General features: G+C 39.7%; 16 protein-coding genes across 29 annotated transcripts in view; 7 read left to right on the forward strand and 9 right to left on the reverse strand.

Annotated features, from left to right (window-relative positions):
- Nucleotides 1-649: 649 nt before the first annotated feature.
- Nucleotides 650-30,576, reverse strand: akt3b (v-akt murine thymoma viral oncogene homolog 3b). Its single transcript, XM_031741322.2, has 14 exons — nucleotides 30,208-30,576; nucleotides 18,879-19,345; nucleotides 13,205-13,330; nucleotides 13,012-13,123; nucleotides 10,654-10,798; nucleotides 9,852-9,983; nucleotides 9,512-9,577; nucleotides 9,192-9,260; nucleotides 8,480-8,602; nucleotides 8,230-8,358; nucleotides 7,447-7,661; nucleotides 6,264-6,351; nucleotides 5,281-5,383; nucleotides 650-5,051 (listed from the first exon to the last, which is right to left on the reverse strand). Exons 2-14 carry the CDS (start codon nucleotides 18,922-18,924, stop codon nucleotides 4,966-4,968), a joined length of 1,440 nt encoding a protein of 479 aa, XP_031597182.1. The 5' UTR covers nucleotides 18,925-19,345; nucleotides 30,208-30,576; the 3' UTR covers nucleotides 650-4,965.
- A 7,615-nt stretch (nucleotides 30,577-38,191) lies between these two features.
- LOC120440501 lies at nucleotides 38,192-58,283 on the forward strand. The gene is made up of 7 exons (XM_039613149.1): nucleotides 38,192-38,279; nucleotides 51,729-51,911; nucleotides 54,738-54,872; nucleotides 55,638-55,838; nucleotides 56,030-56,093; nucleotides 56,305-56,349; nucleotides 56,522-58,283. Exons 1-7 carry the CDS (start codon nucleotides 38,192-38,194, stop codon nucleotides 56,589-56,591), a joined length of 786 nt encoding a protein of 261 aa, XP_039469083.1. The 3' UTR covers nucleotides 56,592-58,283.
- Nucleotides 58,284-70,057: 11,774 nt separating this feature from the next.
- ifngr1 (interferon gamma receptor 1) lies at nucleotides 70,058-80,163 on the forward strand. 2 transcript variants are annotated; one of them, XM_031741341.2, is made up of 7 exons: nucleotides 70,058-70,354; nucleotides 75,153-75,261; nucleotides 75,489-75,673; nucleotides 75,762-75,907; nucleotides 76,233-76,425; nucleotides 77,444-77,577; nucleotides 77,692-80,163. In XM_031741341.2, the coding sequence occupies exons 1-7, from the start codon at nucleotides 70,291-70,293 to the stop codon at nucleotides 78,058-78,060; spliced, it is 1,200 nt and encodes a 399-aa protein (XP_031597201.1). In that variant the 5' UTR covers nucleotides 70,058-70,290; the 3' UTR covers nucleotides 78,061-80,163. The 2 variants fall into 2 exon arrangements, with proteins under 2 accessions (XP_031597201.1, XP_039469334.1); XM_039613400.1 differs by having other exon boundaries at nucleotides 77,447-77,577.
- A 1,234-nt stretch (nucleotides 80,164-81,397) lies between these two features.
- On the reverse strand, nucleotides 81,398-90,460 carry ltv1 (LTV1 ribosome biogenesis factor). Its single transcript, XM_031741339.2, has 11 exons — nucleotides 90,282-90,460; nucleotides 88,913-89,044; nucleotides 88,385-88,576; nucleotides 88,201-88,288; nucleotides 87,088-87,220; nucleotides 86,389-86,620; nucleotides 85,910-86,037; nucleotides 85,677-85,816; nucleotides 84,184-84,236; nucleotides 83,520-83,720; nucleotides 81,398-82,798 (listed from the first exon to the last, which is right to left on the reverse strand). The coding sequence occupies exons 1-11, from the start codon at nucleotides 90,282-90,284 to the stop codon at nucleotides 82,688-82,690; spliced, it is 1,413 nt and encodes a 470-aa protein (XP_031597199.1). The 5' UTR covers nucleotides 90,285-90,460; the 3' UTR covers nucleotides 81,398-82,687.
- Nucleotides 90,461-92,270: 1,810 nt separating this feature from the next.
- On the reverse strand, nucleotides 92,271-104,264 carry capn9 (calpain 9). The gene is made up of 20 exons (XM_031741337.2): nucleotides 104,003-104,264; nucleotides 103,056-103,125; nucleotides 102,847-102,965; nucleotides 101,829-101,962; nucleotides 101,483-101,651; nucleotides 101,294-101,377; nucleotides 100,868-100,953; nucleotides 100,222-100,299; nucleotides 99,510-99,670; nucleotides 99,159-99,313; nucleotides 98,335-98,543; nucleotides 98,062-98,098; nucleotides 97,896-97,976; nucleotides 97,242-97,299; nucleotides 95,670-95,734; nucleotides 95,349-95,417; nucleotides 95,161-95,239; nucleotides 94,201-94,317; nucleotides 94,027-94,085; nucleotides 92,271-93,784 (listed from the first exon to the last, which is right to left on the reverse strand). Exons 1-20 carry the CDS (start codon nucleotides 104,174-104,176, stop codon nucleotides 93,758-93,760), a joined length of 2,031 nt encoding a protein of 676 aa, XP_031597197.1. The 5' UTR covers nucleotides 104,177-104,264; the 3' UTR covers nucleotides 92,271-93,757.
- A 4,522-nt stretch (nucleotides 104,265-108,786) lies between these two features.
- taf5l (TAF5-like RNA polymerase II, p300/CBP-associated factor (PCAF)-associated factor) lies at nucleotides 108,787-115,055 on the reverse strand. 2 transcript variants are annotated; one of them, XM_039613453.1, is made up of 5 exons: nucleotides 114,990-115,055; nucleotides 113,663-113,804; nucleotides 112,355-112,459; nucleotides 111,021-111,781; nucleotides 108,787-109,772 (listed from the first exon to the last, which is right to left on the reverse strand). In XM_039613453.1, exons 2-5 carry the CDS (start codon nucleotides 113,799-113,801, stop codon nucleotides 108,975-108,977), a joined length of 1,803 nt encoding a protein of 600 aa, XP_039469387.1. In that variant the 5' UTR covers nucleotides 113,802-113,804; nucleotides 114,990-115,055; the 3' UTR covers nucleotides 108,787-108,974. The 2 variants fall into 2 exon arrangements, with proteins under 2 accessions (XP_039469387.1, XP_031597180.1); XM_031741320.2 differs by lacking the exon at nucleotides 114,990-115,055 and adding an exon at nucleotides 114,282-114,885.
- A 31-nt stretch (nucleotides 115,056-115,086) lies between these two features.
- Nucleotides 115,087-134,706, forward strand: nup133 (nucleoporin 133). The gene is made up of 25 exons (XM_031741336.2): nucleotides 115,087-115,344; nucleotides 115,542-115,657; nucleotides 115,847-115,950; nucleotides 116,368-116,601; nucleotides 116,939-117,109; nucleotides 117,575-117,730; nucleotides 117,852-117,922; nucleotides 119,521-119,668; nucleotides 119,996-120,146; nucleotides 120,769-120,923; nucleotides 121,135-121,226; nucleotides 122,879-123,042; nucleotides 123,276-123,370; nucleotides 123,604-123,828; nucleotides 123,915-124,037; nucleotides 124,188-124,287; nucleotides 125,223-125,477; nucleotides 125,980-126,113; nucleotides 130,286-130,444; nucleotides 131,880-132,015; nucleotides 132,380-132,498; nucleotides 132,844-132,924; nucleotides 133,028-133,092; nucleotides 133,838-133,926; nucleotides 134,445-134,706. The coding sequence occupies exons 1-25, from the start codon at nucleotides 115,217-115,219 to the stop codon at nucleotides 134,579-134,581; spliced, it is 3,408 nt and encodes a 1,135-aa protein (XP_031597196.1). The 5' UTR covers nucleotides 115,087-115,216; the 3' UTR covers nucleotides 134,582-134,706.
- Nucleotides 134,707-138,701: 3,995 nt separating this feature from the next.
- Nucleotides 138,702-143,556, forward strand: acta1a (actin alpha 1, skeletal muscle a). Its single transcript, XM_031741352.2, has 7 exons — nucleotides 138,702-138,937; nucleotides 140,082-140,221; nucleotides 140,433-140,757; nucleotides 142,154-142,315; nucleotides 142,466-142,657; nucleotides 142,770-142,951; nucleotides 143,076-143,556. The coding sequence occupies exons 2-7, from the start codon at nucleotides 140,093-140,095 to the stop codon at nucleotides 143,217-143,219; spliced, it is 1,134 nt and encodes a 377-aa protein (XP_031597212.1). The 5' UTR covers nucleotides 138,702-138,937; nucleotides 140,082-140,092; the 3' UTR covers nucleotides 143,220-143,556.
- Nucleotides 143,557-144,553: 997 nt separating this feature from the next.
- On the forward strand, nucleotides 144,554-155,892 carry ccsapa (centriole, cilia and spindle-associated protein a). 4 transcript variants are annotated; one of them, XM_039613112.1, is made up of 5 exons: nucleotides 144,554-144,637; nucleotides 147,553-147,644; nucleotides 149,091-149,485; nucleotides 151,033-151,385; nucleotides 151,782-155,892. In XM_039613112.1, the coding sequence occupies exons 3-5, from the start codon at nucleotides 149,119-149,121 to the stop codon at nucleotides 151,959-151,961; spliced, it is 900 nt and encodes a 299-aa protein (XP_039469046.1). In that variant the 5' UTR covers nucleotides 144,554-144,637; nucleotides 147,553-147,644; nucleotides 149,091-149,118; the 3' UTR covers nucleotides 151,962-155,892. The 4 variants fall into 4 exon arrangements, with proteins under 4 accessions (XP_039469046.1, XP_039469047.1, XP_031597214.2 ...); XM_039613113.1 differs by lacking the exon at nucleotides 147,553-147,644 and having other exon boundaries at nucleotides 144,566-144,637; XM_031741354.2 differs by lacking the exons at nucleotides 144,554-144,637; nucleotides 147,553-147,644 and having other exon boundaries at nucleotides 148,921-149,485.
- An 826-nt stretch (nucleotides 155,893-156,718) lies between these two features.
- On the reverse strand, nucleotides 156,719-161,837 carry cdc6 (cell division cycle 6 homolog (S. cerevisiae)). Its single transcript, XM_031741326.2, has 12 exons — nucleotides 161,658-161,837; nucleotides 160,297-160,680; nucleotides 159,816-160,079; nucleotides 159,529-159,728; nucleotides 159,137-159,285; nucleotides 158,802-158,908; nucleotides 158,533-158,672; nucleotides 158,345-158,445; nucleotides 158,100-158,167; nucleotides 157,816-157,994; nucleotides 157,481-157,621; nucleotides 156,719-157,068 (listed from the first exon to the last, which is right to left on the reverse strand). The coding sequence occupies exons 2-12, from the start codon at nucleotides 160,667-160,669 to the stop codon at nucleotides 156,976-156,978; spliced, it is 1,815 nt and encodes a 604-aa protein (XP_031597186.1). The 5' UTR covers nucleotides 160,670-160,680; nucleotides 161,658-161,837; the 3' UTR covers nucleotides 156,719-156,975.
- Nucleotides 161,838-180,525: 18,688 nt separating this feature from the next.
- On the reverse strand, nucleotides 180,526-185,198 carry LOC120440778 (CD276 antigen homolog). Of its 2 annotated transcripts, XM_039614000.1 has the most exons (5): nucleotides 184,756-185,198; nucleotides 183,745-184,080; nucleotides 182,827-182,913; nucleotides 181,567-181,653; nucleotides 180,526-181,211 (listed from the first exon to the last, which is right to left on the reverse strand). In XM_039614000.1, the coding sequence occupies exons 1-5, from the start codon at nucleotides 184,922-184,924 to the stop codon at nucleotides 181,096-181,098; spliced, it is 795 nt and encodes a 264-aa protein (XP_039469934.1). In that variant the 5' UTR covers nucleotides 184,925-185,198; the 3' UTR covers nucleotides 180,526-181,095. The 2 variants fall into 2 exon arrangements, with proteins under 2 accessions (XP_039469934.1, XP_039469935.1); XM_039614001.1 differs by lacking the exon at nucleotides 183,745-184,080.
- A 13,871-nt stretch (nucleotides 185,199-199,069) lies between these two features.
- wipf2a (WAS/WASL interacting protein family, member 2a) lies at nucleotides 199,070-219,924 on the reverse strand. 2 transcript variants are annotated; one of them, XM_031741332.2, is made up of 9 exons: nucleotides 219,828-219,918; nucleotides 219,421-219,739; nucleotides 213,214-213,347; nucleotides 212,739-212,871; nucleotides 211,877-211,996; nucleotides 209,613-210,278; nucleotides 207,802-208,029; nucleotides 202,701-202,802; nucleotides 199,070-201,113 (listed from the first exon to the last, which is right to left on the reverse strand). In XM_031741332.2, the coding sequence occupies exons 3-9, from the start codon at nucleotides 213,271-213,273 to the stop codon at nucleotides 201,073-201,075; spliced, it is 1,350 nt and encodes a 449-aa protein (XP_031597192.1). In that variant the 5' UTR covers nucleotides 213,274-213,347; nucleotides 219,421-219,739; nucleotides 219,828-219,918; the 3' UTR covers nucleotides 199,070-201,072. The 2 variants fall into 2 exon arrangements, with proteins under 2 accessions (XP_031597192.1, XP_039469637.1); XM_039613703.1 differs by having other exon boundaries at nucleotides 213,214-213,330; nucleotides 219,421-219,924.
- Nucleotides 219,925-220,639: 715 nt separating this feature from the next.
- mrpl21 (mitochondrial ribosomal protein L21) lies at nucleotides 220,640-221,524 on the forward strand. Its single transcript, XM_031741340.2, has one exon. It carries the CDS (start codon nucleotides 220,696-220,698, stop codon nucleotides 221,281-221,283), a length of 588 nt encoding a protein of 195 aa, XP_031597200.1. The 5' UTR covers nucleotides 220,640-220,695; the 3' UTR covers nucleotides 221,284-221,524.
- Nucleotides 221,525-221,994: 470 nt separating this feature from the next.
- On the reverse strand, nucleotides 221,995-228,005 carry c6h6orf120 (chromosome 6 C6orf120 homolog). Of its 5 annotated transcripts, none has more exons than XM_031741344.2 (2): nucleotides 227,886-228,005; nucleotides 221,995-224,571 (listed from the first exon to the last, which is right to left on the reverse strand). In XM_031741344.2, exon 2 carries the CDS (start codon nucleotides 224,535-224,537, stop codon nucleotides 223,980-223,982), a length of 558 nt encoding a protein of 185 aa, XP_031597204.1. In that variant the 5' UTR covers nucleotides 224,538-224,571; nucleotides 227,886-228,005; the 3' UTR covers nucleotides 221,995-223,979. The 5 variants fall into 5 exon arrangements, with proteins under 5 accessions (XP_031597204.1, XP_039469655.1, XP_039469656.1 ...); XM_039613721.1 differs by lacking the exon at nucleotides 227,886-228,005 and adding an exon at nucleotides 227,685-227,791; XM_039613722.1 differs by lacking the exon at nucleotides 227,886-228,005 and adding an exon at nucleotides 227,631-227,649.
- A 179-nt stretch (nucleotides 228,006-228,184) lies between these two features.
- On the reverse strand, nucleotides 228,185-252,757 carry npepps (aminopeptidase puromycin sensitive). 2 transcript variants are annotated; one of them, XM_031741328.2, is made up of 23 exons: nucleotides 252,602-252,757; nucleotides 250,806-250,890; nucleotides 250,541-250,618; nucleotides 250,255-250,376; nucleotides 248,672-248,779; nucleotides 247,418-247,618; nucleotides 247,076-247,172; nucleotides 246,959-246,992; nucleotides 246,214-246,328; nucleotides 244,681-244,845; nucleotides 244,298-244,402; nucleotides 244,151-244,211; nucleotides 243,956-244,065; nucleotides 243,658-243,721; nucleotides 242,830-242,966; nucleotides 241,387-241,521; nucleotides 238,926-239,145; nucleotides 238,336-238,478; nucleotides 233,361-233,417; nucleotides 233,102-233,209; nucleotides 232,452-232,607; nucleotides 232,123-232,170; nucleotides 228,185-231,257 (listed from the first exon to the last, which is right to left on the reverse strand). In XM_031741328.2, the coding sequence occupies exons 1-23, from the start codon at nucleotides 252,722-252,724 to the stop codon at nucleotides 231,111-231,113; spliced, it is 2,619 nt and encodes an 872-aa protein (XP_031597188.1). In that variant the 5' UTR covers nucleotides 252,725-252,757; the 3' UTR covers nucleotides 228,185-231,110. The 2 variants fall into 2 exon arrangements, with proteins under 2 accessions (XP_031597188.1, XP_031597187.1); XM_031741327.2 differs by having other exon boundaries at nucleotides 242,830-242,969.
- Nucleotides 252,073-253,746, forward strand: part of mrpl45 (mitochondrial ribosomal protein L45) — a 15,822-nt gene continuing 14,148 nt past the window's right edge. The window contains exon 1 of one of the 2 annotated variants that reach the window (XM_031741338.2): nucleotides 252,073-252,088. Coding sequence is in view for 1 of the 2 variants with exons in the window: in XM_039613718.1 (XP_039469652.1) it covers nucleotides 252,994-253,016 (23 nt within the window). In the remaining variant the exon portion in view is untranslated. Of the gene's footprint in view, nucleotides 252,089-252,948; nucleotides 253,017-253,746 lie in introns of those variants that run through there. The other variant, XM_039613718.1, reaches the window with a different exon arrangement.

The raw sequence follows: 253,746 nt of genomic DNA on the forward strand, positions 1-253,746 counted from the left end.
AAAACCTTTATTATTAACTCTGCCAGGGAGGTTAGGGCACAGATGAAAAACTTTGATTTTGATTTTAAAGAGTTGATGATTTTGGTTTCCACTGATTGTTAAGTAGATTTGTTCTTGGCAAATTACCCAGTATGTGTCAGTCGAGATTTTCAGCTAGAATATTCCACTCATCAAGAGTCCTTAGTTCATTTTAGTGAGCCCATCATTTCTGGGGCAGCATATTTTAGCTCTTGTAAGTAATTCACAGACAAAAAACCTGAAGCCACAGATTATCTACAAATCTTTACTGCATTTCATAAGTGATGTTTTTGCAAAATTTTTTTATTTTGTTTTACATCAAGAAACTCCTGAGCATTTTCCATTTACGAGAATATTTTATTTATTTTTATTATTACGTTTTTCTACAGCAGATAGTTTGATATTAGAAATGTAATATTTGGCTTTTTTAAAAACTATTTTGTCTTCCATGTTAAAGACAAAAATATTTTTTTGTTATATTAATCCAATCCAAGTGTATCTGTAAAAAAAAAGTTGAACTTTACTTAGTTTTCTCAGATCTCTTTCTTCATAAAAGGCAGGATCTCATCTAAACAATAAAGAAAATAAATAAGGTCTGAAATCACCTGAAATAATGAGTCACAACAGCAGAAACCCTGAAATGTATTTCTTTTAATTTAATTCAAAATAAATACTACCACGGCAATGCAAGTCCACTACTGGGTTCTTGCCCTAATGTTTTGGTAAGAAAACAAACAAGCAAATGATCGAAAAAACAACCAACCAAACAAACAAAATCAGTTATGCATCCATCATTCTTCAGCGACTTTCAAGAGGTGCCTTTTTAACAACATACAAGGTAACACTGTCTAGAAAGACAAACATTAATAAAACAAACACTATGGTATAAAAAGGAGGGAAGGAGAATGAATTGGGACTGAAGAAACCTGATGAAACCAGCACCGCACACACGCGCACACACACAGGAAAAACAAACAAAAAAAATGACAGTCCTCCAAGGTTCCTCTTATAGTTTTTTAAGAAGGTGAAGGGAACAGAATTACAGTGCAGACTCCATGTTACAGATGTCCTCACATTTCTGGAGTCGATCGTTTTCAGGGACCATGGTGACATAAGAAAGGCGGGTTGGGGATCGTCTCCATGGAAACATCCTCATGAATCACAAAAAAACAAACAAAAGCAAAACTGAAAAAAAAAAAAAGACAAAAAAAAAAAAAACCCAAAACAAAAAACAGTGGAAGGGTCCATTCATTGACACGTGTTTATTTTTTTTCCTTTTAAATGTTCTTTTTCTTCAAAGCAGTTTTTGAATCGTTTGCGGGTGGTTTGAATTTTTCGGTCACTATTCTCATCAGCAAGCTTAACATACAGTCACACAGAAAACAAATGTTTATGCCTCATAAGTGAAGACAAAAAAACAAAAAAGGCATTGCATATTTACATCAAGAAGTTTGGGGCCACTTTTTTCTCGCAGTCCTCACAGTCTTCATACACGAGTGTCTCACGGCTCAGTTTTCTTGTGATCTGACATGATCAGTAAATTATTGATACTCTTACTTCAATTTAAATATTTGTCTGTGTGTAAATACATTTCTCTCATAATACTGACAAGATTAATTGGGTCAGGACCCCTGCGTCTGGAGCTGAAAGCCTCATTTCTGTTTAGCATCTGTGTGATAAATTACATTTTCTTCACTAAGATTTGTCATGTAAAAACAGTCTTTGTATCTGTGTTTGCGAGTCAATATTTCTCCTCTTAAACTGAAAACAATGTTTCTCTTTTTTTTTCTCAAATCTTTACAGCAATCTTCTTTTTAGGTTCCTGCACAGCTGCAAAACCCTTTCCCTTCACTTTTTACTCACTACTCGATATGTCTCGGTCGTACTTCTCTATCTGCGTCGTTACTTTAACACACAAAGACGTACCAATCCTCAGTTCTTCTTCTTAATCTTTCCAAACATCTGTAAATGTACAAAATACTTTCAAGTCGGCAGTATTCTCCAGCAAATCAGATCTGATGTGTGCTCACAGGTGAAAAGGCTGCTTCACATGGACAGTTTAGCTGACAGTATTTGGGATGTTTGGATCTCTTTCCCCAATTCCCCACAGTCAGTTCCACTTCTCGTAGGAAGTGTGATGCATCAGTCAGGCCACTTGTGGGCAGAACTCACTAAACATATGCTAATACTGCCAGTGTGGGAGCCAAGCCTGCGAACTAGTCCAGATGAGCAAACTCCAGCTGTAGTGTCAGTAACACCTACATGCCCCCTCACTTTCACTACACTCCAAACACACACTCACAGTCTGCTGGTGGGTTTAAGCTGCAAAAGTCTCCACACTGACTCTGACAAGTCAGTACTGCTGCTACTCGTAACCATCACAACATCCACTTGTAGGGTACCAGGCTATGCTTAGAAGCCCATACTTGGACTATGCAATGCTGTAATAAATTCATCACTTTAAGCTGTAGTTGCCCAACTACTGCCTTTAGTTGTAGCTGCACAGTACATCAGAGAAGGATGCACTACTATCTTCTTATCCATATAATTTTTTGTCGAATTTACTGTCTGAATGAGTTTGGCAGCTTTCTGATCACTTTCAACAGCAGCTGAGCTAAGAAACTATAAAATATCCACACATCTTACTGTTTTCAATGAACAAAACACTTTTTCAGCTACATGTCAGAACACACATTGGAACAGGCGATACCAGAAGATTGTCAATTTTGGTTTCTGGATATAACAGCTAGGTTGCTTGTGTTAAGGACTCACTATTTGGAGGCTATTGGAGAGGCCTCCACAAAGGCAGAGGCTAGCAGGAATCAGTTCAGTGACCAAAACAACTAACACATGATGGGGATGGAACTACATGAAACTCAGTCTGAACAGTCAACAACTTTCTTGTGACTCAAAAAGGAAAATAACAAAAAATAAAAAGTGGTTGCCCAGTGTATACTTTTGTATTTGGTAACTAACTGCAAGTAACTGCAGTGACCTCTTTAGATCGCAAGGCAGTTCCAAAGGTTGCCTGGTGGGAGGCAATCTGTCAGACAACTGTGGTCTGACTCAAAGTGACTGAAATCACTCAGATTTCAAAGGCTTGCACATAACTGCTGGATAATTAGAAATAGACTGACAACATGTTGCTTTCTGAGTCAGTCTGTGCCAAAGAGAGCCACTCTTCACTGTCTCTGTGCAACAAGACACTTGTCTCAGCTGGTTGGCAACTGGTTGTGTTCTTGTACAAGCGTAAAGTTGCTGATGTCATTTTTAAAGTAAAATTGCCATCCCAAGGCAACTGAATTTCTTATTCAAATCTATTTCTTTAACACAGTTAATTTTTACAAAAACATTGCATCAAGTACAAATCTGACCCCATTCAAGTGCAAACTGAGCGGATACAGCAGCCTGACTGCTTGACTCCAATCTTATTGTCAAAGTCTCGATGCACCAAAAGTGCTTTGAAGATGGCAGGTGACACATTTGCAGTGATTCTGTTCATGGTTTGGACTTAAACCACTGTTTTCACTAGTGTGACTGTAGCAATAGAGGGTTAAATAAGCAACCAGAAGCAGGAACACCTGTTTTGGAACTAACTAAAAGCAACACGCAACAAGCAAATTGCTTGGCATGTAGACGTGACCTGAGGCTTTGGGCTTCTGCAAGTTGCAGAGCATTCTCGTGTCCCCATGTTTTGCAAAAACAGAAGAAAAGACCATCAAATCTCAGTTTGGAGTAAACTGCCGACTTCACTATCATTATAGATAACACTGCGGTTTCCTACATCTGAGAGTAAGTGTGTGTGTGTGTGTGTGTGTTTCTGTGTGCTATGACAGCATATTCTTGACCCCCATTCAAATCGCAAACTGTACATACATACATGAAGCCATGTTTCCCTGTGTAAACATCCATTCCATTCTAGTCCTACAGATACAATGAAGAAGAAAAAAAAGAAAGAAAAAAAAAAAGAGGAGAGGTGGATGATGAGGAGGAGAAGAAGCGGTGATGCTGCAGAGAAAGGCCTCGTTCCCCTGCCGGCTGTGGAAAGCTGGAGCGGTTAAGCTGAGTTTGAATGCGGTTGTGCTCTGTGGCGCCTGAGTGAAGTGTGCAGTTTCTGGCAGTTTAGTGTTTCTTGTTTCAAAGTAACTTCAAAAAAGCGCAAAAATAAAATAAAATAAGAGGGAAGTTACTGCGACAAATGAAAGGAATGATATAGATTCACCCATTCTCATCTTCCAACTTTTCTTTTTTGTTTGTTTTTTGTAATCTGTAGGCTCACTGTGATTTTCATCACCATGGATTTGGGAAATGTGTGCTGCCATGGCAAATGTACGAGTAAGATATTTTTTTTTTTTTTTTTTTTTTTTTTTTTAAAAATGAGTGAACCATGAGCCATGCACTTCTTCTCAACTATTTGTGACCTTTCACATCCCAGAACCCGCCCAGCCTCTCCTCTGACGAAAAATCCCAATCCCCCCAAAAAACAAAAACACCACCCTGTAGGTATGATGCAAAACATCTGCACACATAAGGCAACATTTTTGGTTTTTTGTTCCCTAAAACGGCTCTTCCAAACCAAGTGCAAAAAAGTTAAAAGAAGAACAAAAAATGGGCAGAAACAACAAACAAACAAAAATATTAACGCAACCTGGGTCGACAACTTAATACTGACAGAAAGAAAAAAAATAAATAACAAAAACATTGCCTTCTGCAGTAAATAGCGCTGAAAATGTAGGAGACTTATTTTTTAGTGTGGGGAGACCGGCTGGAGTCTATCCCACTGTGCAAAAACCTCTTTTAAAGTCCCTAAAAAGACTTCTCCCCCTCTGCAAAGAGGCAGAGAAGAAGAAAAAGAGGGGAGACTGGTGTTTTTTTTTCCTAAAATGGCTACGCGTTTTCCTCAAAATGGCCACAAATGGGGACGATACTGCCTGGCTGGGCTGGAGCTCACTCTCGACCGCTGGCCGAGTAGGAGAACTGTGGGAAATGAGGCCTTCGCTCGTTGTCGGCTGCATCCATCCCGTCCTCATCGTCTGTAAAAACACAAACAGGAAAACATAAGAATGTTGTCCTTACAAACTTTAACGGCAGTTATCCTGACTCTCCTCAAATATTCAGTGTGTCCAATACTAATACTGTTTTCATTTGCAGTTTGTGTTTAGAGCCAGTGCCATGCAAACATGCTAAACTCTCAATACCTGCTGGCAGTGTCATCTCAGTCAGTTCATACAATGCAATAAATTGCAGTAAATGTGCACTTACATTTTTCAGGTGGAGTGATGGTGATGGTCTGTGCTGTGAACTCTTCATCGAAGTAGCGCGTGTCTGTCTCAGAGGTGACCTGAGGCTGGAAGGGTGGTACCAACTGGGACGGACAGAAAGCAGAGAGAGTGGCGGCGTTGTATCGCTGAGGTATTCAGTCTTTAAACAGCTTCACATATGCTGTTGTCTTCAACTGAAGGAACACTTTTTTTGTCACATTACTTTTTCTTTTATCAGTCGTGCTAATATAATACAGATTTTGATAGAGCATTTTACCCTTAGACTACAGACACCCTCTGTACTTTTAACATTAGGCTTAAAATTCGCCTTTACTAATCAGGTTGTGCATTTTTTACAGTTAGGGTTACATATTTGTGTTCACCTTAAACAGAACTCAAATCAAACATTTAGAGTCTTTTTTTCTTTTTACTTTAATAAAATTATTTTGGTGAGTTCTAAACTTTTAGATAGTCTAACATACACTCTGTGCCATCTTAACTGGTCTCAACAATAATACAAAGAAATTATCACCAGACTACATAGTGTGTTATGTTTCTTCATTAGACATACAAAAAAGGCAAATTTCAGGGGAATACAGTTTCCTGGTCCAAATGTGAACACAGAAGAACTGGGGAAAAAAAATCAGCTTAAAACTTCAAACCATATTGTTGTCTGTGTCTCCAATACACACATGGAAGGCCTGGGTGGACATGTTATTATGAAAGCTCAAGTTGAGAAAAAAACCCCCATAAATATATATGTTAAAACGACCTGGTGCTACTTGTCTGACTGTGTTATAGTTTTCAAATGAAATAAAGATGAGGTAATGTTTTGTCCTTTTCATTCCATTTTGGATTTTACATCTCAGCCAGACTTCTTTTGAAAAATACGGTAACCCTGATACCAGAATACCTCAGAAACACTGTTTGAATCGATTTCGATTGAAGTGACGATGACGTCTAGCAGCTAAATCCTGCTCTCACCTTCTTGTCATAGACGTCCTGCCAGTCGATTGTGCCAAAGAAACTGTGCCGCATGATCTCCTTAGCGTCATCCGGTCCACCGCCCAACCTGTCAACCAACACACAGAATAAGAAGGAGATGGCGTCAAAGTCATACATCAAATAGCGCTCTTACAAAGTCTCCATCAATGGAACCAGAATATCCACCTGCTACTGATCCCAAAATAACTTGATGGGGTGAACAAGTTCGCTCATTGAAGCGGCAGTAGCCTCTTTTCACTGGCGTCTTCGTTAGACACAGAAAATGCCTCAGGGATGATAAGACTGGAAACATGAACGCAGCCACCAGCCGGTTTTGCCTAAGAACATTTTAGCTGGGCACCCATTAACATAAAGAGAGTTTGTGCTCTCGTCAAGGTTGTGCAAGATTATTAATTTAAGCAATTGTATGTAAGAACATGTTATCTGGATATGTCACCACTTTGCCAAAGTCTGGCAGGAGACCCAAATTTCACCTCAAGATGAAATTACTTAAAATTAGGATGTTGAGGAAGCACAGAGGCTCAAGCCTGCCATTAACTGGAAACTGCAGGAACACAAAATAATAAGTTTTACATTGCCAAGGACAGAGAAGGTACTGACCAACAAAGAAGCACCTGCTCCAAAATCGACAGCTTCAAGCAAAATTATAATTTGCTGATTTTCACCTGTACAAGCCAAATGCCTTCTGGGGAAAGGTTTTATGGTCAGAGAAGACAAAGATTAATTTATCTAGCCACAGTGACATGTCTAGAAAAGTAAAGCTGAGGCTTTGAAATGCTGCTAGCAGCAAAATGCACCTGGTTGAAGTGCAAGTTGCATTTGCCTGCCTGCCACATTAAGTGCATCTCTCATACAGTTTAAAAAAAAATTGTTGGTTAAAATTTTGTTTTCTTAGTTTTATTATCCAGTTGAAAAGACCTGACAGAAAGGCCTGTTGCACCTGTACATTTTAAGTGCGCTATCAGTGACAGAAAACCACTGAGTGAACCTCAGGCTATCAGCAGGTTTTCCATTCGTAGCTAAGTAAAGTCAGTAGTGAAGTCAGGACTTGTGGAGAGTCTTTGTGTCAATGAGGGGACTGTCTAAGCAGGACAGGGCAGTTAGCAATAAAAAGAACTTCACTGCACAGGTAAGCTGATCAAAATTAAATTTGCATGCATACCGTTTGTTGGGGTCCTTAATGAGCAGCCCTGACAGGAGTGACTTGGCATCAGCTGACAGGGTTCGTGGGAATTTTATCTCTTCCATGAGGATGAGCTCAAACAGCTTCTCGTGGTCCTGGTTGTAGAAGGGCAAGCGTCCGCACATCATCTCATATGTCACCACGCCCAAACCCCACCAGTCCACTGCACGTCCATAATCATTGTCCTCTAGCACCTGAGGATTTACACAAAAACCCTTTTACTGTATTGTTCCCACAAGCCCCATTTGTATTTCATTCAGAAGAAGCCCTACATAAAAGGTTCTCCTCTAGTGACTGTTTATATTAAAAGCCAAGAGGCCACTATCATTATGATTAGCTCAACTGAGAACTTCAAAAATTCTTTTTTTCAACCTTTAACTATGTGATAACCTCTTTCATATCCTCTTTATGAAGCAAACAACTTTCTAGTTCTCCACTGAGAACCACATTAAAAGAAGGGAGATCAGTTACTGACATTCTGCTCCACTGGAAAGAAAACACTTCAGCAGAGGAACTGCCTCCTAGGGCACTTCCACATTGGACCTGGTAGTTGCTGGGTGGTGACACACAGACAAACAGAGGATCCGAAAAACAGTTTCCTTCCTGAATTTGTTACAGAGGACAAACCGGATAAATTTGGTTTTGTTTTTTTAATCTTATGCTCTCTTTCTCTTTTTTTTTATAGCCATAGGAAGTTTTGTCAACATCTGAAACCCAAAATTCAGATAATAGTCTTTATGTGCATCTGGTGTGACCCCTGACCTCAGGAGCCAAGTACTCCGGTGTTCCACAGAAGGTTTTCATAGTGGCAGTGTCAGTGATGCCTTCTTTGCAGAGACCAAAGTCAGTGATCTTGATGTGGCCATCTTTGTCCAACATGAGGTTCTCCAGCTGATGAGTAGTTGAGGAGAAGAATAAAACCCATTAACCTTTACTGTATCCTTTTATAAGCAGTAAATTCAGAATAATAACGGACACTTCTTAGCTCTCACACAGAGCAGGTGTACTTTACCTTCAGATCACGGTACACGATCTTGGCAGAATGCAAATAATCTAAAGCAGACACGATCTCAGCGCCATAGAAACGGGTGCGGTCCTCTGAAAAAACTCTCTCTCTTGACAAGTGGAAAAATAGCTGAGGACAGGGAGACAATATGAATTCATGCAGTTTAGATATGTTTCTCTTATCAAGTGAATTCACTTGGTGAAATCATGACTCAATAGTTTCAGCAAGCAAACAAAACAACTTTGAATTACACACCGTTTTACTCCAAGCAAAAGCAGAATCATTGTTCAGTTTAAAGCAAATCTATAAAGGAGACCAAGTCTCCATGTCACTCACACAGACATTTAATAGATTCAATATAGATAGAATGAAAAAAAATCTATGAACATTTAAAGTTGCTTAAAATCATTTCATTTAATAACTGTCACTTTATGGTCATAAAATAAACTAAATACAGTAAACCCAGAACTGATTCGTGCTTTAAAATCATGAAATTGTTACCACAATGGAACCACAAAAGTTCAGACTTCCCAGTCCAATATGTTTCCCAGTGAAATGTAACACTATCTAGTGAGAGACTGCTTGCTCTAAAAGCACTTTGAATCTCATACCGTCATGTTAATCAACATTATTCAATAATTTTTAAAAATCTTTGTATGTTAAACGAAAACATCTCTCATCAAAGTGCTATTTAAAAAGTCTCTGAGTGACATCTTACCTCTCCTCCATTGACATACTCCATTACAAAGCACAGCCGATCCTTTGTCTGGAATGAATACTTCAGAGACTGTGAACAATATTAAAATATATTTTAAACCCAGACGCGCCATTTGTTTCAAACGCAACACAAAAGCTCTTTGAATCGAGTGCATCTTTCCAGCTGTTATTCTTCACAACACTTCTTAAGAGTCTCTGCACAGATGCTAGTAGTCATAGCTTGTTTGGACAAAATGCAAATTACAACTTGGTTCACACAACTCCTAGCAGGACAAGTGCCTCTATGTGGTGCAATGATACATGCAATCTAACCATACTTACAGTTAGGAATGGATGCCGAGTATTTTTTAAAACCCTACTTTCTGTGAGAGTGTGAGCAACTTCATCCTGTTCAAAAAGATTAAAGAGCAATGATTAGTGAGGAGTAAAAAGGAGCTCGTCTCTAAAAAGACCAAGCCAAAACCAAGCTGAAATCTAAAATCTGAGAGAATGTTTGATATGAATGTCCTTCATCTAACAAATGCAAAACACCAAATACTAGAAGGCTGACACACTGTAATTAGATTCAGATTAGATTAGTCAAATATGTAACAGTAGATTAAAAAAAATACACCTCGTTACTGAATTATTCAACAATAAGGCTGATCATTTAAAAGAGGACCTTGGCAATGATGACTTCTTTTTTGAGGATTTTCATGGCGTAGTAGGTGCCGCTCGCCTTCTCCCTCACCAGAATGACTTTACCAAAAGTGCCTTTGCCCAGAAGCTTCAAATAGTCAAAGTCATTCATTGTCTGTGGAAAGAAATATCAGGAAAAAGTTGTCATAAGCATTTCTCCAGTCTTCAGTACACTTCATCTTCAAAGCAATATGCTTCAAGTAAACCAGTCAGTTCACAAACTGGGACATACAAGAATGGTCAGATCAACAATACTGATTTTTACTGTATATACCACAAGCACTTTGTATTGTAAGTCCTTGATACTGCAAGTCAAAAAGAGTGTTTTAACCTCAACTGCTTTATTATAGTTGGACTTTTATGCTTCTTCTCATTTTCTGTCATATTTGTACCGGTACGATAGTGGATGTTCAGGTTTCCGGAAATTAGGTCAGTGTGTGTAGCAGTAATCCAGATGAACCAAAAGCTCAGGTTTCACACTGCTTTAAACACTCGGTTTCACACAGTTTTTCTAGTTAAAGAAACGAGAGCAGACACAGATATCTTGCTGTTCAGATTTTACGTTATTTAGAGGCACTCAACCAGCAGGGACGCTGGCCTAAAGAGATTAAGAAGCAAGCTAAAACAGCTTGTTTCAGGTGAAATTGGGTGTGCTTCAAGGCCCAGCATTTGATAAACAAGGATTATTTTGAACTGTAACTCATGAAAAACTACTCTAGGAGAGTTCCAGCAATAAAAGTATGGAGCTGGAAATGAGAATTAAACCAGTCTCTGTTAGTCTCTACCTTTCGTTTGTAGTGGCTAATGGAGGTGTCCATCTCCTCCTCGTTGACGTTTTCAATCTGGGAGGTGGGGCTGCACAAGATGCCCTCCTCCTCCTGCTTGGCTAGTGACTCTGCTACCATCTGGATGGCCTCAGCCCACTCATCCCTGTAGGAGATACGTGGAAACAACATCATAGATTAAACGCCAAAAGTCTATTTTCTAAATTTCTTAAAAAGATGGTTAAATTAAACTATTTGCCTTCCATATAGGAATATAGCTTAAACTTTTCATAACGTCATACTGTACAAAGTATTCCTCTTTAGTTCGACAGCTTCTGGCTGCACAAGTTCTTAAGATTTATTAGGACATGTTAACTCTCCCCATCTGACAACAAGTCAGCTTTCAAAATTACTTAAAGTGATTTTAATAATAATACTTAAAGTATTATTATTATTACTATTGTTATTACTATTATTATTACCATTATTATTATTACCATTATTATTATTATTATTAGTAGTAGTAGTAGTAGTAGTAGTAGTAGTAGTAGTAGTAGTAGTAGTAGTATAAATTCTTAATTCAAACAGGTTTTCTCTTGGAGATTGACACCTCTTTTTCAAAAAAAAAATCTGTCTACAGAAAAAAAAGACTGAGAAACAACTACATAATAATACTGTGATTAAATTCAATCACGCATCAAAGGTAAGCATGCAATCTTTACAGCAGTCTTGTAAATAAACATTTGCCGGGGGCCTAAATATGAGATACAGAGAAAAGAATCACTGGTGATAAACTGTGAATTCTATCTTGATCTGTATGTTAATAATCCAAGTGGCACTCTGTCAGTCTTTAAAAATGTGGGCAATTGTTTTAAAATTTTAAAATGCAATATGAAAAAAGATTTACGAAACTCCGACTTCTTTTTCTTGCATTGTTTAGAGTCCTCAGTGTTCAGTTTAAGACATTTTCTTAAGATGTTCGTTACATTTTTTTCTTGCCTTTTAAAACTTTTTAAGGAACCTTGTGGATATACTTGGTCAAAACAAACTGTTCTTCAGGGTCTCTCACAGGCGATCCACCATCCTCAAAACCAACCAAATCTGTGACAAAACCACCCCCGCTCATGTGTGGTGTTTAATGTTGTTAGTAACAAATCATTTCACATCAGGTATCAGGTCTTCGTGCGTACATTTTTTAGAGTTTACTTGCAAAACTTGACATTCCATCTCAGTCCCACTCACTTCCTGACTGCCTTCTCATTGTGTTGATTGAATCCTGCTGTGTAAAGTAATTAGAATTTAATTCAACCATTTCCATAATCTGAGCCACTCCTTTCATATTAGGTAATGACTCTCATATCTTTTTATTAAATATTATTTATTTTTTCTTCATAATAAATACACACAGTCAATGGAAGCCTACAATGAGTGTAAAATGTGTTTCACCGTTGAGTGTCTAATAAATTATTTACATTAAAAGAAACCTGCAATGCATTTCCGTTTTCTCTGTCATACATGCACACTGTTCTAAACACTGCATTTTTTTTCTACTACTCTTGGGATTTTATGTCAGTGAGATATTGCTAATATGATTACTTCATCCCAAGACCTACTTCTGTGAACACAGAAGCTTTACCGATCTGCCTTCGTAGATCTGCGTTTGATATCAAAGCCAATCAGAAGAAAGTTGACTTAAAGAGAGAGATACTTGTTTCAGAAAGGGGGGTGGTGGGGGGTGGTTTGAACAGTGGTATGGTGCCTCATAGTAAGAAGGTTCTGGATTCAAGCCTCTCAGGTTTACATTGATTTGTGATTGATCGCAACTCTCGAGCCACGATCGCCACGAAGAGTTGCGAGTTCGCCTTGTAATCGGAAGGTTGCCGGTTCGAGCCCCGGCTTGGACAGTCTCGGTCGTTGTGTCCTTGGGCAAGATACTTCACCCGTTGCCTGTTGCGTGGTGGTCAGAGGGCCCGGTGGCACCAGTAAAGCGCTTTGGGGTCCTTAGGGACTAAGTAAAGCGCTATACAAATACAGGCCATTTACCATTTGTGATTCTAAATTTCCCTGCGAAGAATACAGACAGGGCTGCGCACTACATTTTTCCTTTGGTCAGCTAAACTTCAGCTCCGGCCCCACTGGAGGCTTAAGAAGTTAAAAATATGAATGAATGGAATTGAGGGGGCTATAGCAAGTATCAAAAGGACATTATTTTTAACTATAAATCAGGCAAAGTTATTTAAACAGAATCTACGTAACTTCTGTAATATTTTTTCTCCTTTTCCTTAAGATGTATACCTTTTTTTTTTTTAGAAGGATCTTCTTCATCATCCAAGGCTGCTGTAATAGTGAAATATAAGAATTAGTAAGATGACAGCTCACCTCTCATCAGGAGTGTCAACATGAAAAGTTCTTTCGATGACTGTCGTCCACTGCAGACAGCGGATGATAAAGGTGTTTGGCTTTGGCCGCTCCGTCTTCATCAGCTGGCATTCTGACAGTCACACAGACAGATGTGTTGAGTCGTACAAAGTTAGTGATGTTTGAAACGTGCGATGATCCACTCATGGCTTACTTGCTACAGAGAAGTTGTTGAGTGGGTAGGCCAGGTCAGAGTCTTGTGGTTTGTCCTTGTAGCCGATGAAAGAGCCGTCTGTCTTCAGCAGAAAGTAGCGTGGTCGCCAATTCTTGATGTACTCTCCTGCAGGTAGGGAATACAACAGCTCATACCCTGGTACTATCACGTCTTTTTAAACGTTTCATAAGTCTGTTCTATAAAATAGAATTAAGTACCAGTGCCAGCTCCTAATCCACACATTACCACTAAGACCACTTTACACCAAACTAATGCTTGCTGGGGAATGCTGTTCAAGTTCAGAAAGATCCAGAGATTACTCTTTCAACTAGGATTAAAAACGTCTGCCAAGTCACAAACGAGTCATCACTTTAAGCTTGTCATTGTTATTCTGTGTAATTTTTTGTTTTACTCTCATTTTAGCTTCACCCCCAAACTCCATATAACAATTTATGTGTTGCTTCCCTGCTATTCCGAGTCATCAATTTGTGACATAATTATATCCATGTTTCTTGGGTACATGGATACATCCTGGGGATATCTTGATAAATTAGAGAGTCATACTAGCACCAGAGTTAACAAAGAACAGTGATATCAATGATTAACATCTGAACCGCTTTACGGTCTATCAAACAAATCAAACCCCGAAGAAACTATGACATGTGATGACTCACAAGGCTTGAGAAAAAAAACAGTCTTATGAGAAGGATAAAGGCTTTGGCATGAGACAGACACCAAATACCTCTGTCAGTAACACAACTGCTGCTGACAGCAGCTCTACTTTAAGGGAAAAGTAAGCAATTTTAGTGGGGGTCATTTATTAGAAAAAAAACTCGACACTGTCGCAATTACTTATTGTCAGCAGACTAAACAGGGAACCGTCCTGGCTCTAGGCAGCTGACAGTTAGCTTGCTAAACAATAACAGCTAGTTATTATACAGATTAGGCTTAAAACTTTCCTTTTTGCTAAAGCATATAGTTAGGGCTGGACCAGGTGACCCTGAATCCTCCCTTAGTTATGCTGCAATAGTCGTAGGCTGCCGGGGATTCCCATGATGCATTGAGTTTTTCCTTTCCAGTCACCTTTCTCACTCACTATGTGTTAATAGACCTCTCTGCATCGAATCATATCTGTTATTAATCTCTGTCTCTCTTCCACAGCATGTCTTTATCCTGTTTTCTTTCTCTCACCCCAACCGGTCGCAGCAGATGGCCCCGCCCCTCCCTGAGCCTGGTTCTGCTGGAGGTTTCTTCCTGTTAAAAGGGAGTTTTTCCTTCCCACTGTTGCCAAAGTGCTTGCTCATAGGGGGTCATATGATTGTTGGGTTTTTCTCTGTATGTATTATTGTGCGATCTCCTGTACAATATAAAGCGCTTGAGGCGACTTCTGTTGTGATTTGGCGCTATATAAATAAAATTGAATTCAATTGAGTTATAGGCTAACATTATGCCAGCTAATGTTAACACGCAAGCTTCAGTGAATCATGAATTGATATCTGAAAGTTTTACAGCCTCATTCAGAGCAAACAAACATGGTCATGCAGCATATTGTCAGCTGAGGTAAACAATAGACTGACAGCCTACACTCATTACAGATGAATGGTGGCAAGAACAGCTATTTGTCCTAGAGTGGCATAGCTAGGATTGTGCACTTGAACTGGGAGGGAAAACAGATTGTTGTCATCAATCTACTGACATCCAGTGGTGAGATTTTACATACTGCACCTTTAAAGCTGGAGAAAGTTTTTTGAATGTATTTTTTGTCTCAACAGTCCACATCTCTGCTTAACAGAAACATGCTGTATGTCCAGATATTTGTACAGTGGAACAGTACAACTACATTTTTTTATATCAGTTGAGCCATTACTCATATAAATCTCTTCAAAATGTGTACTATGTCTGGTCCTGCCCTACTTGACCTTTCAATCTGAATGATTTCCCATTAAGTTACAGTTTAAATCTATACCTGATCACATTAAACAAGTTGCAGCTTCAGGTGGTCTTGCTTGGCCTCCCTGTTCCTTCCTCCCAGGAGAGGGAACTTCCAACTCATTTCCAACTTCTTTAGTCCATCCTCTTTAAGCAAGCTATTTAAGGTTCTCTTGTTTTAAGGTCACCCTATCTGTAATCCCCCCTCCTTTTGATTAACAAAAAGGTTTAAAGGTTTAAACAACAGGTTGGTGGGACCCTCTGTGCCAACACCCAGAGCTGTGTGACATCACTGAATCCAAAAGTAGAACCCCCCCCCCCCAAAAAAACCAAACAGACAAGCAAAAAACATAAAAACACACGCACACAGCTTGAAGCCCAAGTCTTTGGCTCACAGGGATACAATGTAGAGACACTAAAGTCTTTTTTTAATCTTCAGCAATGTTTATTATAAACTTCTACCTTTATAACAGCAGATATGACAAAATGAAGGAGAGGATAACAGATACCCTTTAACATCTGTCAAATTAGATTAGAAAATGTAACTGATATGTGAAACATTTTACTTGCATTCTGTGAAAACTAGCTATAGTGCAAAACTGTACTTCCTCTGCTTTGTTTCAAACCAGCTATATGTAAAAATGTGTGTTCCCCACGCCCATTAATATATAGTGTGAAAACTGTGTACAAACTTTCCTGAACTTAATGTGAACTCTTGAGTTTTGATGTTGAAACAGCACAGAGAGCTTGTGAGGACAGTGTCCCTGAGGCGGACATTAAGGCTGAATTATAAGAACGCACAGAGGCGCAATAAACAATTCAGGGACTTGTGGGGGCCAGATAGGAAGGAACCAGAGTGTTAGGTCATCCTCTGTATGCTCATAGTGCCACTGAGAAACTTCCCCCTGCCTGCCTGCCAGCCAAAAGCCTTGAGCTCATACCAGACAAACACACCTTCAGCAAACACAAACACACACACACTTACACAAACACAAAAACCAGTGTGGGAAATAAAACACACCAGCAAAGTGCAGTTCAGACTGGGCTGCAGCCCTGTAAAGCTTGCCTTCACTGCTAAATGTCTGGCAGGTAAACAACCATTGTTTGGAGGTTCTGTGCTTCAAACTGGCATGGTGGCTTAGGCCATGTCCACACATAGCTGGATAAAAACAAATCTATTATGACTGAAGCCGGTGTGTTGAAAAGCACAAGCGGTGTCTTTTTAAGCCCTCTTTGCAGTGAACTGATCTTAAAAATAAATTAATAAATAATAATAATCATTGGTTTATACATTTACTAAGTAAAACAGCCAGAAGCAAAGTGAGCAACTAGTCAACGAGACAATTAGGACTTTTTTCAAGTGCAACAACAGTTTCTGTTGGTTCTAAGATCTTACTCTACCTCTACCTTACGCTACCCACCACAGACAGCAGCACCCTCCATTCTCCTCTCTCTTGTGTGAAAGAAAGTTCTTAACAAATAATGTGAAAAGTAAGACGGATGAGAGCCCCATGAACCAGTGCAGCTCTAAAGCACTCTACAACAGTCAGTTCACTGTGCTAGTCATAGGTAGGCTGAGTGAGATTAAAATGGCATAAAGCCACATTCTGCACAGACAACATGAACCTTATCTTGCAACAAGGCTGCAGATCCAAACGCCACTACAAGTTAGCTACACTCAACTAATCTAATAATTTATGAATGCAGAGTATACCATTTGAGTGGAGTAATTCAAATAAGCAGGTTAGGAAATTAATAATATTTCTTATAGACATCCTAGTCCTTTTCACTACAGGTGTGATATGTGCGATATGAAGGTATATATCGGACGACAAAATGAAAACATCTATAGTTTCAAATTATACGCTATTGTTTATTTCATGGTGTCGCAAAATACATAGTTTACGGCGATATTTTTTCATCAGGGCACAGAGAATACCACCGTGGCCAGTGAAGACGAGACAGAACCAGGTAGCTCCAAACAGAAAGACCAGTCAAAACAAATTGAGGACCTTATTCCTAAACAAGGGGCTACCTCTGTAGCATGGACACGGTTTGGTTATGAAACGTCCGACAGGGACCAGAAAACTGTACTATGCAAATTATGCCTCAAACCGGTACGCACCACGGACTCAAACACGACAAACCTCTTCTACCACCTACACAAGAATCATGTGAATGGAGAGATGAGAAGCAAAAAAGAGCCGTCAGGCGCTCAAAATAAACCTTAGACTCAAACGTTAGAACAGGCTTTTCCCCACAGCACACCATGTAATAAATACTCAAAGTTTCATGCATCGGTCAAAACACTCGACTCCAGGTACACGACGCCCAGCTGGAAACAAGTCGAACTGCCTGAGATTCACAGAATTTAAAGAAAAAGCGCTATTTTGTGATATATATTGTTATCGTGATGAGAAACGTCTTATACCAGGATATGAGATTTTGGTCATACCCCACAGCCCTAACTACCGTACAGGTACAAGAAAAATAATCTCATGATCTATTTCTATGATGACATAAATGATTGCATTTTCCCAGTTTTGCAGAATTGCTCAAAGACTGCACTTTGTTGAAGTGAAATACAGTTAATTATAACAGAACAATATAATAATATATAACAAAAGCACGAATAAACAGGCATTTAATTACATTTAGTAGTGAAATGTATGTTCTTTGAAACTGACAGTTTTTTCAGTATCACTTCAAAAGTATATTGGTCATAACAGAATAACAACTAACTTTAAAAAAAACAAACAGGTGGTCTCTAATCAAATTAGCAATGCATCCACCATGATTTTGATTTTTTTGTTTTAAGATAAACTTCAAACATTACTTTTTCCGATGTATATTAGACTGCTGTTTCCCTTAACTGTATGAGCAAGCATGAACAAACCATTAAAAAGCTAGAAAAGAGATTACTGAACCAAATGTTAAGAAACTAATTAAGTTAATAGTATTTCACTTGTACAACTCATGTCAATCCACCTATGTTAACAAATCAGGGTAGACTAAACTATTGATCACTGTATATAAACAGTGATCAATATGTATATAAACAGTGATCAATATGATTTTCTGCTCTTCTGTTAGAATTTAAGAGCATACCAACTGCTTTGACTTCAAAACAATCCCACGTGTCTCTCCATCTCCTTCATCTTTCCTCCTCGCACACATGCATTAACAGTACAGCAGTGAATAGCATTATATTAATTGTGTTTAACTCCTGTGCAGGTGGGTTTCTAACAACTTTTTTGCTGAAAACTCAAACACATTCAAACCATGACTTTGTCTGCAAAAAATTAATAAACCTTGCAGTTCTATTTTTAAGATTAATCCACATTTGGTGCTCTAACAGGTATTTGGGACAACAGTTTAGTGTATATGGGAATGACAACTTTGGACAGCAGTGTAACTCTGTGGGACACAACAGAGGAATAACACATCAGGCTCTGGTTACACTGCAGGTCTAATTCTTCACTAGGTCTACAATTTAGCATTGATTAACCTGCCAATTTTTTCTTCAATTTACTGCAATGTAGGACAAGCATAACAAATAAATACTACATTTTTGCTTGAAAATCGAATCCATTATCAAAGAACACTGAAATTCATTCAGTGAACAGATTGACTGACCATTCAGTTCATTGCAGCTCTATTTGGAATGCTCAAAACTACAAGGTTACCAGATGTGTTTTTAAAGACCAGAGTTTAGAATTCCTAATAGAAAAAGAAAAAAACTTGCCTCTTTTCTGGACCCAGCCTTCCTTGACAACGTTCTGGTCGCTCATGGTGGCTTCTCCTCGTGACCAGTTCTCCCAGCTCTCCCAGTATGGTGACCGTGAAGGGACAGTTGTTGGAGGGTTAGCAGGACAGTGGGTTTGTCTGAAGCTCAGTCAGCTGTCCGTCTGACCCCTTGACTTATTCTCATCAGACTTTAAATTCTTCCACTCACTGCCTAATAGATTAATATTTATACTTCTCTTGTCCACTATCACTTACTCTTTCCTCCTCTTGCCCTTCTGACCCAACCTGACTTTCTCCTGCTGCCTCTCTTCCCGTCTAGTGTTCCTCACCGTCTTTACTTTTTTTGCTCCCTCTTTCCCTCCCTCCTTCCTTCCTTTCTTCTCACTCCCTCTTTTACAGTGTTCCCTTCACTCTCTTGTTCTCTCAGAGTTCTTCAGTTTTCAGGCGGTCCAGTAGTGAGTCAGCCTGGAAGGAAACAACGACAGAGAAAGGAGAAAAGGGAGAGAAAAAAACAAAACCAAAAAAAAAAGAAACCAAAAAAAAAAACAAAACAAAAAAAACCCCCACAGCAGGTCAGTGGATAGTTTCCTTCTCACAGCAAACACAGCAGGCAACCACTCATTGTTCAGGACCTCAGCACGCTTCCTGCCTCCTTAACTCCTTCCAACCTTTTCCTTGTTTCCTTTGTTACATCCCTTGCCAGACAATTTGGTATTTCTTTCATGTCTCTGATTCCCAGCTCTGTAATTTTTTCATCTTCTCTTTCCTTTGTCTCTCTTCACTCACCTTTAAGTGAAGGAAATTCACGTATCTCATTCTCTCCTCTCCCATTTTATATGCCAACTATCATTTACCCCAAAAGGTTGATTCTGTTCATCTGGGCGTAACGTTTTCAGTGGGAAAAATGCTACATCCAGATAAGCAGAATCAACCTTTCAGGATTTGCTTGCCTGGATGATTTGAGCGTGCATCAAGACACCTATCATTTACCTGCTATCAACTTCCTGATGATTCTCATTTTCTTTTACTTCCATTTGTCCTTTCTTGTCATGTTCCTTCTCTTTCTCATAAACTCATTTTCTTCCTCTCTTGTCCCCTCCCCATTCTGTCCCTCTCTTCATCATTTCTTGACTAGTTATACTAGTTTTTTCTCTTTCTCCTGTCCTTCCTTCAGCTTCCCCATCTATCTCTCCCTTGGCTGACTTTTCCTCCTTCCACACAGAATTCCAGGACCTCCCAGTCTCACCCTTTTCCTTCCTTCCCTCCCTCCCCAGTTCTTACTCCTGCTTTCCTCCAACATTCATTCCCTCATTCATTTTAATTCTTTTCCCTCACGTTTTCAACTCCTGTCCCACCCTTCTTCTTCACCAGCCCCTACTTTGATTCTTTTTCCTATTTCTATTTCTCTTCTCTCACCTTTTTCATCCATCCTCACATTTTTCCATCCTACCCCTCATAACCTTCTCTGACTATACCTACAGGCTTCTCTATTCTTAGGTAGGACTTCACAGTTGTGAGAATGTTGCTTGTTTATGTAAATAAGACTTACAGTAAATATGACAAACTAATTGAGAACAATGGGGCATATGTTTCTGTTTCTAGAACAAACTTATGCCAAGTTAAAAACAACAAAAAGGCAGCGGCTACTATTTACTTTAATTCATGGGTGGCTGTAGCTCAGGAGGTAGAGCAGGTCACCTACTGATCGGAAGGTTGGTGGTTCGATCCTTGGCTCCTCCAGTGTGCATGTCAAGTATCCTTGGGCAAGATACTAACCCCAAGTTGCTCTCCGATGCATCCATCGGAGTATGAATGTGTGTGAATGTAGTTAGATTGCACTAGATAAAGTGCTTGTGAGAATGGGTGTGATTGGGTGAATGTGGCATGTTGTATAGAGCGCTTTGAGTACTCAGAGAGAGTAGAAAAGCGCTATATAAGAATCAGTCCATTTACCATTGATTTCCCAAAATAAATTGTTAGTCTTGAGTGTGAAAATGTACAATACCACAACAGCTGTCTCAGTTACATTATTTCATACAACAGCTAAACAATTGGATAAAATTGTTTCTATATACAATTTAAATACAGTGAAATAGTTTTTCCAGTTTAACTAGAAAAGGAGTTTGGAGTTTGCATATCATGTCAAAATAAATCAGATCCAGTTAGCTGCGACTAAAGAGACTATTTCTCTCTGGGAATTAAATATCCATCTATCCACTGCAATTCGTCTGCAGCTGGGTTGCAGGGGCACCAGTCCAAGCAGAGACACCCAGACCTGCCTTACCCCAGCCGCCTACTCCAGTTCTTCCGGGGGCTTCCAAATCACCCAGGGCGTCTTCTGGTGGGACATGTCTGGAATACATTACCTAGGAGGCACCCTAGTCAGATGACTGGTTCCTTTCGATGTGGAGGAGTAGCATCTCTATTCTGAGACCTCAATTAACTGAATTCCTCACCCCATCTCTAATATCACTTTTCCATTAGTACCTACTCGGGTCAGCTCGACACGGTTTTTAGGGTTTTCCATCAGATGACAGAACCTGGTACCTGGCAACAAGGGACATGCCCACACAGAAACAACACCGTGGTGCTGAGTCAACAAAAAGCCACAGACCGAGCAGCAGGTATAACATCGCCTTGACATCCACCTTTGTTCATGTCACATACAAATGATGACACGGGATGTTCAGCCATGTTGCTATAACAACCCCATGCACATTAAGTGGTACTCGATTGTAATGGAAAACAAGTTGTGCCGCCTCGAGTTGCTTTGAGCCAATTCGAGTAGGTGCTAATGATAAGGGCTTAAGGAAGAGCCCAGCCACGCTTTGGAGGAAACTTTCAGTTGTCTATACCAGGGGTCCCCAATCCCAGTCCACGAGGGCCGGTGTCCCTGCAGGTTTTAGATGTGTCCTTGAGCCATCACAGCTGATTTAAATGGATAAATTACCTTCTCAACATGTCTTGAAGTTCTCCAGAGGCCTGGTAATGAACTAATCATGTGATTCAGGTGTGTTGACCCAGGGTGATATCTAAAACCTGCAGGGACACCGGCCCTCGTGGACTGGGATTGGGGACCCCTGGTCTATATCCTCAATCTCATTCTTTTGGTCACTACCCAAAGCTTGCAACCACAGCTGAGGATGGGGATGCAGACCAACTGGTAAATTGACAGCTTTGCTTTAATGCTCAGCTCTCAGTTTTCCACAATGAGTGTCTCCATTACTGCAGAAGCAGTACCAATCCATTGATCAATCTCCCACTTCCCTCACCTATGAACAAGATACCAAGTTACTTAAACTACTCCAAAAAGCAGCGATAAGATTCTGAGGCCACCAAAGTGAAGACCTTCTGCCACTTGGCTCCACCAAATTATTCTGTTCATAAAAAATTATGCACAGTGACAAAGAGCAGGTCCAGTGCTATGCAAGTCAGGGTGCAGTTATAGGTGGAGGCCCTAACAGTCTGATTTCTGCCTGTTGAAACTAGATGTTGAGACATGGAACATCAGCTTTCAGCTGGGGAAGAACCATGAGCAAGTTTGGTTGAGAGATACAGACTAGATATATTTGGGCTCACCTCAACATAAAGCATGAGTTTTGGAAGCAGTCTTCCTTAGAGGGGCTGAACTCTGTTTAAATCTGGAGTTGCTCACAGTGACAGGTAGAGCTGGGGTGGGTATACTGATACCTCCCTGGATCGCTACCACCCTTTGACTTTTTCCTGGTGGATGAAAGGGTTCTTTCTCCTTGCATTCAGGTCAGGGAGTGGGCTCTGACAGCCATTTGTGCATATGTAGCTAATGACTATTCAGTGTACCAAGCCTTTTTGTAGTCCACGGGAGGGGTGCTAGAGAGTGAGCCTCCTACTGGAGGACTTCAATACTATAGGTAATAATGGTCAAACCTGGAGGTGTGTGAATGGGAGGAACAGGCTGCCTAATCAAGCTCATGAGGTGTTCTGTTTTTAGACTTCTGTGCTAACCAGAATTCATAACAAACACCATGTTTGAGCATAAGGGTATTCATAAGTGCATGTGGCACCAGGATACACTAAGTCATAGGTCAGTGGTCAATTTTATAATTGTATCAACAGATCTTCAGACATATGTTCATGACACTCGGGTGAAGAAAGGAGCAGAGCTGTTAACTGATCACCACCTGATGGTGGGTTGAGTACAGAGGGATGATTTTGGGCTCAAAGGTCTGTGAGATATTCGCCCTGCCTCCAGGAGAACATCAAGAGCTTCCCTAAGGAGGTTAGGGACATTGACTCTTAATGGACTACATTCCACACCTCCATTGTTGAGGTGTCTGTACAGAGCTGTGGCTGCAAGGTAGCTGATGCCTGTCATCATGGCAACCCCCTAAGTAGATAGCAGACACCAAATGTGAAAGGAACTGTTGAATTAAAGAAGAAGTCCCATAGGACTTTGTTAGATCGTATGTTTCCTGAGATACCTGGCAAGTACCAAAAGGCAAAGTGGACTGAAACTCTGGCAGTGACAAAAGCAAAAACTCAGCTGTGGGAAAAGTTTGGCGAGGCCATGGAGCAAAACATTTGGCCTCCAAACAATTCTGTTGAACCATTATACAACTTAGGAGGGGAAAGCCATGCTCTCATGGTACTTTATACAGTGAGGAAATGGTCCTGCTGGCTTCAACTGAGAATTTAGTTGGGCAATTGAAGGAATAGTTTGAGGATCTCCTCAATCCTACTGACACAGCTTCCATAAAGGAAGCAGAGCTTGAGGATGATGAGGACAACTTACACATCTTCCCTAAAAATGTTACATGCAGGCCGCCATCTAAATATGATTTTAGACAGTAGTTCTGGTAGATTTTCTGAGACTTTTAGAAATAACACTAAGCAGCAACAGATCCATGGATGACTGAACTGTCAGTTCTTTTTGTTACAATATATAGTGAGACAACTGACATTTTAGTTGAATATCTCTATTGGCAAATATTGGCTCCGTTGATTGATGTTTATATATCTAAATGCACAACAGTATTTTCCAAAGTTATCTTTTTCCCCCCCAATTCTAAATTTAAACATATTTTTTAAAAAAAGAGAGGTTAAAACAAGTTGTCCTTTTCCCATGGATCAGAAAGAGAACTGGGAAATCCTTAACAGCTTCAGCTATTTGGACTTTTTTTCTGCATGCTTGTGAATTTTTGAACAGTTTGTGCAGCCCTACTAAAAACACAATGAAAAAAACAAACCCACCAGCATCAGCTCCTTGACTCACATTCAGAAGCAACATAGGATCTGAGATAACATGTATGGGATAAATATTTGACATTTAATAGTATAACTTTATTGTGCAAAAGTTTGGGCATTTAAAGTGTTTAGATTCTTCTCCATCATGTAAAGATATCAAGAAGGCATGATCATCTCAAATTCATGCTGCAGCGAGCCCAAACATCCAGCCAGAGGCATCAAGTAAAAAGAACAAGAAGTCCTGCAACTGATGGCCCCTACAGAGCCCCAATCTCTACATCACTGATACTTAGACTACATTTACAGAACCAACACTATCAAGTGAAATAATGGATGTATGCATGTTAAAATGTTGAACACATGTGTATAGTTTAACACTGCTTCATTACAATAAGAAACGATGTGGGCTTCATAGATAATTGGCAAACCTTCTGGAGGAAACCTGGTCTTGTTAGGAGAGACGGCATCCATCCCACTTTGGATGGAGCAGCTCTCATTTCTAGAAATATGGACAAATTTATTAACCCCCCCAAAATATGACTATCCAGAGTTGGGACCAGGAAGCAGAGTTGCAGTCTTACACGCCTCTCTGCAGCTTCTCTCCTCCTGCTACCCCCCCAAAAACCCATCTCCATTGAGACTGTGTCAGCTCCCAAACAGACAAAAAACAAACTAAAAACCAGCAATAAACAACTTAAACATAAAAAAATCACAAAGAAAGAACAATACAGTATCCACATCTGAACCAAAGAGTAAAACAGTGAAATGTGGATTATTAAATATTAGGTCTCTCTCCTCCAAGTCTCTGTTAGTACATGACTTAATAATTGATCAACAAATCGATTTACTCTGCCTTACAGAAACCTGGTTGCAGCCGGATGATTATGTTAGTTTAAATGAATCAACACCCCCGAGTCATTCTAACTACCAGAAACCTCGAAGCACAGGCCGAGGGGGCGGTGTGGCAGCAATTTTTCACACCAGCCTATTAATTAACAAAAGACCAAGACAGACTTTTAACTCATTTGAAAGCCTGATGCTCAGCCTTGTCCACCCAGAAACCAGTCTTACTTGTTATCATATATCGTCCACCTGGGCCTTACACAGAGTTTCTCTCTGATTTCTCAGACTTTTATCTGATTTAGTGCTCAGCTCAGATAAAATAATTATTGTGGGGATTTTAACATCCATGTAGATGCTAAAAATGACAGCCTCAACATCGCATTTAATCTGTTATTAGACTCAATTGGCTTCTCTCAAAATGTAAAAGAACCCACCCACCACTTTAATCACACTCTAGATCTTGTTTTAACATATGGCATAGAAACTGAACATTTAACAGTGTTTCCTGAAAACCCTCTGCTGTCTGATCATTTCCTGATAACATTTACATTTACAATAATTGATTACACAGCAGTGGAGAGTAGACTTTATCACAGTAGATGTCTTTCTGAAAGTGCTGTAACTAAGTTTAAGAATATAATCCACCCACTGTTATCATCTTCAATGCCCTGTACCAACATAGAGCAGAGCAGCTATCTGAACGCTACCCCAACAGAGGTCGATTATCTTGTTAATGATTTTACCTCCTCACTACGTACGACTCTGGATACTGTAGCTCCTGTGAAAACTAAGGTCTCAATTCAGAAGTACCTGACTCCGTGGTATAATTCTCAAACACGTAGCCTAAAGCAGATGACTCGTAAGCTGGAGAGGAAATGGCGTGTCACAAATTTAGAGGATCATCATTTAGCCTGGAGAAATAGTTTGCTGCTTTATAAGAAAGCCCTCCGCAAAGCCAGAACATCTTACTATTCATCACTGATTGAAGAAAATAAGAACAACCCCAGGTTTCTCTTCAGCACTGTAGCCAGGCTGACAAACAGTTAGAGCTCTACTGAGCCAACAATCCCTTTAACGTTAACTAGTAATGACTTCATGAACTTCTTCACAAATAAAATTCTTATCATTAGAGAAAAAATTACCAATAATCATCCCACAGATGTAATATCGTCTACAGCTACCTTTAGTACCATTGATGTTAAGTTAGACTCTTTTTCTCCAATTGATCTTTCTGAGTTAACTTCAATAATTACTTCCTCCAAACCATCAACGTGTCTTTTAGACCCCATTCCTACAAAACTGCTCAAAGAAGTCCTGCTATTAATTAATGCTTCAATCTTAAATATGATCAACCTATCTCTAATAATCAGCTATTTACCACAGGCCTTCAAGCTGGCTGTAGTTAAACCTTTACTCAAAAAGCCATCTCTAGACCCAGCTGTCTTAGCTAATTATAGGCCAATCTCTAACCTTCCTTTCATATCAAAAATCCTTGAAAGAGTAGTTGTCAAACAGCCAACAGATCATCTGCAGAGGAATGGCTTATTTGAAGAGTTTCAGTCAGGTTTCAGAGCTCATCACAGCACAGAAACAGCTTTAGTGAAGGTTACAAATGGTCGTCTTATGGCCTCTGACAGTGGACTCATCTCTGTGCTTGTCCTGCTAGACCTCAGTGCAGCGTTCGATACTGTTGACCATAATATCCTATTAGAGCGATTAGAACATGCTGTAGGTATTACAGGTACTGCGCTGCAGTGGTTTGTATCATATCTATCTAATAGACTCCAGTTTGTCCATGTAAATGGAGAGTCCTCTTCACACACTAAGGTCAATTATGGTGTTCCACAGCGTTCAGTGCTAGGACCAATTCTGTTTACATTATACATGCTTCCCTTAGGCAGCATCATTAGAAGACATAGCATAAATTTTCACTGCTATGCAGATGACACGCAGCTCTATCTATCCATGAAGCCAGGTAACACACACCAATTAGTTAAACTGCAGGAATGTCTTAAAGACATAAAGACCTGGATGGGCGCTAACTTTCTGCTTCTTAATTCAGATAAAACTGAGGTTATTGTACTCGGCCCTGAAAATCTTAGAAATATGGTATCTAAGCAGATTCTTACTCTGGATGGCATTACCTTGGCCTCCAGTAATGCTGTGAGGAACCTTGAGTCATTTTTGACCAGGACATGTCCTTCAATGCACATATATTAAACAAATATGTAAGACTGCTTTCTTCCATTTGCGCAACATCTCTAAAGTTAGAAATATCCTGTCTCAGAGTGACGCTGAAAAACTAGTTCATGCATTTATTACTTCCAGGCTGGACTACTGTAATTCTTTATTATCAGGATGTCCTAAAAACTCGCTGAAAAGCCTTCAGCTGATCCAAAATGCTGCAGCAAGAGTCCTGACAGGGACTAGAAAGAGAGAGCAGATTTCTCCTGTTTTGGCTTCCCTTCATTGGCTTCCTGTTAAATCCAGAATTGAATTCAAAATCCTGCTCCTCACATACAAGGTCTTAAATAATCAGGCCCCATCTTATCTTAATGACCTTGTAGTACCATATCACCCTATTAGAGCACTTCACTCTCGCACTGCAGGCCTACTTGTTGTTCCTAGAGTATTTAAAAGTAGAATGGGAGGGAGAGCCTTCAGTTTTCAGGCCCCTCTTCTGTGGAACCAGCTTCCAGTTTGGATTCAGGAGACAGACACTATCTCTACCTTCAAGATTAGGCTTAAAACTTTCCTTTTTGCTAAAGCATATAGTTAGGGCTGGACCAGGTGACCCTGAATCCTCCCTTAGTTATGCTGCAATAGACGTAGGCTGCCGGGGATTCCCATGATGCATTGAGTTTTTCAGGGCGCACTGTGGAACACTTTATTATATGTTATGTGTAGGTCCTGTCTTGTTATATCCTGTATGTACCTAAATGTTGTGCATCTGCACTTTACTGTTGTCTATGTCTACGCATGGGACAGTGTGAAACGTAATTTCAATTCCTTTGTATGGCAAGTACATCTGAAGAAATTGACAAATAAAACTGACTTTGACTTTGAGTTTTTCCTTTCCAGTCACCTTTCTCACTCACTATGTGTTAATAGACCTCTCTGCATTGAATCATATCTGTTATTAATCTCTGTCTCTCTTCCACAGCATGTCTTTATCCTGTCTTCCTTCTCTCACCCCAACCGGTCGCAGCAGATGGCCCCGCCCCTCCCTGAGCCTGGTTCTGCCGGAGGTTTCTTCCTGTTAAAAGGGAGTTTTTCCTTCCCACTGTCGCCAAAGTGCTTGCTCATAGGGGTCATATGATTGTTGGGTTTTTCTCTGTACCTATGAAGCGCCTTGAGGCGACTTTTGTTGTGATTTGGCGCTATATAAATAAAATTGAATTGAAAATTGAATTATCTCAGCATATTACCTGAAATTACTTTCATAGGTGCATATAAAGACATTTTCCATGATGATATTTTGTAAATGAATGGAAAAATCATACAGTTAAAAATTAAACTCATGTTTAGAGCAGCTAACTGTGTGCAACTGTAATATAACTCCTTGGAGCCAAAACTTGTCCCTCAACTTAAGCCTTAATAAGACCCAGCCATTGCTCTTAACAACTTATCCAATTCAGGTTAGCAGAACATAAGAACTTATTATATCAATTTATTTGTCAAATTATCCACGTTAAACACAGAAAGATAATAATATCTATATGCTAAATTATATCACCCCAGTGACTATAAACAGAGGGACTACAATTAGCTTTAAATGGTTCTGTAATGCAATTCTGTTCCTTATGAAGATCACACTGAACTGCCTCTGAACAGAGCTATCTGAATGCTCTGACAAATGACCTTAGAGGTAATTGTTTTACTGATCAGTTTTACAGATGCAGTGATGATGATGATTCATAAAGGATTGTCACTGTAATGTCTCACAAGTAACTGAATTTCCTATATGCCAGTACCCAACATGAGACTAGTAGATCCATCTCTGCTATCATTTTACAAGTAATTTAACAATAACACCTGATTCCCACATCAGTGGCTTCTCTTTCATATGAAAAAGCGAACACATTGTGGGTAATAATCACATGCCTTATACTGACAATAATCATTCACATTTCAGCATCCAAAGAACATACGGTACTGGTTGTGTTCTGATGAACCGACTGGTCATGTTGCTTCAATGCATGGCTCACACAAGCACCATTGGGAAGATCCAGCGCTGGAAAACAAATGCTGAGATCTCCAATGACAACAAAAACAATGGCTGACAGGAGCAGGGGTTGTATATTTCAGAAGCCGGCTCAGAGCTGCGGCCCTCGGTGCGACAAACACTCCCTCCTCCCCCCGTCCCTCCTCTGTCTGTGATTTATTGTTCATGATTGTGCCCTGCATCACACACACAAACAAACAAATACGGAAACAACAGCTTTTGTTTCAAGGGCGTGTGGTGTCATTATCTGTTACATAACAACATCCGCTTGGCGTGCTCCATTATATTTTAATGGGCGAGCCGTGAATAAATGTCTGGCAACGGCTCTTATGCCGATTACTAACTGTTAGTGGCGATGAAATAGCTGGTGTGAGACGGCAGGATGGGAAGGTGGTTGTGTATGCCCGGCTGGCCTGTGATGGCTCGGCTGGAGGATGCAGGTTAGCCAGGGATGCTAGCTGGGGAGGGTGAGGGGGGTGATGCTACTGCTAATGTTAGCCGGTCAGCCAGTTCAATGCCTGGCTAGCATAGCTGGCTAATTGACAGTCCGGAAGTCGAGCTGTTGGAAGTGATGTTATTTCTCTGGTGAAACCACTCCGGTATCTATCATCTGCGATTTTTGTTTGTTCATCCTGGACTGAAATGAGAGTCTATGGTTTATGAAGGCGGGGGGGGGCAACGAAGAGAGGTGGGAGGGGGAAAACGGGAGGTTGGGGGTGGTAGTTCATAAGGACGATGGGCCGAAGCCAGACGGCCGGTACAGTTACCATTACTGGCCCTCCCCTCCCTGCTGCTGCAGCAGCGGCAGCATCCCAGCGCCGCATCCTTCCCAGCCTGGCGAATGACGAAGCAGCAGCAGTCCGCTAACTGCAGCTAGCTAGCATGCTAACCTCCGCTCCCACCCGCTCCAGGCTCGAGACAAACCCGCTGCCCGTGCCCCCCAAACAACGACCCCCACTCCCCCTCCTTATCACCCTTTTCACACAAACAATTCAAGGGTCCACACCCCACACATTATATCATATAATTATTTCACCTGGCAGTCGAAAAATTATAGGGATACCCCCTCCTCCTCCTCTAGGCACTGGAGCATCCGACGGAGTAACGTCGCTCAGTGTGGATAACAGGAGGACATCGATGGGTCCATAGCCGTGGATGCCGTCTCCAGACCGTTGAAGACGTAAAGATGAGTTTTGGGGGGGTATATTGTTTTGGTTTTATATCCCAGGCAGACAGCGACTGCGGCGGCAGATAGACACACGAACAGACAGACAGACAAACCCGCTCAACTCCTGCTCCCTCCACAGCTCCGCCAGGAAACCTCGCTCGGCTCCGAGTTGGCTCGTCACGTTCAGCCAGATCTGACTGGGAGGACTCCTGCTGGCTTCAAGGGCTGTCGGAATTGTGGTCTTTCTAAAAAAGAAAAACCGGTGACAAAAAAGTCGCAGGCAATCAAATGATTTGGGGTACTTTATCCTTGTCATTTAGTCACAGTCACATTACTTAACTTGAATCAGACAATACTGCTTATGACATGTTGTTTAAGCGGGGGACCAAAACGCTATTTAAAATATAGATTATATTTCAGGAGTTTGGCTTATTTACTTAATTCAAATAGCTGCAGAAAAATTACATGTGAGGTTCAAAGGTAATTATTTATTTGGCATTAAATAATTTCTTCCTGTACTTTATATGTATATTTGTTCAGATTCATTTAAAAGCTCAAAATGCTGCTTTTATTCAATATTTTTCCACATTCCACCTGCCTTCTCTAGTTTATATATATTAAAATGCAGGTAGAAACAAGCTTTTACTCAAGTCCTAAACTTACATTTTAAAGTATTTATCAACAAATGGAGTCTCACTATCCATTTAGTAACCAATTATAGAATTAAACTCATAAGAAAACGGAAAATGAAACGTTCTCTTAAAGTTGTAAGTGGCATCTATTGGCTAAAAAGGGGCCATTCTTGGTTTAATTGAATCTCTTTGCTGGACTCACCTTTGTCATGAAACCATGGATAAACTGTAAAGGCGCTAAAATGATTTGAATCCTATTCGAATGATGGAGATTACGTTGTGGTTAACATACAAAAACGTTTGTGGACTTCCACTGAGCTATTTCTCGCGCTTTCAAAATGAAAAAAGATTACTTGTAGTGTATTCTTCTCAGTACTCTAACTTTTTCTGCTTTATCTCATCTTTACTCTTTATTTTTATCTTGTGAAAACCCAGGTGTTTCAATTTTTGTTTTTGCACTTTAAAGAGACACCCGTGTCTCCTAGCGAGTTTCCGCGTTTGTTTGTTGGCTACATGTGTATGTGGTAAACGAGACTTTACGAAGAACACGTGAATGCAGCATCTGTCTCCTCATGGCATGCGAGGCTTTTGTTGATCCCTGGCTTTTGTTCTCTCTCCCCCTCTCTCTCTCTTCCTCTCTCTCTCGCTGTGTGTGTGTGTGTGTGTGTGTGTGTGTGTGTGTGTGTGTGTGTGTGTGTGTGTGTGTGTGTGTGTGTGTGTGTTTGAAGGGTTTGTATGTTTTCAGATTCTATTCAGTTATAATTCATTTCCCTGTGATTCACAGCAGATATAAGTGTCTTCTTTGTGTGTATATTTAAGTGTATGTTTTGCCCAACACAAAATATGTATTTTCGGTAATGTTTTGTTGTTTCTTTGTTTGTTTTGTTGTGTTGTGTTTTAAGAAAATGTATAGCAACCCCCCCCCCCTCTTTTCCTCCCCAGCCTTCCACTCAATGGCTGCTTTGTTTAAGGATCCGGTCCCAGTCTGGCTGTGGGAGTGATGCTGCTGTTGCTGTTGCTGGTGCTTTGCATTAATCAATTGGTGTCTGAAAGAACAATTCAGTCTCAGTCTCTGGTCTACAACGTCCATGAGGTAGTTTAAGGATATTGTTCAAAAATGAGATTTATTAATAAATGTAAATTCATTGTACATGTTGATTTTTTTTTAGTATTTTATTGTTAGATCTCACCACTTGATGCAGTTATTATGATTGTGATTATGATGATGATTGATATTGTTATTGTATTAGCATATTTGTGAGCATATTTTAAATATTTTTGAAACCTGCTACAGAGCAGGTTAAGATCCAGATTAGAGATCAGCAGGTATGAAATTATCACCTACTGACCAAATAAATCTTCAGAAAATAGCATCAACATTCCTGGAAAGACCTCCAAACACAGAATACATAGCAAGGATACCTGTTTGACCAATAAAAATGATTTACTTTTGATCTGTGACAAGTTGAAGCATCTCCTTTATTAGGCTGTGTGATAGTAAGCTTTAATGTTTAAATGGATTCAGTCTGAACTGCAGCCATCACCTTACAAATAATAATCAGCAGTGAGAACGCACTTGGTGATAAAACTATTAATTGGAATTCAAATATTTATTGTGTGCACTAAATAGCTAGAATAACTAAAACATTTTCTGCAACATTTATCAGCATCCTTTTAACAACAATATTGTATTTTACTGGTACATTTTTGTGATCTGTAGAGATTTATATCTCCATTTGATAATATTTCTGCAGCAGGCGCCACTCATTGGGATAATTTTTTGTGTGAAACACGGCTCTGTGACTGGTTAGATGATGTCAACCAATTACTTGGGTAAGTTAGAGTAAGTGAAACCAGGTAACACAAAGATACCCTAGGTATGTTGAACTCTCTTCATCTGAACAAGTGTCAACTTCTGTGTTTGTACGCTCCAGGTATTATTCCTGTTTTGGAGATGTTAATAATAATCAACTAGAGTAGAAGTGCTTAGTGGACTGTGGGAGGTCCCAGCCTGTGTCTATAGCAGCATCTGATATTGGGGACACCTTCTTTATGATAACCAACCCAGTCCCCATAATGTAAAAAAAAATAAATTTGAACCTCTGAACTGAAGATAGAAACATTGTTTTACAGGAATTTGAAGTTCTGGATGAATGAATGTGTGTATGCAAGATAAGACTTCCCACATATTTCTCCGTGGAAATTACTAGCTGGTCAAATTTGAACTACAGGTGTATGCATGTTTGTGTGTGTGTGTGTGTGTGTGTGTGTGTGTGTGTGTGTGTGTGTGTGTGTGTGTGTGTGTGTGTGTGTGTGTGTGTGTGTGTGTGTGTGTGTGTGTGTGTGTGTGTGTGAGAGCAAGTGAGGGAGTGAGAGTGAGAGAGGCAGAGAGAGAGAGATTAAAGTTGCTAGCATCAGTTTTCTTTGTTGCCAGAGCACTCAGTGTTGGGCTTCTCTGTCAGAGAAGAAAAACATAGGATAGGAAATAGTGTGCAGAATCGAGTACATATAAGTATCTGGTCTTGGGTTAATAGGACGAATAGATGTGATGACTCTCTCATGTTAAGGTAAGGCTGCACGTCCTCCCCTGCTTTTTCAATTAACAAGGCTTTTCTTATGTAGGAAACATATTTCACAGCCGAAAGTATTAAATAAATGAATTCATTATATCATTCCTATTCTGTGCTTAAACTCACTAATGTGATTGTTTTTCATATGCAGGCTTTGACTGCATTTCTTTTGCCTGCAACTATACTTGGATTAAATATGCTGTACAAAATATAGTTATAGATAGTAAAATACTATATTTATATATACTACAAATACGACACTATGAACATAACTAAAACAGTAACTTCTCACTAGCAACCTCAAGTGGTCAAAATAATCATTACCCATCCATCCATCCATCCATCCATTCGCTTCCGCTTATCCTTTTCAGGGTCGCGGGGGGCGCTGGAGCCTATCCCAGCTGTCATAGGGCGAGAGGCGGGGTACACCCTGGACAGGTCGCCAGTCTGTCGCAGGGCCAACACACAGGGACAGACAACCATTCACACTCACATTCACACCTAGTGACAATTTGGATTATCCAATTAACCTATCCCCAATCATTACCCATCAAAATATATTAGCACATGACACCAGAATACTGCACATATATATTACTTTAGAGGCTTAAAGATGACTGTATTTCTTAGGCTTGTCATTAGGAATGTTCACAGATTTAAAGGGTTGACTGATGCTATAGAAATGCATTATTCAGCAGAGACAATTGTGTCTCCTGTGTTGTCTTCAGGAAACTCTCAAACTTGAACTGCGATATTATTGTGGACTCATTGTTGACCTTCGCTGGGATCTGTTGCAGACATTAACTTGGACAGTGATGGCAGGATCTGGTGTCGCTGTGAGACTGCATGAGTTCAGACAGTCTCACAACTCCAAAGAGCTTGTCTCACCAGCTATGTTAAAACCAAAGTGAGTGGTCACTCTATCAAACTAAATCTGGATAAAGTTTTCAAAAAACACTCTGATCTTTTGCTTAGTAAAAGTATTAATGCCATAATGTATAAATACTTTGTTACAAATAGCCCTCAAATTTACTTGTGGTATAAGTAATAATTGTAAATTATACTGCTACAAAATAAAAGAAATAAATAAAAAAAACTTGTTAAAAAAGTCATGCTGAACTGCGTACTGTGTTAGGAACGACAGGATGGCATCGTTTGATGGAAATTAAAATTATCAGCCTACAGAGGGCTGAATTCATACACAACCCCTTAATTCAAAATGAAATTCTGATGTGGCAGGCTGGATCATTTTGCAGAAATTTCATTGCAACAACATTAATAATACTCAGTAGTTTGTCTGACCCTGACATGCTTGTATGACAAGCTAATAAGATGGCAGATGGTGTCCTGGCGATTTCTTCCCAGATCTGAATCAGGGCGTCTCTGAACTACTCGACAGTCTGAGCTACAAACTTGTGGTGTTGGATGAAATAAAACATGATGTTCTAGAGGTGCATCTAGAACATCTTGAATTTTAGTCATTTTAGTCAACGGTATCAACAGGGTGCCATTGCCTAGTCTCTAGAAGTATTTGCTCCATGGATGTGGCTCCCAAGTCTATCACTGACCCGCCACCAAACCGGTCATGCTGAACCATTTCACAGGGAGCGCAACGTTTTCTACAGTTTCTCCAGACCCTGTTACATCTGTCAGGTGCGTAGGGTGAGCCTGCGCTTATTTGTGAAAAGCACAGGATGCCAGTGGTGGATCTGCCAATTTTGTATTCATTGTCAAATGCCAATTGGTCTCCACACTGCCGTGGATTGAGCACAAGGCCCCCGAAAGAATGTCAGGCAATTTTTTTTTTGAACAGTGTAAAAGTGTATATATGTAAGTTTCAATATTAAAAAGTAGAAAGACTTCAAAAAACCTCTCACATCTATTCTGCTGCAGTAGTGCAGTAACTATATATTTGGCTAACATCAGATCATTCTTGCCATAAAAGTATTACATTTACAGTAAATCCCAAATATATGTAGAAATCCAAGTAGAAACAAATGCAGTCACTGTACTCGGCTTGGATTTGATTTCTCTATGTTGCTGGAGCTAAACTCTACTAGCCCACTGGAGATAGAAATAACAACTGGCCGTAAGATAGGCTAGTTAGCTTTCAAAAATGTATTAGAAAGGTCTGAAACTTTATTGAATTTCATGAACTTTTATGTGATCAAATGTCATTTTATCATTTTATATTTTTGGACATCTGAGTCATGATTAATGAAGTGTAGCAATGTCAGGAGTAAGAGCAAAAAATCTTTCACGCAGAATTTTGTTTCTTTTTCTCTACAGAAGATCACGTTTGGGGAGGAATGTGCATGGATTATATCCAGGACAGCCGGGCAGAGTACATACTATCCACTCCAAGGCCTGTGGGTAAGAAACAGCTGGTTTTATGTGAATCTTTGCTGTGGCGATTACAAGGGATTTTTCCTGTATTTCATCAGTGATTTACCTTGTTACAGCTAAAAGATGAAAAAGAAGGCATAAAAGCTTAAAATGTAAAAACAGATGAAAGACCATTTCTGTGATTTTTTTTTCCTGTTGTCATTATTTGCAAAATATTTATACTTACATTATTTCTCATTCTTTTTCATACAGCACTTGTATATAAAACATACATGTTCTCAGTTTCAACAAAAATAGGAAAAATGTCAAGTGCATAAGCAAACATTAGATCCCAATGGTAGGTTCTAGTTGACAAACAGATGGGAAAAACATTTTCAGTGATTCAGCACAAATATCAGAAGATCAACTATTCTTCTTTTAAAAATCAGTTACACTGTTGGCCTCAGAAGGTGGGAAAAGGAAAAACAAAACAAAACAAAAACATTTGAGGTATTTTGAAGATGCTCATTTGTTTCTGACAATAGCTTATTAAAGTGATAGTATTTTACTCTTGTTTGATAAAAGTATTTCCTGAATTAGCAGACTATTTCAAATCCCCACATTTTAAAGTTCAAAGCTGTGTGTATTTCTATAGAATTAGTCCTTGATGGAACCCTGAAATCTTTTTGAGCCATTATATGGTCAATTTTCTTGCATTATGAGCCCTTATTTTTCAGCATTCATACATTTACATTCCCTTCAGACAGCTTTTTATACAGAAACGTTAGGTTTAGTTATCTAGCTGGCCATTGTCTTTATTCAGCTTCAGTCTGTTGTCTTTTTATATTCTTTTTAGAAAGCATCTTTTTTTCTGGCATGCCTCCCATGAAGGGTCCTGAAATCTTTAGATTCTTAGAGACATCTTTTTCCATCAAACAGTCTGCTCTTGAGTTCAATGTGTCTGACATAAACCACTTGTAGATGATCTTGCTTAGAGTGGAATAAATATAGCTGCCTTTTTGAACATAGCATTTTTGTTAATACTGTTTAAAAGTGTTTATGTATCCAAATATGTTTTTAAAAGGCCAACATTTTACATGGGATATACTTACTTTTGCAGATGATTTATTTCATTAATGCAAAAGAAACATGTTCAGTTTTCACTGTTACTGATTAAACTACTTCAGAAATATATACATTTTATACTGAAAAATAAGTATTTTCTGCTACATGTATTTTTTTAATGCTTCCATGCATGTAGTCTTAGTCAGGTAACTGTTGTGGTAGTTCTCTGTATAATGCAACTTCTCAAGTAACCCCTGCATCTTGAAAATGGACTCCAATTCCACGCTCTTGGACAGCATCAGGTGACAATAGTCGCTCTTTTGCTTTCCGTGAGACTGGAGCTAATGTGTCACTCCAACCAGGACCAAACATGGTGGAGAAAGGGGCCATTACCTCCAGGTACACACTCCACATGTAGGGTGCAAAGAATTGAAAGGACACACTAAAATCTGCTCAAAATGAGACAACCGTCTCATCTGGCCAGCTGTAGTCCAAGACCGTGGAGTCTGGACATTTCCACCAGAGCGGTCAGCCTTTGAGACAAGCAAAGCTATTAGCAGTGACTTTAAGATATTTATGCTTGTGTTTATGCTATTTTTCACCATGTAACAGCTATGAACACCACAGTGAACAGTCTCAGCACCTCCGTGCGTCTCCAAACCATCAACAGGAAAGCTACCAGCCGAGCTTTGATATTTGCACTCTGAGAGCTTTGAGTGTCCTTCGCCACAATGCTGAAGTCTGGAAGCAGCACCTTCCTTGTTCAGCCTACCAGAATCATTTTCAGCTGTAGTGTGCCACTTTTAAATGACATCAAGGGATATCTAACTGTATTTTCTGCTCATTCATACTGTAAATGTGATATTCATGAATATGCATTCTTAACTTTACATGTTTGACTTTGTTTTAATCCTTTTCTCTTGTGGATTACAGTATATTACCATGTTTAACATTAAAAAAAGAAAAAACCTCAAATCATTCCAATAGACTTATTGCTTTTACTGCATTTTTGTAATTGGTGGTAATTGAAGAAGGGCACAGGTTTTGTTTTTCATGAAAGAATAGCTTGCACAGAGAGGATCACAGCACGGAGTATTTCAAGAGCCAAAGCAGGTAACTGGACAGCATTTCACTGTGTGAGCGGAGAGGTAGATTAGTCCAGGTAAGTCTGTCAGAAATTCTGTTAATGTTACTCCGTGATACTGGGTTGGGAAGTGAGTGGAACAGTTTCACTTACATTGCAGAAGAAGAATCTAGGCGATGAAGCAGATGACCAAAGAGCGGGAGACCACGCCTCCATCCAGAAGCAGAACCATGCATGCCCAACCCAAGCCAGACCACGGAGAGAGTGAAACCACAAAACACAAGGGCAAACCAGAGCCCTATTCCAGAAAGCAGGTTTAGCTAACAGCTTTGAATTTGTCAACCTAACCCTGAGATAAGGGAAAATCCAGGCTTTCTGTTCATGAAAGACAATTAACTTCAACTGGAGTTACCGGGATAACCGATTCATCTTCACATGCCAGTTGTCTGCTGACTTTCCCTCTAACTTAAAATCTAATTAAAAATGGTTAAAAACTGGGGAACATTCAAGCAGATTTTTTTGTCAAAATCACATGACACATTTTTATCCAGTAATAGCAGAAACACTTTGTATTTGTTCAACTAAAGTACATTTTTATTTCCAATACTAAACCAACGTAGTGCAGCAAGTCCTTCTCTCCAGCTGCCTCCCTCTTCCCACTCCACCACAATCACCCACACATGCAGGGCCTTGGGGTAAAGGTGTGTCACCAGGGTGCAGGGGAGGCATCCCCCCCCTCTGTCCCCTTCTGGCTGCCTGTGCCTCAATTTTATCCCACAACTTAGACATTCACATTACTCACACTCTCATTACACATACATATAGGATCTTGGGGGTGGGCACGCTACACAGAATCCAAAAGACCATCAGGGTGTACAACCTCACCCGTGGCGTTGTTGCCCACCTCTCAATTTTAAATACATGTAGACATTGAGGGCTATCAGGAGGGGCTATGCGCTTACCTGCTGCTTTCTGGCAGGTAGCTCCATGCCCTCCTGGGTTTTAAATGCACCTTAGAACACACATGCATCAACACTACATATGAGCGGGCGGAGGGAGGTTTGGAGTCTTCACACACCCCCATTCTCTGCGGCCTGTTGGAGCGGGGGGGCTGGGAGGAGGAGTTGGCCGTCCGATTGGGGTCTGGACTGTGGGGCCTCCCTGCTGCTGCCGAGTTGGGGCAGTCTGCTTCTCTCCACCCCAGGGAAAAGGGTAACACCACCTGTCTATTTATGTCTGTCTCTGTTACAGTGAATTGTTAAATGTTGTCATTTTTATGCTTACCATCTCTACATTGTTTTAACTCTGTGATGAAAGGAATTCCTTCTGTCCCCCTCCCCAGCCTCTCGAGGTTCTGGGGGGGCTGTAGTGTTTTATTGCAGATACATCCTATCTGGAAGATCTGTTTCTTGTGATGTTGCTTCCTGCTTTTATGACCCTTTTGGTCAGCAGCAGGTCACACACACACACATTTTCACATAACACACACACACATACTCACATGCATACAGATGTTCACACATATACATACAATGCCTTGTCTTAGAACCATGTGGGCGTTGCTTTGCTGTGATGTGTATTGTGTGAACTGTTTTCCCAATAAAAGGCAGCGAGAGGAGGCCGTCATTGGGGTCATTTTGTGGTAGACACCAACGAGGCCTCCCTTGCAAGTAAATTGATCGATCGCTGTTGCCTTGTTTTTCTTTCACGGGAATAAGTCCTGGATACAGCGGGGTCTGAGTTTAGACCCAACAGTCTCCACGCTGGGTGAGTGTTGAGTAATTGCATATGAGAGCATGAGGGTGGGAATGGATGTTTGTATCTGTGTGTGCCTGTTTGTTTGTGTCTATATGTCAGGTTGGGTATCAGACGTCACCTCTCTAAGGACATCTCAGGCCCTCCAAGGTATGGAGGTCTATCTCTCCCCACCACTTCCCCTGCCAGTGGCAGACGCCCTCAGACATCGGTGTGTTGGTAGTTCTTTGTGTCCGGGGATGGACGTCCAGGTACATACCGGCTCACTCCTTGGTGGCTGCTTGTCGGGGCCTGGAGCCTGGGGCTCGCTCGGGCCACTTCGGGGGTGGGGTGCCCTTGGCCTCTCGGCCTGGGGCTCGGTCGCTCTGGCACAGCTGGCTGCCGGCGGAGCTCACGGGCACGTCACTGCAACCTCCCCTGGCTTCTGCTCCACGGCTGCTGACTGGCTGCTGAGCTGGGACTCTCCTCAGCTCTTTCTGGGATGGTGGCGCGGCTGCCCCTCTGTTGGTCTTCCTTGGTCTCTTGTGTTCTGAGGGCCTCTGGATGTCTGGAGTCTTGATCTCCTCCATACCTGCTTCATGCCCTGGAGGACGGGGCTGTGGCTCCCCACACCCTCTAGCAGATCATTACATGAAGGAACCTTTTAAAAACAAGTGCGTCCATGCTCACAGGTGTACACACGGGTGCTCACACACACAAACTACACCCTTTTTGGCTCCTACCTCAAAGCACACTGTGCGCTGTCGATCTTACATGCTGCACAATAATGTTTAATATTTAGTATTTACTGTTATATTCCCATATATCATCGTGATGTTGTTTATTATGTTGCTCTTTTTTTCTTCTTCTGCTTGTTTTCTCTTTTTTCTTTCTCAACAGGTGATCCAGGTGATCGATACATGTATTTTTTGTCTGCTTATTTTGTTGGTTTTTGTTTTTTGCCCTTTATCCCCGTCCCTCTTCTCAGCTGTTTTCTTTCCCTCTTTCTTTCTCCCCTTTCTTTTCCCCAGTCAAGTCTGTCCCATATTTAGCAAGTGAAAATAAAATAAAATAAACAATAAAAGGTGAATCAAATAGACCATTACGGCAAGGCTGGGATGGTCCATTTGGTAAAGTAAATCCATTGGGCATCTTTCTTCACCTTTAGACAATAATTCTGATGGCAAAAGAGCCAAAAAAACAAAAACCCCCCCCCCCCAAAAAACCAAAGTTAAAATCAAATTAAAAATGGTTAAAAACTGGGGAACATTCAAGCAGATTTTTTTGTCAAAATCACATGACACATTTTTATCCAGTAATAGCAGAAACACTTTGTATTTGTTCAACTAAAGTACATTTTTATTTCCAATACTAAACCAACGTAGTGCAGCAAGTCCTTCTCTGAGCTATGCATTCTTTCTGATGTGAATCCAAAACGGAAGTACTATGATAACATGTCTGTATTCCCGTCAGGTCATTGGCTCAAAAACCTGTTTTATTTTTAGCAATCCAGGTATGTGATATGTTCATACATGTACTGTCTGGCATGATCCTTATCATTTCTGGCATTAACTACTTACATAAGCACAATATTTTTTTTAGTACAACAAAAGCCCTGTAGGAGCCATTTTGGGTTAATACCTTATGTGGCCGCTAGAGGTCACCTTTTTCTCTTTTGTTCATGTAAAGGTATTTAAGGTAGACGCACATAATCAGCGTCAGGTGTGTCGTTAATTGTACGAAGGCAAACAGTTTGTGACCGCTGCGCTGTTATGTCAAGATGGTATTGGAATAAAGAACAAAAAGGACAAGATAAGTACAGCTGGATTTCTTGGACTGTTTACTTAATTCATACATACCAGTGACATCGCGTCACCCCCCGTTAACGACAACCTCAGTGGCTTCAAGCGTAGGCTTAGCCTCTACAAGCCCCATATGATCCGTCCATGAGAGAAATATGTGGACTTCTGCCCATTCATGCTTTAGAAATGGTTTCTATCATAAGAAAACACTGCAGGAAGTTACGTGAATCACTTGTAAAAAGGCAATACAAATACATAACGTATTATATGTTTTACCTCTCAATATGTTGCAACTGAAAATACATTTATTTAGGAACTTTTGAGGCTGTTTGTTGACGGTTTAACGATTTGGTAACATTTTCATTTATCTTCCGTCACTCAGTTACATTTAGCAAGAGCAGCCAGATGCCTACCTCCATGTGAAAGACAAGACAGCTTATTGTGTCTTCTAGTGATCACATGCGTGATTTGGAAGAAATGGCAAAACTGACTAAATTTTCACTGATCTTTGTCCTAACTGTTCACATCAATCAAGCTGTAGCTTCACCTTAATTGATGTGAACAGTTGATTGATCTAATCTAATCTACCAGGATGTTAAAGGAGGGAAGTAAAATATTCTTTATGCAAAACATGAGTCAAGTGTTAACTACTGGGGTTAAAAAATAAAAGTAAAGACTAAAGTCCCTCTACAGCTACCTTCTGAAGCATTTTAATGTAATTATCTTACAAATAACATGGTTTGCAGTGAGGAACAACCAAGTAGTCTATGCTTCAATTTTTACTTGTGTAATTGGCTCCACAAGCACTGACAGCAGCCTATTCTTTCATTTTCATTACTTACACTAAATCAACTCTTTTAATGCAACCGGGCCCTCTCCTACCTTCTCTGTCATGCACATTGTTGAACAGTTGAGTTTAATGTGGAAGACGTGGCTGATGATGATGGACAAATAAAAGTGAAAAGGTGGCACTGAAAAATTAAGACAGAAAAATAAAAAACAATCTATAAACAGTTGCAGCAAAATGTGTCAAAGTAAACGACGTTAGCCGCTGTACCAGCAACTGCTAGTAGTGAGCCTTCACAGTCATACGGTAGTACCAGCTGTGGAGAAGTGCAGGATGAGGGACAGCAGTCCCAACATAGAGAGTGAGGAAAAGATGGAGAAAGATAATTAACATAGTAAGAAAATAGATGGAGAGACATTCAAGTAAAATTAATTGCTATTTTGACCATGAGCCACTACTAACAGCTAAATTGAAACATGCTGCACGGAAGTGCAACTAAGATGTCCCTAGCCAACAACAACTGTACCAACCTGATTAAAAAGGAAACAGTTTGTGTAAAAATGATTAAACAAATCTAAATATATGCATAACATGTGTATGCATATAATATTCTATATATAAAATTCAATCTGTTTAGGTGTCCAGGGTTTAGGTGTGATTTTTGGTCCCAGTCCAACAACACATCATATGCAGAAGTATTAGAAACTTTCCCATGTTGTCATAACACTCGCTGCACACTCCACCAGAGAATGTTACTCGAGCAGTGTGCAAACACGCCTTACTACAGTCTCAGAGTCTCATCAAACTCAGGCGAGATAAGTGAAAACCTCTGCATGGATTATTTCTTTAACATTTTGTGTACAGAATAAGATGTTGTACTGTTTGAGCCTGCTAATTTCTTTTCGAGTGTGCTGTGTTACATCCTGGAATCGTGCCATCATTGTTAGAGTGTGTGTTTAGTCCAACATACTTTCAATCATTCACAATATGAGTTTGGAGAATGAGAGATAACCAGTCTGACAGGCTGGCAGTTTGGGAGGCGAGGAGATGGGAATTTAGTAAAGGGAAGGGAAAAAGCTAGTGACAATTTCCCTGATTCACTGCAAGCAAATTAAAAAAAGAAAAAGAAATCGCTTTAGCACTATAATTACAAGGTGTGTCATAAAAGTCACATAAAAGATAAACATTAAAAAACTGGGGAAAAAAATTGAAAAACAAAACAAATAAGACCCGGCCATTTGAAAGTTAGGGGGACTTTTCTGTGTTATTGAAGCTAAAAAACAAATGAATGCCCCTTCAGTGAACTTGCAAGAGTTGATTTTCTGATCGTGACCATGTACAGACCATGCAGTTATTTAATAAAATCTCAACGTCGTTGCACGGCAAAGACTGCAGTAAACTGTTTGTGAGTAGTCTTGCTTCTGTTTGCACCAGCTTCAGAAAAACATGCTGAATTGTTTCATCAGGAAATAATAATGTGCAGTAGTCTAAAGAAAAAAATATGCTGTGTATAAGCTGTTTTACTATGTTCTCCTGAGCAATCATTAGACATGGTTTTGGTGTTGATTTTAAGACTGCCAAGAGTAACAGCGTGCTTGCCACTTCTTCATGTTAGAAAGGCAGAAATGCAAAGAATGCAGACTTTCAAGATTTTCAGAAATAATCATACAGGTGTACTGTAAGCCTGGTCAAATGACTTCATGAAATAAAGACTTGTTTAGATTTGTTTTTGCGCCTTCAAACCACTTGGGATTTTCTCTCAAAAATTACAGTTATGAAATACCAGGATGAAAAGCTACTGAGCTAAACTTCAAAATCCCAACTGATAGGCTATGTTATTTGGTCAGATGTCATATTGGAATGATCAGTAGAAATACAAAACAACTAAATAATGGGCCCAGAGGCTCATTGCTTCATGATATATACTTCGTTTCCCATTCATGTTTAACAGAACACCCACATGTACAAAACCACTGAACTGCCAATCATTTATTTCTGTGTTGTTCATGCAGTCTGTTTGTATTCTGATTAAGTAACTTCAGGTGACACAATTAATACATAATTAAAGAATAAAGAAATGTTTCAGGTGATACATATTGTTTAACAAAGGCAACAAAAATAATAATAATAAAAAGTTTAGCATTCTTTTCCTCTCTGTTAATCTTGTCATAATTTTGCAGCACTGTCTTGCTTTTCCACCCTGCCTGTGGCCACACCACATAAGAAGAAAATGCTATGCGAATTCAGATCTAACTGCAGTTAGGGGTCTGCTAAAGCATGCTACCTTACCAGAGAATGTCTTTTTATGCAGTTATTCAAGACAAAATTGTTCAGTTAGGAAAATCTGATTAGTGCAGTCCAAATCGTGTGCATACGTATGTCACGGTCCATTTTGTGTTTCTCTATGAGTTACCTTTTTTTTGAGGATCTCTTGTGTCCTAGTTTAGTTTTTTTTGTAAATTAGCATGGTTGATGGCTTTCTTTGCATTTATTATATCCTCTGTTTGTAGTTTCTGTTTATACTAAAGTTCATCTTCTTGGTTCTGTATTTTTAATTATATCCTTTTTTTAATTCCATTCTGTTCTTTCTATCTTGTCTTGCCTGTTTCTCTTCTGTCTCTCAGGTTCTCGGGTTCGCATGTCTTAGTCTGGTTCTCAGTGTGTGTGTTAGTTTGTTTTATTTAGATAATCTTGTGTGCTTCATATTGAGTTTTATGTCTCCAGTAACGTTATTCCTGATTTTTTACAGCTGATTTTCCCGGTGTTTCACGTTACCTGGTGTGTATCTATTAGCTCGCTCTTCTCTCATCCATCTGTTTAGTGTCCATGTTCATATCTATGCCTCTTGTGATTCCTAGTTTTGATTATTTAGCGCCAGCTCATCTGACGTCCTTGTTTTGTGTTTGCTTTGAGAGTTTCTTAATAAATCTACCCATTGATTTTACATTCCGTCTCCTGAATCCCACATGGGGGTCCTTTTCCTGTTTTCCACGCTTCTGAAACAAACCAACATATGTATATAGAGTACATATTATATAAATGATCAAAATGTCCCTGTAGGAGGAAGTTGAGAGCAAGAAATCCTCCACGGTCCAGAAATGTGTGCGGAACCAACTGCACAGGTAAGTCCTTGCACCAGAAGCAAACAGAAAAAGCAGGAATCATTGTCACTTATGCACGTTTTTTCTTTTACTTTGCATATTAAAAACAGTTTCTTTTTTCCTTAAGCTTTTACTGATGACGACATAGCTGATGACATCGATTGTTTTCTCTAGACTCGTTACTTTTGGTAAGTTTTGATTCAACAAAATACTCACAAGTCAAATAAAATACTATAAATGTCACATGATGTGTGATATATTAATTGATTGGTTTATTCACAGTACATATGTTATACAGCAGTTGGTAATATAAAGTGTTTAAGTTAAGGTGTTGGGCCACCATCGTGTGTCACCAGTGTAGTTTCATTGTTCTGTGGCATTCAGTGTTCAATTCTTTCCTTTAATTTGCCACACAGTAGATACCTTGGTATAAGATGAGAGAACAACAGTCACCTATTGTGTGTTTTGTTGTTGGTTTTAGGCTTACCATTACCAGCAGCCTTAGCTATTCTTCTTGAAGTTCTCTGATCATACATACACATACAATCAATTTCATCAAAGCTGTAAATCTGGGAAGCTTGTAAAGGCCCACATTATGTTAATGAAGTGTTAACTATCACTTATATTATTTATAGCATAGTCATAGTGACAGGTTTATCAAGTGAGTGCAATCATACAGCTACACGTCTGTCTAGTATTTTCCTTTAAATTCATATAAGTATGATGTAAAATCCCACTGACTGCTGACTGGAATACAATATAACACAAACAAGTCCGTCTAAAGAAAGATGAATGAAATAAATACAACAAGAACAAAAAAGGCAATAACTGTTGTCTGTTTTTTCAAACAGGTTTGTCTTTAGGGACGTCTCACATTCATGTCGTCACCAAAAGAATTACTTCCAAGAATGTAACTAAGTTGCTACCACAGGATCATTTGCTTTCACCTCCAGCGAGCTTGAATCTTGTATCTGCACGGTCTCTTGTCAACTCAAAATTATGAAGAACTGTTTTCTTTTTCATTTAAATGATATTATTTTAGTTGTTTTATTTCAGTTCATTTGGAGCTGTATTTTCAGACAGAATCGCTAGACCCTGAGGGTAGCCTGGGTAGGTCTCTCTTGATTTAAACAGTTTGATGATAATATATACGTCTTAATTAGTGATGATATACTAAGCAATCTGCTTTCCTATGATTCCTTTTATTTTATTATATCAAATAAGATGAGCAGCAATAAAGGAAACAAAACCCATTCAGTGCATAGGACACGGAAACAAGATCACTGGATTCGTCTCTTCTCTGTTTGAGCAACAGTGAACTAGTGGCAAGTCTGACATCTGCAGTCCAGAGGAGGTCGCTCTTTCTGTCTTAGTCAGGACAGGCCAGTCTGCTTTTACATCAAACTACAATGGAAAAAACCCCCAAACAATAAACACTATATACAGCATATAAGGCAAAACTGGGGCTTGTACAATTCCAACCAACTTGAAAGTCAATATTTGGTATGGCTGCTTTTATTCAACACATCCTGAATTCTCTTAGGTAAGCTTTGTTGTAAATTTTAATTTCTCGTTTTCACACCTGTGGGTTAGCCATCTCACAATAGAAATGGGTGCTTCAGAGAGCTGTGGCGCTTACCTAATCCAGTTTAATACATTTCTGTTTATTGAGTCTTTCATTTATTAATTTGTGAGTTTGCTTACAGTTTGCCTGTATTTTTTCGTTTGTTTTTCCACTTTCTGGAATAATAGTGAGTATTTAAACATGCTCCAAGCTTCAGGAATCAATGAAATCTACTGAGTGTAAAATTCAGTCACAGCAACCCAGTTTACATGAGCTACACATACCCTCATTACACTGAATCCCATCTCACCTTCCTCATTAAATGTTCGTTCCCTCTTCTGTCCTATATGTTTGGTAGTGAAAGGGTTTGCAGGGCTGCTCAGAGGCTGGAGCAGACAAACAGTGACTCAGCTAAAAGGGCTGCCTACAGCCATTGTTGACTACAGAGGGGTACACCAGGGAACTGGTCCTGCCTCAAGAGGTTTGCTGCACATGTGCAATGCAGGACCGCAAGAGTCTCCCCATCACAGACGGCTACTAGAAGTCCTGACTCATGCAGCCAAATTGCTGTCTCTTCAGAGACATGTTGCCCTGGTACCTAACGGTCACCAGGTACCACTGTTTACTTAGTGGATGCACAGGGCTGTTGGGAGCTGATGGAGGTCTTCTTCCTGTGTGTGTGTGTGTGTGTGTGTGTGTGTGTGTGTGTGTGTGTGTGTGTGTGTGTGTGTGTGTGTGTGTGTGTGTGTGTGTGTGTGTGTGTGTGTTAGACTCCAGTGTTGTTCCACGGCTCTCTTATTTTACACATTGAGATGTGTAATGTGCACAAAACTGTCTGACTTCACACAAATGAAATGAGTGCTGCTCTGTAGTTGTTCCCTTGCTCTCAGCTCCAGTTAAGAGCATCTGTATGATCCAAGAGACATACCTGCATGTTTCTTCCAACCTCTGTGTGTTTGTACCTGTAGATTAGCTCAGTGGGTGGGCAGCATGAGACAGTTTTACACTGACACTTACTTTGCTTAACTTTTAAATTGCTGGGACAGACACCTGTTTGGGTACGTCACACCCACCTTTGCCCATAGCTTGAAACTTAGCCAACAACTATTAAGTTTTGCCATCTTCAGGGTAAATTGGAATTCATTAAATATAATCTGATTTTGTTCTAATAAAAACAGCAGAAAAATGTAATTAATTCTCAGCTCATCCTCGTCCTTATTTTTTCATTATTTCATTATTTCTGCTGGATCATTTTTGTATCTTCCAAAGCAGAATAAAGAGAATTAGCAATTGTTCCACAACTGTGCTGAAGCGCATTTCTTTATAAATATCTCACATTATTCAAATTTTTATTTCATGTAAACAAGTAAATATGTAAAATACATCTTGCTAGTATAAATGAGTGAACTGAAGTAGCAAGTAGTGTAGTGTATTTTTCACCTTCAGACAGTTTCTGTTGAAGTCTCTCTCTCTCTCTCTCTCGCTCTCTCTCTCTCTCTCTCTCTCTCTCTCCCCCTCTGTGTTGATATGAGTCAGTGGAGCTCACCCTTTATGGCAGTAATCTTTCGAGTAAGATGATATTTGATTACACTTTGGATCTTTGTGTTTCAGTAAATGGAAGGCCTATACTGGCTCACAATTGACAGCAAAAAAATGTAATGATAGATCAGGTATGGTTTTCTTCTCTTCACTTGTTTGTGCCTGATTATGATAAACAGAAACAGTTGGATTAAAATCTTTAACTCAGTAATTACAAGGCCCAGACCAAATGACTGCAGCTGGTCAAAATGGTAACCCTGGTACTTCGCCTGCCTAGGTAAGCCACCTGTACAAGCACCATGATCATGTGACGGGGGTGTTTTGAACCACACTTTAGAGCAGTGTTCCCAAACATCTGCCATTCAGAAGTTCGACACAGGGTCAAAACGTCATAATTGAGGGTGTCATCCCTAACACATATAAATTACACACACACATTATGAATGCGTGTTGGGTCTTCCCTGTTTAACTTTTTAGATTTATTGCCCAATGTCAACTAAATAAGGTTTGAATGTGCACGCACCTGTTAAAATGAGGTTTTTCTAAAGAGGACACAGGCCTTTAAAACAGATTATCAGGAATCAGTCACAGTTTTCTGTTAAATAATTTCTCCCAAGTCATTTTGTCTAAGCATATAATGAAGTCACTGGTTAAAACACAATAGTGAAAGAACAAAGAAGGAGTGAGGGACCAAAGGACAAGCCTGTTTCACTGTTGTCTCTGTTGTCTGTATGTTTCCCTTGAAAAAGAAAACAATAAATACAGGAGGCTGTGTGTTAACACAGACTATGGATTACATTCTATTACTAAGCTCACATGACATTAAATACTCATCACCCAATACCCGAACAAGACATTCACACCTTTCCTTGACTTGAATATAAAATAATAGCACCCAGAAGGATTATTGGGGCACACCAGGGACGAGACTTTTCAAATGTGTAATTTGATGTGACATATTTAAGATACTTAAGCATGACAGTGTATTTGGGAGTTCTCCTTGAAATACTCACAAAAGACAAAGCTCTGAAGTCACAATGACACTGATCACTGGAAACCAAAATCAAATCACTTAATCCAGGAGTCCAAATGAAATTTCCATCTATGCAGATGAATAAATGTTTCCCTGTTTGGCTTTGCCCATGTTTGTCCAGAAGCCTGTACTATGAATTGGGACTTTGGCTTATCCGGGTAACTTCAGGATTAACCAGAGGTGGCAAAAGTACAGATATTCTATACTTAAGTAGGAGTAAAGACACAGTGTTAAAAAAGACTGCAGTAAAAGTTGAAGTACTGATTTAACTCAAGTAAAAGTAAAAAAGCACCAGCTCTGAAATGTATGTATGGGAATACCAACAAGTTTTTTATTCGAATAAATATTCTCAGCTTGAATCAGATAAGTAGAACACAAGCATAGAAAAAGGAGTTTTCTGTTGCCTACATTGGTTAAAGTGGGATTCAGCACATAGAGGATGCTAAAAAAACAGTTGAAATAGGCTCAGCATGGAATAAAGAATCATAACGCACAATACCAAAAACCTGATTCTGTTCATCTGGACGTAACGTTTTCAGAGGGAGAATCAGTGCCATTGATCAATGGCCATGAGTACCATTCACAGAGAGTTGGTGAACAGTTGCAATCACAGCATTGTAAGATGGTGAAAGATGCACATTTGGGCCCCCTCTGCGTTTCAGAGATGGTCTTTCCCTTTTCACATAAATGGCCGTCTTGACTCCGCGCTCAAACCAGCGTTCCTCCCTGTCCAGGATGTGTACATCCTCATCACTGAAAGAGTGTCCACTGGCCTGTAGGTGTGAATAGACTGCAGAGTCCTGGCCTGACGAGGTAGCTCTTCTGTGTTGTGCCATCTGATTAGCCAGAGGTTGTTTGGTTTTCCCGATGTATAAATCCTGGCAATCCTCCTGACACATCACAGCGTACACTACATTACTCTGTTTGTGTTGGGGGACCCGATCCTCGAATACCTTAAATCCGTATGCACAGGTTTATGGTACACATCAACTTTTACATTTTCCCCATTACTGATGGAAAGCTCACAGTCTAAGAAGGCTAACCTGCCATTTTTCATATCCTCCCTGGTGAACTTGATGTGTTGGTACACTGAGTTAATGTGATCAGTGAATTGTTGTACGTCCTGAGATTTGATTTTCATCCAGGTGTCATCCACATACCTGAACCACAATGGGAGAAACTGGGGAACCCATGGCATAGCCATGTTTCTGCTTGCAGTACTGACACTTTTATGTCAAATAGGTGCAATGAAGTCATAATTCCAAGAGCAAACACACTTGGTCGGTGCTGAGAGTGGTCCTGTTGCTAAGGTTAGGGTCATCCTTTATTCTCTTATGAACTACCTCTTCTGCTTCAGTGATTGGAACACAACTGAAGAGAGATGTAACATTGTACGAGACCATTGTTTTATCTGCCTCCATAATGACATCTCTCACCTTCTGTCACAGTTCTGGGTCATTTTGACCCAGCTGGTTCTGTTTCTTATATTTTGGTGTTTTTTCTAGATTATGATCTATGTTCTGATTCTTGAGTTGTGCTGGTTTGATTTTGTATTACGGGTTATATTTTCTGTCAAGTCTGTCTATGTCTGTCAAGTCCGCATCTTTGTAAATTGTTTCTTGTTTCCTGTTTTAATCCGCTGTCTCGTTAGCCTAATTTCTCCCAGCTGTGTCTCCCTCCTGTTTCCCATTCCCTGATTACTCCCTGTGTATATAAGCCCTGTGTTTTCCTTTGCTCTCTGTTGCGCCTCACTTTCTACATGGTGTGTGTTTATGTTCTAGTGGTCCGGTGTCTCTGTTTGGAGTTGAGTTTTGTTTTTGTGAGTTTATTTATGAGAAGAGTTTTTTTCCAACAATAAAGCTGCGCTTTGAGTTTAACCTCCCTGTTTGAGTCCTGCTCTGGGGTCCACCTTGCCTGCCTGCCACACAGCCCATCATGACAGAACGACGCGACCACTACATGGACCCCGCAGCACTCACTCTGATGAGCTTCGGGAGGACATAATTGATTCAGTAAATAAGTTATGTGACCTGTGGCTGGATCATCCAGAGTTTCAGCGGGTAATAGTCAACCGGCTACAGTGACTGGTTTCCGGTCTTCCCTGGCTTCCTGACTCTCTTCACCCGCTCATACAGGATTTCTTTCTAAATGAGCTTCATCTTCACTCCCCAGCAGCTACCACTTACCTACCCAGCTCGGCAAAGGACGTGCTGCCCGGCCCGCCGGACTTGGAGCTGCCCAGCCCATTGGTGCCATCACCGAGGAGGAAGCGACGGCCGCGCCACCGGCGCGTCACCCCACAGCCGGACTTCAAGATGTCAAAGCAGCTGGTTGTGGTGAGTGAGAAGGACACTTTTTCTGTTTCTTCAGACTCTATGACTGTTTATTCCAGGGCTATTTTTTGTACAGCCCGTGAGGACAGCAGTGTCTTTCCTGCCTCACCTACAACAACTATCATTAAGACTGCTTTTGCTCAGTCAGCTGCCCAGGCAGAAGCTCAGTCAATAACTCCTCCACCAGCTCCATTTTCAACACAACCACCCCTCCAGCTGCCCCCAGTTCAGTCAGCAGCCCAGCTGCCCCAATGGGGTGGTAGAGCAGGTCAGCTGCTAACCATAAGGTTGGTGGTTCGATCCCAGGCTCCTCATGTTTTGAGTGTGAATGTGTATGAATGTTAGTAAGCACTTAACAACTTAAACAAACATGCTTGTGTGAAGCACAGCTAAAATTCTACTTAAGCACAGTAACAAAGTATTTGCTCTTCATTACTTTTATTTAGTATTTGTACTTTGTTACTTCCCACCTCTGGGATTAACCCTGGGGTTTCTGTGCTCGAAGGTAGTTCATTTCTTACCAGAGCAAGTCGCCATGGTAACTTGTGCTGCAATCCTCACCTGCTCAGGAGCAGTTTCATGTTAGAGATGAACAGGTATGAAATCACCGCCTCCTGACCAATCAGTTCTCCAGGAAAGTGTCACCACTGCTGGAAGATGCCTCTGACCTCTGTGGACTGACAGTGTCTAATGTTTTTGTTTCCCTAATGAGCATCAGTAATACATATTAACACATATCAACAGAGTGAGGAAGAGAGAGAGGAAAGTGTAATTAATGGGGGAAAATAGAGGGACATAATTATTAAGGGACACATTCTAGTCAAATGAATGGCTACCCATGAATCAAAAATGCATAAAGTCATATAATAGTATCATATGACAAGGAACTTGTTTATATAAAAACAAACCCATTGATTTTCCCTCTTAAATGAGAACATGAAATGCATAATCAGCTGGAGCATGTTGAGAAGTTTAGATGTTGTCATTGCCAGAAGAGGAAACAAAGATGTGCAGACTGACAGAACATTATTTATGTACGTCTTCTGTGGCACAGTAATTTGAGACTGTCTTTCTGTCTTTGTCTGTTTTTGTGCTTATGGCCTACACCCAGAAGTTCCTTTTCCTTTTTTGTTTTATTTTTGTAGAAAAAATCTCTTTGCTTTGTAATGAGATTCAAACAGTTTTTACTTTTAAATATATTCTAAAAAGCTGAATTCACAACTAGCCAGGCAAGCAAAGACTATAATGTTCGCTCCAGATTTTTGACTTTTGTTTTCTGCTGTAATCGTCGGTCTCTGTCTCACCCAAGCTGCCCAGTCGGAATCTTTTACCAAGCAGTAAACAGACTCTCAGGTGGTAATTTAAGTAGTTTTTATATTTCATGCACGTATGATTGTAGAATAAGCCACTGTCAACCTATATAAACAATAAATTAACTTCACTTTGTGTGCAGAGTAAAAGTGAGAAAACTTTCAAAGACATTTAAGCCCTTTATAACATCGTACATTCACTAGGCTATTTTTTAGGTTGAGTTTGTGTAGTTTAAATTTATCTGTCAGATCATTGTTGCTGTTTCTTGTGTTTTGTGGAAACATAACCGTGACAAAGGATCTAGCCCTAACCTATTTGCAGTCGGAGTCAGTGCTGCAGAAATACAAGGAGTATCAAAAACAATCATCCCACTTTAAAAGGCTATATTTTGTAAAGGAATTGAAATAGATGCTTGCAGTAAATTTTACAGTTTTCACAGTTGACAGTTTTTTTTTTTTTTTTTTTCCCCCTCACTTGTTTTCTCACTATTTTTAACCAATGACTTCCTTGTAGGCTTACAATGATGCCCAGGAAGAAATTATTGAACAGCAAACTGTGTTCATGACAATCTGCTTTAAGGTTTCTTGACAAATATTTCAAATAAGCTTATTTTGTTTATCATCATAATCATCATCATCAAGCATTAAAATGTACTGAAGTTAAAGTTGGGAAAACCTGGCAAGCTTTTGTAAATTAGATTTTGGATGTTGATACATAAAGTACATTTATTTTTGTTTCCTTTAAAGTTTCACTGACTTTAAAACAACTGATATTGTTCGTGTTATTTGGTCTGTTTACTGGAGGTAAGTTCTGCACAGCAAAATACACACAGGTCAGGTACCTGAATAAATATGCAATCTATGTCACGGTCCTGAGACTTTGACCCAGCATTTTGACTTTTGGACTGTGGAATATGAGGTAATGTTACAGGTCAAATTAAGTTGAGCACTGCTTGTATAATGTATTGTACTTTTGGTTTCTTCTTTTCAGTCTCCTTCCTGAGCGAAGATGATTTGCTCTTCTTATATTGCTGTTTTGCTGGACTTGTTATTGTTCTTTTTGTTGGATATAAAATGACAGCTGCACTCAGGAATCAGATGGCCTTATATTTGATACATTCTGTAGTTACTTTAGTAACACTGTGCTCAAACACCTGATCTTCTGAAATTATGAATCCTGATGATGTGATAATTCAGCTTCACCTCGTCTGTCTTTTACACTCTCAGCCAGGTCTTTTCAGCTACATGACAGCATGCCCTATAAACAAGAAAAGAGGGTTTCAGGTAGACAGATCATTTTCTTCCCGCACCCTCTTTTGAGCTCAGAAGCCATGTGATATTGGCTCCTGATGGGGATAACTATTGTGCACAATTCAGGGAATGGCATTTATCTAAAGTGAACAAGAGATGGCCTATCGCCAGGGGCTCTGCAGATGATATATTCTAAGTCACGTATGCTCTGAGTCAGAGACGATAGATGAACTCAAGATGAGGGTACACAGAATATTTCTCCTGGTAGTGCTGGGCTGCGGCTGGGCCGGTGGACGAATTGTGCCGAAATGTGAACTGAGGGACCAACTGATCTGGGCAACCAGCAACCTTCCACAGAAAGCAAAAGATTCAGGACTGGACAGTGAGAAGTTTGTGACCAAGAGTAAGTGGCAACAATGCACTGAAGTCTGTTTTGAAATGAAATAGATTTAATTTAATGGATTTATTGAAACCAAGGATTGTGACGTATTGTATTTTAGGAATTAGATTTTATATTGATACCTGATATTCGTTTTAGGTCTCAGTCTTTGAAAGCTGATGAAATCAAAACATTAGAAATGTAAACAAATTGGGAGTATGACAAGAGTCATGCCTGACATCTTTTTTTCTTGTATATCTTTAATATAAACAGCAATTTGGCGTTCACTTTAAATGGCAAGCTAGCCCAACTCACTCTTCTATCTTGCTCTTATGCTTTAGTTTAATTATTAAGGTACTTTAACTGTGGGCTCGACTCTGTTTCCACTCTGAAATCCCATTTTAATGTGAACAACTAAGATCTGACGATTCATGTGAAATGACAAAGCAAACTCTCAGCAATTTATTAAGCACAACTGTGATAGCAAAGAAACATGCCAGCTGCTTTGTCGTCTTTGAGAAGGATTCATATTGCAACAGGATAATGATCCCAAACAGATAAATATTCTTCCTCCAGATCAACCAGATTAATGGTAAAAATATTAGGTAAAACTGGTTCGGGTTTGTTTAAGATACGTTAAAAGACATGTTTTGAAATGTTGGTGGTGCTAGGAAAAACTAAGAAGAAATATTAGCAACTTCTAGGAGCCATAAATATCCAGAGGAAATTAAATAGATATATGCCCAGTCGTTTGAAAAATATTTGTCAGTTTGCTTCTGTCTTCTCCAGTCGTCTGTTTTGTGGAAAACGTATCAGAATTTAACACCAGTTTGGTCAGTAATGGGCTGAGAGACGATGGCATTTGGCAGAAGAACGATTCTTCTGGGGACTCAGACGACACACTCTATGGCATTTTCCAGCTCTGGGATCAGCTGGTCTGTGGTAACGGCACAAATCCATCACCAAATATTTGTGCGATAAACTGCATGGGTGAGTTTCATTCATTACATGCAAATAAGTACATTTGTAGATTTTTAATATCTTTCACTTGTTATTTTCTTGAAATTTGATGGATAGAATATCAGATGTAATTGTAGCGTCAAGCCTAGACAATATAAATTTGTCTTAAACTGAGAATCTACATCTGAACTAGAAAAATATTTTTCTTTTTCTCCTTCTAGACTTGATTGATGATGACATACAAGACGATGTCCGCTGTCTGATGAAGCTCTTCGTCGATCTGGTGTAGGTCTTTCTGTCTTTTCTATATAATTTGTCAGTATGATGTCACAGGATGCAATGAACCAGCAAAGATCCATGATGACAACTGAGAGATTTTGTTGTGATCAGATTAGATACTTGAATGTTTTGTTTGCAACTACACCAATTATTAACACAAGAAACCGTGAGTACTCAGTGAAATTCACTTCAGTGCCTATTTTCACGATTTCAACAGTGAAAATGGTTTTGGGGCAGCCCATTGGAAGGAGCTAAAGAAAGAGTGAGTTATGTCTATCTGTTTTGAAAACATGACCTTTAAGATGAACTCCTTGCTTTTACTAATGTTCAATATTTAAATATTGAATATATACTTGTGAGATCAGTACATATGCTATTCCTAATAAATTGCAATATTTGAATACATAAACTAATGCAAATCTGTTCTCTTGCAGGATTAAGCTCATCTTGCAGGATAAGTGCAAAGATAAGCAAGCAGCTGAGTACTTTGCTGAATGCCCTTAGTGATGAATCCTATGTCAACAGGAGTAAAGTGATTTGTGAAAATAAAATAAAACTAAAGCATGTAAAGTAAAGATATAGAGTTGTCTGGAAGAACTGAATTGAATCTGAGATGTGGATTAAGATGAGCAGTGTGAAGAGAATACAGAAATGCTAACCAGTGACTTAGATAAGTAGAGATATTAATGACCTATGGCACTGGTACTGCCACGGAGCAGCTCAAAGCACAAACAGTGAGACCACACAGATAATTAAGTTTTGAATAGCAACAACAACAAAACAATCAAATTCAATTACCATCAAAATATATGTGAGTTCATGAATGTAGTGAAGGTCTTAAAAGGAAGAAAGATGCTGTTAGCATCAAGCAATTTTTTTTTTATTTTTTTTTTTAAACAGTCAGCCAGTAGGTGTACTTCCTTTAGGAACTGCCTCTCACACCCTGCCTGTCTCCTACACAAAACCAGAAAGAGGACAGAGCAGGCAGAGTGGGAGCGCTCCTCACCAGTGTGAGGTTGATTACTAAACTTTGGCATAAGGAGACACAATATAATGTAGGATGTACTCTTTACTTTATTGGGAGTGTTCAACAGTGGTGGGTCAATTCCACCTTACTGTACACATAAGGAGAACTTTATTTAAAGTCATAAATATCAGAGATTGAACACTATCTCCGTGGGAAGTGGACCTAAATTTTCAAAAACAAAATGTAAAGCTGTTTATTCAGTTTTATGGTACTGTGTATGTAGTGTATATGATGCCAATCGACAAGTAAAATTCCCTTTCAGTTTTGTCAAGAATCCCAACAGTTCTAGCAGGATGGTGGAGAGCTATCCAACTTGTTCTTACTCCAAGGTGTCAAATGCTGTCAGAGGCTGTTGGCCTCACAGAGACGAACAAGGTGTCCTTTAGTGTCACTGCCCTGACAGCAGCAAACCAATAACCACTCAAGATGGTTATTGGTTTGCTAGTTTTAGGCAACAAAGATTGTGGTTTGAGTAAAAATTGACCCATCAAAACACTAACTCTGCATACTGAAAAGAATGACACTAAGAGCGCTAAACATGCTGGAATCAGAGCTGGGATTAATCATGCATATGTGACCAGCACTGGGGGACGATTTGGACAATTTTATTTTTAAACCCATGACTAAAAACTAAAAAGGCATTTGTTGCTACCCTGAAAAGGAGACAAAGATTGTCCTGTCATTTCACAAAAATGTGTGGTTATATGATTCTACCTTTTATTTACAAGAACAAAATCCAGAACCATTTCATGTTTTTATTCACCCCAGTTGCTTTAAAAGCACCAGTTAACTTAACTCTATGCATGTCTTTGGACTGTGTTAGGAAGCTGAAGTACTGGGATAATATGCAAACTCAACACAGAAAGGTTGATCCCACCTTGATTCAAATGCAGGACCTTTTTGTTGGCAGGTGATAGCCCTTCAAGGGCTGTAGTTTAATTATTTTTGATCCTCAATAATGAAGACATCTTTTTGTTCAAACATAATATGTGACACAATAACAAATGCTAAAAATAATTCTGTGCTTCTTTCAGCCTGGCATATTTACAAATAATACAGCTATCATGGTTTAATGTGTAGTGTTGGGAACATAAATCAGATTTCTACTGAAGATTATGACCATAACATGTGATTGTGTACATCATACAGTGTATTAAAACCATATTAGAGTAAGCAAATTTGTTGTTGTCATTCTGGCTTGTTGCCACTAGAGGTCAGTCTTTGTTGAGTTCCTTTAGATACTTCATGCTGCACTTCTACATTTCTTTCCCTGTTCCACTCTGTCCTTGGGGACAAGTCACACACATGTCACAGTGACCCCAACCGCTACCATTGAGGAAGGTTTCCTCACAGAGGGGAAAGGAAATCCAAAACAAGTTGAGAACACAAACAAGTGTATTCACACATCCAGTAAATGTCTTGATGCATGCTCAATCATGCAGGTAAGGAAATCCCAGAAAGTTGATTCTGTTCATCTGGAAGTAACGTTTCGGTGGGGGAAACATTTCGTCACTCATTCAAGTGACTTCTTCAGTCTCCAGGTTTCCCCAATGTTATAAACACCACATCCAGAAAACCTCGGATTTTGTTGGGAAGGTGAGAGATGTCATTATAGAGGCAGATGAAGCAATGGTCTGGTATGATGTTACATCGCTCTTCACTTGTGTTCCAATTACTGAAGTAGTGGAGGCAGTTTGTAAGAGATTACAGGGTGACCCCAACCTCAGCAACAGGACCACTCTCTGCACTGACCATTTTCTTTGCTCTTGGAACGGTCTTCATTACACCTATTTTACAAATAAGGGTCAGTACTCAAGCAGAAACATGGCTGTGCCATGGGTTCCCCAGTTTCATCGATTTTGGCCAACCTGCAAATGGTAGAAGTGGAAAAGGGGGCTTTGTTATCCTACCATGGAACACCAACAAGCTTTGGTTCAGGTATGTGGATGACACCTGGAGAAAATCAAATCTCAGGACGTACCACAATTCACTGATCACATTAACACGGTGGGCCAACACATCAAGTTCACCAGGGAGGACATGAAAAATGGCAGGTTAGCCTTCTTAGACTGTGAGATTTCCATCAGTAATGGTGGACATTTAAAAGTTGATGTGTACCTTAAACCTAAGGACACGGATCAGTATTTAATGTCTGACTCTCATCATCCACTGGAGCACAAACTGGGTGTCATCAGGATGCTACAACACAAACCCTTAGTGATCCCTAATGTTTCAGGAGAATCACACAATCACAATTGAGACGTGTTTTCTCTAAACACTGCACCTCTGTGGCTTTTAACTGTTTCGTCCTGACCCCCAAAACAGTTAGAAATCCAAAAGTTTCAGGTTTTCTAACTGTTAAACTGGGGCTAAACTGACCTCCTAGCCCATTGTTCATTCAGTGGTGCTAGTTTTAGTCATTGTGTACTGTTCATAAGGTTGTGTAAACCTGTAGTCAGCTGAGACTGAAGAAGCCTGGATGAGTAATGAAACATTTCTCCCACTGAAAATGCTATGTCCACATGAACAGAATCAACTTTTTGGAAAACCGTAAATAAAGACCAGCATGCGATTTATATCATTTGTTCCCTTTAAGTCCAGTTTGGCTCTTGAACAGCTAGATGGTCCTTTTCAGCATCTGTTTACACTGGCATGTGGTGTGTTTGCTTTATCAGAGCTTGCTACTGCCCTCTGCTGCTAGAAAAGATATTCCATGTAGTGTTGAGAAAAAAAAAAGACACGAGACTTGATGTGTACTAAGATCAAAACAGGAGCTAAGAGAAGCTAAAATTTTCTATTGAGCTGCAGAGTTGGATGATAGTTAAATAGGCTGGGTCTGATTTAGGACAATTAGCACCCAGTGGATTTGAGCTCTGGACACAGTTTTGCTTCTATACTTTCTGTTTTTATGGACTCTACATCTTTGGAACTGGATAGGCTGGCAGCTCTGGTGATCTTGGTGAGCGTTTCCTCGTACGGTGGAGGCAGGTAGACCATAACAAAGACTCCATCGGATCCATCAGAGCTGGTGCTGGCGTGGCACTCGGCGTTCTTGGTCAGAGAGGACAGAAACTCAACGCTGCTCTCTGCGTCCTCAAGGTCAAGAGTGATGTTAGCCAAGCTTAGTTTACTGTGTGAACAGCAGCGGTATATCAGACCAACCAGGACAGCCAGCAGGAGGACGGAGACAATTGGAAGGATAATGTAAACCACCAGCTCCAAACTTTCTGGAAATCGTAATTCCAGTCCATAAAAACTGTTGTCCTAGAGATCAGCAAAGAAGAATTCATGATATATTTTTCAGCACTTTCAGAACTTCCATATTCATCTATAAGCTCTAACATTCATGTAAGAGATGTGCAAATTAATGCAGATTGCTAATGATGTACAGGTAAGGCTTGTACCTTAGATTCCCCCCCCCCAAAAAAAACCCATTTTATTCACAATAAAACATTAAAAACAAATCAAATGTTTAAACTGAAAAAATGTACCATTTAAACAAAAAACGGCCCTCATTCACTAACAGCGCATGAATTGTGTGTCAGAATGTTTCATTTACAAATTGTTGAATTATTACGGTTTGTATTTTATGAACAAATTTGTACAAACAAAAGAAACCTGGCTGTCTCGTAGTAGAATACTACACTACTACTACTGCTATAATAATCCAGCCATCCAGCCATTCTCTTCCACTTATCCTTTTCAGGGTCACGGGGGGCTGGAGCTTTTCCAGGGCAAGAGGCGGGATACACCCTGGACAGTTAGCCAGTCTGTCACAGGGCTAACACATAGAGACAGACAGCCTTTCACACTAAGATTCACACCTATGGGCAATTTATAATAACCAGCAGCTGTTTCTGCAGTGAGATAACATTCATTTCATTTTACATCAAGCTGTCCCACCTGCAAATCTGCAGTGCTCAACACTCATAACCCTGAGACGATTTGATCCAGAAACAAAGGATGATTCTACAGCCCTCCAGCTTTGAGAGAACAACGTGTGAAGAAACATGTGCTTCTTACGTCCACTCATAGTGTCCCTAATTCCTGTTCTCTCACTTTTTCTAGCAATTAGTTAATGCTGCCTGGATGACCCATAACCCTGCATTTCACAGAGTTACATGTTACATATAACTGGTGAAAATTAAATCAGATTAACTGAAAAAAATGAGCTGACTTAAATAAAAAACTTTAATTTAACTGTAGCATAAAAGTATTTATTAAACATAACAGCTGCAACTTTGAGCTTAATGTAAAAATCTGTTTCCTTAACAACCAACATCTGCTATCATCAAAGCAGCAGAGGAGACAGTAATTCATCTTATTCCAACAGATGTTGGCTCTGCAGCATCAGTGCTGGAATAACTCATATCTTAAAATTATAACATTTAATTTAAAAACAAGGATAAACAAAAATAAGCTAGGTGAGGAATATTTCTTTCTTTCATTATTATTATTATTATTAGTAGTAGTAGTAGTAGTTGTTATCTGGGGGAACTTTAATATAAAGGGTTACATTTGTCAAATTTACACAGCTGAACTTGAACTCTACACACCTGCTGCTCTGATGTTGAAGGAGATCCTGTCACCCAGTCATATGACTCTCTGCCTGCTGGTCCAAACCTTATCCAGCTGCTATCCAGTAGCCCCCGCATGATGCTGAGGTGTGTGTGATTGATGTTGGATGGTGAAATATATGTTTACAGAGTAAAGACTGGCTCGAGCTGTTGGTCCGGATGTTTCGGGAGTAAACAAAGCTGAGAGCAGGGCGGAGATGGGTGCTGATTTGGGGGGGGGGGGTAAAACTGGGGTCAAACGGTTGGTGGGAGGGGCCACATGCTAAGCAGCTGCTCACATGCTCGCACATGCAGGCTTTATACTCCAGCCGGCCTGGAGTATTAAGTATAAGAATATTAAGTATACATCAGCGTGTGTGTGAAAAGCTTGGTTACATAAAAAGGCAGGGCTTCACCTTACATCAAACCTCAGATACATGGACATAATCGAGAAATAAATCAATCGGAGAGTGAAGTTATGCACCTGTTACAAACTATTTGTGTATTACTATTTATTGTTACAAAATTATAAAACATTCATGCATTTATCCATTTTCTTAATCATTTGTCTGAACCAAGGGGTGTTTTTAGAAATATTTGCTAATTTAGTAAAAGTGTAAAATAGAATTCCCTTATTTCCAAAAGTTTTGTCAGGCTTAATTCGGGCCATTTTTACAGCAGTTACAGCTTTAAGTCTTCTTTGACAAGCTTTGGACACCTTCATGTGGGCAGCATCGACACCAGCATCACATGTGAAAATCCTCTCAGAATCTGTTTCAGACTTCACAGATGATAAGAAGTCTTGTGTCCCCTGGAGATGAAGCCTGACTTTCAACCCAGGTTTACAAATCCGCAGACTTGTTGCTCAGTCTGGTTTAAATCTTCAACAGGCCTTTGGTCAGGGGATTTAAAGCAGCCATCAAGCTCTGACTGATGATGGTGCTTATACAGATGAGCATGAGAGTGATCACTTTGAATTTAATACACCTGAGCAACTCTTTGTTCTAGAATGTCGTGCCTATGTGCTTATATGCAACTTTTTTGGAGCAAAGTATCATTAAATATTCTGTTTCATTTTCAAAGAGACTTTCCTAGTCCGTCAATTCAGTTGAATTCAATTTTATTTATATAGCACTAAATCACAGTCATTCACAGTTGCCTCAAGGCAGTTTATACCGTAGATCCTAGCATGATGGATGCTACAGAGTTTAATGAATAAAAACTTAGTGACAGTCTGTGGGTCTCTTCAGTATTATTAAGTAGTGAAAGTTATGAATTTCAAAAGTAGCCCATTACATTGTTACATTGTGACATTACATTATTATGCCTTTATGTTGTCTCATATGCTATATGAGTACTATAGCATAGGTATAGAAGTACCACCTATGTGATACATATATTAATAGATTTTATGTTAATAGATTAAATATCCTAATACTTAAGTAAAGCACCTCAAGTACATAACTAGGAGACTTCAACCTTAAAAACTCCCCTGTGTCAGGGCTTCATTCACAGAACTGGTGAACTCTGAAGTAGGAACTGACTTGGATTGGCAGGTTAATATTAACATTCAAAGTGTGTAACAAGGTCATCAAGAGGCAAGAGTAGGAAATGGAGTCAAAGTTGTTCACACCTTCACTGATGTGATGAAGCTTATGTGTGGATAAACAACCGTCTTAAGGGACAACCCCCATTAGGGTTAGAATACCTGGGACTCACCGCCATTTGGTTCTTAGAAGTGAAGAAGCTTCTTGGATGAGAGATGAAACATCTTCAAGAAGTCCAGACGCTTTCTTTCCAATCTCCTTTGACCACCTTGAACTGGATGACTAACAGACTTCACAGAGTCAAAGTAAGGAGTGGTGGACCGTCAGGAAAGCAGAACTGCGATTCAAAGATACACATTTAGAACACCAAGCACTCAGGAGCCTAAACAATACTATCAACATGACTGGCCGATTGATCTGAGGAGCAGATGAGTTGAAGAGGGGGTGTTTAAATACAGTGTGTATCAGATGAGTTAAATAAAAGTCAGTTCAACAAAAGAAATGAGAAAGATGGAACTGAAGGGTAGAGAAAAACAGTTCACAACACCCAAAGAGGTATCTTTTCATTCTGTTTCGTGTTATTTTTCTATGTAATCCATCAAGGTTAATCTGAGCTGTCCTGCTTTTTCAATTCAGTTCATTTTTATTTATATAGCATCAAATCACAGCAATGTGTCATGGTGGCCATGATGCTACATTAAAAGATTAACAGAATTACGAAAGGTGCAGAACATTATAAAGATATGAATACATAAATGAATTCATGTCTGCACTTTTCTTGCAAAGTGCAAGTACTTAGGGAAGTGTATTTGTGTATGTTTCCAGTTGGGTCCTTGAGTATTAATCTTTCTGTTGGCTTACGGGAAGAAAGTGTTGCACGGTCTGACACTGGGGACCGAAATACTTTAGTCCCTCATGGCAGGAGGGTGAAGAGTTGGTATGAGGCATGTGTGGGGTTGTCCTCAGTGCTAGTGGCTTTTCAGATACAGTGTGTGTGGAAAAAGTCTGCGATGGAGGGGAAAGTGACTGCATAATGAAAGAATGAAATAAAGATACAACAAAGGAGGCACAGAACTTAGCAACTAAAATATCAAATGAGTGTGAAAATATTCACCTAACATACGGGTGTCTCATTTTTAGTAAACTCATTTTGTAACAGCAACATCAACTGTCCCGCTGTACAATTTAAGATGTTTCACACAAAAAAATGCAGCTCACAGTGTTGATCAGTGATTTATTTACACATCTGCAAAACAGCTGTAACATCTGTGTAGAGGGAACCCAATGGGATGCTCAATGGCTTTGCTGTCAAAGGGTTTGGGGAGTTGAGGGTGGGGAGATTTAGCAGCGAGCAGGATTTGTCACAGCTGGATTAGTGATATGGGTGTGCAGAAGGCAGCTGTAATACAGGCTCACATGGAGTGCCGAGTGGTCAGAAATCCAGGAGGCTGGGTTTAAGCCTATAGAGGTGGAGCGAACAGTCATGGAAAGAGTAAGACCTGTCGTGAGTGACACCACAAATTTTTATTCTTTTTGCCAACTAAATGTTATAAATCTTATTCTTTTTAATACAAAAAGTACAAATCCAATATTTTACAGTTTTTTTCTCAACTTCTTTAGCACAATTCTCACTGCAGTAATGTCACTCTCATTAATCTTAGTGAAGCTCTTAGACCAGTTAAGGCAGTCTTCATTTATTAGGTATGTCTGTTCAACTGCTTGTTAAGACAAATATCCAATCAGCCAATCAAGAAGGAAATCAAGAAATGGCCAAGAACACCTGCTACGTTCAAACAGAGCATCAGGAAGAAAGGTGAGATGTCAGATGTTTTGTGCTTTCAGTACGTAGTTTGTTTGTAATGAGTAGTTATTTGAATTAGTGTTGCCTTCCTATCAGTTCAAAGTAGTCTGGCTAAGACCACTTGAAAATTGGCAAAAAATCATATTTTGCATGGTTGGATCTTAACAAGGTTCCAAATAGAGCTTCAACGTGCAACAAGAAGAAATGGGGGTGAGACAAAAAAATTTTGAGCATGCAATTTATTTTTTTTAAAAACAACAACAACAACAATTAAACTGAAACGGGCTGGTTTTTTTTACAGCTGATCAAAAGTTTAGGACCACACCTCCAAAAAACCTGTTAAACCCAACAGAAATCAAAGTTTCAAACATGAACTCAGTAATGAGTAGCTCCACTGCTATTATTGATCACTTCAATAATTCCTTGTGGTATGCTTGATGCAAGCATTTCCAAGTGGTGAAGACGGTCGCACAAAGGGCATCTACTGTCTGGAACTGTTGTCCATTTTTGTAAACTTCCCTTGCCATCCATCCCCAAAGGTTCTCAATTGGATTTAGATCAGGGGAACATGCAGGATGGTCCAGAAGAGTGATGTTATTCTCCTGGAAGAGGTCCCTTATCCTGCGGGGATTGTGTACTGCTGGGTTGTCTTGTTGAAAAACCCAGTGGTTACCACACAGACGAGGGCTCTCAGTCATCATCATCATCATCACCTTTATTTATAAAGCACTTTAAAACAACCACAGCTGACACATAGTGCTGTACATTGGAACTGTAAAATAAAATTACATGAGATATAAATAAAAACCAAATAAAAGAAGAGTGAAATCATTAATTAAATAACTACTTCAATTAAAAGAGAAACTAAGTCTCACTGAGGTTAAAAGCCAGGGAATAAAAGTGGGTTTTAAGACGTGATTTAAAAGTGGACAGTGAAGGGGCCTCTCTAACGTGCAAGGGCAAATTATTCCATAATTTAGGAGCCACAATAGAGAAGGCCCTGTCCCCTCTGAGCTTCCTCCTGGATCTCAGTACCTCCAGGAGCAGCTGGTCAGCTGACCTGAGAGACCGACATGTGGGGATGAAGAAGCTGAGAGAGGTAAGGCGGGGCAAGACTGTGAAGGCATTTAAAAACAAACATGAGAATTTTAAAATGAACTCTAAAAGACACAGACAGCCAGTGCAGAGAGGCTAGCACGGGGGTTATATGCTCTCTTTTTCGAGTTCCTGTTAGGAGTCGTGCAGCCGCATTTTGAACCAGCTGCAGATGTGAGAGCAATGACTGCCTGACCTCCGCATAAAGTGAGTTACAGTAGTCCAGGCGGGAAGAAATAAAAGCATGGATCACTGTTTCAAGGTGCTGCCTCGAAAGAAAATATTTTACTCTTGCCAGTCGCCTTAAATGATAAAAACTGGACTTCACCACTGCTTTGATTTAGTTGTCTAATTTAAAATCACTGTCCAAATTAAAACCAAGGTCAGTAACAACAGGTTTAAAATAGACTTCCAGGGATCCTAAATCAACAGAGGAGGACTCACAGGGACCACTAGGTCCAAACACCAACACTTCTGTTTTCTTTTCGTTAAAATTTAAAAAGTTTAGAGCCAACCAAACTTTAATGTCATCTAGACCTGTCAAGAGAGGTTTTATGGAGACGCCATCCTTCTGCTTTAGTGGTAAATAAAATTGGCAGTCATCAGCATAACAATGAAATGAGATCCCATGCCTTCTAAGGATGGAACCCAGAGGCAATAGATACAGTAAAAAGAGCAGTGGCCCCAAAATTGAGCCCTGCGGGACGTCGCATGACAGAGGAGCAGAAGATGACTCGGAACCGAGAAAGCTGACAGAGAAAGTTCTATCTGACAAATAAGACCTAAACCAATAAAGTGCAGTGCCACCAATACCTGCTACATCATTTAATCGAGAAATTAGAGTATTGTGGTCTACTGTGTCAAAGGCAGCGGTTAGGTCAAGCAAGGCAAGAACAACATGGTTACCAGAATCACATGCCAGAAGGATGTCATTAAAAACCCTCAGGGATGCTCTCTGCAACATCTGGACATAGCCAGGGGCTGTTTGACGCCCCTGCACCAGTCTTCAGTCTCAGATGCCATCTGATGGTTATGGGGCTGCAGTCGGCACCAGTAATGGCCTCAATTTGGAACGAGAATTGTCCAGTGTCTTGACGGACAGCCAATTGGATACTCCGGCTCAGTGCTGGTGAATTTTTTTTTGGTTCTTCCACTTGACTTTTTTGTTCCATAACCCTCAGGATCATTTAAGAAAATCCTAATGACTGTCTTACTAGGTCCCACCTCAGCAGCAATGGTGTGCTCCGAGAGACCCTGCTTATGCAGTTCAGCAAACCAGACCATGTTCAAAAAGGAGAAGGCTTTTTGACTTTGCCATCAGAACATCATGACAGTGTGACTACCTTACAGAAAATGGCAATAAATCCACATTTTTGCACAGATTTGGCCTTTTAAAGGCATGTGGTCCTAAACTTTTGATCAGCTGTAAAACAGCCTGTTTCAGTTTAAGCGTTTTTGTTTTTTTTTTCAATAAATTGCATGCTCATAAAAAAATGTGTTGTCTCACTCCTATTTCTTCTTGTTGCATGTTGAAGCTATACTTCAAACCCTGCTAAGACTCAACCATGCAAAATAAGATTTTTTTTTGCCATTTTTCAAGTGCTCTTAAGCTTTTGATCAGGACTGTACATTTACCGAGAGAACTGCTGGGTAAAGATATCTTGGAACTGGATAACTGGATTTTTCTCATTTCGGACCATTCCATGTAAATGGCTGTGCAGGAAAATCAGGCTGTGTGAGATTAATGATACCACATTCAATCCTCTTTCTTCCTTATTCTGATGCTCAGTATGAAATGCAGCAGGCTGTCTTGACCATGTCTACATGCCTAAAAGGCTTTGAGTTGCTGCTGATGTGAAAGGCTGATTAGACATTTGGATTATTGGGATGAGCAGTGGCACAGGCGTACCTAATAAAGTGGTTGCAGAAGGTGTGTAGCATGGCTTTATTTGTCTATACAGTAATTGGTGCTATGTTCTCAGATTTTATATATTTTCTTTTTTGTTTTCTGATGCATACAGTTTCACGAGTATCATTTTGATTTTCTCCATTTTATCAGTTTTGTAAAGCTGCAAAAAATCCTTCAGATTTAATTTTCGTGTCTGAACAATTTGTACTCTGTATTAGGCCTCCATTTTTGTCAGTAAGGTTATGAGAGAAAAAAACATTTTAAGGACTCATTTTAAAAAAGGGCAGTGAAAGGTTTTTCTTCATTCATCACAGAGTTCAAGTTATTGACTGACTATTCATGTTCTGACAAATGTTAAAAAGGTTTGAAGGAGCTGGGCTACAGCAGCAGAAGACACTGGGGGCGTGCCTGTCAGCTAAGAACAGGAAATTTAGGCTACATTACAAACCGACTCACCAAATTGGCCAACAGAAGATTGGAGAACGCTGTGCTTTAATTCCTCAACAGTCCCCAGACCTCAGTCTGTAGTAGAGCACCTCTGGCATGTGGTGAAAGAAGAAATGTGGATGAGCAGCTGACAAATCTGCAGCAACTGTGTGACGCAATCCTGTCAATATGGAGCAAAATCTCTGAGAAATGCTCCCCACACCTACCTGAATTTGTACCACAGAGAATTAAGGCACTTTTTAAAAATCAGTTTCACTGTTACCACTGACAGTTATTTGTTGTATTTGCTCTTTCAAAAAGTTTGAAGTACTGTGATTGAACACACAAATGCAATGCTGCACAATACTCAAGAAGGTGAACGATCTAGAGTTGTGACTGAGAAACGTTTCAATGAGTTGTCAGATTCAAGTGAAAAGTGCATCGATGCAGTAATAAATCTCTTTAATAAATATCTTTCATAGTGAAGCGTACAGAGAACAAACAAAAGTGTATACAAAAACAATGAGAAAGGCTAATGTGGGTGAAAAAATGTGTAACTGATTTGAAGGACTACGATTAAGAGTAGTCAGAAGAATTTTTCTGCTGTGAGCATTGCACCAAAGCGTTTAAGACAAACTGGGAGCAGCTCTGAGGGCAAAAAGGGATTTAATTTACCTACTAAAGTGGTCGATGAGTGCATGTCAAGTCAAGTCAAGTCAAGTCAAGTTGCTTTTATTGTCATTTCAACCATGTACAGTGGTACAGTACAGAGTCAACATTCCTCCGAGACCCTGGTGCTACATGTGACATATAACAGAGAAACACAGGACTACGTACAGTAATGTCCAAATATTGCTAAAAAAAACATAAAAACAAGACAAGGCAGTGCAACACTAGACAGAAGAGGAGTGTGTGTGTGTGTGTGTGTGTGTGTGTGTGTGTGTGTGTGTGTGTGTGTGTGTGTGTGTGTGTGTGTGTGTGTGTGTGCGCGCGCTTGTGCATGTGTGTGTGAGAGAGAGAGATGCTTGGTAGTGACATGTATGAAGGTCTGATTTTGATTTCAGGAATTCTCCAAAGTTTCAAATAAATCCATTACATTTCACTTCTATGTCTGAACTTTTTTCTGAACTTTTTTTTCTCCAAAACAGGCAGACATTCTATTTTTGAAAAAAAAAAAAAAATGGTGTCCAAGTCTTAAAAAGTTGTTGGTGTTAAAATGTCTTGATGCATTCTCAATCATCCAGGAAAGTAAATCTCCAAAAGTTGAATCTGTTCATCTGGACGTAGCGTTTTGTGGGAGAAACGTTTCGTCACTCATCCAAGTGACTTCTTCAGTCTCTGGTGTTAAAATGTTTTCATTCATTGATCGGAGAGCTAATGTGAAAAGGGTGAGTCTATGTTGTGAAAAATACCTGTGTTATGAAAACTATTTTGAGAAAAGCGCGTCACGAGTAGCGAGCAATGACGTTCCAGATGTGAGAATTGCACCAAAGTGATCGCGAAAATGTGCGCGCTGTCTAAAGCTTTTGTTTTGAAAATACAAGTGCGTCTTCCGTTGACGTCGCCTAGGTGTTTTCCAGGTAAATTTGGTCGGTTGTATGCGCTTAGACACATGCCGGAAAAGGAGTTGTTGATGATGTGAGTCCGTTGATATCGGCAGATTTGTGGTGAAATATAAAATAGTTTTTATAAACTCGCAGATGAGAAATTACACGTGTTGTTGTGACAAGTCTGCTTTCTCGATGAGAGCAAGTTGACGTTTTATTCGTTTTATTTGCCTCCTGGGCTCTGAAGAGGAAGTTTAATTTAAATAGTCCCTATCACAGCCTCGAGGTTGGAACAATGTCTCTGAGCGATGAGTTGACTGTTCTGCTCCTTCTGATCAGCGGGGTTTCTGCTGTGAGTGGTATGTAGACCCTTTTAAGTACTTATCTTAGAATCACTGTTTTTTCAAACCTTGGGTTCATTAAAATTGTACATACAAAGTTGATCTGTTTTGCGCTGTTTTAAGGGAAATCATTAATCATACGTTCACTTAATAAAGTTTTATTTATGTCACCATGTAATTTAAAGTTCCTGGCATGTGTCTAACGAGCTGAGCACAAAAGGAGAAAAAAACAGGAAAAAAGTGGACATTGTTGCACGTGACAAAAATATGGTGATAAAAGTAACAATCAAACTGCTACAAATATGTAAAGACTATGACTTAAAAGTTATTACAACACCCAAAAGACATGTGTTAAGGTTAATGAAATTGGCATGCTAAAAGCATAGGTAAAATGTGTTTATGCAGTGTGCTGTCACTTTTCTAATACATTTGGATAATCAAACACTTTATCCTCTTTGAACCTCTTTGAGGTGAGACATTTGACCAAAAAAGGAAAATCTTTTATTAAATTAATTCAATTTAATTGAACAAAATGTTACACTGGTCTTTAATGTCACCCGTTGAACCTCTCCTCCTTGATTTCTAAGATGTTTGAGGGTTTTCTTACGTGTGTTGTCCTTTCCAAATTTCCCCAAAAGTGGGACTTGTGTTGACCAGGCCATTCCATAACCCTGAATGTATTTTTTTGTTGTTGTTGGGAAATTAAAATGGGAATTTTGTGCTGTTCTTGAGAGCACCTCATCTGGTTAAACTTCATCTATTTGACAGGTGATCTCTCATTATCCTCAAACACTTTCTGACATGATGTATTCATGGTTAAGGGAATGACTGCAAGCTGTCCTGTTCCTAAAACAGAACATTTACAGCCCTACCTTTGACTCGTCTGTCCATAGTACATTCTGTCAATACACCTGGTCTTTTCCTGTATGGTTGCTGGAAAGCTGTAGTTTTCCTTAGAGTTCTTTTTGAATAGCAAATTTTTCTAGTGAAGGTTGGATTCAGCGTGTACTATTACTCTAACAGTTACAGAGCTACCTGTAGATGTCTTGCTGACATTTTAAGTTCTTAAAGATTTCCATTTCCTTCAAGCATCTGCTGTTAGGATGAGTTTGCTTGAGCAAGCAATGCTGTTCAAACTGGAGGTCTTTTTTTGTTGTTGTTGTTGCCTCACACCCTCTCTCTGGAAGACTGCTCCAGCCATTATCTATAGGCAGTACAGTGTTCGTGAGATGTCGTTATTATTATTTCAAATCACTGTTTCTGGGAACTCCTCTCCAGACCTGTTAATTTTGATAGCAGAAGCTAAGTTGATAGCGATTTGTTAATGATTTAAGGAAAAGATGGGTGTGGGTGTGGGTGTGTGTAGGAATGTTATATGTTTTTAGACTTTGTGATGCTACGAAAATATAAAAGTTATAAATGTGATCAAGGTCCAGGCTGCTGCTGAGGGCTGTGTCTGAGGTGATGTTCATATAATTGTGGCCATTTTCCAATCAGTTTAATTAGTAATCAGGTAGCTCTGTCCCTGCTAGCTTAAAATCTTTTCACAGAAACTTTGAGGAACAGTTTCATTTAGTGGAAAACCTTTTGCTTAAGTTCTCATTTCCCTCTTAGATGCTTTGTCGTTCTATTTATAGGAACACAGCTAACCGGTCCTGCTGTGGCGCACTGACATTCTTCACTGCTGAACCACATATCAGCTAGTTTTCCAGATCATTTCGTGCTGTGGAGTAATAGACTTCATGTGAACAACTGCAACACTAAACTTCCCTTATAAAACAAAGGTCAACTACGGGCACTGTGAGTGTTTGCAAACTGTACTGTGAAAGAGGGTGAGGTCTTGATAAACCTGCTCTGTCTTAACTGATAAAGGACGGTACCAGCTACAGTGCGTATTCCACAGAACTGAACAAATCAGTCGATGGCACTGCGTTGATGTCCTTGGCCTCAAACTTTAATTCATCAAATCAAATACATGTATTTTATAATATGGTTGGTTTGGTGGCGTTGATTGGAATTTCAAACATTATAATTATTATATGACCAACCCAGGTCCATAAAGAAAAATGTTTTCTCTGAAAGTTGACAGGCCTACACAAACAATCTGACCTCCACCACATCCTACACATTTGAGATGAGATTGTTTGGCCGTGAACTGCAGTCATTAACTTTCAGTGTGTTTACATCAACATTACTTTATTGTTTTTCTCTTTCAAAGAGGTCTCAAATATCACCTGAACTGACAAACAGTAATGTGGGAAATTCTTTGATTTAACCTTGTGTTGGGCCAAGTCATCATTAAAGATGACCGCAAAAAATACCCCGTAACCCTTTGACTCTATGGTATCAGTATATATGTTTGTTTGTGTTGTTTTTTTGGCTTTTAAAAGGTTTAGATGTAAGGTTTACAGCTACACTTTAGGGCAGTAGTATGAATCAAGCATTAGACAGCAGACAAAATCTTTAAAACTCATATGATCATTTCTATAGTTGTTCAACTTTCTTAAACACGGGACCGTTTCATGTTTCCAATATCCGTCATACACATGAACTCTGTGCAGGATTATGAAATAACATCTAATGGGATCGGAAGTGGCAGGTTAATTCTTGCCCTTTTGGAATGATTCATTCATTTAACTTTGGCTGTAACAACTCATATTCCTAGACGTACAGTAATTTCCCATAATAGCATGACAGGGTTTTACTACTTTTAATAGGAAATAAGACAACCCCCAACAAGAACATAAAAACTGGTGTACAAGAAAGAAAAATGGAAACCCTGTTGCTCTTCAGTGAGTAGAAGAGTAACTCTGTGACTATGTAACTATGATCTAACTAGCAGTTCGATCCTTGGAGAGAAATAGTTAGAAAGTCAAGAATCCAGGCCTTAGATTGTTATTCGAAATGTTTAAATGTTCTGAGAGACTTCTGAGGTGAAACTGTGTAGAAGGCTAAAGAACAATCCAAAAGTAATAGAGCTTTACTAACAGGAATCAGAGTCCAGATTAATAGAATTCGTTTCAATCAAGTTTACTCTTAAACTGGTTCCCCACAGGGATGTGTGCTATTGCTATTATTTATCCTGTACATAGCTATGTGTCACAGCAGGTATGGCAACAGGATCATGTAAAAAGTATGCAGATGACTCTGTTGTTAGCTGACTCTAGGACAAAGAGATCAGCTGCAGCACAGTCCGTGATGACTTTGTGAATGGTGTGATGAGTTGTATGTTCAGGTAAACATATTCAAGACAAAAGATGCCGTTAAATTTAGAAAATATACACAACAGGTCAAGTTAACTGAAGGTCAACTGCACACTTAACTTTGAAGCAAACTCTGCAGCCGTGTGTGTATTTATTCTTTTTTTAAGGCACCTGACACCTTTGATTGTTGTCTGTGGCTGTTTTTGAAAATGAGCATTTGAAGATGGATGACTCATCTACTGCAGATGAAATCTACCTTTGGGTAAAGGAACTTGAACCTGGGCTGTTGTCCTGTGAAGCACACACTCGTGATATTTTTCAACAATAATTATATGATTTCGCAAAATGTTCAAAGACTGATAAGTTGTTAATGCCAGCAGTAAACACAATAAGCTGGTCTTCTAAAGATTTAGCAGTTTATACATTTTGGTTGGAACCTGATGTGGAAATGTTTGATACTTGATGTAGTTCTCCAGTCGCTGAACACTTTCTGCAGTGTATATTTTCCCTTGGACTGTAGTGCTGTTTATCTATCTAAATTACTGTTGTGTGAAATTTGTAAAAAACACATAGAGATGATCTTTTCTTGAATATAATTAGAAAGCCCACAAAAAAATAAATGTGAAAATTTCTGTAGCGCCTACTTTCTGTGGTCCACACAATGTCATTGTTTTGGTCGGTGGTTATGGACAGCATCATGTTCCTGGTGTAATTAACTTTCACTATTTCTGCTTTAAAGTTATCTTTTCTTTCCGAGTTTGGTTTTCATTTTGCATGGATCAGTAAAGGCTGTAAATGTACCTTTTCCACCCACACTACCAGACCAAACGTTTTTGACGATTACCTTTGGATCCTTGTTTTGCTTAAATGTTGATGTTCACACCCTTTAAGATTCAAAACAGGTGAGACAGATACTGAGTAACAACGTGAAATGCTGGAGAGAAACCAGAAAAACAACAGCTATATCTGCCATTGTACGTTTACCTTGCTATTTGAGAGAAAGTATGTGTTAACACTCCCTCTCTTGTGAAATCCGACACAGGAACAGCGGCACGGTAACTGCATAGACTGTTCGTGTCTGTACAGATCTGATTGGCTCCAATGATAAATGTGTTTATCCAGCTCTGACAGCATGTATGAAAGTTGAAATTTTAACAAATGTTTTCTTTGGTATAAAACTAACAAAAGAAACCCAACTACATCCACCCCACTAACAACACGCAGCAAACAGAGGTGTGGATATGATGAAACTTCAGTTCCTGTGCGCAAATTTCCCAGAAGAATTTCCCAAACAAAACAAAAAAACATTCTAGGTGGCAGGTTGGGTTTTTATGTCCCCTCAGCTCTGAGGCTGTAACCAAGCAACCCTACAATAAGTCTTGATTACATGATTCAACCATGTAATCAGTGTGAGGGCCACTGATGCAGTCAGGTGTTTCTATTATTGTGTCCACCCCATTTATAGTAATGATGATAAGCTGAATATTTCTCTCCTTCATTTCTTCCCATTTCTGAAAAGTTCCAAAAGAAAATTAAAATCAAATTTCTTGTGGGAAATGCTCTGAACGGGATATATGAAATAAATGTCTCTTTCCTCTTGTTCTTATTTGCAGTTTCACCTCCAACAAATGTAAGAGTGAGCTGCCAAAATGTAAAGGTCTCTGTCCGCTGGGATTACGGAACCAAAGAGCCACAAACGATCTTTAGAGGAAAGCTCCATCCGTAAGAAAAGAGCTTTTATAATATATTATGTTCAAACTTATTTGGATTTTATTTTGTGTGATAAAGGTGCCTAAATGCACTGTTGTGCATGTTCTATTGCTTTGTGCGCTCCCGTTTGTCAGCATTAGACTCTGGAAAGACTTTATAAATTCACTATACACTTTCTCCACTATATTTACAGTATTATTCATAGGATTAATCTGTCTTTCTCTTTATTTTTTATTTAGGAATTGTACATTTGAAACCACAGATCACGAGTATGACCTGAGCAACTGTATCTGGAAATCTGGGGAACAGCGATATCTCAGCTTCATGTATGTCAGTATAGCAGCTGTACAGGGAAGCAACCAGTCTGTAGCTGTGGCCTCAAACACTTTCTCCTTTAGCAATTTAAGGACAGTCGACACAAAATGTAAGCAATGCAGCTAGTAGACATTTGTGGAGCATGATTTAAGTGAGAGATGGAGATTAAATTTAAATATCTCTTCTCTTCTTCTAAGGTTCTTTAGAGTTCCCTCCTGTAGAAATAAAGGCGAAGGAGCAGATGGCCACAGTAAGTTTTCAGAATCCCCTCAAGTTCTACAAAGAAATAGCACAGAAGGACATGCATGGATACGAAATCAACTTTACAGTTGAAGATGAAAAGGTAAGGGGTGGCGGGACACAAAATATATTTTCATGTCTTCATTTGCAAACAAACGTTTGCTGGTTATAAACTACATCTGAAAAATTGATAAGTGACAATATTAACTGCCTCTTGGAAGAAAATCAAGAATAAATATGTTCTATATTATATAGTATTTATTTAATACCTGGAGCCAGACATGATTTTCGTAAACACTTGTGGGAACAGTCCATTTGTTGGTAATAACACACCAATGCGCTACGTGTCACAACCACCATAATCTGCATTATTTCTGGTAATTAACTTAAATAATCAAGACATTAATAAATTCCTCTGTGACTTTCAGGGAGCCTTTAAATCATCATGCACAACTGAAGAAATCTGCCAATGTAATGTGTCATGCAAAAAGGGTGTGAAGAAGTGCGTCAATGTGAGTGGAATCTTGTTTGTCAGGTGGCCCGGCTCTCTGCAGGTGAAGTTCAAAGAGACAGAGGCAGAGACATGCACGTTCTGTGCCTCTGAAACACCTCCCCCACACAGTAAGTGTTTTTATTTATTTATTTTTATTTTGGGGGGGAGGTGTGGGACAGAGACTAGTGGTTTTAGGATCAACAAAGTTGAGAAACTAAAGGCACAGACACATCTGTCAACAGGAAGTAGTTCAGTATTTGCACAGGCCTCATGCAAAATCTGGGTGGGAACTCATTCATTCTATTATTGCAATGTGACTAAAGGTCCAGCTATTCATGAATTATTTTTGTACCCTTAATGATTTGCATCTCATACATATCCAGATTGTTGGGATACAAACACTGAAACACTGACATATGTAAACTATATTATTATGGTGACGCCTAACAGTGTTTACTGCAAATGAATTTCACTGTTTACCAAAGTTTTCATGAAGCAGACCTAGAAAGAATACTTCTAAATGTTGGGGAATATTATACTATATTATATATTTAAGGGCATCAAACACAGACTTGCATAAAGAGAACAGGTTGGCTGGTTGGGTCACGTTTTAACTGGTCAAACTTTAATGTAACATTGCATGCTAAACAGATTTCCAAATGAAGTTGTAAATGAAACATTCTTTTAAGTAGTGTCTGAGATATTTGAATGCTCTGCGTTCAGTCATCATAAGGCCATGTTTTCTACATGGTTAACTTGATGGGAGGGCATTCAGAAGAAACTCTTTTTTTTTATGTAAACACCACAAAAATCAACATAGAAGCTTGAAAATAAATATCCGCTGAGTACTAGAGTTAGGGGTGCAGAATGTCCTGGCAGAACACGTCTCTAACTTGTGAGCACATGTCCTGAGCATCTGTTGCATGTGATTGCACAGCAAGCATCTCACTAGGGGTGGTAGATCTATAGTAACTGCAGGCTGAAGATGTTTAAAAAATGCAGCCCTGTATGAGTTTATGGGTTGGATTTGTAAATCAGAACCAACTGATGTTGTTTTTGTTTAGTTTGGTTCAGCTGATCTGCTGACATTGAGGCCGAGCTTTACTTTGTGCCTGAATTAACCTTTTGTATGTTTTGTTTTTTTAGCAGGTTTCAATGAGGTGATAGTCGCAGCTGTGCTGTCATCCTTGCTTTTATTTGTTCTCATTGTGGTAACAGCTTGCATCTGTAAGCTAAAGGCGTGGACATTTAACCCCTCAGATACTCTACCTTCATCTCTGGTAAGGTGTCAAATAAAAAACTAAAATAAAATAAGCAGGACATGGGTAATGATGTTGCTTTAACTGGTTTTTTAACCTTGTGCCAAATGCTTTTTCTGTTCCTGTACCTTGCAGAAGGACAGTGCAGGGAATCAGAATAAGCATCCACCCAACCCAACCAGACCACACATTAGTCGAATCTCTGTCGAAAGCTTAGACAGCTGTCAGAACGACCCTGAGGAAACTGTTCTTCTCAAGGACACCGGTCAGTCCGCAGACAACAGCAGTGCTGGCTCTGACTACAACCCTGGCAACTCCTGCTACGCAGAGAGACCGCATTTGGACAGCAGCGATTCTGACAGAAGTGGGACGGATGATGACTCTGGAGATGACTCGGTAAAGACGGAGTGTGTTTCAATTGAAGAAAGGTCTGCTTATGACTGCCCACATGTGATGATGGACATGGGTGGTGGAGACATGGTCACAGGTTACACTGGGAATTAAGTCATGACTCGGAGGACTGAAGTTGTTTTTTTGTTTAAACTCAGGTCATCAAAGGTTAACAATCTAAGCCCACCTTTGGAGTGTGAGTTTACAACAATATGAAATCTTCACTATATTTTTGCCTTTTGAACATATTTGGCCAGCGGTTAACACTGCACTGACAGACTTGGTTGTCTCAGGGAAGCAAGCTGGACATCTTTGTCTTCCAGCTGTTTTCTGTCTGGTTACAGAGGCAGCTAGCTGGATCTCTGCTGGTTTCTGCCCCTGCATCAGATGCAGTAGTGCACACCTGTATTGAAGAAGGGCATCTCAAAGCACAGAGACAATCGCAGTTAGATTTTAAGCTCAAGGAAATCAAGCTCAAAGAGAAGATTGCTTTAGGAGGGATTGTTTCCCCAAATCACACACGCACAAATGGTTTTCTTAATTGCATCAGATACAAGGATAATAGAAAACGTTTATATACCATCTTTTAATCTCTGCTTAAGATATATGTCTATATATAAACTGATCCAGCACAATATTAAAATCACTTGCCTATTATTGTTTCAGGCTCAGCAGTGCTATGTGACAGTGTTTCCTTTCACTGTGGAGTGGCGCTTCTCTGCATTGTGCTTTTTTCGCTACATGCTGCAGAGAAGTGATCAGTTTGGACTTTTTTCAGTGTAGTGTGGTGACTGACTGATGTAGATTAATCCAAAGGAGGTTGTTGGAATATTAACTACTACTTTGATCTATAGAAAGCAGTTGCAGTGAAAGGTGCAAATATCTACTGATTATCAGGGGCAACCATATTATCTAATCTAAACAAATATAATGTATTTGCATCTTTTTGTATTGTGCTTTACAACAATTGCTTCCATTCATTTTCTAAATTTGTGTTGGGGCTTATCAAAGCAGTGTCATAGTGTGGCTGGAGCCTATACCAGCCGACAGTGTGTGTAAAACATTTGGGACAGGAGTGTCCGTCCATCTGTTCTCTTAACTTTATATCTAAGACAATGGAGCCTGTCTGAGACTCGCCCTGGGGGAGAGTCTATCACGAGGCCAAATGGCTCAAATAAAACCCAACTATCTATAACAGGGTAAATAAACATGATTGTTTTTCTGTCTTTTTGTTGTATTGACCCTTAAACACTCTTAAAAATGCCTTAGAGCCATTGTAAGGGTTTTGCATGAATGGTCAGAGATAAACCCGGGATTGTCCACTCCTGACAGCAGAACTGCAGGTGTGACAACTACCTTTCAATGCTGCTGACGGTGCCACACCTATGCAGCCTGTTGTTTGGAAAAACTGCAGCCGGCAAAACCTGCTCTGTAGGCCATGGGTTAGTGCCTTTCTTCTGCTTGCCTCATAAGCACGCAGGTTTGTTGTTTACTTCAGGGTTGATGTTTTGTTTTTTTTCTATGATGTGGGAAGTGTAAAACATTGTTGTATTAAAGGTATTTTTGTACAGCTTATATGGTCACATTCTCTTTAAAGGTTGGACACGGGAATGATTTTTAAAAAATTTTTATGTGCATTGACCAGCATCACTAATAACATGAAAACGTATCAAACATGAGTTTTTCCTCTGACTGAAACATTTAGGACTGCTCTCTCCTCAGCACGCGGTTCTTTATTGCATAACAAGAAGGAATGTAAACACATTTTATCCTGTGGGGATAAGACGGCACGCTAAAATCGGCAGGAACCCGGAAAATTGCTTCTGTCTTGTTTTGATCATTTATTCAGAACTTTTATGATTTTATCACTAGCAGTGACGACTGTTTATGGCTGGGTGTGACTTGAAGTGTTCCAATACAAATCAAATGTAAGGGGACGCATTACAGGTGAAAAGAAGGAAAGAATTTTCTAATATAACTATTAATCTTCCATTGTGGATTACTTAAAGTAAGAATATGTGTAATATCTATTTTCTGAATTGTAATGATTTTGCATTATCATACATATTTCTTCCACGACACTATCCTGACCAAACACAGTGCTTTTTTCATTTTGCTCATATTTTAGTGTAAACGCTATCGTCAACAGTTGCCATGCTTTTTATTAATAAATTGAGTGAATTGCTGTTGAAGTGGACATTTGAAATGGCCAGTAAATGTGTTTTTGTATTTTTTAGTTTTTGTGAAGCATTATTTTTATTTTTATTTTTTAAGTTTATATAATATCACATTGAAACTTGCCCAGATAACTACTTCGACTATGATCCAACCCACAAAAGTAAGAAATACTGGTGTTAAAGGTAACATGTATAGATACATCAGTATTAGGCTTTTGGTTGCTGTCATGTTTTATTTTACCTCAAGTCATATATTTGGATAAAAAGAACAAGGTTCTTACTTGCTCACTAACTTGCTAAGATTAAATGACTAAGTTACATACATAAATTGTAGGGTACAATCAAATACTGTAGAAAACACATAATCCTGCTAATTAATAGACTAATAAAAAAATAGAACTACTAATCCAAACTGAAGCAAAAATGTCTTGAACAGCAAGCAATCATTTCTTTATATGTTCAAAATTCTTCAGACTCATTTATTTTGGATCATGGTTCATTAAAGCCTTAAAAAAGGCAACACTAAGCAAACAACTTGGCAAAGAAACCATTTAAAACTTTGTCTAGGCACTAGTAAAACACTTTTTTTGCACCACTAAGGTGATTTCCTAAGAGCAATTAGCCAATAACTTGCCATATTTCAGCATGATGTGTTCTTGGAAGAAAAAAAAAAGAAATACCTGCTCCTTTTGAGAAAACTGAACAAGTGACTAAAAACAATGTGACAGTGGGAGGCCTAAAAAGCTTATCTGCAGATCAGCAGATGAACCCATGTAAAAGTAATGAGGTAGTTCAGAGCAGGTTAAACTGGTTTGCAGTTCAGTGGTGATGTTTACAGTAACGTACTATGTTGAAGTGCTGCCGTGGTGTTCACTATCAGTGTAACAGGGAACATGTAAATTTTAACTGATTATTCAGTCGCCTTTATGTATAAAGACAGCATGATACATGATCTGCTCTAATCCTGTTGAAGTCAATTAAATCTGGATGTCAGAGCAGTGCAGCTCAGCTGATCACAGCCTGCATATATAAGAAATCCACTGGCCCTATAGAAATAGAATCAATAGAAATTACTGCAACTTAAATCTAAGTGATTTTTTTCCAGTCCAACTTTAACTCCTGACTTTAGGCATTTTTCTGTGTAAATATGAAGACAGAGACACCCATCTACAAAGAGCCTTTTTTAATTTCCTGTTTTTCTCTGTTTGTGTTTCACAAAACTTTACTTCAGACTGAATCACACATTCCACCAGTAAAGATGTGAAATCAATGTAGCGTGGAGAGAAGTGCGTTTCCTTTATTGTTGCAGGTTAGGCGTTTAAAGTGACATAAAAATAAAACTCTCAAAACCCTCTAAATTATTCTTGTTTATACTCCACCTCCAGTTATCCTTACATGTTGCTCACAGCTCAGTTTAGACATGTGGCTAGCAAACAAGTTGCCATAGCAATGTTAGTAAAATTTGTGCTGGAAGCTGATCCGTGTTTTGCTTGATGAGCAGGCCGCCTCCAGCCTGCCTGCGTCAGAGCTCATCTCTGTTTGAAGAGGAGGACGCACTTTCTCCTGTTTCAACTACAGAGCTATGCAGTGAAAAGTGAACAGTCTTCTGGACGCTTCATCAGCTCCTGCTGGTCATTAGTTGGATCTACAACAGCACAGAAGGACTTAGTCTTGTGTAGCAATCAAACAGTTTAATTCAATTGAATTAATGTTGTTGTTTTTTTTTCTTTTAATTATGCTAAATGTGTTGATATCTCAGCCCTTCAGTGAAAACCTATGAATTAGTACAAAATTTAAAGTTTATGAAATGCACAAAAGATAAACATATTGTATTTACAGCAATAGTTTAGAGAAGTATTAAATGTGTATCTTAAGTTCGATAAAGCTTATGTGCCTGTGCACAATGTAAGCTTATTTCATAACATCATATAGTGACCAAATTACAATTATAATCATTATAAAAATGCTCAGAAAGTACTCGTACAAACTTGTCTCACACTTAAATCTCGGCTCTTCAGACCGGACGCATCTCATTCACTATGAGACAAACAGGCCCATAAGAAAGTAACTGTACAACTAAAATGCAGACCTGTTAAACATTATATACAGTGAGTTTTTTTAAATTGATGATAATAATAATCATATCTAAGCAGCAATATTAATTTTATTATGGTTAACACACAATCAGCACTGAGTCATCCACCTTATCATCTGTGGTAAAAGTACAGAATGACAAGATTTAAAGAAAGAATATCAGAAACCTGGATTTAAGTATTTTTAATAAAGGCGCAAAATTCATATTTGACAGGCATGACTGAAGCGTGACAGCCTGTCCTTCAGTATTCCTTCAACAGCACGACATCCTGAGCCGGATTACTGGAGATGAAATTCAATTTTTGCTCTTTCCTGAATGAATTGGATGATTTGGGGAAACCAAAACTTCCCAACATCCCCCTCAGCCCTCTCATTTGCCATCATTTCCTGTCCTGTCAGCTCCACTGAGGTGAAGAGCAACATGTGACCAGTTGAAAAGTCAGTGTAGGCACAGGCCTGGCAGGCAGCTGCTAAAGCTTCAGGCCTTGAACATTTGTCCTCAGGTTCAACATTTGCTTCTCCTGCCGGGCTTTTTCCTCCTTGAATGCCATTTTATTGGCTTTCTTTTCAGCTCTTCTTTCCTAAAAAAAAAAAAAAAAAAAAAAAAAAAATACAATAAAATAAAAAATATCAGGAATCAAAATGTAAAACTGATATTCTATAAATCTCTTCATGGCATAATCATTTGTTCACAGCTTCCTTTCTGCGGGAAGGCTTTGTAACATCACATATTTCATCATTAAAAAAAAATAAAAAAATAAATAACTGAGCCTAGTCAGCACAGGATACCAAAGTATTTACCCAGTTTGCACTTGGATTAGACTCATTTCAATGACTTCCTCAGCTCATTAATCTTTGGCTGGGTTAAAGAATTAGACCTTTGTCAACAAATTCCAAGAAAAGAACAAAACCAACATTGACTTAGTCCTCAATAATCTGTCTATCCCCAAACAGGCTCCTCGCTCTCAATTTTTATAAATACTTCATAAACACGTGGTCTAAAAAAAAACAGCTGGTCAGTGTAGTTTTATTTTGTTAAAAGGAGAATATTTTCAGCAGTGTATTAATCCACATTTGGGGCTCAGCAGTACAGAAAGACTAGGTCAAAATTAACTCATGCTGATGATGGAGACAGACATTAGCTGATTTTAGATGGTGCTGAGAGGAGTCGTCTCTGATCCACTGGCGGGATGCAGCAGTGACTTCAGATACAGCTCGCTGACCTGCTCGTGTCAGCTCACAGGTGGTGTGATTTCATCAATTTGTTCTAAACTGTTCAGAGGCAGGGACAGACTTCCTCACCTTACGTTCTTCCTTGATAGCCTGTTTCCTGGCCTTCCTCTCTTCTTTGCTCTCCTCTTTGCTTCGAGGCTGAGCGGAGACACGAGGCAGGTCTGTGTCGTTAATTCTCGTCATGCGCTCTGCCTGCTTGGCTGTGAGACCTCTGGCTGGGAGCACATCTAGAGGGATGCCCGTCTTACTGGAAACACGGATCGGCTTTGGCTAAAGACAGAGAGAATTCAATTCAGACCACATGTGAATAAACATAAATAATAAACCTTAAAAAAAAAAAAAATGACTCAAACACATTTTCTAAGCGTTTTATAAGAGCCTATCCCAGCTGTCTCGCCCCAAGACAGCTGGGATAGGCTCCAGCACCCCCGACGACCCTGAAAAGGATAAGCAGAAGCAAATGGATGGATGGATTCATAAGTCACATTACTGACAACAACAACAGCATTAAAATGAAATAGATTCAAGAGTTTTTCAGAATTTTGAAGGTCTCACTCTGATTCTGTTCATCTGGACGAAGCGTTTTCAGTGGCGAGACCACTAAACGTTTCTCACTACATCCAGATGAACCGAATCCACTTAATAATCGGGATGATCGAGCATGCATGGCTATATTCCTTAACATTTGTAAAAAAAAAAAAAAAAAAAAAAAATTCCAGTCTTTGTTTTTTACCTTTTGAGGTTCTTCAATGACTTTGGGTCTGTTATATATATTGGAGTATGTACCTGGAGAAGAAAAAAAAAATGGATAAAAAGATCATCTGTAGAATACAGATCTATTACACGAGTGTCTCACTTGTGCACTTCCCACCACTACTGAACAATAAATTAAACCAACACCAAAAAATAATTGTTTTATACTATTTTGCACAAGTCTGTAGATACTCACTGTTGTACCATCTCAGACATCCTACCAATGACCTGAGCCAAAGGTCTCATATTTGAGTTCATCACTCCATAAGACCTTCCACTGATTTTCAGTCTAGTTCTTGTGTACTTTGGCTTTTCTTCACATTTTCCTTCTTTAAGAATCATTTTTTGACAGCCATCCTTCCACTGAATCCAGTTCTAATGAGGCTACAAACTAGATGGTTCAACATAGGAGCCAGATGCATAATTCAGGCCTTTGTTGTGCTGTTGTTTCCTTTGTTGTCTGTCCACATGTCCATTTCCCTTAAGATATTAAAGGCACTGCTCACTACACTATGTCATACCAAGTTTTGGCTGATAATGCTTTGAAAATCACACTGCTGGTACAATAAATATTATGTTATGCCTGTCAAACTGTATTATTTAAGGCATTTTTGTAAATGCAACTAAAGAAATGGGAAGTTGTTTCTTTGAAAAGGCTTGTAGTGATTATATCTTTTGGCATGAGGCAACATGCCTAAAGATATCATTTGAAGCAGTTTTGTGATTTCATTCCTTCAGTTAGGGAAATTTTATAGTCTTCAATGCTTCACAGGTGAGTGTTAAATTTTATTTATTTTTTTTAAACCACCGGCAGGTCAGCAGGGCCATTTCACAACTCCATTTAAATGACTGTAACTCTGTTACAGTTTGTGCAACAGGCAAAATTGAAATGTGTCAGTAAGAACAGAAGGCGAGCTTTACAGGGATATTTGGTCTGTCATGGTAGCACAAAGCATTCACAAGGTAGTGCTGTCTGAAGACAGGAAAATCAGCTCTGCCTAGATTTCACCATGTGCGCTTCACATTACTAATTTAAATGGTCCCTGAACAAATAATTTTGTCATTTTACAGCGAAACTTCCAGGTGGATTGCATCACTTGGGTGATAAAGGGTTCAGTGGCTAAACACAAAAAACACATTGCTATGAAAATGCTCATGTACAATCACGGAAAATGAGTGAAAAACTAAAGAAAAACTTTGAAAAACCATCAGAAAATCAGGAGAACTTGAAAAATTACATTAAAAAAGTGGATGCAAAATACAAAGAAATGAGGGCTCAAGACTTTTATGCAATAATATTCTGCATTTAAATATCTCTGGAAAGATAAATGTGTTTGTTTGTTCTCCCGAACGATGTCACAGATCAAGAAATCTGTTTAAAATGCTAAAAACTTGGATGAATAAAAGAGCTCAGAATAAAACTCAGTGATGAGATAAAAATAGGACTTTACATAACATGACATAAAAACTCACTGATGATTGTTTCACAGTCCCACTTCTCTTCTGGAGCTTCAACAACAACGGTTTCCATCTCTTCTTCTTCATCCTCATCTTCCTCCTCCTCCCTCACAACAGGAAGCTCTTTGGGACCTAAATCTTCTGGCCTCAGAGACCTGATCCACAAAACAGAGGGGGAAAAACCCCACACACATTAATCAAATAGATCATTTAAAGCCACACCACTAAAAGAATGACATATCACTCACTCCTTCTCTTTCTGTTTGAAGTAGTCTTTGAGGACTTCATCCAGACGAACACTGTCTGGTTCAATGAACCCTTCCAGCTCAGCGTTGTCCAGAGGACCGATCTCATCATCATCAAACTGTTCATAAAACTGAAACGGCACCATACAGGAAGTGTGAGCTTTCATGTAGTGTGAAAAGACAAAGAACTGAAATAACAACAGAAAGGAGGCCAAGCACATTTACTTCTTTTGTGTTCTGTGAAGCACATCAGTACCCAGCAGTCACTCGTTACACACCAAATGCTCTGAGGATGTACCAACAAGTGATCAAGGCCACCGGGTTTTCTCTCTTCAACTACTGAATATTTGAAATCAGTACTTAACTTTCTGTAGTTGCACTCTGTTTTATCTAAGGTGCTTCATTTGTCACTGTACTTTTACATGAAGATGGTGAGAGTTCCTGACAGAGAAAAGACTCCATACGAATGCAAAAATGTTCACCTTTTCAAAGCGGTCGTCCAGCAGGGTGAGCTGCTCGTTCCTCCTCATCACAGACGAAGTCAGCGAGTACTCAGTGAAGCGACTCTTCGTCTCTTCGTCCATGAACAGAAACTCTCGACCTCGGCCGTCCCCTTGCGCGTCCTCGTTGCTGGAAAAACTGCCGTCAGAGTCAAAGTCGCCTTCCTCATCTGTGTCTTCCCACTCGTCATCATCATCATCATGACTGTCTCCTCTATCACAGATTACACAAATACAAACAATTACAACAGGATATGACAGAATTTTTGCACTGTAGTAAATATATTCATTAGGTTATATATATTAAATACTGGCTGTGCCAGCTAACATCTACATGCACTCTGAACCAAATGCATTTTAGCAGTAAGAAACAGTGAGTCTCTGTCTTCCTGTTTCATTCAAAATGGATTGAGATACAGCTCAAGTTTTAGATTGGGGTGTTTTGATGATGAGAAAATACTTTTTTGATTGTGTTATAAAAGTTAAGGCACCAAAACAATGTTGCTGTAGCGAAAATGAATTTTTAGGCATAGAAATCAGCCTCGCAGTTACAGTTTCATTCGGGCTTTACAAAAGTCTCTAAATGTCTAGAATCACAAATCTGGAATAATCTCATTTTTAAAAAATACATAAATAATATTTGAGGAATAAAAAGAAAATTTTGACTATTGAAATTCTTACTCCGTGTCCACAGCTCCAGTCCCACTGTTTGCTCTGATGATGAAATCATCATCCAGGATGTTGTTGGGGTTCTCAAAATCAAAGTCATCGTCGAGCGCAGCTACAATGTCCGGATCCATGTCGAGCCGGGGTCCTGGAGGAAAACGTATAAGACAGTTTTTCACTGTGACGTCAGGAGCTGAAGGTTGGCTTTAGGTTGCATCACATGTTAGAATTAACACATTATCTTTAATATGAAACAAAGTATATTTATGTAAATGTCTATATTATTATAGTGAAATAAAGTTTTACACAAAATATCGATGTATTGAGCTCTATGCTGTGCTCACTTTACTGCAGAAGCAGAAACGGGTCACGGAGAGGGGTTTGTGTTGGTGTGTGGGAACTGTAGCCTGTAGGTTTCTACTGTTAACTGAAATTATGAGACAGTGTGTTTCAGATCAGTTTACAGAGTGAAATAAAAGTAAAGTAACGAGTAGTATAACGACCGTGTTTCTCCAGGGAGTAATTAAGTAACAAACTGCATTACCTTAAAGTATTCCGTGTATCATGTGTTATAACTTTATTTTACCTTACTTTATTTTTATCAATGACCAGAACAAAGAGGGGAAATAGCAGACAATATGTAATTAATTTGCATGAATGTAATGTCTTTCATATGTTGCTTAGAGATGGTGGTGACTCTCAAAGTGGAGCCAATGAGAATCGATAAGTGATATCAATAATGGAATCGGAATCGCTAAATTCTTATCAATTCCCATCTCTAGATATGACACCACAAACTGACTCCCAACACATGACTCTGCAAATAATTTTTGCATATTGTGTTGTAATTTGCATGTTTGACAAGCACGGATCTAAAACCAATGTAAGGAAGTGTTGTTCTGCTGCAGTACCCAAATCTGCTGATGAGATGCAAAATTTCAGTTTTGTTTGGTTTTAGAAAAATCTTCTAAATCGGGTCACACAGTAATTAGTGTGGCAAATCTTGAGTGACAACATTCAGACAGTATTTAATGATGATTTATATCCAAGTTATTAAGATAACTATTATCTTAGAAGCTTGATAAAGGTCCTAAAACACTTTTCCATTTTAAGTGATGGGCTGTTTACCTGAAATGGGAGCAGCTTTGTTCAAAAGTCCCACCTTCTCTTCAAACTCTGAGGCGAACACTGAAGAAGGCAGGTTGATGGAGGAAGCCTGCTCATTGAACAACACAGGGATCATTTTAGATCAATTGCTCAGAGTAACTAGATGACGCACAAGTCTGTTAAAAAATGTTTCACAGCAACTCACAGGATTGTCCTTGTGCACAATTTTCCCCCCCTCATTCTCCTCCTCTTCATCTTGGAGGGAAAAAGGCTGTCTGTCAGAGTACACGAGCTCAGATGGGCCCGACGCCTCCTTCAGGTGCTGAAGGTAGTCATAATCATCATCAAAGAATACGCCAAATTTCCGTTGCTCCTCACGCCTCTTCTCCGTTTCCACCTAAGCAACAACAAACACATGATCACAGCATCACATTAACGCGGCATTTCTGAAATGAAGTGAAATATTAGCCACTGGGTTATAGCCCCTTTAGTTTGACAAAAGTAAATCAGAGCAGAAGAACGTGATTAAACAAATACAAAAGAAGAAAACAACTCTAATTATGACAAATGACTTTGCTGATTCGTTTTTTATTGTGAAGTCCTGAACAGTTTAACCCTCTTTAGGGTTCTTAAAAACCAATAAAAGCTAAAAATCAGCTATAAAATCAGACATTAAACACACATCCTGTGAACATGAGTAAAAAGACTTATGATCAGAACAGCAAGGTTGTACCTTTGTGGCAGGCAAGAGGACATGCTGTGGCGCTTTCTCATCTGCAGCCAGAGGGTCCTTTTGACTCCTGTGGACGAGGTGAAAGGTCACAGCCTTCTTCTTGTCAATAAATGCCTTCTTCTTTCGATGGGGCTGAAAGAAAAAGAAAACAATGTAATTCTTCTTTTAAAACTAGACTTATGCCAAGCAAGACACAAGCATGTTCAAATCCATCTGATTTAGGATGATCATGAAAGTAACAATATGCTGAAAAGGCCTTGAGTCACTCTTCCTTCTTTAAATTTTGCTAATAAAATTGGAAATAGGTTTCTATTTCCAGGTTTTTATTGAAACAAGTGCAAACACACTCGGAAACACACCAAGAAGGTACACACAGGCTTTTCTCCCTGCTTCCCTTCTTTTAGAGTGGCTTCTTACATCCACCGTTATTACACTGAAAACAGTAAGTAGACCACCTGAAAAGTTAGATGCATCTTTTGTTTCAGGCATTTATTAGATTTTCACCATTTTTTTAAGGACACGACTTTCAGAAACTGTTGATCTGATGTAGTGTCTAAAGATACAATTTAAAATTGGTTCTTTCTGCCAAGATGCCAGTTTTGTGTAGTCAAAAATGTGTTTCATCCTTTGAGTGAAAAAGCAGCTGGAGAGAAACTTTGAAAGACTTCTGAAAGCCTAAATGCCCATTACTCAAGACCACTTTCAACAATACAACAAAGTCTGGCTGATTCGAAACAAAATATAAATAAACTACAGCTGATTCAATGCTCAGTACTGTATTACAATACAAATACAACACCGTGGGGATCGTCACGCAATAGTGTTCTCAATAAGCAAACGTAACACGGATTCCTTATGGCTGATGCCATGACAAACTTGGTTAAATTGTCAAATATTAAAACTTAAGCCATTTCCTTTGTTTGTTTGTTTTAAAGACTAGTTTTGACTACTTCAGTCAACTAATATGTTTTCCCCTCACCTACCTACCCTACCTACTTTAAGTTTTTAATCCTGCTGTAGTTAACACCTATAACAACTTCGTTTTGTAATGTAGTTGCTAATGCTGTGTGAGATGCCACTTTATTACTTACGTCCAACTGTTTGAGCAGGGTACAACAAACCGCTGACAATGTTTTCAGAGACTCTTTTAGATCATTTGAGTTCATGTGTAAACTCTCTAGCTCACATGAATAGGATAAACAAGTCACTTTTCATTTAACTAACTTTTAAGTTTTCAATGTATACTTCTAATTATAAAGCTATCACAACCTCTAGCTAACCAATTTTTTTTTTACCAGTTTCTTGGGGAATTGGCACGTTAGCCACTGTTAGCTAACAACATTAGCTGCCTTAGCCTGCAATATCTTACCATTTTGTTATAGAGTCTCTCCTGTTTTCCGACGGGTCAAGCTAAAAGGTCTTCAAATCTCGATTCACGGGTAGCTGTTACAACATGTAACCGTTTAAATGGTCACTCTTTCCTCGTTGTTTATACACGCTGCCTTCACCTTCACCACGCTGGTGCTACCATTACTGGAAAGAACCATTAGCAAGACTAAGGGGGTTATAGGCATTGATATGAAAGCATTGATATGCTGCGACAAGGTTTTCTTTCCCACAAAAAATAAATAATGTTGTAAAATATTTAAAACTATGTTTATATGTATAATATTATTTGTGATACCTGCGTGTCATGTATGTGTAATTTAATTCCACGACATTATGGAGTTAGTATATTCCAAGAATTTTTTTCCCCACGCAACTTTATTTATATATTGCCGAGAAACAAAAGTATTTTTCGGTCCTTTAGGGGTCGCCACAACGTATTATATATGTTAGTGATGGGCAAAGGAAGGTTTTATGAAACACTGAAACGTTCGAAGCATTTGTGCCTGAATTGTATCAAGGTTTCAAAACAGTTTTACATGTCTCCACAGTGACATCTGCTGGACACAATGTGCAGACAGGCGTTCTAAATAAGTGCACTTACTATATCAACAATTATGTTTATCACTTGTTCTGGAGAAACCACCGTACAAGCAAAAGAAAGAAAGAAAGAAAGAAAGAAAGAAAGAAAGAAAAATGCTGTTATCGTTGAACAATTCGTTTCAGCAAATACTATTAAATTCTCATGTTAAAATACACAAGGCTTTTTCGTGTACTAAATAATTCAGTGCAACGCACGACAAACCAATTTATAAAGAACTTAAAAAAAGAAAGATGGCTATATCTATGGATGAACAGGTTTTCAGCTGTTTTGAGGCTGAGCTGGCTTCATTTCTAGCAATTTCCTTGAACAAGAAATATTAATCTTCTACTCTACTCTGTGCTCCATCCTTTGTTCAGTATTTGAATAATCTCCACCTTGCCTCTGCTCCAAACCACACATTAGGTTTCACTACCGTTAAGTAAACCTGCTTTTTCACTCTTGCTGCTGTCCTTCTGTAACCAGTCAGCCTTGGCATTATTTTCTACCTGTACTCTCTTCTTCAGTGTGTGTTGCTTTGGGTGGTTGGGACTGTCTCGCGCTCAATTACACACATAATCTGTCTTGCTTCTACAAACATCCATTCCTCTTTTCTCCAGGGCATACCTTCACATACGCAGGTATGCTTCCATCTTTTCCACTACAGATCACAAAGCTGTCAAACATGGTTGTCAAGCTGCCTGACTTCATCTGTCAGCCTGTTCATCACCACTGCAAACAAGAAGTAGCTCACAGCTGATCCCCTCACCAACCTAGCGGTCACTTCTACTGTCTCACTGTCATCATACATGTCTTGCACCATCCTCACATACTTCCATACATCCTCATGCCACTGCTGACTTCCTAAAGCAGCTAATTTTCAAATGAAGGCACAGATATGCCCTCAGTATGTCTTTAAATTTCTTTATTTCTTTCTTGTGTATAAAATTATTGAGGAAACATGAATGAGACACACTGTATGCATTCTCCACAGCTCCATCAACACACACTGTAGTTAATACTATAAAGTAATTTTTTTTTTTGTGTGTGTGTGTGTGTGTGTGTGTGTGTGTGTGTGTGTGTGTGACCACACCTTCATTCAGTTCTACACGTACACCTTGAGTCGTTGCGAAAGAATCCAAACAACACAAGAACTGAAAGCTGTCACTCCACTGTCACAATATCTCACACAAAAGAAGTAATGTCTACTTTTTAGAAGAAAAAAAAGAAAATGTCTCATTTAAGCACTTAACATCACAGAGCACGGAGTGTTTTGGAGTTTTCTTTTTGTATGGTGTCTTTAAGAAAAGACAGAGAAACCTTGGCTAGATCCAGTCACTGTGCACTAGGAGGTGACATTCCACTTTCCCAGAAATTGTTTTGATACAAGAATAGCAGTGCAAAGAATTTTATTTTAGATCACTCTGATATTTTTCCATGTCTTATTTTAAACATTACTGGTTGTCAATTAATGGATCCTGGTTTTCCAGTTCAATCAGCATTTTTTGTCTTTCAAAACTTATCTCTACCCAATTTACACTCCAGGTATTTTTACAGTGATTTTCTTGTATTAAGGTTTGTCTTTATTATATTGATCAATTTGGGGGGTCTCTCTTTAGTGTTAAAGTAAAAAACACAAGCACATTTTGTGTCCTGAATAAAATGTTGGAATGTTTTAATTTGAAAACTAAATGATCAGTGTGTCTGTTTAATTGTAGTTTTCCATGTGATGTCATAGAACAAGCTTGTCACGTAATCCTGTACTAAATATCAACAGCTATTTGTATAAATCTATTTTATCAAACGACTAATGCAACAATGCTAAAGTCCACAAAAACAAGTAGGCCCAAAATCTGGCTTGAGTAGTCCTCCAAAAAAATTCATGTAAGAAAAAAGACAAAAACCAAGTTTTATTTTAAAATGATTCCCACTCAAGCAGGGAGCAATAAACCAACAGAAAATAAACCAATACTTTGTCCAAAAGCTCAAGTCAATAAAATTTAGTTCAAGCACTATGACAAAGCATGCTGCAAATGAGAGTTTCTGTTTTTGCTATCCTTGAAGTCATTCATGTGCAAATTACATTCTGCTGATGTGAACCGATCCAATTCATTACATTTTTTCAGGGGTGGAACCCAGTGAGAAGATGGCCTTCCTGTAACAGCTAATTTCCAAGTTTAGGCACAGACAGGTTCATTCATTCATTAATAGCTGCAGTTAGCCTTTTTCAGTTTTTATCATAATTAAGATAAGATGCAATCAGCTAACAGAAAAAGGGCCTTAAAAAAATCCTCAAAATTTTAAGATTTATTCGGTGTCATAGCAAAAGGGAACTGACAGTTAATTTGAGTTTTTTATGTAAACAAAAACAGTACGCATGTATAAAGGCACTCATGTTGCTGCCACAGTGAAGTGAAGTTGTTAGTCAAGGCAGTCTGTTGCATGTGATTGCCTTGAAAGTGAGTGTAAGAGGGTCAGTTGCTCCTTTAGTTTTTTAGTTTTCTCAAAACTACTAAAAGTCAGACTGATTTGCACAAGCAGAATTCGACTAGACGAGTGTGAGATTGATGCAAACTTGCCAGGCAAACACTCTCATGCACTTGGCTGCTTTACAGACCCAGCTGTTAAAGTCCTACATTTGAGCTCACAGACTTGTACCATGTCAGAGGCAGTGAATACCTGCAGATGGACCCACGACCAAAATTATAAACCACTCCCATTCAAAAACAATTTAGCTCAGACAGTGTTTTCACATTACATTTCAAATAATAATAATAGCACAGAATCTGAAGCATGGCGAAGTTTAATATTCACAACATTGCTCTTAAAGATGATCTGCTGTGTTTTGTTCCTCCGCTGGTATCCGTTTCAGTTCCTCCTCATACGTTCATCGACAACATCAGGAACTGTGAAGCAAAGAGGAAAAAAGTGCAGTCAATTTAACACGACTGGCAAAAGCATGAAGGCTGTGAACGCTACATCCTAAATCTGGTTAGTTATTGGGAGATAAAGGAAGCATAAAATGTCTGACAGCCTGACTGTCACGGGACCTGGATAAACAGATCCATCAGGTATATGAGGTACAGTACAGTAGAAGATACAGTAGAAAAAAACTCAGGACTCATGTGTGGCGTGTTTGTGGTTTTACCTGCATGATGTTCATTTGCACTCGTCCCCTGTTGAATTTGTCCATAGCCTGGAAAACTCCTGGATAAAAAAACACAGCAAGTCTTCTCTCTGATCTTTATGTATTTTTGTACTTATTGTGATCCATGTTTCCCAAAATGTAAACCAATCTTTTAACATAGTCTTTTGTACATACTGAACATGTTCTCCAGACGGACAATGCAGGTGAGGTAGTCATCAAAGTCAATTTCGTAGTTCTCGTCAGCAAACCTCAGCCCCACCAGCTGCAGGAGCTGGTTGTTCAGTTGCATGCCTGCATTGGGGGGAAAACAGCAGTTATCTTTGAAACTTTGATGTTCAGATAAAAAGATTTAGATTCAACTTACCGAAGACTCAGGACAGGTTTTCTTATTCTTATTATAATCTTATCTGATTATTACTGTTAATATTCATTAAAATCATTATTGTAATGTTTGCAGTGTCATAATTACTGCTTTGATTAAGAACAAACTAAAAATATACTGCTATACTATATCTACTAACATTTTTAATAATATTATTATAAATAATAGTTACAGGGAATGTAGCTGGTGATATTACATGTACATCTTATGAAACAACTTTATTTGAAACAAGTGCAAATTCAATGTGTCTTGAATGTATTAATGTGTCTTGAAAAGTGCACATCGGTAGCTGAACACAATATTTAATTGGCAATTGGCACTTCACTAATCCCCCTCAGAGATATTTACACCGGCAGACTTCAGCAGAAAGCCAGTATCATCAATAAGGACCACTCACACCCTCGACACTCATTCCCCCCCCCCCCCCTTTGACCTGATGGACCTGTAGCGTTTACCAGATGGGGGGGCATCTGGTAAACGCTACAGGTCCATCAGGTCAAAGACTAACAGACTCAATAGAAGCTTCTACCCACAGGCTGTCAAACATGCCCCACCTCCACCCTGATTGGAAGATAGATAGATAGATAGATAGATAGATAGATAGATAGATAGATAGATAGATAGATAGATAGATAGATAGATAGATAGATAGATAGATAGATAGATAGATAGATAGATAGATAGATAGATAGATAGATAGATAGATAGATAGATAGATAGATAGATAGATAGAGGGGCTTGGGAACTCTCACCTGCGGCTTTGAGAGCACCACGAAGCTCATAAGATGACATCTTTCCTGACCGGTCCGTGTCAAAAGATAGAAAGAGCATCTGTAACAATAAACGTTTGTGGTTAATAGTCTGAGCAACAAAGAAAAGTGCTCCCCCAACTTTCATCACAGAGTTCATTTACAGTTTTTCAATATAAATCAACACATACAATCCACTTCTTCATCTTTTCCCAGAAGACCTTAAACTCTTGGAACTCTATCTTTCCCGTATTGTCCACCTGGTTTACTGTGTCAAGAAAAAAACCTAAGAAGCATTGTGGAAAATAGCTTACCCCCAAAACCATTCTTTCTGTCACACATAAACAAACACACACAAAATATCAAAAAAATAAATAAATTCGATAACGTTGTATTGTGGTGCAATATGGACATGTTGGCATAAGTATCACTATTTTAGTGAAGCATCCATTTAGGGCAAACAAAGTAACACGATGGCAAGCATAGAATGAGTCAGTCACTTGAAAGGATACATCCATAAGATTGATGATACTGTGACAGGTGCTGAGACTCAGGCCATCAAATTTGATCTCTTTTCCTGAAGATAAAGGGTTAAAGTGGTAGTGATACAAAAAGCATAGCTGTATGCAATAATGCAACACAAAATCCGAAGTTTATGAATCATCTCTGACCATTAATATAAGGCATCAAGATGTGAAGAGAAAATGTATACACTGTACACAAAAGATAACAAAAAGTATTTTGCTATGTGATACTGACCTCACAGGTGTTTTAAATGTATTTAGTTCAATCTTCAAATGATGTTTAACATACTTACAACATATGGTTCATTGAGTGTGGCTTGTTATTGTATTGTTTTTGAAAGTTTTTTAGTTGCTATTAAGCCACTAAAACTTAACAACAACATAAAAGTTATTTATTTTTGCCACAGTCTGTTATCTTACTTGTGACACTTTGATTCTTATGTTGGCAAAATCCAATGTAGGCTGACCAACCTCTCCTTTAGATATCACCCTAAAACAATCTGTAGGAAGGAAATGTGCTTTTTCTGCTTGCTTTTCTTAAATAAATATAAAAAAACCTCTTAGTATTAGCTTCACATTGTCATGGTTCTGGGTCATTTGACACAACCTTTTGAGTTTATGGTGTTTTGTGATTTCTTTGTATTATAATGCTTTAGTATTCTATTTAGTATTGAATAAGTCCTGGGTCTGTTCTGTTTAATATTTATGTAATATTTCTCTTTTCCCGTCAATGTCTCATACCTGTGTCTCCTGTCAGAGTCTGTCATGTTCTCTACATGTTTCCTTGGTTATGTCTTTGTCTCCCCTTCCTGTTTACATGTTTCCCTCCTTGTGTTTCGTTACATGTCTCCCTGTCTGCCAGGTGCGTTCATGTGTGTTGTCCCTAGCTGTCTTATGCTCTGGATTTGCTCCTCACTTATGTCTGTGTCTCGCCTCCTGTTTCTACTTCTCTGCCCCCACGTCAAGTCCACGTGTCTCAGTCTCTATGTTTCCTGTTTTATTTTGATAGTCTCATGTTCCATGTTCAGTGTGTTTAGTTTTGCTTCCCCTGTGGCATCATGTTCATTTGTATCAGCTGTGTTCCCCACGTGTTTCCACTTCCCTCGTCACCCTCGTGTGTATTTAATGTGTAAGCCGCCATTCAGTCTTTGCTGAGGGGTTTGTTTTTTATGTCTTGTGTTCCAGGAATCCATGCATCTCAAGTCTAGGTTTCAAGTTCAGTGTGTTTCCATGTTTAATGTTAATTTTCTTTGCCTTGGTTGTCTTTGCCCTTTGTTTTGTATTTTTCTACTGGCGCTATTAACTGACTATCTGTTTAAAATGAAGTTCTGTCTGCTTTTGGGTCCACACCTCATCTCCACACAGTCTGGATCCGCGTACTGTGACACACATTCTAGGAGAAATTACCTGTACATCTGACTTTTAACAAATATCAGGCGAACAAGTTAAGCTTCAAACATCACAAATGTAGAACTTAATTGCAGGAGATATGATGACTGCATGAAAATGCAGAAAATGGTCTGAAAAGTGAACAAAAACCAGAAACTTTCATTCACTTACTTCTGCTGAGAACACCATTTAGCATTTCCTGAAGCTCTCTGACAGAAATAGCCTGATCCTGTAAAAATTATAAAGTGGAAGAGATCAGTGAATTCTGACTAAAGAAAATTGCAAAAATAATACCAAAATAAATAAATACCATGATGGATGCAGAAACAGAAATAATCATCATTTGCAGATCTGAGCTTTTTATCACAAGTATAACCAGCTCTTTTCCAGTGTGTTTATATTGTTATCTTAATATGTAATTTTCTCATTAAAAATAGATGTTGATAAATAAATCACGTAAAGCTCATAAAATTGTTATAATTTAGGTTTTTTTGTTGTATTTCTGCAACATTCATACTGCAGAAAAATTATCATTATTCTTCTTTCTTTTTAAGAAGCTAGCCTTTAATTGTGGTTTGGAGCTACGCATATTGTTTACTGTGGGTATTTTTTCACAACAGCTGTGCACTTAGTGTACTGTAAAACTAAAACAATGAAGGCTCAAAATTTCATTTCAAAATTCCAGAAATGGTAAAAAATATTTGTGGAATGTGATTTGAAAATGTACAAACTAGACAAACTTGCTCTTATAAAAACACTACTAATCTGTACAAATGAAGGATGCTGTAAACACTGTTACCCTAAAGCTGAAGATGCTTTTCTTACCGAGCCAGCCAGCTGTTCAAACAGCCTTCTGAGGCCTTTCTCCTCCTTTGTCTCCTCCTCTGGAGGGCTGGGCATGGGTGGCTGATGGAAACAACAGGATCAGTATAAACACATTCAGCTGCTTGATTGACTGAGCAGGTAATTGGGCTTCTGGTTATCTACTTACATCTGGCAGGTCGGCATCAACGTTGCTTCCCATCTCTCTGTGAAGAAAAGGCATAGCTTGTCAAGAAAGGTTTTATGACACTTAGCAGTTAGGGTAAGGGTTGAAATGAAATGAAACCCCCTCAAATTTTGTTTAATCAGGTTATTAAATAATTATTCCTTGATACCCAAAAGAGTCTGAAAGTTTTTCTTTCAGTTCTCTTTAGGTTTGATATTGCTTTAACTTTTTGTTTGCTCTTTTAGTTTCGTTCCAGAACTAGAGCTGCACACTCACAAAGCTTCAGCCTTTGTCTCAGAGAAGACACGAATAAGAAAGTCAGCCTCGTGGTGGGGCTGGAAAGTGGTGGGAACCAGCAGGTAGTGTCCAGGAGGCAGCGTGAAGCGTTCTGCGACCTCCCGCATGTTGATGTAGGTTCTGCTGCGTGCCTTGGATGCATTGTAACGGAAGAAGTCTTTCCCCACATGGTCCTCACCCTCTGGAGCCTGAACAAATCGGGAGAAAAGACATTAAACTAAATTTGTAAGTAAATTTGTAACAAAAGAAGAAAGTAAGTAAATACGAAGGAGCGAGACAGAAGTGCAAGGCTGACTTTTTAAAAATATAACATATGTTGAAATGCAAAGAAACTATATCACTAATAAAAAACATGTCCCAAAACTTTTTATCACTAATGAACTTCTTTAGCAGATGGTGTTCGTCCAGTGTGTTTGTGTCCAAATGGTCATTTCTGGTGCATTTTTAAGTCTGTGCATTCTCTTCATTCTCTCGTAACTCTATCTTCTTGTGAAGAGATATGAAATGCTTAAATACATTTATATTGGACAGAAGAAATACATTACTGTAATATTTCATGATTTCTATTGATATATTTAACATGTGCATAAAAAGTCTGAAGTTTTTGCTAATATTATTGCTCATCTGCAAATATCTGTTTCTTTGACTCAGTTTATGGCTACTTTAAACTAATGCCAAGACTAAGTCTTTCAGAAAGGGGCTAGTAAATGTGTTCTGCAAGGACCAGCACTACGCCCCATGCTATTTATGATAACATAATAAAAAAAATGGTTAAAGTGCACAGTCTACAGTGTTTTTCAGACCTCATACACAGCAAAGCCAATGGTCTCCAGGTCCAGGCCTTCTTTTCGCAGTTTTCGTCTGTTCTTTTGCATCAGCGCGATGACCACACTGCAAGTATTATCACCATCAGCATCGTTCAGCAAAAGCTTGAACTGAGGGTTGGTCCAAAATGTGTCTGCAGATTAGAAATGCAGAACTTTTTGAGAGAGCAGTTTGAGATAGAAATGCCAACTGAATTCTGCATTTAAACCAGTTCATGTCAAAATATAAATAGCAAAAAAGGAAAATCCAACGAAATCTCTAAGTATGCCTGATACTTTGCTGAATTTGTTTGTCTGAAAATGTTTGATTTGTAGATGTATTGATCTCACCAATGTAGTTCCTGCAGCCTCCAGCAGTGGAACCCCGAATCCAGTTCCCCTCAAACACATTGACTGCCCACTGATGTTTTGTGTCCTCAGTCAGCGAGTCAGGACTCATGTTGCAAATCTCCACTTTGTCATAGTTCCTCTTGAAGTCCTCAAATTCCATCCTGGAGTTGCAAACAGCAACAACATTGTCACTCCTAAACTAGCACAGCTGTACTGTGTGTGAATTTTGGAAAAATTCATCCATCTAATCATTAGCAAGGCTTAAAGTTAGGACCACGGACTCTTTAACTGGGCGACAACAAAGTCTGTAGCTGATAGCTGGAATTGGCAGAGATTAGCTGGCTCAGCCTAAGAACATGCAAACTTGATACAGCAAGGCGGCAACTGGGATTTGAGCCAAAAACATTCTTGCTGTGAAGTAATAGTGCTAACTATTGCACAAGAGTGTGAAATTTTATAGTTTTAAAAAAAAGCCTAGCTGAAGTTTGTCAACAATGCCTGAAACTCATTAACGTTAATTTACTATTTTGTCCAAGTGAGAGAAACATGAAAATCTATGGCAGTTCATTTTTGCCATTTTATTTCATTCCACTGCTACATTCATATACTACATATGCAAAAATATTATACGACAATGTGAAGAAAAATTTGGAGACTACTAAACATATTACACATCTTAATCTGTAGTTTGAAATTTATTATGTGGACTCACCAGAATTCACCATCATCTGCTGAATTCTGCAGTATGCGAGTTTTTTCTGCACTGTCGACATAATTCCACTCTCTGGAACTGAAAAAAAAAGAGCAGAGGATCTGTTACAACGTTAATCAGAGAAAAAGTACCCACTATCAAAATTAGAACTATTAAATTTTCTTTGGACAATTCTTTTTCCCTTAAATCTGTTGAAAATCAAACGTGGAGTTACTGAAATTGTCTAAATGTGAAATCTGGGAAAATTTCAGATATTTGAATAATATTATTCGATTGGCCCTTTGGCACCTGAGCGTCTCAGGGGTACCTGGGGTGTAATTACCGTTTTTTGTGGCCAAGTCAATGATGATTGCATAATAACTTGGAACACAGAATGACTGAATGCATATGAAAACAGAAACCAAACATGTAAAACATCTACATATAGACACAACTTTTTTTTACTGTTCAATAATAGGCTGCATCAGCCGGACTGTGAACCATATTCAAAGTAACAAATATATTGTGTGACTATAGACTAGAGATAAACTACGAGGAAGACTCTCACGCACAGACTCTTCAAGGAGACCTGCTTTTCATGTGGAAGGGTGAACTTTATACAATATGTGTAGTTTCAAGGTCAAAATAAAGTTTTCTTTATTCTTACTTATCACTCCAGGCACCGTTCCACTCAACCTGTCCCCAGGGGTTTCTAATCCGGACCAGCTTCACCTTCTGACCTCTGGCATTCACCTAAAAACCCAAAAACAATATTCTGTGACTACATTGTTTAAAAGTATATGTTCTACAGTTTTTAAGTCTGGCTTTTTATTTAAATGTGAACTGAAATGTAATTAATGTGTCTTTGTAGGATTTTAGGTGTTGTTTTTATTTTTTTAAAGCCATTGTGTTTAAGGTAAAGGCAATTTTTTAAAGATGGAAGTTTCATATTCACAGATGTACAGTTGCATCTGTGCATCTAGTATTACAATTACCCTGAGTCTGTAAACTTCTAATTACGATTATTCAGCAACAAGTGGCTTCCCCTCATTATTCTTACATCTGCTGCTGAGACTGTTACTGAGACTTTTACCTCTTCTACACCTGTGATGGAGTATGCATGTCCTTTCACCAGGCCTGTGGAAGTCTTGGCCTCTGACTCTGCAGAGCTACTGATCTGAAGAAAACCAAAGCATGCAGAGAGAGTTAAAACACAGTAACTGAGCTGATATGTTGAGTAAACCTCATGGGCAAAAATAAAAAATTAGATTGTTTGTTTTACATCAATAGAGCATCCCATCATTGAGCCTCGGTCCAGGGCTTTCTTCATGATATTGAACAGGTCCCCTGGAGCAGCCTTGGTCTCATACATTTCACCCACACCACCAGTGAAGTCCTCCATGGCCTCCATTGTGCTGCCACCCTTCAGGGCTTCATAGCTGCCGTTCAATCTAAAATAAACAGAAAGGGAAAAAACGTCCTAGTGTTTCAGTGCAATTTAATTTAATTATATTTATACAATGTTTATTTAAATAACCTCTTGTCACATGTTTAACATGCATGTGACAAGACGAATGGAAAGATAAAAGACAACCAAAATATTAAGATGTTATGTTAAGTTATGTTACTTGGCGTAGGCTTTCTCCAGCAGCGCACTCCAGAACTCATTGCTGGAGGCCGAGTGGAGCATGATGAGTCGATTTCTCACTGTTGGCAGTCTGTCGTCCACAACCACATCGAGCCATTTGTTGTGGTTCCAAAACTGAGGGACCATCAGAGAACAGAGAACATGTTACAAGACAGTGTAACTAACAGAGGAACCAGTGAGTTTACTGCCTACACCGACTTCACACAAAGTGAAGAAAATGTTTGATTACTTAAAATAATCTCACTTGTAAATCTGTTTGTTGGTTTCTGTTTGACTGAAATGTGTTTTTTGCTTGCAACACAGTGTAAAATGTAAAAAAGCACACACACACACACACACGCGAACACACACACACACACACACACACACACACACACACACACACACACACACACACACACACACACACAATGCAATGATTTACAAATGCCGTAAATCCGTATTTTATTCACAATAGGAAAGATATTAAATGTTTGACCTTAAGACATTTTACTGTTTCATGAATAATATGAGCTCATTTTGCATTTGACTGTAGCAACATGTCAAAAAAAGGTTGGGACTGAGGCAACAAAAGGCTTGAACAGTAACGGTACTGAAAAAAGACAGCTGGAGAAACATTGTGGAACCCATTCTTTTGAATGGGTTGGGCACTGCATCTTTTTTCCAATCCACCCGCCTGCTTAAAATGTACTGCAAATACACTACAGGCTGTGTTTTAACACATTATTAACTGAACATTTTGCCAAATGATCAATCAGTCAAAAAGTGTTTAACTTTATGTTTTCTGGCGTTCTTTTAATGTCATCAGTCTCTTTTGTTGCAAGTTCTGGAGTCGCTGAAGCACAACAATTTTTAAAAGAACATTCAAATGCATGACGCTTCTTTAAACGTGCTGTCCTCCTGGTTCTTTTTATCCCTTACGTGTTTGCTTATTCCAGGAAATACTGCAGTGTGTAAACATCTTTGTAGAGTCTGTTATTATGATCAGAGAATCCTACCTGGAAGTGAAAGATACCAGCATATCTCTGATCAAATTCCTGGTCAGGTGGGACAACTCGGGCCAGGGCTTCTTTTTTCATAGTCAATGAAGCAACGGCTGCCAGGAGCCAGCAGTCCCCTGTTGAAATAAACAAGTGCCACATTAATAAAACCGTGAAATATGTGAATATTCAAGATTTAACAGGAGTTAAGTAACTTGAATACCAACCGAGCTGTCCTTGGCAAATGTCTGTTCTGTCTGCGCCATCTAAGATGAACTTTGGGTTTTTGCATATCTCCTGTTGAAGGGTCACAAAACAGGAAAACAAACTGGTCGGTTTATTTTTTAAATGACAGGGGAGACCGGTGTGTTTGATAGGTGTGTTCACATTCCAGCCATATTAATCGGCTGGAATCCCAGTCAGTGCGCACAAAATACACAGCACACAAAGCACACACCCAGGACAGAAATGTGTAGTAATTGTAACGAGCATGAGTTGTGAGTTTGACAGTTTGCTTTAATCGGGTCAGCTCTGTAAGAGTGTTAACAGGTAAAGATATTGGAGCTGAAGTGTACGATAAGAAACAGTACCCAAAGAAATGAAGGAGAAGATGACATAGTTTGAAGGATTTCATGAGCCAAAAACTCATGAAATTGTACATAAATGTCTCAACATTAAGTTGATCAGCGAAAGCAAACCTCTCGCAGCTGCAAGAGGAGCAGCTGCAAACCAGCCCACTCCACTTTTACTTCAGAAAAGTTGGCTCAGAGTGGTACAAATTCCTGCTGCACTCAGCTATATTTACACAGTTCACCTGCAGAACTGGTTTTGCTGCCAAAACTACAAGTATTTCATTACTTGGTTAAGGTTCAGAGTAATAAAAACAGAGTTTTGATCAACTTTCATTTTTTGAATGGAATCATTTCAGTAATTTGTCGTCTAATGTTATCAGTGCTTTTGCAGTCACCTGACATGGACGGCTGAGGTCATGCAGTTCATGTAGTTAATGTAGATGTAAACATGCACGTTTTTAAGGGTATGAAAAAATCACCAGATAATCATTAGATAAAACATACTGAAGTCACTCAGTATTTTGAAATTCATGAACAGTACATGTGCATCTAACAGATTTCAAGAGCTCTTTTGAGTATAAGAATGCTCAGTGCATACATACCGTGGGCCTCTTCCATTCAATCTGGACAGGAACTTTCTCGCTGAAGAAGAGAGAGGAGTCCTTGGCAGGGAAATCTGGATCCTCAAACAGGACTCCCTTCATGAGACATTCATGTCTCAGCTGCTCAAAGGATTTCCCATCTGACTGTGTGTTCTCAGCCTGGCTTGTGGACATCTTCTCTTTTGGGAAGAATCTCGGCGAGTGAAGGAGAAGCAGGTGAGGTGACGCGTGATGGAGTGCTGCTGAGTGTTTGATGCAGAGACAAGTCTGACAGGTGGGTAGGGCTGGAAGGTCCACACCCTCCAGACAGAAACTGGTTTGTCCTCCTGCAGCAGTCAACCTCACCCCTCATGGCTTGCTCACACTGTGCCGTCTGTTCTCTTTATCTATTTCTCTTTTTTAAGAATTGGCCTGCCAAACACTGGGAGAAGTTATTCTTGATTATTTTGCATCGCTGGAACTGATAGCAATGATCTTTGCCTAGCATCTAACTGGGATCTGTTAGACTTGTAGAACCAAACAGAGGGTAACTGCTTATTTTGCCATTAAACTTTCACAGTGTTGAAAAATCAATCTACTTAAAGGATTCAAATTTGTGTCTGCTGGGACTTTTATAAGGAAATTACTTGGCCTGGATGTACTAGCGCAACATGGCTTTCACATGGAAACAGAGAGAGACAAATATTTTTTTAAGGGGGCAGGGCTGAGACCACAACTGATGCCTGTGGTGTTTTTTTTCTGTGACAAATCATTAAAGGACAAATGGTCACCCCTATCATTTATTAATGCTCGAATGTCATGTCGCAGATTCCAAGTAAAGCAAAAGAAATAATTAAATAATGCAGAGTGACTACTGAGTGATCGACACTGTCTGTATCAGCCTCAGCGTCTTTTCGTTTTGTGTCTCTGGCCACAGTAACAGGGTTACAGATCAAAGATCTATCTGTCCCTCCCTTTTTCTCTGAGCAGTGCAGACAGATTTAGGGTGTGCCAGCATAGTATCTGCACCACCCTGCCTATCTGACCCACAGCAGTGACACTTCACACTGTCAGGTATGACATCCACATTCCTGTCCCACAGTCACTGGATTCCTCTCATAGCTGAAGAAGAACTTGCACTGAGCTGTACTCTTTTGGGTTACTATTTAATTAATGTACTTGTGACCTTAATTACACAAATAAAAATATGGGTGATGTAGTTTTGCAGCATCCTCTACCTTCTCTTTGTCTAACTCCATCAACTGTACTTGGTTGTATTACTTCAAAAAAGTAGCAGTAAGAGGTACAGTTGCTATTTAGGCCAAGATTTACAAGTACAGAAGCATCAAACATATGTAGTAAACCTTAGTAACAAAAAGTAGAATATTGGTTATTGTTAATATTTTAGTAGGGTCTGACTTCTCTTCTCTGAATAATGTAAATTTAATGTCAGAATATTTCAGGATTTACTCTGCCCTCTACTGTCATTTAGTCTCCTTACATTCACCTGTAGCTCAGGCAGTAGAGCAGGTCAGCTGCTAATCAGAAGGTTGGCAGTTTGATCACTGGCTGCTCCAGTCTGCATGCCAAATATCCTTGGGCAAGATACTGACCCCAAGTTGCTCTCCAGTGTATTGGAGTGCGAATGTGTGTAAAGCAATGAAGCATAAAAAATTGTGGTTGTGTGAATGAGACACATTAGCATGCTTTGGCTGCTACTACCATGACCTCCCGTTTACCCAGTTTTGGTGCACAAGTTAATTCACCTTTTATCACAGTAGCTATGACAAATATAAGCGAGCCAGTGTAGGTTTCATGTGCATCTACACATACATATGTGTAGATCAGGGGTGGCCAACTCCAGGCCTCGAGGGCCGGTGTCCCTGCAGGTTTTAGATGTGTCCTTGATCTATCACAGCTGATTTAAATGGCTAAATTACCTCCTCAACATTTCTTGAAGTTCTCCAGAGGCCTGATAATGAACTAATCATTTGATTCAGGTGTGTTGAACCAGGGTGTTATTTAAAACCTGCAGGACACCGGCTCTTGAGGCCTGGAGTTGGCCACCCCTGGTGTAGATGCACGTTTGTATGTGCATCTGGATATGTGTGAGATATGTGCATTCACTTGTTTTTGTTATGTGGATTTCTCCTAAATGAAGCATGGTGCATTTTAAAATGTGCTATACAAATAAAATTAGCATTTCTATCATAGTGTGCAGCCTTCGCACCAATACAGAAACGTGAAATGTATAAATACAGCTATTAATGCAGCCAGTAAAATATAAAGGATCAGCACTTTATAAAATTCAGTTGTCAGGTAATCAAGGATAACTGAGATGACGCTAACTGAACTGGAATTCTGAGGTTTTTATAATAAAGTATAATATGTGCTTAAGTACTCAGAAAGCTAAGGATTATGGTTGGATTCTTATATGACGTATTACTTTTCAGTGTCCTTCATTGTTCATCAATATGATACAACAAAAAAGGAATAAAATCTGACATTGTTAAAAAGAAATTGTTATTTCTTGTTTTGGACTACAAAAGGAAACAGAAAGTTTGGTGACCACCAAAAGAAAAGTTACAGGCTGGATTTATGAATAAAACATCAAACCCTAACCAGACTTTATATGAAATAACCCAGGAATATCTGTATTACCAGGAAGGCTCCCTAAAGCTTACAAAAATAATGTCTATTTACAATTTTTATGAATTGCACAGTTAGATTTTTTTTTTCCAAAAATAAACAAACCAAAAAAACAGCCTTCAATGCTTAGAAATGAGAGTTTTTACACCCACAGCTACAGCAGGCACTCAGAAACGACCTGCTGCTGTGGAACAAGAAAAAAATCATGTTTTTCTGCTGTTAATTCACAATAACTTGCTTGTCCCTGAAGAACCTTTAAAACGTAACAATTTTTAAACTTGATAGGATTTATAAATGTGGTCTTGTCTACCAGCATTCCAAAAGCCAAACATGATATCAGTTCCATATCTCATTTCACAACTGAAAAGTGAAAACAAAAACAAATATAACAGTTATTCCATTAGCAATATAGCTACCAACCAGTGATGGACATGTGAACCAAACAGAACACTAAACAATGTGCAATGCTGGAGACGACCCTTAACAGTCCACAATCATTTCTTTAACATACTTTCGTGTGTTTTCAGTCCAGTCTCTGCTGCCAACAAGGAGCAATATTGGGCGATTATGTTGAGTGGTTTCAGGATGGTGACATCAAATCTCTTTAACCTAATACATCTTAGAAGCAATAGTTACTCTCAGTGTAGATAGACCTAGATTAGTTAGGAAAGTTATTTATTAGCAGGAGGCCTGATAGTTATTTACTGGAAGCATCTACCTACATGTTAAAACACACCGAGCAACATTATCTTTGTAACGTTCATTTTGTCAATATTGAGCACATCAACACAAATAAATCAGCAGACTTCTCATCTTCCTAAATCAGGTAATGAGACAGTTGTGAGAGGACATGAACACAGGTTAGTTTCCTTTAAAAAAAAAACCACAATTACTGTGGACATTAAACTTTCTGAATTAAGACAAAAATTCAGAACAAAACTACCATTACCAGCCTTCAGTGTCAATCTGCCAGTAAGAGCGGCCGTGTCAACTTATTTCCTGCTCTGCCACAATGCAAACATCGAGTTGGTTCAGAAGTGGGTGTGGCTGAAAACAACTACACTCTGTGAGCATGTGCAAATAAATTTCACTGTCACCTATGGCGCAAAGCGCTTTATAGCCAGCTACCCTAACTTATTTTGGTCCCATGTATGCACCTCAGTATACCAGACTCTATATACTAAGTGCATGCCTGTGTAAAAAAAACTTTCATACCTTCAAAGACACTGATACAGTTACTGCACTGAAGACAAACTTGGCAGGAGGTGGTTCTGTTCAGTGCTCTTCTGATGGCGATTTACGTGATTACAACGTGGATTCGACTCAACTGAAATCCATTTTACTGAACAAAGGTACGCTATGATGAGTGTAAAGAATCTATGTGCCAAATGGCCATGTGAAGTAACATGCATTCAATTAGTGATAAAGAAAATGCGGATATATATATACTTTTGTTTGGTCCTGATTTTCACTAAATTTTACACATCATTCATTTTCATTTCTGGTTGTCACAGAGTATTCAGTCACTGCATTTAATTTTGTCAAAGATCTTCAGCAATTTCCACATCGCCATCAGACCTGAATGATCTTCTTAAAAAATTAAATTAATTTGGTTTAAAATGTAACAATAAGCTGTCGTACTCTGCAAATGCACGGCTGCACTGAGACCACAAAGAGTGGTTTTCTTATTATTATTTGCAGTAACAGCATTTTGCTTTGTATATTATTTACAAATAAATAATATCTGCCCTATTCCTTTTGACTAAAGGTGGTAGCATTTGGTTCATTTTGTGAAGAGTCAAAATACACGTCAAACACCAGAAGCAGAGCTTGAATTAGCAGTGAAAGCTGATAAAGAATTGTGACAGATGGGGTTTGGGTTTAGGCTTTGTCTAGCTGCCTAACCCAAAGAAAGCCCGGCAATGTTGAACGCACTTTATTGTACACCTCTCAGGTTTGAAATATTAAAGTTTTCTTTTGGGGTAAAGCTGCCTGATAATGTCAGTTATTCCAACAGTAACAATATTTCCTGAATTTACATCACAACAGAAAAACAGAACTTCACAATTTTTAGACCATCAGTTAAACAAGAAACTGTGAGATTCTTCAATATTGACATATCATGAATTCACTTTGGTAATTTATTTCTTTATTTCAAAAAAAAAAAAAAAAAAAAAAAAAGCCAGTTCATGAAGAATGAAATTTGAAGGAAAGGAAACAAAAACATGTATCTCTGTTTTTATGCCAAGAATTAATGAGCAAAACAAGGAACGGGCTCCTGAGTTTCAGACATAGAGAAACATTCAGCTCTCGCCCAAAAGAGCACCAGATGTGACAGCTACATCTACTGCTCCGCTTTCTCTTGTGCGGTTCCCGTCACCAGCAGCAAGTTGCAGGCCATAAACTGGACATTGAGCACGTTGCTGGTGTTTCCAGTGTACATTCCCACCAATTCGCTGGACGAGCTGTCAGCTGACGTCCCACCGTGTGAGTTGCGGATGTCCCACACCCGCACTGAGTTGTCCATAGATGAAGATGCCACTAGGCTGCTGTCCGGACTGAAGGACAGGCTGGTGACACTATCTGTGTGTCCTCTTAGGTCTTTGAACAAAGTCCCAGATGCCAAATCCCACAGCTTCACCCGCTGGTCCTCACCAGCGGACGCCAAGTACTTGCCATTCGGTGAGAAAGCAAGTGACAGCACAGGGCCACGGTGGCCCGTAAAAAGGCGAACAGACGCCCCCTGCTGGGTGCTCCAGAGCCGCACAGTCTTGTCTGTGGAACCGGTGGCTAAATAGTTGGAGTTCGGGTGGAATTTCACACAGTCAACATCAGAAAGATGCCCTGCATAGAGCCTCAATGGGTATGTCCGGGAGAACGTCCAGAGACGGGCGGTGCGATCGTGAGAGCAACTGGCAAAGTAAAGGCTGCAGGGGCTGACGTCCACATCCCATACTGGGTAGACATGCCCCTGGTAGAGCACCGTGTTGGTGAAGCTGCCCAGGTCCCAGTAGCGGATGGTTGTGTCCTCAGAGCACGAGAGCAAGCCGGAGCTGTCTGTGAGGAAGGCGGTACGAAAAACTGGGCCGCTGTGACCTCGCAGCGTCTTTATCTCACTGCCTGAGCTGTCCTCTTCATCTACCTTGGAAGAAATGATGAAAGATTACATAATTATACTTGATTTTGTTCCTATGCAGCTTAATCTAAAAATAATGTACATCATTTATTTTCATATTAAAAATCTAAATTTGCTAAATAATTTAATCTTTAACTCTGCAGGTCTTTTTAAATCAGAGCCACCATCTACAAATGAGACCCATCTCATTGCTAGAGATCGGAATTGGATGATTTTCAGTGCACCCCACCACAACAATGTTTCTAAAAACAAACCTAATCAGACAGTGACATCACCATCGCCATCGCCCAGATAAACATGGATATTTTAAAAGGAGTTGAAGTGAAGTGGCTAAAGTTAAAGATATCCAGTGCGTAGAGGCAGCCATAAGCTAGCAACCTTGGTATGTGCAAGCAAAGGAAAAAAAACAAAACAAATTCAAGGTCCCTGTTGTCTAATGAATTTATAAATATACTGAAAAATAAACTATATAAAGCTGTTGCTCCTCCTTTTGTTTGGCAAGGTAAAACTCATTTTATCATTTCTACCTCTTTCCAGTAGCAGAGCACTTGGTTTCAGATGTTTCAGTGAAAGAAGATCTTCTAATTAACTCCAGCTTTGGAGAATAATATTGGGGGCAATAATTTCTTCTGTTATAATATTTTTTAAGTATTTGCATTGAAGACAAACTAAATTGTTTGTATCTGCTGTAATTTATGGTTCATAGAAAGAAAATCAGTAACAGCAGGTTACACATTTTAACTGAGCAAATTGCAATTGGTTCAGCTCTGCTCACTACATCTTATCAGCCTTCCCTTACATTCTTGCTGCAATCATTCTGTCACACCTTTGACATACCTCTCCACCTGCTCCACCCTGCCTCCACTCCTTTCTTCACCTCTTGTGCCTGTTACTTTGGAAGGTTGCCCTCAGATATTTAAACTTATGTACTCATGTCAACGTCCACTCCTTGTGCCTGCAACTTTCCAACATCTTCCTCTCATTCACATACATGTAATTTGTATTTGCAACTCTTCCATCTGCACCCTACTCTCACTACAGATCATGTCATCTGCAAACATCACAGCCTGTCCGTCACCACTATAAACAAGACTTCACCAATGTGTCTCTGTTCTCATGACAAACTTTGTCTTGTCCTCAGGATTATTTTCTCATATTTTGTACACCAAAAGAAACGCATGCAAATTTTAAAAAAAGAAAAAGAAGATATGGAAACAATTAAGGTGAAGACTTCTCATAACAATGTCTACTTACTTCCTCCTCCAGTACGTCACATGCCAGGTGGATGTGTGACACATCAGCCTGATGGGGTCTGGCCTTAAGCTTTCTGGCACGGAGGCTCCACAGCTTTACCGTGGAGGTGTCAAATCCACCGGCCAGCAACCGACTGTCAGCCGAGACCTCAGCAGTGTTCAGCATCTGCTCCGTGTGGTGGAAGGCGTAAAAACAGACAGTGGTGAGTGACGGTGGTCCCTCACGGACTTTCTTGACGCAGTCCTGCAGAGCCTCGAGGGCTGCCTCATTCTGTGGGATCCCTGCTGGGACCTCCACCCCATCACCACTCTCTGTTCCATCCACTCCGGCCCAGGAGGAGGTGGAGTTTGGAGCAGCTGTCGACCCGCAAGCAGCTCCATAGAGCTGGTAGTCTGTCCGCCTCGAGGCACTGACCTCCAGCTGCAGGTGTGTACTGAGGATCCTACAGAGGGCGCTGTTGTCCTCACTCTGCAGGTAACGCAGCAGGTAGCTGTAGGCTGGCTCCGTCAGGTGAACCACATATTTGTGCTCTAAGAAAGCATTCAGCTTGGGGTTGGTCACAATGTCTTGTGCACTGAGGACATGGCGGAGCTGCTCTATGATGGTACACTGCTCACTGTCCTGAAGAAAGGCGCCATGAAAACGACTGTAAAAACCATCCACAGCCCCCTTCAGTCCAAAGCGCACCATGTCCAGGTGGAGGTAGACGAAGAGCGGATAGAGGACACTGCTCACCTCTTTTGCCCAGGATATGTCTGCTTCTATTTAGTAGAAAAAAAATATGTATATTTTTTAGGCTTTTGTAATCAATAACAACAAAGGTTAACAATATCGTAACACAGTTCCATCATCTCATTCTCGATATCCATGTGGAGCTGTTTGTATACAAGCCAATAATAATCCATTTTGTTATTCATGCCCTTTCAAAAAATGTAAATGAATAAATAAATAAATACGAACATAAATGTATGAAAGACAAATGTTAAAACCAAAGTTTGTAATCCATGTTTCTCTCTTAACAGTCAGGACAAAACAATGTGGACTCGCACAAAAACAGCTTAAGAAATGTTGACAAAATGAAAAAATATCAGCCCTGGATGGTCAATAATACAAAAGCACAATTATCAGAGAAAATAAAAATATTTAAAACTGCAGTAATATGTCATCTTTCAGAAAGAAGCCCCAGTCATCCACAACCTTTGTCTCTTTCTGCTGTTTAGGATGCAGCTTTACCACTACCTAAAAAAGTGGAGCCGAGGCATAAACTTTGGGAACAACTACAATTATAGATGTGCAAGTCTAGACTCATCCACTCAGTGATGTAGAGCTCATACCTGACAGGAAGGTGCGGAGCTTGGAATACTGAATCTCATAATGCTGTGGGTCATACTGGCATGGTGCAGCAGAAACGACATTGGAACATCCTGACTCCGTCTGCACTGCTCAGACATAGAGAAAGAAGATACAGAAGAAACCAGAAAAAGTGTTAATTACATAGAATATTGCCAGTCAAAGGGTCAAATACATTACACTGCATTATGAAAATAGATTATTAATCTTAACCAATTATCCTAGGGACACAGGTGAGCTGGAACCTATCCCAGCTGTCTTATGGTACACCTTAGAAAGGTCACGAGTTTAACACAGGGTTAAAACAAAACAAACAAAAAACACAGTCTCAAAATCACTTAGAATCACCAGTTACCTAACACATTTCTCTGCACTGTGGAATTAAACCCAAGCAGGCCCATGGAAACTCAAAATCCTGCTCCTCACATACAAGGTCTTAAATAATCAGGCCCCATCTTATCTTAATGACCTTGTAGGACCATATCACCCTATTAGAGCACTTCACTCTCGCTCTGCAGGCCTACTTGCTGTTCCTAAAATATTTAAAAGTAGAATGGGAGGGAGACCCTCCCAGTTTGGATTCGGGAGACAGACACTATCTCTACTTTCAAGATTAGGCTTAAAACTTTCCTTTTTGCTAAAGCATATAGTTAGGGCTGGACCAGGTGACCCTGAATCCTCCCTTAGTTATGCTGCAATAGACGAGGCTGCCGGGATTCCCATGATGCATTGAGTTTTTCCTTTCCAGTCACCTTTCTCACTCACTATGTGTTAATAGACCTCTCTGCATTGAATCATATCTGTTATTAATCTCTGTCTCTCTTCCACAGCATGTCTTTCATCCTGTTTTCCTTCTCTCACCCCAACCGGTCGCAGCAGGTGGCCGCCCCTCCCTGAGCCTGGTTCTGCCGGAGATTTCTTCCTGTTAAAAGGGAGTTTTTCCTTCCCACTGTCGCCAAAGTGCTTGCTCATAGGGGGTCATATGATTGTTGGGTTTTTCTCTGTATGTATTATTGTGCGATCTACTGTACAATATAAAGCGCTTTGAGGCGACTTCTGTTGTGATTTGGCGCTATATAAATAAAATTGAATTGAATATAGACAGCTTTAGGGTCTACAAGGTTCATGCCCAAAACCAAATCCATGTTGCACTGAGGCGGCAGTGCTAATTTTTGCAGTGAAGCCAATCCTGTGGTGTATGTGTAGTGTTTTCGTGTGATCAGTCTTTTCTCATAACTATGTGGCTGTGCGATCTATTAATTAGGCTGGAATCATCATCATCATCATCTTACCCGTGAGACTTGCAGCCATTTCTTCGGAGGACTGGTAGAGCTTGGCTCCTTTCAGGGAGCCGTCAGTGTCCACATACTGCCTCCTCTTCAGGTACTGAGCCACGGCATACTGGATCTGCTCAGTGCGAATCCGCTTCATGACCTTACGAGCACAAGCTACAGTGTCAGACACCTGGCACTTTTCACAGCACCTTCCTTCTCTCGCTCATCCACCCAATAAGTCGGAAGCATATAGTAACTGTTTTCGTGCTCACAACGGACTACAAAATACGATACATGTCTGTGATTACTAAAAATTCTCATTCATCATCTCCATGGTCAAATTAAACCTCTTGAGCACAGCATCACCTAGTTGCTAATTACATAGCAAAGCAACGCTGGCGTGTTTATGTTACAAGCATTACAAAGGGCCCAGCTAGCACAACAAAGATACGTGCCAACTAACCTGAAAGTCAGCAAAGAACTAGGCATGCAGTGTAAAGCTGTCAGGTTTCGACAGTAGAGGAGGATGCTTACACCAAGCTAACTGGCTAACTTCCTAATGCTAGAAGTGGGCCTGCCCGCTAAACTTTTAGCGGGATTAATGCCGTACCATCATTATTTGGACATTGCTACTTACTGCATAACGTGTTGCTGTCCGCCTTCAGTTACTGTGTCCAAACCGACCGCTTTTAACGCATCACTGTATCTGGCTATAACTACTATATCAACGTCGTTCGCTGCCGCTCCATCGTGGTTATCCAACCCTGTCAGACTCCATCAAATCATGCTAGCTAAAGCAGCTAAGCTAGCTGGCCGCTCTCATCTTTAATCAGCAATTCTAGGTGTCGTTAATCTACTGCTTTCGCCTGGCTCCCGTTAGTTTCAAGCTCAAGGGTAAATCTATAGATAACAGATTTCCTGAGAAGAAAAAAATCTTAGAACACAGTTATTAGGTTGATAAAATATAATTGTTGTAGTTCATAAAAGTCAGCTACTATGATGAGATGCACTGAATAGTTTGGAGTCTCCTGAAGATCTGATGTCATCTTGATGACATAAATTTGTGTTTGTTTTATTTTATAAATTTATATGTAAGCTTAAATTTACTGACCCAGAGGCAGAATTGTCTCTGCCAATCCCTGCTGTACAGAAATCTGTGTGAAAGTGCACTATTAAGTCACTAAATTAACTCTCACAGTATTTAGCGTACTTAACTCACTTTTTAAGCCCCTTAAAAACGTAGAATCAGTAGAGCGGAGTAATTTAAATTTTTAATTTTAATTGGATGAATATGGCCTACATGAAAAAGTGTGTGTGTGTTTTTCATATAGTCTGACTGACTTACCCACACAACAAGACTTTGCTCTGTGAAAGTGTTACAGTTGTAAAATCTCGTGTTCGAGTTGTAAATAAAGTTTTACGAAATAGGCGGAGGAGACGATGACGTTTTAATCCAGCGACTGCACCGCGCGTTGTTTGGAGAGTTGTATTAGGTGGATCTTTGGTGTGAGCGCGCTTTTCAGGCAGGGTTGTAGTTATCACTGTTGAACAGTTCGGGTTACCACCGCAGGCATGTTTAGCCCCCGAACCGCCCCGGGCTCCGGCCGTAGGCAGCCGGCCAGGACCGCCGGGAGGAAGAGTGTCTCCGGTGCGGTCCCTGGCCTCCTGTTCTCCCCGCGCAGGACGCCGTTGTCGGCGAGGTGAGTGTTGTCGGATCAGATTTACTCAATCGGAAGGCTCCATATATATGACAAATAAAGACAATTTTACAGATTTATAGATGTTGTTCTTTCGTGCTGAGTCGTCAGTGCAGTCTTGGATTAACTGGGCCCATCAGACTGTAGCTACAGCTGATTGTTCTGAGTTTGTCCACTCTTAATGTTTGTGTCCTCCCCAGATCAACACCTACCCGAGTTCAGAGCCATGCGGGGGCAGAAACTGTTAACTATGATGTGCAGACCTTTGGGTCATCACTCCCCGTCAAAGTTATGGAGGCACTGACGATGGCTGACGGTAAGAGAAACATTGTCTTCTTTCTGAGAATGAAAGGTGTGCGTGTGTAATTTTATGAGCTTCAAACTAACATATTCAATTTCTATTTTCTTATATAGTTGCTCTCTCTTCTCTTTATGTTTCTGGTTGTGGGAGAGTTAGTAGTTTCCACTAAACATTTGTTTTTCATTTTCTTATTGGTCACTCTAGCTGATGATCAGATCTCAGTGAAGGTGTGTGAGAGCGGCTGGGCCTGGATGGTTTGTGGAGAGAGTCTGATCATCTGGAAGATCTGCCAAACTGCTGTAGCTAAGGTATGATTCAGGGCAGACATTTATATATTTTTTTTTTCAGCCTGAGTTTAAAATTCACTTTAAAACTACATTTAGACTAAAATTACAATCTAAAAATCATTAAAGAGTTATTTTAACATGTTCTCCAAAATAATGCCAGCGGCGTGAGGCCTTTTTTCCATCTGTAGGATCGACAAAGCAAATAATTATTCACTGATCATTTATTTCATGTGTCTTAGTTTTATTTAAAGAGACTGGGTACAGTAACATGTGGTAAATGTTTCAGCGATAGAAAGACAGACTTTTTTTTCTCTCACAAAACCTGCTTTCTTATTCCGATATTAGATGGATTAAATAATGAATCAAAACAGACTGAAAGTTCACAATGTGCTAAACTGGCAGCTTTAAATTCACAAACTAAACTGTGTTTTCCTGCAGGTCTCAGTTTGTAAGGAGTTGCAACTGCCCAGCAGTGAGTACAACTACGCTGCTGACCTTGTGGCTGTGACTTCCACTGCTCCCCTGGAGATGGCTGCTGTTCAGTCCATCTCTGTCTTGGCGGTGGCTGCAGAAGGAGCAGTTCGCTACTGGCCCAGCCTCTCCCAGGAGGGCAACTACACAGAGACCGATGTGGACCTGGGAGATCTGTGCAACTTTGTTGTTGCTGTCAGAGTAAGTAGGTTTCTTCAGTTGAAAATAGACTGTTTTGCTAACCAATTTGTTACAAAAAAAACTCACCACTGACCCTGCCAAATCCAAAATACTCAAATATTTTTGAAAAGGGTCCCAAAGTACAACCACATCAAACAGTATCACTCCAGAAATCACTGGGGAGTAATGCTGCTGTCCAAGTTTTATTCACTGCATACCTTGAGATATCTTCAAACATTTAAACACATGTAATAAAGCTGGCATTGCACTTTATTTTGTGTAAATTAGTAAGGAACAGGATTAAATCAACAACATATAATTTGACCTCTTTGTTTCTCACTTCCTTCTCCTTTCTCAGGGTGGAAGCTTTGTCTTGTCCTCGGTAAAGAATCAGCTCTTGAGAGCAAGTGCAGATTCTTCTGGCAAACTGCAGTGCCGAGCTCTGCAGCAGGGTCAGGGCATGCTCTCTGGCATCGGACGTCGTGTCTCCAGCCTGTTTGGCATCCTCTCGACACCAGCCAATGACACAGTTAGTCCTGTTAGGAGAGTCCACTGCAGAGTTTGGGCTTTCATTTATTCTATCTGTACAACTCTTTTCTAGCTTATGCATTTTTAATAATTAAGACTAGTCAGTGTACAGTGTTATTATTTTTCATCTATTGGTGATGACCTTTAAATACATCGAATAGTGTTGCTCTGAGCTTGACTCTTTTCCCATTTTTACTGTCATTCATTGATAATCTGATTATAACCTGCTAATTCCTTCCTCCAGGTGTTATTTGTTTGTTTTATATTAATCAAGTTTTGTTTTTGTTTTTTTTAATCAATTTTAGCCACAGAGAGAAATGAGTGATTACTTTTGATTCCGATTCACAAATTTCTTAAACACCCTTTATGTTTTAAGTCTATCAGGCTGAATAGTGAGGGCAGTTCTTCTCCAGTGTCAGTTTAGTTATCTTCAGTATTCAGACTTCTGACTCTATTACTGCTGCAGCTCTGCAGTGTGCTGTGGGTGGGGGAAAGCAGCTTCCTGTACACACTCACTGATTCCAGTCTGAGTAAATGGGAGGTCGACGACAGCTCGGAGCACCAGATCCTCAACTGGGACGCGCGCAGAGTTCTGAACGAGAGCATCACAGACGCTATATGGGTCAGTATAAGCAAACATGTGACCTTATTTATTACAGATGAAGGGTTTTTTCCTGTTCTGCACTGTAGCAAAGAAAACTAAATAAATAAGATTAAAATGAAAATGATTTCCTTTCCTCCAGGGGTCAGAGAGCAACTATGAGGAGATGAAGGAGGGAGCAAATGTGGCATACCTGGACATGAAGCTCAGCCAGTGAGTGTGTTCTACTGTGTGTGTGTGATTAAAAGCAGCAGGGCCACACATTGGTGCTTGTCTTTGGATTCACAAAAACCTGAATCATTTTTGTTTCCTTCTCCTTCTTCTTCTTCTTTTTTTTCACTAAAATATGCCGCATTTAGGATTGCATGTGCTAAAGCATGGTAAAGTGTTAGTTAGGGTGACCAACCGGCCTCTTTTTTTTTTTTTTTTTTTTTTGCACTTGTTGACTTGTAAAAGTCTATATCAGCGGTCCCCAACCTTTTTTGGTCCACGGACCGGTTTATGCCCGACAATATTTTCACGGACCGCCCTTTAAGGTATCGCGGATAAATACAACAAAATAAAACTAGTACCGGTACCGAAAAAAGAAGATTTATTCATAACACACGTGAAAAGACCCAGGAAAACCGAGTTAACGATAAAAACGATAACAAAATAACGCTGAAAACCGATAAAAACCCTGAAAACCATTTCACACCTGAGCCTCAACTCTCGCAGCCCGGTACCAAACGACTCACGGACCGGACCGGTCCGAGACCTGGGGGTTGGGGACCACTGGTGTATATGACATTTTTTATTTCATGATTCATTAACCACACAGAGAAGGCATCGTTTAAATATGTTAACGTTTTCGTGAAGCAAACAGTATTATTAAAGTTCTTCATGACTGGACCAAGTGTCCTCTTTTTTGGAAATCAAAATATGGTCACCCTAGCGTTAGCGTACTATGGCCAAACAGAGCTACCCATCCTGTGTCGCTCTGCACTTCAAAGATCAATCTCAGAATTTTAAAAAATTATATTCAATATATAAATATTAAATGAAAGATGGATTTTATCCATTCAGTCAATAAAAAGACTTGTTTTACACTTGTCTCTCCACTTGTTGTGTCTTAGTCCGGCGGTCCCCAACCCCCGGGCCATGGAACTGTATTGGTCCGTGAGTCGTGTGGCACTGGACTGCAAGACTTGAGGCTCGGGTGTGAAATGTATGGTTTTCAGGGTTTTTATCGTTAACTATGTTTCCCTGGGTCTTTTCCCGTGTTGTAGTTGTCTTATTCTGAAAGAAATATTTACACGTTACCATAGTGACCAGAGAGCATTAACCTCCTAAGACCTGAACTCTTCCACAGCATGCATTTTTAATTTATCTTTGATATTTGGGCATATTGGGACCCGATGAATGCAAAAACAAAGAATTACCAGATTTTAAAAAAAAAAAAAAAAAATTAACGGATTTTGTTTCTAAGGAAAATAAGAGCCACATATGAGGATATTCGTTTAAAATTTTGATAGAACAGTAGCAGTATAATGTCCTTGTAAGTGGATATCAGGCCCTTGTAGAGATTTAGTATTTTGGTCTAAATAACTCAAAATGATGTTTATTTTGTTGTATTTATCCGCGACACCTTAAAGGCCGGTCCGTGAAAATATTGTCTGACATTAAACCGGTCTGTGGTGTAAAAAAGACCGCTGTCTTCGTCGACAGGTTATCTTGTGTTTATTTGTTGCCTCCATGTTCCTCTATTATTCGCTATTCCTCTTGAACTTACTGCACCCCTGGCTGAACTGAGCTACACTGTTTGCTTTCAGAGCCGGATTGGTGGTTTTAGCTGCAGCCTGGCACCCATCCGACACTCCCTGCCTGGCCTACTTCTGCCTGGTCACCCTGCAGGACAATGGAGCCACCATCTCTGACCAGTTCACCGTGGAGGTCACAAAGTACAGCTCTCCCTTCCAGGTCAGACCTGAAGCTGCTGCTGCAGCAGTGGTGTTTTTGTGATTTGATCTATTAGAGGATCAGTTTGGTCATCCTCTTCTTGTGTAAAACCCTGCTCATCAAGAAGAGGATTTGACTGATGACTTTGGACAATCCTCAATCATAATTATTAAAACATTAACCACTTTGAGCAACGCAGAAAGAGTGGTAGTGAAACTGTCCAAACATGTGACAGTGAAACTACAGGACATTGTAAAATAAAGTCCAGCATTTACAGTTCCTATTATAAGAGTGAAGATATTTATGCTTTTATTTTGAAAGTCTTTAGTTATTCTGTTATTTCCTCAGAACAAGGAGACCCTGCAGGCCACTCGGCTGGTGTTGCCTCGTTCCCCTGGCTCCACAGCCTTTCTGTATACTGAGGACGTAGTGTTCGTCTGCTCAACAGGAACCAACAGGGTCGCGGTACCTGATGAGAAAATCAGCTTTAACTCGCCAGGTGGGAAAGTTGGAACGTTAGAGCAAGAACTCCTTCATTTTGTCACAATTACTGCATGTAATAGTCAATGAAATTAATACTGTGGTCAGTGAATACTTTTGTTTTTGTTTTTCAATTAAGTTAAATGAAATTCCTGATTTTGGTAGGATTCTGTAGGATAAACTTCTTTTGGCATTGGTTTGAAATTCAATTACACAGAAGTATTGAATATGTTTCAAAAAATTAATTAAAATCTGTAACATCACTGAACAAGAAAAAGTTCAAGTTCTTTTTCATAATACAAACAAATTTCACCTGCATCTCATTGCCTCCCAAAAATCTATAACTGATCAAATTCATGTTGCTTGAAGAAGTTAACTTTATCATATTTAACAGGTTTTTGTCCATTGTGTTGGTGTAAGAGGTTTAAACTGTATGTTGCTTCGAAGACTTCGAGATATTCCTAAAAGATAAAATTGTTCGAGAATGTTTTGGTTAGGGATGAATTAAGAAAAAATATAATAAAGTATTTGTAAAGGAACAAATAATTCACTCTACTTGTTCGATAGGCCAATAAATGCTTTCAGTTTAGATCAAATCCCGGTGAGCGATCTGTTTATGTTGATGGCCTCTGTCTGTCCAGGTGATGGTGTACGTGGAGCAGGCTGCTGTGCCAAACTGCCGGTCTTTTTCTCGCAAAACAGTGGTCTGGTAGCGGTGGTGGCCAGAGAGAGTACCTCCATCCTGCCAGAGACCATGGAGGACTCGCTGTGCTCCTCGCTGGCTGCAGCCCCAGAGGTAAGATTCAAAGAGAGCCGTCTGAGCGATGAGACTAAGAACTTTCTTTTTATGCCAGTTTGTGAGACTTTGATCTTTCTCATGACTTCTGCGTCTCATAATTATTGACACAAGAAATCCCGAGAAGGAAAAGGAAAACTAAGCTAACATGTAATTATCGTGATTGTGGATGTTGCAGTCATGCATTTCTAATGTTGAATTTGCATCAAAGGTGTCGGCCATGGAGACGCCAACCCGAGCCGAGCCTGTAGCTCAGGAGGACAAAACCAAACTCCTGAAGGCAGCCTTCCTGCAGTTCTGTCGGTACGTCTCAAATACAACTCACATCTCCTTTGAAAAATATTTTAAAGAATAAAAATAATAAAGTTCCTTCATAATATTAGACAAAGACATGCTGTGGAAGAGAGCCAGAGATTAATAATAACAAATAATTAAATGCAGAGAGGTGTATAAACACTTGGTGAGTGAAAAAGAAACACTTGATGCCACATGAGAATCCCCCAGCAGCCTAGACCTATTGCAGCGTAACTAAGGAAAGATTAGAGGTCACCTGATTCAACCCAAACTATATGCTTTATCAAAAAGGGCATTTTTAGGCCGAATCTTAAAGGTAGAAACGGTGTCTATCTGCCAAATCCAAACTGACAGGTGGTTCCACAGAATAGTAGTCTGAAAGCTGAAGGCTCTGTCTCTTATTCTACTTTTAAATACTCTAGGAACAACAAGGAAGCACGCAGACCAAGAGCAAAGATTTTTATTGGTGTGATACGGTATTAAGATAACTAAGATTAAGATAAGATGAGGCCTGATCATTCAAAACCTGTACGTGAGGAGCAGGATTTTAAATAAATATACTCTCTCTTTCTAGTCCCTGTCAGTACTCTTGCTGAGTGCTGAGTACAATAAGCTCTTTTTTTCTGAATTTAGAAGCAGAAAATAAGAGGTATTGAGGTAACTAATTGGTGTGTGTTATCTGACTTCATGGATAAATGAAGTTGGGCATCATCTGCATAGCTTTTCTGCACTCCTGGAGTCCTCAAAGCACTCTATACAACACGCCACATTCACTCATACACACCCATTCACACAAGCACTCTAAGCTTTGTCAGTGCTTTAACTAACATACACTCAAACATCAGAGTGAGCAGGAAAGTGCAGGAGGGAGAGGTGAAGAGGCGATGCTGCTAGCAAGTCGGCTGCGAGTTAATTTAAGCTTGCGAATGCCTAAAACAGTGAGTGAATACTGAAAAAATAATCAGCGTGTGACTCAACAGAGAGTGTGCTCTAGATAAAACGTGAAGATTCCACCGTGGCATACAACATTATCTGTAAGTTTTTACTTAAATTGGCGACACAGATAAACTCCACATAATCACCACTGTGTGCTGGAACAGGAAGAGCCAGCGCCAAGTTCACTTATATATTCTGTTTCAGTTAAATACAGATGTGACCAAATCACTCTACTTTTTGAGAATATTGTTTTTGTGAATCTCTGGCCAACATGTTTGTTCATTTTTGTTGATTATCAAGTAAAAACATCAAAGCTGCGTTTCTCTGCATCATGTTGTGTTGAGTAACTTGGCTACTGTAAGCTTCTGATGAATGTTGAAATCTTATATTGAAGCTCAGGGTCTTTAATATGGACAAAAGGAGTTATCATTCACACTTTCTAGCCATAATGACTGGTCATCTGTAAGTGAGTAAGAGTAAAACAACACATTTGTTTTTCTTTATAGTTTGTTTCTGTGTGTGTATAACCTAGTCTGTCTGAAAATGTAGGTTGCTATTTGCTAAGTTGACTGGCTGTTTGGGGCAGGAGCTGTGTTACCAGACTGTCTGATGTGATTGTCTGTGCTTCCTCATTTATCTCTGATATAACCCAACCCTTATAAAGCACTGAGAGGACAAGTCTATATTCCTGTAACGTTCCAAACTCTTCTTCTCTCCTCTGTCAGTAATGACCTGATCGGGGCTCAGACAGTCATAGATGAGCTGTTCCCAGCTGACGGCGATGGGGAGGAGGGAGCTGAGCTGGACACCATGGTGACTCAAATCAACCTTGATTTGGTGGACGATTACCCGGCCTCAGACCCCCGCTGGGCCGAGTCTGTCCCCGATGGTGAGCTGAGACGAGAGGGAACAAAACACAAAAAGTTAAAGTTATTAACCAACCAATGAAAAGCTCTGGATATTGTATGAAACTAGTGCTTGTAAGGTTTCGTCCTCTCTGCAGTTACTGTACAGTTCTCACGTAGCTGATACACTATCCGACTTTGCATTTAATGTGTGTTGGAAAAAGACTTGAACTGTTTTGTTTTTTGTTTTTTTTTCTTCTCTCTCTGGGATTTGAAGAGAGCGCTGGCTTTCCTCTCACTTCCCTCATCATCCTTCACCAACTGGAGGATAAGATGAAGGCCCATGGCTGCTTCATGGAGTTTTTGCTGCAGGTAAAGAAACCTGCACTTTTGCATGTGTGCACACACTCCAAGTTCACTTTATAAGGCACACTTTAAGCTTGTTGGCGGAAAATTATTAAATTAAACTAAATTAAGATCAGCTTGTACATTAGATTGCAAAGGTACTTTTACTAACATACAAACAGGGCTGAAAATGAAAATGTGATACAAATCAAAATCAGTCCAGTTGCCTCTCAAAAGCCACCATCATCCTCTGTTGCCAGGTTGGACTGCTGGACCGACTCACTCAGGTGACTGTACGTTCATCTCCCATGGCAACACGCCTGCTGCTGTGTGAACATGCAGAGAAGTTGCAAGCAGCCATGGTGCTGAAAAGTCACCACACCAAACACTCTGAACTAGTGAACCGGGCCATCAGCACAGCGCTGCAGAGGAACAACACCGCCGTGCCGCAAAGCCTCACCGCTGCTGACGTCTTCTTCAGAGAGGTTTGAGTCTCTGGCAGCGAGAAGATATCACAGTTTACGTTTTTGTAATAGATGGTCATTGGACTGTTGTTGTGGCGCTCTCACAGGTCTCTCAGATCTCCTCGGTGTTTGACTGTCTGCTGGAGGAGGAGGAGCGGAGTCTGAAGGAGAGTCCAGTCGACTCGGTGCAGTGGGCCGAAGTGGTCCTCACAGTCAACAACATCATCAAGGTAAATGTATTGTGCTGTTTTCTTTTGTATTTACTGCGGTCACATTAAAACTTAGGCTTCATTTTTAAGTATATGGGTAGTGTTAGTAAGGTGCGTGTGTGCGTGTGTGTGTGTGTGTGTGTGTGTGTGTGTGTGTGTGTGTGTGTGTAGGACATGCTTCAAGCTGCTGGTCAGTACAGAGACATGAAGGCCTCCATGTACAGAGCGTCTGAAAATGCTGCTGCAGAGCCTGAGTACATCCCATGGACAGGTAAGAACATGAACCTTCTTCACTTGGTGTCAAATGTATTTTGATGGGCATTCCAGTCACATGCAAAAACAGACTGAGCACAGAACCATGGCTCTCACAGGCCTGAATGTGCGCTTAAGGTCATTTATAATTTTAAACTTGTTTGATCTGCTGCTCAAGCAACCACAAGCATACATTTTGTATTTTATTATTCATTTGTTTTTGTATTTTTGTAAGTTTTAAAGCCTACTGAGAAAAACCCTTATGGCTGTTCATACTTCACAAAGTAATTAAGCAACAAACAGTTAAATGACAGAAAAGCATAGAAATTTCTGGGGATTTTTTACAACTACAGAAAAGGGAGTTTCACTGGTCCGACCCACTTAAGATCAAAGTGGATGTAATATGAGTTTGACACCCTGCTTTAGTCCGAGAGCTTAATGTTATCAAAATACAGCAAAACCTGCCCTACAAACTCATGGCAGTAAATTTGGGCACTAATACCACAAAGTTTACAAATTTCAAAAACCAGAGTGGGTGTAGACAGGAAAGCTCAGTTGCAGTTCTGAAATAGTTTTTCTGTTCGGAAATAAAGTTTTGCTGTTTAAATTTACCAGCTACAAACTAAGAAAAAATATGATAAATATCCAGAAAATCCTTATGTATTCACAGTGAAATGTAATTATTCTACATGTGACCCTATTAGTGTATGTTGTTGTTCAGTGTTTGTAACTAAATCACTTTAGCAATTCATCCAAATATGCATTTATCCATGCTTATGGAAACATTGTGACTTAAAATATCCTCTTAAACTGAAGAAGTTTAAAACTTTGGTATCTTTTCTATTTCAGTGCTGTAAGAAACTGAATGTTTGAATGGCTCAGTGTCTCGGGTTTGTGTTGGAGCAGAACTGATTATTAACCGTGTTTTCTTTCCACCTGATCTTGCTTATGCAGCATCAGGCGGTGTTGGCGGCGTTCGAACAGTCCTCTCGCGCCAGCACGAGATCATACTGCACACAGTGTACCCACATGCTGACTCAGAGCTGCGCAATGCCCTTTGTGAGCAGCTGGTGGCGCTGTTGGATATCTACTTGGGCAGTTTTGTGGCCCAGCTGAACTCCCTGCAGCAGCAGAGGACCCAACAGGAGCGGTACAACAGCTTGGAGATGGAGTACAGCCAGCGGCGCTCTGAGCTGCTCGCACCGCTCTGTAAGTGGAGGATTAAAATGTGATAGCTGTGAATGATTGATTCACCGAGTAAGATTTAAATCATTAACATTAAAATGGATTGTTGTGACATTTAGAAATTTTGATTTTTTTGTTAAGAGTTTTGTTAGATGAGTAAAAATGCTGTAATAAAGTATTCCTTTGGTAATATCTGTTTTGTATGAAGAAATAACTGAATTATCTTTATTACAGGAAAAGAGCTTTGAGTGCTCAAACTGAGTAGAAAGATGGTATATAATTAGCAGTCCAATTACAGAGGTTGCTGCAGTAAACAAACTATCCATCACTTGAACACTTGACCATGGACCATGTCATTACGCAGAGCTCACACACAGACATGTTGTAATCAGACATGTGGACGCTGTGCATATATCACACATCTGCTCGTGCAAACTGAAGTGTAACGTCCATACCTAAATGTTTATATGTTTCTTCTGTAGGTTTTTCCTTTCTGTTTATTTATTTTTATTTTTTGGGGTTGCAGTGGAGCTCGGTCAGTACCAGTGGGTGGCAGCGTTGGCTGAGAAGTACTGTGACTTTGACATCCTGGTTCAGATGTGTGAGCAGACAGACAATCAGAGCCGCCTGCAGCACTACATGGCCAAGTTTGCAGATCAGGTACACAAAAACTCAAACGTTAAATCGGAATGTGTCACATCATTCCTCAGCTGCTCTGCACGAGTTTCCTTTTAATTTTTTTATTTAGGATGTAAGGACACAGTGTTTTACGTTGTACAGGATTGTAAAGGCACTTTGAGGCCGTTTTACATTTTAACCCAATAAAAACTAGGCTCCTTTGACATCTGGGCATCCAGAAAGCAAACCCTGACTCCCAAGATCCAACTGTTCAACTCCAACATCAAGTCAGTACTGCTGTACAGGGCTGAAACCTGGAGCACAAACAAAACCTCAAACAGAAAAACCCAGACATTCCTAAACAGCTGTCTGAGAAGGAGTCTCCACAATCGCTGGCCCGACACCATCAGTAACATCAACCTATGGGAAATTACCTGTCAACTCCCAGTAGACGAAGAAAAGATGGTGCTGGGTAGGGTACACTGTACTCAAACTGCCGCCCAACAAGCACCCGGCGACGACACCTCGAGGCAGAAGTGACAAAGATGGGCTACACCTGGAGCCAACTAGAAAGAATGGCTCAGGACAGTATTTACTAGAGATGGACCGATCTGATATTACGTATCGGTATCGGTCCGATACTGATCTAAATTACTGGATCGGATATCAGAGAGAAATAAAAAATGTAATCCGATCCATTAAATATCAAAAAAGCACCTCACAAAACTTGCGACACGGCGTAACTCGGCTCATAACCGTAGTACATTGCAGCAGTATGCATCACGTGACAGAGCGGCTGTGTGTATTTGGAGCCTCACTACCAAACCAGCATTTCATCTACGAGGAAGTTATCCCAGAGAGAAGTAAAGCAAATGTGTAAGTTCACTCTCCCTCTCCTGCTGCTACTTCAATCGTGAAACTGCTTAATGATCAGCTGATCGGCTTTTCTGTCGCGAGTCCGTCTCTCTTCTTTGTTTTTGGCCCACTTTGCACCAGAAAGAGGAAACCAGTGGCTGAACAACAGCAGCACGTTTAACCTTGATAAGCTGTTGTTAGAATTTATTTAATATTACTTTCTACACCAGGATCCTTTTCTACGTAGCTGACGGCTGATATCTGTGCAGGGGCGGATCTAGCAAAGTTTAGCCAGGGGGGCCGATAGGGCATTAACAGGGAAAAGGGGGCACAAAGACATACTTTTCTTTCTTATTCTCATTTAAAATATCTAGCTTTTAATAAATAATTATCTGAATCTTACACCCAAAGTTTTAATCTGATGTAAAATGTATAGAAGTCCATTACTGTATAACTGTTAAGTCTAATATACCCTAGTAAGCTATAGTACTTTTTCCTTTGGGAAAGTACCATCTGTGCAGTCTGCAATTCTGTTGAAGAAAGATGTTGAATCTTTCTTGAAAAATAATTTATTTCTGTGCATTTTTTTTCACCCTGCATCAAATTAAAGTTGATTACATCGATTAAGCATCATGATGTGGAGGGTGGGGGGTGGTTCTCTTTTTTTTTTTTTTTTTTTTTTTTTTTTTTTTGGGAGTTTGCAACCCTATTAGTTAGGTTGCTTAATATTTCTGCTAAGTACTCTTTAAAATACCAGAATAGGGAGGATGGAGCAGGTTTAAGTTTATTAGATTGATCAGTGTTGCTGAACTATGAAATATTTTGGGTGCAGTGTATTTTTTACATACAGGTATAACAGAATAGCTTTAGTGTTGTTGTTTATTTAGAGGTCTAACAGTGTGCAAATCTGATCGGGTGCACACTGTTAGACCTCTGCCTTACCACAACATACTTCAAATACAACGAAGGCTTCTACAGACAAAAACATGGCTGTGCCATGGGCTCCCCTGTGTCACCTATTGTAGCCAACCTTTACATGGAGGAAGTGGAAAGAAAGGCTCTTGGCTCTTTCAAAGGAGGAGTACCCAGCCACTGGTACAGATATGTAGACGACACCTGAGTCAAAATCAAGACACAAGAAGTGGAATCCTTCACTGCGCACATTAATGCTGTGGATAAAAACATCAAGTTCACCAGGGAAGACACAAAGGATAACTGTTTGCCTTTCCTGGACTGTGCGGTGCACATTGAAGAGAATGGCAACCTCAACATTGAAGTTTACCGGAAGCCCACACACACGGACCAGTACCTCCTCTTTGACTCCCATCACCCTCTGGAACACAAACTTGGAGTAATTAGGACCCTACACCACCGGGCAGAACATGTTCCTCCAAGCCTGAAGGGAAAAAGAAGGAACACACACATGTAAAGGAAGCACTGAAAACATGCGGTTATCCTAACTGGGCGTTCATAAAGTCAGCAAAGAGGCACAGAAAAGAAGATCAGACACCAGCGAGGGAGGATAAGAAAGACAGACGCAACAACGTTGTCATCCCCTATGTAGCGGTGTATCAGAGAAACTCAGGAGAGTTTTCTCCAAGCACGACATCCCAGTGTACTTCAGACCCAGCAACACACTCAGACACAAACTGGTTCACCCGAAAGACAAAACTCCAAAACACAGACTGAACAACGTGGTGTATGCTGTACAGTGCAGCGAGGAATGCCCAGACCTCTACATTGGAGAGACCAAACAGCCACTTCACAAGCGCATGGCACAACATAGAAGAGCCACCTCCACAGGACAAGACTCAGCAGTCCATCTGCATCTTAAGGATAAAGGTCACTCTTTCGAGGATGCCAATGTTCACATTTTGGACAGGGAGGACAGATGGTTTGAAAGAGGAGTGAAAGAGGCCATCTATGTCCACTGTGAGCAACCATCTTTGAACAGAGGCGGTGGTTTACGACACCAACTGTCTGCCATCTATAATCCAGTTTTGAGTTCCCCTCCCAGACGCCTTAACGCCCACTCACATCCTGGGCCATCTGACCTCAGGAATTCACATGACAAGGTGGGGCCAGGTTTCACAATGGCTCACCGAAACCCTGGCTGATTAGGTCCCACACCCGCTTTCACACCTTGGCGCATGTGATTAGAGGATCACCAGGGGGTCCTTTGTCCCTCATTGGGGGGATACTCCCACTGGGTTTAAATCTGGGACTCTCGGCCATTTGACCTTAGAACTGAAGAAGCTTCTCGGATGAGAGGTGAAACGTCTTCAAGCAACTTAAAGAAGTCCAGACGCTTTTCTTTGCAAACTCCTTCGACTATATCGGATTCATATCGGTATCGGCAGATATCCAAATTTATGATATTGGTATCGGACATAAAAAAGTGGTATCGTGCCATCTCTAGTATTTACCCCAGGGGTGACGGGCAGCAGTAGTAGTTGACTGTATCTTTTATTTAGGCTTAAAAATATGCAGCCATCTGCTAGTTTGTTTGTTTTTAAGTTGATTTCATTGACTATGAATGTAGCCTAGTTGTTGGCACCAGACCTATCACACAATCCTCTCCAGAGAATGCTCCAAAAAAGAGAAAAATCCCTAAACCATCGACAATTTCATTGGGGAATAGCTAGACTGCTCCGAAGACAAAGGATGTATAACCAGTACTATGTTTAATTTTATATGTTTATTTTTTCTATATTGGAGAACTAATGGCTCCTTTAGTGTGTTGTGACTTACTGACAAGGGCTACAGTCCTAGTGTAGCAAAGGACCAGATACACACAGGTTTGTCAGGCTTAGGAAATGCTTTTATTTTGCTTATTCTTTTCAGTTCAGCTCAGGTGACTCCAGGAGCAGCTCCTTCTCCAGCTACTCCACACACACACTCCTCTCCTGTCTGTCTCTGCTGTCGCTACATATAAAAGGGGAGAGAGTCATTATTCCCAGCACACACACCTGTCTCCTCTGCCACCTTGACGGCGCCCTGAGAGCTCACTGTACCGCCCCTCCACTGCAGCAGGCCAGAGACCACACAACTGCCACACCTATGATGATTGGCTAAATTGGCATGTTATCAAATTCTGTCTGGTTATCATGAACTCCAAATTTAAGAAATGTTATTAACATCATCCCAAAAGAATAATAACAATCTCTCGGGCTTTCTTTTAACCTGGATAACTTTGGGTACATTTACCGATACATCACCTTTCATCAGCACTTAAAGAAAGGTGATGCACATACCTGGAAGGAGCAGGTGTCTGCACAAATACTGGATTCTATCGAGAACTCAAACCAGAGTATATCAGTAAACACTTTAACATTCTCTTTGTACCTTTACTTTTGCAGAACTTTGCCGACTTCCTGTTTCGTTGGTACATGGAGAAAGGCAAGAGAGGGAAGCTGCTGTCCCAGCCGGCTGCTCAGCACCAGCAACTCGCCAGCTTCCTGCAGGCTCATCAGCATCTCAGCTGGCTCCATCACATCCACATCCACGACTACCAAAGTGTATGTTTAAAAATAAAAACGCACACACACATTTACAATTCTGTTTCACAAAACCAGCACAATACAATTTTCTATGAATTTTTAACAGCCCAACTAAACCCTAATCTGAAGCCAAAAGTTTTTTGGAGGGGGGGTGGGGGTTAACCATTTAAAACCTATCAAACCTATCAGAACCAGTCAAAATCTGGCTAACATTGTAGCAGCATGATTTTCTCAGAAGTACAGTCTAACTTCACACATTAATAAACACATCCGCAAAACCACATCCGCCTTGCTCTATTCAAGCTCATGTAACCACACGGCTTCCTAGTGTCCTTACCTCCTTTCTTCTTTCCTTCCTTTTTTTGGCTTTGTTTTGTACTTTAAACTTTTTCATATTTTCGTTCGTTCATCCCTTGATCCACTTCAGTCTTTTCACTGCCTCTGGAAATAGCATTTTTCAAAATTACTGCAGTTCTGCAACTAACAAAAATATAGGGTCATTTTTTCCTTCCTTCCTTCTTTCCTTCCTTCCTTCCTTTGTTCCTTCCTTCCTTCCTTTCCTAACCATCCTGCTGTCTTTCCTGTTTAACACACAGTGTGTAGCTGTTACAGTGTAGTCTACAATGGAAACACAAATTCAGTTTCCTTCCGGTTTCATTTGAATCTGTTGCTCATAAAAGACAAAGCACAAAAGAAACTGTAACATATCTGTTACACACACACACACACACACACACACACACACACACACACACATCACTTTCTAAAGTTTCCTTCCTGTTTGCAGTTAGCAAACACAAAGTGAAACCACGGGCGCACATATATCTAAACTGAAAAAGACTTCCTCTTTTGGCCTCACTTGTCAGTAGAAATCCACTTTGACAAAGACGCATTCGAGGCTGTAAACTTCACTGTGTTATCCTGGAGGATACTATTTTGGTTCCTCTTGTCCATTTTAACTGTGATAATGAATGTGCCTGGTAAGGTATTTAGCAGACACGGGGATCTGTTATTCTCATTTCCAACTCAGTTTTATTATTGAATTCTTTTAGAATAGCTTTTCATGATTCACAGTTCTGAACAATTCTTATTTATCTTATGCTGGGCCTTCATGCAGCTTCTCCGTTCATCCTCTGACTGAGATGAGCAGTTTTAGCTCCTCCCTTTTTTTAGTCAACGTTGTGATAAGAAGTATTGATCACGTCACCCAAATTTTTAAGTAAATATAATTCTAAAGGTGCTGGTGATGTGAAATTCTCACCACATGTCAGTAACAACCCACGCAAAGAAATCAAAGCATAGATGTCCATAAATTATGTATAATAATGAAAAGTGACATTACTCTCTGTTTATTTGAAGCAAGCTGTATCAAAGTCTTAATCTCTAAATTACATAGATTGATATATTTTTGGTGTGACGATGTTGTGGCTAACGTGGTATTTCACGTCTGCAGGCCCACAGAACTCTCTACAGCCAAGCCAACATGGAAACACGTTACTTTGTGAAAAAGAAGACACTGCTGGCTCTCAGTAAGCTGACTGCACTAGCGTCTGACCTGCCAGAGGACCAGCTCTCCAAACAAATTGATGGTAAAAAAGCGCACATATTGCTGTATGCATGCAGACCTCCCTGCACCTCATAAACTTCATTATCCGTGGAATTTTACTGAATCGAACCAGCATTTTAGATCATTTTATTGACACAGATTCTTAGATTGTCAGTGAATAAAAGTTACTTGTAATCTCATTAGCTGCTACAACAGTGGTTGCCTTGGTCTCAGAGTAATTCAGAGAATAGTTCAGAGTGTAAACTCATTCATCTTTTTCTTAGTAATGAAAGTCTTTAAGGGCATGACAAAATAGACATATAAAGGTACATATATTTGTGGAATGGCAGGTGCTTTGTAATATGTCTTGTAAGTAGACTTGACACTGTCATTCATCTGCCAATCAGACATTGTGGAGCAGGAGCGCTTCCTGCTGCATCAGGAGACTCTGCCTCGACAGCTGCTGGAGGAGAAGCAGCAGAACCCCGACACCATGCCTCTGCTCAGTGCTCACAACCTCATACAGGTGAAAACACGTGCTGCTTGTTTGTGGATAATTTTCCCGAGTGAACGAACACTGCTTGTTAATTTAGGTACAATATTTAAACAAGATCATTTCAGTTGCTTAAATGTTTTTTTTATGATAACTGTGTAAATTGGTGTCTGCTGTTCCAAATAAAGAACCTGTTATTGGATGGATTAGTGAAAGTAGATAAAAGTAGTATAGAAGGACCTCCCCTTAAGACAAAGTGATAATCATAGGTATGCAGAAAAGATCAGATCACATTTAGAGAGGGTCAGAAGAAAATGATTCAAACACTGAGACTGAACAGCTTTGGTGCATTTCCTTTTTAACTCTCGTCCTCTCCAGCTTTACATCTGTGATGACAACAGGCGAGCCAACGAGTACGATTTCAAAAAGGCTCTGGATCTGCTGGAGTACATCAATGAGGTAGCCACTAGCGTTTTTTTTACGGCACTGGTGCGTTTGAGGCTCAGTGAGTCGGGCTCTCAACTTTAGCAAGTTTAGCGGTTTTCTTGCTTTTCTGTTGTAGGAGGATGCTGTGGACATCGACGCACTCAAATGTGAGATTTTCGGCAAAGCACTTAGGAGAGACGAGTAAGATCCATCATGGTTTTTTGTATACATTCAACTGGGACTTTGCTTAAATTAAAACTTTTTCGTCTGGTATTTCTTTAATAACATGTAAATAGTTTTCTAGTAGTGAGTAACCTATGATTGGCTGAATATACATTTTTTTAGAGCCTTTTAGCCAGTTTCAGGTCATTGTTTAGCTTTAAAGCCACAAATCGAATGTTTGGATTTATTCTCAGTTTTCTAGTTTTCAGCAATAAGACCTTGTGCACATAAAGAGCCAGACATTTCACCCTGAAGCTGGTAGAGACCAAAAACAGAGCAAAAAAGTAATTAATATTGGACTCTGCCAGGTGATCAGAAACACGACTCTAAATGATAAAAAGCTATTCTGTTATTTCACAACTGAAAACATTATTGTTTACAGCTTGATTCCTCCACCGCCTGCTGTTAAAAACACGATGTTCATGTGAAATACCATTAGTAGTTAGTAGGAAACTCACAGACCAGTGCATATCGATTCTAGGTCTCATCAGGCTCTAAAAAAAATACAATCTTTTGAATTATATACCAGCTGTAAAGGATATAAGTGTTTTATTGATATGCCAGGAAAGATGGAGTGTCAGTGATTACAGTTAGTTTGGATCAGTAAAGGAATCTGGAAAAAAAAACAAGCTTTTGTGAGTGTGTTGGATTTGTAATGGTTGATTTAAATGCTGTGGGTATCTTTGTTTAGTGTTTGTTTGTTTGTTTGTTTTTCCACCTCCAGCTGGTCTTCTGCAGATGGGAACGACGACCCTCTGGAAGCAACAAAAGACAGCATCTTTGTCAAGATCCTCCTCAAACTCATTCAGGAAGGTGAGAAACATTTATGGAGGCTTGGTGGATTAAAGAAATATGGGGAGGGGGTTCAAGTGTATTGATTCAGGAAAAATGGGTTTAAATGACACATAAGTTATCCCTATCATGTTATGAGAGTCCCTTGTTCAACTTAAATAGCTGCATAGGCTAGTTCCATATAGAACTAGTTTATCAAAAACTGTGCATAATACAAATGAACACTTCTGTACATGTGATTATCAAAGTTAGAGCATACATTTGGTTCTGGCAGGAGGAAGTCGGGCTCAGCCAGTAATCCCAGCCGGCTCATTTCAGCTGATGGCTTAGCTTTTACTCTGCTACACATTCTGTTGACGGCTCTTCTAAACAGTGGACCACTCAAGCCCTCCCTTTGTTTTTGAGTATATTATGAACAGTCATGAGCCGAAAGAATTCAGTTTTCTTTATCTGTATGGTCATCAAATCATATGTATCCTTATATGAACAATACACTTGTAATTACTAAAAAGATGAACTCTTTCTTCTGTATTTTCCAGGCGTCTCTCTGCAGACCTATCTGCCCGACATCAAAGACCTCCTGGAGCTGGATGAGCTCAGCAGTTTGAAATCAAAGCCATATTTTGAATTTGTCCTTCGAGCTAATTATGAACATTACCTTCAAGCCCAGATGTAACGACCACCAAACCCACCAGTGAAACATTGTGCGATTTAGCTTTTCTTTGCATTCTACTCACTTTCGGGATGTCTTTAAATTGTGCTCTTTTCTAAATAAATGTGTTGATTTTTGTGTACTTTTCACTATGGTTTCACTTTCCTAGTATTCCCAAAGACGCACAGCTGTGACACAGTTCACTGGCTTCTGTTTTCATTTATTCACCTTTAGGGACAAATGTACATATTTGGAAAAAGAAGTGCTGCTGTAAAGAAAATAGTTGTTTGTTAACAGGAGAGACAAGAAATCCATATCGTGATGCAAGACATGATTTCAGTTCTTTGTATCAAAGTTGTTTTGTTTTGTTTTTAGAGAGAATGTATGACGGCTTTATTAACATTCACCACGTTTAGAACACATTTGTCTTATGACAGTGAATCAAATTTGCTCTAATGTGGGTGTTTTGATTCTTAGTGGATACATACAAAAGACATGTTTGCATGCTGTACGTTTGCACCTCCTTTTTCTAAGGAAGCCGTAATCATTTATAAGGACACTCATGCAGCATAATTGGAGTACAGAGAGATCCTCCTGAATGCAGCCATGTTTAGTGTGACATACCAACTAAGATCAGGGTAGGACAACCTACCACAAACAACTAAAATAATCTTCCAAGTAAGAGAACAATATGACAACAGCTCCACAAAAATAAAGCTTTCACTTCCTGCCTCTTTTTTTTTTTTTTTTTTTTTTTTTATTTGAGGTGAGATAGCAGACTTAAAAAGTGACACAGACCTGAGCCTCTGAGTTACTGGCTCGAGAAGCTGCCCTGTACTCATCAGGGCTTCCTCCTGTTGGGCGACAAAGAGCAGATGTTTGTTATAAATAGATCTGAGCTCCTCTAGCTGGTTGACTGCCACACTGACAGAGATCCTCCACAGTGATCCACTTTCACAGCTACACAGGCTACAGGCAGCTTTCAGGATCCAGCACTGCTTAATATAGTCAAAGTAGATTAGATTGGCACTAGAGCTGTACATAACTGTCAATTGAGTTTGTATGACTCTAATCTTTCCAATGTTATAGGTAATTTACTTTTTATATTTTCAAATGGAGAATGATAACCCCAGAATAATGTACAAATGACTTCCTTCATTTTATTATGGATTTGAAATGGTTGATAAAAGAAAAATTCCTTATTATTATTGTAAGAGAAGAAAACAGGCACTATATGTTTAAGGCTTAAAAAAGGAAGATGGTAAATTCAATTCAGTTTTATTTATACAGCGCCAAATCACAACAACAGTCACCTCCAGGTGCTTTATACTGTAAGGTAGACCCTACATACAATCATATGACTCCCTATGAGCAAGTATTTTGGCGACAGTGGGAAGGAAGAAACCTCCAGAAAGAGAAATGGGGAAAAAAATAGTATAACAAAACTGAAAGAACAGTTTAGTTACATTGTATTCTACTTTCAATTGCTGTAGATACTGGTTCCATTGCACATTTACATATTAGAATATAAAGGGTTCAAACTGTATGTAGTATGAAACAGGGTGAACTATTCCCTCTCAACCAGCTGCTGTTTTGCACACATGCTGATGCATCATTAACAATAATCTGTTCACCTTAACGATGCCTTTTCTACATTGTTCCCCTACATACATGTAGAAACTGAAGGATTTGCCCTAAATATGTTTTGGACTTTGCTTTTAAGGGTCAATGTTTATCCCATCACTGGACACTATCAGCCTTAATATTTTTAAATAATCAGTGTTAAGTCATATAACATTTAACTGCTGTTTTTCGGGAATGTACGTCTATGGAATAATTTCTCCTGAGATTTCAGGTCCCAGCTTTAAGTGTTTGTACTTCAGCTCCTTTCATTTTTTCAAATTCAAATGACTTTCTTCTATGCATGTATTTTACCTGCTATTTCTGATTTGATGTACCAACTTAAATATTTCAGTTGCAACTGTTCGCTTCAGCTGCTTTCAAGCCATTTGGTACATCTTTGTGTCCTCATTTTTAATGTCAGCCATTACTGTAATAGCAGTAGTATTTGAAAATAAAGACATTTACAATATGCTTCATCAAAATTACTTTATTTTCTATGATTACTATATATTCTTCAACTTTAAACATTTAACTCCTTCTGCTCCATTTGCTCTGTGTGACATTATTTATCCCCTACAGTATGGGGTCAGCACTCATACTCTCATATTCTCATTCATTCGCTAATGTGATTCCCTTAATTTCAGTAAATGACTAAAATAACACTTCGAATGATTTTAAAGGACTTTTCCACAAATCCAAGCAGATTTTTGGAAAATTATGTATCTGAATTTCAGGAGCGGGACCACGCCTCCAAACACGCTCCTTCTGGTTGTCATCTATATAGGTTCCCCCAGTTCTGCAACTGTTCATTCTCGTTTACGTGCCCCACCTTCCCTCCCTCCTTGTTCTCAATTCTTTAACTTCTTCACTTTTATTTAGTACATGGGGATCTGCCAGGCCCGGGAGCCGTCGCCAGTCCCCTTCAAGGCCTTCCCCAAACCGCAGCTCAATTCATGTCCAAGCATTCACCTGTACCTACTAAAACACTGTTAATCCTAAAATGAGGACGTGGGCCCAGTTGGTGAAATGAATTTTTTCGTGTTTAGGTGTTCTACTTTCCGGTCTTATTAACTTGTTCAGTTTATCATCAGGCTCTTTTTAAGAAGTAGAAAGCAGGCAGTTGCTATCAGCTCTGTGGTTGTATTAACCATATTATGTTTATTAAAGGCAAAACCATTGCTCCATATTTTGATAGCATCTCCTATAGAGGAGTGAAGGTTTCTCATAAAGTGTCAAGAGGCTGGTTTTGGTCAACTGGTTTTGACCTTTTGCCTGCTGCTGAGGCAAGTCAGAAAATAACTTTCTCAAAGAATAGAACAATATTAACTGTATTAAAGAGAGGCATGTCTGTCTGAATCTTGTCTGTAAGAGTGAAGGCATTTTAACACCAAATGTTTGAGTGACATTGTCTTCACATTTGGATTCATGATTACAGTCTTGTGTCAAGTCATCGTCCATTTAAAAACTGGCCTCACTCCCATGAATCTTGACACCTCAGCGGAGCTCACTTAACAGTTGGATAAACACAGCCGGGACTATTGGCTCAGTTTTTGTCCCTCTGAGGATTTTTGTCTTAGTTTGCAGCTGTCCAGAGTGTTGGAGGTCCCGGCCTTTCTTGTTTTAAAAAGCAGAGCATGAATGTCTGCTGCTTGTACATAGAAGTTCAAACTGAAAAACACACCTCAGAAAAAACTCGGACAAATCTCAGGCAAAAGCTGAAAATGAATCTCTAATCGTTATGACAATGATAAAGTTTGTTTTTTTTCTAATATGAATTGTCCTGAGTTGTCCTGTTAAACTTTCATTTGGGGGCATCTCCAGAGGTAGAATGGGTCCCCTGCTAATCCCCAGCTTCTGCAATCTGTGAAGTGTCCTTAGATGACATACTGAACCCCATATTGCCCCTGATGCGCTCATCAGTGTGTGCATGATAGCTAAAAAGTGCTTAAAGTGCTTAGAGTACAGTGGCATGTGAATGGGTGACAGAGCATTATGTAAGTGTAAAAGTGCTTTGAGTGCTCAGTAAAAGTAGAAAGTATTACATGGGGGGGGGGTCCTGTAACATTTACAGCAACATTTTTTACTTTTTAGTGTTTTTATTCGGATAATAATTTTGCACTTCCTTTAAAAATTCACACTTCCTGTGATAAATCAGATGCTTCAACATAATTGTTGAGCTTTGAATTTTATCTTCTTCCACTTCTCATTTAATGTGCTGTTTGTTTTCTGTTTTTTTAACTGTCACTTTCGTTATGCCTTCACTTAAAACACAAAAAAGTAAAGTCATTCCTCGGTTAAAATACTAATAAGACATGAAACACTAAAAAATGAAAAAGCTTTGAAGTACTGAATGGTTTGTGTGCGTGTACTGTGCGTTTGTGTAAGTAGCAGCAGTTATTCTACAGGTGACGGTCGGTGCGTCGCGCTGGTCTAGCTCCATACACGGGCTCGTGCGCTCCGCGGCAGCCTCGCGGGGACTTCCTCTCCATATATGGCCCAGCTGGCCCGCGAGGCTCTACATGCGTGCATGCGACGACCCTCGCGCGCGACCAAATATGGACGAAGGGCCAGTTGAATTCCTATCGAATACTCGGACATTCCAAACTACTGTCTGCTGAGGAGGGAAAAAAAGCTCTCCGGGTGGTATGGAGCAGAAGGTGTATATAAGGACCGCGGTGGTTGTAGCCTGTCACCCCAACACCAGCTGGAGCAAGCAGCCAACAAGGTTCCCTCAGTGACAGCCTGAGACACGCAGAGGTAAGCGGCTTGGAGGAGAGAGGTTCCCTGGTGGAGAGAGGGTTAATAATTGTAGCAGTAGTTAGGTGGAGTTACTGTTAATGGAGACTGCCTTCTTACTAGGTTAAGTGAATGAGACAGATGGGAATAATCTGGATTTAATGGTCAAGTGAAGGGAGCTGGCAGTGAACCACAGTCTGCTTAATCTCAGGTTTTGTTGCGACAGGTACTTAATGGAAAGACTGAGCTAGATCTGTTGTGTTCAAATGCTGTTAGAGATTTGTAACACTTGTAACTTTAGCTTGGAATACAATGTGTATTTTAACATTTTATGATGAAAAGTGATAATAACAAATGTTGTAATAAAACTGACATGTCTATTCGTTTATTAATATTTATGATAATCAGTTACAAGTACGTTAGTTGACACATATCAGCACATCAGTGCTTTTTGCTTTAGTTTCAGTGTTTACTAGTGAATAGAAAACACTGAATCCAGAAACAATACATATACTTTTTAAATCAACTTTTGAAGGATGATTCCTTTACAAGGGCACTATAATGCATATCAAGAAAAGACAAAAACAGATTTTGAAGTTTATGGGGAACATTTGAAGGCATCATTAAACTAATGGGGATTTAATAGCGTTTCTGTTTGCAGCTTAATGACTTTGTGTCATGGCAGGTTGTGTAAACTGTTATGACACAATCTAAACACTGGAGGCCTGAGAGAGGAGACGAGGAGAAGTTATAGTTATTAGCATGTGATTATTAGTGAAAGAGAACAGGGGAGTCAGTGGTAGTAAAGCACAGTGTCATACACTTTTTTGGTCATTTAGTTCATTTTAGTGTAATAATTTATGTTTATTATATAACCAAAGAAAGAAACCAAAACGTTATTACATTTAAAAACTGCTTGGAATTAACATCAACCTAAAACTTTCAGATTAGAAACAGTAGGCTGTTGAATTTTTAGTCAAAATTTTAAAAAGGCAACAAAACATACTCAACAAAGTGACACTAGTATTAGCGTTAAAATAATTTGTCTATTAAGAGAAAATTAAATTAATATCTAACATGCAACTGGTGTGTTGTACAGTGTTTTAAGTGCTGCTGAGTAATCCTGCTGTACAGAAATTCATCACACCTGACTTTCCTCCCCCAGAATCCGCAGACATGTGTGACGACGATGAGACCACCGCCCTCGTGTGCGACAATGGCTCCGGCCTGGTGAAGGCTGGCTTCGCTGGAGATGATGCTCCCAGGGCTGTGTTCCCCTCTATTGTTGGTCGCCCCCGTCACCAGGTATGCAAGGGCAACAAATTTCACCAAAAAAGGAAACTGATTCTTGCTTTTCTTTTTCTTACGTGCCTTGCAGTGTATCTTAGACCTAGTTCTTTACAGAGAAATTGCTGTTTGAAACTCTTGGACTCATTATATTACCACAAATTAAATACAGACATCAATATATATAAATATACATTTCAGACCTAACTTGCTTTCCTCCCCTCCTCAGGGTGTGATGGTCGGTATGGGTCAGAAGGACTCCTATGTGGGTGATGAGGCCCAGAGCAAGAGGGGCATCCTGACTCTGAAATACCCCATTGAGCACGGCATCATCACCAACTGGGATGACATGGAGAAGATCTGGCACCACACCTTCTACAACGAGCTGCGCGTAGCTCCTGAGGAACACCCCACCCTGCTGACTGAGGCCCCCCTTAACCCCAAAGCCAACAGGGAGAAGATGACCCAGATCATGTTTGAGACCTTCAGTGTCCCTGCCATGTATGTGGCCATCCAGGCTGTGCTGTCCCTTTATGCTTCCGGCCGTACCACTGGTGAGTCTGAGCTTCACAGAAATACAAGCTTCCATGTCTTCAAGACAGTATTTCTTTTTCATTTAAAAACACTAAAGAAAAATCAATGATATCAATATTAGACTGTCAATTTATCACCAAAATTATTTGTGCTCCATAATGTTTGGGAACAAAGCCATACTTTTTTGTAGTTTTGCATCGGTACAACACCACAGTGCATTGTAAATAAAACAATCAATATGTCATTGCAGTGCACACTTTTAGCTTTGATTCAAGACGTTTTCCAAAGTTATACATGAACACTTTTTATACACAGTCCCCTATTTTCCAAGGTTCAACATTAATGAGACAAAATAACATGAATTTAAATATAAAGACACTTTTTATTACTTAATATTGCAACAACTATCTACCGGAAGTCCAGAACCTATGAACATCATAGGTGTTTCATGGACAAATGTTGTGTTTCCTCCCTTGAGTTCCTCTGCTAGAGCTTTACTGCAGCTACTTTCAGTTGCTGCTTGTTTGGGTTTTTATAAAGTTCAATTTTGTATTTTATAATAGAAAAGGGTGCTCTGTTGGAATCAGGTGACTGACTTGCCCATTGAAGAATATCTAATTTCTTTACATTGAGTAACTGTTGGGTTGCTTTTGCAGCATGCTTTGAGTCATTATCCATTTGCACTTTGTCTGTCTGATCATTCCGGCAGCGTTTAGCTGAATATGAGCAGCGATTATAGTCCCGTACACTCCATAATTTATTCTGCTTCTTCTATCAGCAGTCATACGATCAATAAACAGTAGTGGCCCGGTTCCACTGGCAGTCATACATATCCATAACGCTGCCTCCACCATGTCAGACAGATAACATGGTATGCTTAGGATCATGAACTTTTTCCCTTCTCCTTCCCATCATTCTGGTACAAATCAGATTTTTGGGGGCGTAATGTGCCAGATGTTTTAGATGTTGTCTGGCAAACTCTAATCTAACGCTCCTGGTCTTGGGTGTAATCGGTGGTTTGCACTTTGTTGTAAAACCTCTGTATTTCCATTTGTGAAGTCCTCCCTTGATTGGAGAGTTTGACAGAGTTTGACAGTGTTACACCACATCAGTGTCCTTGACACAAATTAACTGCAGAATGTTTGTCCCAAACATTGTATTGTTGAAACAAATAAATGATTACTATGCTGCTTTTTTTTCATTTTGTTTAATGTAAACTGGATGTTTTGGGGTTGATTTTTGGGACAAAAAAGATACTTAAAACTGTCTTTTAAGCCTTCCAATGAAAAAAACAAATGTGGACATTAGAAAGAAGCAGTGATTGTTAGCACTCTGTACCTTTTCATGTGACTCAACACATGCGTCAGGTAGAAACCTCTGTCAGCTTCTCCATAACTCTTCTGTTTCTGCTTTCAGGTATCGTGCTGGACTCTGGTGATGGTGTGACCCACAATGTACCCATCTATGAGGGTTATGCTCTGCCTCATGCCATCATGCGTCTGGACCTGGCTGGTCGGGATCTCACAGACTACCTCATGAAGATCCTGACTGAGCGCGGCTACTCCTTTGTCACAACTGGTAAAATAGCACAAAATAAAACCAAATGGTTCAAACTCAGGACATTACGTCCTTTTGCTCACTTGGATAAAATTATTTTATTCATCTTTCATTTATTTATTATTCTACTCTGCAGCAGCTTGAAATATGACCTTTGCCCTCTGTTTGTAGCTGAACGTGAGATTGTGCGTGACATCAAGGAGAAACTTTGTTACGTTGCTCTGGACTTTGAGAATGAGATGGCAACCGCAGCCTCCTCCTCCTCTTTGGAGAAAAGCTATGAACTGCCTGACGGTCAGGTCATCACCATTGGCAATGAGCGTTTCCGCTGCCCCGAGACCCTCTTCCAGCCCTCCTTTATCGGTGCGTAGCATCAACACTATTCATCTGAGACAGTGTAACAACTTTCCTTTGAAAGATCACATTGTCATTTCATTGTGTTTAACCTGAACCTCTCTGCTGTACATCTACACAGGTATGGAGTCCGCTGGTATCCATGAGACAGCTTACAACAGTATTATGAAGTGCGACATTGACATTCGTAAGGACCTCTATGCCAACAATGTGCTGTCTGGCGGGACCACCATGTACCCTGGTATCGCTGACCGCATGCAGAAGGAGATCACAGCTCTGGCTCCCAGCACCATGAAGATTAAGGTACAAAAGCAACACTGACTGGCACAAGACAGAGTATTGGATCACTCACCTTACATACTATGACAATGATATCTGAGGTGCTAGCAGGCAATAAAATTTGTCTCATTTTCTTCTACTTGTGCAGATCATTGCTCCCCCTGAGCGTAAATACTCAGTCTGGATCGGCGGCTCCATCCTGGCCTCTCTATCCACCTTCCAGCAGATGTGGATCAGCAAGCAGGAATACGATGAGGCCGGCCCCAGCATCGTCCACCGCAAGTGCTTCTAAACATGATGCGTCCAAAGCATCAGGTTCAGGATACAGAGCAGTAAGAAGCTGCTGTCCTAGAACTGTGAAACTTCATCCTCTCATAGAGAGACCTTTGATTTCCACCAGCGAGGATCATGTCACGTCTAACCTGTACATAAGTTATTTATTTTTTCTTTTATGTATGTCCTGTTTCGAATGTAAATGAAGATTGGTGTGCATATATGAGTGTTGGCTTCGAGGTACGACACACACCAGCTCGGACCAACTACATTTAAAAAAACCAAAGAAACAAGAACAAAAAGACCAAAAAAGAAACAATCCATCAAAGCAAATAAAAGCCAAAGATTTTTTTCAATTGTGACTGTGTTGTCTGCTCATTCTGATTCAGAATATTTGTGGATGTTTGTTCATTTCATTTTACTGGTCTTTTGGATTTTTCCATTATATTCTGAACATTATGACTCTCACACAAGAGACTGCACATAAACTTTGTTTGAATAAAATCTGTAAACAATAATTTATTACCACATATATCAACCCTAACGTAGTCTAAAATTTACATACACATATGCGGCAGCATACCAAAAAATTAATTTAAGTCATCCAGCTCCAAACACAGCAGTGAAACGTCACTGATAGTAATCTTTATGAGGTGTTTAAAGCCTTGAGACAAACACAGAGTTCAAGTTCAAGAGCTGAAATAAATCCAGTAGTTAACCAGGATAAACAATACGCTGACTTTCTTCTCACCCCAAAACAAAGAGAATAAATATTGTCTTGGATATTGAGTGACATATTGTAGTTTCTACAAGGTGGTAAAATAGAATTACATTCCCAAGTCCCTATTTGTAAAAGCGAAAACCCAAACATCACTGGATCTTGTTAGGCTGTGGTCCTGGCCCTACAAGAGACCATTTGTAAATAACCTTTTATTTAATTTAGTTAGGGGTTTTGTTGTTGTTATTGTTTTCTCCTCATATTCTCCTCATTGACTGCACTGATGGAGACAGAACACGCATGCGCGGTCTGGTGGAAGCGTCTCAATGTAAAATCATATTTCATTTCATATCAGTCTAGTACAGTTCTGTTATACTTTAATCTAGACCGGGATAAATAATAGACGAGCTCCGGATGGCCAGGATATATATTTCAAAATAAAGCTTCCGACCATCTAAACTGAATGGTTTTTGCCTGTTATCAACCTGAAAGCTATAATATGAGCAAAGTAGAAGATTTTATCTTGAATATCCTCTTGATTAATCATGTCCCTGGGATGTTTTAAAGCACTTGTTTGAAAACCAAAGCCGGAAGTTGTATGTATTATTGCTGCTAGCTTTCTAACTGAGCTCGGTGTTTGGTGTCAGTAAGCAGAGCGATGCTCGCCGTCTGAGAGACGGGGTTTAAATCAAACGGAGCCCCCCTGGTACATAAACTTGGTGAGTAGATATATTCCTGACTTTAATACCCAATCAGACTTTAGTCTGAGCATTTAAATGACCCCGTGTTTACAAACGAAGCTGAACGCAGCGGGCAGGTGAGGAGAGCGGCTGTGAACATGGCTGTAGCCTGTTTTCACTCGGTTTGGCATTTCAAACCTCAGGTTTACACACTTCATTGCGTTTATTAACTTCAAAATACATCGGAGCTACAACGTTTTGCTCTGCTGTGTGTTTACAGACTAAAATCTTTAAAAATGCTGTGAGCTGGGGTGTGACTGACAGAATGAAAGGCTTTATAACAAGACAGTGTGTTTCAGTTACAGAAAAACACATCGGGAGATATGCAGTAATCAGACAGTGGCATGATAATATACACTGAACAGGTTTTGTCCTCAGATCGGATACAGGCCAGCTTAAAAAATCAAATATTGGTTTATTTTTACTATGAGTAACAACAAGTGTTAATGTATAGAAAGAAAAGGAAAGTGCATGTAGGCGTGTAGACTAAAATAGACTGGATGTTACTGGTCGTGTGGTGTGAGTGAGTAATGGCTGTAATACAGCCAGTTGTAAAGCTGTAGTAAGCCTCAATCCTCCCTGCTCTCAGGGTAATCTGATGTGGAGCGAGGTGGGCGGGGCTTACAGGTAGACTACACCTGGCAGAGGTACGTCACCAGGTTTTGCAGGTGAATCTCGAAAATAAAAATTAAAAAAACAGAAAATGTAAACACTCAATAGGTTTTATGTTATCCGATACGTTATCTATATATTTTTACTGAATATGGCCAGAGCTTTAGATGAAATCAAGAGTTAAAGCGTTTCATATGTTATAAATGTTTTGTGTTCATATGATGCATTAAAAAGAAGTCACAGGGAAAATATCAGTTTTTGCATACATGGTTATTAAAGGTCCAGTCAGATGCTAACCTCTAATGGTTTTCCCTGATCTGTGGCTAACAGCAACTACCTGCAGACGTGGATGGGTGGATGATGGTATCATGGCTGTTTTGCAGTTTTTGACAGGAAAAAAATGCTTTGATACATGAAAGACAATATTATTATTGTGCATTCATTTTGTTGGACTCAATTATTTTAGCACTGTTGCCGCACAGCAAGAAGGTCCTGAGTTCAATTCCACCATCAGGCCGGGGTCTTTCTGTGTGGAGTTTGCATGTTCTCCCCGTGTTTGCGTGGGTTCCCTCCGGGTACTCCGGCTTCCTCCCACCGTCCAAAGACATGCAGTTTGAGGGGATAGGTTAATTGGATAATCCAAATTGTCACTAGGTGTGAATGTGCGAGTGAATGTGAGCGTGAATGGTTGTCTGTCCCTGTGTGTTGGCCCTGCGACAGACTGGCGACCTGTCCAGGGTGTACCCCGCCTCTCGCCCTATGACAGCTGGGATAGGCTCCAGCGCCCCCCGCGACCCTGAAAAGGATAAGCGGAAGCGAATGGATGGATGGATGGATCAATTATTTTATGTGTTAATGCGTTCAAGCCAAACTGCCGCCTGTCCTGACTCATTACCAGTCCCTCAGGAGGCTCTCTGAGGTTCATTCCACCTGGGTTGAACTGAGCCTCAAGTATCTGGTGCTGACTGTTTGGCATCTAGCTACTTGAATTCAATTCTGGATGTATTACGTACATAGTATCATACATTGTATATCCATGTATAATGGCTGTTGTAAATTTAAGTCTCTTTGTCATTAAAGCAAATGTTTATAGTTGTCCCTCTGTCCTTCTGCTAATGGGCACTATTCAGAAAACACAGTGACAGCTTTGTTAATGTAGCAGCAGAAGAACAGACTGATCAAAACCTCTTAATGGAAATCTGAACCACAGTGAAATGTGACACTGTGATGCAGCACAGGGTTAATATCCACCAGAGCTCTGAGCTGACGTGGAAAGTAAAAGAAAAAGAAATGCCAAATAGATAATTGGGATGCAGCTTTTAATTTACCTTTTAGTGAAGTGGATTAAAACATTATTATTCTATTAACAATGGAATAATCCTCAAAGGTACTTTTTGTAATTGCCTTCTGCAAAATTCAACTCAATGTTTTTGGATGCTTGTTGCTGTTGGTGTACCTACTATCCACATTCTTGTAAATAAAAATGTGTTGACGGTTACTTGCCTGGTAAACAGAGGTTCCCTTTACTCTAATCAGCCTCTTCTGGTACACATTTGATATTGTTTAGAAAGTACACCCAAGCAAATAATGCATATTTGGGATATAAAGTTAGAGTTTTTGCATCTTTACATTCTGTTGTTGGCTGTAGGGCTGCAATGATTCATCGAGTAATTCAAATAGTTTGCATAAATCTTTTGCTTTGATGCTTCGTTCAGTGCCTGGCTCTGTAGTGCACAGATGTGTTAAACAATGTAAACGTGAGTGTTTTAATGTGGATCTTGAGTGTGTTTACACACTGCGAGGGGCAAAGAAGTGGAGTTCCTACTGAGATGCTGAGCTCAGGTGGAGTGAAATAAAACGTGTTCCTAGCATCCAAAGCAGCAGCGCTGTTGCTGTGATCACCTTTAAAATCTTTACTGGGAAAAAAACTAGCTCCATCCACACATCTTACAGACAAAAATGTCCAGAAGTTGTACTACAATACACAGATGAACTGTTTACTTATAATTTAACCAGTCTGGTATGAGACTGGTATTATAAAGCCTGCTGATGGCTGACGGCAGCCATCATATTTTACATGGAAGCATACCTGCAGCAAACACGGGTGAGTCTAAAGAGGGGTAAATACAGTCAATGGGGTTTTAGTTGAAGGTTTAAAACTAGTTATTTTGCAATCATGTTTTTTGTATTGAGCCTTAAAAGTTTCATGGACTTGATTTCTCAATCAAGATAAAGCCTCCCACTCTCAACAGTAGTTCTCATTCCACTTCATCTTCACCCAGGTTTTGTTCTGTTTACCATTCGGACAGTCACCACTAGCCATCTGCGGTGGCCGTAGCTCAGGAGGTGGAGCAGATCATCTACTAATCGCCAGGTTGGTGGTTTGATCCCTGGCTGCTCCGGTCTGCATTCCAAATATCCTTTGGGAAGATACTAACCACAAGTTAATCTCTGATACATCCATCGGAGTACGAATTTGTGTGAATGTTAGAAAGCACTTTCAGCATAGAAGAAGTGCTTCTATGAAGTGAATGAGGTGTGTTATATAAAGCTCTATAGAAACTGGTCCATTTACTATAACACCATCTAGAAACTAGCAGGACTTTGTAGAGCAGCCCAGATATTTCTGTATGTTCCCCAGGAAAGGAACTTTCCCTACAGGATGTCTGCTTTGAGGGGAGAGAAAAAACTCAGTGTAGCTGCTTCTGAAAACTGGGGCATGGATCTTGATGCTCATTGGTTAAATTCTTGTCAGTAACTGTTTCTTTGAAAGTGCAGCCACCTAGAAGAACAACAAACAGCAGACTTTTAACATTAGTATGAACACTGCAAAAGTTAAAGAATGCTTTGCAGTGGAGTTGCTTTTTATTTTTATTTTTTTTATAGTGTGAAAAATCATCATTTCATTATGCTTTAAATAATTTTATGACATATTTATTCAGGAGTGACCAGGATTCATGATCTCTTTTGTTTTTTCTTTCTCATCTTCTTCATCTGCCTCCTCCACCACTAATCTCTCCTTGTCATCTCTCTCCATCCCATCCTCTTCCTCCTTCAGCAGTTTGATTTCATTCTCACGTCGCAGGAGTTTATTTGCTCAGTGCGAGTCTGCCCACGTTAGGTCCACTTGAAACACTTGAAACAAAGTTTCACTAACAGCCCGTGAATAGCGGTGAACAGGAGCTAACAGAGACAAAAACAGCAGTGCTTATTGACAGAAAATCACAGATATCCTCAACAACTCACCTCAGTATCACTGACGTTGACTCGCTGACAGTGTAAGGGATAATATTCAGGCCGAGTCAATACCAAAATGTAATAAAAATCAGGTAAATACCAAAATTTTGTAGGGCTTCAGCTCTCGTCCAGTATAATGTGAGAGGTTGTTGATAAGATGATGATATAAATCGTGTGATGTTGGGTAGAATGTCAGGGTTACACTTCACAGCATCAGTAAACAAGTAAAGGGAAAGTGTTTTACTTCCTCTGATAGAGAATATACCTTGTTTGTTTACTCGTAGTTGCCATAGTTAACTGCATCTTCATAATGTTTAGTGGATTTTTCACTATGTGTTAGGATTATTAACAACAACAACGAATGTTGAATATGAAGCTGCCAGGCAGGAAAAGAGGAAGACCAAAGAAAAGATTCATAGATGTAGCGAAGGACATGCAGAGGATTAGTGTGAAAGCAAAGGATGCTACTGATAGGAAGAGACTCTCAGTGGTGACTTCTAATGGGAGCAACAAGAAGAAGAAGACGACGACCAAAGAAAAGATTGCAAATTTGTTTCAAACTGTATTTTATGTCGCCTTGCAGTGATTGGCACCAGGCAATAACAAGAACCATGGTGACCAAGAAAGTGAGGACAGAATATATGAAGAAGTTCAGGGACCCCAAATGGGAGACGTTTTCTAAATGCTATGAGGACTCTGTGAAGTACCGTCTGTCTCGCCGGGTGATAGAACATTCCCACAAGCCCTGGTTCTGGGAGGGCTGGGACAGCGGCTCTGACTCCAGCGGCTGGTCAACACCAAGGCTGACCAGGAACAAAGTGGTTCCTCTGTCTCTCCCGCTGCCGCCCATATCCTTGGAGGTCAAGCAGAGGTTGTTGGAGTCAAAGACCAGTCCTGTGCAAAAGCCACCGTACAAGGATGGAGAGACTGACGTGGGGGACCGGGACGCTGCGGTTGTAGATGTGGCACAAACCACAGGTAAGAGAACGGGTCACCAAGCAGAAATTCTAAACATATGCTTGATTAAGTTTCTTAAATGTGATTAGGCGCTGCTTCTCTCCCTGGCAAATGTTTTAAACAAATCGTAAAAATTTCTGCTTTGGACAAGACATCAATTTGGTTTCCGAGACTTTGTGTCATAGCAAGTGTACATTTTCCAGAGAATTGCAGTTTCTGATTAATATTCTTTCAATTAACTAACCAAATAATTGACTAGCAGTAGCTCTGATAATGACCATGTCAATCATGAAGCGGCAAAAACTGCAGTTCCGGAAGTGGCCACTTGAGGCTGGCTCCAAAAGTGAGTTAGTGTCTATACTTGTGTTAAAATGTTAAAACTTCACAGCTCTCAAATGATTTTTTACTCCATGGTCCATTGATCAGTTTTTTCAACTATATAGTGGGGAAACTTTTTTTAGATAGATAATTCTTTTGAACAATGGCAAGGCTGAAATGTAGGCGTGGCCATTTGACCTTGCCATAGAAGTTTCAGTTACATTCTAGTATTTAATTAGTCTTTTATTGTTTTTGTCTCTGCATCATAATTGTACAATTTAGGGCTCAGTTTCCTAATCAAGCCTTCTAGCATTAACACATAACAGCATTCCCAGTCTCTCATACAAACATGGTCTCTTCTCAAAATAAGAAAACAAACCCATCAGGTGACATCGCCCATGTCCCTCTCAGGCACTGCTATACCATCAGGGCTAAACATTTTTTGATCCTCGGCTGTACTTGTCAGCAAGCAGCATGATGCTTATGGTACACATTGGACCTGCTAAACATGAGTTGCTTAGCTTCATTGTTGCAAGGATGTTGACATGTGGCTCAAAGCCCTGCTCTGTCTCAGTGCAGCCTCACAGAGCTAACCTTGTTTTACTCTTCTGACAGTTTAGTCAAAAATAATTGTTTAAGTCAATCATCAGGTGAATAAACTTAAGTTGTAGTCCTGGTTAATGATACTACATTAACTTAAATGCAGTGTATTTTGTCCTGAAATGCACAAAACTAACTGTAGGAGAAGAAAGTGACCATGTTTGCATTTGTGGTTCAATTTCACCTTTTCTTTTTTAGTCTTCAGAAACAGTTTGTAAAAATCTAACAGATGGTATTTTTTGTGAACCCTTTGTAAGCATCACTCTGACAGTACGAAGCACAAAGGCTGGTTTACCTCAAGAGACAGCAGTGCTATAAATATTTGGACTGAAAGTTCAGCAGTCAGATGGGACTGTTTTTGCTGAGACACTGAGCTTAAAGATAAAGGATCCATTGTGTGCCTTTGACATTTGTAATGTCTGCATTTCAGACAGGAGAGTGTCAGGAAGCCTGCTTATCTCTGAATTTCCAGTCACAAATAATTTCATATAGATTCAGACACAGCAGCGCTCTGCAGGGTCACTGTGGAGCCATTCAGCTCCATCGAGTGGTTAATTGGTATATTGGCTTAGTTATTTAATCTGTTTGTTCAGTCAGCAGATCTCAGAGGATATATAAACGATTTCACTGTTTCCTGTGTTCTTGTGAAGCAGCAGTTGTAGAAAATGGTGTGAATGAGGCCGGTGGCAGTTCTGTGGCGGTGGCTCCAACAAACAGCGCACCCTCAGACGACACACCCACAGACAACGGGCCAGCCGACTCGGTGTCTTCTGATGGGGAGCCAGTAAACCCAGTATCCCGACGGCAACGCCGCCGCCACACGCCACGCTCTGAGCAGCCGCACCTGGACAGTTCCCAAGATGACAAACCAGCCGTGATCCGTAAACCGCCGAGAGCAAAGAGCACGCCGGTGATCAGCACCAAGGAGAAGGAGAACCAGAGACCATCCAGCCGGCTGGACTGGAGCGAGAGACAGATGGAGGTCAAGAGGACAACCAATGATGTGAGCGCTAATCTCAGTTGAGATATTGCAGCACTTTCAGAGCCTTTAAAGCTCAGTGCTCATGGCAACAACAAATATACTTTACTCTTATGACCACTAGCAACTTTTCAGAATCAATAATCAATAATTTGACTGTTTTTAAGTTATACGTTAAGATTTAAAACACCATTATATTTCAAGAGACAGACTTGCTAACTAGAAAAAAACACGTAGCACATTACCAGCCTTTTTCTTCAGGCCCGTCCTTGGTAGTGCAGGGGTCCTGCAGAGCAGCTCGACCTCATTCACAGGACAGCAGAGAAGTGAAACCGTGTTACCGAACACGCGGCAAACATGAATAATAAAACGCCGGTGTAGCTTTCGGAAATGACTCCTCTCTCTGGTTTCTCCTCACAGAGTCACACTTCTGATGCCTGCGTTCAGACCCGCAGGGAGTCTGACAAGCGGAGCTCCAGGCTGGACCGTCGGCGGGCTCGATCAGCTGACCTGGAAAAGATAAGACGCTCGCAGCTGATGGTGGTGGACGACCGCTGGATGACAGAGTACATGCGCTGTTTCTCCGCCCGGCTTAGGTAGAAATGGGATCCACCTAGAATCCCTAAATACTAAGTTTCCTTACGTGCAAATATCAGGAGGAAATCATTTCTCATTTTAATTAACAATACAGAAAGAGAACCGTGTTGCCACAAGCAAACACCGCTCACTGCATTGTCTCCTTAGTTGACAGAGAAATAACAAATAAAGTGAAGAAGTGGGAAGAGCTACTGATTTAGATCCAGTTGATAAAGTTCTAAATAGTTTATGAACATCAAGTTTAAAATTTTAGCTTTCTGTACATGTGTAATTACAAAAAGTACCTTTAAACATTTTATAATAAAGATCAGAGATTAGATTCTTTTAACAGATTTGGAACTATTTTTACATATATCTTTGGGATTTCAGTAATGAAATGACACGAAACAAATCTAATTAACTTGAAATTAATTTAATTCCCTTCTGTCTGGGATCTTAGATAACTTCTCTCAGTTACTGGGTGAATTAGCACTTCAGCCAGGAGGGTCTCACTCCTCATATGAGAAAGGAACAGTGTTACACGAGTGTGTCTGATCATTGAGCAGCAGAGTTATCAGCTAGACTGCAGCGTCCTTTGGAAGATGTTTGATGTAAGATGTGCCCTTACATCAACGTTTATCTGCATTCACAACCTTGCTGCTTTGGCTTCCTGATGGAGACAAAAAGCTCTTAAAAGCAACTGTAGCAGAGGATGGACACAGCTCGCAGTTGTTTATGGCGCCCCCAAGTGGTCAGAAGCTGCAGCTTTAAGCGCTAAAATGCTCCAACGCTCTTTTTTTTAAATATTTTTATTGAGTATTTGTGGATATAGTTTACAAAGAAAAAAAAGAAGACGGAAAACACAAACTGTTTACAATGAATACAAAACAGAACTTCTCATGTTGGAACATTGTTTTCCTCTCTTTATTATTTACCAAACAAGCAACGAGAAAAAAGAAAAAACACACACAAAAAAACAAAAACAGAAAAATAACAAAAAGAGAGAAAATAAATGAACCCCCCACCCCCCCCCAACAAAATAACAAAAGCCACAACCCGGGAGGGATGATGGTATTAACTAGCCCTTTCCATAAGAACCACACAGAAGTTAGCTACACCATCACTGAGCTTCACGTTCCCGTTAAGACAGACAGACATCCGACCACTATGGAGAAGCAAATCCGTTAGTCAGCTGGAACATCCTTAAGTTGAAGTTTAGAGAAGTTTTCCAGAAAGAGACCCCAAATTTTATCAAATGTGCCCTTTTGGTTCTGGATGGAGCAGTGGATCTTTTCCAAACTGAGACACGACATGAGATCAGCAAGCCACCGAACATGGGAGGGCGGGGCAGCAGCCTTCCACCTCGTCAAAATAGCACGCCTAGCCAAGAGGGAACCAAAGGACAGCACCCTGCGCTTTGCTCTGGGAATATCCTTATCATCCTCTCCCGCTTTACCAAAGAGAGCAAGTAAGGGGTTGAGAGCTAGTTTCAGGCCGGTAGCCTTGTTCAAAGTGCAGAAAACCTCCCAAAAATTTGCCAGGGCAGGGCAGGTCCACCAATGCTCTTTTTAGTTAATTTCATCTATGCAATAGGTGTACAGAACATTTATTATGACTTGTGATGGTATGGTATAGCCTTTCCCACGTCTTCACTTGATGCCACATTACACGGGATTATTTATGATAAACTAACGAGACAACAGGAACAGTGTTTTTTTGCTCCAGCATCCTGTCAGAGCGAATCGCTGCTGTCGAGAGAGAAAGAAAAATACTATCCTTAAATTTCAGACTAAAGCCCATTTATGCAAAAGTACAGTTATTAACCATCACCTTTCTTTAATTTTCTTTTTTTGTTGTTGTTTTTCCCTACGACAGTAACGATTGGATCTGCAGGAACAGTTCAGATTTCTGTTTCTGAACACTTTCAGATGAAATTGACTGAACTGTGTTTCTCTGGTGGGGTTTTTTGTATGAGAATGAACAATAAAATGACTCTTTCTTAGATTTTCTATACATATATCTACAAAAAAAACCCCACATCCACGTCACTTTTGAATGTATTTAGTTTCTCAGCATGAAAGAAAGCTCAACTGATCTGCTTTCATTTAGAGCTCATTTCCAACACAAATTCTGTTTTTCAGTTCTCTCTCATGAAGCCAGCTGTGTGTTTATACCTCAGAGAGTTTGATCGGAGAAAGGCCCAAACTGGAATTTTTGATATCTGTGTATTTTGGATATGAGGAGTTGAGCTTAGATTAAAAGAAGTTAGAAACACATGATATGTCAAATAAAGCTCAAATCTAAGGTATTTTTACAGAAAAGGTTAGTATATTAAATTGTAATCATTGTAATAGATCTAAATAGATCAGGTAACTGTTAAGCATACAGTATGTTTATTGCAGAGTGTAGTTGGTGTGTTTTCACTTTGGGCAGCTTCTTTTTTTTAAATTGATTTTTAATCAGAAATAACCTGCGATTTTGACACAGTGTGCAGTGAATACTCCACAGGAAAAAAGCTTTTAGGGTAATTACGCAAAACTAGATGCTTCTAAAACTTTTAAGTGAAATGAGGAGCAGTCATTAAGAAGTATCGCTCTACTGCTGTCACTCTTATTTTTTTAAAGACAACCAGAACGTATCAGAATTCCAGTTTAAATCCAGGCGTTTCTGCAGTGTCCTGGTCCACCAGGGCTGAAACAGAGACCTACATGTTTCCATCAGCATGAAGAAAAGCGCACGTGTTAAAGCGTTCTGAGTTTGTGGCGTCTGTTATTTGCTGATTTTAACTCAAGATTGTAAATACACTGTGAGGTCATGGCTGTGTCTCATGACTCAAACTGAGGGCTAATCGTCATTATGTACCAAGTTTACAGTTTTGCACTCAAATTCGCTGAGAATGCTTGTCGTTTTCACACCAACCGAACCTCTTCACCCTGAATGTTCACAGCTCTTTGTGTTTGTCCTGACACCACAGGAAGACTCTAGTATTTTCTAACACGTCCAACTTTAAAAACCAGTGTTTGTGCTGTAGGTGGCGACGAAGATGTCCACACACTTTACTGAAGTAAAAGCACTAATGGTAAAAAAAAAAAAGACTCACTCGTGACTAAATGTTTTGTTGTGTAAGAGTAGCAAGTATGGTTTCGCAATTAATATGTTTGTCAATTGACTAATTCTGTTAGAGCTGTGAGAAAAATGAAAACATCCCCCTCTGAACTTGAAACAAATCTGTCACATCCAGTAAATATCATACCCTAAAGCCTGGGTTTACTAAAAACTAGCCAAAATAAAAACAAAATATAGTATGAGTGCACAGGGTTCAGATATCAGAGTTCAGAAAGTTGTAAAGCTTCATCCATGTGCTCAAAACATGTTCTATCTAAAGTACATGAGCGTTTGTTTCTGCGTTGCTTCAACCTGAATGTGTTCTCTTTGTCGGTCAGCGTGAACAGTTAACATCATTTTCAGCATCACTGAGAACAGCAGCTATCACATATAACACGAGGCATAATGTGATGTTAAAACTGAGGGCACTCAGAAACCGAGTGATTGTAAACACAGCTGTTAAAGACCTCAGAGTGAGAGTGGGTAAACGTACCTGTAGAGCTGCTGTGGATGCAAAGGTCATGCTTTGAAACATATGAATGTCGAGACAATCACTAGAAATTATTTGAGGTGATTTGAAAGTGAAAAAAACCTAAATATGTAACACTTAAGATAAGCGGTCATATAGAGTGGATGTAGGTGGACTTGGTGTAGGAGAAAATGTCGCTTTCTTGTGTGGTTTACCAGCAACAGATACGAAGAAATGTGTATCATATGTCTGAGTATTTAATCCTGTTGACATATTTTGCCCACTGTATTTGTATTTAGAAACATGCACAGGTTATATTTTCATTCACTGTAATGCATTGCTGTGAATAAATTATTTGAATAAAATCTGATTTGAAGAGTTGATTTGTGTGCCTTCGTGGTTTGTTAACCAAGTCTTGTAATTTCACCTGCATTTCTCCAGGTTGCACGGCTGAAAACAGTGCTTATGTCATTTTCTTGATTTCATTTGTTTTACAACTTAATATTCGCTGAGTAAAATATCACTGATGTTTGGATCCTTTCTAATATTTAGGTTCAGGGAAAACGCACTTTCTGACTCTTGAGCTCTAGAAGGAAGAGAGTTCACCTTCAGCCATGAAGCCAGTGTTCCCACTTTACATTTAACCAAGCTGAATATGGACTTTTGCTTTGAATTAACATTCTGGGTTTATAGAGCTCTTATTAATGGAGCAACTGTGACCCAATCCACCCATTTTATTTCCAGCTGCTGAAATATCTGTGTACTGGGATAGAAACATATCTTTTAAGCATCGGTGTATTCAGGGGCTCCACAACTTTGAGCTTTATTCTGCTGATTTGTGGACAAAGATGTAAGGTCTCAGTGAAAACTAACAGCATCTTTAAGGAACAAAAAAAGGAAATCTGTGCAGACCGTTCTTCATGTTTACGCTGGAAGTATATGCAACATTCCATAATATAAATGGAAGTATGAAATAAATAAAATCTTGTTCTCCATGTTATCCATTATTCAGATTCTACACATCACATTATTCAACTTCTTACACCCGAGCTGAGTAACTTTACCTAAAATCTTTCAAAATGCCTTTGGAACAACATCTACAGACTCAACTGATTTCAGTGAATGAACATTTGTCCTCAGTTATCAATTCAAATATAGCGGGAGAATTTCAATGCACGGGCTAAATGAGACAGGTGACACAAGCAACAGCAGTTAAAACAGCTTCACTTTTATTTAAAGCATAAACAGGTTTCAAAACTGAAACAGTTCATTTGATGTAAGCTCAACATTCTGAACTCAACTGAGCGTCATTAAAACTGTACAAATTCCCAGTAAAAATGAGAAACAAAAAATGTCTTTGAAGAAAAAGAAAAAACAAACAAACAAACAAACAAAAAAAAAAAAAACTTTGGCTCATTGTGCAACCTTAAAAATGAGTCTTTAAAAGAGGGAACGATCACAAGATCACGAGGGGAGCCCTCCAGCGAGGATGCTGCCCAGCAGCGTTCGATCCTTCAGAGCATTTTCGACATCTTTCTCCTCGATCTTCAGGAACACCTGCAGAAACAGACACTTTGATCAGCCACGTTCCCCTCAGTGTCTTGTTCCCTGATAACAAACTCAAAACTCGGTATGAATAAAATATAAAAAGGTGGGAAACATCTTTAATGAAACCATCTCTCAGGATGGAACAAAATAAACAAACATCTCCTCTCTAAAAATATCTCACAACATGTCTCAACGTCAGCAGTTTATCGTTTAATGAGAGCAGATGTCCAGAATAACTAGAATATGAAGGATGACCAAATATGCATTCATAGCAGATAAACAGCTTTGGAGAGACACTCCTGCAGAGTTTTGTGTGTTTTTGAGGTTAACAAACATCTAAAACAACCCCTTCAGTTTCATTTTTAAGCAACAGAGGTCAAACACTGCACTGCAGAGCATTTCCTCGTGAAGCATCAGGTACCTTAGTGAGACGAGCCTCTTTGGCTTTCTTCAGGGCAAAGATTCCTTGACTCTCCAGCAGACTGCAGAGCGACAAACACTCGCCCTGACCCACTCCAGACACCTGCCTCTGAGCGCACAGGCGGCTGTAAATCTCATGGAGCTGAAACACAAATGCCCACAGTCAGGAAACACCACCATCACTCAACCTTAAACAGTCAACGTCAACTAAAAATAAGACTTAAAGAAAGAACAGTCACAAATTCATAATCCAGCCTCAAAACCCAAGTATTTACCTGAAGTAGCAAGACATGAAAATAGAAACAGATTTATATTAAACTAATATCAGCAGCTCACCTTTCCCAAGCCGATCTCTTTGCTCTTTCCATTGCGGATGAGCAGCAGCAGGCAGCACACCAGCAGCTTCTGCTGCAGAGGGAAACTCTCTCCCTCTGAACCGCTGCTCTGAGACGCCATGCGGTCGCCGTAGACCTCCGACAGCACTCTCGCAACCTGCGGCAGGCTGACCCGGGACGCTGCAGAACACCCAGGACAGGAAGTTTCCAGGTAAGATTCCACCAATCAGCTGCCATGTGACTTCCATCATCATCAGTTTTAACTCAAAACATTTCACAACTCACCTTTACTTTCACCCTTTGGATCACTTGCTTTTTTTCTCTCATCAGACTCTACAATCTCAACTGCTCTCCTGAAATCAGAAACCGGAAAATCGTTTGAATGACATTTCACAGAAACTCAAAGAATCTGCACAAGGTCTCCCGAGAGCGGAAACAACTAAAATGCCTAAACGTGTGCAGAATTTAAATGCAAACACAGAGACATGATTCCCTAAAAGGTTAAAGAAAATACAAGTCCAAGCATTCACCTGCAGATGTCCAAAGCTTTCCTGGCGTCTCCCGACACAGCTGAAACTTTCCTGGCACAGAACTGAACTGCAGAAGCGTCGAGGAGCCCTTCAGCCGACGCCTGAGGAGAAGAAGACATGGCGCTGATTAAATGAGAGTGATCTATAAGGTTTCAGCTTAAACTCTAAGTCACACAGACCACATTTACCTGTACAAGTCTGTCCTGTACAATGACTGTGAGCTCCTCCCGGCTGTAAGGAGGGAAGTGCAGCAGCAGAGGGCGACACTGGGGACGAGCCTGCAGTCTGGGCAGGATCCGGTCTGTCAGATCCAGAGCGTTTGCAATACCTGCAAAGACATCACAGTGGTCAGCATGTAGAACAGATACTAAGATTTTTTTCAGAACACACTGCTTTCTGTCTACAAGACACAAAGATGTGAGAGCTGGTGAATTCGGGATATTTGTTGAGTTCTTACCGATGAGACAGAGGCGAGACTTTGGCAGGTAGGGCCACTCAAAGATTGTGTAGAGGACGTCCTGGGCTTTGCTGTCCAGTTGATCCATCTCATCCAGAACAAGAAGCCTTAAAGGAAAAAAAAAAAAAACCAAACAGACCCAATCAGTATCTCAGCAGGCAGTAATTAGTTAATATTTTAAAAACATCCCAAAAGGGACTTTCAACCAGCAACTTTTTAAAAAGAATATCTTTAGTAGATCGTTTGCTCTAAAATTCTAAAAAGCCACACCCTTTAGTCATCTACTGTATACTTCCTTTTTCAAGTAAATGTATGATGAGGATTTGTTGACTCACACAGTGGGCCCCGGGGCTGTCAGGAACCTCTGCAGTCCGTTCTGGCCGCCAGATGCCTTCAGTTTGTCAGCCAGCAGTGGAAAGACGGCATGGGAGCTCCTCAGACTCATGCAGTTCACCATCACCGTCTGTACTGACGACAGTTCAGCCTGAAGGGACACAAAATGCAATCAGTTACTGACAAAACTTCAACCCTGGCTGTTACGTAGACAATCAGGGAACAGATTATTAGCCTGCACTCAGACTTTAAACTTCCACTTTAAGACCCTCAAACTCTGGAAATGAAGCCTGTGGGGTGCTGCTCAAACTCCAATCTTACTGCAGTAACTGAAAGTCGCCAGCAGGTGTCCTAAAGCACTAAACATGACAGACTACAGACTCCTTTGGCTCACCTTCATCTCTTGCAGCACACAGTTGAGGCAGGCTGTCTTGCCTGTTCCCGGGGCTCCAGAGATGTAGAGGCTGCCGGGGACATGCTGAAGCACTTTGTCCTCCAGGAAGGACCGGATGGAGGTCCGCTCGGCCTCTCGGGACATAAGGCGCTCAGGGATGGCAGTGTGGAGCGCCTGCTTCACACTCTGAAACCTCAACTCTGGAGAAGAAATGGTGATAATGTAGTGTAATATAATATAAGTGTGGAACAAAAAAAGAAGAAGAAAAAAAGAACTAGAGTTCTTACTTTCTCCAAACAGTCGAGCAACGGGTGGCTTCTTGTTCAGATTTTTATGGATGGGGCTCCCAGTAGGCGTTTCTTCTCGTTTCGGAGATGATTTGGCAGTGGAAGGGAGCGTCTGTTGCCCCAAGGATGGGATCAGCTGACGCCGAGCCTGGACCGGTGAGTTCTCATCAAGGCCGAGTTTTCGTGGTGAGGCCAGGCTCAGCTTGCTTTGTTTTGTAGGTGAACACTGCAGGGATGTGCCAAGGTTGCAGCCATTGTCATCACCTTGATGGAGAAAAATGAGAAGTGTTGTTATTTGTTATGACTCAAGGCTGGCTTTTTAGGATCTGAAATTTTAATCCTGAATTGAAGATTTGCCATTTAAATTCAATTCACATTTTTTAGCCTAGAGGTACTGAAGGTGAACCATTATTAGTTATTAGTGTACAGAGCTGCATGAAGTAGTGGAACAACTGAAGCTTCTGAATTCACCGTTCAATACCTGTGCGCTTTCGAGGGCTGAGGGGAATCCGGCTTTGGAGACGAGGGGAGGAAGGTGCTGGTGGCTGTGCCGAAGTGTGTCTGGGTGAGAGAGAGGACGAGAGGGCGACTGGCCGCGTTGAGGAGAGAGGAGCGGGCTGGTCTGTGTAGCGTCTGGGGGACAGTGGGGTGGACAAGTTAATGGGACGTCTTGGGGGGAGGGGTCCGATCCGGGTCAGCCCCGGGGTATGGGGCTGAGGTTCAGGTTTGGCTGGTGACACAGCTGGGGACTTCTGGGGCTCCGGCTTCTTGGAGTGGGAGGAAACTCTGCAGGATTTACGTCGAGGGAACTGAAGTGTGGGCTGAGCTCGTCCCTGGGAGCGTGTGCTGGGCATTTTGGATTCACCTAAACAAAGACAACATGTTTAAGCACCTAAATATGACACATGGTTCAGACGTCATTTAAATATTAAAAAAATATTAACCAATGTTTTGTTTACCTTTTTTTATATATTTATATATGCATGAACAGAGCTGTGGCCAGATAAATATGATCTGTGAAGATTAAACACTGATGGGATTCCGTTGAAGTGCGTGTTCCCATTTGGAAATACATAAACATGTACTTTAGTGTAAGGACCACCAAAAACAACAAAGCTAAACATGTGCTAGAAGACTTTCGACTGATTCACAGGCAAATTACCTCTAAGCCTAAATTTCACGTGTATCTTAGATAGCATAAAGTGAATTTCCGGGGAACTTATACGTGTTTGAGTGGAATTGTCTGCTGTGGGTCTTGAAAAATGGGCAAAGGCATTTCAGAAACAATCGTGTCCCCAAATAAACCTTGCGTTCATTGGTTGTACAGATCTGTTCGCATATAGTCCCTCCATGATTTGCTGTCCTATAAAAGCTGTTCAGTTGCTCTAACATGCTACTCAAACACGAGCCATTAATCACGTAACTTTGTTAAAATTCAAAATCGCAAATAAAATCGTAGCATTGCGCTTATTACTACACTAACAGCGCAAATTAAATTTGTTATATTACGTGATTCCTGAGCTAACAGTTACCTATAAACAGGAAATAATATATTGTGCTCCACTAATGGCGCCAAACAAAGGCCTCGGCCTTTAAATATCCGAGTTACCACTTTGACCGAACAGTTTTGTAAATCTAAAATATATGCTGGTTGTCTATAAATGACTCCGAATGCATTTATTTGCAAATACAAGCAAGCGTGTAAAGTTAACTGAGATATTTTTAAGAGTAGTAGCAAATCGACTCTGGAGAGTAGACTACAGTAAGTCAGCTCTCTTCCGCCCGTCCATTATCAAATGTATTTTTCTTTTAGTTAAATGAGCGTGTTGGTAATAAACGTACCTCTTAAATTAAGTTGATAGAAGTCCTCTCGGTACAAAGCAAAACGTGTTTTCTTTTCTCTCTGGCCTCCCGAACAGCGCTTGTCCGCCGGTAGACTGAAACCAAACTTGCGCCAAATCTCCAGCAACTCTTTCTAGATCAGCTGTCTTTCCCGCCGCTGCCCTCTGATTGGCTTAGCTGAGTGAAGCTCATTGGCTAAAGCGTTACGGACGGATGTTACGTCAATGTTACGTACCCCAGTCGGTGGCGGGAGTTTGAACACTGAGTACTCTTTTGGCGCAAAGTGAATTTCCCGGGAACTTATACGTGTCCAAATGCTGGCATATTTACCTGTTTCTCCAAAATAATTCACGTTATGGAAATAATCAGAGTAAACTATTTTAACTGCCATATCACTGCACTAAAACAATAACACAAAGCATTAATAATATATACAATATAAAGCATATAAATATATATTTTTAAATACATACAATATGTTTTGGACATTACTACAAAGACACATTTTGCTCCTGATTTGCCATCAGCATTTTTTGTTGCCTTATTCAGAACTGAAGATAAGTGTCGATTATCTTTACCACTTTACCTTTAGTTAAAGTGGGGAATGGTGGTAGCACTGTTTTCTCACAAGGAGGTTGGGTTTGAATCTAGCCAGGGGCCTTTGTTTGTGGAGTTTACATGTTGTCCCTGTTTCTGCAGCGGGGGGGGGGGTTAATCCACTCACCTCTTTTCACTGCCCGTGTGTTTATATACCACTGGAATATGTTGTTCGATTTTGTCTACTCTCTCCCATTGCTAGTTTATCATCCCTGTTCTCCCCTATTTTTTTGTCTTTGCCTTCACTCTTAACTGGTTATGGCAGATAAACTCCTCCCTGAGTCTGGTTTTGCTGGATGCCAAATACCTTCCGATTGTCATTTCCCCTCAACTACTGTGGACTCTTTACCTCACAGTAAAACAAACCCCAAGGAAGCTTTTGTTGTGAAATAAAAACAAAACAAAACTACAACACCAAATAGAAAAGCTTGATAAAATGAATACAACATGAAACCACAAACAACTCCATAAGAGCAAAAAGACAAATTGTACACATTTAAAATAAAGGAAAAACTTTAATAAAATAGATGCTCAGCGAGCAAATATCTTAATAAACACCAGTACTGTGGGGCGAGGTTCTGTTAGATTGAAGATTAGCAACAATTCATTTGCTTTTGAAGAATGCTGACATTCTTACAAGTGTCTCGCTTATAGAGCACAAATAAAACAAATACAGCCAAACGATTTCTGTAAGATTTTAAATGAATTAGAGAAACAGATGAAGGATGTGAGTGCTCGACTTTCACTAGACTGTAGGACTGATGGAAACTGCCTGGTTTTACTGCAGCTTTTAGCCATCAGTGAACAACTCCAGTAATTGGGCAACAGAACTGTTTTGCATACAGAGTCCTGTCAACAACACATAGTTGCACCCATGTCAAACATTTAGCATGCTTACTCATCAAAAGACTCATGGCCCCTCCTTCAATAAAAAGTCATACATGTATATGCAGTGAGCAGTGCTTATACTGAAAATAACCAGATAAATGTGTGAGTAGCTTCATTGATTTTCCCCAATCATTAGCAAGTGAAGTGACGTTCAGGAGGTTTCATCAGCAGTTAACACAAGTTGTGTCCTTCAGTATCATGTTTATTGATTTAATCATCACACAGTCATCTCTCTCTGTTAATGCTTTACAGAGCGATGAAAAGTAACATTTATAAAACATTTATAAATACAAACTTATTCATTCACATTTTCTTTACATTATTGCTTGTATGTCGTCTCTCTCACACACACACACACACACACACACACACTATAGGCCAGCCACCCAAAGTTTCAATGTACAAAATATATATACATAAATGACAAAAAGCAGTATGTGCAAATCCAATAAACCCACATTATATTCACAGCAGAACATTTGAAAAGTTTAAACTGAGAAAGTGTCATTTTCAGAACAACATTAGCTCATTTTGACTTTGATGGAAGCAGCAAAATGTAGGACAGACAGATGTGATAGCAATATGAAAATCATAGGGGTCATGTGAGTCAAGTTTCCAGGAAACTTGACCTCTGACCTTAACTTCCCACATGTCTGAACATATTTGGGGTCGTCTAAACCAGTGGATCCCAAACTTTGTTTGCTAGGCCCCCCTTTGTTTTACAAGAAAAATGTTCGTGCCCCCCACCACCACCACGTAAACACATCCTCCAACCACACACACCCATATTTTGCTCCATTGCGGTTTATTTCACACCTCAAACATTTAGTAAACAATTAAGCAAATAAAAGTAAACCGCAATAGATTACGGTTAGTAATAAAACTCTCTTACGCTACGTCCACACCTACATGGGTATTTTTGAAAATGCAGCTGTTTCTATGCGTTTTGGGCCTTTCGTCCACACGTAAACGGCGTATCGAATCACCGAAAACAGATTTTTTTAAAACTCCTTTTTTGCCTTTACGTGTGGACGAGGAATACAGAGTTCGTCATGCAACGTCAAAGGTATGTGCCTTTTTTCACGTCATGCTGTGCGCCATGTTATTGTTTACATGAGATGAATTGCAGATAGAGACAAAATCCTGTTAATCTGACTATCTGCAGGTTTTACACGCTTACATATACACACGCAGTTACTGTCCCTCCATTTAGAAAGGCAGAGGCGTCAAACCTACCTTGGCACTTGTCCATGTGAACCCAAAGGGAAGACATGCTTCACCATATTTTCTAGTCTTTGGCTTGGAAACATATTTGGCGATGCTTCATCTTCTGCTTTGCGTTTGTGTGGGCGCCCCGTCAAAAACCTGTCCATTATGCTAGCAGTGTCCAAGCGTTCTTTCCCCCCCTCCCCCCCCCTTCTCATACCGCGCCCCCCCTGCAATGGCTCTGCACCCCCCCTAGGGAGCTGGCCCCACACTTTGGGAACCTCTGGTCTAGACTACAATTACTAAATTTTGCTGTACAAGGCCTGATATCCTCTTCTCAGAAACTACATCAGGTAAAAAAAAAAAAAAATAAAATAAAAAAATAAAAAATTCTTTGTTTTTACATTCATCAGGTCTCAATCAGCCCAAATAGCAAAGAGAAATTAAAAATGCATGACATGAAAGACTTTGGGTCTTAGGAGGTTAAGGACAAGGTCACAGAGATTCAAACTCATCTGAGATGCACCTCTGGTATCACTTTGTCATCTTGTTCTAGAGTCATTGTGTTCACATGTAATACCTCTTTTACAGCTAAGTGTTTTCCTTACACATATAAAATCCTTTTTTAAAGTTCCCTCTCTCTTATTGGCAGCACATGATTTGTTAATCACTGCATTCTGCTAAATTTCATAAGATGGTTTAATTTTCAGTGGGATCATCATTTGGTGGCTGGTTCCTCCTCGGCACCATCTCACAAATCCCTCTGCAAAAAACAAAGACTCCTTTTTATGGTTGAATATGAAGTTGATTAAGTTTTTTTTTTTTTTAAATTAAGAAATGTAAACAATAAAAGTTTTACTAGAAAAAAAAAAAAAAAAAAAAAAAATATACTACATCGATTATTTTCATGGTGAAAATGTAAACATATAGTAACGATTATAACACATATTCTACATTTTGGCAGGCGGTCTGCCCACACATGGCCTTAAAGACCTTTCTTAAAAATTCCTGGCTTGTTTATATCACAGTATGAGGATCCTACAGCACACTGAAAGATGGCATAGATGCAGTCTGGATCCAAAAACAAGCAAGCATGGTTTTATTTAGGAACATTTATATGATCTTTGATTTAGGCTCAATGAAGAGTTGCATCACGTTTCTTCATCATCAACATCCAGCTTGCTGACAAAAGTGATGCCAAAACAGAGGTTAACTGTTAGACTGACCACCAACTTACTGAGCTTTCCAAGCAATCCCAGAACAACAATCATCAAGAGAAGAGTGATGCCGCAAGAAAGAACAATCCCAATGATCAGCATCATGTCACCACCTAGAAGTCAGAAATTGAAAACTAGGGTCAGTTTAATCTGATATCAGTCTTTAATATAGCCACATGACAAAGTCCTGGGGTGAAGCAAAGATCAAACCACAGATGCTCTCATTGGTCAGGATTTGAGATTCTGTTACTTCTGCCTTGACTCTAAGAGTTCAGATTACCACGCGTGATGTGGATACCTCAATTTAAATGAGGTCATTTTTAACCGACTCTATCAAATGCAGCAACTAACGCACCAGATTTTTTTTGACGCAGTTAACGCAATTATGCTGCTGTTCAGCTGCATTTTGGACCTGGTTTAATCAACCACACAGCCGTGCTGCGCTGTCAAATTTCATGTACTGATCCCGGGCTTCAGTATTTTTCTAACCATCTGATATGTGAAGTTTAAAAATCAGCCACAAGTTATATGCTTGTGTTTACAGCAAGGGTGAGGAACTCCAGGCCTGTCCTGCAGTGTCCTTGATCCAACACAGCTGATTCAAATGGCTAAACTGTCTCCCCAACATGTCTTCAAGTTCTCTAGAGGCCTGGGAATTAACTAATCTTTTGATTCAGGTGTGTTGACCCAGGGTGATATCAAACCTGCAGGACATCAGCGCTTGAGGCCGGTAATTCCCCACCCCTGGTTTAGAGCAAAAAAATGAGAAAACCTAAGTGTAGTTCATGTTTTACCGAGTAATGGATTGCCTAGACCACAGAAACCAAAGTGAATATTTGTTTTCAAACCACAGACAGTCCAGATAGGTTACAAACTGACATAATGTACAGCAGCCTAAAATTTAAACAGAACAAGTCATTTTAAGGATACCCCACAGATCAGGTGTGAATGAACCTGAGCTTTATGGCCTTGCTGGGCAAAATTATCAGTAACACGAATATTCACACTTAGCACTGTCACATTTTGTGAAGTCACATGAGGAAAAAGCACAGCTTCATCACTGATGTGTGTATTCTATGGAGGACCACAAGAGCCACGCGCATTGAAATAAAAATCTCTGTGCTTTAATAATGAATTGTAGAATAAATTCTGCAATTGTAAATTCATTTTTGAATTCCAATTTAATAAACTGCATTTCAAAATCCTTTTTCCAATTGCATTTCAAAATCCTTTTTCCAATTGCACTTTAATAAACTGCATTTTAAAATCCTTTTTTCAGTTGCACTTTAATAAACTGCAGTTCAAAATCCTTTTTCCACTTGCAATTTAATAAACTGCAGTTCAAAATCCTTTTTCCACCTGCAATTTAATAAACTGCAGTTCAAAATCCTTTTCCACCTGCAATTTAATAAACTGCAGTTCAAAATCCTTTTTCCACTTGCAATTTAATAAACTGCAGTTCAAAATCCTTTTTCCACTTGCAATTTAATAAACTGCAGGTCAAAATCCTTTTTCCACCTGCAATTTAATAAACTGCAGTTCAAAATCCTTTTTCCACCTGCAATTTAATAAACTGCAGTTCAAAATCCTTTTTCCACTTGCAATTTAATAAACTGCAGTTCAAAATCCATTTCCCTTTCCTGTTCGCTCCGGGATTAGCTGCTGGATTAGCTCCTGGATTAGCTGCTGGATTAGCTCTTCGATTAACAACTTGCTGGAGGCTATTCAAATTAGCCACACCGTGGGATGTAAGGAGCTCTCTGATTGGTTGGTCAGACACAGGCTGTCTGCCAGGCTGGATTTTTCTAGCTCATAGCTTCTCCCTGCTACGAAGCGTGTGTGCTTGTACAAAGGCCGTTCAGCGTCGGGATTTACACTCGGCTCGACACGGATATGTGAAGAATGAAGGGACCCTGCAGCGAAACGGAGAGCCAACCTCTGACTGAGTGCCTGTCTCACACAGTCTGACCACCTGTTGAAGGTAAGGTGCTAACGTGGCTAACGCTAGCATCACCGCACGTAGCCCCGTTATTTTAAGATCATCTTAGCTAATGAAAGTTTTACGTCGCAGCTGTACGAGCTCGCTACGTGTTTTGTAGGCTGCTGTGCTCTTCACAAATAAAGCTGGAAGCAGCTCAGACTGTTAGAACCAGCACTGAGCCCTGTTACATTTATACAGTGTTAGAGCAATGGCTGTAACCTACCTACAGCCTTTAAACTAGCGATTAAAATGCTGACAGTAAACTCGTCAGTCCAGATGTTACCACATTACTCTGTGGTACTTAGAGTTAAAAACAACTGAGACAGGCTGATTAAAATAACAGCTGTCAGTTCTCTCATTCCTTATATCAAGACTGGAGATCACACTACTGATTTCAGTTCATTTAATATGTGAGTGCACAGATTCATTCTCAACTGGACATAAATGATGATCAAAGGTTGTATATATGATGAATTCATCAAATCCCAGCCTCTAACACAGTGCGCTGAATCTTAGCTTTGAATGTCCAGTATATTCTAATCAGTGCAATTTAAGCATTCACTGAACCTATAGTATCTACACCTGTGTGGCAAATGTGTGGTAAAGATACAGATAATGAAATTTAATTATTAATACAATATACATCATGAAAATGAAAGCTGAAATTGATTCAGTTTAGTACTTTTCTCTGTATGCTCTGTGATTATAAAGGCCTTAAATTCTGTGATATATACTGTAAATGATTTTCACAGAGGTCTTAAAGTACTTAAATCACTGCTGATAGTCTGGTTGTTTATATTTTCACATGTTTTTGTGTCTGTAGGGCTGTTTGATGACGATTTGGACTCCTCTGGGAGATGAGGACACACCCACATCTGTTCCATACTGCAGCCATTGATGGTGTTACAGCTCTGAGTCAGCTTTGGGCCATCAGATGCACACACTGGAAAACCAGCACCTGGACTTCATGCAGGAGAGACTGCCTCAGTGATGTAGGTTCATAAGCGAGTTCAAACATTTCTGGCCTCTTATCACTTAGATTTTGAATGCATTTAAAGCAGGAACTGCACACTAGGGGTGGGTTTTAATAATCGATTCATCGATTAAAATCGATTCTGGCTTGGATAACGTGAAATCGATTCATTAAAATCCTGAATCGATTTTTTTAATATGAATTTATTTTGCCCGAATCTTGAGTGAAACCTCACAAAATTTCAACAACCACCAAACAGCTAAGACAGTAAATGAGAGCAGGTACACGGATTCTGCACAAGGACGTAAACACACAGCGCGGACCCGCGGATCAGAATCAGTGAGATGTCGCCTTTCTCACCCGACGGGCGCTGCAGCTTTAAGTGGCTGCGCGCGTTCCCACGGACGGCAATCACTTTCTGGCACAACAACTGCACGGACACGGTCGGTGCTGAAAGCCGACAGCTCCCTGATTCTGATATTTCGGCGGGTAGCACTTTGTGTTCACGCCCTTTTTGCGCTGATTCTAAAGCTGTTAGTTTTATCTCTCTCCAAACAATATTGACCGAACCAGCAGCAAAAGAAGATCCAAACTACGCTTCACGTAAACATCGTCATGAATTCCCTCTGACTTTTACTGTTTTGCTTCACCCACGATAAAATCACACTTCATGCACAGCTCTCTCTCTCTCTGTGTACTGTTTTCTGCATTATTCGCTTGGTTGTTATGCACGACTCTACTGTTGTTTACAGCGCTGTCGGCCGCTGTTTTTTTTTTTTTTTTTTTTTTTTTCGTTTTACATTCTTCCGAAAAGAAAACCGAATTTCTGCCGTTCAATACTGAACAAATTTAAACTTTTTAAAATTATGCAAAATGCAAAACGCTTAGCCGTGTCTCTAATAAAACCACTGTAACGTCAGAGGTAACGTTCATATGTTGATTAATGGTTTTCTTTCGCGTTTTTGATGTACTGCAGAATATTTTATAAAATCCCAGGCCAGGAAAACCACCTTCATGTTTTTCTGTTTTATCTTCAGCTACTTTGACACAAAGGCATCTGCTGTGACGCTCACACCTTTGATAAAGTCTTGCGTGTGTCAGCTTCCTTTTTATAGATACAAAAATATGTCAATGTACTGATCTGAATTATATTTCTGTCAAAATTTCCCAGATTCAAATTGAATTTAATCGAATCGTGGATCGAATCGATTCGGGACCTTGTGAATCGGAATTGAATCGATTCTAGAAATAAGTGACGATACCCAGCCCTACTGCACACCTAGCTGTCAAAAGTTTGGCAGCATGAGTACTGTAAAGTTTTGTAGGGTCCTTGTTAAAAATTCCACAAGCACCACACCACATTTGTCATATACAGTTCCATTTTGTACAGGACATTTTGAAATTATATATATATATATATTCTAGTTATCCACTTGTCAGTAATTGTTGAGTAAATGGATGTCACTGATAAATCAGTGGTGATTCACCTGCAAATGTTTTTAACAAACTTTGTTTTTGTAGAATTCATCAGCAGCTGTGGAGAGATGCATTTGAATATCTACTGGTTCCACTTTTCCTTACCTGGAAGCTGAGTATTGCTGATTTCTGACAAGGACACAAACCTCAGTGCTTATCATGGGTGTTACATCCTCTGTGCAGCAATTCCAGAGAAAACAAGAGAGCAACGACCACTCATTAAGACCAGACAGAAATCTGTCCCTTTCTGGCAGCTGTGGAAACTTCCAATAAGAAAGTTTGCATTCTTAGAACAATGCTGGATCATGTGTGATGTGTCATTATATGAGGATATTACACTTTGACTTAATTCTGCTCAATTAAGTGTTTTGATCGTTGATCCAGTATGGCAGCTTTGTGTTGTGCTGCAAGTTAAAACCCATTGTCCTCATGAGCACAGCATCTAACAACTCTCCTTAAAAAAGTCGATTGACTTTAACTGGACACAATGGTTTCCAGTGGGAGATACATTCATCAGTCATCCGTGACACTGGAGAAGTCACCTGGATGAGTGATAAAACAATTTTCCATGGAAAATCAAGAGGAACTAAACTTTGTTTCTTTGGGCTCAATTTTGCCTGAGGCTGAAATTGAGCCAAAATGTTTTCTTCTTTCAGAAGAAAACATTTTGCCAATAATCAGATAAAAGATTGTTGAACCAGGTGGTATTCTCTGGAGTTTAAGACCAAAACTGAACTCAGTGAACTGACATTAGACTGGAATTCATAAGATGAATAGAAATACTGCTGAAGCTGAATGATGAGATAGATAGATAGATATATATATATATATATATATATATATATATATGTGTGTGTGTGTGTGTGATCTTTGTTTTCTCCAATTCACCAGGTCTGTAAAGTTCAGTATGACTGTGGTACATGATACAAAAGAATAAATACAGAAGAATAACAACTTTATGTGAATAACTTTACTCTTCTTAAAAATAACTCATAAAACAAGTAAATGTACAAATGTGTACAAGTTAGAGACTTCCTCAGTAAGTTTACACTCTTTTGGAGTGATTTTAATTGTGTGTTAAAGAAGAAAGAGATTAGAGGATGCAGAGTCCATCACTGAGGCAGTCTCTCCTGCATGAAGTCCAGGTGCTGGTTTTCCAGTGTGTGCATCTGATGGCCCAAAGCTGACTCAGAGCTGTAACACCATCAATGGCTGCAGTATGGAACAGATGTGGGTGTGTCCTCATCTCCCAGAGGAGTCCAAATCGTCATCAAACAGCCCTACAGACACAAAAACATGTGAAAATATAAACAACCAGACTATCAGCAGTGATTTAAGTACTTTAAGACCTCTGTGAAAATCATTTACAGTATATATCACAGAATTTAAGGCCTTTATAATCACAGAGCATACAGAGAAAAGTACTAAACTGAATCAATTTCAGCTTTCATTTTCATGATGTATATTGTATTAATAATTAAATTTCATTATCTGTATCTTTACCACACATTTGCCACACAGGTGTAGATACTATAGGTTCAGTGAATGCTTAAATTGCACTGATTAGAATATACTGGACATTCAAAGCTAAGATTCAGCGCACTGTGTTAGAGGCTGGGATTTGATGAATTCATCATATATACAACCTTTGATCATCATTTATGTCCAGTTGAGAATGAATCTGTGCACTCACATATTAAATGAACTGAAATCAGTAGTGTGATCTCCAGTCTTGATATAAGGAATGAGAGAACTGACAGCTGTTATTTTAATCAGCCTGTCTCAGTTGTTTTTAACTCTAAGTACCATAGAGTAATGTGGTAACATCTGGACTGACGAGTTTACTGTCAGCATTTTAATCGCTAGTTTAAAGGCTGTAGGTAGGTTACAGCCATTGCTCTAACACTGTATAAATGTAACAGGGCTCAGTGCTGGTTCTAACAGTCTGAGCTGCTTCCAGCTTTATTTGTGAAGAGCACAGCAGCCTACAAAACACGTAGCGAGCTCGTACAGCTGCGACGTAAAACTTTCATTAGCTAAGATGATCTTAAAATAACGGGGCTACGTGCGGTGATGCTAGCGTTAGCCACGTTAGCACCTTACCTTCAACAGGTGGTCAGACTGTGTAGACAGGCACTCAGTCAGAGGTTGGCTCTCCGTTTCGCTGCAGGGTCCCTTCATTCTTCACATATCCGTGTCGAGCCGAGTGTAAATCCCGACGCTGAACGGCCTTTGTACAAGCACACACACGCCGTAGCAGGGAGAAGCTATGAGCTAGAAAAATCCAGCCTGGCAGACAGCCTGTGTCTGACCAACCAATCAGAGAGCTCCTTACATCCCACGGTGTGGCTAATTTGAATAGCCTCCAGCAAGTTGTTAATCGAAGAGCTAATCCAGCAGCTAATCCAGGAGCTAATCCAGCAGCTAATCCCGGAGCGAACAGGAAAGGGAAATGGATTTTGAACTGCAGTTTATTAAATTGCAAGTGGAAAAAGGATTTTGAACTGCAGTTTATTAAATTGCAGGTGGAAAAAGGATTTTGAACTGCAGTTTATTAAATTGCAGGTGGAAAAAGGATTTTGACCTGCAGTTTATTAAATTGCAAGTGGAAAAAGGATTTTGAACTGCAGTTTATTAAATTGCAAGTGGAAAAAGGATTTTGAACTGCAGTTTATTAAATTGCAGGTGGAAAAAGGATTTTGAACTGCAGTTTATTAAATTGCAGGTGGAAAAAGGATTTTGAACTGCAGTTTATTAAATTGCAAGTGGAAAAGGATTTTGAACTGCAGTTTATTAAAGTGCAACTGAAAAAGGATTTTAAAATGCAGTTTATTAAAGTGCAATTGGAAAAAGGATTTTGAAATGCAATTGGAAAAAGGATTTTGAAATGCAGTTTATTAAATTGGAATTCAAAAATGAATTTACAATTGCAGAATTTATTCTACAATTCATTATTAAAGCACAGAGATTTTTATTTCAATGCGCGTGGCTCTTGTGGTCCTCCATAGTATTCAGACCCTGCTATTATGCATACTGTTTCACTGTCATGATTTAATGGATAATTAAAAGAAGTGAGCAATTATTCACCGTTCACCACTACTGCATTTGACAACTGTTTTGAAGTTCTGTTTCAACCAAAATCCTCTGAAGAGCTCAGAGTAACTTACGTGGACCGACTTTCTCCACCGTCGTGTTGAGAGGAGCTCCAGTTGTGCTTAAGTCATCATGCCCCTTTTGCTTTTTCAGTTTGTCTTTTGTTACTGTTTTAAAAAAAAGAAAAAAAAAAAAGAAGATTTATTCATAACACATGCGAAAAGACCCAGAGAAACAAAGTTATCGATTAAAAAAAAAAACAAACAAACAAAAAAACAACAACAAAAACTGATAAAAACCCTGAAAACCATAAATTTCACACCCAAGCCTCAACTCTCACGGACCGGTACCAAACGACTCACGGACCAGTACTGGTCTATGGCCCGGGGGTTGGTGACCGCTGGTCATTAGGATTTACACCACTAAAAAAAATAAAATAACCACATTAACATATCAAGTCTTATATGTTGGGGTCGGGGCATGAAACAACTTGTTCAGGCTTGTCTTTGACCTGCTTGGTCACTCACTGCCTGCTGTCCTATTTTAGACACGCACCCCTTTTGTGAGATTTGGATGCATCCCACTACTAACATGTACTCTAGCCTCAAGCTAGGCTAGGGCGATCGTGGCTCAAGAGTTGGCAGTTCGTCTTGTAATCGGAAGGTTGCCGGTTCGAGCCCTGGCTCGGACAGTCTCGGTCGTTGTGTCCGTGGGCAAGACACTTCACCTACCGCTTACTGGTGATGGCCAGAGGGGCCGATGGCGCGATATGGCAGCCTCGCTTCTGTCAGTCTGCCCCAGGGCAGCTGTGGCTACAACTGTAGCTTACCTCCACCAGTGTGTGAGAGTGAATGAATAGTGGAATTGTAAAGCGCTTTGAGGGTTTCGCGCGCTATATAAATGCAATCCATTATCATTATCAAGTTGTGGTGGATCAGGACTGTTGCTGGAATGTCATCACAGCAACAGGTTTGCATTACAGACAAATCTACAATTAGGACTACTTTCATGTTTACACACACAAAAATATGGATACAAATAATTTTTAGTTTTAAATCATGTTATTGTGTTTTTGTTTCCCCAAGTGGAAGATCATTTTATATCATTAAGTGAATTTCTTCATTACATTCATATCACACATCAAGCATTTATGTCAAGTACATCAGACAACATCAACTAGTACTCAGGTCCTTACCATTAAGTTGAACACTACACTTGATCCCGAGGTCCATAACGAAGCCTGTGTATTTTCCACTGTGGGACATCTGTACTGAGGGGATCCACAGTGTCAGATTTCCTCTGTTCAGGTCTTCACGTCTGACTGTTGCATTCATCTCTGCGTTATGTGACTCCTGTTGGTGTCGATAGGAGTAGACGACCACACTCGGGTTGGTTCTTGACCAATCCATGGTGAACGCAGACAGGTTGACAGGGGGATCCACATGAAACTGGAGGATGACATCATCACCTTCCTTTGCTTCAATTTCTGTAACTGGGCAAATGGCTCGATGTTCTTCTGGGGAGAAAAATTACACAACATGAGTACCTTTGAATTAAAGTCACGATCTCATACCTTAAAACAGCAGCTGTTTCAGCTGAATACTGCTCCTGGACCCGTTTTATACTTGAACATAGAAGTTCTGTGCTGTCCCCAGAGAATAATCAGCGAGTTTGCTCAGGTCACACACTCCAACTGGCATTTCCTAAAGACAACAAGTGAAGAGCCTGCCCTGCTAATGCCGTATTGGTACCCACAAGCTAAACAGCTAGCAAAGTGCAAGTAAAGTTACCCTTCAGAGCTCCATCAGATGACGGAAAACAGACAGCTATGCATGATTTGAGTAGGAGGTCGCGTGGGGGACAAAGACGAACAGAAAATCTCATCTTGTTTCACAAACTGGCAGAGCGCGCGCGACTTCATTCAGGATTACTCGGCGTGCAAAAGGAAGTGACGCCAGCAGTAGGCAAAACCACGCGCAGCCACAGTAACTTTTACACAGTCTTCCACGACTGCGACGTACCGTTTTCACACTGTGACCCACCAGCCCTCTCCTAGAAGATAACCGGACCAATAACTGCCCCCCGCCTCAGCCACTTACTTCCAACACCTTGCTTTTGATCCGGTGTGTACGAGTCTTTCAAAAAGTATACACCCTACTGTAACAAAGTCTTGAGCCAAACATCATTTCTTTTTGTACGTCAGCTGCCGATTGTGTGGTTGTACCGCACTGCCAGTGTGTCTGGGATCACTGCCATGCTGAAGTCAGATGGATTCAAAGCAGTCAGCGCCTTTCTGCCACTTCTTTTGCTCTTCATTTGTCCAGTTGCAAGGACACACTGCACAGCATGATGAGATGACGGCACTGTTCTTGGCTAATAAGTCTTTGAGAATGGCCTCGTCGGTACAATCACGCCTGGTAAAGAATCCAGTGTCCAAAATGTTTTTTGAAAGACCTTCAGAGACACTTCAAATAAAACTATTGCTCAAGATGACTTAAATTATAACAAAATCCAGATACTTGGGGGCAAAAGAATCCAAAACTTGTGGAGTAGCTCGTGACTTCTTGCACAATGCTATACAACAGCGCAAAAACCCAACAATCTCTTACAATCTCTCTCTCAGCTGAATAAAGTATATTCAAAAGACCAATTTTATCTTCTGACCTGATCCAGTCAATATCCCAAACTTTTAGAGAATACTTACTGAAGAACCTGGCAGAGTCTTCACTGTCATCATTACTGGAGAAGCTACCACATGAGGCTTTGATAACAGTTTAAAATGTTGACTGCAAAAGTTCACAAATTAAGGAACTCTGATTTCCTCGCAAATATTTATGGGTCCCCTCGCCATCAAAATATCATATTTTATGCAAAAAATTTCAAGCAATAAATGCAACCAATTAAACACAAGAAGCATGCAGGAACATTGCTGATTTACATTTTCACAAATAACTCTCACATTTAGGTGGAAAATAATTAAAAAGACATTACCCAGTGCACGCTGAAGAACAGCTCTCCCTCCATGTTACACGAACACATGGCAACGCTCCTCCCCCAGCTTCCTCGTCCTCGCTGAATTTCGCGCCTTTTAGACAGACTCCGAACGCTCATTGGCTGACTGTGGCGCGTACTTACGTCGTGGACGTACTTTTTGTCGGAATTGTTTTTAAAGAGCTTTATTTAAAACACGATTGGACAAACTGACCATATGCTTCTTTAAGCAGTTTCCCGTTCAAAAAAACATTACGCAAAGCATTACAATCCACCGTGGTGGTGTACAGAGAAAAAAAAAAACTACAATCTTAAAAACATTATGGAGGACGCTGTATATTCAACCAACACTTAAACATCATGATTTTTAGCAGAAGTATGCTTTCAGATTCTTTGATTGTTTGTTCTGCCACTCAGAGTCACAATTTATGCTTGGAATTTAAAACATAACCAGTAAGTCACTCAGTGATTGTTCCCAGATCTAACTGTAACCATATAATTTACTTAAAAGACATCAAGTGATGTCCAAATTGCTGAACAGAGGAACAATGTAGTTAAAACAAAAAAAAGAACAAAATGAGGTACAGATTACAAGACTTCCATATATACACAAGCATACACTTATATAGAATAAAATAGAATGCCTTTGTTGTCACTATACAGATGTACAATGAGATACAGAGCATCTCCTACTCAGTGCAAACATGTAGAAGGAAGGGGGGGGGGGGGGTGCACAGTTTATGCATATACTTATATACATAAATGCCTATACAAGCATATATGTGGACACACATATTGATCCACACACACACACACACACACACACAGGTATGCATATGGACATAAGTACATATACAGATGTATACATCATCCAATGAGATAAAAAAAAAAGACCAAAATAACTGAGACATAATAGACTGTTTTAAAACAGGCAGGGCTTCAAGTTTGATTTGCAGATTTCCACACAGGAGGAGAATTTTATAAAGGGAGGGAAGACTGTTCCAGCATCTCAGAGTGGTGACGGAGTTTAACTGGGTGCGTGGTACCATTAAAAGGATCTGACTAGAGGACCGGAGAGTTTGAATGAGTAAGTGCAGGCTAAGGAGATCTGCAATGTAACCTGGAGCCAAGCTATGGGAAGCTTTAAAAACAAATAATAGAACCTTGAAATCAATTCTGTATATAACTGGCAGCCAATGTAAAGATGCAAGTATCTGAGTAATACTTTCATTTTTGGGGGGTACCCGTCAGGAGCCTTGCAGCTGTATTCTGAACAAGTTGCAGGCGGGATAGGTTTGACTGGCAGATGCCTAAATAGAGAGAGAGTTACAGTAATCAAGACGTGATAAAATGAAAGCATGGATAATACAGTGGCTTGCCAAAGTATTCGGCCCCCTTGAACTTTTCCACATTTTGTCACATTACAGCCACAAACATGAATCAATTTTATTGGAATTCCACGTGAAAGACCAATACAAAGTGGTGTACACGTGAGAAGTGGAACGAAAATCATACATGATTCCAAACATTTTTTACAAATAAATAACTGCAAAGTGGGGTGTGCGTAATTATTCAGCCCCCTTTGGTCTGAGTGCAGTCAGTTGCCCATAGACATTGCCTGATGAGTGCTAATGACTAAATAGAGTGCACCTGTGTGTAATCTAATGTCAGTACAAATACAGCTGCTCTGTGACGGCCTCAGAGGTTGTCTAAGAGACTATTGGGAGCAACAACACCATGAAGTCCAAAGAACACACCAGACAGGTCAGGGATAAAGTTACTGAGAAATTTAAAGCAGGCTTAGGCTACAAAAAGATTTCCCAAGCCTTGAACATCCCACAGAGCACTGTTCAAGCCATCATTCAGAAATGGAAGGAGTATGGCGCAACTGTAAACCTACCAAGACAAGGCCGTCCACCTAAACTCACAGGCCGAACAAGGAGAGCGCTGATCAGAAATGCAGCCAAGAGGCCCATGGTGACTCTGGACGAGCTGCAGAGATCTACAGCTCAAGTGGGGGAATCTGTCCATAGGACAACTATTAGTCGTGCACTGCACAAAGTTGGCCTTTATGGAAGAGTGGCACGAAGAAAGCCATTGTTAATAGAAAACCACAAGAAGTCCCGTTTGCAATTTGCCACAAGCCATGTGGGGGACACAGCAAACATGTGGAAGAAGGTGCTCTGCTCAGATCAGACCAAAAAGGAACTTTTTGGCCAAAATGCAAAACGCTATGTGTGGCGGAAAACTAACACTGCACATCACTCTGAACACACCATCCCCACTGTCAAATACAGGGAGTGCAGAATTATTAGGCAAGTTGTATTTTTGAGGAATAATTTTATTATTGAACAACAACCATGTTCTCAATGAACCCAAAAAACACATTAATATCAAAGCTGAATGTTTTTGGAAGTAGTTTTTAGTTTTAGCTATTTTAGGGGGATATCTGTGTGTGCAGGTGACTATTACTGTGCATAATTATTAGGCAACTTAACAAAAAACAAATATATACCCATTTCAATTATTTATTTTTACCAGTGAAACCAATATAACATCTCCACATTCACAAATATACATTTCTGACATTCAAAACAAAACAAAAACAAATCAGCGACCAATATAGCCACCTTTCTTTGCAAGGACACTCAAAAGCCTGCCATCCATGGATTCTGTCAGTGTTTTGATCTGTTCACCATCAACATTGCGTGCAGCAGCAACCACAGCCTCCCAGACACTGTTCAGAGAGGTGTACTGTTTCCCCTCCTTGTAAATCTCACATTTGATGATGGACCACAGGTTCTCAATGAGGTTCAGATCAGGTGAACAAGGAGGCCATGTCATTAGTTTTTCTTCTTTTATACCCTTTCTTGCCAGCCACGCTGTGGAGTACTTGGACGCGTGTGATGGAGCATTGTCCTGCATGAAAATCATGTTTTTCTTGAAGGATGCAGACTTCTTCCTGTACCACTGCTTGAAGAAGGTGTCTTCCAGAAACTGGCAGTAGAACTGGGAGTTGAGCTTGACTCCATCCTCAACCCGAAAAGGCCCCACAAGCTCATCTTTGATGATACCAGCCCAAACCAGTACTCCACCTCCACCTTGCTGGCGTCTGAGTCGGACTGGAGCTCTCTGCCCTTTACCAATCCAGCCACGGGCCCATCCATCTGGCCCATCAAGACTCACTCTCATTTCATCAGTCCATAAAACCTTAGAAAAATCAGTCTTGAGATTTCAGCTTGTGTGTCTTGTTCAGTGGTGGTCGTCTTTCAGCCTTTCTTACCTTGGCCATGTCTCTGAGTATTGCACACCTTGTGCTTTTGGGCACTCCAGTGATGTTGCAGCTCTGAAATATGGCCAAACTGGTGGCAAGTGGCATCTTGGCAGCTGCACGCTTGACTTTTCTCAGTTCATGGGCAGTTATTTTGCGCCTTGGTTTTTCCACACGCTTCTTGCGACCCTGTTGACTATTTTGAATGAAACGCTTGATTGTTCGATGATCACGCTTCAGAAGCTTTGCAATTTTAAGACTGCTGCATCCCTCTGCAAGATATCTCACTATTTTTGACTTTTCTGAGCCTGTCAAGTCCTTCTTTTGACCCATTTTGCCAAAGGAAAGGAAGTTGCCTAATAATTCTGCACACCTGATATAGGGTGTTGATGTCATTAGACCACACCCCTTCTCATTACAGAGATGCACATCACCTAATATGCTTAATTGGTAGTAGGCTTTCGAGCCTATACAGCTTGGAGTAAGACAACATGCATGAAGAGGATGATGTGGACAAAATACTCATTTGCCTAATAATTCTGCACTCCCTGTATGGTGGTGGCAGCATCATGCTCTGGGGGTGCTTCTCTTCAGCAGGGACAGGGAAGCTGGCCAGAGTTGATGGAACGATGGATGGAGCCAAATACAGGGCAATCTTGGAAGAAAACATCTTGGAGTCTGCAAAGGACTTGAGACTGGGGCGGAGGTTCACCTTCCAGCAGGACAGCGACCCTAAACATAAAGCCAGGGCAACAATGGAATGGTTTAAAACAAAACACATCCATGTGTTAGAATGGCCCAGTCAAAGTCCAGATCTAAATCCAATCGAGAATCTGTGGCAAGATCTGAAAACTGCTGTTCACAAACGCTGACCATCTAATCTGACTGAGCTGGAGCTGTTTTGCACAGAAGAATGGGCAAGGATTTCAGTCTCTAGATGTGCAAAGCTGGTAGAGACATAGCCTAAAAGACTGGCAGCTGTAATTGCAGCAAAAGGTGGTTCTACAAAGTATTGACTCAGGGGGATGAATAATTACGCACACCCCACTTTTCAGTTATTTATTTGTAAAAAATGTTTGGAATCATGTATGATTTTCGTTCCACTTCTCAAGTGTACACCACTTTGTATTGGTCTTTCACCTGGAATTCCAATAAAATGGATTCATGTTTGTGGCTGTAACGTGACAAAAGGTGGAAAAGTTCAAGGGGCCGAATACTTTTGCAAGCCACTGTAGTTTCCAGATCCTTAGATAACGAGGTAGTTTTAATTAAATTGGATCTGATTCTTTTGATTACTGACACAGAGGACATCCAAAAACTCTTCTTCTCAAAGACAACAAAAGTGCTTTAAACAGCAGTAGGTATGAACAGTAATGTTCAAACTATAATAATGGCATAACAAATATGTTAAGTGTAGATGTTGGTTCTCATAATTGAGTTACTTCCTGGAATCTCCACAGGCTGAAATGAAGCCAAGCTGCAAAGTGCTACATACACTAAACAAAAGCACATCCTATTCCAATATGAAATACAAGACAATGACACAGATCAAATATAAGTATCTAAATGGGTATAAGGATGAGCTTTTAGAACCACTTAAAACAATCCAAAGTAATTAATTTGAATTAAGCTGTACTTAAACCAGCTGTAACGTAATGAGAGCAGCTTGAGGACACTTTCTAAAATCATTTTGATTACTCAGCCAATCAAAGATAAGCACAACATTGTACTTCTTCACTCATTTCTCAAGAAGCCTTGTTCTTGTCGTCTTTCAGTGTTGAATTCTCCAAAGACTGAAGTTCAACGTGGATGGAACGGTCCACTCCTCGTTTCTGCCCTTTCAGCTCCCCCACGCATTGCCCTTGATAAACACGCAAACATGGAAAGACGCACTTGTAATAATTTATGCAAAATGGAGTAAAAATGAGAAAAAAAGCATAAAAGACTCTTAACCTGTCTTCAGACATTTCAAGTTGAACAATAAAAGTTTGTGTGTTTGGCTTATGTGTTTTATTTACATTGTTTGTGTGCTCTTCACTCATTTAATATCAGTGTAATGTATAATTTTGCTGTTATTCTCTGCTTCCTGTTTCAGTGTGTTTTCCTCTGGTATCCATGACAGATTTTCATCAAACACCAGACTTGCCAAGGGTAATCTCTAATCAAAGGTTTAACTGTTAAAACACACATTCTTGCACTAAAGTTGATTAACTTACGGATCGTTACACGTTTCTTCAGACAAAATCCAACGACAATCAGGAGAAAGATGATACCAACAGGAAGGAGCGCGTCAAGAAGTTTATCTGAAAGAATCAGAAATTAAAAGGCAAATTAATGAGATGCCATTCATGAATTATTATTACATTTAGATCATTTTTAATTCAAATTTATTTTATAAAACCTTGTAATTACAAATTTAGCACTGTTGTGGGGTGAAGGGAAGCTGAAATGGGTCAAGCACAGATGGCTGTGTCAGGATCTGAGACTTCTCTTCCCAATATTACTGCCTGCACACTAACAGAACTAACAGATATGCAAAGAAATTAAAAATAAATAAGTAAAGCAGTTGGAACAGGACACCAAAAAATCTGCTGGTGAGGAATTTTTCAAATATCATGTATCAGTGTTGAAGCCAGTTCCTTTCACTTTCATTGTGTTGAACTCTGATATGTAATGAAAAAGTATTGCAACAATGCAACAACACCATGAAGATGAGTGGTGCAGTCTGGTGACTGGTGACATGCTGACAACAGCAGTTTTTGTGAATTTTAACGCAACCTTAAAAACTTAGGTACTTTCAAACCTTGACTTCCCAAACAGGAAGCTAGCCCTCAGTCTACACGACTTCACGTGTAACCCACTTCTCTTGCTCATACACGAGTTTTCACAGGAACTGCATGCAGCCAACAATGCAAAAGTGAGTCATTTTTCAGAATATAAAAATCAAACCACAAGTTTGGTGTACAACTGAAGAGTTCTTTTATTTTTTAAAGATGTTTATCATTCCAGAAAGCTGATCCCTAGTAAAACACTGGGGAAGGCTCCCCCAAGGAAGTTTCCATGTTTTCTAGCAGAGTAACTGAAGCCCTGCAGAATTTTGCCTTCATCCTAATTTACATTTATATTATATTAACTTCAGGCTAATATTTTGTGAGCTATAACCCTTTGAAGTACACAGGAGGTGAGGTGTATCATGCATGGCTACAGTGGACTCTGCTATTACGCTTGATGCATCACTTTCATGACTTAATGGGACACTTAAAAAGAAACGATTCGTCATCAGCTCAAAATTTCTGCTGTGAAGAAAAAAATACGTCATTCAACATCTTTTCTCTGTATTGTGGTAAGGTCTGTATTAAGGTCTCTACCTGGTAATACAAAGCAGCCTGAGCTGAATGCTGTTGTGATTTCACACTATAAATAAAACTAAATTGAACTTAATTAAGTGAAAAGAGGAAAAGTTCAAAGTCACTTGCCTGGATCATCTGGCTTCAGCGTTGTGGTTGTGCTGTGGAAATTTGGAGATGTGGTTGTGCTGGACCTGACATTAATCTCTTTGGTTACTGTAAAAATAAATAAATTCTCAGTATTTGAAATATATGAGACTGTCTAAACATAATATTCTAAAGAAAATATATATTTAAAAAAGATAGCATGTCTGATAGTGTCCTCCAAGTTCATGTTAAATTACTTTGGACAAAACAAAACAGAACAAAGTGCTATTTTAATTTTATTGCGTTCCACTTCTCTTCTGTTTATCCTTGTTAGGGTTACAAGGAGGAGCTGGAACCTATCCCAGCTACCATAGGGCAACAGGCAGGGTGAACCATGGACAGGGTGCACCTGAGGACAGGTGTCCAGTCTGACACAGGACTAACAAATAAAGGCCACACTCACATTCACACCTCTGGGAAAGTTATAATGATAAGTGGAAGGGGATGGATGGATTCTAATTCATTTTTGATAGAAACCTCATTTGTTTTCAGCCTATATGAGAACTCACTCCTGTCACTCTGGCAGCTAGTGAGGGGGCCTTGAGCTTTCTAGGAAAGCTAGACTGCTGTGAAACTGTGAACATCAACACAGAAAAGTACTAAACAACACAGCACAACACCAGCCAAATGCAGTCAAATTCATGCTGTTCAAGCTTCCTTTGTGACAAAATAAAAATATACAAGGACACAATGGTTCACTCGGTGTTATCAAAGCTATAACTGTTAACATGAAATAAAGCTAAACCCTCAATCTTTTGCACTTCATATTATTTGGGACAGTTTACATTTAAAGGGAAAGTCACTTTCTGCTCTTTCCTTAACCAAATTCCGAAACCAAATATAAAGGTACTTTTGACAAAACTTAGTATCAAACTAAACTTTGTTATTTAGAGTGTTTACCATTAAGATGAACGATGCAAAAGGTTTTCAGTTTTGGCACAAAACACCTGTAATGTCCACTATCAGACAGGCGTGCTGAGAAGATCTGCAGAGTTAGATTTCCTCTGCTAAGGTCTCCGGGGTTGATAGTTACTCTGCGTCTATAGCTCGGCGCCTGTGCACCATGATTTTCATGCCCGTGTCGCCACGAGAAGACTACATTGTTCAAGTCAGTTTGTTTCCAGTCCACTGTATAAGCAGACAGGTCAACTGAGGGATCCACATAACATGGTAATGAGACATTACGACCTTCTTCTGCCTGAATCAGTGGGGATGGGCAACAGCATTGAGGTGTTTCTGGGGAGGGAAAAAAGCAACATTTATATAATTTGACAGTCTCCAAATTACATTTGAATTCTCTACGAAATGTGTTAGTTTATTGTTCAGTAGCAGGACTTCAAGCATTCTCAGCCTACAGTCAGATATTTTTTACCCTAAAAAAATTCAAAGGACCCAGATCAGGAAGTTTTATAGACTGGCCATCTGCTCAGATGGAAATTTCACCTTCCATCTAAAGTGTAACCATAACTGCACTGTTATTAACCGCATCAGTTCGCCATAAAGCCAACAATGGTGAAAACAAACCACTCTGACAAAAAATAAGCTGATGATCATGATTACTGTTCGCAGCCAAAGAAAATGCCGATGCTGACTCTGTGGCGGCAGAGCACTAAAAATGCTCTACTGCGGATCACCTGTTCGTTGACTGATTAAAAGTATCATCATGCCATTAACGGCTTTGAAAATCTTCGTCTACTTGCTTTTTATCAGTGTTGCGCCAAAATGTGATTTCGTGTTTCCGGTGTAAACTGAATAATCAAGAGTTGGGAAGCCACAGAATTACATCAAGCCATTCGGTTTTTAACACCGGTAAAAATCATACAGGGCTTACAAATATATGAACAGCCTGTAGTTATCCTAGTGACATAAAAGTGAAAGTACAAACTTGCCAGTTAAATAAGTTAGAGTTACCTGCTGAAGAAGAAACCCCAAGAAAGCACAGAGCGATTATCCGAGCGAGTGTGTCCATGAGGGAAGCCAAAACATTTACGCGGCCAGCTGTCACTAGCGCTGGATCGTTTAAGCTAGCTGTAAAACGAGCTAGCGTTTTAACGAGGAACGACCTCCCGTCCGGAGTCATCGCGTTTACCCATCTACACTTTAAATGTCACTAAATGCCACTGTTTAGGCACGTTTTTGTTTTTCAGATTAAATGTTCTTTATAGGAAAAATGTCAGTTTACAGGGAATGTAATGAATCATCAGAAATTCCCTTATTGCACTGCTCAAAAGAATTTGTTTTAAATGCTCTAAAATTCTCCTTTTTATATCAGCTACAAACCTCAGGATAAAGCATCAGTAAAATTGCATTGCTATATTTAGACGCTGATCGCACACGGTTTTTGGTTTTTTTTTTTCAACTTTTACTCACGTTGCAAACTCCCACATTATTTTGCGTCTTGTGTGTATATCAAGTATTACTAAGCATAAGAACTACGATTCAAATAATATCCCTAATGGTGGGGGGGACGACGACGACGACGACCAGTCACCTTACTCGGCAAGAGTCCAACAAAGTTCAGTTAAACTGCAAGACTCACTATAACATATAGTCTGCTTCTAAATTGAAACTAAATGAAGTTCCTGGAATAAAACGTCAGAAACAGGGCGTCTGACCAGATACTTCCACTGGATAGCATTACGTTACGTTGGTCATTTTTCTATCAGAAAGTGTTCAACATCCAACAAATCTCTAGGACTCTCAAAACTCGGAATATCCTGTGTCAGAGTGATTCTGGAAAAGTAGTATACTAATAGTACACTAGGCTGGACATCTCATAGCAGACTTACTTACCATCCGGAAATCCTATTCACTTAAAAGCTTTTGCCTAATCTGAAAGGTACAAATCTCGGCTACAATGATTACTCGCGTGACAGATTATTATATCCTTCTAGTAGCAAAGTTATAAAAAAAAGACAAAAAAGTGTCTTTTTCACCATCTCACCAACACAGCTTCAAAATCCTCCACAGAGGAGCCTTCCTGGTTGGTTTATTCATTCTTTCTGGTGTCACCAGCAGACCTCAGCACCGTGCTCATTTGAACTGAGGGAAAGAACATCTCTATAATTTTGCTGCACATTACAGGGTCGCTACTTTTTCACAAAATAGAGGCCGCTCATCCCCTTTTTTTTGTGTGGAGGCTCTGTGTTGGTCTTCTGCTTCAGCTAGTTGTCAGTGTGCACATCCAGGTACCTGTACTCCACCAGATCAACATGCTGTCCCAGGATGGACCGTCTTATAGCCGTCCTCAAACTGAACTCACTTTCTCTGGTCTTGTTCTTATTCAGAAGTAGATCACTTCTCCTCCCACTGTGCATTTCAAAAGGCTGATTTTATATTTCACAATGGAAGAGTTAATTTAGAGTGGCCAAGTAACTGTAGGGTGAGATACTATGAAGCTGAAGTTGATAGTAACTCAATGTTTCCATATGTCGTAATTCAGAATTAAAAAAAGAAATACAATAAGTAAACAAACCTGATGACATTTTGGAGCACCAAAGACATTTCCAAGGGCTTTTACTTTGAAATCCAGTCAGACTGACTTGAAGGTAAGGTAGGTAAAACGGGGAGGGTCTTACATAATACACACAAACAATTACGTTTTTCAAACACGTGTAGCACAATTGTAGCAAAATAACATTTCAACACAACTGAGCAAACATTCAACACAATTAATTATAGATACTTTATTTATATAGCACTCTTAACAGAATAAGAACCACAAAGTGCTTCACAATAATATAAAACAGATATACATAAAACAGCACAATCGAACAAACTGCACAATTCTAGTTAAAAGCCAATCTAAATAAAAGAGTCTTAAGCTGCTGTTTAAAAGAATAAATTCAATCAAGGCAATGTAATGATGGAGGCAAAGCACTCCACAACCTGGGGGCCACTGCTCTAAAACAACTCCTCTGGTCTTAAAATGTGTTTGTAGGGCGACCAACAGCTTTTGATTAGAGGATCTCAGGCTGCGAGAGGGAGCGTGCGATTGTAAAAGATCAGAGATGTAGGCAGGAGCATGATTCAGAGCTTGTGAAAGCTTAATGACTGTCAGTATAAGTGTATAAGTATACTCTTTGAGACGATCATAACCTCACACTTGGGTTAATAGGGGTTGGCCAGAGCACTCTGTCATGCCTGGAACTGGTGCAGAATGCTGCGGCACGGTTTTTAACTGGCAAAAGAAAATTTAAGCATATTACTCCGGTTCTGGCCTCCGTACACTGGCTTCCAATTAAATTTAGGATCAACTTTTAAATCCTTTTACTGGTTTTTAAATCCTTAAATGGTCTAGTACCTGAATATTTGTCTGATTTGCTGAAGCCCTATGCTCCCCCTCATTCACTCCAGTCAGCTAAGCAGGTGTTGCTCTCAGTCCCCAAATCACGGATGAAACTTAGAGGAGACCGAGCGTTCTCTATTGTGGCCCCAAAGCTTTGGAACGAGCTTCCTCTTCACATTAGGCAATCTACATCAGTGCTGGCTTTTGAATCCAGATTAAAAACTCATTTTTATTTACTGGCCTTTGGTCGGCCATGTGTTGTTTTTAAAGTGCTATATAAATAAATTATGGTATGATAATTTAATACGCAAACACATGACAGGGGTTTAAAATGCAACTGCAAAATGAGCCATCAGGGGTTTTTTTGCTAGCTAGACTGACAAAATTAGTGAAAGATAAGTTTTGCTTAACCCTTTAACCCATCATAGAACAAGTCTTTACATTTTTATATGCTATAGTGTCATTATTTGGAGCATTTCAAGTTGCTATACATACAATACATATATTACAATCACTCTATCGCAAATTTTAATAATATGTATGCATTAACTCCATAGTAATGACATAAATTGCTAAAAAGTGCAAAAAACAACAAATAAATTAAAAATTATATTTTTTTTAACACATTTTTTTAATAAAACAAGTGTCAGAGGTGTGAAAACTGTAAATGCAAAGTAGTTGCAAATAGTTCCGAACCACAGGAAATTTATTTTGTATCCTCATAATTTCATTTCTAAAAAACACTAATTTTTATAAACTGCTGCAAAAACAAAAATAGATCTTGTGCACAATCTGCAACAGCATGTGCCTCAAAAATAAACTATTTCTAACTGTGCAATGTAAGTTCTAAGTGTCACAGAAACTATACAGAAAGTCAAAGATGACTTTCAATAGGCTGAGTGAACTTTCTAAAAAACAAAACAAAAAAACTACATTTCCCACAAAATGAGGTAATGGCGACATGTGATAGCTCCTGCTGACAACATGATAAAGTTTATTCAAACGTAGGAAGTGTTGTGAACAGCTGATCACATCGGCAAAACGTTTGCCTGGATAATAATAATTTTTTTGTTGTTTCTTGCACTTTTTGCAAAGCCATTAGTGGAAGGAAACTGCAACCTGGGACAAGTTAAATACATGATATGGAAGTACAACTCCTCTGTTTTAATATGCAAAAAATTATTGCTCTAGCTTATCTGGTTGCAATTCTTCCAGGATTTTAAAATAGTTAATGGGATCGTGGACACTTTCATGGGCTTAGAAGGCTTTTAAATCCCTGCTTTTTTTTTTTTTTTTTTTAAAACACAGCCCTGGACAGCTACAAAGGGCTATTAAGTAGGGCTGCCACAAACGATTATTTTGATAGTCGACTAGTCACCGATTATTTTTGCGATTAGTCGACTAATCAGATCATGCATCCATTGGACGTAAAACGTACATCTTATTGCACCAGCATCCATCTGCGCTTATATAACTATCATTAGCTTACAGCTTTAAGTGTTTAAGATATGTGCTAACTAAAAATAAAGACAAGATGATAGTTTATTAAATTTTAATGAAATTTGCAGATTGTTTTGGTGGAGTTAAATAAACTCAGCCGTCTGCTCTTTGCTGTCTAAAATATAACAGGACACCGGAGTATATTCTCGAGCATCTCACACTTCTGATAATCAGTTGTCTGCTTGACGTTTATTCAGCTGTGTAAAAACTATAACTTTAATCTCAGCCAAACCGATTTACTCAGGAACAAATAAAATACTGAAAAAAGCCAAACAATAACATTTTTAAGTTATCTAAGTGACTTATATATGTTTAACCTGAGTAGCGAAAGATGGCGGTGGGTTTGAAAATGATTTGCTGGGAGTCCGGTGTTCTCAACGGCTCTAGTGAGCCTTCAACCCCGGCTAGCTATCGAGCTGGTGGGTAACAGACGTCTCCGAAAACGTCGGAGCGCTTTTGAAAATATGTGGCGTCTTGATAAACTGAGCAGATATTTGAAGTTTACACAGCTACATTCTCACCTGAAAATATGTTAAACGTTTATTTTGTGACCCAGAAAGAATAATAAGAGTAATATTAAAACTAACTAGCTGCTGCCATTGTTGGAAACTGAGCAGGGCCGCGCTATGAATTCTGGGATAGGTTGGGCCATGACCCATCCCGACACATCCTTCTGAAGGGGGAAATGAAGGACGCATTTCTGGGCCGCATTTTTTGGAGTCTTCGAATTTGGACAGTCTTTGCCGTGTGGCTGTAACGTAATCATCCTACAAATGCGGGCACAGGAGGATGCGGTTCCTGAATTTGGACACAGCTAAGATGCCGGACACTGCTTCTTTAATGGCAGCTGGCATCCTTGTACATGCAGTGCTGCCATCTTCTGTTTCAGGCCGTTATTACACTCTTAAATCCTACTACTTATTCCTGCGTCTTTTGGGATCTTACAAAGCTTCAAACGAGGCGTCGACTATTAAATTAGTCGTCGATGATTTTGATAGTCGACGTAATCGTGACTAGTCGACTAATCGTGGCAGCCCTACTATTAAGTGATTTTCCAAATAATTCATAAAACAATCTGTTAACTGCAATCTTACTTTTTTTCTACGTTTCCAGGAAATATTTAGTTGCACCTGAGCAACTGACCGAAGGATCAGATGAATGGCCCAAATGGTGGATATTCAAAAAAAGCTTCTTTTCTCTGGCCATGATGAGATTATCCTTTCAGTCCATCAGTTCCTCCTGCTGATGGTTTCTTGAGCTGTTCCTCTTCATCTCCTTCCTTTGCTTTGTTACCTTGGGTTTCCAGCTCAGAGTCTGTTTTTTCAGTTTTCCTTTGGCATGTCTTACAAATCCCTGTGAGAACAAGAAAACCAATTAGAAACTGAAATAATGCTGTACTATCCAAAAGCACTAAACTGAATTGAGGGCTGAAGTTTCGTCTTATCCGGGTAAAAAATAGCTTCACCATTTCAGCTGGCAGCAAATAATTTCATTGTTCTACAAGCATTAACATGCAATTCTACAACATTCAAACTGTACTTGCAGAAAACTTGACCTCTGACTTTAAAGTCATGGTCACTGGGATTCAAACTCAGAGATTTTTAGTAGACAGCTATGCTGTTAATTTGAAGCTCCTGTGTCACCTCGATTGAGTTATGGCATACACAAACTTTGGTGTCCATGCCACCCACCCACCCAGCATGGTGACAGCAATCTGGTTGTTAAGTGATGATGCATGAACCCTGCTTCCGGGTCCAAACTACTCTGCGTTTATTAAGGCTGTTGCGTTTTTAACACGTTTTACTGTTTTGTATCTTGTTCTAATAAATATGAACAAAAGTCAGTGATCACTGTCGGCCTCTCTCGGTTTTTATTACCACGATTCATCAGCACCACCTTTTAAAGCTAAGTTTTTAAAACCTTATGATGTAACTACAGCCCAGCCCATGGACCATATTAATGACTAAGCTATTGTGGATGGATTAGCTCAGCTGCTCTCCTGACAAAAGTTTGTTCTGTTTACAGCTGTGGTGGCCAACTTCAGGCCTCGAGAGCCAGTGTCCTGCAGGTTTTAGATGCATCCTTGATCCAACATAGCTCATTCAAATGGCTAAATTGCCTCCTCAACATGTCTTCAAGTTCTCCGGAGGCCTGGGAATAAACTAATCATTTGATTCAGGTGTTGACCCAGGGTGATATCTTAAACCTGCAGGACACCGGCCCTTGAGGCTCTGAGTTCCCCACCCCTAGTTTACAGCATCCTACAATGCGAATGCTAATGTTCGATGGTTGCTGGAGTGCTGTTCTATGCTGTGGTGTGCTGGGGGAGCAGCACAGCAAAGAAGGACTCATCCAGGCTGGAAAAACTGATCAGGAAGGCTGGCTCTGTGGTTGGCATGAAGCTGGACACTCTGGTGACAGTGGCAGAGAAAAGGACACTAAAGAAACTGCTGGACATTATGGACAATGCTGGGCATCCTCTGCACACGGCTATAAACAACCAGAGGAGTCTGTTCAGTGACAGGTTGCTTCTCCAAAAGTCAAGAACCAACAGACTCAAAAACTCCTTTGTCCTACACGCCATCAGACTGTTTAACTCCTCTCTGGAGGGGAGAGGAAGGGGAGACAGGAGGACAAAGGAGAAGAGAACAGCTAAGCTGTAGTGCCTTTTCACTGTGCAATACTTAATATCCAACAGTGCAATAGACTCACAATACTTGAAATGTGCAATTCCCTTGTATTCATATTCCTATTTATTCTATTTATCCCTTGTGTATACTCTGTATTTATATATGTGCATATATGGTATATTTCTGCTCACATTCTGTAACTTCTGTCGGTGCTGTGCTATTGGAAACCGAATTTCCCGGAGGAACCCACCCGAGGGATAAATAAAGTTTAATCTAATCTAATCAATTGGAAAAGTTAGTGTTCATCCTTCAGCTTTACTGTGCTAATGTGTTTATATTATACTAACCATAGCTGTGTAGCTGGCACCACCAAGCACATCATTACATACCAGCTAGCTCAACTTCAGTAACCCTACAAACGTCACTGCTGTTTAGCTTTTTATCTTTATTTATGTGGGAAGTGACGGCAGACGTGTATGTTTGAATTTTTCAGAAATATCTCAGTCAGAACGTGGTATATTATATTTAGATGGAAACTTGCGAGCTAACTTCCTGCTAACTTCTAACTCCGTTAAACTTCACAAATTCTGTTTTCGTGTATGCCTGGATGTTAAACTTCATTGTTACAACTGGCAAAGCAACCACACTGATCATTTTATTAAAGATTAAACACCATAAGTGGCTTAACCAAATAAACCAAAAAAAGTTTATCTGAAGATGGTCAGGTATAGGGACAGGCCTGCAAAATGAGTGAAAAAGCAGCCAATGTCCAGACAAAAAAGTAAAGAACTGGTGCTCAAGACCACAAAATAAATAAATAAAAATAATGATAATAAAATTAACTAAACACATAAGTAAGAAGGCAAGAAAGTCTGTCTCATTGGAACCAACGTATAAATAAATATGAGTGATTCAAGACTTTTGTACAGTCACTTTAAACTGAAGCTGCAACATAACCATCATAGCCGAACTATCTGGAAAGTTAACCAGACGCACCCACCTGGAGACCAACAAGACTTCACATGGGTGGATTTTCAGAAAGCCCAGCTGATAGCCAAAGTGCCATTTATATGTGTTGAGCTGAATGTGCAATTTAGAAAACACTAGCTCCCATCTGTTTTATTTCCATATCGTCTAATGTTTAACAGTATATGCTTATTATGGATAGCAATAGTGTTTGATTAAAGGTGCAGAGCGTGAAATTTGGAGCTTCAAAGAGATTTAAAAAAATCAAATAAATTAATTAAAAAAAAAAGAAAGTAAACTATGAGCACTCAGAAAATGAGCACAATTTAACATACTATAAATTTATAAGAGAAAGAAGCCATCGAACACGCAAGAGCGTCTGCTTTGAATGCGCTACTACAGTTTCACAGTGCAGAGAGCGCAGGAAGCTCTCAGCGCTCAGAGAGAAATCCTGCTTATGCTTTTAAACTTACTTTTGCTGTCTGGAGGCAGAGCCCAAAGGTAGACGGGGGGTCCTAATGTGATTGGTCACTTTGATTGACACTTGAGGTTACTGCGTTAAACTGAGTTACACTGTGACAAGGTCAGAAAAGCTGTTTTAAACTGTATTTGTTTATAATTTGAAAAATAAAGGCTGCTGAATTAATCATCAGCAGTTACTGTTTGTTGTACATCAGTGGAAACACTGACAACTGTCACTTGATTATTTAATGTTACTTTAATTCTAAGGTTAGTTCTGAAGCCTCTGCACTGCTGCCCCATTAATCTGTTGTACAGTATTACACAGCTTTTAAAAAACATCACAATGAGAAGCACACATCATTGCTATTAAAAAACAAAACAAACAACAACAGGAAAAATTGTTTCTTAGTCAGTCGAATAAACGTAATTTTATAAAATGTGAAGAAATATAAAATGTGTTTATGTTGTTGCCAGTGAGTGTACTTCACTCAGTGAAACAGCTGTACACATCTGGCTCCAGAGCTCCACACACCGTGACCACAGACAGTCTGTGGGGTGGACAGCAGAGCAGGATATGACACACTGTCTTTGGTAAGTAGCTCATTGGTCTGAATTAGTGTCTGATAAACAGTTCAGGTTGTTGCCATCATGCTGTATAAATCTAAAAGGTCATATAACTATTACACACTATGCTTGTAGCTGCTGCATGCTAGGTGTTATCTGCTTTTTACAGCTGTGGAAGAAGTACCCATCCTAAATCCTATACTTATATAAAAAGGTAATACTACAGTACATGTGCATTTTGTAAAAATACATTTTTACTGAAGTAAAAGTACAAATATTCTGCATTAAAATATACTTCAAACTCCATAGAATTAATCAGTCATTAAAATGTACACCACTGATGGGACTAATTCACTGAAGAAATTCACTAAAAATCACACCACAATTAATCTAATTCTGCTACATATGATTAGAGAAGTATTTGCATTTTTATAGTTATATTTTATGAATAAAGCAAAAAGTTAATATGAAAGATTTGATCTGTGCTACATATCAGTTGTGAGGATGTGTTGATGTTTTGAAAGTGCAGTTTGCCAGTTTAGCTACAGCAGTTATTTCTATTGTACTGATTTATGACGGGCTTCACTTTAACCTCCTAAGACCCGAACTCTTTCATGGCATTATGTTTTTTAATTTTTCTTTGCTATTTGGGCTGATTCGGACCTGATGAATGTAAAAACAAAGAATTACCAGATTTTTTTTTTTTTTTACCTAATTTTTGTTTCTGAGAAAAATGAGATCCACATATGAGGACATTTGTTTTAAATTTTGATAGAACAGTGGTAGTATAATGTCCTCGTAAGTGGATATCAGGCCCTTGTAGAGAAAAATTTGGTATTTTGGTCTAGACATCCCAAAATGTGATATCCACTTATGTGGACGCCAGGTCCTAAGAGGTTAATGCTGAAACTCATCTTAAAGACTTAATAAAGAATTCTAGGGCACGTTTTGAAACGTGCCGTTACATGCGTTTCCTGCAGACTGAGCAACTTTATGTTGATTGGTGCACCACATTTGTATTTTGGCCAAACTTATAGTTGCCACATTCTGATGCACACTTTCTTTCCTGGTCCTCGTTATAAGTTTTAAGCTATGTAATACTGTACAAGAGACCTTACTTTTGAATGCTCTGGTTTCTTCAACATTAAAGTAATACAGTGACAGTTGTCAGTATTGCCACTGCTATGTTTTCAAAACGTTAACAAGTACGGTTTAAAACAGTGTTTCTGTCGCTGCCACAGCGTACCTCAGTTTAACACAGTAACCTGAAGTGTGTATCAAAGTGACCAATCACATTAGCACTGTGTGCTACATTGGTGTCCTCCTCCAGACAGTAAAAGTACATTTATTCGTTTGAGTAGGATTTGCCTGTGTGCAGGGAGCTACTCGCTGAGTGTGAAACTATAGCAGTGTGTGCAATGCAGACTGTTGTTTGTTGAATTTACATGCAAGGAATTTAAATGCGCTTGTGCATTTGTTATGACATAAATATCATTCCACACCTTTACATCACTTTTTGTGACTTGTCGTTCAGTAGTTGTTTGTTAGGGGTGCATTTATTAGGGGAAACAAACGAGTGTTGGTTGTTTAAAATAACTTTGCACCATAACGGAGCTCAGCCTGTACAGCCTGTGCTGAAAAACAAATAATTAATCCTCCTGTGGTCCTCGTTTGACCAATGGACTTCAGCTGAGAAACCAATGTTACAGATATATGAATCAACGTGACTGAGCGTACCAATTCAAAAGCCTGAATGCAAAAGTCAGTGATGGTTAAATTAAAAATGTAATGCTGTTTAACTCACTGTTCTTGAAGAGCATCAGGAAAACAGTAGCTATGAAAACAGCAAAGATGGGAATGAGGGCATAATAATGATGATGACGGTTCTCTGTTGCAGGATCTAAAGGGAAAAGCAAAGTGTTTGTAAGGTATACGTCTTGATTTTCTCTCTTTTTTTTCCCCAAACAAACTTAAAAACAAAACGATGACCTCATTGTGCGAGTCTTACCTGTATCTGGCATTTCCTCTGTTAACGTTGGTGTTGTGCTAGTGTCATTCTCATTGGTACGGTTTTGCTTCTCTGTCACTGTTTCAAATGAGGTAAAAAACCATCAAGTTGTTTTAATTCTGTTTCTTACTTACCTAACCATATACAATTCCAACATTTATTAAGTAATACCAGTAATATCAAATAATGAACAAGCTCATGAACCAACTTACCAACAACATCAAAAAAACAGGCGGTGTGTGGTTTTGGGATAAACCATTTGAACTTTCCGCTATCAGACTGCTGGACTGATCGGATCTGTACAGTCATGAATCCTCTCCTCAGGTCTTCACTGATGAAGATTACCCGGTTTCTGTATTGCTCCGGCTGTGAACCAAGATCTTCCTTTCCATTTCGACGGGTGTAGATGACACGTGTGGTGTAACTTGTGTTTCCATCGACTCGTTTCAGAACCAGAGAGCAGTCCTTCAAGTTGGTTCCCGGGGGGATTTCACACTGAAAAGTGAGATTATCACCGTCTGGTACTTCGATTAGCTGAGTAGATTTCGGAGTTTGAAATTTTCCTGGAGAAACAAACAGTTTTAACATTAACAAAGACTGCACATACATTGTCTCCGCTTTCAAGTTCATGTGGGTATATATGGTTAAAGTGGGGGTCACCAAGCTAAACAAGAAATATACAGCTATCTGTTAATCTGTTTACCCAGACAGTGCAAGTTGCACATACTCAGCATTTCATTTAAACACACTATTGCATGACTTCCTGAACGAATCCAAACTATAGGAATAGAGACTGTAAAAAAAATTAACATTTTTCCCTTTTAAAAAAAGAACCTTCTGGCATTTTCAGTAAGCTAACCGAAGTCAGGGCTGCACATTGTGACAGCTTTCACCATTAGTTGATTTGATTATTGTGTTATTTCAGGGGTGTCAAACTCAAATACACAGTGGGCCAAAATTCAAAACTGGAACAAAGTCGCGGGCTAACATTAATATTTATTGAAAAAAAAAATCTTCCTCCAGATATAAGAATGAATCTTTTCTTATGGACTCAAACAAGTTTTGCTGAAAAACTGAATATGGAACAAGCAAAGCTTAATACTAAACAATATATATATATTAGCTGTATAATACCAGTAGGCCAGCTCTAATAGTAATTTGGTATGGCTTCACGGGCCAAATGTAATTAGGCGGGCCAGAGTTTGACACCTGTGTGTTATTTGATTATACAAGTTGTCAAAAGCAAACAATATTTTGAATCACAGCCCAAGACCTCAAATAGCTTTTTTGTTGACAGAGTTTACAAACTTCCTAACAGTTTTCTATCATTGTACAGAGCACGTTCCTCATAATTTTTTTCTTTTCTAAACCAGGATCTTTTCAGAAACTTTTGTTTGTTTTGTGCCAGACTCTTTATATCACGATTATTTCACACACTTGTGAGTAAACCATACAAATGACAAACCTGCGGCAGTTCACTCATGAAATGTGATGAATGCAAAACAATCAAGAACTTGCTTACTTGGGTATTTATTGCACTGTGTACCACATCAAATATACAATTAGTATAAAATCTTCTAAGGTAAAAGAGAGAAACTAGACAAAGATTTCACCAAATTTGTAAAGAAGAGTTTCTGATTTCATCCTAAACTGGTAATACAAGCAACCTAGGTAGCCACAACACAGTAACAACAATCGTTTAGCAAATACAAGCGCCTTTAAATTCACATTTGTGGCGTTATGCTGGGTTTACTACACTGTATATACACATCAGGTCTCAGTTCAAAAGAAAAACTAAGTTCAAAACTATAAAAGCAGTTAGCTAAACAGAGCACAGGTACCTGTTGCTCTGTTAGCTTTAGCTTTCAACGAGTCGAGTGAGGTGGAGAGTTTAAATTGCACACAGATCAATTAAAACGCAGTAATACTCTTTTAAAGGGTTAGTGAAACCCAAAGTAGTGTTGCTACATTAGGCTCAAAACAGAAAAATAACCGTGTCCGTGTAGCTTGCAAAGTGACGTACTTTTAGATGCACTTACCGGTGTGAAACAACACGAAAGAAATTAAAGCCAAAAAGACTGTTTGTTTGCCCATAGTTAAATTTGTTCAACCAGGATACGAAAACTTTACTTCAATACGGGCTCAGATGGAGTGATATCCAGAACCTTCTCACATGAACAGATGAAGTTATTTCACGTCTTCAATGTTCCCGCGAAACATTCATACGTAATGAAGGCGGGTCAGTCGAGAGGGCTGAGAAATGGTTGACAGGGAAGTGCGTTTGCCACGCATGCGTAAAAACAACGCAGCAGCGTTACTAGGAGTCTATTCATGTGGCAAGGGCCCAGATATCTTCGTTGCGAATATACAGAGTGAGTGCCACTGTGTCTTGAGCACATTCTGGTTTACGATATTAAAGACCTTCTAGTAGCAAGTCCTGCTTTCTGCAGTCGCTTTCAAATGCCAGGACACATGTTTATACTTTGGGTGGAGGTTCGTCCTCTCGGGAAACAAGCAGCATGTGTCACTGTTGCCGTGAATATTGGTATAATTGTAACGCAATCCATAAGAATCGTTGGTCTAATGTTATTAGAGTAGCCCATTCCTCTACGAAAGGCGGTTCCATACAGTCCACACTACAAACGCCATTAACAGCTACTCTCTTTGGCACACCGACTCAAGCACACCTTTACCTGGCACTGATGGAATGACATGTACATAATTCCCACACAGTATACTGTCCATGTTAGTTGCAAGTGAAGTCTCATTAAAGAATTTAAGGTAAAAGTTTAAGGTATTTTATATTACCTCACACAGCTCTATTATGTGGGATAATTTGATAAAAAGAAAAAAAAATAACTTCAAACCTTCACCTGACTGATTTTGTTGCTTAAAGCCACAGAGTTTACCCCACAGATGGGATAACTACACTACAAGAAACTTCAGCTATTGTATGACACGCTACAAAATATCTGCACATTCAGGATTTGGTAGGTCGAGCCCAGCTGCACTGACAGTAAAGACCTAGATATGAATAGAAAGGCACATTAAAGTATCCCAGAAACCTCAATGTTTACTCATAAGATTCAACCCAAATTTGTTTTTAACGAAAACAAATCACTGACAATAAAGACTTACCTGGAATGAAAATGTCAGCTTAAAACAGTCCTCACATTCATCCTCTTAGCTGTCTCTGCAGGTCTTACTTTCCCGCCGCTCGCTAAAGTGGGTGGGACTAACAGATTACGTTTCACCAGATTTCCCGCCGCTGCGAGGACGTGGGCGTCACATTAGGTCTGAGTAAGTTAGAGTGGAAGCAAGTGCAAGCGGAGTATACTCAGATTTTGACAGGCTCGAAGAACACAGACTCTGGAGAACAACAGGACTTAAGGACAAAGTCTCATAGACATTGGAGGAGGACCTCAGAAGGTGGCAGTGTAACGTCAAGGATCTAAGTAGATTACAACTATGTTCACAACAAATATTCCACTTTCAAGTCTCAAACTCAACAGTTTAATGTTACACGTTCTCTTTCATAAGCCTTAGCAGGTTCGTGGTGGCAAAGTTACTCCTCACAAAACCATACGCTTAATAACTGTACAGTTAATTATTGCTCTTGAAATCTAGATAAAGTTATCTCAATGAGATTTAAGCTGTGTTAATGTTTAGAGAGACGATACCAGTCAAGCGTCCACTGCATGAAATAGCTGTCAGTACAGATTTCTGCCAATTTAGTAAAACACTGTGCAAGTGGAAGAAAAGCTACATAAATACAGAAACTGAGCATAAAGAAACAGACACAATGAATCAGGTACCCTTTCCCAACAGGAATATATTTATTTGAAATTATTTCAAATGATAAAAACATGGCTGATAACGTGAAATGACCACAGGGTTTTTGCTTTTCAGAGTGGACAAGGTGAGAACATGAGAAAAGTAGAGGGGTCAAGGTGAACATGATCCAGAAAAAGAAGTGGAGGTGCATCACTTATCACCTTCACTAAATTACCTGCCAATATGATGTTTTGAAAACCAGACCCCAAAAATGTTGGCTCATTGGTAAAACCTCACATACATCAATTCAGCTCATTCACCCTTATGGCCAAATGTCCAGAGAAGTGCAACAAAGAATCCACTCTGTCAGACCAAAGCGCACCGACTGGAACATAGCTAGAACTCTTAATCATTTGTCTTTTCCTATAGTACAAGCTTTTTACAACATAAAAATAGATCAGTAACTATGATTACCATATTCCTTAAAGTAAATATACAATATTTATTGCATTTTCAAATAGACTTGTTTCTTCTTATTTACTCTGTTGTCATCATCTTCCCCCAATATATGTTATCATCATCAAAAAACTAATCACTGGTACCGATGAGTGACAACAAATTTGTGTAAGGCAAATATCAGCAGGAGGCGCTGCATCACTGAGAATGGACAGTCTGACCTGAGCCAGGATTTTTTTTTCACTTTTTGTGCTGTGCACTGTAGAAAATGATGTCATTAGTGTTTTAAAGTGAAGCTTGATGCTTTCAAAGGGAGAAAAGAGAGGACCTCCATATATATTCCAACAATTCTCTGGCACTTAAGTGTTCCTGCATTTTTTTTTAAGATTTTTGTTTTTGGTTAGCTGCTACCATCTACAATCTCTACAAACTGCTGCTTGCATAGCAATTCAACAACACATTATCTTTCTCTGGCTGTAAGGTCCTTCTTCAAAAGGGCCACCAGCAGCAAATCATGAATCAGAGCAGAGCTGAGCTGAGCTTTCAGACCAACTTCCCTTGAAAAAGATTCCTGCAAAAACAGAGATGATCCCTTGTAAACGCCTCCAAAAATGGTCTGCAAACCTTGGTCCAGTAAACAAATAATTAGTGTTGGACTAAAATGTGGCCCACGCAGAGCCCACAGTAAGCCTGAAGAAATATGCTGGCTATGTGAAGGACAACATGTCAGAACCATCAGGGACAAATCAGTTTTATGTTGCATCAACATGATGTAGTCCTGATGTTGAAGGTGCGTATGTCAGAGTCATGCACAGTGTCTCGGTTAAGCAGTTTAGCTGCTGTGCAACATCATCTGAAGATGCAAATATGAACAACCCCAGATACAGGATAGTTTAGAGTTACAAAAACAGGCAAGACTACAATCAAAGAATTATAAATGTCAGAACAAGTGTGTGGAGACTGCTGTCATGGTGAACCGTTCGTGAGACTCCACCTGCATTTGGCACACCGACTCAAGCACACCTTTACCTGGCACTGATGGAATGGCTATTCAAGACAAATACTAATTAACAAACCGACAATAAGCCCCACATGTGTGGCAGTACAAATTTTTATGGAAAAACTTGAGTTTATCTGCTCATATTCCCTACAAATTAATGCTGACACCAAAAAGCAATAACATAACAGAAAAAAAAAAATATGTTATTCTGAAAAATCACAACTACTCTTATTATTATTTTGAATAAGCATAAAAAAAAAAAAGATGGAATGCAGAGATTTGGAAGTGTTCGGAGTTTGGTCCCGATATGTAGTGTCAAACAGAAGCGTCTGCATTCCGTCAGCAGAGTCGTCATCAAAGTGGTCCCAGTCAGTGGTTTTTGTTCTCTCGTGCAAAGACTGAAAGTGACCTCTGAGTAGTGTCAAACCTGGATGGTGTAGTAGTGTTTACTTTGTGTTCACCTTGATGCTTCCAGCTGGTGGCTCAATGTTAGTGTATGTTTGTGATGTAGTGTGTTTATGATTCGAGTGCTTCACCACTCCCTCCTGAACGACAGTTTAAGTCCCGAACTGAGGTCTGTTCACCTGCCCACTGGCGGCGCTGGAGGAGCTCCTCTTACGGCTGAGGAAAGAAGGTGGAGAGACAAAGTTAACTACAGCTCAGTCCTCACACTGGTATAAAGGGTATAAATTCTATATTTTGAGAAGAAAGCTGGAAAAGTGACAGAAGTTGAAAACCAAAGAACAATTTAATGAATAAATCTTTAAAATCTTAAGCCCTGACAGAAGGTCAGCTATTATTTTACAACACACTCACAGAGAGCCATTTTCAACCACAATAGACTAGAAATGTCAAAATTTTGAGTTAATAAGCTGTAATTTTGAGAAATAACTCAAAATTTTAAGTTAGCCCTGTCAATCAGGGAGCTCTGTGAAGGTACTTAATTTCCTTGTTACCCAGAAGCAGAAGGTGGAAGGCATCATCTACAGCTGCCGGTCACGAATGAGCAAACTGCACAGTACTTTTGACATGGTTTTACAAATGACATCCTTGTGTTACTAACTGAATTGCATGGAGTTATCAACAGCAGTTGGCTAATGTTTATTATACACTGGTAGGTCACTGAAAAATAAAAAAAATAAAAAAAAAAAATATGCAAGCTAAAACTGTTTTCCTCCTCATTTCCATTTTCATGAAATTGATTTGTGAATTCAACTTTGATAACTTTAGAAATACAAAGACTGTCTCCAATAAATCTCTTAGCTGAGGTGATAATCCTGCGTTTGATTAAACCTGGAAACATCATGGTTTCCTAAGACTTAAACTGCCCCCCTCCCCCACCTCCCCAAATCGACAAGTTAATATTTAGTTTCACAAAACTGAAGTACTCATTATAAGGAAGTAGGTAAGCTGTGATTAAGTTGGTGGCAAACCTTTACTGCGAAACAAAGGTCAATGTTGCGTTATACCTTTTCCTTTTGGCATGTTGTAAAAAAAAGAATACATTTGCAGCTTGTGTGAGTCACTGAATACCTGTTATCATTTCTATTTGCGGCAGGATACTACCATCATAAAGACATCACATCAATTTTTTAAGAAGACAATTTGTTTCCCACACTGTAAATTACCATTGCCTGTTAATTAGTGCTTTGACATTTACGTGTGTGTGCACATTATATATTTATTTTATAGGCAGAGAAGAAGAACTAGTTTCTAGTAATTATGATAATGCTGCTATAATAACACTGAATTTATAGGGAAGACACTTTCCAGAGCAACTCCATAGCATGTGGAGCACGTGCCAACAGCTCTAAAAGACGCACGTAAACCAAACTGTTAGGATATGGTCTAAAAATTTTTCATGAAACCCAGCTTCCTATATGGCTGCATCCTGACACATAACACAAACAGAGCAGTTTATATGGCAATAAAACAATTGTCCACAGCTTAACTGAATCTTAAGGGAAGCTGGCATTCTGTTACATTTACACCGTGGGTCATGGCTTCAGTCATATCACACAGATCATAACCTTTTCTTCTTGTTTATTCCTTGTTATTTTACTGCTGTTCTAAGTGTTTAACACATGACATCTAGGTAAATAAAGTGACCGTGTCTGACAATAACACTATATTCTCCGTTTTATTATTACTGACAAAACGAGTCAAGTGGAGGGAGAGAGAAATGTGCTTCATAGCATTAACTCATACCCCTGTTGCTCTTGCTGGGGTAGACCTTGTTGATAGGCCTGTACTCCTCTGGAGGTGGAAGGTCTTCAATAGGGTGGAAGTTGAACTTTGATTCAAAATCATCTGTAGGAGGAAGGACAATAAACAAACTTTTTAAAATGTGCAGACACATCAAATCACAGTTTTAATTATAAATTGCATTTGTTTTACAAAGAAAAGCCGGTGGACAGTTTAAATTGCTTAACACGTATGACTACTACTAACGCAAAATTAAAAAAGTTAAATCTCAAACTTCTCTGGCTAAGAGATCATTTCCTACCCAAAGGGTAGAAACAAACGCTTTAATGGAGTTTTTTCATTGCTTGCATACTCATTTGCAACAGTACTGATACACCTACTGAGAGCTTTACTGACCTACTGAGGTCAGTAAAGCTCTTATTTTAACAATACTGAGGTATTAAACATATAATAAAACACAAATAATTTGTGTCTAAATTATTGTATTATTGTTATGTTTCTCGTAATGTTGTTTTTGTTTTGTTTCTTAATGTTCACAAGCAGCTGGGAAAAACCCATGCCATGGTGCTAAGTTATTTTAAAGAAGGGGCTTTATTATACCTTCTAGACCACTCACACTTGTCTTTTTCTAACTGTATTTTCATGAACTTTAACATTTTATTAGCTCTCTGAGGCCTGTAGCGTCTGACGTGTCGCTCTCGGATTTCTTGCAATTTTTCTGAGCATTGCACAGTCTGAGTTTGGGGTGAATTATTACTATGTACACTCCTGGGAAGATTGGTAATGGTCTTGAAGGTATACCAACCTGTGAATAATCTTTCTCACTGTAGAATTATGGACTTCAAATGATTTATAACCATTGCCAGACATTTCAAGGCAGCAACATTTGTTTCTCAAACATTATTAACATCTTTCCTCCCTGGCCTTGTGTCACCACATACCTGAATGCTGCAGGCAAGCAAGCTGCAAAACCTTTGCTTCTACTGGTAAGCTCACACTGGCTGGTGATCAGTTAATAAAGTACATTTGATAAGCCTTACCCTCTTTGTTCCTATAGAATTAATAGGGGTACACTTAGTTTAAAAAACAACAACAAAACAAACAAACAAACAAACAAACAAACAAACAAACAAACAAACAAACAAAAAAACCCACACTGCTTCTGCAATATGGCTTAGTTTTTGTTACATAAATAATGACATTATGTAATATGAAGTGTTTTGTAGCTCCTTTGAGGTTATATTCACATCATATTAAGCTCTGCTAAGGAACAGATTACCATTACATATATACATAAAACCTAAGAATTGACAGAGGGGGTACTTTTTTTAAACCACCAGGCAAAAGTTTGCTTTTGTTTAGAGCTGGGCGATAGAACGATAACGATATGTATTGCGAAATAACTTTTTCTCGATAGAAAAATTAAACTATTGCGATAGACCTCATCTCTCGCTCTCTTCCTCTTAAAAAAAAAGAAAAAGAAAAGAACACCCAATCCAAATTAAGTAGCGCAGAGTCGAACCAATCACAGCCGCAGCGTCACATCACGTGACTTGTTACGTACAGCACAAGTGCCAAGCCGCACATGTGTATTTGTTTGGGAAGCAGCCAGCCGCAGTGCCGACCGGGAAATGGAGGAAATGAGTGTGCCGACTAGAGAAAAATCAACCGAGAGCTTGGGTGACGTTCTGTTAGCATCTGTATTTTAAAACTGTTTGAAAAGCTAAGCTATACAACAAGGAGAGATTGAGAATTTCCTTTTAGTTCTCAGTTTATTTGATATTGACAAAAGTTAGTCAATTTTGTCTGTTCTTCTGTAAAACGACCTAAGATTTATTTTTGGAATTAACATTTTGTTTCTAAGTGGAATTGAGAATTTAGTAGTCTGTTTTGTTTGTTCTATTTTGAAACTTAAACACTTTAGCGGCTGCCTTTTGTGTAGTTTGCAATATTTACCTTTATTTATCTGAAACTGAAGTCTCATGTTCCTTAAGTACATCTGTCCTGTTGAACTTATTATGGGAAATAAATATTTAAATCAAAACAAGCTGCTGATTATTTCACATTTTACTTGTGAGCAACGGCACATTTAAATCTTACAAATATAGTTATTTGGCTTATATCGTGATATATATCGTTATCGGCTGAAATGAAAAAAAAAAAAACAAAAAACAAAAAACATATCGTGATATGAAAAAAATCTTATATTGCCCAGCTCTACTTTTGTTTTTTTTTTTAATATCAATTTAAAAAAAAAAAAAAAAAAATACACACAAAAAAAAATATTTTTCAACCTCTCTTTCAAACCATTTGCTGACAAGCATGAAAGTTTTTACCCTATTCGTTCTTCTCAGTCTGTAGTCACTGGTCCCTACCTTTGTATTATCAACAGAGCTGAGTCACATCTCAGTTTTTAGATTACAGCCACTACAGATCACTGGTACAACATCTTTGCCTTCCCTACAGCCACAAACTGCAACCATCAAGCCTAGTCAACAAAAATAAATGGTGTTTTTTGGTTTGCCAAATGATAAAATAACTTGTACAAGTTGCTTACTTCAACAGAACTGGGAGCTGAGACAAACATGTAATGAACTGTGCACAAAAAAAGTTGTTCCTACAGGTTGATCATTTACTTCTTGTAGTGGTTGGCATGTCGAGAATTTACATTTATTCCCTAATCACCTGACATGCAAGCAATGACTGTTTATGCTCTCTTATGACATTTATTACTCAGTTTGAAAGAGTTGCTGAGGGACAGGATGAGAAACTATCTTAGGCTATAAATCCCATGGTCTGTAGCCTCAATTCTCCCTTTATACAAATCACATAAATAGTGATTTGGTTTTATCATCATTTGTAATTCTTAAGTTTGACACAGTAAGTACACAAAGGCTCAGTAGTAATCTAGGAACCACCCATAACTACCTTTTTGGTTTCCTGATTTGTCCACACATCAGGAAACCAAAAGGGTAGTTTGCATAGCGTCAGGGGAGATTTGACTATCAACGGCAATTCGTCATCGTCACCTCCATCGCATCAAGATCATAAACAAATTTGACTAGTTAAGCAGCAGAAAAACCGGTAGCTATTTGTATAAGCCTCAGCATTTCATCTCCTGTTTAAAAGAGCACTCAGATCGAACCCCACATTCAGACAGGTACTAACACTTTGGACCATTTTATTTCCATACAGCTCTTCAGTTAAAGGTGGGTTCTGCCAGGATTTAGGCACATCTGGCAGCATGAGAGTACATGGTATCTCAGATATATTTGGGGATGTAGTGTTGATACTCAGAGATATAGCTCAAGTTCAGTTTACTTACTGCACAGATGTACAGGTGGTGCCCAAAGTTACTGAATTTAAGATATGTTTTTTTCAAACATTATCCGAGCTTTTCAGGGATCAATGGAAGTGGTACACATCCAAAGTCTACTTGAAATTCATTTATGGAGCAATAAGAGAATTTAACATTCTCTCCTCTTCCTCTCCATCTCCTACTGCCTGCATAGGGACACTATCTCAAGAGAAATCATTGGCTCCTCCCTCGACAAAAATCATACAGCGCCTCAGATAAGGAACTTTGGTCCTCATCTCCCTAACTATCAACCTTTCCATTAAAACAGAATGGGGATGAAATGGGACTGAGTTACACAGTTACTGTAATAAAGTATCATTTTCAAATTTAATTATCAAGAAGCTATCATTCATTTTATACTTAACTTTTATTTTATACTTAACAAAAAGACTCTTTAGATGACACAAATCCCTGGAAGTAAGATCTAGTTAGCAGGTCACTAACCCTACCAACCCTATCACCAGGTGTTCAACATTTCAACCATACTGTTGATGACAGATTTTTGAGTGCATGTGGGAACATAAAACTATGTCCTTCCAACCACATAAGGAAATGAACACTTATTTTACTAGGGCTAACAAAATCTTATCTTCTAGTGACTCTGGTGAGTTTCAGACCCCCTAGTCTTAAATTTTTTTGAGGGGGAAACTAAGTGAACTTCACAATCTCTTACAAGCCCAGATTTTATGTGTTGTGGCAGCCACGTGAGACCATCTGATAAACATAACTTATTAAGCTTTAATGTAGTTATTCTCTCTTAATCACAATATATTCTTACCTACATTTTTGTAACAGTACGGATAACCAGTAACCCAACCTTATAACAGGTTGGGCTTTACTTGTTTATCCAAGACTAGTATTAGATTATCAGCTGTATGATAATCTGGTTCAGGCTCAAGTTCATCCATCTTCATTTCTGTTGCCCTTCTCTAGTCTTCATTTGCCATTTCCTGCGTTTGTGTGGGTCTGCAGTATTGGCAAGTGTGGATTCATGTAAACACTTTGTTTGTGATCACAGTTTGGTTTAAACAGCAAGCACTGGGCTGTTGTCCAGTTTGCTCCAGTTATGGTTGATTTTCTGATGCATGTTGTGACTTTTTCCCTTCCCTGATCTGCTGTAACAGTACCCTCTATGTGTTCTTAGCTGATTTACAAATGGAGCACTGGGTTTTCCACTCCTGCCTAACAGAACACACACAGGCTGTGTGCACCAGTACTGCCATGCAAAGAGACTGTGTAGCAGAAAATTCAAAGAGAGGGGATGGGTGTGGACGGACGTGTCAGGGTCCAATTTGAATACCTCCACACATACAAAACCAGGCAAAAAGGTAGCGAGCTACATTTAAGCCATTTTAGGTTTAAACTGTGATGCAAAGTCGTGTAAATAAGATTTCAAACATGAGCTATATCCATTCAAGTTTCATCTTCTTAGGATTTAAACAATGTCTGGAGAGAGACTGTATCAGTTTACTGTAACAAAATCCACATATATATATATATATATATATATATATATATATATATAAAAAACAGTTTTGAATTCACAATAACTTCATTAAAAATATTTTAACTTGATAAATGGTGAAATCCTGTATCCCTTTGTTTTTGCCTGCTGTGAGCTGCAGTGCCATTTGATCTAATTTAACTAGATGCAGTTGGATTTAAAAACTGATACACAAATTATTTAGCTCTTGTCAACAGTGGAATATGAAGGAGATGTTGCCAAAGCAGTCTTTTCTCACTCACCTATGATGGACTTAGAGGAGGAGCTGGAGGAGTAACCATTCCGGACTGGTGGGGGTGGAGGAGGGGGTCCGGCTGGGGTTCGTGAGGAGGAAGATGAGATGGAGGAAGAGGAAGGAGGAGGTGGTGGTTTATTCCCTCGGGAGTCTGAGCTGTGGCCACGGTAAGGGGGTGGGGGAGGAGGGGCATCCCGATTGCCATTACGAGACCCAGGGGTGGGCGCCTGGGGAGCTGCATGGACAACATACACACAAACAAGTGATCACGAATTCATACCGAAGGTCAGATGAACTGCAATGTATCAGCTGCCAGGGTTTCTCCACCATGATAAAACTTGTAAGGGTAAAGGTTTTTACACAGGGGCCAAAACAGAAATATGAGATGAAAGTACTGACCCCCATGACTGTTTTACATTTAGTACAGACTTATATAGTCAAGTGTTACTCAGCAATCAGTAAAAACGTGCATGTTTTAGTCTGTATGTTGTGCAGAACGGAGCGAAACATAACATTACAAGCATCTTTCTTTCAGCTGGTTTCAGAACCAATCATGAAACCAGATATGATATAGTTTCTTTAAAACGCTACTGTTTGTAACAAAGCAACTTAGAATATGCCACATGATACATTTCTAGTTCCAGTCACTGCATCACAGTAAACCATGTTTAAAAAAAAAAAAAAAAAAAAAAAAAAATCCATCTGTTTTCATACTGACTTAAAATCTAGAGACTTCAGTACCAGAGAACAGTAAGATTGAAAGAAGTCTGTGCAACTTAATATTAAGAGTGTGTGTGGGGGAAAAACACAGGGTGAACAGGAATGCTGGAATATTCCACAGGGTTACAGGAATGCAGAGAAACCAGGAGACCTTGTAGCAAATCGTTTCACCGTTCAATCACAAGCCAGAACTCTAGCTAACAAGTGCCTTCCTGTTTCGTGTATTTGCTTTGAATTCAAATTATGAATGTTTCCAGTGTGCCATAAATCTTTTCTGAAGCAGAAACAAAATCATCATTTGACAAGTCAGACAAGTCATCTGTAACTAGGGCACTTTGTAGGTGTGGCTGTCCTAAATCCCCCAGTTTTTTTAAGTTTAGTTTTTTTAAACATCAGAAGCATCTAAGATGTGTCATCCAAGTGGCATCCACCCAACTTAGCATAATTACACATACCAAAGAACAGCATATCTGCTCCGCATATTAAAAATATCCTAATGTCGTCACTTGTTAACAAAATAAGGGAAAAAAGGTCATTTCCCCAGAATGCAAAAGCAGCTGTAATTATAAGAAATATTATACTACTGTCAAATATCTGTGCAGGAACTTGATGAAATGCTGCAGCCAAAAGAAAGATTTATACATCACACAGAGCAAGACAAAGTACATTTTTTTGTATCCTTCTGCACTACTTTCAGATTCAGAGGATAGAAGCCCATCATGGGGAGAAAACGTTGCAGCACATTATCCTGGATTATACCTTAGAGGTTCAGAGATAATGAGTCAAGGCTTGCTTTGCCTTCATTGTAAACATTTCTCCTCAAAATAAAGAACAATGAGGTCTTCTTGAAAGTTCAGAATCAGGAGTTTGCACTCAGCCATATCTTTATTGTATATATGAAGTAAATCTGGGCATTCAAATGATGGGTTGATTAATGGATTAGGTTAAGAATGGAGGTTAGGTTTCATGAAGGTCAAATGAGAGATGACTGAGAATGAACGAGAGAATTTCAATCACAGGAAAATAAATAAATAAAAAATTGTGATGAGTGGCAATATTGCACTTTTGACAGATTTGTGTGCATTTTCTGGGATGTACCTGTTCTGCGTCCAGGTGGATCTCTGACAGGTGGAGGTGGTCTGTTAGACTGCTGAGAAGAGGATGACGATGATAATGATGGAGGTGGTGGCGGGGCATGGCTGCGTCCTTGGCTGCTGCCGCCTGATGTGTGTTTTTTATGAAGGGAGTTATTCCTCTGGGGAAGCTCTGGAGCTCCACCTCCATCGCCATGGGATGGCCCATTAGAGACACCACCAGATGTGTGCGGTCTGTATGGCGGGGGAGGAGGAGGAGCAGAAGAGCCTCCAGTAGGCGGTCTGCTGGAGGACAGAGGTTTTACGTTGCTGGGAGGGGCTGGACCTCTCCCAGGTGTTGGTGGAAGGGGTTTCTCTCTGCTGTAAGAGGATGAAGAAGGTGCAAGAGATGCTTTCTGGCTTGGGGTAGGTGGGGCATTTCCACGGCCACCTCTGTTAAAAGGTGGTGGAGGCGGTGGTGCAGAGGTGCTGTGCTTCATCCCACTGCTACTGCTGGAGGAGTGAGATATGTCAGGCAGCGAGGGGCGGTGTGAGCGTGAATGTTCTGGTGGAGAGGGCTTGTTGGGGGGTGACGGTGAGGTGGACCGGCCTGTGGGAGGACGAGGAGCCGCTGACCGAGACCCCGGGGGCCGTAGCGCAGATCTGCCCAGTGAACCACCAGCAGGACCGTCTGTGTGGAAGACAGAGGCGGCGTTTAAGTGCAGCACTTTTCAAAGGGCTGTGGCTTCAAGAACGACTGTTTCGTTATAAATTTGTCACATTATTTTCTTGAATAATTTTATTTAGTTGTCCCCCACCACTCATAATGAAGCCATAACTTAATTACATAACTAATTTCAACACCTGAAACCCAACAGATACTCCTTTATTTATATATAAACGGGGACATTTAAACCCTTCATCAAAGCAGCTTTGATAAACAATTTGACAATGGACTAACTCTTTAATTGAATACTGAAACTTTTAAAAAGTTATGCGTTTTTGCAACAGGCTGGTAGGAACAAAGTGCTTCAGGTACAATTTAAAATTGATTGAATGCCAAGTTATGTCTATTATGTGTAAACAAAAAAAAAACAAAAAAGAAACAGCAGCCAATGTCTAATGGAAGCCTGGAGAACTACTGCTAAAGAGCACTGGGGAAAAACAACAACAACAAAAACACAACTCTGGTTTATTGGAAGCAAGAGTTACTGTTTTGGAAGCAAAATAATAAAGAATTGGGAATGACTTAACACTCCCAGCGAATCTCATTCCCTCACTCGTCTGAAACTCTCGCTGTCACCATATTTTCCCCTATCAGGTAGTATATAAACACGCATGCTCAATGCAGTGTGCCAGGTAGAAAATTTTCCAGTTGGGAGGGGGTATTAATGCATTCGCAACATGTGGGAAAGAAAATAACTCAGTGAATACATGCAGACAGCCTAATATTTCCATGGCGCCTTATACTTGGTTACAATAAAGCCATTTTAACCAGCATACGTAGAAAAATCTCATGATACACTGAATATGATGTGTTGATATATCGCAGAGCCCTATGTGGACGAGTTAAATACTACGATCAGATGATTTGTGCACAAATCAGTCACATGTCAGACCTGTTGCTGACTGATTCGTTGATAACGCTGCATTATATACCAACCGCTCGCTACAATCTTGTGGTTTTGTTGCTGTACATTATTGCTTAATTAGTGAGGGGGGTGGGTAACCAAGTTTGACCATGGTTACATTAACATGAGTTGGAAACTTTTTTTTTCTCCACTGAGCAACACCTTTGACTGCTAAAGTAAAGATCTTGCATTATAAAAATCTCAAACAAGCAGCAGAAGAGAAGTTAAAGGTTGAAGCTATTTGCACCATATGAAGTCTAACAGTTTAATAATTTAATATTCAACTAAAATAGTAAGTTTTAGACTTTCATTCATTATTAATGGTCCAAGCATTGCAAATTTGTAGCAGTGTAAATTATTTATTTCTATAACCACAAAATGATGGACAGAGAAATAAAAAGTACAAGCTCAGGAGAAAAGCCAAAGGAGCTTTATTCTCTCTCTTTATGTGCCGTTTCTTATTCTGGAATAATCTGCTGACAGATGTAACGTGTATAATGTGTTATATTAAGTTCCTCCCTTCAGAGGTTTGACTTCAGGTCTCCTCTCTTCTCCGTGTTATTTACTCACACTAATGATAACGGTTCTTTGACAAAATGATCCAAATACAGTAAACTGGGGCAAACACGCATGTGCTAAATCTCAAAAATGTTTTTACCTCCAACTGGGCGTAACTTTGGCACACCTCCTTGGAAAAGGCCGCCCATTCCCATTGGGGCTCCACCTCCAAAGCCGCCACCTCCACCACCGCCGCCTCCACCTCCACCGCCTCCAGATTCTGGGGGGCAAACAGAAATACATTTTAATATTCAAATATTTAGAGAACCTATGACTTTATCATGGAAAACTGATGGGAATAAGCTGTTACACTGCAGAGTAAGAAAAAAACTGTTCTTTAATTTAACCAATTTTATCGACAACATTTTGAAGGTCAAGTCAAGTTTCCTTTTTAAACTTAAACAAACATATGTTACATAAACTTCAAAAATATATACCGCTCAACAATGAAAAAATTTTAAAGGGAACTCTTAAACATCATTACTTACATACAGCGTGACGACTTGTTGAAAACAAACAACGGTCAAAATCATGAGTGCTTTCATTCATCTTTTTTCCAACATCTATGTGTTTATACACTACTTTGCATTTCCACAAAGTGTCTTTTGTCCTTTGCCCCCCACCTCCACCACCCCACCGTATTGTAGCAGATGGCAGAGTTTCCTTCCTGTTAAAGAGTTTTTTTCTGCCCACTGTCAGCGAGTGTTTGGTAATATTAAGCACCCCGAGGTGACTATTGTTGTGATTTGGCAGTACATAAATACAACATAATTGTAGGACTCTGTCCATCCATCCTTGTGTCAGGGTCACAACCCTAACCTTAACCCAGGTCACCAGTCTGTTGCAGGGCTAACACAGAGACAGAGACACTAGCAAAGAACGATTCTTTTACAGGACATTTTGAATCAACTCACAGGCAGTACATCAGTTGGGATTTGAGTTTGTGTATAAAACAAACTTACTCTCTATAACAGGAGCACTCCTGTCATTGACCTGGGCGACCTTCTTTAGCTTGGCGCCTTTGTGGATGTCTGAGAGCAGTGCACCTCTGCCTTTTGCCTCAGATGAGCTCAGTTTGGGAGGAGCTGTGTTTGCCTGTGGAGACAGTTAAAAACTTTGCAATCAAACTTCCGGCTCCTTTAGTTAGAACAGAAAGTTTATTGAGCTCACAATGCAGACGTAAAACAAAGATATAGTTTAGTAGCAGCTTTTGGCAATTTAGCTTCTATATCTGACGCTTCCCATAGCTTAACCATTCAAAAACATTTCAGGGACAAGCACGTCTTGTGCACATTTGCACCAAGTTTTAATATAAACAAATTTCTCACAGCACATTTAAACATCTCAGGTCAAATTAGATATCTGATACAAGGAAGTGAATAACTTGTCAGTTTTCAGTGCAGTGTGTTGTGCTGAATATTTGATCGGGTCACTGACCTCATTGAAGGTTGGAGGGGGTGGGGGTCCTGGAGGAGGAGGAGGGGGAGGAATAGGCATCCTGTCTCTGCGTTGGCACCGTTCTGTGTGGGGTAAAGGCCGGTGACTTCACCGTCTCTGGAATACACAGGCTCCTGAAAATGACAGAATATCTCAACTGATAAAACTGAAAGCCAATTCGGTTAAGTGATGACGTATGAACCCTGCTTCCAGGTCCAAACTACTCTGCATTTATTAAGGCTGTTCTGTTTTTAACATGTTTTAATGTTTGATATCTTGTTCTATTTCATCTTGGTCTCTCGGTTTTTATTACCACTATTCATTGGCAACACGTTTTAAACCTCAGTTTTTAAACCCTTACGATGTAACTACAGCCCAGCCCAGGCAATATATTAATGAGCAACTTCATATGGTGGATGGATTACCTCAGTTGTTGTCCTGACTGAAGTTTGGTCCATTTACAGCAACCTTTGTCCCTAACCGTTGGACACACACACACACACCAAATATTTAATAAATGTTAAAACTTCATTGTGTCTGGTGTGAACTGTCCTTGTCTGCTTACACTTGAGGAAGATGTAAAAAGTTCAATATGGGGCAGCGAAGCTCACTTATGAGATAAGTTGCTGAGGATACCCCGAACTTGCCTGTGAATAACCACTGCTTGGTTTGTTCGGTCCTAGTGATTTTTTGTTTTTTGTTTTAAGTAAGTGACTGTCAGCTGTCTGGAGACAAGAGGCTTGCATGTCTAATCTGCTGACAATAACAAACTGTGGTGATATCGGGGAATAAATAAGCAAGTTTATGCTTGCTTATTTGTTATTTATGAGTTTGTTATCCCTTGTTAGCCCCAAGTTCATTTCAGGAAATTAGGTTTCAGGTGAAGACGAAGAGGATGAGGTGGAGATGAGGAAGGACACAGGAGTGGCAGAGGAGGCAGATGAAGATGAGGAGGAGGAGGAGACAAATGATGAAAATGTAAATGTACAAATCTTGAATGGCACTTAAATTAAGACAAACTTGGTAAAACATTTTTCTTTTTTTGTTTTTGATTTTTGGTAAATGTAGGTGTTTTGAGTGTTCATCAAATGTCTCTTTTTGGGGAATTTTAAGGAAACTCAAGTATTAAAATAGAAGCCTACTAAGGTATAGAGGATTAAGGAACTTATGCAGGATTTGTCGTCTTTCATCAGTATCTGTTTACAAAGCTCATTGGCTACGAAGGGAGAAGGTATATGGGAATTTAAACAATACAGAGGCTATACAGATAAATTTGCATGGAGCCCTTAGATCAATATAGCCAGTTACAGGGCGAATGTAAATATTCCAGTGGTCCCTTCATGCACCGCCGATGACATAATTACACAACCATATCAATTTATACTCGCCGTTACAATGCAGGTAGTCCTAGCTGCAGTATTCTCCCTAACGGTGAGTTGTCACTACTAAGACAGTACGTCCATATCAGCACTGGTACAGGAGGAGAAGCAGCCAAAACCAGAAGCAAAGAAATTATAACTTTTTCCCCCAAAAGTTTCTTCCACAAACTGCTGCAACATTTCCCTCTGTATAATCTGTTCATCACTGAGCTTCTCTACTGATATATCACTAAATGGCTGTAAAACCAACACAATCATATACAAATATCTTCAACCCACCTGTGGCAGATGTGGCACATGTGGTAGGCTACAAAAATCTAGAGGTGCGTAACTGGCAGAAATGGCGGCTAGCAACAGCAGCTGTAATGTTAATGTGATGCCGTTCATGAGGTCCTGCACAGCGGGTGTAATGGAGCCCGCAGACTGTGATTAACTCGAACCAACTTTTAAATTAAAGAATGTGCTTAATAAAATAAAATTTAAAAAGCCACAACGAAAACTCACCATGATTACAGTGGATAATTTTACCTGTTTTGAACACCACTGCATAGACGTTTGTTGTATGTTAAACTGTGCAGCAGGTGCTATGCTAGTGGACCAAGAAGAGCACAAACACAAACAAGAACAGCCCATATTACTGGCCGTTATATTTTGACACTGCTCCCAGATGACACTAAACAACTACATTATGTAGATGTCTGTATGAAAATCTGCTAAACAACGACAGCCTGCCAACCCACAACCATTCCAGGCATTTTGGCTCCTCTATCTATAATGAACCAGGCTTTAAATCAAGTTTACAAAATGTAAAACCTAAAGTTTCACTAAAATCCTCTCAATAGCTGCAGCAACACTTAACGGGTTTGGCTAAGTGGTGCTGAATGCGTTTCTTTCAGTTCAAAACCTAAAGCTAATCAATTGTCAAAAAGGAGAGAATAGCAAGGACCAGATCCTCAGAACAATTTTAAATCCAAAGAATAATTAAACAATTAACCAATCCTGTGTTCAGTTTTTCTTCTACTGATCAACTACTTGTTTCACATCCAAAATAAGAACAATGCATTTAACCAGCATCCAGGCAGAGCTAACAACAAGAGAATGTTCATTTTAATGTGAAGAGCTGAGTGTTTTCATATGGTTTCCTTTAAATGTTCCACACTTTGTGCCTGTGTCACTCTTGAATGCAACTGTGATCTGGATTACTCACATGGGAATTGGGACAGTTTACAAGACTGTTATAAAGCATGATGCTTGAGATAAAGGATGAAATGATAGAGTTGTCTAAATGGATGGGGTAACAGGTCTATGTGATACACAACTAGTTTTACTGTTCCGTCTTTCAAATTTCACTTGTAATCTTTTGTAAATCCTTAACTGTTCAACAATGGAGGGTGCCCTCAGGTAAATCCAATATGAAGTGTCACAACATCATGATTACTCATTTTAAAGCGTCATCAGTTTTATAAGGCTTAAGGTGATGAAACTGACTCCACCTATTTGTAGGACAGAACTGAATCAGTTGTAAGATTTTTCTGATTATATATAAAAAAACCACACACACACCTACACCTAATTGTAATGAAACAGAACTTCTCATTTCTAAAATTCTGCATTTCCAACTCTATAGTTAGGATGAAGAAAGCCAAGACACAACAAACGACATCACTGAACAAAGCATCTTCCGTCTTGTTGTCATGACTGTAGTTGACGTTATGCCAACAAGCAGCTGGTGATTGTGTTACATTACCGCGAATAGATAAAAACCCCTGAAGCTAGTCGCTCTCAGGGATGCTGCTCAGTAGGCAGTTTCCTAAGAGAGTCCCTCGAACTAGGTAGGTAGACTCGCTTTAGACGTGTATCTACAGAAAGAATCCAACACCTCAACTTTACTCTGAATATTCCCCTGAAAAATCATCTCAGGGCTTACTCCACCCACAGTCATGAGCTCCTGTAACATAAACCAAATGGATGCATTGCAACTTCAGCATGCAGTTAAGTTCTATAGTCTCGCTAATGACTTGGGTACTTTTGTGAAATCTAATGATCTCCCCTGAACTTAATTTGGAACTATGTCCCTTTGGTGGAAAAAAGGGTAACAGAATGAAGTTAATCAAAAAGTCCTGTCCCCTGCACAGATTTCCTGCAGAGGGAACTAGAGATGTCAACTGCTGACTGGAATAGGCCTGTTTTTTTTAGCTGATCAGCCATGACAGATGACTGATCAATTTATTTCACATATATTTATCTTGGACTGTTATCTTGGACTGGAGCATCACTTGTCCATCTCTCGAAATGTGCCTTCAGGTAGCTATAATGCAGACAAACAAAGTTAGTGATTTGGTCCTAGACAATACCCCTGTGAAACAAAATCTAACAAGTAATAAGTGTATCTAGGTGTCTCAAATGCTAATGAAATAGCAAGTAATCTACCAGTTTAACCACTGCCACTTCCTGTTAGTGCACAGACTCAATTGGTTTCAAAGTCTTCCCTCTATTTTCTATTGCAGTAATTTAAGTTGAAATAATAGTTGTTCAATGTTTAGTGGCTCCAACTTCAACATCTGCTCAGTCTCATCTCCCAATACAGTGGCACTGAAATCCAACTAGGAACTAGGATTAGGTTTGTGTAAATACAGGGTGATGTAAGTCTGTAACACAATGGAATACACTGGAGTTTTTATCTATACAAAGAATCTCTGGCCACTAACTTAAATCACATTGGTCACTTGACATTTGTTTGAATTAGACTGACTCCTGACACGAGTCTTGTAATCTGAGGCCGTTTTAGAGGGAAAGGGTTGATTACTTAATAATTTAGCCATTTCGAGGTTATTCAGGTCATTGATCAATAATGACCTGAAGAAATACATAGTTTTCATCCACTATGAAATTAGAATAGCACTTTGCCCATCTTTGCGACAAGATACACTAAATATAAAACTTGTTATACAGTCAGTTTAGTAAAATAAGTACAGCTCTATTTCACCCCTATTCATTTATATTTTTTAATAAATCCTGTAATCACAAATGCACATCATTTTTCCAGTATTGGAAAGTTTTGATTTGAAAAGACTACCGAAAATATTTGTACTGAATTTACATTATAGCTAATTATATTATATTAACTGTGTCCATCCTGCATATGATACACCTGTACTGAAACTGCTCTAAATGTCAAAGCTTTTCACACAAAGAGTGTCTGAGGTCATTGGATCTCCCCAAACCAGTTAGCTGTCTGGGCTCATTGTTGCCTCATGCAGGCAGTTGGCTCCTCGCCCCGCCCTCACCTCTTTTATGCTCCAGTCCTCGGGCAGCATGGTTTAGAGCTGAGACAGGTTTTCACCGAGGGAAACCAAAGGAATCTTACCTAGCAAGCTCGCTAGTCAGGCAGTGACGTGGGTTAAAGCGAACCGCACAGCAGAAGACTTACGAAAATGATAGTAGGGGGTTAGCAAACATTTCAAGACCTGTCTGGTGCATGTAGACTAATTGTAGTCTCAAATAGACCTTTCAGTGACAGTCATTTAATTAAACTAGCAAGAAAGCAGGAAAAAAGGTGTGTGCAAATGGCTATTACACAACTCAAGGATCCATTGTCACATCATATTTACTTTATTATGAGATATGACAAAATCTCTGATTTAATCTTTATATCTTAAATCTCTGATTTAAGAAACTGGAACTAGTAACTGTTGTTAATGCTTTTAACAATTATTTGCAGTTCTTTAAGTGACAACCCACACTGTATAGACACAAGAAGACCTCAGATTCTTGGTATAAGATTTCAGAAATACTGAAAAGACTCTGTGGTTTAAATAAGATATGATAATCAAATATTACCCAGGCAGTAAAAATGCTCATATAGTTGGTAGTCATGCCCTGGCAAAAACAACAAGTCTTGACCTTTGACCCTATAATCTAACTAATCCTGTCCATTCAAGATCAAAGTAAAAATGAGCTCTTAAGTAGGCCATGAGGCTGAGATTTGCTCTCCATTAAACTGTTCACCCAAACAGTTGGTAAACAGCCATTTGATGGCAAGAAGTTTCCCCACATCAACAGTCTGGCGATGTACAGAGAAACAGAGCCAGAGAGGGAGGGCTGTATGAGGAAGTAGGATGCTTTTGTGGTTAAGGAAGTACGCTGAGCTTACAGGCCTGTAACACTGTGTGTGTTTCTAGGCTTTAGGGGGGTGGAGATGGCCCCATATAACTAAAACAGAGCCTGAATTGTGTGCTCAAGACATTCTTTAGAATAAAAAACATAACATTTTCTACTGTCAGCTTTTTTCAACATGTAGAGACCAGATAACTACCATAAAACCAGCGGTGGAAGACACATGTGTACACTATGTAGAAATTTAAATTTTTATTGCGTTGAGCTTAATACACGAGGCAGAACCTAATAATCGATTAGTCGAAAACTGGCATCTATTTTGGTTTTCAAATAACCATTTATATTTCCGTGTACCGGATAGTTCCAGTGTCATTACTTACAGTGTTTGAGAGATGTTTACCTACTTGGGTATGAAATGACAACAGTCGTCGATGTCAATACCGATATAGTGATGAATTTTTATAGTGGGACATTTGGTGCCTTCGCATAAGTACATAATTCCTTATACCTCTGCACACCACTGTATAAACATAGTTTTTGTTGGACAGACTTCCAGCTAAGAGAAACATGAAAACAGTGACATAAAAGTTCGTCAAACACATGATCCAAAGGCCTAGGCAGGTTGTGTAGCCGCTCCCAGGTAAAGGGAGAGTGAGCAAACATACCTGGCAGAGGCTAACTTAAACTTGGTTAGCATTACGAATTTACTCACCCTGGCTCGAACAAGCGGAGGTTTGCTAGTCTCGTCCTCTTAAACAACATGAATGGGAAGTGTCGATGTAGAAATCCTTCGTAGGGGAGAGTCTGACCCCCCCTCCAAAAGTGATGGGAGAGTGCTGGTGAGCTGTGCAGGCGTAAGTTACCAACGACACTCGCAGGTTAGCTAGCTAGCTGTCGATGGTTTCAACAGATCGGCTAGCGGCGGGTTCACTGGAGCTAGCCACAGTTAGCTGCTTAGCACCGAGCTGTTTACTTTCCAGCTGTCAATGTCAGCGCAGTCCGGGTGGCTGCAAACTCTGTCCGCAAGAGGTCTTTGAGATAAATAGTGCATTAAACAAAGTGCTGGGCGCGTCTGAGAACCACTTTTTATCAGTTTGGGGTAGCTATGGAAAACTTTACCTGCACTCCTGACCTGCCAGCAGAGCCATACTCCCTGCTGACACCCTTTTATCGCTCTCTTCTCGGAAACCCGGAAACAAGCAGACCGACACAAAATGGAGCACAACAGCGGTGCATTAAAGCGCTGCCGTAAATTCCAGCTTTAAACTGAACAAGGTCGTCGTAATGACATATATGCGTAATAACAAAACTCAGTCCTGAAACGTATGTGATTTACTGGGACGTGTAATGTTTATACTATGTCAGTGTCACGATTTGCATTTTCATTTCAGTTGATCTAATTTTCATATTCCGTAAGATGTAGAGCACTGGATATATTTCGTGTTTGATGAAAATATTTTTTCACTGTATGAAATAATTGTTATGGTTCCTTTGGTACTAGAAGTTGAGGTAAACGGTTACTTTTTCATATATCTAGAGTTTCCCTCTAATCTAAGCAGTTAAAAGCAGTTAAAAATGACAAACGGTGATGTGGAGTCTTTTTGGGTAATTTTCTTATTATGAAATATGTGGGAAAGGTAAAAACAAGAAAACAAACAGAGAAACAAATAAACGTGTAATCTTTCTAAAACATGATGCATAAAAGGGTAAGACAATTAACTGTCTTGGGGGATCTGCTTGGTAAAATACGAGGTACGCGGAAACCAAATCTTTCTATAATAGAATTAATTAGCGTCCATCTGAAAATTGTTTAAAGTGATTATCAAATTAAATTAATAATATGAAAAATATAGCGTTAAGCTATGTTTGTCTCTGGGCCAGAAAAGTTTCCTTTTTCCAGTTTTTAAAGGATGCTTTTGAAGGCTGAAGTGTCAGGTGACTGTAACGTGACGCTTGCGCAGTTGGAGCCAGACGACTTCCTGTCAAGATGTCGGCGACCATGGCGTACGCCGGATTGTGGAGGACATGCAAAATGTTACTACCCAGACACCCTGTCCTGTCCCCCGCTGCCATCCGAACACATAGCTCTGCTAGTGGAGACTTGATGCCCTGGACCTCGCTCTCCAGGCCTCCGTGGCCGGAGCAGCCGAGCCCGTTCTCGGCGGAAGAAGAGCGGAGCCGACACGCTGCTGTGGTGAGCACCGTAAACCAGCGGATCAAACTTCGGGACTTCGGCCGGCTCTTCGCGGTGGTGCACTTCGCCGGGCGCCAGTGGAAGGTCACCGGTGAAGACTTGATCTTGATCGAGAACCACATCGAGGCGGAGTGCGGGGAGCGTATCCGCATGGAGAAGGTGCTTTTGGTTGGAGCTGAGGACTTCACCCTGATTGGTAGGCCTCTTCTGGGGAAGGAGCTGGTCAGAGTCGAGGCCACCGTAATCGAAAAGACCGAGTCCTGGCCCAAAGTCCACATGCGTTTCTGGAAGAGACACCGGTTCCAGCGCAAAAGGATCATCATCCAGCCGCAGACGGTGCTGAGGATCAACAGCGTCGAGATGGCCCCCAGACTCACATGAAGACGATGACACAGAGGACTGGAAGAGTACACGCTGACCCGCGGTTTAATTTTTCTTATTGGTTTCAAACATGTAAACAAACTTGTGGCGGTCAGCTTATGTGCTCATGACTCTGACTGGTTTAAAACAAGGAGCTGAACATTTGAGTAATATACTGAGCAGCTGTTCACTGGTTTATACTCTTGTAAATAAATAGTGCAGACCTGTGAGATGTATTAAAGCTTTATGTTTCCAACATGTACTGGGGGTTTGGATTAAATCTGAGTTTACAACACAACATTTTACAAAGGGTTTAAGTCAGTGTAGCTGCAATGGGGGAAAATCCCCTCTATTATTTCCTTAAGGATCCAAAGAATAACCAGAGTAAGTCCACTGTTAGCCTAGATCGTGATTTATACAGAGCTAAGATAAAGTGGGTCTGCCCACACTGACCAGAATGTCTGTGAACCTATGTCATCCTTTTGAGACTGAGCTGATACATAGCATAAACATTTAACTTAGTAAAGCCAATCCCGTAAATCCAGGGTTCCCAAACTGAGGTAATATGCAACACTGGACTGTGTGCCTATGTTAAAGTAGCTTATGCTACAAAACACAGCCTTGTGTTGATCTACGGGATAAAACTATTACCGGTATTCCTGATATAAAAGTTAAAATAAATAAAACAAAAAAATATTTAAATGACTTAAGAAACAGTCATGTGACACAAGATTTTAAAACAACTTCTCATTTTATTGTGAAACCTGACTAGATCGCCTCTGGGAACAAGAAAGCTCCACAGATGTTCAGAGGATCGATCTGAAGGCACTGTTGAACATTTCTGCTCAGAGGGTAACAAAGTTCTACTCAGAACTGAACTCCAGCGCTGGAGGTGATGTTTAAATCAGGAGTTTGTCCAACAGGCAAAAACAAAAGTGAGCGATCAAACTAAATACAATGCTGCTACTCATGTTAACAGATTGGTAGAAATCTCTTCACAAACCACATTCCCTGTGTGGGGAGTCCAAATCAATGAAACATCTCCTTAAAAAGCAAAGAGCTTTAGCTGAATGATCTGCTTTAAGGAAAATCTGTTCATATCTTTTAAGGTCCCCCTTTGTGTCCAAGGATCCACAAATCGTGTCTATATCTCAAAATGACTGTATTGCTCAGTATATTTGACCACACAGAACTCACATAGTGCTGAGCTGTGTTAAGACAGACAGGTGGTGTTCATTCATTCACAGGCTGAGGAGGGGGCCAGCCAATCATTTCCATGTTGATACAGAAAGGAAACGACATAAATGTTGCCTTACTGTGTCACTCCTGCAGCTCTACACCAGCTTTGACTACACTTTAAATATAAGTGGGCACAAAATGTAGTCCTCTTGTAGAAAGAAATGTTAAGCTGAAGCTAACCGATGACTTTGGATGTGTTTAACGTGATCCCTCCACCTTTGAGCAATAAGGAAACAACAACCCTGTGCACAGTGCGACCTCAGTAGACTTCAAATTAAGGGGTTTGGGTTAACACTAATCAAATAAGTATTATTAGCTTGGAAGTCAAGTGTGGTGGATTTTAGGAGAAGCTGTGTAGCTGAAAGATCACTCGTCAGCGAGGTGAAGCCCAGCCAGTTTTTGACCTAAGGTTTGAATCTGTCCACAAAAACTAGACATTTAGATCATGGTATAAGAATTAGTGACAGCTGGTCAAGTTGGGCAATGTAACCACACCAGAGCAGCACATACGCATTTAAACTTAACAGTGGCATTAAGTGAAAATTAGGCCTCAAAAAACAAAACAAAAAACAAAACAAAACAGAGGTTCTCTCATTTTTCAAGTCTGCTGTATGTGCAAATGTGGGAAAAAAAACTAATTATAATCGAACTGAAAACTTTGCTATGGGTAAAATTAAGTTTAAAAGAAAAGATTATACAGCTTCAAAGTAGCAGCTAAAGTAAAGATTCTGCAAACTGCTATTAACCATCGAGTTAATTTAGTTCACAAACCCCCCATAAGAATCCTGCACACACACCATCATTTTTCCTACACGGTGGGAATAACACAATATGTCAGGAACCCTGCTTCTGATTGCTGTGACAAACAATGCTTTGTAACTTCCTAAAAACAGAAATTCTAAGAACATTTTACAAGATCAGCCTGATCAGACGTGTGGAGGCATGAAATAAAGGAAGCATTTCTATGTCTCTCCCAAGTGTGACAGTATAAAAGAGTTAACACTTTCTCTTTGAAGCATAGCATGGGAGTATCCCAAAGTGCTGAAGCCTCAAAGCAGCTCAAATTTAGAACCTATTTGTGTCTTCACTGCAGTTTTTACCTTTCATATTTTTAATAATTTTATGACTTTGCCAATGGAAAAGGAAGAATGCTTCTAGCGACTGACTTATGTGCACAAAGAAACTTCTTATTCCATATATACCTTTCAAGACTCCAGAAAAAGTCCCCTTGTGTTCTTTTAGTCTAGCTAAAACTAAATACACTTTGTGAAACATTTTCTGACTGGTCAGGCTTCGCTGGTGAATTCAGTGCTGTAAATCTGACTTTGCTGTTTATCAAGTCTGTAGTTTTGATTGTTTAAATCTCAGAAATCTCCCTGGGGTTTGGTGCAACATTTTTTTCACCCTCACAAAATGAAAGGAATCTAATGTACCATGGCAGAATATCCTCCTGCTGTCACAGCAATGAACAGTGATTTTCAAAACAAAATCTCAAGTATAATCTTCAGAAGTCCAATCAGAATAGTCCAAAAGATGGACTCTTCCTCCTGGAAGTCGTCCTCTGTCGCATGAGGAGATTTCTTTTCCTTATGTACACCTTCTGAGTTGTAAGAGCCCTTATCAAATGGGTCTTGGGACACAGTCTGATCGTAGAACACTCGCATTTCAAACTCACTCTCCTGGTGAGACGGGTGGCCATAAATGCCGATGCCCACAGGCCTTGTGAAGTCCCCTGGTACCACCACCACATCTTGTCCGCAGGTGGCTGACTGTAGCTTGTAGGTGTCGAAGCTCGGGTGCAGGGTTTTATCTGACACGTACAGGTCTGCGTCTCCCTTGAGGCTTTGCATGTGGAGGATGATTCTGCCGTCGTGGTTGAGGCGTAGGTAGCTGTAGTTTCCGGCCCCGATGTGGCCCTGAACCACATGGAGCAGCACCCATTCTTCAGGGAAGCTGTCATCCTCTGAGGGGCTCAGGAAGCTTCTGGCCTGGGACAGCAGGAGGGCGACGACCAGCGCGCTGCAACTCAGCTTCATGGTGAAGGCATCTGTCAGTCAGTCATCAGACAGCCTGAAAAAAATAAATGGACAACACACAGATCAGGAGGCTACATTCAAACAGAGGCAAAGGCTAAACTGTTGCTCAGAGCTACTGAAGTCAGTACAACCAACTCCAACTGCTGTCACAACCAGCTGTTTGTAAATCAGCAGCAGAGGGGAGCTGAACAGAGAGGAGCTATACAAACCGTCTTGAATAGGCAGGGAGCAGAAACTGACTGGATAAAGGCGGTTTTAATGTAGGCTCGGCAGGAAGAGATCAACAGTGCTTTATGCATGGGTTAACTGATTTACCCATTAGGAAAACGGGGAGGGGGAAGTGAGACCACAAAGCATCATAAAAGAGCCCCCATTAGTTAGTTTTGAAAGCATAGGGAAACAAGACCGATACCATAAAAAAGTGGACGCATAAACTGGAGATGTGTGCCATTTAAACAGCTGCCTGAGTCACTAAATTCAAAAAAGAGAAAAACATACAGGACATTAAAATATGTAGAATCACTGTGTGTCTATGAGTCAGTGTCAAGTAAGGCTTCTCACACACGCATATAAAGCCCAAAACAGAAAAGTTGTATCCATCACACAATTTAGTTAAGTAAAACACATTGTGATTGCAGTTCTGTAATAAGGCTACCACACAGCAAACTGCCAACAACCTGTTTCAAGAGCCCATGATTCAGGTTTGTTTGTCCTTTACTTGGCTTGCAAGCCAGAGTGTTCTCTGGCAACGAAATAAAACATGGTTACTGGGTCAAACCCCCATCTGGATTCAGGAATTCACTAACTTAATACCCCTTGAACCCAGTTATCTCAAACTCTGTAAGTGAAAAGGTCAAGCACACTCCTGAAGGGAACTCACGCACACCATGCTTGTCAATTTAATACTGTCTATTACAACGGGAAGCCCACAGTACTTAAAAAAAAGTCCACCAAATAAGCACCAAAATAATAAAGAAGCACCCTGAAATTGCCTATTCCCAGAAAAGCAAACAAACCAATATATTAGTTCAGTTCTAATTCAAATAGTGAACAAAACAACCCAATCTTTCTTCAACCAATAATAAAAGTCCCAAGCATTTTAGTGCTCCGGTCTGAAGGGGAGAGATATTGGAAAGATGCTCAAGGTATTTTCCTGCAATCCCATGATGTTTGAAGCCTAGGCAACAAGGAAAGTGGCTCTTTGCATATAAAATAGCCGAGGACTGTCAGTGAAGCCAAGGATAGGTGCTAGGCTAACCATCACACTGAGAGCACAGGGAAAAAGAATGTTCACTTCAACACCACCAGCTGCCATCTTGCTTTTTTGCCACAACATTTTTGAAATGAGACAGGAAGCAGGATTTGGGAATCACCTTGGCTGACAAGAAAGCATGCACTGAGCAATTATTAAACAGGAAAAACATTAATGAAATGCAGATTGCAATGCAGTGGTTAGAACTGTCTCCTCACAGGAACATGTCTTGCCATGTAAAATCCTGCCTTGGTTGTTCTGCGAGGCATTTGCATGTTCTTCCCGTGTCTGTATGGATGCTCCATCTTCCTCCCAAAGTCCAAAGAACAGCTTGTCAGGCTAACAGATTGTCTTAAGTGTTGGCCCTTTAACAGACTGGCAACCTGTCCACGGTATACCTTTTGCCTTGCTCCATAGCAATTGGGATAGCCCCCCACCCCTGCAACCCCGAATTGGATAAACAAAATAAAAAGGATGGTTGATTTAGCCAAAAAAATGTCCCACTTGAATAAGTAAAGATATGTCAAAAGCATTGTATTTTTACATAACATAAGACTAGGATCTAAATTTTAGATAGTTAATAAGTCAACAGCCATATTCAGATAACCCTTGTACAGAGTTATTCACATCCCTTTAGTTGTTACAGAGTTATAAGAATCAGTTAAGTGTGACTAAAAGCTTAGGTTTTTAATAGCACTTATGGAAAAAAAAAATAGCTGTCTTCCGGACTTTTTAAAAATACCATCTTGTGGTGCAGGGTGTCAAAGTTAATCATTACATGGTTTGTTTGACAGGAAACTGTAAGCAGGATGTTACTCAGTAGTCACTTTCCATTTAATACAATTGATTAACATGTTTCTGGCCCTGAATGTTTTGCAGGTTCCTACTGACATCCCATCACCCTAACCTGTTTTAGGCACTACAAAGCCCGTTTTCAAAGCTTATCTAACAATACACAGTCTGCTTCATCTCATTTTATTATGTACAGTTAATAAGTTACCTACTGTAACAGAGCCATCACAGCAAATATTCACTTTGTTATTCCACCGCTGTCCTATTAAAGGAGATTCATGAAATACAGGGACAAGATAAATCCACACCTGTTAGCGAGATTAATTAAGGAATGGTTTGCAATTTTTCTATGGGATTTGCTGATTTTAGGAAAAATGTGTAAGACAAACAATTATCCATTAAAGTACAACCTAACCCCCGATGTGAGGTAGTGCACACGTAAAATACAATTGCTACGCATAAAACGAAAATAAAGACTATACAATGACTGTGAGAAGTCAAAACTACAAAAACACGACAGCAAAGCATGCCGGTTAACCCACTTCAGGTCTTCAATACATTAAAAGACACGACAAACTGGTTTCCAGAACAGAAAGGACGCCTGTAGTTTTGGTGCCAAAAACTGAATATACTCAGGAGAAACATACGGAGAAAGTGACGCGGTAACCGTCTGCCGCCTCCTCACAGCTCAGTGAAACATGACTCTAAAGAAGCCGGAGAGTTTTCGATTGAGAGCCTCTCGGTACGGTTAAAAATAACCACCTGCTCCCCATTTCACCTCTGACACGAATCAACCAACTTTAACCATTAACTACATTTTTATTAACAAATGAACACCAACTCTGGGAGGGGGTCCCTTAAAAGGTTTCAGCGATGACGACGTTAATACGTCTGATAAATTAAACAAAGAGCTTTTTGTAACGGCTGAACCTGAACCTGCCGCATGCTACATCGCTAAAAGCTAAGAATAGCAGTTTCAACCTGTACAACCCCAACAGTAAAAATGTTTTAATGAAAACAGACGTATTGTTAAAGACTATGCCAGTTACCTCCAACTGTATCATTCAGAAACAGTCCACACAAACACATTGCTACTGACTTACTGAACTGGTTAGCAGGTTCTTAAAGCAGCTAGCTATCACGCAGCTATCGTTGCACGTAGCCTGTTTAGCTTTAGCGAAACACGTTCAGGAGTTTACATAAGCTGGAGGCCGGGGGTTAGCTCAATGCGTAAAGATCAAGTTACGAATAGATTAATATAAAGATATTCATGGATCAGTTAGCAGTGCACTGAGTTTACTTACACAGCTGTCATTTCCTGAGCAGCATCTTCAACTGAGCAGCAAAGTTCACTTCATCATTTCCTTTTCCTTCATCTCCACAAACAGCAAAGCGCGCACTCACGCCACCTACCGACCGTTGTGAAGGTGACGCTCATCAGTAGCCAAACAAGCTCCATCAAGTGTTTGTTTTTTAGAAAATGTGGCAAATGCACTGGTTCAATGGGCCCGTTTCCACACATGGATTTAGCCCTAGACAGCAAACCTTTTTTTCCCCTTTAAACTGGGACTCAGCTGAATGACAAACAGATAATGAGGCCAGATTAAATGACTCACTTTTATTTCAGGTAGTGCTTTAGGTCACTTTAAGGCCATACATATGCAATATATTCTTTTTCCTTAAACATATTAAACACATAGGGTGTATTTCTTTTATGCTTTATGGGATAATGACCCACAGCCATAAGTACGGAAAACAGAGAGTATAGAATCTAAATTAGAACTGAAAAAAACTGAAAGAATAGATTTGCAATAAAAAGGGTGGTACAGTGGTGCAGTAATCAGCACCAGCGGTTAAATATCTGTGTCAGCCCTGCGATGCATTTGCAGCTTGTCTGGGGTGTACCCTGCCTTTCACCCTATGATGAGGTAAGTGGAAGACACTTAAAATGCTTTGCACTGATAGACTCGGTAGGTTTGGTGCTTTTGAATAGTGTACATTTTTTCAACCTCGATGCCAAAGGGCTTAAAATATGCAGACAATATTAATAATTTAGTTTAAAATGCCATAAAAATGTAGAACAGCTATGTATAGGCTCTACTCTGCTAATCTCTATCCCATATTGCTCTACTTCTGTATCTCTCGGCTTTGCCAGCATACGTCCTTTTATCATTTAGGTTTCTAGTGCCTGGATGACAACCAGGCTCTGCTGATGAATGTTACTACAATAAGCTTCCCAGAAAGCCTTTTTTTGTAAAAGCCCCTGAACTATGTCCTTAAGGGACAGACACCAGTTACTTTAATAAACTGTATATTTACATTTGCTCCTCATGTTCAACTACAATCAGAGTAATTTAAACATCTGCATGTTCAGTGAACAAGTATTTTTTTACTAAAATGGGGTTTTAACTTTCTATCAGAATTAACCTTTAATAAATCTAGTTTCAGGGAGTTAAGCAGTTGGTGCGCATTCTTCGTCTGGTTGTAATTTGCAGCTAAGAAACAAGCTTACTTGCAAGTTGACGAGTATCTTACGGCTTACGGCTTCAAATTTTGCAGATCTATTGCTGAGCACCTGAGTAAGTGTTGTGGAAAATTTGGAAAAGCAATTCTCATATTTCAGCTAGAGCTAACAGTGAACTGACAGCTAACTGGATCGTCCAAAGCTGGACATGTTTCATTTTTGTATATAGGTTTTCTCTTTAATTTCCTGTGACAAATGACTTCAGCGACACATGTTTAAGTTGTGCTCAAGAAAGATGCTCAGCCACATTGTGAGCAGGCACACACATTCAGTGAGTCCCCTTTTTAACGGTCCCCTTTTCAAAAAAGGAAATTAATTATTCAGTGCGTTTGATTTGATATAATACTATAAATTCAAACTAGGAAAGAAAAGGAAAAAAACTGGCTAGGGTTAACAGGAACATGAGCTGCACGAGTTAAAAATTATATTCTTATGGACGTGCACTCACCCCTCACTCATAAAACTCAACATGTACTGATTTCACATCATTAGTTTTTATAATCCTTTTCCACTTTAATGAACACCAACTGTATTTTTTTTAACAAAAAAAAAAAAAAGAAAGAAAACAAAAAAACCCAACAAATGTTCCAAGGGAGGGGGCGGGGTCGCGACAACAGGTTAGATGACTCGTTGGTATGTTTCCAGAAAAACACATCAAATTGTAAATTCTATAATAGATATACTCGTTCAACAAGTCTGTGTAATCTGTCACATTAGATCCATTTGATGTTTATGAGGAAGTCCTCTATGATCACCGCTTCAGTGCTGAATATTTACTGCAAAACCGGTTGACCGGTTTAAGGCTTCCGAGGTTGACGGCAGGGTCAACGTCGATGTGTCATGCCCGCAAAGTCCGAACTGGGTCTCGCTGGATTCTCAACCCTACGGAGAGGCGTTTCAGGATTTTACTTCAGAAAGAAAAGGCCCCGGTAAGTAGTGTTGTGATCTTTTTCTTTCCTTGTCCTCGGATAACACGATTATCGCAACATTTAAATATATAACTGCATCGCTTTTATAAAAACACGCCTGGACTGTCATTTCATTGTGGGAGAAGGATAAAGAATCTGTGGATGATTTTAACTACACAATCTCTGCTCCACACAGAGCTTGAGGTTTGTTTGTTTTTTTCTTCCTAGGGGGTGTGGCTGGAGTGGAAACAGGTATCCATGAACCTTTCCATTTAATTCTTTGCTAGGAATACTGGCAACAAAAACAAAACAATTTAAAAATAAAATAATGCTTGCATTATACAATTTATAATGTAGTACCATGCTAGCGTTGCTCGCCTCGTCCTAACCATTTATTAGCAATGGAGAATCAGTGCTGTTGGAAACTACAACACACACTATGGTTATTAACCCCATTCTGCCCAGGTTGGTTTTTTTGTTTGTTTTTTTTTTAGTTTACCCAATCACAGCGCCCAAAAGGAAGACCAGGAGGAACGTGTGAGAGAAACAAGAATATGGGAAAGTATCACAGCAAGGAGGACTAAGTGGTATAATTAAAGCAGCAAATGCAGGGAAGAAGAAGAAGAAAAAAAACAAAAACAAACCTCAGACACTTCATGCATTCAGAATGGCAGACAGCAGGAAAAAGGAGGACAGGGTTCACAGTTTTCTCAGCTACGAGCAAAAGTGGATAAAGGGGTGTTTACGGGCTGGTCATGTGACCGTTAGCAGGGTTAGCGATCATTTTGAGGGTCGAGGTGCTTGTGAGACTTAAAAATTGCGTGCTGACTAACAGATGGGTCATCTGCTGATGGACAGAATGGGGATAAAACTACATTCCTGGTCTGTCTAAACTGAATTTTGCTTGTTAACGTAAAAAGAGTCTGTGTTTCCAACACACTGTTAAATTCTTGGCTTTGTCTTCTTGTTTCTTGCAGTTTCTTTAGAGAAATGAAGCCTGCTGCAAAGTACCCTCTGGTCTCCCGCTCTGGTCTGTAGTTGGAGTTGGGGGTTGGGGAGGGACGGGGGTAGGGAGTGGGGGTGACAGGGTTGGTAGTTCAGACGGGGGGTGCTTTGCGCTGGAGTAGATACTGGTGGATGTCTTCTGCATCACGCTTAAGCCAGGCGGCATTGAGGAGGATGTTCTCACAGCACTGCTGCACGGTACGCTCGGCCGCTGGTGCCGGGTGACTCTCAAAGAAACTCTGCAGGGACAGAAAGGAAGGAAAACCTTAACCCCCGTTACATCATATCAATAACAGTAACACTACATCAGATTAATCCATATATTTAAAATCACAGTGCAGAATCTAGATAATAAAGCGGAACAGAACCTCCTACAAACAATAAAGTTTTATATAAAATGGAATTTCGATTTCTTCATGAACTGAACACTTTTACACTTCCTTTTGGAATTCTATTTGCATTTCTCTCATGTGCCAACATTTTCCATAAGACTTCCAGTTTCCTCATTTAGAAATCTGGAGTGGGAAAATGCTTGCGTATTCATAGCAGTAGGGTTTAAGCTGCTCAGGGCAAACAGGCAGAGACAAGCAGGCAACAAGTAAAGTAACAGTTGGCAGAGTGAAGTGGGTGTGCATTGATTTCAACTACAATTTCATTTAGAGCAAATAACTAATAAGCAACTACCAAAGACACCAAAGGATGCTTTGTTTGTTAAAGTAAGTTGGAAATATGATGGGGTGGGAAATATCACATGGAGTAACCTACACTGTTTTCTCAAAATCAGAATTTTTGCCTCATACTCAGAGCCATAGACCCTGACTTCAGGATAGGAATGTACAGATTTAATCACCTATCAGCCTGTTTGGGTCAAAATCTAACCTAAAAAGCTGGATCGATCATCAGCGGCAATGATCCAATCCATTGCATCCCCTTGGTCTTTTTTTCCCCTTTGTTTATTTCACCACACAGCAGAAGTACAGCTAAAGCACTGAGTGTTTAAGTGGTGTAGAAAAGCAATATACAAGAACCATTCCCTTTACCATTCATTTCCTAACAGGAAAAATGAATATAATTTAATTAAATCCCACAAGAAGGAGCGCTCACCTTGACTTCCACAGCCATTTTATCAATAGCAAATCCATCGACTGTGAGCTGCAAAGACACATGAATAAGACAAATGTGAGCAGAATAAAAACAAATAAAACTGATGCACTGATCGGGAACCATTTTTAATTTCGTTGTATCTGTGACAATGACAATAAAAACATTTCTGATTCAAATATTTGTAGCCTGACCAAACACAAGCTCCAAGTTATGAAATAAAAGATAAAAACATAGACACGCGTGTGTGTGTGTGTGTGTCTGTGTGTGTATTTTACAGTGAAATAACCAGAAAACCTCAGGAAACTGTAAATCTCAGGCCCTTTCTTTACCTTGATAAGCCTTGATATGAGAAATCCTCCCTGGTAGCGGTTATAAAGTTCCTCCCAGTTATCCTTGACAAACTTCCAGGCAGCTTTCCTGCCTTGTTTACTGCTTCCTGCCACTCCCCCGATTACTGAAACCGTGTCCTGGGGACGAACGTCTTCCTGTTGGGGATGGGAACATGCAGAGAGAAATAAATTAGCTGTTGTGGTATTTGACAGAAGCCATGTTGGCCTCCATCACACTGCAGCTGGAGAATCATCACAGACTTTTCTACAACTCCTAAACTCCTTTAAAGATGTAACAAGAAAGAATAACATCCAATTTTATCGGTTCACCTTCAGTTTTTATGTAAAGCAGCTTTAACTGTAACTTCCTTTAGTTTTGAGCTGACAGTAACTTCAGCACAAACAGGCACTTCAAGCCAAATGCAACACTTTTCTAAAGCCAATACTCCAAATTTTACTCACTCTAATCTATAAATTCAGTCACACTAAAAACACGACTCAGGGTTACATTTGAAAAAGCTTATAGAATAAAAACACCCCTGAGTCTTTTTATTTGACCATGATTGTAAGTAAATGCCATTCCTTTCTTTTCCTCTATCCTGAGAAATAAAACTAAGCTTGAGAGCTGGCAATTAAAAGGTCTTATGTACCGAGAGGGCAAAGTTGAGCACTTTCTGGATGAGATCGGGGGCAGAGATGGCTCCGAGAACTCGCTCGATTCGATTCTTCTCCTCTTGCATGTCTGCTTGCTTGTGGAGCTGAGGGAGTAGTGACGAAGACACAATGTGACTGTGATTACCCAACTACAGTCACTCAGATCTAACTCCTTTGGAATTATTGGTGCTAAATGACACAGAATATGTCACTCAAACCTTCACAGTGTAAGATGGAGAGATGATGTAGTTTTACCTTCAGCATTGTGTCCAGTGTAGCACTATCTCCATGCTTCAATACTGTTAGATACACCTGTGGGGAAAAAAGACACAGGCAAAAAGATACTTAGACATTATCCTTCAATAAACGTTTAACTGAATTACACTGTAGTATGGTGATGCTGCTATACTGTATTTTGTTGGGCCTTCAAGGTTTTTCCCCCATTACTAGGGCTGCACGATTAATCGTTAGAAAATCGCGATCTCAATTCATACTTATGTGCGATCTCATTTCCAAATGACAACGATTTAAAAAAAAAAAAAAAGACGACGACGATTGTACCGCATTTTGATCCGGGACGTAATCTTCATGAAAACAAGCACTCACTCTTCCTGCTCAACAAATGACAAGGGCGGAGCCTTATACCACGTGATACAGAAGCTGTGCCATGTGATGCTCAAATTGGCAGGGAAAAAACAACGGAGAACACGTCAGGGATGACGAGAAAGTGACAGGAGAAAATCCGTCCCGGTCAACCACCCAAACATCAATAACGGGAACCTTATACAGCGCTTCCCTATACATGTCGAACTCCGCAGGCACAAAGAAATTATGGAGGCTATTACTTATCACCTGACCAAAGATATGGCTCCCATCAACACTGTGCAAAACGAGGGATTTAGGAAAATGATCAACACCCTAGATAAACGCTACACAGTGCCGTCCCGCAACTATTTTTCTATTGTTGCACTACCTGCTCTATACACGCAGTGTCGAGCAACGGTGGAGACGGAATTTCAAGCAGTACAACATTTTGCGGCAACCACAAAATGTGAGACATTTATTGTTTTTATGTTTATTTATTGTTTTTATGTTCAGTCTCAACTGTTATGAAGTTGATGTGCAGTTAATAAGTGCAATAAATATTTATATTGGAAAAGAAAATCGTGAGAGAATCGTGATCTCAATTCTAAGCAAAAAAATCGTGATTCTCATTTTATGCAAAATCGTGCAGCCCTACCCATTACCCTGTATTTTCTAATCACTTTGCACACAAATGAAAGCTTCTGAGATAAGCACCTACAATCTTACCCCTTATAAAGCGAAATGAAATTTTTACCAAAGATCAGGCAAGCCAAGGTCATGTGACCAGCACTTTATTGAAATTCTACCCAAATCTTTACAATCAAACCTCGCCAGTGACAGTAGCGTCGTCTTGGAGGTGAACTTTACAAATAGATGGAAATAAATCCAAAGACTTTCTTTACTTATTTTGTCAATTAAACTGGACTTATTATACTAAACATACTATTTTCCTTTCCTTACAGAACACATCTCCTGTACTGTACTGTAAGATCCTTTATATGTACAGTGCATGCTCACGACAAACAGCTTTTTAAAAAAAATACCGTTGGCTCTATATGATATCACAGAGAGTAGACAGTTTTCTGTGTGAGGAGAGTGCCTCTGTTGATTTACAGCATGTTTCAAGTACATTCATTTTATTGATTGACAGTTTTCTCTGTGCATGTTCTGCTATAATGCCTAATGTGTAAGATACAGCAGCAGATTAAAATAAAGTCAGGGTTCATATGCCTTTTTCAGGGTCAAATTCAAGCACCTTTTAAGCACTTTCCTGGTCTCTTTTCAAGCACATCCCCCCCGCCAAAAAAAAAAAAAAAAGAATGCATGTTTCAATTCGCATCACCTCAGTAAGACCATGTGAAAATTAAAACAAATCATCTTAGGTGAACTTAAACACCTTTGTTCCCCTTTTGTTAAGACATAGAAAAATGCACCACACAAAAATACTGCAAAAGGAAACGGTCGCCTTATATACATAGTAGGGGTGGGTTTTAATAATTGATTCATCGATTAAAATCGATTCTGGCTTGGATAACATGAAATCGATTCATTAAAATCCTGAATCGATTTTTTAATATAAATTTATTTTGCCCGAAACGCCAGAATCTCAGGTGAAACCTCACAAAATTTCAACAACCACCAAACAGCTAAGACAGTAAATGAGAGCAGGTACACGGATTCTGCACAAGGATGTAAACACACAGCGGGGACCCGCGGATCAGAATCAGTGAGATGTTGCCTTTCTCACCTGACGGGCGCTGCAGCTTTAAGCGGCTGCGCGCGCTCCCGCGGACGGCAATCACTTTCTGGCAGACAATCACTTTTTGGCACAACAACTGCACGGACACAGTCGAGGCTGAAAGCCGACAGCTTGCTGATTCTGATGTTTTGGCGGGTCCGCGCTTTGTGTTCACGCCCTTTTTGCGCTGATTCTAAAGCTGTTAGTTTTATCTCTCTCCAAACAATATTGACTGAACCAGCAGCAAAAGAAGATCCAAACTACGCTTCACATAAACATCGTCATGAAATCACTCTGACTTTTACTGTTTTGCTTCCACCATGATAAAAATCACACTTCATGCACAGCTCTCTCTCTCTCTCTCTCTGTCCTTCAAGAACAGTTTCCCGTCTAAAAATCTGTTTTCTGCATTATTCGCTTGCTTGTTCCGCACAAGTCTACCGTTGTTTACAGCGCTGTCGACCGCTTTTTTTTTCCTTTTACATACTTCCGAAAAGAAAACCTAATTTCTGCCGTTCAATACTGAACAAATTTAAACTTTTTAAAATTATGCAAAATACAAAACGCTTAGCCGTGTCTCTAATAACACCGCTGTAACGTCAGAGGTAACGTTCATATGTTGATTAATGGTTTTCTTTCGTTTTTGATGTACTGCAGAATATTTTTATAAAATCTCAGGCCAGGAAAGCCACCTTCATGTTTTTCTGTGTTTTATCTTCAGCTACTTTGACACAAAGGCATCTGCTGTGACGCTCACACCTTTGATAAAGTCTTGCATGTGTCAGCTTCCTTTTTATAGATACAAAAATATGTAAATGTACTGATCTGAATTATAATATTTTTGACTGTCAAAATTTCCCAGATTCAAATCGAATTGAATCGAATCGAATCGAATCGAATCGGGACCTTGTGAATCGGAAACCAATCGATTCTACAAATCAGTGACGATACCCAGCCCTAATACATAGTGTATAAACTCAAAATGCACATTTCACTTAAAAATTAAGATGTGAAAATGTGAACAAATCAACTTGTTAGAGATATTCATCTCCTGTTGAAAAACAAAAAACAAAAAAGAAATAAGTTTTCTCAACAGATATTGATGCTTCTTTCCTGTGTGACAAAAAATAGGAGACAGATGTTTGTTTGTTTTTTAAGTTAATTCCCAATAAAACTGTTTTATTGCTAACTACATTGCTGTCTGTATTATTGCTGAAGTCCTAAATGATCACCTTTAAAGTGTTTGTGCTAATAACATCAAGTCAGACAGGCATGGAGAACAGCACTGACTGGGAGAGGCTTGAACAGATCACATAGTTCAATTTAACATATAAGACTTTAAGAATGCACAAGCATCTACTTAAAATCTATTTAATAATATCACAGATGATAAATTATGTACAATTCCAATGTATTTTGTTCATCTCCCTTAAATAAACAGGCAGCCTTAAAGTATGAAATATTCATATACAAATACATACAAATGTGTCTACTGTCTCAGTGGCTTATAATGCCCCACAGGCCTCAGTGTGAGCTTGAAGACATTTATAATGTTTAAGTAGTTTAATGTGTCGGTGCTGATGATAAACACATTTTGAATGAAAGCTGGGGAACTTTGGTAGCACAGAAACAAGTGGCTATTCTTTGTGACCATATGGATCGGTCCCTCATATCACCATTATTTCACCCAAAGGCACCAAGTTAATACTCAAAAAAGCTGCAGCAATACACACAAATATAAACAGTACTTGGTGACAACTTTGCTTTTAGCCTTTAACCCTCTGGTGTCCAGGGTATAATTGGCCATTTTTGACTACTTTTATAACAACAAAGTTATATGGTACTATTTACCTAAAAATGCAGCCAAGGCTCAGACGTTTTTTATATAACCATTTAAAACTATTTACAGAACAATCAGGTGTTCTGCATCAAATAAGAAGGCACACAAATTATTTATGCAACTCCAAAAATAGTTTTTGTCCACTATAACACAGATGAGAAAAAAAACAGGGATAAACCTGCAGGTCTGACAGCAGGTGTGTCACTCAGCGTTTACACTGCAATCTGCCTTTGGTGGCTTTTTTGCAGCAACTGTGACGTTCACTAGTAGAACTGACACACAAAACAAAACAACGACTACACTACACACTAACTACACAAGACAACACACTAACTTGAGACTCCAAACACGGTTAACGTCACAAATCTCTCACGTATCAAAACTCTCCCTCTCTCTCTTTCGCTCACTCGCTCTCTCTCGCCGGTCACTCCTAAAACTTCTCCCTCTTCCCAAACAACCAAATGCCACATGTTGCCATATCATTTTTTGATTGGTTGACATAGTAAATTTTTCCAACAATAGTGAAAGAGTGTTTTTTCTTTTTCTTTTTTCACTCACAAGCCAAGTGTGTTTGCTAGCGCTCTCCTTACAAAACGCCGTTTTTACCGTTTCTTCCCGGAGTAAACGCCACTGTTTTATTCAAAAAAACCAAAAAACAAACAAACATCGGTTTTATGTGGCCTATCAACACAATTTAAAAACTGGTATATAATTTGAAGTCCGCACGTTCGACCCAAGATGAAATGGAGACTCTGGGTCCGTCGACCCCAGAGGGTTAATCAGAAAGCCTTAAGTTGGCTAGTTATGTATCGGGCTAAAAAAATAAAATAATAATAAAAAAAAAAAAAAAAAGGTGGAAGAAGATATTCAGCTCTGGGCTGCTGTCAGGTCTTGCTTATGTCCACATTTTAAAATGTGACCTTTTTTGTTTTATTAATCTGATTTATTTACAGGAACTGTTGCAACACCATCTGTTTTAGCAACTAGAAGCAAAACATGCTGATTAGTGTGAATACCATCTGACACTGTTCGTTACCAAAGTGCCTGCGCAAGCACGCTGAACTTACCGGACTTCTCAGGTCTGCAGGTAAAACCTGCTTGCCATCCACGTGATCCTTGAATCTCCGCCGGGCCTCTTCCAGTGTGGGTTTGTGTCCTGCCTTACCCAGTTTCCCCAGAACCAGGCTTCTCAACAGAGCATCCAGGTGACCTGTAGCACACAAAGATAGCCCCCCTTAGGTTACTCCATTACTCATGGGCAGAGCTTTTTCACACTAATTTCGGTCAGTCATCTTATCCAACCTGTCTCCAAAGCAGGAAGATGACAGTGGAAACAAAAGCAGAACCTGGGACAGTTACGAGTTTAGTTATGGTTCAGTAAGTTCAAGTAACCGAAAAGCTCATCTGATAACAGGGAAGCTCTCATGGCCTAAAAAAAGAAAAGCTCATTTTTTCTACTGCTATTTTGTACCAAAACATTTTCAAGTTTCAAAATAAAGGTCAAATATTTTACTTCCTACTCTTTAAATTTCTGCACTTTCTACAAATTTTAAAAAGACTACTCTCAATTTAAATATTAATAACAAGGAAAGGAATGGAGCAGCTCTAAGGAAGATGTGAACACCTTGAATGCAATCTCTCTACAACGCCTTCTCACCTTCCCCCGGTTTACTGTCCCAGCCGAGCTTGAGGCCAATGGGAGTAAAGAGGTCCCGGATGAACTCCTGGATTTCCTCGTGAAAGTCGGTGTGGGACAGCAGAGAAGACAACACTCCCAGGTTGCAGCTCAGGTCACTCCACACTGTGTAGTTGGGCTCATTGAGAAAGGCTTCCATCAGCTTCAGTACCTCCACTGTGCTGATCATCCCTGCACGAGACTGAGGCCACAAATCAATTAGAAACGAAAACATCACGGCAGGATGAAAGCCTTGTGTTTTATGGTGGATGTTATAGTTTTTCAAGGTGAAGGGTTTCTGTACAAAAATTAACTTAATAACCACATTTGAAGTCTCAAACTGCAGGTGCGAAAGGAAAAGTTGTGCAACAATGGTACTAACACTAACAATAAAGCATTTCATAGAAAACAAAGAATGGATTTTTTTCTAAGAAACGTGGATCCATTTCCTTAACTGCCTCAGGGTCAGAAGAAATGCTTTTCCAGTAAAGTGACTGTGTGTCAGGTTAGTTTCTTGGCAAGTTTGAAGTCAGGGTTAGAATATATTTCCAAAAAGAGAAGAAACATGAATAAACGAGCACTTTTTGTCACCATACGGCCACATGAGCTTGTTTTTACGTCCAAAACAATAAGGTTTGAGTTTAGTGAAGATGGACGAAACCTGTTGTGTTGTTCTCTTTCAAAGGAGAATAAGTGAAGAGATTTATGATTAGCTGCCGTTTGATCTTGTGAACATTACTCCTATCACACAGTGTCAACATCTAATTTGACTGCAATAAAAGTTCAGGAAAATTCCAATCCTTTGATAATGCTGCAGATAAGAGCAAAGAAAGAGTTAGAGTAAAGAAGGAAGCATAAAGGTCTGATATGAATCCAAAACCACTTTGTGTTGAGCCAGTGGGAAGGAAGCAGAGGACGAATGAAGAGTTTGCCAGTGCGTTTAATTTGTTACAACACAACCAAGTCAGGTTGGAAACACAAATTACATAAAATGTTATAGCTGGGGGTTAAAGTGGTCCAGAAGAATCTGGAACAACATTCCAGCAGCTTCAGTAATGACTATTTAAATCTCATAGACAGATTAATGTATATTACTATCAAAGAGTTCATTTTGCAGCCTGGTGTTGCTTCCAGTAACAACATGGTGATACTGGCTCAGTAATAAGAAAGTAATGACATCCCACGGCCAGCTTATAGCTTCAACACATCTCATCTCTGTGATCTGATGCATCTAAAAAGCACTTTAGAAGAAAAGTGAGCATAAACAGAATAATATCTTAAGTAGCAGGTCATTTCATTTTGCTCAACAAATACCAAACACACAATGTTTCTATGTAAGTTGCCAAAAAAGGAATCTGCTAGCTAAATGTATAGCTGCTGTAATTCCCAAAGAGAGAAAAATCTTAATGTTAATGTTAAAGTAAGGACTGCTCAGGAAGTGACATTTCATAAACTGGAAAGTTAAATCTTTCGATCCTTATGCATTTTGCAGTTTTTAAGCCAGTTACTGGATTTAAACATGTGGTGCTGCTCAAGTTACGTTTTTGTCAAATGTCTTGCAAACAAATTAAAGTTTAATTAATTTATGTTATTCAAAGTTTGTAGGAAATACTGTACTAGACACTAGGTTTAGTGCAAGCTAAACTGGTTAGTTTCCAGTAATGTGGTGAAATTTACAGCTCAGTATTAATTCATCCAAGGTCACAGATATTGATTTATAATCAAGGTGATGATACAGAGAGTCAATCACAAATTTACTTTATACCAGCTTTAGAGTCTAGAAGCTGACCATGTGAGTCATGTAGCTCTGGAAAAGTCTGCTTCTATCTGTCACTGACCTCTAGCAACACTATGTTCAGAAGTGTTGAAAATAATTAATAGAAAGATTCATCATAAGCCATTCACAATTTTAAATTAAATATCTATGGGGGCATATAGAGACATGCTGTGTCACCTAATAGAAGTTGATAGTGTTACAAAACTGATCATTAGAAAACATTTTTGTCTCTTTCTTTCTAGCTGAAAACTGTTGTGCTGATTAAAGACACAATAAATGAGCTGCTTCTACAAAAAGAGACACAAAGCAGGAAAAAAAACAACGAGCTTCATTAGCTAGATCCGCTCATTATTCCCAATTAGTCACATCCACTCTTTGATGCAACACTTCCATTATAATTTCAGATCATGTAATAAATAAATCTACTAATAAGAAACAGTTGAACTTGTCTGACTTTCTGGGTTTTTTTTCCACTTTCATGTCTCTTCGCTCTTCCTGCTCCCTTGTACTGTAAACCAGGTGGCTGTTTACTCTAGAAGGGAGTGGATTTCCTTTCTACATTCACAAGTAGTTAGCTTTGCAGCCGATTACATTCTGCTGTGAACAAAATGAAGGAAATACTATTCTTTAATTGTTTTGTTTCCCAGCTGTGTGTGTGTGGCTTACAAGGGAGAAGAGGTCATTCTGCAGTCCCAGTCGGTCCACAGGCTGCAGGCTGAGGTCTCTGATTCCTGGGAGCAAACTCTCCAGCATGGACGAGCTGTACTGGATGCGATAGAAGCCCACAGTGCCGGGGTTGATCTGTAAAACAGCAGAAAGACAAGTCTGAGTCAGACTGTGGGAAATTTGGGCTCTTACCATTTTTACCCTTTACACTGAGTGCTGAGCACCAGCACGGCTTAAACACTATCAGAATAAATACTAACATTCAAGAGATTAATCAACAATAAGCATGCCGTGATGAATGAATTAATTTTTTTCAGGTGAATAAAAATGAGACAATAGTGAACAGCAGGCCTCCAATCACTATTCTCCACTACTTCCATCACAACTGACTCTAAACTGCACTGGATACCTATAGTTAGATCTAGCAGTAATGGGATTTCAACATATTGTTTGCATCAACTGTGAAGCACTGACCCATTTAAAAACATTGCGTTTACCATGCTTACTTCCTGAGGAACTGTTAAACAGACTCGACAGCTGCACTAATTTGCAAGTCACATTCATAAGCAGCTAAACAAGTCCATCCTTGTCCTTGCCAATTTACACCGTGGTCATTATTTTAATGACCAGACAAAAGAATAAATATAGCTGCTTAAACTGTTCCTTTGAGAGTGATCTGAGTTCATAGAAAAAGTGTTATTTGACTCTGTGATGATTACATGCTTACAGCTCGTCCTCCCAGCTGACAATAAGGAACTCAGTCTGTTAACTCTATTTCAACTTTAAAAGTTACTTTTAATGAAAAGACGACAAACTGACGCATCTTCTCTCATTAATTCTTAAACTCAGTCTGCAGCTGTTGCAAGGGTCGAAATGACACAATCTGGCTTCAATTTACAAATAACGCAAATGATATCAGGTCTTACTATGCATATCTTGGAATGCACTCTGGCCTACAGAATTAATACTACTGTTTCAGATATCTTTATATATGTATACAGAAGATGGCCATGGTGATGTAAGGCGAGGTAATGTAAAATACTAGAATTTTATATGGGCCATTAGTACAATAACCCCAGAGTATACCATAGTATTGACATTAAAAAGCTCAAAATGATACCAACACCACAAAACAGTTCAGTGGCTTGAATTACCAAAGAAATCTAGCAGACTGTGTCAGGATTCATGTGCCAGCCAAAGTAGCCATACCCCTATTTTGAAGCGTTATTGAAGCTGAGGTAACCCCTGTACACTTGTCATGAAGATCAAAACCGACAGAGTCCAAATCTGATTTTTTTTGCACATGGCTGTAAACATGTATCATCTGCTGTAAAATCTGGGGTTGTAACTTTTTGGCACCAGCTTTAAGTGACCTGAAGTATTTTACCGTTTTGGTGGTGGCATCATTTTTCAGTCCAGGATATTATTGCTTAGGGACCTCACCTTGATCCACTGGTCTGGGCCAACGCTATTCAGAGTGATGGTGGTCTCCTGTCTGTCCAGCAGAACCTTGAGCTTGGTGCATTTGGGGTCCTCACTGGTACAAATACTAATGGGGACCATCCAGCTGGGGCAGTTTTCTTCTGTTCAGCAGACAAATGATGGAGCCACCACAGGAGGATTAGATTCAAAGTGTTTTTCTCAACTCATAAAAAAAATAATAACCTTAGGTCTGCATTTAGTTAGCTAGCTACTTTCAGCTGCTCCCTTGTTACAAGGGATTCCCACAACAGGCAGCTACACATTTTCTTATTCAGCACATTTTTTAGCCAGATATCTTGATGCATTCTCAATCATCCAGGAAAGTAAATCTCCAAAAGTTGAATCTGTTCATCTGGACGTAGCGTTTTGTGGGAGAAACGTTTCGTCACTCATCCAAGTGACTTCTTCAGTCTCAGCTGACTGCAGGTTTCCCCAAACCTTATAAACAGTCCATATTACATTGACCTCACAGCCCATTGTTCCTTCAGTGGGCTGGTTTCAGTCATTATGCAAATGTACTGTTTATAAGGTTTGGGGAAACCTGCAGTCAGCTGAGACTGAAGAAGTCACTTGGATGAGTGACGAAACGTTTCTCCCACAAAACGCTACGTCCAGATGAACAGATTCAACTTTTGGAGTTTTAGCCAGATACACTTCCTGACACAACCCTGAAGGGGTTGGAATTGAACCAGTGACCTTACACTTGCTAACCAAATCTGGTAACCACTGCATCTAATGGATTTGGTAAATCCACATTTTTACCAGGGAATGTCTGTGACAAACACTCACCATTATGTGGTCCACTGGCACAGAACTTCTTCTGCGATATCTTGAGGATGCGGTCATCACCTTGCTAAAAATAATATCATGAATATCACAGTCAAGGCACGAATGAATGTCACAGCAGAAAAGAACCAAATGCTAGAAGGCTGTAGGTGTAGAATGAATGTATTGATGTCACTGTGTAAAACACAGTTTATGTATCATGTTTGGCTTAGGCGAGTTTCAAAATCAACTTCAGCGGTAGTCACAAGCAGTTCAACAAATAGAAGTGCATAACCTGAGTCAAACAATCAGATTAGCTCACCTGTTCCTGGTCAACGGCTATTATGGGGAAGCCCATTTGCTTGGTCCATGAGCCCATCACTGCAGCAATGGGTTTCCCACTGGCCTGTTCCAAACAGTCCCATAGGTCCTCTGTGGGAGACAGGAAGAAGTCAAAAGAGTGACTCCACACAACGACTTCACGTAAAGGAAAAGTATTTCCTGTATGTGCGCTTACCTGTTGATGCATTTTTATGTTGGAACTTCAAAAGATAGGCGTTCATTCCTTTCCTAAAGTCCTTCAACGAACGAGAAAGACAAGTACATTCATAAATATTAAACATCACGCTGGAAACAACAACAGACACCACATCAGACAACATACCTCATCTCCAATGTAGTTGTGCAACATGCGGATCACTGACGCTCCTTTGCTGTAGGAGATGGCATCAAAGATTTCGTCGACCTCTGATGGATGGCCCACATTCACCTTCAGAGCAAAACACAAAAACATAACTGGGTGTTACGAAGCTGACAGAAGGCCATACAGAGCAACATACACCGACCTTAATATATCTAATTTTATCTGTCCTTCAACACACTCAGTAATTAAGAAAAGATTATGTGGGTTGTGAATGTGAAATGGAGATGTTAAGGTGGGCTTACATCCTAGTGATATGGTATCAATAAAATCACGTTTTTCCTCCAAAGAGACAAGAAGTTTTTTTTAAGTGACTCCCTGTGTACATCTTGGATTTCAACGCTCACCTCTATGGGATGGCTGCTGTCCAGTGCGTCCAGATCCAGAGCGCGGGTGTAGTCGGCCGAGACAAACTGAGTCCAGATGTCATATTCTGGGAAGCAGTGGTCCACACACAGATACTCAATCCAGGATGCAAACCCCTCATTGAGCCACAGATGGGTCCACCATTCCTGCACACAAACACAGACAGGCACTAAGATGAGACCGTCCTCCAAGTCCTTCAAAACGAAATGGAGCACAACCAAACAAATTACAGTCATTCCTGAAGCACGACGAGTTTCCCAAAGGTAAAATAGGAAACATTTACTAGTTTGTTTTCCATTATGGACAAAGTTTCTTCACATCGTTGCAACTTGAGTTCACAAAGATCATCTTCAAACTGCACCCCAAAGCTACATTACCTACATTAAATGCTAACATACGTTTGGATATCAATCAATTTATCCACCTATCACAGGAAATTCCTTTGTTAGAGCAGGTAAAAATGAAGATAACCACAACCTTTAACAAGAAGAGTTCAACCAGGGTAGTATATAGCTCAATAAAAGAAGCAGACCAAATTACTAGATTGTGGACTACCTCAAGCCAGAAAAGCCATTGCACTATGTTGGAGTATGGATGCACCTTCCATGGGACTCTGAAAGAAGGAAATTCCAGATTCTCCAGGCTTGGAAAGACTAATATACATTGCCAAGGGCAAACAACGGGACTTTTTTCAATATCTGGAAGCCACAGATGAACACCATACGGACCGGAAGCGGAGGTTATTCATGAAAAAGGGGGGGAATCTTGTCCCTATTACTTGCAAGGGTTTTTTTTGTATCATTGTGACAGCTATGTTCATTTCTACACTTGATTAGGATGCATGCAGGTTTGAAGTTTGTGTGTGTGTGTGTGAGAGAGGGAGAGAGAGAGAGAGAGAGAGAGAGAGAATGGGAGGGGGTTTAAATGTCTGTTTGTGTTGTATAAAAGAAAATTACAATAAAGATATATGAGAAAAATAAATGATACCATTATAAATTGGTGTAAAAATGACTTAATGTTATAAACACAATACATATACAGATATTTAAATTCATATGCATATCTATTTATACAGTATGCATAAAGAGCATGACAAAAAAAATAAGTCAGGCTCTACTTTTTCTAATATTTTGAGATACAAATCAAATACTTTAATATCAGTTTCACATTCTTATGGAGAGTGCAGCGTCTGTATCAACAAGAAATTAAATTCGAGACATTTTTTAATGCCATGAATTGAAGGACTGTGTAACCAGACACCTGAGGACAGTTTAGAGATTAAGACCAAATAAATAAGATGGACTGATTTCATCAGAGATTTACATTTTGTCTTCTTCAACTTACAGTTTAAAAAATGTCGTCCAATTTGTGTTTTTGTTTTTTTTTAATAAATACTGTTCGAGGTTTTGTTATTACTACATTTGTTACGCTTTTAACAAATGTTTTTTAAAACAGGAATAGATAATTTTCTGTTCTGTGTGTGTATAACTGGTGTCAGTTTATAGCTTTTTTACCATGGTGACCAAATTTCCAAACCACTGGTGGGCGAGTTCATGTCCAACCACCAGTGCCACCCACTGCCTGGAGGATGAGCAGGAATTCTTCGGGTCAATTAGCAATGCTGTCTCCCTGAAAAACAGCATAAACTCGAGGTTAATACAAAGACAGCTGAAAGTCGACGATTCGTCTGCAACCTTTCCCCTCGCTCATCTGTCTACAGTCCCATCGCCTTCTGTGCAGTTTATCAAGGCACTTCAATCTATTTGAGGATGTTAAATGAATGCAGCTCTGTGTTAAGCAGATAGCAGCTGAATACCTGACAGGTGGTGGCACATTCAGCTAAGCACAAAGCAATTAAAAAGCCATTAGGGCTGTCATCCATAAAGACAAACGTGCCATTTTCTCAATGAGTCTAACAACTGTTAAAGCCTGATTACACTCATGTTTAATCACATAGTTTATAAATGTCAGAGCAGGCTGCAAACCACAATTTCATAGACTTCACAGAAATATTTTCAAAGTGCTCGTTTATTCTAATTAACAGCCCAAGACCCAAAGACAATATATTTACAGAAAAGAGAGAGATGAAAAATCTCCCATCTGAGCCACAGCCTCTAGAAATTATATCCTGGGTGGAAACAGACTTTATCTGCTTGTAGTTATGCTATTATTATATGCCTATTCATTATAAATACTGCGCACACACTCACTCTGAATTTAGCCAAATTAAAATATCTTATTTTGTTCTGTAAAGCTTACCTGTAGGTAACAAGGCCCCAGTTCTCCATGGCACCTGAATGGGAGGAAGAAGAAAGCGTTTCAGTTTGACTTTAACCATTTCCAAACTTCCACATGTAAGAATCTAGAGCTACTCACCAGCAGCGAAATCAGCAATAGCTATGAGATCAATTTTAGGCAGCGGATAAGGAACACTGAAGTAGTCATTGTAGAAAGGTAAGGTCTTAGTTGCAACCTGCAGTAAAAAGATAAAATAAAATAAAAGATTCGAATAAAATAAAACGGAAAAGCACTTGTGTTTGATTCGGTGTCAGTAAACATCCAGCAGATCCACGTCATATAAACGCTGGTTAATTTGTCTGTTTTCTCATTCTGCTTACGGACAAACTTTTTACTTCAAGGTCAAACCATAAAACAGTGAATAAACCGACAGGTTGGGTTCAGCTCTGTAAATGTGGTATGTTTCAACAACAGCCTTACCTCCAGGGCAAATTTCCCTTGTTCAGCCTTTCCAACCGGTGTATAGACGCGTACCATTACACCATCTGATGACTGGCTTTCCACATAGTCATATTCACCAATGACAAAAGCTACAAGGTATGTGGACATGATGGGTGTGGTGGCAAACTTGACTTCGACGAGGTTTTCATCATCTGGGTGTGGCTTTCGATCAATGACATTCTGGAGAGAAGATCGATCCACAATTAAAAAACTAAATATTCTCAGAAGTGAATATGGCTGAAGTGTGTACTGAAAATGATTCAGTTTAACCAGCTGATGGACAAAATATAGAAGCAAAAAGAAACAAGTAACTGACTGTATAAATCAAAACCCTTGGGTTTGTACCAAAAGTAACCCTAACACTACAATTTCTTTGTACACGTACAAAGACAATAAAGGGTCATTCTATTCTGTTCTATTCTATTCTAAAGCCAAGTTCACAAATAAACGATCGTCTTAAATAAATACTGAGTAGGACACATTTTGCAAGAGTTGACAGCGACTGCAGAAATAACACTGTGCTCACAACTTTAGAGGTCAAAGCAGAAAATAAACTGCAGCAGGCATATAAACACAAAAAGGTCCTGAGATGGAGTAGCCTACGTCTGTGCTCAGTTCATAATTCACATGCATGACAGTTTTAGTCTTTCAATTAATACCATTATCCAGGGTCCTATGATTACAGTTGTCTTTCTTTTTCTTTCTATTTATTTATAACTAATTTTTACCCTTTCTACTAAAAGAAGCCATGAAAAAATATCATTATTAAAGAAAGAGTGCATTAATGTCATTCGTATTAAATTGTCAGAAAGAGGCAAATTTAACTTCACGGTCACTGCCCAGATGGACCGCATTAGCCTGGAGGGGCGTTGCGTTTTAAATAATCAGAGCCAGATGATGCTGTCTGATTAATTTAGGCTGTAAAGTCGTTCAGTTAAAATTGCAGAAAACAGTACACAAGATAAACACATGATACTTACTAAAATTTCCTTATAGTGACAAAACTGTATGTATACAGTAGTTAGACTTCAGACAGAGCTGTTCATATTTAGCCAGAGGAAGAGTACACAGTGACTGTCTGCCCTCTGTTATGTAAGCTACACAGAAAAAAGAGAGGGAAAAGAAAGGAGGGAAAACACAGACATGCATAAAGGAGCCCTGGCAGCAGAGAGTGACTTGGTCACTGTGGGGTCTGCACTTCCTCGGAGGGAGGAGTGGACATATGACACGTACCATATTTGACAAGGCTACTCGGTCCTTGGGAACTATCAAAGTGATGTCAAAGGTGGCTTTGATAGCTGGCTCATCCCAACAGGGGAAAGCTCTGCGAGCATCCGTGGCCTGGAGAAACAGGGGTATGAGGGGCAGAGGGGAAAAAGACAGATTGTGAGACAAGGTGTGTTGGGTCCAGACGAGGCCAGGCTGTGTTTATGTTCAGATCACACACAGAGACCAAGCGCATCTTAAATATGCCTCTCATATTCCACCTTCTGGTCTTTTTGAAACCAGCTGCAAGAGACTTCACTTCTGGTAAAACTTAATGTTTATATTAAGTATACAAATAACTGTCACAAATAGAAACTTAAACCAACATACATACTTATCCATACACACCTTCATTTTTCCATTCAGCAGTGCAAAGTGACAGGCTGTCACTTTACGCTGCAAACAGTCCCACACACTTATTTTTAGCAGGAAACAATTCACCTGAAGACTTTTGGCGTGGTCATGTAACCTGTTTCCTGATGTACAGAAACATACCTATGGCATATGCGTCTCTTCTTTTAGATATATGACAGTTCTATGTTTCCCAAACCAACAAGCTTGGCCAGTTGGAGTGACTGACATAAGTATACAAGCATGAAAGCATTTGAGCGAGTGCGGTTGAACTTCACTCTCAACCTCAACTTTCACTACTCCCTTTTTGTGAACAGCTGACTGGAGTCATCATTTTAATCACAAATGAGACCCTGGTGTTTTCTTAACCTATCCCATCTTCTTAAAGCATATCGTATACACTATAAGTATTTCTTTGAAAATAAATCCAAACAGAAGCAAGATAGCTACACTGAATAATAGGAAATTAGAGCTACATAGATTTTTTGCACTTGTTTCACTTCAGCTGAGTGTGAAAATATTCACCTTTTCAGCTTTTTCTTTCTCTTTAACTGTGAGTGTAGCTCCTCACGAACTCGCATGCAGAGGAACAGGTGAGAGTTATGTGAAGTGAAGATAATAGAGTTGATGACAACTTGTTAAGTTACTGTAAGTGCAAGAACTGCTTCCTGAAAAATCTTAAGCCCAAGATGAGAACAAGGAAAAGCAAACTTTAGTGAGCTTTTCAACAGTTGGTAACTCACTCGGTCAGTGACTGTGTTTAACAGAAATTATCGCAAGCAAATACAGAAAAACTTTGCATGCACAAAATACTTTGAGTGTATAGGATATTTTTATAGCATTTATTTTGAGGTGAAAAAGAAACTTTTAATCTGTGAAATGCATCTGTATAAAGAAAGATCCTCTTTATCTTCCAGCTACACACACTGCAGAAGAAAAGCCTACATGTAAATTACAGCCTGATATCCTGCACAGTTGGTTCTGATAAAGGTGTCCTGGTCAGTGTCTGCGCTTAATTGGCCAACTTCTGACAAGCAAAACTAGAGCGTATCAAATAGAACAAACTGTGAGATACTACTCTGAATAGCAAAAACAGCCACATGACTTGCATGCCTCTCTGTTTTGCAACACAGGCAACTAAAGTGTTAAGCAATACACACAACTTCTTCAAGTATTTTCCACTGAGGCCACTCACTCACCTCAAACTGTGTGACAGCAGCATAGCGAATCTCTCCAGTAGGAGATGTATATTTACTTCTATAGAATCCTTTCATTTTGTCGTTCAGTTCCCCGACAAAGTCGATCTTCAACGTGCCGAAGCCTGGGGTGACGTGCACAGAGAGAGACACACTGTTTGTACAGCCATCACCACAGGGGAGGTGAATAATAACAGTAATGATCATCCGTATGATCGTCCTTGTTATTCTTCAACAGTCATACAGACGGTTGCTTCAGAAGCAGGGACAGCCAACAGTCTCTTCTTACCTTTCTGTAGAGCACTGGGAAATGAAAGGGTGACTTTCTCATCCTCATTTTGGTAGTTAAATCCCGTCGCATTAATTTCTAAAAGGCACAAATTTAAAAAAGAAGATCAGAACATGTTGAGAACTCACGCTGTTGGCTTTGGGGAATGATGCTATTAAGGATTTTCAATCCTGAAATCAAATAAGATGGCTAGAAGTGACACTGTCATTCACAACAATGCCATTCATAAAAACAAAAACAAGGTTTCACTGAGTCTGACCCTCACCTTCTCCTCCCTGTGGTACAAAGGAAGCTGTGATGATGTCGATGTCAGCACAGTTCATCACAATCTGATTTGTAGCTTGTGTAACCTGTAAATATTGACATAAAACACCTCAACTTAGACTCTTTGCTGTGCCTTAATGTCTACATTTTCAGTAAAACACAGCACCTGCAAGTATCAGGAAGAGTTCAAGTTTAATTTTGGAACTACATCAATGGACCAAACTGTACCAGTGAGTGTGAATTCAAATTGAACCTGTTTAGATTGCAAACACAGCAAATCTAATTTACAGACAAAAAATACAGCATTGAAGGGAATCAATAGTTAGTGAAGGGAAATGAAAACAAAAACACAAGACAGGTAGACAACTAGGGGACTCTGAGTTGTGTGCAAAAAGCAGACGTTAATCCCCAACATAGAGGGAAAAACACAAACATTCACAGTTTGAGCAATGCTATTTAAGATACATGGAAGCTGAGAGTATACAGTACTTGTGTACAAGTTCGTTTGTCTACCAAAACTGAACTGGTCATAAAAAAAGCAAACTCTTTAAAGGCATTTGGAGCCTAATTTTAATGGGCAAATCATGTCACAGTTAATCAGTTTGCATAAAAACCCAAGTTGCCAAGAGTTCTTCATGGAAAAAAACTGTACCTATGCTTTGCTTTTGCAACAACACCTTATAAAATTTGAGCGCCATTAATGGTTGGCTATTACGTCATGTAAAAATTTGTTGTGTTGTTTTTCCAGGTGCCCTTTTGCGTACCAAAGGTTTACCAGTGTCTTGTTAATCTTTTTAACAGATGACTCTTCCTGACAATGAAGCACTTTACACTACCATTAGTGGTGTAAAGCATATAAAGCATATCATAAAGCATATAAGGTTAATCTTGGAAATAGTGCATATTTAGACAGCGTCTGTGATCTGACTTGATTGCTGTGAAAATGTGCGTTAAGTAACTGTTTACAACCAGGCGAAGGTGTTGGCACACTCAACTAACAGGTGTCTGGACAATGGCACCATTTATACACAGGTTAAACAAACAGAGACTCTTTTTACGTCCTACATAGTATCCAGTCTACAAAGTACAGCCATTTTATCGATAGATACAAGTGAACACAAGATACAGTAGCAAACGTACCGAAAGGACTTTTAAACCCTTGTCATTTTACTGTGCTCACGGTTTATGTTAATGTATAACGTACAACTTCACCTAGTTCAACCGTATTAGTGGGACTGGGGTGGGAGGGGGCTACACGATGTTGCCATGATTTAGCAAACGCTGGTGAGTATTGGCTGGGTGCTAGATAGCGCCTTACCAGTTTCACGAGTCGCCACTTATTGAGTATCAGCATCAAAAGCAATGGGTTGTTGCTACGAGAGGTTACCGTTACTGGTATACACCAAGCTCTTCTTAAAACACAACTTAGCGCACTGCCTGCCACTGGCAGATGGCTAACAGGTAGCTAGGCTAACATGAGAGTGCAACTCTGCGGCACGGGACTGTTGTGCTAGCTAGTCCGGATCAGCTTACTGTTAGTCACAGAAACATAACGTGGTTGTTTCTTTTTCATTCATTGGTTTAATTCGTCCAAATTGAGCCCGTCAGAACATTTAACACGTTGCAGCTTACATTAGCTAACGCGTACAATAATGACAGCTAGTGGGCTAGTGGCTAACAATTTGTCGTAATTAGCTAGCAACTGGTAACGTTAGCTGGTCAGATTACATAACGAGATCCCCGCCATGCACAGATAAATCCATTTGTGTATCTACAGGGGTGTCGTGGTCAACGTACCTCCACCAAAGCCTCCAGCTTCCCTTCAAAAGTGAAGTCGATCAGGTCAGGCTTCAAAGACAAGCCATAGTTGACGGGGTAAACGTCAGTAGGTAGCCGTACGAAGGGCCTCCTTTCGGGCATGGTTCCTATATTTTGGTTGCTTGCGCTCACGAAGACGGTGCTGTGTGTAATGCTGGCTATCGCTCTGAGTTTTATTAACACGGATCTGGCTACAACGGGCCTCGACAGTGAGGACTGGCAGCAAGTAGTGACTCTGGGCGAATGACAACGGAACCGTGCGGCCCAGAAGCAACAACATCAACTGAAACCCTCTCAGCACTGCCAGCTACAGATCTCTCCTCTCACACATAGCCCAAACAACTCCACTAACCCTGCGTCGACCTACAGACATGCGACGTCATCACGTTCCAACGTACGCACTGAACGTGTGTGTGTGTGTGTGTGTGGTCACGCACAAACTGTACTATACATACACGCGACAGTAATATTATCAAAAACCTTTGACAGAAAGATTTTTATATTGTTTCATGCTTTTTTGTATGTTTTCTTTTTCTGTATATTAATTTAAATCTTTTTTTCCAGCGAAATAATGAACAAACTGAGACTTGTTACACGTTTGTTGTTGATATTGATATTTTGTTGTTGTACAATCTGGGGCGTACCAATCAGATCTCAGCACATGGCTAGGATCGTTAAATGGGCATCGTATAGAAGATTAGAACAATTTTTAAACAGGGGAGTCTGTAGGTGATCAACATGTAATCAAAAAGTCTGACTTGTGGCTATTTGTTTAAACTATCATTACTGTCATTACACTGTTGACTTTCTTGATACTTAAGGGATTCCTTATCAAGTAACAGTGTTAGAAAGATATGATTTATACCAGAAATATGAACTCTGTGTTCTATATGTCAGAATTACATGTGCATTAACATGTGACAAAGGTTCTCATTTAACAAACATAAACAAAGGTAGCATGTCAAGTTTGAAGTCTCCTTCAATTGTCATTTTTCTGTGGAAACACAACTTTACTCTCTCAAGTGTTGCCTTGATACATTGTTCTCTTGTCAGTGTCATTTTACACAGCTGTCATCCCTAACAAGCTAGCCACTATATGGATATTATTACAAAGTTTCATTTTT

The sequence above is a fragment of the Oreochromis aureus genome, linkage group 6 (assembly GCF_013358895.1).
Source record: "Oreochromis aureus strain Israel breed Guangdong linkage group 6, ZZ_aureus, whole genome shotgun sequence".
NCBI lineage: Eukaryota > Metazoa > Chordata > Actinopteri > Cichliformes > Cichlidae > Oreochromis > Oreochromis aureus.

Coding starts and splice junctions, on each gene's coding strand:
- LOC120440778 (XM_039614000.1), bottom strand. CDS start 184,924: ATGACTCCGGACGGGAGGTCGTTCCTCGTTAAAACGCTAGCTCGTTTT. Junction 181,654..182,826: donor GCTGAAGCCAGATGATCCAG/GCAAGTGACTTT, acceptor TGATTCTTTCAG/ATAAACTTCTTGACGCGCTC. Junction 181,212..181,566: donor GAAGAAACGTGTAACGATCC/GTAAGTTAATCA, acceptor GTGTTTATCAAG/GGCAATGCGTGGGGGAGCTG.
- cdc6 (XM_031741326.2), bottom strand. CDS start 160,669: ATGCCCAGCACACGCTCCCAGGGACGAGCTCAGCCCACACTTCAGTTC. Junction 159,729..159,815: donor TGCTCGACTGTTTGGAGAAA/GTAAGAACTCTA, acceptor TTTCTTCTCCAG/AGTTGAGGTTTCAGAGTGTG. Junction 157,622..157,815: donor AAGAGATCGGCTTGGGAAAG/GTGAGCTGCTGA, acceptor TTTGTGTTTCAG/CTCCATGAGATTTACAGCCG.
- akt3b (XM_031741322.2), bottom strand. CDS start 18,924: ATGAGCGACCAGAACGTTGTCAAGGAAGGCTGGGTCCAGAAAAGAG. Junction 13,331..18,878: donor AGGCTGGGTCCAGAAAAGAG/GCAAGTTTTTTT, acceptor CCCTACCTGCAG/GAGAGTACATCAAGAATTGG. Junction 6,352..7,446: donor ATTAAGGACCCCAACAAACG/GTATGCATGCAA, acceptor GTTGGTTGACAG/GTTGGGCGGTGGACCGGATG.
- mrpl21 (XM_031741340.2), top strand. CDS start 220,696: ATGTCGGCGACCATGGCGTACGCCGGATTGTGGAGGACATGCAAAATG.
- nup133 (XM_031741336.2), top strand. CDS start 115,217: ATGTTTAGCCCCCGAACCGCCCCGGGCTCCGGCCGTAGGCAGCCGGCC. Junction 117,110..117,574: donor CGACACCAGCCAATGACACA/GTTAGTCCTGTT, acceptor TTACTGCTGCAG/CTCTGCAGTGTGCTGTGGGT. Junction 119,669..119,995: donor AGTACAGCTCTCCCTTCCAG/GTCAGACCTGAA, acceptor TTATTTCCTCAG/AACAAGGAGACCCTGCAGGC.
- LOC120440501 (XM_039613149.1), top strand. CDS start 38,192: ATGAAGCAGATGACCAAAGAGCGGGAGACCACGCCTCCATCCAGAAGC. Junction 38,280..51,728: donor CAAGCCAGACCACGGAGAGA/GTGAAACCACAA, acceptor TTTCTAAATGAG/CTTCATCTTCACTCCCCAGC. Junction 56,094..56,304: donor AAGCTCTTCGTCGATCTGGT/GTAGGTCTTTCT, acceptor CGATTTCAACAG/TGAAAATGGTTTTGGGGCAG.
- ltv1 (XM_031741339.2), bottom strand. Junction 86,038..86,388: donor TGGACGACCGCTTTGAAAAG/GTGAACATTTTT, acceptor GTGCCGTTTCAG/TTTTATGAACAGTTTGATGA. Junction 84,237..85,676: donor GGACTGTGAAACAATCATCA/GTGAGTTTTTAT, acceptor TTTCTTCTCCAG/GTACATACTCCAATATATAT.
- npepps (XM_031741327.2), bottom strand. CDS start 252,724: ATGCCCGAAAGGAGGCCCTTCGTACGGCTACCTACTGACGTTTACCCC. Junction 246,993..247,075: donor TATTGCTGATTTCGCTGCTG/GTGAGTAGCTCT, acceptor CCTCCCATTCAG/GTGCCATGGAGAACTGGGGC. Junction 231,258..232,122: donor AAATGGCTGTGGAAGTCAAG/GTGAGCGCTCCT, acceptor CTGTCCCTGCAG/AGTTTCTTTGAGAGTCACCC.
- ccsapa (XM_031741354.2), top strand. CDS start 149,008: ATGGGAGCAACAAGAAGAAGAAGACGACGACCAAAGAAAAGATTGCAA. Junction 149,486..151,032: donor AGATGTGGCACAAACCACAG/GTAAGAGAACGG, acceptor GTTCTTGTGAAG/CAGCAGTTGTAGAAAATGGT. Junction 151,386..151,781: donor TCAAGAGGACAACCAATGAT/GTGAGCGCTAAT, acceptor TTCTCCTCACAG/AGTCACACTTCTGATGCCTG.
- acta1a (XM_031741352.2), top strand. CDS start 140,093: ATGTGTGACGACGATGAGACCACCGCCCTCGTGTGCGACAATGGCTCC. Junction 142,316..142,465: donor CTACTCCTTTGTCACAACTG/GTAAAATAGCAC, acceptor CTCTGTTTGTAG/CTGAACGTGAGATTGTGCGT. Junction 142,658..142,769: donor CTTCCAGCCCTCCTTTATCG/GTGCGTAGCATC, acceptor ACATCTACACAG/GTATGGAGTCCGCTGGTATC.
- taf5l (XM_039613453.1), bottom strand. CDS start 113,801: ATGAAGCGGATTCGCACTGAGCAGATCCAGTATGCCGTGGCTCAGTAC. Junction 112,460..113,662: donor AATGGCTGCAAGTCTCACGG/GTAAGATGATGA, acceptor ATGTCTGAGCAG/TGCAGACGGAGTCAGGATGT. Junction 111,782..112,354: donor GCTCCGCACCTTCCTGTCAG/GTATGAGCTCTA, acceptor TCTACTAAATAG/AAGCAGACATATCCTGGGCA.
- wipf2a (XM_039613703.1), bottom strand. CDS start 213,273: ATGCCTATTCCTCCCCCTCCTCCTCCTCCAGGACCCCCACCCCCTCCA. Junction 212,872..213,213: donor CCCCTCCAACCTTCAATGAG/GTCAGTGACCCG, acceptor CTGTCTCCACAG/GCAAACACAGCTCCTCCCAA. Junction 201,114..202,700: donor CCCCAGCAAGAGCAACAGGG/GTATGAGTTAAT, acceptor TTCTTTCCTCAG/CCGTAAGAGGAGCTCCTCCA.
- capn9 (XM_031741337.2), bottom strand. CDS start 104,176: ATGTCCACAAGCCAGGCTGAGAACACACAGTCAGATGGGAAATCCTTT. Junction 97,977..98,061: donor TTGATGCCGACCTGCCAGAT/GTAAGTAGATAA, acceptor TGTTTCCATCAG/CCACCCATGCCCAGCCCTCC. Junction 97,300..97,895: donor TTGAACAGCTGGCTGGCTCG/GTAAGAAAAGCA, acceptor TAATTTTTACAG/GATCAGGCTATTTCTGTCAG.
- c6h6orf120 (XM_031741344.2), bottom strand. CDS start 224,537: ATGAAGCTGAGTTGCAGCGCGCTGGTCGTCGCCCTCCTGCTGTCCCAG.
- ifngr1 (XM_031741341.2), top strand. CDS start 70,291: ATGTCTCTGAGCGATGAGTTGACTGTTCTGCTCCTTCTGATCAGCGGG. Junction 70,355..75,152: donor CGGGGTTTCTGCTGTGAGTG/GTATGTAGACCC, acceptor TCTTATTTGCAG/TTTCACCTCCAACAAATGTA. Junction 77,578..77,691: donor ATACTCTACCTTCATCTCTG/GTAAGGTGTCAA, acceptor TGTACCTTGCAG/AAGGACAGTGCAGGGAATCA.